The sequence below is a fragment of the Vipera ursinii genome (genome assembly GCF_947247035.1).
Source record: "Vipera ursinii genome assembly, chromosome: 1".
Lineage (NCBI taxonomy): Eukaryota > Metazoa > Chordata > Lepidosauria > Squamata > Viperidae > Vipera > Vipera ursinii.
The window spans coordinates 308,274,773-308,563,130 of NC_139512.1; the positions used below are offsets into that span (position 1 = coordinate 308,274,773).

The 288,358-nt window shown below is 36.9% G+C and overlaps 2 protein-coding genes across 5 annotated transcripts in view; both read left to right on the forward strand.

Annotated features, from left to right (window-relative positions):
* Window positions 1-35,784: 35,784 nt before the first annotated feature.
* On the forward strand, window positions 35,785-239,363 carry ESRRG (estrogen related receptor gamma). 4 transcript variants are annotated; one of them, XM_083348775.1, is made up of 8 exons: window positions 35,785-35,990; window positions 43,508-43,584; window positions 82,974-83,389; window positions 102,797-102,913; window positions 168,009-168,119; window positions 178,105-178,266; window positions 231,157-231,426; window positions 238,886-239,363. In XM_083348775.1, the coding sequence occupies exons 2-8, from the start codon at window positions 43,511-43,513 to the stop codon at window positions 239,128-239,130; spliced, it is 1,395 nt and encodes a 464-aa protein (XP_083204901.1). In that variant the 5' UTR covers window positions 35,785-35,990; window positions 43,508-43,510; the 3' UTR covers window positions 239,131-239,363. The 4 variants fall into 4 exon arrangements, with proteins under 4 accessions (XP_083204901.1, XP_083204902.1, XP_083204903.1 ...); XM_083348776.1 differs by having other exon boundaries at window positions 35,796-35,994; XM_083348777.1 differs by having other exon boundaries at window positions 35,849-35,990; window positions 43,508-43,580.
* Window positions 239,364-271,114: 31,751 nt separating this feature from the next.
* Window positions 271,115-288,358, forward strand: part of USH2A (usherin) — a gene marked incomplete at both ends in the record, with an annotated part of 509,528 nt that continues 492,284 nt past the window's right edge. The window contains 2 exons of the mRNA XM_083377756.1: window positions 271,115-271,590; window positions 278,774-278,939. Of these exons, the coding sequence (XP_083233882.1) occupies window positions 271,115-271,590; window positions 278,774-278,939 (642 nt within the window). The remainder of the gene's footprint in view (window positions 271,591-278,773; window positions 278,940-288,358) is intronic.

The following is a 288,358-nucleotide window of genomic DNA, read 5'->3' on the forward strand; positions in this document are numbered from 1 at the left end:
TTCCTGTCCTCTACCATCTTCTGGAGTCCATTTAAGCTCACGCCTACTGCTTCAGTGACTCCATCCAGCCACCTCATTCTCTTTCGTCCCCTTCTTCTATTACCCTCAATCTTTCCCAGCATTAGGCTCTTCTCCAGTGAGTCCTTCCTTCTCATTAGGTGGCCAAAGTATTTGAGTTTTAGCTTCAGGATCTGGCCTTCTAAAGAGCAGTCAGGGTTGATCTCCTCTAGGACTGATGGGTTTGATCACCTTGCAGTCCAAGGGACTCGCAGGAGTCTTCTCCAGCACCATAGTTCAAAGGCTTCAATTCTTTGGTGCTCAGCCTTTCTTATGGTCCAACTTTCACAGTCATACATTGCAACTGGGAAGACCATAGCCTTGACTATACACACTTTTATTGGCAGGGTGATGTCTTTGCTTTTTAGTGTGCTAAGGTGTTTATAGAAGTTCAAAAACAATGGAAAAAGGGAGACATCAAGGAAAGCAGAATAGGCAAAAGTTTATCCCCATATTTTATTTTTATAAATATGTTTCTGTGTCATAAAATGATGGTTAATGTAATAAAGGTTTAATTGCATTTTATATGTATAGTGCATTAAAATATCCACCCCACTTTATAAAAACATCCTTATGATTGTCATCTGAAATGACTCAGGACCATGGCAGAATAATGACAGCTTTGGAAGAACTGATTTATTTTGGATATCACATGTGAACCAAGAAATTGTACAATGGGGAGCTTATTTTTCACATGAATACAACTTGTGATAAAAATTGTTGTTTTGTGTCAAGCTTCAAACCAGGTCATAGCAGGAAATTTTCAGACCCTTAAGTCCCTTCTTCAACAATTGGCTTAACTTGGAAGAAAACTTTCAGACACAATTCACTTAGATTAGGAATTATTTCAGGCAAGAATGAAAGCTTATGTTTAATAGATGACATGCAGTTAGCACTGCAAATAAGGCAATGTCTTTATATAGTTCCCTGCTTAAATTTCAGGGTTTTTTCCCTTCCTTTTCTGTCTCAACAAATATTTGGCCCTTCTCTTGGTTTAACTGACCACTTCCATATAAGGAAGGTAGGCAGGTAGAGATGAGGTTGATGAGGGAGTTAAGAGCATGTGGATCTGGACAGCTGGACAAAATAAAGAGAATGCAAGAAAAAAAGACACTGATAACATTTATTTGGTTGGTCGATTGATTCGTTTATAAAGCCATATGTCTAACAATAGTGTCGTGTTTTTGTCACATATTTATTTCTCTCCCTCCCCCCCAAAAAATATGTCTTTTGTTTTGTTTTGTTTTTGCAATAACTACTCTGTTTTCTAAAACAACTCTTTTGCGGGGCAAACTGATGTTAACCCATTACTGTGATGGAATGTGTTTACGAAGAGGGAGTTGATGTGATGGACTACAGTAACACAGCAGGTTTCCAGAAGTGAGGGCGCACACGCCGGGATTGGGGGGGACAAGAGACAGCAAGTCTGGAGCTGGATCTTGGGAAGAGGAAATGATTGATTGATGTCAGGCCTAGCCCAAAAGCAATGTGAAACAATCCAGCCAAACTTCTTTATGTGCATATACCATATAAACACTAATTTACCAGATTAAAACTCTGCTGCCCTAAATTAACAGAGATTCTAGAGAGTGGCCATGCTAAATCTCTTCCTCTTCATATTCAATTATTTCAAATTAAAGAGCGAATTCTCAAGGGTCAGTAAAAACATTTAAAGTGCATTAGGTCTACCCTGGTTTCAGAGGCATTGTGGATTTTGCTGCTTGGGACAATTTGTTTGTACTGAAAAGAAATTACTTACCTACTTTACATTCACCTGTTCTGTCTTCTCTGTCTTTCATCACTTTTTCTTCTAGTTCATTAATGCTGATAAAAAGTTACTGAAGTGTTAATTTAGGAATGCCCCAGGAATTTTTGTCCTTTTTGGCAATGAAACAGCAGGTTATAATAATGATGATGTAGTGGTTATATTTAGATTTATAATGGCTTTGATCTGTAGATGTGCCAGAAGATAGAAGGTGACATTCCAGCCTCTTCATCCTCTGGCAAACCTATTTCCATCAGTTCCTCCCAAAACCCTCTTGAGGGACAGAAAATTACCATGACTAGCGTGGCAGGGGACTTCTAAAAACAAGACAAGTGAAACTTTGTCAGTAGAAAGTATAAAATTGATTTTAAGTTTCATGTAATATTTTGTATACCATCAAAAGAAAAAACTTCTGGAGAAGTACAAGCCAAAATCCTCTTTGGGTTCTTGGAATTTGTTGCATACTTCAGTATAGATCAGTCTGCTTTTTCGGGAACAACATAGGCATCTATTTTCACCAAAAGACCCGTTCTGTTTAGTATCTAAGGTCCATAGTGCCAAGTTTTAAAAATAAATTTTGTTTTCTTAAGCCTTCACACAAACTATACAGATTTTTCTTTGCAGGAAATGTAGTAATTTTCAAGACCTTTAGATCTGAACATTAAATGTATATGACCTTTGGTGTGTCTAATTATAAAGGCTTTTATTTGATACAGATTAGTTCTTTAATTACCTTAAATATTCAGGGTATTTGTGCATATATTCAGTCTATCTGTGTCTGTCTATCTTTCTCTCTTACCCCCATTTCATTGGTTGTCTTCTGGAATTTATATTCCACTTTCCTGTATAGACAGGAAGGTGGAATATAAATTAAAATCTTCATGATTATATTGTATCATCACCTCTTTGCTAACCTCATGGAGAGAACAAGATATTCTGCTCTTGGAAAATGAAGTAGAGATCAAACAATGGCATATATGCAGAATATTTGAATTGGTGGTACAGAAACCTAAAAAAATGATATAAGCCTCTCAAAATTACTCCTACAGAGTTCTTAGTGGATATATAGCTCTGCCTTCTAAGAACCTTGTCAGCTTCAACTCAATTAGATTGATTGCTGACATCAATTTATCTAAGTATCTTTTTGTCTCTGCTTTATATATCACTATTATTTGGAATTATGTTATAAAATTAGACTCGAACCTATCCTATCAGCACAAAATAGTGCATAATTCTGTGGCTTAAAAGCTCATGAAAGTAGTATTAGCCTCCCCAAATCAAATTTAGACTACCTTGGATTGTTTTTATGCATTCATATTTATGAATTTGAAAATTTAAGCTTTATCTTAAGCCACATCAACCTTTATCTTAAGCTACAGTGACCATAACTATACCCTTGAGAATTATTCCAGAAAATAATTGAAATAAGGAATCCTGTTCATTTTATTTTCTTATAGTTTATTATTTCTATTATTATAGATACCACAGTGGATTTCAGCTGATCTACAAACTGTTTAAACAGTTGATTTTACCTTTGTGAGAGCTTTTTGCTGGGAAGTTGCTATTATGCTCTATAAATGAACATTATTAGATATTTAGCTTTCCAAACAATTGTATTCATAGGTTACTGTAAATTGAACGTAATTAAATTTGTGCCTATGAAATATTCTCTTATGGCAACAGTGTTTGGAACATTATTCTTTTCATATTATGAATTTGATAATAGTTGGTGCAAATAAAGCCAGTTCTACATTTTACATTTCAATACATTGTAAATGAAAAGTCTGTATAGTGTTCATTGTTATAGAGTCTTAGTGTCGGCTTTCTTGGGATATTTGTTATCATATTATTTTAACAAAGCAACAATTGGACATTACATGTGATTAGATTGTGGTTAGCATATCAGAAAGCTTAGGCAAAGGAACTTGTTTTTGCTTCTGACTAATAAAGATTTATGCCTTTGAAATGCTTGTCAGGGTCAAATTATTGTACAGTATGTTTTTGAACAAAAGCTGGTCAGATTGAACACATTCAACCTTTTTATGAAATAGCTTACCAATCTATTGCCCTCTAGATATGTTGAATTTCAGTTTTATACAGTAATCCCCTGAGAACAGAGTGAATGACTGGATTAACCCAGGATTATTGGAGTTGAATTTTAACACATCTGAGGGTAACAGGTTTTCAGGATATGTTTCCAATGTGAGGAATTCTCATATATTTTATCTCTAACAAAATTGCTGCTATAATTTTGATAATGAAGTGGAAAATAATACATAAAGAGAAGAGATGTATGAGTAGACTTTGGCTTCTGGAAGCTATTCTGGCTGAAGATCTTCCTGTTTTAACAGAAACCAGAGATGTGTGCTGAGTAGTTCCCTAAATGGAGGAAGAACATACATCGCTAACAGTTGCTAGAAGCTCCAGATTAAATTGTGGAATCTTATCATCACTCTTTGAGGTAGACCAGATTAGGAAACAGACATTGGATGGACTACTGGAACTCTACTAATATAGCACATACTGTAAAAAACAGAATCGCCTGCTTGAGCAGGGGGTTGGACTAGAAGACCTCCAAGGTCCCTTCCAGATAAGAATCATGAAAGCCTACCAGAGTTTCTCTCTTTCCCCTTTTAAACCAGGCATGATCAAGCTGGAGTCACTTTGAATCTCTTTCTTTTCCACTCCCATCTTCCCCCAAGCAGAGATATCATTTGCTGTCTTTTTGTGTGTTTAATATCTATTGAGATTCTCAGTCATCCAGGACATATCCCAAAGATGCTTTTTCACAAGGCAACTGGACTTTCTTGTTTATGTTTGAAGATGTTTCGCTTCTCAGCCATTGTATGCATTACAATACAGTGAGCCATGTGCAGATATGTACACTGAGGAAACAAAACAATTACTTCATAAATGCATAGCACAATATAGGAGAACAAACCCATCAGGACAAGATTCAGCACTCCATCTGCATTTAAAAGACAAAGGCCACTCTTTTGAAGTCAGCAAAGTCCACATTTTGGTCAGAGAGGACCGCTGGTTCAAAAGAGGGTCAAAGAGGCCATCTATGTCAAAATTGAACAGCCTTTTCTCAACAGAGGTGGAGGGATAAGACATCATCTATCTCCAATCGACAACACAGTCCTTTCAGCAGTTTCAAGAAGGCTCCACACCCATTTGCACTACTCAGGTGACCCTGACAACACAGATAAATCCCCAAATGGCCTCAATGACTCTCTAAAAGAATGCAAATGACCAGCTGTCTGCAAGGAGTATAAAAAGCCTTCCATTCACCATCATCCAGTCAGAGCTGAAGAAGCTTCTTGGATGAGAAGTGAAACATTTTCAAACAAAAACAAGAAAGTCCAGTTGTCTTATGAAAAAGCACCTTTGGGATTGTTGTGTGTTTGTTTGTTCTGCTAATGGTTCTTGCATACCAACAGCCCTGCTGTTTTCTACATATATTCATACTATACTGATATATTCTTCTTGTTTAAAAAATACATGCAAATTCAGTATTAAAAAAACTTTAATATTAGATTATTCTGATTACCATATGTGCTCTAGAGCCAGCAAATCACAATATAAAGACTTGGTTCATGGCCAAAACTTTACAAACATATGATCTGAAACAGAAATGTCTGTTAGAATTTGACAACTAGATAAAAAATGAGAAGATGCAAACTACATATATGGCTGCAAATAAGCTGCTTCAGATGTGGAAGAACTATTCCTATAAAATGATTGTGAATGGTTGTGGAAATGCTTGATATTTATTATATTAGTTAGAATTTGGGGGTAAGATTGCATCATAAATTATGCATCAGGGAGGTTTCATCTAAATTCATCTCTCCCAACCCACTGTTGGTCTGAAAGATCAAAGCAAACTGGGTAAATGTATCCTGACATGTAAATTATGGTGTACACTAAGTTTTTATAACCTTTGTGGAATGGAATATGATGGCATTTCTATATTGTAATTTCCCAAATTTTTCAATTGGAGATATTTTTTAGACTTACACCAAAGACGTATTTATTACTGAATTACTATTTGAGGTAATATTATGTGGAATATATGTTTATAGATGGATAGATGACAGCTGTGTCTAATAAATCAGACATTCTACTGACAAGCTCAGTATTTTAGCTTCATCCATTGATACTATTAGAAATAATTTTCTAAGATCTCACTTAAAGCAAAAAGCTACAGTAAACTATAGGATTGAGAAAAATATTGAATCAGTTAATGTTTATATGCACATCAAATCATTTCTAAAATGAAAAGGAGATTCTCGTATTAAAGGCTAAACTGTATAATGATTAATTGTATGGTAGCATGAGAAAATAACGTGGTTTCTTGTAGGTACTTTTGCATATATGTAGGGATGATGGGTTAGGATGATAGATTTCACTGGAAGCCTATCATGTGAGTTTGAACTAACATGGAGATACAAAGCCAGATCCTGAGTAGAAAAAGTTTGCGTTTCTGAATTAGGAATGTAAACGACATTTTAAGTGAGGGTGCCCACAGTATTAGTCTTACCTATAAATATGTACAATCTCATTTCTGCGCTGGCCTTTATCTCTAGGTTTTGGGTTGAGTAAATGATTTTCTAACATGAATAGGTAAACTTTCTGGAGGTTTTTCCTTAAGAACGACTATTCTCATTCAGCCAGTTCTGTAAAATAACCCCACAGTTCATTGACAAATTTAACTTTGCCAAAATTAAAAGAATATATATTAAAAGGCTGCAAGTTATATAGCTTATACTGAAGTCTGGTGCATGGTTAAATGAAGTGGAAGGATTTTCAAGTGAAAATAGACTTCAAATACATTAACTGGGTTTTGTTTAGTATTTGGGAAAAGAAAGCACTGCTCTGACTTGAGCACAAAAAGATAAGAGCCTTGACTTGCAATAGATTAAGAGACATGCGTTGGTTAGAACAAACGGTGTTTGAGACTCTCTCCAAGTGCCGCCAAGTTTAGATTTAAGATTAACAGCAGCAGAATGCTGGAGCGGCTGTTTGTTCTATAGAACAATCACTAATGACATTAAACAGACCGAGGCTTTTTCAACACAATTGTTCAGTTGTGATAAACTGATATAAGCCTACAAGAGATTGCAAAAGAAAACTTTTTTAAGTGCTCATATTGAAACTCCTACAATGTCCTCCTGGAGGTGACAATTAGTAGAAATGAGTAGGAGGCTTTCTTCCATGCATTTATTGTCACTGGATATTGGACAAATAAATGCCAAATATACTCTGTAATGATATAATTTCCTGCATGTTTTTAATCCTCTGTCTCTTTTTTTTCTGGGCAAAGGAATCCTGCACTAGGCATTCATAGTGTAACTTAAAAGAGTGTTATCTCTTAGTTCAATTAGACATCAGACATTTACTTTTTGATGCATTGGGAGGCTGATATGGTTTGGGACCACTCGTTTAAATATAAGAGAGCAGAGCTGCATATAGAACTGTGTACAGATATCTCTAGCTCTGAAGTCTTAATTGCAAATTCAGATAAAGATTAGAAGGACTGTATCTCTATAGACCAAAAGTATTTGCTAATACCTGAGATATAAATGTGGTTAAATTCAATATTTACTAATTTAGAATTTTGATTAAGTTTTAAAGTATGTGGGTAAGTGCGCATGTTTGTAAAATTCTGTACTGTTAAGCAGAGGTGCCAAAGCCATCTTATACATATGTAGAATTTAATAAAACCTGAAATAATAGTCCCTGTTTCCACCACTATCCTGGCTTCTGTATAGTGGCATTAAGTTTTTCTTTGTGTACATAAACATATTAATGAAAGTATTTTAAGTGCTTATTACAGAGATGGTTTGTTTTGAAACACAGGCTTTTTCACAGCAGTTTTACACTCCATTGTGTACTATGAAAGACATACTAAGTAGAGGTTGTCAAGTTTCCATCTGAAGTAGACAACTGCTGAGGAATGGACACATTTATGATGCCATTCAAGCAGGACTAATCTAGAGCAGATATCGTATACATAACTGCTCACCTGTACACATACACTCCTCTAAATAATGTTTTCCCTGTCAAAACAAAGAAAATTACTGTTTCAAAAAAGAATTCTTTATATTCTAATGTTTATGTTTAAAGAACATAGGAAATGAAGAAATATCTCATAAAATTCTCCAAACAGAAGAATGTTCAGCCCATTTTAAAAAAATGGTTTTATTTTTGAACATTTGCCACATAGGTATAGTTTCTATCACAGTCCAGTTTCTTTTCTTAGTGTTTAATCATGTGTGAATGCATTTTTATCTTATAGCAGCCATAGCTGGCAAGTGGGAATAACAGAAGAGTTAGAAATGGAATAATTTTCCTTCTGTTCTTCTCAAATTCTTGTACAGTCCAACAGTCAGTCCAATAATCTGAAGAACCAAGCAAACATCTTTTAATGCTTACTCAAAGGTCTTCAGTTAAGTAAATGATGGTGGCTCTGTAGTTTCCCTGGAAAATATTGCTTCAGTATTTACAGTGATAATAAACCAAGATTGCATCCTTACTTCACTCTGATGATCTACAGATTTAGCAGGCACTTTGGCACTAATTAGGAGAAGATGGCAAAATAGTTTCAAAAATCAATGCACTAGGTCAAGATCAAAGGGACAACAACCCCTAACTAGATTAATAAAGGTAGCAGATTCCTTTTCTCCTTCCATGCAGAGGGAAAATAATGAAGGAGATAATTTTACTTCTTTTAAGGTATTCATTGTATAGCAAAAGGTATATCCTGAAGAAGATATTCAAATTCAGAAAAGTTAGCAATAGAATCTTCTCTGACTGCTGTCCAGGGTCCTGAAGAAAAACTGTCTTTGATCAGTGCTTCTTTCTACTTCTTGACCTTTTGAGGGGTACAGCCTCAGTTTATAGTGTCTCTTGATTCAGCTAACTGCTCCAAGCTACTAATGAACTGTTTCTTCCCAATTGCACTATACTTCTCTTTTTGAAGACTGTATAAATATACACACTCATACATGCAATGCCAGAGGCCTTTTAAATGTTCACAGATTAGGACATTCTGTACTTCTCCAATAGAGCATGGAAAGAATTGTGTTACTATCAAAAACTGAGATAAAATGTCAAACTTTTCAATGATATATGCTCTTTCCTTCCTGCTGGTGATAGATATGCCTATTTTTTTAAACCAACTACTCTAATAGTTATCTATTATTTAAATGGCAAAAAATGGTTTCAGAATGGACTTTCCAAGGTTGTAATAATTTTAGCTTACTAGAACTTAGAAAATTGAGGCATACCAGTGAGTATAAGTTGAAGATATGAGAAAGTTGAGAAGAGAGTTTGAACTACTGTGGGTTGATTAGAGAAGTTAATTAGAGAAGAAAGAACTGAGGCAGAATACACAGAAAGCTGGATATGTATGTCTGATGATTTTATCACTGGCCATATTCCACCATCAATGTAAGTTAGGATTGTTTTGGGCTTACAAATCTGATTTATGAAAGAAAACTTGAAGCACGAATAAATCATATTCAAATATGTAAAATGAACCCACTGGAAAAAGAACACTCCAATAGGAGTATTTTGTTCGAGTCCACTGTGAAGCAGGGGTGTTATCTAGCCAGTTTAGACCCATTCTGGTGAACCAGTTAAATTCTGTTTGGAAAAATAGGGAATGAGAAAAGAGAATAAGAGAAAGCAGTGTCAATACAAGACAGTTTAATTAGTTGGTTGCTCCATGCCCTCAAGTAACCTAAACTATTGCCATTTATATGATTTCTTCTGTCATGCAGTACAGAGTAGTGGGATTTTAAGAAGACATATTTCTCCCTTTGAGAATTCAGTGAGTTTTGAGAAATTTATCTGAAAGCTGCTTAGTTTCATTGGAAGCTGGTTCCAATATAGTTTGAGTCAAACATTATAATCTTTATGTATCCCAAGATTTTATGTTGTAATTATATATAGCAGTTGCTTGTGATAACAGTAATAAAATCTGAGGTGAATTTATTGAATCGATTTTTAATGCCATCATGATGTAGGCATCTGAGTGACTATGGAAGATTGGTCTCTGTGTTACTTTAAATGCACTATTTTTTTAAAAAAAATCTGTGGGTTGAAAAGAAAATAACATTGTGTCATTCAGTGATTGAGATGGAGGTAGACAGCTGATCCACATGGAGAAGTGGTGGACAATGCCTTGGGAGGAAAGGAGGAATAGGGTCAGATTGTATGGATGAGTCATCCTGTATGTCCTTCAAAATTATGATTTTATGTATCCTGCAGTTTTGTAATGAAATTACATTTTTACCGCACTTATGACTTCAGGGAAAAGACTAACACTGAAAACCAGTATAATTTCTGACCTGCATAGGGCCTCCAAGCAACAATGGCAAGACAGCCAAATGACATATAGAATAATAATAGTAGGAGCAGTCATACATAGCTGAGCTGCTGAAGGCCAGGAAAAAAATTTATGTTGCATAGACAAGTTGAAGAAACTTCAATTTTATGGGATTCCTTTATTATTATAGCTATTATTTTATGCTGTTGTGCAAATGTTAGCCTTATGAAAGCAGCAGCCTCCCCATTTTTCCTCAAGACATTCCTTTAAAATTTAATTTTCCATCAACTCTGGATTCTTGTTTAGTTATTCTGCTAATTATTGAAAGTACTTCTGGTACTATTCTATACAGTTTTGTATCATCTGCTCTCTCTTTTCATATTTTACCACACAAATATATTAGTGCTAGCCCCCTATTAATGATAGTAAAAAAAATCACTGATCTCTATCTAGCATTACTTCACACATGTAAGTTAGAAATCCATTTTAAACTTTATTTTCCATGCTTCTTAACTGCAATATTCTTCAACATTTCCTTATCCTATATGCTTGATATGCCTTGGGACTAAATATCCTCTGGCAATACCAAGGGGGATTTTCAAACATTTTTTATGAAAACTTTTATGAAAACTACTATAATAGCTATAGTAATTAGTTTCACTAGTCGAACTAATGAAAACAATTGCACACAACTATTTTTGTTTCACTTATTGTCCTCAGACAATTTTTAAATTTTATTATTGAAATAAATTAATTTTGAAAACCTAGTCCTAGTTTTTCTGAGGATGCAAAATAAGCCCTCAAGCTAAAAATTATTCTTCCTCTTCAAACTATAAAGTAAATATATTTCATATTTTATAGCAGCTTATGTATGTGGTTTTGATTTCTTCTGGAAGAAATCAAATGTGGTTTTGATTTCTTCTGGTATGTGGTTTTGATTTCTTCTGGAAGCTAAACAATTAACAGCTGTTAGCATCTACTCAAATATTTCTTAAATTGATTATTCTTGTTCAACCTGGCAGCTTCCTAAAATCTGCTGGAAACCTTTTGAAATGGAAATGTTATTTACAGAATTTTAGTTTTGTTGCACCAATCAATTTAACTGGGTATTTCCAGTCTTTTAAAAAGATTCTTTTAAAGGATACATATGTGTAACTATTAAAGTAATTCATATCGTGAATCCAACCACTACTTTTAAAAAGTTTATTTGTATGAAGAAATCTAGTGAACAAGTTAAAGTTTGCATGAAGTTTATATATATATATATATATATATATATATATATATATATATATATATATATATATATATATATATATATATATATATATATATATATATATATATATATATATATATATATATATAAACTAGCAAGGTAATCTAAATAGTTAACATTTGACACATATCTTCCCTTGCAGAAAGCTAACAGAGCGAGAGAGACCCTGTGGCTCAAGAGGTAAATAACACTGCCTAATATGTAATCAGCCCAGGTTCGAATCTCAGAAGGGTATAGCTGACTGATGAAGACTAAAGAGTCAGAAATGCATGTCAGTTTCCCTTTAATTCTTTGTTAGTAATTTACACAAATATATGAACTGTCCGGTGTGACTACAGCCTGTTCGATGGCCTTCAAGATAGGCTGAAAACAGGAAATAAAGATTTGCCCCATGTTTGGGGGCTAGCAAGGTAATCTAAATAGTTAACATTTGACATATATATATATGTCAAAAAAAGAGGAACTAACAGCCACATGCTTCTCCCAGAAGAAGGAAGCTAAAGCCTGATGATGACGGATGGGACTCCGTCGAAACGTTGCGCCCACACCTTTAGTTCTACGCGGGGAAAAACCCGAAAAACCAAGGATCCATATATATATATATATATATATATATATATATATATATATATATATATATATATATATATGGAGAGAGAGAGAGAGAGAGAGAGAGAGAGAGAGAGGAATAATAAAAAAACAACATGTGATCCTCATGTAAGTCACTTAAGTCAATTTTCCACTTTGGTCCATCTAAGATTAGAAAGTAGTAAATTACTAGAACAAGCCACGAGATACAATATTGGATGTAGAAAGAGGAGGGGAGGATGGCCATAAAAAAAGGAACTAACTTTCTTGTTTCTTTTCAACTAATGATCTAGTTGTCTTGGTATTAGCTAAAAGAGGTTATACTGGAATATGAATAAGTAGAACAACAACCTGGATGATACTTTGATTTGGAAGACAAGAAGAATTTTGAAAAGTATAAAGAATTAAAAATGACCAGATTACCTTCATGAACATGTTGTTCACTAAATATGGTGGACACAATTAAGCTAAAGCTAATAATTCCAGTGGGGATTGTGATCTAACACTAATAGTACAAGAGAACAACAGGTTAGGGAAATTACAGTAGCATTTCAGTTAATTAAGAGTCCAACAAAGTTAGTTGCTTAAAAATGCTGTGGAGGATTTTTTTTTAAAAAAATGCTTATTGGTAATGAATAATTGAGATAGGAATTCAATAGGATAAGAACATTAGTTTAAACTATTGTGCTTAGAGTGAGTTGAACTGAAAGAGGACAAATATCATTCTTACTTAATTGTTGAAGTGACCAAAACAATGGCTATGGATAGTGGTAAAACTGTAGTCATGCCACCCATGGACAGAAGGTTTCTTCAGATCAAAGTTTCAGTAGAGACTTGGAAACTCAAAGGTCCAAACAAACAAGCTGAATTATCCTCAAAGGTTGAAGGCAATCTAGTCATGTCTAAAACAATGGAGATAACAAATGCCATCATTCTGTACTTGCATGTCAATGTTTTTGCAAGTAGGTAGATGATGTCATTTGCAAAATGATGTCATCAGGCATGTTCATTGTTTGTTTCCCTTGGGCCTTTCTGGATGCTTGTGGTACTACATTTATTCTGTTTATGAGGGATTTGCCTGGGAAGAATTTCGGAAAATCTAATATGAGAGAAAAGCCTTTAAGAGAGAGGGACAGATCTAGTAATAGAAGACCAAACATATTCAAACTAATCATAGTTACTGTATGTATTTTAAATTACTATTTAAGAAGTAATGCTTAATTCCATTTTGTAAATAAATCATTTAATAAGCAATGAACTCCAATACGTTACTGAATTCTTTTCATTTAGGAGTGTTACCTTTAAAACAGCATGAGAACTGGCTTTTTATTATCTGGCTGTATTTGGGGAAGGCACTTCTCCCAGAAGTATCCTTAACCCTTGCTGTTCTGGGCTTGTGTTTCTTTCAGAAGATGCTCTATCCCACTATTTGTCAATAGGACTTTGCCTCTGAATTAAAAGTTTAGGCGGATCAGCTAGTATATGGTTTGATGTTTTAATGTGAGTTAGTGGATTAGTCAGGGTTGTATTAGTTTTATGTATCATCCCAAGTCTGATTATTTTGGTAGTACATAATAATGATAAAATCAGAAATAAATACTCATGGTAGAGAGTTGGTGTTTTATTAAATAGGTGATAGACAGTTGCATTGACCCAGGTGTCAATACTTCTTTGCTTTATAGTTTCTTGGAAGTCATAATTGTGTTTCAAATTTCCAAACTAAATTTATTTAATTTGTTTTTGTTTATTTCAGAGATGCTCATTATTTGAACCAACAAACTGTACTTGTTGGTCAAGACTGGACAGTATTAATATTCTATGCCTCTTCATTATTTGTGGAAATTTGTTTGAGTATTTATTTATTTATTTAAATCAAGTTATATGGCTGCCTCTGTCACAAATATAACTCTGCTACTAGTGAAGGTTAAAAAAATATAAATGCAATAAAAATATACTTGACACATAACTAAAACACTAAGTGGCTATAGAAGGCAGTATACATCAATAGTGTATAATTATCCCCCTGACCCTCAGAAAAACCGTTCATGTCTTTAAAGCTTTCTGAAACATGAGCAGAGTCAGGACCAATCTAATTTCAGGTGGTATGGTGTTCTAGACAGCTTTCTTATCTATGGAAAGGTACATTTCCTGGGTCCTGTTAGATGATGGATGTGTCCCAAAGCATGCCTCTCTTCTCAAAGGTGCTTTTTCAAAAGGCAACTGGACTTTGTTTTTTTCCTTGAGGAAGACATTTTGCTTCTTATCCAAGAAGCATCTTCAGTTCTTCTTCAAAGCCCAGTTGCCTTTTGAAACAGCACGTTTGAGACAACCATGACCTGGATGACTGAGAATCTCCATAGACATGCCCCGTCTCCTTAATCTAATGAAATTGGTGGAAATGATGGGAATAAGGTGGTACTTCACATATTCTGATCCAGTGCTATGTAAGACTATGTAGATAATAACCAGCATCTGGAACTGCACTCCAAAGCAAATTAGGAGCCAGTGCAAGTGCAGCCTGTGTTCTGTACCAGCCTACTACCGGCCCTGCAGAAAAGGCAGGGACAACCCCTTTACAAAAAGGCAAGAGGCTGGAACTAAGCCTGCCAAATTTATTGACATAAAACAGAGCAAAACCAAACACAAACCATGAAACAGGAGCTATTCAAACGGTTGCCTTCAGCAAACCAACCCTCCCACACATTCCCCTTTTAAACAGTTCAAGGCATGGCTTCTCTCTGCCTCCTTCCGAGGTGCCCCATTGCCTTCCTCTGTTTACTCCTGATTGACTGCCTCCTGCGTCGGGCGTCCTTGAACAGGGCCAGCTGTGCGTCATCTTCATCCATGCTGTCAGGCTCACACAGCTGGGTCTGCGTCGTAACCAGATGGGAGGGGCCTGGCTGAGGGCTTTGCGAAGCCTCAGGGCTATCCTCTGCAAGGTCTCCAACACCCCCCTCCTCCTCCTCTGAATCGTCAGACCCAACTGCTGGACCCACAGGCTGACCCTGAATCACAACAGCCTGGGCATTGTCAGGCACATCCATAGTTGCCTGCACTGCTGCATTCTGAACCTATTGAAGCTTATGGTTGATCTTCAAGGGTAGACCCAGCTGTACTACTCATTGCAACTATTTTATTTATAAAACATGCACAACTGATTAGCATTTATAAGAATAAGAGAGAGAGATAAATTAAAACATTTAAATTATAGTTCTCATATTGTGTAGCCAATACAATATACTAAACCAATCTAAAGGATCACACTCTATAAGTAGTCAGCTATTCTAGGCTTCATTGATCAAACACAAAGAACCAACCTATGTTTCTGTCCTAGATTAGTTCTGAAAAAATATAGTCAAAATGGGCATGTTGAAGAAAACACAAGTGATCATATAAGATATGTAATATCAGTACAATTGTTAATAACATATATTATAGTTAGAATGTTAGTATCCAACTGACCACCAGATACCTACTCTAACCATATCTGCTTTAATTCAGTAAAACAAAAAGCAACATGGTGCATATTTTCATCTTGTTTATTCAACCATTTATTTTTAAAGACTTGTAAACAGAATTTTCATAAGAAAGTTACAGACCCATCCAGAAACCATCATATTGCATAAAAAAGAAAAACATAGACGTTTTCTTTTGAAATTGTTTAATGAAACAACACAATGATTTTTGTACCTATAGATTAGGACCATGAAAAAAGGACAACACACACTTTTTGCCCAGTGATGAAGCTAAAGTTGCAAATTGATTTAAATACTGATTTTACAGGAAGCAGCAAGGGTCCCCAAAATTAATGGATCATGTTGATGTCAAAAATTGTGCCCAAGGTATCTTGAGTTGCTATACAGAAGCAGAATACTTTAGTAACTGTGAAAAATTAATGTTGCTTCACGTCTATAATATGGACCTTTAGGTGCTTTATAAAGCAAATTGAATGCAACTATTTGATGATCAGGAATAACTAAATTTTTGTAACACTTTTTTCCTGCCTTGATTTTTCACATACATTTTCCCCAAGTAATACTAATAATAGGAAGAGTATACAATAGTGTTTATTATTTTGTATTTCTCTCAACAGCATTATTATGTTAAATTATTCTCTCTGGTCTGTAGGAATCACTTTTTAGATCAGCTTTATTTGCTTATTTGGCAGGGGTTTTTTTAGCAAGGGGCATCATGAAAAAAGGACAACACACATCTGTTCTGAATGGCCTTTATGCTGTATATATTTGTGAAAAGCACCTACTGTGTTTTGCATTAAACAGCACCAACTTTGCAATAAGAGCTGCAGATATTGGCTAAGACTGATTTGAGAAAATATTCTGATTACTTTTGAGTATATTGAGTAAAATAGGTTACATAAAATACTTTGTTAAATGTTGGAATGATGCAAGCAATAATCCTCTTGTTTGTCTAAGAAAGATAAACATTCAGAGAAGAAGGAAAATTGTTAAGGACATCAAAAGAAATGAAATGCATGCATATAGATTCATATGCACAGACACATATTTGGCAAATAAGTTTTATGAGCCATATGATGTTTTCTTATTTCTTTCCTATGATGTGCAAGGTTTTTTTTCAGATTAGAGGCATTAGTGCCCTCTATTGTTCATTAGAGGATAGCAAATATTTTTCAAGATCAGGTATTACAATATGCTATTGATTCATTATCCCGCTAAACCAGAAACCTTGCCAAATTCTCCTGTGCTAAAAAAAATAGTAAAAATTCAATGAATCTCTGTTGTATTAAAGAAATGCAGAAATAAATTTAAGAGAACATGTATTGAGAAAATGTTGCTGTAACACTTGTAATTTCTGGCAGGTTTATTTTTAGAGGTGAACCCAAAATAATCTACATTATGCTTTCAGAAGGAAAAACATAAAAAGCAAAACTATTGTTTTAACATTTCTGTTTGGCCACTGCTATTTTGCTGGGTTGTCTGGAATATACGAAGTATAAAACTTTTCAGAGAACAATAGGAAAATACTATACTGTGACTGAGCTTCTGCTTTTTCAACCACATTAAGGATGGATGCAAAAATGACAACTTCATTCAAGCAGATCATTTGAAGTTACATTAAACAGCTGCTGTTAAACAAGTGACAACAAAGGAGATCATTTTGATCTCAACAGCAACGAGACTCGAGCGGCACGCTTCCTTAGAAATGTTATGAGGAATACATTCACGCATTTGTATACCAACAGACAGCATATTCCCTACTGTGCTTGTTGCCAAACAGTGTTTTTTCTGCTCACTTTGTATTCAGTCAGGGATCCAGGAAACCCAAATCCAGCTAGACAAATGCAGAACAGCTTAGCTGAGGCAGCTTTAACAGGTGCCATCAATGCAGAGTTGTTGAACCAGGGAGACAATGCAAATAAATATGTAGCATGGGTCAATAAGGAAGGACTTACCCCATTGCACATGATGGCACTCAATTGCAAAACCATTGGCTGCTACCAAAAATAAATAAATAAGGGAAATAGGATGTTTATACAAAGAAGAGAAAGGCAATAGGGCCTTAATAAACCTAAGCTTTTATATGGCAAATATATATATGTAAGTACCCTATATTGGCTAAGGTTGTCTGAGGATGAATTCCGAGTACTTGGTAGGAAAATGTTGAATGTACAACCTGTGGAATGAAAGGTCCCAACGCACTGCAGCATCTCATGCTACCTGGTTCGAAGTAACAGTTTTGAGACTTCTGAAAATACCACCTGTTTGGCTGGAAAGGAGGAGAGCTGTACTTCGGTCATCTGGAAGACAGTTGTTTGAAGAAGGCTGCATAATTGGTTTATTGCAAAATTTGCCAAAGGATTGAAAATAAATAGTTATCTTTCTAGAACTGCAGGCAATTAAAATAGATATTTATTTATTTATTTATTTATTTATTTATTTATTTATTTATTTATTTATTTATTTATTTATTCGGTTTATATACCGCCCTACTCCCAAAGGACTCAGGGCGGTTTACAAGGCAAAATTTAAAAACAATACAATATAAAATTAAAATTAAATTAAATTAAGTCTAGCCACAAAAATTAAAATCACAATTTAAAAACATTAAACCCCTCAGTCCAGACCAGATAGCTCAAAGAGCCAGGTTTTTAGGTCCCGGCGAAATGAACGAAGGTCAGGGGCAGTCCGGAGTTCCGTTGGCAGTTGATTCCATAGGGCAGGCGTGCCCACAGAGAACGCCCTCCCCCTGGGGATCACCCATCGGCAATCCTTGACCGGTGGTACCGTGAGGAGGCCCTCCCTGTGGGAGCGCACAGGACGATGGGAAATTAACGCTGGCAGCAGGTGCTCCCTTAGATAATCTGGGCCCATGCCATTTAGGGCTTTATAGGTCATCACCAGTACCTTGAATCTCACCCGGAGGGCAACTGGAAGCCGCTGGGTGAGCTCATTCGTGGTTTTGGGGTGGGGTATCATATAGCAACAACATAATTGGAAGAATCCTTTCATAATAGTATAAGCTCATTTCTCTTACTATGCAGGTATGTACAAGCATCTGCAGTTCTTTTTTTCCTTTGCTGGAAAAAAATTGCTTTGGCAATTTTGACTCAAATCCCTTTTCTACCTTGTTTTAATTTTCTTAGTAAGTAATCTGTATGGACCTTTTCAGATTGCTGGCTATAATTTTGGTTTTAATATGTCTGATATGAGCTTTATGATACATAGCTGGTTGGTGCAAACCATAGAAATGTTATGTGCATTGTGGCATCATTGTGGAAATTATGTGAATTTTACAGTTCTGTACAACTATATAAAGGTAAAGGTAAAGGTTCCCCTGCACATGTGTGCAAGTCATTTCCAACTCTAGGAGCCGGTGCTCATCTCCGTTTCAAAGCCGAAGAGCCAGCGCTTGTCCGAGGACGTCTCCGTGGTCATGTGGCCAGCATGACTAGATGCCAAAGGTGCACGGAATGCTGTTACCTTCCCACCATAGTGCTCCCTATTTTTCTACTTACATTTTTACTTGCTTTCGAACTGCTAGGTTGGCAGAAGCTGGGACGAGTAACAGGCGCTCACTCTGCTACGTGGCACTCGGGATTCGACCCGCCAAACTGCTGATCTTCTGATCGACAAGCTAAGCGCCCTAACCCACTGAGCCACTGCGTCCCTTGTACAACTATATACAAGTATACAATTTGTGTCAGCTATTTGTATCCTTTATATTAGAGCATGCTGGCTAGGGAATTCTGGGAGTTGAGGTCCACAGGTCCTAAAGTTACTGAGGTTGAGAAATTTACATGCTGACTCCTGTGTATTCCCTTGCCCACTTATCCCTGTCTGTGTATTAATACATATAGCCATGTCTGTACCCAAATCACAGACACTCTATTAGACCTTTTGGGATGGTTCCCACAATACTGATCTAGACCTGACCCTATGGCCTTTTCAAAGCACATTCATGTGCTTTTTTATCAGTTCATTACATGTGTGCTACATATTCTACAGTTTGAACTGTACAAACAATGAACAATCTAACTGAACAATTTATTCCTAGCTTGAAACTCAGGTGTCATTATATTTAGTTTTCTGTACCTGAAAGACTGAGTAGGATTTTATTTGGAAACATAAAACTGCCAGTGAATTCAGTTTGTCTACAATACTTCCCCCCTCCCCCAGTTTGAACTCTCCATCACTACTAGTTGTCTTGACATTTTGTTATGGTTTTAAGCAGTAGCAATGTCTAAAATTAGGGTGGGTGAGCTCTTAAGAATTATTTATTCATTATATTGTATCTCAGTATGATTTGTGATTTATATGGAAAAGTATTGTTCTTTTCTGTTTTTATATGTTAGTGCAAAATATGCTACAGATAATTGTTTCATGAACATATCTTTCTTTAATTTCTATTCATAATCCAGCTGAGAAAATATTTTTGTTTAAACTGAATTAGCCTTGTCAAAATGAGTCAGATAAAACAGGCTTAAATTCAAGATTGTGATCTTAACACAATTATGGATCAGATGTATCAAGTTCAGAAGCTTTTCTGTGATGTTAAATGGCAAGCATTTGTCTAATAAAAACTGTCACCCATTTGCTTCTACTGTTCTCAGACAAACCTTATAGTAAGTCCACATATTGCAACATAGCTACAGGTAGAATTTGGGTCAGTGATTCTTTCTCAATATCCAATCCTTAGTGTAAAATTTTAGTTTTAAATGAACTAAAATTCAAAATATAGATGCAGTTTTAAAAATCTGATGTTGTACTTCCATGTTCAGAGTGAAATAATTAAAATATTCAGAATAAAAATAGTTTTGTAAAATTACCTAATAATTATCATTGAAGAGGAATGAAAATAAAGTGAAAATTCACATTTCTTTAATTATGAGATATCTGAAAGCAGAGGTATAAAATTACCTGACTAGCCAATTATATAAAATTAGAATATTCACCTGCAATTGTAAATATGCATTTAATGTTAATGTTTATATTTAATGTTTCAATGTTAAATGGAACAGAAATGCACAATAAACATGTAAACAGTCACAGAAGGCTATAGAGAGAAACACAAAAGGGATAACCTTTTGATGCCATAATGAGAACAAAATAAATGAAACAAGTAAACTAGAATGAGACCTTAAAAACTGTGAAATAAGTTAGCAAGACAGCAGTTGTTTGGAGCGATTTGAATTCTGAGCAGCTGATTGGTCCTCTTGTTGATTGGCACTTGGAATGATCTGGTTTCTTACATACTGATATGTTGGATCTAAATCAATGTTTGTTAACTCCTCCTTTGGTGGAAAATCAGCTTCAATAAGTTTACACCCATATAACTTTGAAATAATAGGAAATATTTGTAGATTGGGTTTTAGATTTTGGATATGGTTTGTTCTCCAAGCTTGCTTTAATATAATTCCTGAAATTTCATTACCAAACTAGGTAATATCATCATCAGGGTTTCCTTGTCCTATTCTATTTAGTTTATAAGTGTCTTGTTTGTCAGTGTGGTCAGTTGTTTATTAAAACAGTGTACTTACTTGCTAAAATTATGCTTGATAGGTTCAATAATGCTTAAAATTGTCATTTTAAGACATCCTTTGAATTTTATAGAGATATTCTATTGTACAGAGAACTCTTCTTTTTCACTTTTTATAAATTGTAAGCTCTTTATATACCATGTTTCCCCAAAAATAAGACCTGGTCTTATTTTTTGGGGAAACATGGTATATAAAGAGTTTACGTTTTTTTTATTTTTTTGCTTCCAAAAGAGGGACCAGGTCTTATTTTTGGGGTGTAGGTGTGTCTTTTCCACTCACCTCACAGTAGCGGCACCAACAGCCCCGCCCATCCAGCCCACTTCATTCTGCAGCTGAGAATGGAGCTTGGCCTGCATTTTGCAGGCAGAGGCCTTTCCGGAAGGCCTCTGACTTATATGTTACTTATATGTAAGGGTGTAGGTCTATATCTATGTTGTATATAGTATGTTTAAATGTGTGTTATGTATGTGTACACTTTGAGAGCATGCAACTAAATTTCATTTTTAATGTGTGCCATTGTCCCTACAGAAAAATAAAGGTTATCTGTCTAGATCCTTATAATTTCCTTCTATCATCTATCTATCTATCTATCTATCTATCTATCTATCTATCTATCTATCTATCTATCTATCTATCTATCTATCTATCTGCAGCCGAGAACCAAGCTATAGATTCAATCCATAGCTCAGTTCTCGGCTACACAGGCCTTCCGGAAAGGCCTTTGATTCCGAAATGCAGGCCGAGATCCATGCTCAGTTGCTCTTTCCAGCGAGGCAAGTGTCAATACATGGGAGGCCTGGCTGAAATGGTAAGCTCCACCACCACCCCTGACCTAGCTTGATTTTTAGATGTGTACCTTGCCCCCAAATCAGGGCTTATTTTGAGGGTAGCTCTTACGTTCAGGAAAACATGGAAGTAGGTATTAGTCACAAGCTCATATGGAGATTGCATATGGGTTGACTAACATATCAGTAAGAAGAAGTTAATTTTAAAAGAATTAATTTGAAATTTTCACACATGGGAATGAAATGATAGAAATTATAAGGATCTTTGGATGCAAAGTATTTTAAGTGCTCCAAGTATTCAACAAATGTACATTGTAAGAATTAAGTGTGAAAACAAAAAGATGCTATTATGTACCAAATGTTAAACAAAACTTGACACTTACAAAGCAGCATGGTTTTTAGTATTCCAACCACTTCAGTTGTGCTGTTGTTTGCAGTTGGGTGCTGTTTTCCAACATTTTTCCAGCCTAATACAGCAGCGGAGAATCACCATAATTTAAAAAAATAGCTAGAGCTACACTATACGTAAGTGAGTGGGTGAATTGTCTGGATGTTGTACTATGCCTTTATTTTGCAGCAAATAATGCAAACTGGTATGTGCTTGTGCATAACTGTGCTTCAGTCAAAAGTGATGCTAATACTACTGAGATTGTAAAAACTAATTGCACAGTGTTGATTTGGTTGCTTTGTTAATGTAACCTTAGTGTTTGCATAGCTTTTTGCATGGTCTTGTGCACTTGTATCTTGTTAATTTTGATTTTAAGGCTGACTTGTTGTGTTTTGGCATGTACATGCAATCTGCGTACTCTTGTGTTTTATTAATATATGTTGTTAAGAAGTAATAACAGTTTTTTTTTGTAGTCAGCAGCCATCCCTTTATGCAAGCAAAAATATCAGCAAATAAAAATACTGTAGTTTTTTGATAGGCTTATGCAGGCAGGATGGGGAAAAAACAGCAGATATATTCTTTAATTTTGCTAAATAATGCCAATGTTAGCACTTATAGAAAAATTAACCAAGAAAAAAAAATCAGAATGTTAGAAAAATTATATAGGTATTATATTAATTGAAACTAAATAAATTTGCTGCTTTCTTTGTCCTTAAAAACTTTGACTAAGGAACCAAGAGGTTTAACAATTTAAAGAAATTAGGATATTTTCTGTTTTTTTTTCTTTTGAAAAGGTGATAAATTCCTTTTTAATAGTTGAGAACAAAATTGTGTTCACATAGTTTCTTGTACAGATCTATTTTAATGTTTTCAAAGTAGCTTTAAAAAAATCACTCTTCGCCATATTTTCTATAATTTAAATGGTAGGCAGTATTCCGCACAGAATATTATCTCAAATGCTCTTGTGACCCTGGTGGAAAGGAGTAACTGAACTCAGTCTTTCATTGTTTCCAAAATCTGGAACACTTGAAAAATTTCATACTTTGTTCTAATAAATATGAAACCCACAACCTCTTTTCAGCTTCATTGTCAGAATGTAGCTAATCTGAATCATTTTGTCTTTTGGATGAAATATTTCAAGAGGGTCAATTTTATTCTGAGTTCAAAATAAAACACTTTCTGCATCTCTCAACCTCTAGGCATTGTTTTTCAATTATATTACAGATATACTGTAGATTGTATATTTCCAAAATACAGAATTAATTTGAAGAGTTAACACTTGAAATTGTAAATAGTAGAGTTTTGTCTCCCATGAGATCTTCTTTTTACTTCATTTCCTGCCTTCGTTTTTACAATTAATGTCTCTCTGTGTGTGTTTGTGTGTGGGGTGTGTGTGAATAATTTGGCAAGGAAACATATTTATAAGGCAGGATTCCCCAAGGTATCTTGGTGGACTTCAGTGGAAAACTGTTGAAATGCTGAATGGTAATGCTGTTCTTTTGTATAGCATAGAAATCTCTGTTGTCCAGAATTGTACAGATAAGGCAAAACCATTTGCCTCATTGTCAGGCAGTTCAGTTGAATAGAAATGCAAATGTGACATAAGGGGTTAGTATGCTGTAGTTGTAGGTGGAGAGGAGACAGTCTGGTGCTGTTACTTTCTCCACAGGATTTCTGTGTGTAAGAACATTCTCATAGGTGTCAATATTTGTTTTCCCAATAAACTACAGGATATAGGTCAGGTGCTCTGAAATGAACATTTCTCACAAGATGCCTTGATTTTTAAACGGTAATGATTTTAGTTGTACAATCTGCAGAGTGCTATATGAACTTTCCATTAGGGAACGGTTGCTGGAATTGGGTATGTGTAGTTTTACGAAGAGAAGGGTGAGGGGTGACATGATAGCAGTGTTCCAATATCTCAGGGGCTGCCACAAAGAAGAGGGAGTCAAGCTATTCTCCAAAGCGCCCGAAGGCAGGACAAGAAGCAATGGCTGGAAACTAATCAAGGAGAGAAGCAACCTAGAACTAAGGAGAAACTTCCTGACAGTTAGAACAATTAACCAGTGGAACAACCTGCCTCCAGAAGTGGTGAATGCTCCAACACTGGAGGTTTTTAAGAATAGACTGGACAGCCATTTGCCTGAAATGGTATAGGGTTTCCTGCCTGAGCAGGGGGTTGGACTAGATGACCTCCAAGGTCCCTTCCAACTTACTTATTATTATTACTATTATTATTAAAACAGAGTATATCTATTTCACTATGCTGGAAATCCTTCCTTCCTTCCTTCCTCCCTCCCTCCCTCCCTCCCTCCCTTCCTTCCTTCCTTCCTTCCTTCCTTCCTTCCTTCCTTCCTTCCTTCCTTCCTTCTCTTTCCCTGTTTGTTCTTCATTATATAGCAGATCTTTTGTGTAAATTGCCTCTGCATTTAAAACTAGGGATAGGACTATAGCCAGATTCTTTCCAATGTGTACCCTGATCGGGTCTATTAACCACAGAATAATAGCAAGTCAGTGATCTAAAGTGGAGTACTTCAGTAGGGACACAGTAGCTTAACTGAGGTCAGAAGCCCGACCTAAATGTAGCTGTAAGCCTGATCTGCAAATATGTCTACAGGGAAAATAAAGAAATGGTATCATGTAAGCCAAGAAAAAAAATGGCAAGATGATCCTTTCATCTTGGATCTCTGCTGCTTCACTCTCTGAAAATGGAAAAGAAAAGGTTTTAAGAATCTAATTCCAACCAGAACGGGAATGGGGGGAAGCTGTGCTGTTAATAAATGTTGTAGGTCTTGTGATAACCCAGCACGGGCCACTGTCATCAGGCCACTGCTTGGAACTGTTCTCCAAACAAAACAAAAGAAAACAACAAAAGAAAACAGACCCAGAAGGTCACAAGTTGTATACATTGTTTTACAGTCACATTTATTACCATATCTCCATAAATAGTTTATGTAGAAATCGTCAATATTTTTTTTAAAGGCAAAGATGCTTCATCAGATGACAGAACTGAAATGGAGAAAGAAGAAGGTGGTAAACGAAAAAAAATTGCTCACAAATTGTTTAATACTCTCTGCTGAGCTATATCTACCGTATTATCTTCATATTAGTCCATCAAGCTAATCCTGACATTTGAACTAATTTCTCAGAACATGGATACTGTGAAATACTATTTTAAAGCATAGCATGGATCTTGTCAGTCATTTTTTCAACAGCTATATATGGCAGTTTTACAAATTACATTTAAATAAAACATTTCAATTTTACAGTGTTTTTTTAAAAAAAAAATCAATGGAATTAAAAACAACCTTTAAGCTAAAAAAAAACACCCTGAAGTTAAAAATAAACTGTTTTGTTTATTTTTGCTGAAATTATATCGAGGTAGTTGGCCAGCAAACCTTTACAGACATATAACATACAAAGCACATTCTAAGGATTGGACAGTTGTTTTAAATTCAACTTCTTCTGGAAAACCCACCAATTTCTATTCATGTTTTATGTGCTGTATTCATATTATGTGATTTTTGATATGTGTAAAAAAAAAAAAGGCAGATAGTTTCTGTTGACGCCATGTCAAAAGGCTAATGGTTTGCATTTTAAAATCAACCTCTAATTTTATACGAGAAGGATATTCTGGGTTGGGCAATTGAGACTTGCTGATCACATAGCTTAAGAGAGGTCTGTTTTGATTGATGATATTAAGTTGAAGGAGCATGGCAACAAGCAGAACATTGAAAGAAAAAAAATACAGCAGTATATTGATACATGACTAGAGTTTCTCTAATATGTAGCTATGCTAAATGGTCCTAATCTCTGAAATGTTTTGTAGGCAATATTTTTGATTTTATCATTAAAGGAATAACATGTATTAATTTGCCATATTGTTTTCCATACAAAAGAAGCCATTGGATTTTCAGGTTGGGTTGGCCCTGGCTAGATTTTGAAATATTAAAAAATAATAATACGGTCTATATATTTGAAAGAGGTCAACTGAGTAAGATAACATTTTGTCTTACTACTTACAGTCTTAGTTCAAGATGCATCAGAGGCATCTGTGAGGGAAAAGAGTAAAAAAAATGTTTTTACTATTTTTTATTATTACAAAAGTCGTATTGGTTTTATAAACATCTGAAAATTAGATAGATAGAAGATAGATAGATAGATAGATAGATAGATAGATAGATAGATAGATAGATAGATGATAGATAGATATATCAGCTATAGATATATAGAGAAAGAAAGAAAGAAAGAAAGAAAGAAGAAAGAAAGAAAGAAAGAGAAAGAAAGAAAGAAAGAAAGAAAGAAAGAAAGAAAGAAAGAAAGAAAGAAAGAAAGAAAGAAAGAAAGAAAGAAAGAGAAACAAACCTTGGAATTCATGACAGAGGCACTGATAGTTTATTTCCCAAATTAATAGGCATATGACATAAGTTTGACATACAGAGCGAATTCTCTGAATTGCTATTAAAGAATAAGACTAACAAGCTGATCAATGGAAACATAATGAACATATCTAGCCATAAAAATATCAAATTATATTGTTTCATTTAATCATTTTTGCTACAGTGGTTTTTAACCCCTATCTTTATTGCATTAGTTACAAATTAAAATAGAAAAAACAGTGTCATCTACATCATTTTTGCTTGACATGTTAAAAATCCTGTATGAAAACAGATTTTATCCCATTAATATTAATTAATGAATTTGTTGATACTAAGAAGTGATGTGAATAACAGGAATGCAAGGAGATAATTCTTTTGTGTGTGTGTGTGTGTATATACACATACATATAGTCTAAAGAATGTCTTCTGCTTTAAATCCACGTGATTCTAGATATGTTTTTGGTACATGGGCAACACAATATAGAGCAGCAAATAAAAAAAAAACCTGATAGCACCCGGAAGACTTTGTAAAGTATGGGAGGGGTACTTAGGCCAAAGATCTCTCTGGACCCCAATCCAGACAAGGGAGAATTACCAATACATCAAAGTCCCTTTCTGTACCCCCACTCTTATCCTATTATTCTGGTTCCTCTTGGAAATATTATATCTTTTGAAAAAATGTTTGTTACATCTATGTTCCTGTTTATGCAGTTGCCACAATGTTACTTGTTAATTCTGGATACCTTAGAAGAAGATCAGCCTGCATATATGTCATGAGGTATTGTACTTCTCTGCTGCTTCATGTACTTCAGAGACCAAAAAGTTGCTGAATCTTTGTTAATCTCCGGAGTGGATCTATTTCTCTGGAGTGGCTTTGTTGTCTTTGAATGTTAAAGAACCCTTAGATCTTTAAAGTGGAGATTGTCAGATCAATTTGCATCTGCTGAAGTGCTCTGCACCTCCTAAGTGGCAGTGGCTTCTTGGTATTTGGTACAGCAATCAATATTAAGTGCTCCTGCTTCCGTAATTATTTGGGGATTTTGAATTCCTTTTCACTGTTATTTCCAAATAAGCACACTATGATAGGATATTACTTCTCACTGTTACAAGCCTGGGATTTTCATATGATACTTGATCTTATTTCTGGGTAAATGTGGATTAGGTTGGATTTTAAATTGCTTCTCAAATGTACTTCTGAATAAACATGCATAGGTCCATGATTTTTATATGATGCTTATTCTGACTTCTAAGAAAACTTGGTTGCATTTTAAAATTGCTCTTCCCTTGAGTTTTCAGTTGCTGTTTTGGGGAGCCCCTGCAGATATATTCTTGATAAAATAGTGGAGATGTCTATAATTTTGTCTGCCAGAGCCATCATCTTGAGATGCACACTTTCCTTTTATTCTGACAATATTGAAATTCAGCACTTGGGACTATTTCTAATTGGAAATCGGGCACGTGAATTAAGAAAGAATCTTCCATTCTTCTGCTTTAAAGTGAAAGCTGATCCAGAAGAGAAGGTGGGGAACTGTTCGATCACTTGGTCTGACTGAGTAAAGAACCTTTTTTCTTATAACAGAGGAAATTGTATAATTTCAGTTTATTTATTTATTTATTTTATTTTAATTCCATTTATATCCCGCCCTTCTCCGAAGACTCAGGGCGGCTTACAAGCTTAGCAGTAGCCTTCATTCTATGTATATGCCTGCTTATTAGGGCTTTCACACACACCCCCAAGCGGCATTATTACAAAGTCAGCTTAATTGCCCCCAACAATCTGGGTCCTCATTTTACCTATCTCAGAAGGATGGAAGGCTGAGTCAACCTTGAGCCTGGTGGGACTCGAACCTGCACTAATTGCAGGCAGCTGGTGTTACTTAAGGAGGCATTAGCCCACTGCTCCACCAAGGCTCTTCTCTTATGAAGAGGAAAAAAAAGAAGCCTAACCCCAGAACCAATTACAACCAATTACACACTATAGGGTGCAAGTAAACTGTTTTGAAAACATGGATCAACTATATTTAATCTATTGTATATGTTTACCTTTAGTACATGTGCCTTTTCTCAATAATACAGATAAATCATAAAATTTAAACTTACCTCCAAGTTTTACAAAACTGTTTTGATACTAGATGTTAGAAAAAGGTATGGAAGGAAGAATTCGGTCTTTGATGCATGGATGATCCTGCTAAGAAGGTTGCACTGTCCAACAATTTAACCTGCTATGTGTGTTAGTCAAGAAACATGAAGAGTACAAACAAGTACAAATGATAAAAGTATTATCATTTGAGTTATACTTTATCTTGGGGTTCATCTAATAAAACAGGATAATTGCATGATACAGGGATTATTATATAGAACTAGAACTAGAAGTTGAGTGAAAATGGTTCCAGTCTGATCCTGGTGATAAGCTTATTGTGAAATGGGAATATACATTTGTATATAGTTTAATGACTTGTTTGTAAATCTTTTTAGGTGCCCATTTCCTGGGTGTCACAATAAATCACTCGTTTTCTTGGGATATTGTTAGTGGCTACAACAAATATGTGTCTTTGGAACATGTGAAGAAATTGAGTGCTTCAGGGCTTAAGTTACATGGGCTCTCTTGTGAATCAGCTTATGCTTGAACAGTAATAATAACAATAACATTAATAATAAAAACACCAGAGAAAAAGTGAAGACAGAAAGTTAAGTAAAGGTATTTCAGAGAAAAAAATATATACCTAGCAGGCTCCAAATCATGAATTTTGTTGATAGCTAAAAGTAGCCAAAAGTCTGATTGTATTTGGATGCTGCAAATGTGTATATAGAAACATATTTCCATGGCTTTGGGAAGGTGTTGAGCAAGTTTGTATGTGTGTCCTTGTGTATGTGTACATACATTGTCTCTTTGGGCCATGATATCCTAGGGCAGCGTAACAAGCAATTTGTGTCAACAAGTAAAGATTATTGGTGTTTTCACTGGGGGAAAAAACTGCACTTCATCTTCTTTCTATTTTTAGTGCCTTGAGCTTCCAGTTAGGTAGGAAGCTCTGGAGGGAAAAGGGTACGACAACCTTCTAATCTTGTCCCACAGTTGGTCAGGTTTACAGTTCTCATCTTATTTCATATTAGCAGCTTATGGAAGGTAACTTTTTTGATCTGTATGATTTCTATATTTATTATTTATTTATTGATGGGATTTATATCCCGCCCTATCTCCTGAAGGACTCAGGGCGGCTCACAGTAAAACATATAATAAGTGCATAAATCAAGATAAAATGAAATTGAGAACATCAGTGCAATAAAAAAATTAGAGAATTTAAAAATGAATTAAAAATACTAAATATAAATTAATTAAAATGCCTGTCAGTCTAGGTCAGCTTGGTGGAACAGGTGTGTTTTGAGGCCGCGGCGAAAGGATTGGAGGTTTTGGGCTATCCGAAGCTCAGGGGGGAGCTGATTCCATAGGGTTGGTGCTCCCACAGAGAAGGCCCTCCCCCTGGGGGTCGCCAGCCGACATTGCCTAGCTGACGGTACCCTGAGGAGGCCTTCTCTGTGTGAGCGTACTGGACGATGGGAATTTGTTCCCGGCAGCAGATGGTCCTGCAAGTATCCCGGACCTAAGCCATGTAGGGCTTTAAAGGTAAGTACCAGCACCTTAAATCTCACCCGGAGGGCAACTGGTAGCCAATGCAGCTCACGCAGGAGGGGTGTAATATGGGAGTATCGGGAAGCTCCCATCACAACCCGTGCAGCTGCATTCTGCACCAGCTGAAGCCTCCGGGTGGTCTTTAAGGGCAGCCCCATGTAGAGAGCATTACAGTAATCAATACGGGAGGTAACGAGTGCGTGGGTGACTGTACGTAGGGCATCTCGGTCCAAAAAGGGGCGCAATTGGTATATAAGATGAATCTGGGCAAATACCCCCCTAGCCACGGTTCCAATGTGATCTTCAAAACTGAGTCGTGAATCTAGGAGGACGCCCAGATTGCGTGCTTTATCAATGGGAGGTAACATCTCTCCTCCTATAGTCAGAGATGGAACCTCTTGGACTAAACGAGATGACGGTATGTACAGCCACTCAGTCTTGGCTGGGTTGAGTCGAAGCCTGTTTTCTCCCATCCAAATCTGTACCGCTTCCAGACAACGGGACATCACATCGAGGGCATCACTGGGTTGGTTCGGGGTGGAGATGAATATGCTTTATCTAAACTACTGTCTGTCTGTCTGTCTGTCTATCTATCTATCTATCTATCTATCTATCTATCTATCTATCTATCTATCATCTATGTATCCTTCTTTCCACTAAATAATCTGTTTCCACTAAAGAAAGCAATACAAATGAAGGAATGTAGTCACTCTATTTAGAAGCAACACAAGCCCAATAAGGAATTATAATTTACTGGGGGAAAGAAAGCAATATGAATTTGTTGCCACAGAATTGTTGTTTATCATAATAATCTTTCTAGTGAAAAGCCTAATTTGTTCTTTCTTCACGAATATTTTAAATATGATTATCATAATATCACAGACACTGAGATAGTCCAAAATGCAGTGCTGACCTTGAGTGTACTTCTCAATTTAACACGTGGTCCTTTAACATTCAGGAAACAACTTGCCTCAATTCACTTTTTAATAGATAATCTGAAAATGTTCTCTTGTTCTGTGATATATGCCTGTGCCATTCAGATTCTTGAAATCTTTTACTATCCCATGGAACAGCATTACCAATGTAAATAGGTGTAAGATTTTTCACAATACCTAGGGGGAAAACTCCATAACTAAAGTGAGCTGCTCCCTTGGCCCTCTACTAGTTTACGATTTAATTTTTACTGACATTCCATCTTGTATTATTAGCTCCACAAAATGAAAGTGAAATAATCCTGTATTAATTAAAGAGTGATTGAATTCCCTCAATCATCTTTGCCTAGGCTTATTTAGACAGTAACACCATGTGGCTCTCCAAGGAAAACGTGTGCCAGAAGAGTTTCATAAAAAGGGAGAGGGTATGGGTTTTATATTATACTTAAAAAACATTTTTCCATTTATACTTTCTCCAAAAGAGTATAGCAGAGATTTTAAGGTGAACCATTTATAGATTCTGCAGTTTAAACAGAGGTTGCTAGACCTGAAGAATCACTGATGCAGGACACTTGTGGTTCATTCACTGTACTGTGCCAATAGGATAAAATTATTGTGATGTTATTTTGGAGAAACTTTGTGTTTTTGATATAACAGGATAAAAAGCTGTATGGGGAATTACATGCATATGTATGCATATGTATGCTGATGTATAGCTTATACTGAAAAGCAGTTTTGAGTGTTGTGGCTTGTCTAAAATTCAGGCAGGGTGGTCATTACTTCTGCTAAATATAAAAGAAAGCAGCAGATGGTTCTAAAGTAGTAATCTACTACCATTTACTGAAGAGTAGGCTAGCATGAAAAGAAATTCAAAGAATAAGCTTGTCAGTTTCTCTGTAAATATGTGTGCATGTGTGTGTGTGTGTAGGAAGTATATTGTGACCAGGATTATGCTGTACATTCTGAATGAAATGTGGTTTTCTAACAAACGTTTCATTCAACTTCTTCTTTAAAAAGCTAGCACAATATATACTTGTAAATAAACAAATATGGGATTTGGATATGTGTTGGGAAAATACCTGGACCTTGATAAAGAAGCACATAAGCCCTTTGTTATTCAGAATTATTATTGTAAAAATACCATTCTTTGTCATGTTTTCATCTAGCTCTATCATACTTAAAGCTAGCTATAACAACTGTATTATTCTGATTAATGCGAGATAATCAAAAAGCCATTTAACAATATTTTTTTTGAATTTAATTAAAAAGATAAGATTGACTGGTATAAAAAAGAATATCCTTTGGGAATACAAGCATCAATAAAAATATTTATTTCATAGTAGACACAAAATTCACTTTCCTGCTTAAAGATGCATAGTATCTTCCATGAGCATACTAATACAGATAGAAGAGATGTGAAGATATAGATTCATTCAGAATATTTACTGACTTATTTCAACCTCCCAGGCCTGATTCTATAACTATTGTTTTGTGCAGGTTTTTTGGGGTAAGATTTTATATTGCAGCCTCTGACAAAGAGCAAAGAAGAAAAGGAGAATGCATGCACTATTTTGTGTTGTATTTTCCGTAACCTAGAGATTATGAAATAAGCATTCACCTTGATTTTATTTTCACGTCTTTACTTCTCAAGCATTATTTTGAGAGAGAAAAAAAGGGAGCTATAATAAATTCTAACTTGCCTCATTTATTTTCTCTTTTAATAAAATAACTGAACTGTAACCAGCATACCCAAGTTGAAGAATGCTGTTGAAATTTCAGGCCCAGGTCTACTAGAGGTGACATTTTAAGTCTCAGGGGAGAAGACCAATTGCCTTTCATGAATGCATAAATTATAATACTATGATTGTGGTCCCCTAAGCAGCATTACCATCAGTGAAGATCCATGTCTGTAAGGTGTCTGGCCAAAAGATAGCAATAGTTAATTTGGTGACAGGGGAGACACAAAATGATATGGATGAGCAAAAGGACTGTGGACAAGGAAAGCTGAGCTGTGATGGGTGGAGGCACAAAATAAAACAGTAGTTTAAAGACTATTTACAGGAGATTGTAATAAACATATGAGGTAAATGTTGTATTTCTCAGTACAATTTAATGAGTATGATGTCACATTGTGATATATATTACTTATGAGGGGGGTGTTTTGTGTAAAAAACCAACATATATATTAGAATCCAAAGAATAAGCCCACACCATGGTACAGGATAGTGCATCCTTATTTTGCAAAAGTTTATAATGTTTATTGCATGTAATTGATATGTAGACAAACAGTTTTCATGTTACAAAGTCATTCTTTTCATTAAAATGCTTCAAATGATGTTCAAGTTGCTTCATTTATAAAGCATGGAGAGACTTGCTTTATCTCTGTAGCATGGTTTTGTCTCACTGCTCAGAATCAAAATTTACATCTTAATTAGAGTGTCTATACATAGCAAAAATGCTGCTGGTAATAAAGATTTTATTACCTGCTTTTCTATTAATGGTGGATACTCTAGTTTTCTCTGTGTATTTCTGATCCCCTCCCAATACTTACATTTTCTGCATGTATAAAAAGCAGGCTAGAAACTGTCCAGAGGATAAAGATCTCACAGGCTACAAAGCTCAACAAAACAAAGAGAGGCAAACATGTCCTGTGCTTTTACAAATACTTGTCTTCTTTTCTGTCATTTCACTTTGGTGAAATCCATCAAATACATTTGGAGACAGCTGTTGTATTCCCATTTGTGAATGTCATTATTGCAGTTAGAGGAGGTGCACTGATTAGTTTTGATCTAAAAAATACGTTATTTTCATCACAGAGGGCTTCACACAGAGAGAGAGAGAAAGAAAAGGATTGGATCCAATCAGCTGAATTAGTGACAAAAAGTATTTTCCAGGATTAAAATAATTATTTCATCACCAGGTATGAGAGAATATTTTTATAAATATAAAAGCATAATTGCTCTTACTCTAGAATAATTATGCCTCATTAATATATTTAATTATTAATGACACTTTCAGGACACAAGTTCTTCCATCCCTTCATTTTTTCAAATTCTTAGAAAACGGGTGGTAATATTGGCCCAGAGTCTTATATACAATGATTTACATCAATAGTGTTTTAAGAGAAGAAGGACCTCAGCTCTGGCATGAGGCAGCTAGAAGTAGGGAATTAGAAGGCTGGGTAATTTTACAGACGGGATGTAAATCATGTAACATATTTACATCCATGTTCATCCTTGATTTTTGTGTGCATGTGGGTATGCTTGTATATGCCTATGATTAAGACACATTAAATTAAGCCTATAAATTTTCAGTGAATACAGACCAATTTGATACAGGATTATTCATAATTGTATCATCTGACTTTAGTGGCATTTCTGCCAAAGCTACACAGTACTGAATATTAACATTGCTGAAAAGTCTAAACTGCTGCATTCCTGGAAGTAATTTTCTTTGAAATCAGTAAGGTTTGAGTTAAAACAAAAAGACAGTTAATACCCAAAGAATTAATTGTTCATATTATAGTGGATCTATTATTTCAATTAAAATATACCTGTTGTATCTTGTATGCTATGGGTGTAAATCCATCCACCAGTGTATCAGTTTGTACCTGCACGCATTCATCTATTTCTGTAATTGCTCTCAAGTTCTTTATCACACTTTTTTTTTAAAAAAAATACAAACACAGCTCAAGTTATGTTTATAAAGGTCAGTAATGCAAACTTATTTAGATTCCTTAAGCTGATATTCAGAAAGGTGAAAAAAGAATATAAGTGAATTACATGAGGGGAAACAAAAATTAACGGTGATCCAAGCCTAGCCAGGCTTCCTTAAGTCAATAAGCAGTCAGACCTGTTTATACAGAAACATGCCCGGGAGCTCACTGCAACGTATGCAGGCTTCCTTAGAAGGAAGTGCCACTAAGTTCAGTGGGGGATTTGTTCTACCCGCTTTCCATCTTTCCAAGTAAGTACACTTTCTGAGTGAACCCGGAGTGGGTAGAGTGGTTAAACAGACCCATCCCGAGTTGGCCACGCACAACATACACACCATGCACACATACAGGAGATACAAGAAGGGTGAGGGGGGGGGAGGGAGAGAAGGGCAGTACAAAAGTATACCTTATGGCGATATCTTCTCAAAAAAACCTGAGGCTGCACACCTTCCTGCCCAACCGTAGTACAAGAAACAGGAAGCCCCGGTCGATTAAAGAGTTAAAGCTAGCCACCCTGAAGAGTTAAAAGCGCGCCGTGGGTTGGTTTGCAAACCACTTTCTAAGGCGCTGCGTCTTTTGGGTCTGCGGCGCGTTCTCAGTTGTCGCTTTCCCTTTCTCTCTCTCTCTCTCTCTCTCTCTCTCTCTCTCTCTCTCTCTCTCTCTCTCTCTCTCTCTCTCTCTCTCTCTCTCCACCTCCCTCCCTCCCTCCCTCCCCCCCCCCCTTCGCCTGCTCCGTCCGCTTTCAGTCCCCTCCGCCCGTCTGTACCTGCCGAGCGGCGCTCATTCTGTGCAGCCTCTGCTCTTGCCGGCGCTGATTGGCCGACGCCCTACCAATCACGTTTCTGTCAGGGCCAGAGGGAATGCATATGTAAAGCCCTACTTCATATTTATAAGCTCCAATCGGGGCTTTAAGTCCTTGATTAGGAGCGTGTGAGCTTTTGGTCCCAACTGGCTGTGCCCATAGGCTTGTCACCAGGAGAACATTTGTGTTAATTGCACTGTGCCTGTGTCAAGGAAACTTTGATTTATAGCTGGGGTGCACAAATAATGGTTGCCGAGCGCACATGGATTCGGTAGAACTTTGCCTTCCTGAATCTCTTTCCTTGCACTACGAAGAAGAGTAGGTACCTACCATTCTTCTTATACCCTACCCCCCCCTTCTGCTTTCCTTTCTTATCCTCCTCCTCCCCGCACTTTTTCCTGCTTCCTAATGGTGGGGAGGGAACTAATAATAAAAATATATATCCAACGTGAAAAGCCGCTTTCAGGTAATGCCTCCTGGCGTCTTGCGTGGATGAGTAGAGCTGTATGTGTTCGTCTTGTCTCTTTTGTGCTGTGCTTTATCTGCTAATTCAGTAAGTGGAGGAATTGTTTTCTCTCTCTCTCTCTCTCTTTCTCGACAATGTTACCTTTTGAGTGGGGAGCGGCGTGGCTGTCAGTAAAACAGCTGTGCGAGTGACAGTCATTTCTTATTCAGGTACTAAGAATAGGCACTTGGCTTGGCCCGAAGACAGAATGAATTGTTTCAGCAGATCTCTCAGAAAGATACATTTCCTTCCCTTCTTCTGCCCGCTTCTCCTGAAAGGAGTGGAAGAAAGCTACCGTCTAAAACAAGATTTAGATAATCTTTTGATCTTTCCTCTTTCTGAGGTTTCTTGCCAAGCCCGGTTGGGAGTGGGGGACCAGCTCAAGAGTTTAATCCCACTTTAAGGATAGTGCTCTGTAATTAAGGTTTAATATAAGGCTCCCGTCATTTACTGACAAATAGCTCCATTAGATAGCAAAGGTAGGGGTGCTCTGTGTGTGTGTCTATGCATATGTGCACGTGTGGGTGCCATTTCCTCAGCCTACATGAGCTTTGTTTGCTTTTGATTGGAATTTAAAACAGCTATTATTCTTTTTTAATGCATCCTATCCAGTAAAATATTTTGTGTAAATAAAAATCAGCATTTGGGGTATATAGCACATTTAATATTATTGACTGCATGCATGTTCTCAGAGCTCTGAACTAATAAGTTGAAGGGGAAGAAGGTTTCTAAACCAGTGTATCACTTCACAACTTTGAGAGCCTGCAAACTTAATTTTGGCCTTAAAAAACCTGACGCAGCAGAAGCTGGCAAGGGGCTCAGCCATAGACTGAATGCATACTATGATAATACTCAGAAGTAACTGTATTGTAGATATATGGTCACTAGCTGCCATTAGTGTCTGAATGTTAAATTGGTGAGTCATAATTAAATTTGAGGGGGGAAGTTTTGAAAAAAAACATTGGCATATGATATAGATAGATACACAAAAAAGAGTATGCCGATGGGTGCTGTAATGTTTGGGTAAATGGAAGGAGAGGAAGAGAAAGGATTCCTTATTCACCTGCAGAAGAATGTAAAGAAATTATATTAGAATAATAATTGAGATACAGTTTGTAGATCAGTCTGTTGATGTACACTGTGATTTAAAATGTCTTAATTTCAGGCTAAGTGCAGTTGTCACTGTTCTAACTTGCAATGGCTAGCTTTTTTCTGCGCAGAAGGTGAGAGAGGAAGAGAGAGATTCTAAAGTTAGGAAGATGCTCTTTTTAAAAAGACTTTTCTTGATTTTTTGTTCTTAGAGCTAATTTGAATGATTAATTTTGATAAACTTCTTAAAGTAGGTGCCTTTAAATGAAATCAGAGCATATGCCTTTTTATCTCTGGTGGAAGGTTCTTATTATTCCTCCCACCTTGCCATAATTAGCTCTCTACTTCCATTTTTCCCTGCCCCCCCAATTTAAAAGTCTTCTGGATGGATCTGTGGTTCAGTGGCCAGGCAGAGCTATCTAGTGCCCAGGAACACAGCGGTATCTCTCTCTCCCTCTCTCTCTCTCTCTCTCTCAATTAATAAACCACAGAGTCTTACTTGTTATTAATATTGCTGGTAATTGCACTTTGGCTTGTGGTATATTATACCAACCAAACTATAAATTAAGCTACAAAGAATGAAATAAAGAAGCTGAATATTTCTAGAGTTTGCACTTTAATGTGTGTGCATGGGAGGGGGGGCTTAGAGTACTTACAGAATGTGGAATGATAAAAATACAGTATAGTTTGAATTCTAGGTACTCCAAATTAAAGAATGCAAAACTTAAAGCCATCTGCTGCCCTTTTCAGAAAATGGAGAGGGTAAATGCAAATAATTTCAAAGAATAGTTAATAAGAGAATGGAACAGATATGGTATGTGTGCAGATGTATGTGACTTTAAATACTCTAAATGAAACTCATCATTACACAAAATCTCATCTAACCTCTGATTAAAATCTATCCTTGGCTAAAGGCTTCTAGTACAGACTTAATTTTACTGTTTTAACAGTTGTCACAGCTGTTGGAAGAAGGAAAGGCAATTGAAACTACTCAAAAAAGGGCAGGGGGAGGACTTCGCTTAGTACATTTAAACATGATCTCTGAATGCAAAGCGTACAAAAGCAAACAGGCTTGTGACTTCAGATATATTTTCCGTTTTGTGTGCGTTACCTTTTCCTCTGATCCTTTCATTAATTTGAATCCTCAATCTCTATCACACTCATGAAAGTGCAACAGTTCTAAAATGAAACAAATCAGCTGTGAATGTCATAGTGCAATTACTTCTAAAGATAAGCAAAGAAACAAGTTTAATAGTGAAGAAGATAAAATGCACAGATGCCAAGAAACTTCGGATGGATTCATTAGTGTACACTGATGTCACAATTGAAAAGACAAAAGATGCTTTACGAGTCATGGAACTGAAAACTGGCACATTTTTAGTTTTAAAAGTAGCATTCATTTGAGAGCTGCTGTATAGGGTTTTTTCTTCTTGCTTTATTATTATTATTTAAATAGTTATTAAATGTTATTTTTGTTTTAGTATCCTCTCCTTTGCTGCACTAATCTTAAAATTTGATCCAGAAAGATGAACAATATTTGATACAGAGGAGGAGAGGTCATTAAGTGAAGAGAAAGTTAAAACTGTTTTGTCACCTCTCCTTATATAAGATCTCTCTAATAGAGGTGACACTATTTCTGCCCATCTGTGTTAGTATAATATGCAACTCTTATACAAAAATCATTCAATTTAAATATGTATTGTAATTATGTAAGATATTAACATGGCTGCTGCCTAAATGAGCTTTTTTTTTGGGGGGGGGGGGCTTTCCAAAATGGATTCTTATATATCAACTTAAATAGACTTGTTATGAACTCATTACTAAACTTCCAACTTTGGATTTTTGTTTTTCATACATGTTTTTGGCAATTTTTTTTTGCAGCTGACAAAAGTGCAAAAGCTGGTACTGAAAATATCTGGCAGCTTTTTTTTATTTGCTAGGCCTGACTTTTTTTCTCTCTCTCCTCCAAAGCGGTGGTTGCTCATTTTAATGTGTTTATGGTTCTTTTCTTTTGTTTACTGAGCCTGGTGTGTTCCAGCAGTAATTAACCTGTGTTATTAGCAAAGCCCTTGTGGATATCCATTAATTCTCTTGAATGGATGATCATTTTCCTCTAGTGTTATTTCCTCCCTTCCCCCGACATATTATCCTGCTTTATTTTATTTTTTTGTAAGATTTTTTTTAAAGTACTTAATTTGGAAAATTGGTAAATTGATGCTTCTGGGGAAAAAAAAACACCAGTAAGAAAAACAGCATTCTTGAATAGTTGTGTAAAAAAGTATGTCGGACAAGAAAGGAAGATCTCAATGCATTTTTTTTTTAAATAATACCAGTATAAGCTATTTTTTTTCCCCTTATCATTTCTTTATTTCGTGACCATCATAAGTTAGGAGATGAATTTTATTCTTTTCCTCTGATCTGAAGTTTCTCTAGACAGCAGTTTGTGCAGTGAAAGTATATAAAAAAAAACATATTAAGCCTTCAGGAAAATAATGCTTCCGCTTAGACTGCTGAGGACAGATAAGGACTGCCTCATTAGCCAAACCCCACTTTTGCAATTATTTAAAAAAAACATATAGAACTATACATCAAACATAAAAGATAACTTGCTTCTGATTATCTTCGTAATTCTTGAAACCACTTCTCAAAACCTAGCCTAATTGTGTTACATTCTAATAACACAAGGTTTGGTTTGGATTGTTGTTGTTTAAATAACAGCATACAAATAGCTTGGCAAATTTCCTGGTATTGAACATTTCTGATGCACAGTGACCTTTGTCTTGGTGCAAAAACAAATAGAAATGAACAGCACTAATATTTATTGACAGTCTTAAATGAATGCCCTCTTATGAATATTGTTAGCCTGTTACCAATCAGCAAAAATGCTGAATGTTAAGAAATTTAAAGTAAATTGGATATGCTCCTCTAGAAGCTTAAAACAACTTGGTTATTTTCCGTGTGGTTTGGATTTTGCTTTATAGCAAACACACTAGAGACAAAAACAATAAAATATTGGTCTCTGTCTAGTTCCTCTCTAGCCCTAGCAAGCTCTCAAGAGGAAATCTGATTATACTAGGCTGTTTTGGTTTTTATCTCTTTTACATTCATTGGCCTTGTATTAAATTGTCATTGTCCTAGAGCACGTGAGAGAGAAGGAAATGAATTGCACTTCTTGACATTCTCTGACAGTGAAATATTTAACTTCTCTGTCTCCAATCATACTCATATGTGCATGTTTGATAGCGCTGGAATGACAACCAGGAGTCCCCATTAGTTTGACATCCCCATTTTACAAGTTTGCCATCATTTGGGAACCAATTCTCCTTCTGTTTCCCTTTAACACCAGTTTTACTTGGCTGAGGCATATCAGCATCTATTTAAATTGATATAAAACAATTCCACATTTTATCGCAGCTGATAATGGTTGCATAATCATGTGGTTGCTTGCTTGTGCATGTTTCACTGTTATATCTGTTTGCCTATATTTGCGTGTTATAAACATAGTGTGTGTGCAAACACTTTTGAAACTTTTTTTATCTTAAAAAAATAAACTCTGTAAGAACAATGTAGATATTAGATTGTCCTGATTCTGTCCTGTTTTTTTTTAAAAAAAATTGCTGGTGCATTCCTTTAGATTGGTAAGCCAGCTGCTGTCATTTTCACATTTATTATTTCGTGGAACAGAAAGTTTAGGATGTTTATCTTTCCACTTTCTAGATATAATAAAAGGCTTCACTCTGCCGATGTGCAATAAATTTAATATTAGAAGCATTGGTGTAAAGAGAAATTGAAAATCCTTTTTTTAAACAAAAAAAAAACATTTGTTAATATTTTTTTTAATTTGGTTTTTTAACTTTTGTATGGTGGATTTTTTAATTCCCTGTAAACCGCCTTGAGTCCTCAGGGAATATTTATTTAGTTGCATAGGGCGGTATATAAATGTAACTAAATAAATAAATAAATTATGATACAACATTTACTGTTTTTGTAGTCTAAAGAAAATTAATTGTAAGATTTTGCTTGCATTCCTCCAAAATGTAAAGCATAATTAAAATTAAACTAACATTAACTGTATGCCCAAACTCTAAATACTTCATTAAAGAAAAGAAAAAAAAATTGGTTCTAAAACACCAAATTTACAATTAAACTTTATATTAGGAAATAAGAGCTCAAGATGTTAAATGAGCCTGATTTGTTCAAATAACATGTAGACCCTAAAGCATATTTTGTAACAATGCTGCCATACTAATTGGAAATACTAATGTGAAACAGTTATCCTCTATTGTTTAAAAATAGACTTATTTCTATAACTTATTTTAATTTCCTAAAATAAAATTTTTGCCTAGAGTTTGCTTTTACTATTGTTATTTAAGATTTTTGCTTTATTCTATTGCTAATTATTATTGAATGTGCTTACATACCATAGACAGGGAATATATGTGTGTGTGATTGTAATACACACAAACCACACACATACATCTTATGAGCTTGGAGATATATTAGACCTCTGTATTATGGCTTTCTCCTTTATTTGCAGTTTTGGCATAAGACATCTATAAAATTGGATTTTTGTCTCTCACTTAAGTTTGTATTAAAAATTATGTCTTGAAGAAGAAAATATACTAGTTTGTTAATCTGTTCACTTATTTTCATGTGCAAATAAAGCTTCCCCCCCCCCACACACACAAACACACACACTCACACAGGGCAAAACTGATCTTTTATTATACTATAGCGATTTGAATGTCAAGAATTTTACGTTTTTCAAATTGGGATCTTTTCCCCACAAATAATTTATTAATATAGATATTATTGTATAATTATGTATGCTTGCTTATTAAGTTTAAATTATGCTAGCAATTTATGGCAACTTAGTCCAAAGGATCTTTTTTTATATATACCTAACTGAAATACATGAGATTAAGTAACTGTAAAGCTTAGGTTTGTTTTTTTTATCCAAGCTGAATTTGTACATTCATCAAACTGAGGATTAATCTAGAAGTCTGACTTTTTGTAAGCATAAATACTTGGAAATTATATGACCATTGACCCAAATTGCTTATTATGTAAGCAGAAGATGCTGTGTTTGTATAAGGAGAAGATTGATCAGGAATGCCTCTAAAGTCCATAAAGGAAGGGCACAAATAGATGGTCAACCAGCAACATTCCACATATAGGATAATTCCTCCACCAGTGTGGTAGATTTTTTTGGATGTAAGCCACTGAAATAAATGAAACATTCTTTGTGAATCCTCCTGAAAGAAATGGGAAAACAAAATTTAGGTAGACGTTTGTCAGGATATAGTCCATTTGTATTTGTTTGCAAGCTGCTATCTCACTTATTCTTCTGTGTCTTTTCAAGTTTAGAGTGAGACAGAAATGCACATCCCCTTTTCATCATTTTGATTGGAACTACATGCCATATGTAATGTGTTTTGGCAGCACTTACCTAGCCAAACAAAACAAATTAATATTAGCCATGCTGTGGGCATCTGAAGTATCACAGATGTGTCAATTTAGCTTTGCTCTATCATACGAGTTTTCCTTAAACAGCTGGTTGAACTGTCGCAAGATGTTGTAAGGGCTACAGAGAGGATTTTAATAGGTGTGATCAGTGATTGAAGGCTGTGGCTAGTTAGAATCCGAACATGTTGCCAATGTGTAGGTGTTTGTTTTCAGTCTTCATGGGAAAAAAAATTAGGGAGTCAGAACCTAGAAAAACCTCTATTCATACCTGCTCTTTTAAAAGTCCGATCTAGAGGCAATAAGTAATAATGAGAAAAGCCACATGGAATAAATTTGACTGACTTCTAGGCAACGATTAAATTCCTTTTTATATACAGATGCAAGTGAATAAGGAAAGTAAGGTGTGCTGGGTCATGGGATTTTGTTCCTTTGTTTCCTCATGGTGTTATCAGAAATAATATTGCAGACAATTCTTACTCTCTTCTAAAATCTGTGATATTTTAAATGTTTTATAAGTTTTATACAATTTGATACATTCAACAATTAGAAAAATAACATATCATGGATGACATAGCATGTTCAATCTACTCTTTAAAATTGTTCCACGTATAAAATATCAGAAAGCAAGCACTGACTTTCCTGTTTGTATATACAATTGCCTATTTTGTTTATTTCCAAATACATTTCCACTTTTTGTAATATCTTGGGACTTGCTGTAGGTTTTAGCTTGATTTGTAAGTTAAAGGTTCTCTTTTTTTTTCTTAAATATTCCCAGGTGATGTCAGATGAAAAGGGTATTATGGCTGAAATATACACCAGAGGAATTCATTTTGGCAAGCCTGGTCCATGTAGGTTAGTGAATCAATCAATAAATAAATTGTTTTGTTTTTTTTTTGTTTACGTTGAGCAAAGACAGAAAAAAGGAAAAGATAAGAAAATGAATTTTGAAAGCAATATCATAATATTTATATCAATATGCAAATAAATGTAATGGTCAATAAATTCTGTATAAAATTTGCACAGAGAAAGATATTTTCCAACTTAGCATATGAATAATTCTTTTCATTATGAAGTATTTTTTTTATCAACTTAGAACATGTATTATTATTAACACTTTCATAGCAAGGGTATGGTCCTGAGGTCTGAAATGGCCTAAGGTACACTTTTTAAAACATTTTCCCAAGAACTGTAGAAATGGGAGATGAGATTTCTAGGCACCATACATTAGACACTGTATGGTTATATTACGGAATAATTTCTACTTAAGAAGTAGGTCATGTTAGCAAGAGCTAATACCCACTGCTACTGATTTACATTAATATGAGTGACACCTGTCCCATCAATCATAAGGACCATAGTTTCACAGATGGAGAAACAACAATTGGGTGAATTACACAGCACAGCACACTTGGCTTAATTCATCTCATTGTTTTCCTACCAATCCAGAGAATGGCTTGTTCTGCTCCTGAGACTGAGTCACAAGATTGAGTTCTGCTCAGGTGGGAGCATGTCCCAGCCTTTAATCTGAAAAAAATACTCCTTGAAAGGTGTTGGAGACAAAGTAGTTCCTCCATTCTCTTTGGCATTTGGTGGAACGATGACTGTAGAATGTATGTGCCTATGGTATAAGTAATTGCTTTCTCTACTTATAAGTGAATTAAAAAATATACAAGTTCAAGAAACTGTAAGCTGTAAGCTTCAGAACCTTGAAGCAAAGGTGTCAAAAATTTGTGACACATCAGAACTAAATTGATCAGTTGCTTAAGGTGCCACAAGACTTTTTTTTTTAAAAAAAATAAGGCAATAACAAAATAAAAAAGCAACACATACACCAAAATGTTCACATATGATGAACTTAGAACAGTGTTGGTATGTCCCCATCGTAGGAAAACCACATTAACTCTGAAGTACAATTCTGGTTCCATTCATGCCAACTTTATTCCATCTCTATTCCAATGTCTGTGGTGCTCTTTATATAAATAGAGATTTCTTCTTGTGGTTTGAGAATAGTTGGGGATACTGTACACATTTTTCATACTTTTGTGATTCTAATATAAAACAGCAAACCTGTGGCATGTTGAAATCAGTCAGCAGTTCTTCCAAGATACAGCTTGTGTTTGATTGTGTGTAAATACAGTTAGTTAGCTGGGTTTATCTGATAGCCTGGCAGAAAGAGAGAGAAACAGGACAATCTGTTTTCAGTTACTGTGCTGTTCATACACCTGATAAGATTGAGAGTACTTTCGACTGCTGATACGTTTTGAATAAGAAAAGAATAATCACTTCCACAGGCACCAGCTTATCAGAAATGGAGCAAAATGCCAACACTTTTACATTAGCAAAAGTAAATGTTTTAACAGTTATGCCTCCCCCCCTTCATTTAAACTGTAATAGGTTACTTGTAAGTATGCAATTATGAAGCAGTTTACTTATTTTAAACTTAAAATTAATATATTGGGAAAGATGCCTTTTGGTAGCAGTAAGAGTTCTTTGGAAGTTAAATATATCTATTCCAAGTAGTCTTGAAAACATTTTTTGTCTCTTTCATCCTGTTCAGTGTATACCCATATTGACAGGGAGTATTAAGTTCATAATTCCAAATTTCACCAGTGTGTTTTAATGTATGAGATCTGGAAGTCAATTCAGATCAATATCTGAATATCTTGATATACACAACAAAGTGCTGCATTTAAAAGGAAAACAATGAAGTAATATGTTCTTATTTAGGTTAATTTTAGTGGAGACAAATAATAAAATATACCCTAGGTTTTTTTTTAAAGACATACAAAATTAACAAACCTGAAAACAGAGAAGACAGAAAACTCAATGCATTTTTTTTTATTTTGACTCACTTTCCATGATGGTAATAAAAATATTATATTTATTATATTTTGCCTCTGGCTTATATATCTTCTAGATACTATAGTAATTTAAGACTGTTGTAATATTGTGTTTTAACAGTGTTAAATTTCTTTTCAATCATGCAGATAAATTTGGTGTATTCAGTTGATAAAGCAAACCACAATAGATTGATTTGGAATTTTTATTGATTACCGTCTGTAAAATCACTGTTACCCATTTCCTTGTTCTCTACCTCTAACTGAGACAGGGACTTTGAGAACAAATGTTGACAAATTGATTAAGCACCTGTACTGTTCTAGTTTCAGTATGCTTTTTCAATGTACATATATGTTTATTGGTAGGCTCATTTTTGCAATGTAAGGCATTTAAAGAAAAAATATTCAGTTTTATGAAATTTTAGCTAAAAATCACTGATTTCATTTGAGTGTAAGTAATTTGATTACTTGAGGTGAACTTCATGCTTTCGAGCTATTGCTCAAAGGTTCTGTGACGATGTCAACTGTAAATATAAAAATGCATCACTGAAAATACAGTGGTTTAAGATTCAAACAGAAATAAAATTCCCTGCCTGGGGAAAATAGTGCCATGAAAAATAAAAGAGAAGTCTTTCCTTCTACTAACTAAAGCATTTGGAAATAGTGAGTTAAAGCAATAGGATCCACCACACTTTTCTTTCAGCCACACTGAGTAACAGAATAACAGAGTTGGAAGGGACCTTGGAGGTCATCTAGTCCAACCCCCTGCTCAGGCAGGAAACCCTATACCATTTCAGACAAATGGCTGGCCAGTCTCTTCTTAAAAACTTCCAGTGTTGGAGGACCCAAAACCTCTGGAGGCAAGTTGTTCCACTGATTAATTGTTCTAATTATCAGAAAATTTCTCCATAGTTCTAGAGATAATGGCAGAGAAAACAATATTCTATAAATCCACATATACCAATAAATAATTATATGGCATCATTCCCAGTGAAGCCCATAGAATGTAACTAAGTATCCTCATATTCTATACTACAATTTTATTGACTGATTCAAAAATGCTTTGTTTTGTTTAGCATTCCTGGTTTTTTTTTCTCCAGAATTGATTATTACATAGCATTGTGAATTCAGATTCTAATCATATGGCTAGATTTTAAACTATAGAGCTACACAAGAAAACACTGTGAAGACCACTCAATTTTTTGTCTTTTCTGCTATTTTTTTTTAAAAAAAACCATTATTTTCTCTTGGTTTCACATATGACCAGGGAAAGACTAAGAATTAGCTAAGAATGAATTCTGTCATTCCCTACTCTTGCCGTTCAGAAGGAATATATTACATTAACTCCAATACAGACAATAGAATTGCCCTGGCATCAGTCATAATGCCATATCTAGTTCTTACTTTGTGCTTTGATTTCAACTTTTAAATGTTTGGGGACTCCAACAGTCAGTTTTGAAGTTCTGAGCTAAGCCAGTTCACCAAAATGAACTGCTGTGGAAGTAAGTGAGGGTACAGTCAGCTCTTCATTAAAGCAGAAAGCTTGTTGTGCAACCATCTTCCAAACAGTATGTCTCTAAATAAATTCTTGGCTTTGTTTGGAAGAGTTGAACAGCAGTATACTGTAGGGTAGGGCTGAGACTAAGTTATAATACCTATTTTTCACGGAGAAGCACCTTGGGCCAGTTTTGGGTCTCTCCGTTTAGAACTGGGAAGCACTGACATTTGCAAAACTAGAATGCTATAGCCAGCCTATGTTTTATTAAGGCTATTGATTATAATGTACAGTTATAGTGTACTGATAGAACTCTGAGAGATTTCCTGCAAATTAGCTCAGGTTTATAACTACATATGTCATAATAATACCAGAAACTGAAATCATTCTTTTTAAAAATTTGGTTGCTAATTTAGGGGATATTGAGTGGCTTTTTGAATGAAAGTACTTACAAAATTGGTTCTGGGACTATTTGCAAATTCCCCAATTGAATATGTGCTTAGGCACTCTGATCTAGCACAGGGTATGATGCTATTTTGAATTCTTAGGAAGACTACCTACATTTTTGTTCTGCAGCTATTCGATAGTAGTAACCCTTGACATTCAAACTGAGAACAAACTAATGCACCAGCGAAGAGCCTGTTAGCCCATTATTGGTGCTAATAATGCCAAGAAAGATGGACGAGTGCTGTCATTCACTTCTCTTTTGCAATTCTTGGCTTTGCTAAAAAATTGCAGTGGTAACTATGGTGTATTGCATCCCAGAGAAAAAGGACAAGAAAAACAGAATTGGGAGTTGGGTGGTCACCTAGGAATGCTCAAAGTCTACAAAGGACAAAAAATGCTAGTTACAGTTTTTAATGTTACACATCTCAGCAGAAATAGATTGTTTTCTACAGCTGTTGCTGAAATTCTGCAGACCTTAATACCATATCAGAGAACCTTACACTGACTAAAATAGCAGCAATTCTTTCTAGGTTAACTTCCATAGAATTTTGCTTTATAATGTTCAGAATGACTAGACAAATAAGATTTGTTTTTGGTAGTCATTCTGTCAATGTGAAGAAAAAAAATCCCATGTATGTTCAGAAGACTTAGCACAAAAAAAAATCATATAGTATGGTTGTAGTTTTAATTACTTTTGTAATTGAAATTGAAAAAAAAAACATTCAAGCTTTATGTGAAATGTAGACATTTATGATAGATATTTACATAAAATTTTAATTATTACTGTTATTTTTTTCAAACTATCATAAGAAAATTTTATATGAAAAGATGTGATCATCAAACAAAATCCTTAGAAATAAAGTAGGAGATTGCTGCATACATGTCCATACATCTTTTTATGTCTCATACCTTTATAGAAAGAGAATGAGGCCTCTAATGGAGTGAAACTTCCATATTCTGGACAAAATGTATACTGAATATATATGAACAGCAGCAAGGATTTTAGCTTTTAAGGAAAATGCTACTGTACTAACATCTTTGCAAAAATATACATGCACTTCAAAGATATGTGCACTACTTTAAAAAACTAGAGTTGGCTTTTGTTTTGAGTTCAGCAGAATGACTTTTGTTGATAGTTTAGGCGAGGTTAGCATAGATATACTCAGAGCAGCACAAACCATAAACCATCAGTAAGCAGCAGGTGTGAACAACATAAAACAGGATTAGCATTGAACCAAAGTGTGCAGTAAAAACAGAAGCCCTGCCTTGGCTGCAGAAGGAAAGTCAAATAGAAACAGTCCTATACCATGCACACCCAGTTTACTAAACACTGTTCAATAAACTTAGTAAATGATTCTGTTCAGTTGCTGCCATAAGTAATTTTTTTATACCTGCTTCTAAGTATCCTCACCATTGAGTAGTCTGTACGTCAAGCACACTTGAAATCAGTGGACCTGTTTGAATTTTGCATTAGGTCTGTTATTTAAAAATATGATTACGGTATATTAATTCAGTCCCATAGAAGTTAAAATCTATGGGGAAATATTTGCTAGAAGCAAATATGGCCTGAAGTAGAAATCATTACTACTATTATTATTTGGATTAATGATAGTTATCTAGATTATCCATAGGATTAAAATGTGCAATAGTCAAAGTTTTTATTTATTTATTATATTTCACACTTCCTAATTGCCCATTTCTCTCAGTTCTCAGAACGAACATGTAAACTGAGAAAAAATGGTGGGAATACATTGTGATAGAGCTATTTTATGTTTGATTTGGGGTTTTTTTCCCTGTGTGTATTTTAATTGTATTTACTGCTTTTAATTTCTATTTTTAATGCTTTTATCTTTACCAATTTCAATATCCATATACCTCACACAGAGCTATATGGCAAGGAAATTGTTGGCAAAGAAATTAAAAAAACCCATAATAAATGAATGTTAAAATCTTAGTGGTTAATGTCACATTTTAGCATTACTAAGTTTATACATATGGAACAAAACATATGCTGACTATTTTATTTTGAAGTCTATGTTTCCTGATATATAAATGCACAGTTTTAAAGGTATTATTTTTCCATATGACAATTCTTAGTCTTCTTGATAACCCCTCCACAAGATTTATTTGAAGACTAGAATATAAGGAGAGGTTTTGGAGAATACTCGACTATATTGTGTATCAGGCTGGTAACAAAGCAAGCGCTGTTTTAAAAATTGCTCTGCACCCTGCAGCTCCCATTGAGAAAAAATAAGGGATGCTGAGTTTCAGCGCCTTTGAAATTCTGACCCCAATTGTAGCAGCTGTGCACTTTGGTGAATTATGGTATCTAGATTCAATGTAGCTAATTTAAAAGTACAGCTCTTTTCCCATCCTGTGGAAACATCTCATTTTTTGAAAATGGCACGGGGACATAAGTATTATTTTTTCCAAATACTGTGTTCCTTTCTCTGTACGTGCACGTGATAGTACTGGTATACACAGTTCTAAATATAATCCATGATCAGGCAGAACTCTTCTTAGATTTTACAATTTATGCTTGAAGATATTGTTAAGCTAATAGAGTTCAGTCTGTATTGTTAAACTCTAAAATCTAGGAATTAAGTCCCATTGAATTTTGGTGCATTTGCTTAAAAAACAAAATCCTGCACAGAATTATAGAGGAGACATGCAATCATATCTTTACAATGTAGTACATGTATTCGGGACATTTTATAGTGATACTTAAATACATTAGTGATTTGGGAGAAGAAATATGCATAGTAAATAAACTAGCTAAATTTAGTATTTCATTAATAATGTTCTTCTACTCAGAAACATAGCGACTTGAGCAATCAGTGGGTAGATTATGATTGTATTCTGGCTCTCTACAAAATGAAGAAAGTTTCTGTAGCATCTGAAAAATTGTAAGCTATATAGAATGGCAACAAATAAATAACATACATATTTTTGTTAAATCTATCTGAATATAATACTGTATTCAAAAAATTTGTGAAATAGGAATTATGATGGTGGAACAATATATATTTTTATAAACCAAAAATATCTTTTTTAAAAAAAAAAGTCACATGGAGCACCTATAGTATGGGATAATTCTCATATATTGACTTGCTTCTACATTCTATATATAAAAGTGCAATATTTAGTTTTTCAGTTTTGGATTAAATTCTGTATTTCAAAAGCAATGAAGTCTATTTAAATACTTTTATTGACTTTACTTGGATTTCAATTCATGCACATAGTTTAATATATATAGATAAGGTATACACATAGTCCTTAAAACACACAATTTTCATGTAGGAAATATGAACTTCCAAGAAGTTTTGCCTTGATCAGAACTTTATTTATTTATTTATTTAGGCATGATTGGAAGGATACATTTCCTAATCTTTTCAGATGTTTCCATCTTCCTTTTTTATTTATGTTTAATGTATGTTGATTGTTTCTTAAAAGCAAAAACCCTCCCAAAGCACTTTAAAAATTATAAAACTGAGAAAAAAGGACAGAACATTCTAATGGAAGCCCAAAAATATTAAGTAAGACCTCCAGTTGTAAGAATAGATAGATAATACTTTAAAAGATGGATTTTGCAGATCAAATGAAGTTATTCCTTTTCTGTTTCTGCACACCTTTCCCATCCCCTTTAAAGGATTATTGGTGTGCCTCCATATTTCTTTACCATACAGTTAATGGTGGACCACGTCTTGCACAGTACTCATAAGTATGTAACAGTTTGCATGCTTATCTTCTGAAGCTTATCCAAACTGCTTAACCTTTCTGGCCTCAAAATCAGTCTGCAAATCCTATGAGAGCAGACTGTCTTGTGAGATTTTAAATAGACCCTTGTTTGTGTCATTATCAGAAATACACCAAGAATTTCCACATAGAATTTCAACATTTTTCTTTACTGCTCCTCCTTCTCAGTCCTTCCTTATAATAATTTTTATATAAAGTCCAAAGATATAGTTTAAATAAACATTTTTCCAAGTGCTTTTTGCCAGTTCAGATCAGTTTTAAAGCAATCAATTCCTATCTCTTTGGGATTATCTCCTATTCCTACAGTAATCCAAAAAAAATGCTTCCTGCATCCTTTGAATTTATTGAAGCTTGCAGTAAAATCTGTTTTGTTACATTGATAAACATGTAAAAATAACTTATCATATAGACTGGAATTAGCTTCATATATTTGATAAAGATCTCAAGAGAAGTAGTGATTAAGGGTGCAGATACAGAGCTTATTTCTCAATATAATCATAATTACATACCTTGCTTTTAAGGCCATTAAAAATCAAGTAAGGCATCAGAAATCTGGACATAAATGGGATTTGAAGTAAATTTCTGATGCCACCTATGGGTTATGAATCAAAGGTATACCACAAGCAAAAGCAGACAAACAGATTTGATGACACTACTGAGAAAGCTGGATGGGCTTGTATTGTGTGTGGTTCTTAACCCATATTTTGAATGCACTGCCTGCATTTTCAGATTTTACAAATTGTGTTTCCCTTCTATGTATCTTTAACCTGGAAGTTCAGTGAATCCACTATTATTGAAATCAGTGGGGATTTGGGGTTTGCCTCTAACAAGCAGAATGCTTCAGCGCAGAAACCCAGTTCAATTTTTAAGTGATCAGTTGATACCACAGAATGCAGAACAGTTTGTAACAGTGGAGAAATACATTTCAAGGTTGGAAACAACAGCATGCATTTTTTAATGGGACCAGTTCAAAAGCATCAGCTGTTTCCCTGCTAGTGAAGGTTTTAAGTTATCCCTTTCTTATGTGATAACTGTCTTGCTAAATATGTCAGTAAAAGGCTATGAGTGGATGGAGGGCATCCGAGAATCTTCCATGGGATTAAAAGAATGGAATTTGGTTGAAAAATGCAAGCGAACAGCTGGTCGCTTATTTAACCGTATCCCGTAGCTTTGTACGTAGGTTTTCCTCTCTTCCCCTTCCCTTCTCCTTTCTTGCATGCCCCCTTTCTGCTACGCTGATGATAATGTACCTGGAAGGAAAAGGCAGGGTGAGCCAAGGCAGCCAGCCTCAGACAGGGCGGTCTGCCATCTGCCCCACCTGCTGCATTTGTGTGTCCATCTGCTTACTGCAATTGCTCATTGCAAGCTTCAACAGAAGAATGTTCAGGAGGCAGTGTGAATTATTTAGGTACCTCTAGTGCAAATAAAGGAAGGAAAATAGAAGTGTGTCGGGGGTGTGGGGGTTTGGGGGGGCAAGGTTGTGGGGGGTTGTGGGAAGAACCTCTCGTTGCGGGATGTTTCGGAATGTGCTTAATGCATGAGAGCATCTGATTCACGTCTAGCTTTAGAAGTACAGATGATTATGAAGATTACATTCTAATGAATTTTATCTTGATTTAGATAGCCTGGCTTACCATTAAAATGTAGCCTTTTCTTAGGTGGAAAAAGAGGGCAAGCACTAGTCCAGGTAAAGCTGCTAAAATTTCATACTTAGAGAATTAATCTCACCATTACAATTTAGGAGCTGTGGGGAGATCTTAGACTTTATAGGTATTAGAGCTTTTATAAGTTGTGAAATGGCCTTGGCTACCCTTATTTTAAGCTAATTCTGTTGGGAAAAAGTATCAGAGATTTTTTTTTATTTCCTTGTGTTCTGTAAAATCTTTCTAACTCCAGATATCATTTCATACAGCTATTGATGAAAGCTAATAGATATTTTTTTAAGCGGCAAAAGAAAATTGCAAAATAATGGTAATATGCAGTGAAAAATATAGTAGTTATAATTAGCTAAAACAGTTCCTAAAGTTAACCTGCAAAATTGGATGAGTGATTATTTATGCTTTTTTTAATCAAATCATACAAATTAGCAATAAGTATATTTGACATATTGGCTTTATTTGTGAAGTTTTTAAAAAATATTCTTCCATTTTTTAAAAAAAATGAAAGTTGTTTAATGCAATTTTTATGACGCAGAGAATGGAAGCATCTCAGATGTTAAACCTGTGTGGCAGAGGAGAATTTTCAGTTCTTTAGCAATACCATCCAAGCCTAATTTTGTTTGGCTTTCTTTCCAACCCAAACATAAAAGAGGAATTTTCCATCAGATGTGTTTCTGAAAAAAAAAAGATTCAGGGTTAGGTATCATTGCTTTGCCTACTTTTAGATTTGTACAATGAAGAAACACAGTATCTTGATATCTTAGCTGCCTACCTATTTTTATAAGATTTGCATAAAATTCAGCTACAATCTTCAAAGGGATTTGAGTGGATTTCTTTCTTTAAGGTTAGTTCTTGTCAAATCTATTTTCAATTCTTATGCAAAATGTTTTTACTGTTGTTTAGAGCCAATAGGATTGTAGCTATTATTAGGACAACTTCTCATACTTGTAATAAGTAGTTATGAGAACCATTCTAGTGGCATGGATAAAAATACTCCAAGAATTTACTTGTATTATTTCAAATTAAAACTCTATCCTTGGAATTATTTGCTATGCAAATTTCATGTAGTTTTTAATCAACAAAATATTGGGGTACCTGATATTGCATTTATACCATAGATTACTTACTTATTCTGTTAATATACTCGGGGAACAAATTAAACTTTTTTTTACAGAGCAGTTATATTGGAAAATTTTGTAGTTATTTGATTTTGTTAATGCTTAGTTTTATGGCTGCAGTCAGCAAACAAACAGAAAAGATCTGGTTATGTTGGCATGCGGCATCCTACAAAAAAGCATAATAATTTTCCAAATGTATTTTCATCTAGCACTATTTTATATAGATATATTGTACCGTCATCGGCACTTGGTAGACTTTCTTGTAGTTGAAGATTAAACAGAAATTTTAGGAATTAAAATTTAGCTACACATTTTAGCTAAGAGCACAAAATTCCTATGAATGTAAACGATGGCTTTATTTAGGTTTCATGTAACAACAAAGTTTAAGCTTTTGTAGCCAGCTTGAATTGCATTAAAAGCTAGGTTTTAATTCTTGAATGGAAGTTTGAAAGGAACTAAGTAGTTAATTTCTCTGGGAGACCAAATGGGTATATTACCTCAAATGACATTTGCTCCTGAGCTTCAGCAGGAGAAATGAGTCATATTAAAAAAATTAGTTTGGGAGGACTTGAATAGGACACATTTTTCTCCCTTCTGCATACTGCATCTCTAATGTTGCCAATCTCTCACTTTTTGTAATTGCCAATTTTCAGAAATTAGTGAAGAGTATAAACAGGGGGTAGTTCAACAAACAAAGCTATTTGGATCAGTCATGAGGCTGTTTTCAGCGCATTGTTATGAGCTGAATACTGAGAAAGGAAGGACATACCTGAACTCATAGTTAGTGGTATTTTCATATTCAATGATTAAGAACCATGATAGTTTGAGAAAAAGCAAGACTTAGTAGAACAGCTTCCACTAGTATAGAACAATATTAGTTTCTCATGTGTCTTCTGCTTCTGTTGACTAAAGCAAAATCTTTGCTCATTTTGCATAAAGGCTTTGTGATGACTTAAGAATCCATTATGATTCGTAGATGGATGCCTGAAAGATTAATCAGAAAACCAAAATTCTATCTCAGAAAAATGTCAATAACTGCAATTATACTGACATCCAATGGTGGCAGGTTTCCTTCATTCTAGCTGAATCCCATTTGCCCAAACCTATTTCAGATTATTCTGATGATCTCTCCCCCCCCCACTATTTCTATTTCTGAAAAGGAAATACCTTACTGGTGTGAATTTACAATGAAACTGATATAAGAACAAGTGGGAAAATACAGTTTTGTTATTTTAAAATGTTTTGCTCACAATTCTTTACTAAAGTAGAGAGAATTTTAAATAGGAAAAACATATCTCTTGTTTCCCACAGATCATGATTTTATTTAGACAATCATGTCTCGATTACTTTTGCCCATAACTCCCTTTCATGCAAGCAATGATTAAAACCAATTGACTATTCTTTTCCCATTGGACAAATTCAAAGGATTCATAAAAAGGGAACAAATGAGAAGTTGCTCATGCAGTCATAAGCTTTTGTCATATCTCAGTTTATTAAACTAAGATATGATCATCCAGATTCAGTTAATATTTTTCCTACACAAAGAAGGAGGAAGAGGGAGGACTGGGTGAGTTCCTCTGGGAGGAAAAGTGTGTGGATGGAGTATGACAACACTTGTGAGTCTTAATTCCTTCCTCTCTCTTGAGAGAATTTGAAGAATATGTATAGTACATATCAGCCCAGTTTAAGTGGATGAATTTGATTAATTAAAGAAAGAATGAGAGGTCAGTCTAGTAGCATGCAGATCGAAGCTTCAAACGAGACCATCAAAGCCATACGTCACTAGTAAGAAAAATCACCTGAAGTTATTTTCTCTTCTTCTTTGCAGAGAAGCTTCATTTCAGTACTCCAATATTTTAATTATATTTTGTTTAAAATCTTAGTTTAAATGTTTGTGGTGTTTGCTTTAACAACGATAGTGCTGTTTGCAAAGAAAGCTATTCCTCTCATTATATTTGTCAGTAGAAAGATGGAAAAGAGGGTTAGTGAAGGTACTGGGACTGTTCATTTTATGCTATTACCTGTCCATCTGTCCACCGGAATGGTCCACTTATCACGCTTCTAGATTTTTCTCTTTCAACTTTAAGAATTATGAAAGAAAAAATCCATTTCCCTTGTTCCTTTGTGACAGGTAGGCTGAAGATTGTGGCCATTTGGATTAAAAACATATCCATCACTACCGGCTGACAGGTTATTATTATGTCTCCTTTGAATATATGAATTTCATCTGCTATGTATTGGAAGTCTAAGAATGCCAACTTTTTATATAAATAATTATCTTGCCAGTGATGTACTGCATACTGTTGCCATATTTTTTTCACTTTCACAGCATTCTTGGCCTCATCACCCATAACATAAATCTTAAGCTTTCATATTTAATAAAAACCTTTAGACTAGCAATCTCTCTGTAATGCAGAGTGAACCAAGCACACACAATCATCTGGCTATCATTTATTTGTTTTGTGGTGACAGATGTTTTAGAAGACATGGAGGAAAGTGTGTAGTGGGGTGCCCCAGGGCTCTGTTCTGGGCCCAGTACTCTTCAACATCTTCAACCATGATTTGGATGAGGGGATAGATGGGGAACTCATCAAATTTGCAGACAACACCAAGTTGGCAGGAATAGTCTACACTCCAGAAGATAGGCTTAAGACACAGAAGAATCTGGACAGATTTGAACATTGGGTGTTATCTAACAAAATGAAATTCAGTGGTGAAAAAAGTAAGGTTCTACATTTAGGCAAGAAAAACTAAATGCACAGGTATAGTATAGGGGGTACCTTGCTCAATAGTAGGTAGATCCCTCAGTAGAGGGATCTTGGAGTCCTAGTGGACAATCACTTAAATATGAGCCAGCAGTGTGCTTTAGCTGCCAAAAAGCCAACATAGTGCTAGGCTGCATTAAAAGAAAGACAGAATCAAGATCACATGAAGTGTTGATAACAATTTACAATCCCTTGGTAAGGCCACACTTGGAATACTGCATCCAGTTTTGGTCTAGAACAGACATGTCAAACTCGTGAAATCACATAATGTCATGCAATGTATCGGGATGATTTTGCCATTGCTGGCAATGGGGTGGGCACAGCTTCTGCATGACTCATCTGGCCCGTGGGCAAGCAGTTTGACACCCCTGGTCTAGAAAGAGTACAGAGAAGAGCAACAAAGGTGATTAGAGGTCTGGAGGCTAAAAGATATAAGGAATGGTTTCTAGAATTGGGTATGTCTTGTTTAATGTAGTGAAGGACTAGGGGTGACATGATAGCAGTGTTCCAATATCTCAGAGGTTGCCACAAAGAACAGGGAGTCAAGCTGTTCTCCAAAGCACATGAAGGCAGGACAAGAAACAATGGATAGGAACTAACCAAAGAGAGAAGCAACCTAGAACTAAGGAGAAACTTCCTGACAGAACAGTTAACCAGTGGAGCAAGCTGCCTCCAGAAACGTTCAATGCTCCAACACTGGAAGTTTTTAAGAAGAGACTGGACAGCCATTTGTCTGAAATGGTATAGGCTTTCCTGCCTGAGCAGGGGATTGGACTAGATGACCTCCGAGGTCCCTTCCAACATTATTATTATTATTATTATTATTATTATTATTATTATTATTATTATTATTATTATTATTATTATTATTAATCCTTGTTTAAATTTGATGGCATGTTTAATACAGCCAGGCAAAGGAAAAAGACCATATTTATAGTCTAATTCTGAATTTAATAGTGTATGAATCTGCTAAGTAGACTTCAAATTGAGAATTGGGACAGTGATGTCAGATACCTCATTTAGTATATGGATTTTCCAGATATAAGCAAAATAAAAGATGAAAAATGTCCTCAGATTACATTTATTATGTTTATTTAGAAGATAATACATGGAAAGGTTGGTTAGAACAGGGCTTTTCAACCAGTGGTATGGGTACCACCTGTGGTACATTGGCACCTGGCAGGTGGTACGTGACCATCCTAGAAAAGTGGTAGCAGTGGAGGGGAATCAGCTGAACTGGTGGCAGCACTGCACAAGCCTGAGCAAGAGGTGGCTGGAGCTGTAGGGCTGTCAGGGCTCAGAGGAAGCGCCAGGATCAGCACTTCTTTGGGGCTGTCAGGGCTCAGTGGAAGCACCAGGATTGGCGCCAGGCTCCAGCTGGAGCTTGGCGCTGATCCTGGCGCTTCTGCTGAGCCCAGAAGAAGTGCTGATTAGCTGGACTGTTGCAGCATCTCTAAGGTCTTGTAATTTACATTCAGATGCTTGGCAACTGATTCATATTTATGACAGTAACAGTGTCCCAGGGTCAGTGACCAAATTCTGCTGCAACCACCCAGCAGACGGGGGGAATAAAAACCAAACACCCCCCACCCCACCCCCGCTGCCAATCCTCAACACAAATGCTCACAGCAATGAAAACCTCAGACAGAAGGAAGAACACCGCTAGGCAGGCAGGCAGGTGTCTTCCTTGGCTGTGGCTTGGGGGGCACTTTTTTCAGTGTCATTATAACTTCAAACAGTCACTAAGCAAACTGTTGTAAGTCGAGGACTACCTGTACTTCATCACTTTTTTCCTTTTTTTTTTTTTTTGGTCATCAAGTTTTTGACACCTTGCTAGGCGACTGGAGGTACTCAGATGTTGCCATATCCTAAAAGTGGTACAATGGGTGAAAAAGTTGAAAAGCCCCGGGTTAGAGTGAATAACATTGAGGTAGATGGGAACTCGTAAGAGATTAGCAATTTATTTTAGTACTGCATCTTTTGGAATGTTATAAAGTTTGATGTGATTTATCTATTTACCAATCCTTTCTTCAATTAAATGTAATTTGCTATGCCAATATTTAATGTTATATACTAGCCCCTATTCATGAGAATTGTTTTTTGTTGTTGTTGTTTGCTTATTTTACCTCTAAAGTCTTAACCACATGCAGTTATGTGTTTGACTGTTAAACTGAAATCAATGTGATTTACAGTTTGCTAGATCTGACAAGTGTATGCCAACTTTCCTATATACAAAACCAAAACTTGTGACCGAATCCATTTCACTATTGTAAATGCTTTAGATCTTCCAAGAAATAAAGAAGTACAATCTTTATTAAAATAGTCATATTAAATATCACTATTATAATACACAAGTTGATTAAATCTTTTTTTCCTTCTGAAGCAAACACACAATATAATCAATTATTGGTCAGAGAGATGAATACTGTATATGCTAAAAGATATCCTATATGTGGATTTGTTTCAATTATATGTATTTAACTCTAATAATTGTTGCATAAGTGTAAGGATTCTGGGAACAAGTAAAATTAGAAATAAATAAGTATATAAAGAATGTATAGTATATGAAGATGATTATTCTGCTTTATTCATACAGAACGTAAAGAACAATATTATGCCATTTTTGTCTGATTTTTTTTTAGCACAGGGAATCCAAAAGCAAAGCTCTAGCACACATGCCCAATAACATGAATAGTTGTGAACTTATATGAACAATGTATGTGAAAAATCAAAATAAATTTGTTTTTCTTAGGCTTTATCAACAATCCAAGTTACAATGACACAATTGTGAGCATATATTTTATTCCATATAGATATATATGGATTTTAGCCTATATTCTAATCTGCATATATAACCTTAAGAACAAATACACTACATCAGAAGTTCATTTATTTAATTATTCTAGGAATAATGATCTGAAATAGCTTGCTATTTACAAAGATTGTACTATTTATTGATCTTAGAAAACACGCATGCCTATATTTGTAAACTTAGTTTATATACCTGGATCTGTCATAATGAAGGAATTTTATTTTGATTCCCAATATATTGATTTTTCAATTTTTCTTACATGCACATTAGTTCTATATTTTGAACAGTTCCAGTGTAAAATATTTATTTTTTATATCTTATAGCTTAAGATAAACTCTTCTTTAAAAAAAATTCTAACCAAAGCCAAATTTAACACCTTGGTCTACATTTTTCAAGTTGCCTCTGTATTTTTCAAGACTTGATGAAAAAAGTTCATAGCACTCTGATTTTTAAAACTGATCTAGGTCTGTAGGAACAGATCTCTTAAACTCAGTTTAAGCACACCAGAAACAAGCTGGAATGGCTTACTTTTCTTAAAGCTGAATTCCTAATGGAAGCAAATTGCTGTTCATTCAGGATTTTCAGTAAGGAGAACTCCAGCCATTTGAAAGTCAGATAATAAAGGCAAAGGAATGTTGATGTTCTGTGTAGTTGAATATTAAGTGGGCAGATTTACTATTTTTGTTGAACCATTTCTTTATCCACAATACTGTTCCTCTTAAATATTTATTTCTTACAGTATCCGTATATTAGTGCTGACTGGGGATTTCTGGGAGTTAAATACCACACATCTCAAAATGACCAAGAGTCAGAAACATTGGTACAGGAATATGTGTGTGTGTGTGTGTGTGTGTGTGTGTGTGTGTGTGTGTGTGTGTTCTCAACCCTAACCATTTTAAGAAACGTGGAATTTAACTCCCAGAATTCCCCAGCCAGCATTGACATATACATAAGATATGCACACAAATACACATTTTGGATTGTATATAGATCAACATTGCTCACACATTTCCTTTTATTAATTATATTTAATTGTGTGATTGGTTACTTTTGCTTTGGATTTTTTTCTTTTTGAAGATAGTTCAGAAATAGAGAATAAATTACATGGACTACCCATTGCAAGAAAAAAAACCCAAAGGATTTCAGCTAAACAACAATTTCAAAAAAATTTTTTTTGAACATACAACTTTATAGCTGAAAGATTGTAATAATTATACACACACACACGCACACACACACACACACACACACACAGAGCGCATATATATATATACACACACAGTATATCGCTGATCACTGCTTCAGGTGGTCAAAAATTACTATTGTAAGGGCTAAAATTCTGGCCATACATTTTTAAGCCTATCCCTCATGTCTGTCCATGAGGACTCAGAAGGACACAAGTTTGATTTAATCAGGACCACAGTTGTAACCCAAGTGAAATCAAGGGGAGAAAGAGAATTCCTTGAAGCCTGGTTCCCCACCAATAAGTCTATAAACAGACACATTGACATCAACCCTATCTATCAACCATTGAGAACAAAAGAACTACTTCAATCCCGAAGGCAGCATTTACAATGAATGAACAAGCACCCCACCACACAGCAACAAAAAGCACAACCCTCCACAAGAAACCGGACCACGTCTCAACAACAGCCAGCCAGATACCCTGAACCCAGACCATGACTCAGAGGCAACCAAATGAACAAACACCATTTGCATCACACAGACCATGACTCAGCAACATCCGGACAATTAACACCCACACCAATTTACATCACACAAAAAGGTATTTAAAGGCCAGTGCTCTGACAGATGAGCACAAATCAAAGTGCACTGAATGGAGACAAAATGTTTGCAGCCAAATTGCCAAGCTTGGAGATCAAACCAACAGCCCAACATTTCAGCCATTTATTTATTAATGACTTCAGATTGTGATTTAGTTGATCTATTTCCATAATTGCCTCTTTTAAAACCAAGATCTTTACAATCCCCTACAGCAGGCATGTCAAACTCCCGACCCACGAGCTGGATAAGTCATGCCGAAACTGAGCCCACCCCATTGCCAGCAATGGAGAAAAAGTCACAATACGTCGCGCGACATCACGTGATGTCGCAAGTTTGACATGCCTGCCCTACAGTATTTACAATTTACAAACAATTGTACATTTTCAGGATTTGTTTTCACTATTAAGGGATATTTTTGTCTAAAAGTTATTCATTATTGCTAGAATAATCCAAACAAGACACTATTTCAAAATCCACTACGAACTGATCAGCAGAACGTCAACTGTACTATGCCCTTCCCTAATGTATAGTGTATTCAGATTTTTGGCACATGTGCTAGAATTTCATTGTATGTATAATTCCTACAGAAATTATTTTTCAGATGAAAGATTTGAACATGAGTCCTAAAATATGTTCAGAATGAAACTATAGATATATTAAAAGAAACATACTTATCCCAAATGGTTTTTTAAAAAAAATCCATTAAAATTCAGTCTGTGAGAAGTCAGCATGTTATTGCTCATATGTGCTGTGATTATATATGACAAAATAGGATAGTCTTCCACGATGCAAGCTAAACCAGGGTAATAAAGCCATTCATTGAAAGTGCATATAACATTATTTATCACAGATGTGTCTGTAAAATTGTATGTCACAATACAGTTCTGATATAATATGTTCTTGCTTATCCTTTCTAGGATGCAAGACATGATATTTTGTACCGTCTGCAACTTTCAAACAGCTTTTGGCAAGAGCTCCATATTCAGAATACATTGCAAGAGTAAAAGTTCTGCAGACAGGTGTGATGATTGCTAGGTCTAAATCAGCAGGTGAGCATTCAGCTGCTTTAGCAATTGTTAGTCCTAGGAGGGGACATCAAGAGTGTGATAAAATGCAAGCTGAAAAAATGATCTAAAGGTGTAGCCCTGGAGAAGCCAATGATTGAAATTATAATTTTAAATGGCTCTCTTATAAAAAGACAAGATGAACTGATTCTGTAATGGCTGAAGAGAACGAACCAAGCAGATGCTGATTATTAATAGATGAAAAATTACAAAAATATTGAGTTGTTCAAGAACGAGTTGTAGACAAAGTAGGTATCCTGTCCTCTAATTCTCCACATATCTATATACGTGTCTATATTTTAAGATTCAGCGGGGATCAGTGAACCTTTCTAGGTAAATATACCACGGAGAGTGATTAGTTCTTTAAACTCTTGAATTTCTATGGAAAACTTTATATCTCCATATTCACAGAATATTCTTTGGGATGGAACATGGGAAACAAATTGTCGAAGGATAGTTATTTAGCTAGATGTAGTCTATAAAGATGAGACTTTGCCTCATATTTGCTACCACAAACTGGACTTGACTGGGAAATGATACATTGTACTCTTTATGATTTATTCCTCACTTCCCTTCTGCATCCCAGATTGGGCTCTACACCTGATTATTTGCTCTTAAACATTTCAATTTTTTTAGTGTCTTCTTCATTCTCCTGTTTGCAAATCTTCGATATTCTGTACTAAGCCTAATTTTGTTTGTCAGATGTGATGTTTTGAGTGTAAGAGTTAGAAGGGGCAGTAGAGTTATCCAACCTCCTGTTAGATGCAGGATTCCACAGATTCTACAGATCCACTCTATGGATTTCCTGATGGACGGCCACCTAATTTCTTTTTAAATACCACTAGCAAAGGATAGTCTACTACCACCAGAGGCAGTCTGTTCTAATGCTGAACAGCTTTTAGAATAAGGTCATTTATCCCAATGCCCCAAAACCTGCTCCTGGGTAATGGGTTTCTGAGATCCAGTTGTTTGCAATTGAAACCCATGGTTTTGTGTCCAGACTTCTGAAGCAGCTTTGAAAAATACTGCCCCATCTTCTACACTGACATCCTTTCAGATACTTGAAAACAGATGTCATGTCTTTCACACAGCCTTCTGTTCTCAAGGATAAGCATACCCAATACCTCCAACCATTCTTCTTAAATCTTTCCTCTCAGTATCATCTTGGTTTCTGTCCTCTGCTGTCCACAGTGTCCTTCCAAATATTCATTATCCAGAATTGGTTGTAATAATCTAGATGTTGTCTGGCCAGTGCAATATTTATTTATTTATTTATTTATTTTAATTCCATTTATATCCCGCCCTTCTCCGAAGACTCAGGGCGGCTTACAAGCTTAGCAGTAGCCTTCATTCTATGTATATGCCTGCTTATTAGGGCTTTCACACACCCCCTAAGCGGCATTATTACAAAGTCAGCTTAATTGCCCCCAACAATCTGGGTCCTCATTTTACCTACCTCGGAAGGATGGAAGGCTGAGTCAACCTTGAGCCTGGTGGGACTCGAACCTGCACTAATTGCAGGCAGCTGGTGTTACTTAAGGAGGCATTAGCCCACTGCTAATAAGAGGAACAACGAGTGATCTTGATCTTGCCCCCTGCATCAACATAATCTAGGACTGCATTTGCTTTTCTTCCTAGCCACATCTCACTGTTGGTTCATGTTCAGCTTATGATCCCTGAAAGTATCCAAATCTTATTTATATGTACTGCTGCCCAGTGTTGTTTCACACCAGCTTTGATATTTCCTGTCCCAAAGTAGGACTTTTACATTTGTCTCTATTGAAATTCATCTTTCTGGTTTCTGTCCATTGTTCCAAACAGTCAAAATCCTTTTGTATTATATCTGCCTTCTAAAGTGCATGTTTATTTTTTTGCCACCTCCAAATTTAATAATCAATTTTTGTAACCTTTGGCCAAACACTGGAAAAAATCAGTTTATGTGCTTCTTTTTCTCAAAAAAAGTTCTAGGCAGTTAAACACCTCCCAGTTCTACATATAGTACAGTTCCTGAGGAACTGTAAATCCTCAGATATTTCTGACATGACATTTCCATTAAGTATAAAAGAAGCTTGAAGGGATCTTCTTAGATGACTGGCTGAGCCAGAAGGTGTGCTGAACACTGCATCCTGGATTTCTGTCCTGGATTTGGATTTCTTCCCTTCATTCATTGTGGGCTCCTATAGTAATACCTGTACGCTATTGCCTGGGTGTACACAGGCAATTACACTGCAATTAAATCTTGTATTGATTTGGATCCAGTAACAAGTAAAACTATTTTCATAATGCCCTATTGGATAAATGACATTTTTTTCCTGCTTCCTTGTTATTATATTTACAACTCATTTTTTTGTTCCTTTAATGACAATGCAATTTTAGGTTTTCTTTATGAAACCATAGAAAAAGAGATTTTATAGCTAGGACTGAAAGTGACTAAACTTGACAACAATTGTATTTTATGACAACCTCTGCTTTCATGTCCCCAGCCTACTTTCCTATCATAATTTTTATTCCCTTTTGTGTATTTCCCCCTTCTGTCTTTCCCTCCTCCCCCTTCCCAACTGCAAGAAATTCCATATCTCTGCATTGGCTGGAAACAAATCTCTTTACCGGGGTGCATTTTAATGGAGGGCATGCTTCACTTAAGTCACTAGAACCTTAACTATATTCAATATTCAATTTCTTTGCAACCCAGAACCAAAGCTTTTCCTTGAGAGCCATGCTCATAAGGATAGTAAAAGAATTAGTATTACAGGACTAAATCAGATTAAAGGGGGGGGAATATGAATTAGATTTTGTAACAGATGGTGCATTGGAAATTAAAGGTGCTTTGCGAATGGAAGCGACAGCAGCTTTGCCTCTTTTTTCTCTCGGTCTTTCTCTTTCATGCACTTGATAGATGGGTACAAATCACAACAATCCCATCTTGACAGCCAATTTTGAGAATCTGATCTGGTTAAAGACATGGCTTTCCTGCTCCACTCACTGAAGCTGAGTTCTCTTTCATGTTTAGACAGCACCTTGTCGCATTTAGGGAAGCAGGATCACCTGTCTCCCTTTAATGAATTTTCTCTAATTATACTTATAGCTCTTTAGTGCTAATTACTTTTCCATTCAGTCTGAATTCTTAGGCTGTCTCCTAAGAAGATTCCCCCCCACCCCCACCCTGCCGATACACATGCTATCATTTTTCTAAAACTGCTTTTCATTGTTAGCCGTTGTTGTCAGATCTATTCCAATTAGTTCTCAAGGATCAGATTCAGTGAGTTGAAGAAAGAATAGTAAACAATGAACTCGCGCTATTTTTATTTTGACCAAGTCGTTTGTAAAAATGGAGCTCTGCTGCTTCTTCCCATAAAGGCAAATTCCATAGCCAACCCCCCTGGGTGCTAATAACACTATAGTAAGTTTACCTTTGGCCAGAGAAGGATGCCTCATCTTGTTAATTTGGGGTGATTTCTGGAAAGCAAGGAAAAGTGGGGAAAAAAAATAGATACAGAATAGGGAGGGAATCCTTTCCGAAGACGTGAAGGCTGGTATCCTTAGAGCTGGCAACTAACAGTTAGTGGAAATAAAGCTCCCTCCTGGCAGTCAAATCAAATGTAGTAACAACTCAACGACTCCCTGCTGCTTGCTGACAGCATGGTGTAGCATACTGGGACAAACATTCACTTAAATGCTGATTGCAGGAAAACGTCATTTCACAACTTGCCAAGTGCTGTTTTTCTATTCTTTTTCTCCCGACTCCTGTCCAGCATTATCTCTCTTTCCTTTTAAGAATGGGAAAGTGGATAGAGGTATTTGGGGATAAATCGCGACTATTTGGGGGGGGGGATACATTTGTTTGTGTTTCTGTTAAGACATTTAATAAAGTATAAAGTTACCTGTTTACAACCGGTTCTTAAGAGAGTGTCTACAGACCTGGGGCTAGAGTGGGAGATGGACCCCTTGTGCAATGTTTTTGGTCTATCTGTGCTTATTTTTCTGGATTTCCACTATTTATATTTGCATTTTTTTTCTTATTTTTTTTAAGCCACTCATGGTCATGATAGACTGTGGCGGCCTATACATTTCATTCATTTCATAAGTAGATAAGATAAATAGAGGTTGTAATTTGAGAGGGGCAGGATAAATAGCTGTGGGTGGTGATTATAATATTCAGCTATTCTTTAATATTTCCAGTGCATAGATAGTAATAGTTTTAAAAAGTGCAAACAATTGAAATTTAAACTCTGGAGCCTGGAGATTCTTGGCTGTATTTCCTCCTTTATGTTATTGCTCTTTTTTATTTCTTTGAAAATGACAGACAAATAGGCACACATGATCCATAGCACCAGATTTGTGACTGGCACAAGTAACTGCTTTTGATGTTGTAATCACTTCAATATAATCCTTATTTGAAAAGCCTGTTACATCCTAAAATAAATCTTCCGTTATTTTTGTGGTATCTTTATTTTGTTTTCCTGACTGAATGCAATGCTGGATTGCTTTCTGCCATTTCCGTCTGTCTAAAACGATGGGGGGGGTGTGTGAGCAGGTTGGGGGAGGGGAGTGGGAATTGCAGCTTTGTTTATAAGAGTTATCCTTATCCTTCCTGCTTGCTCCAGGTGTGTATCTGTGAATTAACAGGTGAACTTTTGAGCCCGCAGGAGGGGAAAGGAAGAGGAGGGACATGCTGACGGGTTGGGGGGGGAAAATGGAACTTTTTTGCTGATGGCTCCCATTTATTTACCATGATACAGGTGAGGGGCAGCGCTATATGGCTAAAAAGATGAAACTTCTGACTGAATTTTTTTTAAAAGCAATATGCTAGATAAAGAGGAAGGCAAAGAGGGATGAACGTTGAGTAAAAATGAGTTGTTCATACTACTGTAGTAACCACCTTTACTACAACCCTGACTGATCTATGTGCACAAATGTTCCTGACCTTTGTCTGAGTGCCTCCCAGGAACCTCGTGATTGCTGCCCAATGCATGATTGTGATGCTGTGCATTTAAAGCTGTGCATGTTTATTAAGCACCTGAATGCCTGCTTGCCTATTAAGCTGTAGGAGGTTAACTATTTATACTAAAAGATGCCTGCAGAGAAAAGGAGTGAAATCTGCCCCCCCCTCCCCCAAGTTGCTGCAGGCTGTTTTCCCCCCCAGCATGACATGGGATAAAATAGTTTAAAGGAACTGAATGCAGTGAGGTGCATGTGACTCAAGATCCTTCAGATTCCTTTCTGCACAAAAAATTGCTTCATAAATCAGTGGTCACGTATTCTTTAACCCAGCTGTATGTGTTTGAATTGACCAAACTATGTACAAATTCAACAGTTGGAAAGGCAACACATCTCCAAAGACATGGGAAGGATGGGAAGGATCAGAAGATCACTGGATCTCTGCAAGTTTCTTTTTAATTCTAGGAAAAGCCTTGTGGTTTCTGTCTGAATCTTTTTTCTTAGATGCATCTATCAGTCAGCTTCATGCTCAAAAGGCAGAAGGTATCCTTGATAGCTGCCTAGCATTTTGTGACTGGGCAATCCAGTCTTTTTAAAAAAAACACCTTTTCACTCCAGTGCAGAATTGAAATCTATGAATATAGGGGTCTTTTTTCTTTTTCTTTTTTTGGTTTTTTATTGAATATACAGTTTAAAAAAGTGGACATGATACAGCTTCCCTGATTTAAACAATACTATTAGTATTACCTTGTGAAAAGAAAAAAAAGTTTCTTTACATTTATAACAAAATATGTAGCCCTAAAAATTTTCCTCATCATATTTTTCACATGCAGCCAAATGAGAATAACTGAAACTTTGATTTTAAACTAGGATGTAAAATCATGCTTTGATTTTAAACAATCATGAAACAGAATGAAGAAAATGTATTTTATAACTTATTCTAAGTTAATATTTAATTACAATTATATCAAACCACAGAAGAAGCGTATTAACACCATAGAGATGAAGTAACATGCATCTAAATGAAATGTCACTCAAATATTTATTTAAGCATACAGTATATCAATTTTGCTCATGTACAGATCCTTGTTTAACAACCAGTCTGATCAAACTAACAAAGGCAACAGTCCTCATATTAGTTGCATTGGTCATGCGATTGCCATTTGTAATCTTCTTTGCTGGCTTTCTACAAGGAAGGTCAGTGGGGAAGCAGGCTGAGGGTTACAAATGGTGATCTTCTGAGGTCCTCACTTAATGGCTCATGGTGATTTGCTTAACAATAGGAACTGGAAGTCTGGAATTTCTATCACTAAGTGGTGCATGAATGTGATGCCATGCTCTGTGACCACTTCGCTTAGCAAATGGAATTATTCTGGTTCCAATTACCATCATTAAGTGAGGACTACTACCAGTTTACATTTAATTTTAATATTGGTTGTTGTATTTAAATTGTAAAGACACAATAGTTGCATATTATAAAAACAAATAAATAAATAAATAAATAAATATTGCCTTAATTTTCTTCCCCCAGTGTAGGCATAAAGCCATGTAATTTGGTTTTCTTTGGGTTGAACTACTCATGATTTCTGTGGTATAAGGACATGAAACTATTGTTGTTAATACTGACCTTGCAAGCAAAATCTAGCATCATGTCATGGCTTTTAAAGATCTGTCTGCCCCAATAAGTACAGTGATGGTGCCTATCTAAGGACACATTTAATGAAAGCTACATTAGTGCATATATACAGACTTGTTAAAACACTTTGTCTCACTAATATTGATTGAACAGCAGTATTTTGTTTAAAGCAAGTGAATTTTTTTTCAATTATTATGTTACTTAAAACTCATCAGGATAATAGCAACTATCAGTGAAATACATTAGATATAAAATAATGACATAATAATTGATCTGGATTTGGCAGGAAAAGAAAACACATATCTTCCTTTCTCTCTCTTGTCATATAATGCCAAAACCCAACTGAGATGATAGATAAAAAGGGTTCTGTAATCTTGATATATATAAAATGTGCATGGTTTGTAGGCATATAGATTCCTCACTGCTGCCAAAATAATTGTTATGTCGATGAATATTTTTGCCAGTTAATTGTCCAAAATATTGCATATATAATTACATACTGTTATTATACAATGTAACAGTAGCATTGATCCATAAGTTGTTTATATATAATATTTAGAGCTTTAAACACAAGAAGCTAATTCTGAATTGATTGATTGAAACATTTATTTGCAACCATAGGTTTTAGCAAAGCTTAATCTGAAGACAAAGAGAGCCAAGGAAATTAACTGGAAACAAATTATGCCTGCTTTTGATTAACCCATATCTGCAATAATATTGCTGCAGCCCCTAATTTTCTGAACCCTGTGATGTCGCATCACACTAGATTCTTCCTTTCTTGTGACTATGGGATGGATTCATCCTTGCTCATTTGAGATAACCTTTGTGTGCCAACTACAAATGTGTTTTTCATCTGAGGAACACTTTGAAACTGTCCCCACATTAATTAGTGTTACAAGATAAAGAAAAGGAGAGAGCTTGAATAGGGTGAAGAGAAGGATAGTTTTAAAACATTTTATGTGCCCTCTTTTTAATGGGGTCTATTGTCTCCTCAGTGTTCATTTGTAATACCAACATAGTGCGTAGTGCACTATACTTGCTTTTCAGCATAGTTGTAACAAAGGGATGTTATGAATCTCCAACAAGAGAGGATATGTGTTTGTATGTATGTATGTTCTATGCACACACAAACACACATACACACACACAAATGAAATAAGAAAAAAAAATCCCTATTTATTTCTGTACAGATATTTATTAAGGACAGCCTTAATATAATGAAATGTACTTTTGAGATAGGATTTGTTATGATTAGTAATCATCTCATCCATTAAGGTTAACCAGGCACCTCTTAAGATATTTCTTATTAAAAGAGGGGGGAAAAAACTTTCTATTCCTTTCCCAACTAAGCCAGTGCACCTTAATGCAATGATGATATGTTAGACAGAGCAGTTGTCAAAGCATCGTATTACAGTGATGCCATAATGACACCCTGTCTCTGTAAAGTAGTCATGTTTTCTCAAATCACACGTTGCACCGTTGATTTCTGACATGACACTTCATTCAGTCGCTTTCCTTTTTTTCAGCATTGCCATTCTCTGACAATAGCAGCTGGTGCCCATTTTCCCACTAAGTGATTCACATTTTGCCACTTTGCTAGAGTGCAATTAGCTGAAGCAGGGGAAAAAAAAGAGTCATTGTAAAGTAGCTCAGCTGAGATTGTAACTCAACTCCATAACAAGAACTGGTGAGTCAGTGCCTTGAGGTGGGCAGAGAAAGCAACATTGAGATTTTTTTACACTTTTCTCACAAGAAGTATAATAACCTCTCCTTTCGGATTCTGGTCTTCTCCATGTTCTCATTCTTTATTGGCTTTATTTATTTCCAAATATAAATTTCCCCTCCTTCTCCTCTTTTGGGCGACAGAAATTTAAAATATATATCCCATTTTCATTTACTTAATACTGATGTGTTTGTATCTTATTAGATTAATTTGAGATTTAGTCATGCTGAGAGTTACAGCCACTGAATTCTGGACCTATTTAGCTCAGACTATTTGAAGTCCTCCTGATTTTAGCAGAATAACTGCTAACTGTTCACACATTCATGCCCTATTCATATTTTGGTTGGATTACTGCAATGTTCTCAATATGGGGCTGCCTTTGAAGAGTATTTGGAAGCTACTACTGGTACAGAATCCAGTGGCATGGGCTGTTCTGAAGACCCCTAGCCTGGCCCATGTAACATCAGTGTTACATGAGCTGCATTGGTTGCCAGTTTGTCCAGTTGAAGGTGTTGGTTTATCACCTTTAAAGTCCTTCATGGTATGGGACCAGGTTATACGGAGTATTTTCTTACTCCACCATTCCCACTCACATTGGCAGAAGAGGCCTTCTTTGGACCCTGTCAGCCAAAGAATTATGACTAATGGGATAAAGTAAAAGAGCCCTCTGCCTTGTTTCTCAGCAGATATGGAACATCTTTTCTACAAAGGTGAGATCTGCCTTCACTCTTTGGCCTTCTGGAAAGGCCTTAAAACCTGGATCTGCAGGTTGGCTTGGGACCCTTATAGGGGTGCACTATGCTGCAGGTGACTAAGTGAGTGAGAGACAAAGGTCCACTCCTATACTATCCATGCTCTTGGTATTAACTTTTTATTTATTATTAACTTTAATTTTCATACTTTTAACATTTTTATATTTACATATTTATGCTATTATAAGCCACCTAAGGTCACTCGTGACAGTGAATGAGTAGCATATAAATTTAATAACTAAATAATAAATATAACCATCATTCTGGCAGTTCCACTACATTCCAATTCTTGTCTGGGAAGGAAAATGAGATATTCATTGAGTAAATAAGTAAAATGAATAGTACTTTAAGGGTGGCTAGATACTGCTCCAACTTTGGGCTAGTTGAACGTAGGGTACATATGTGTACCATGAATACCTTATTATGTTTTAGAGTTGCAAATATATTCTGTATTGCTGTAGAAATCTCTAGCCCTAGAACTATATCCTGCTTCTAAATTATTTTAGAGTCACCTTATTGGTGAGATGGGTAGCATTTAAAGTAAATTATATTAAATTAAAATAAAGAAATAAAATATTTACTTAATTCTATACCTGTTTTCTATTCATGCTGAATACTCAAGGTGGCTTATCAAGCAAAACAGTGCTATTTCCCATGCTTCTCCTCCACTGAAGATGATAATAACACTAGATTTTTGAGATAAAATGGGAAAAAGCAAAGCTGCATTTCATAGTCTGGAACCAATGCAAAAGTAGGTGCACCTGATAAGAAAGGCTTTGAAAACCAAGGGCATCTTCAGAAGTGCCTCTCCTACAAATTTGAATGTCCAGACCAGCTTGCAATGGGGGAGGGAGCAGGTGGTGGGGAGACACAGTCTCTCAAAGTTAGATCTTAAACTATTGAGAGCTTTAAAGTTTAATACAACCATTTACATTGTACCTGGAAGTGTGTAGGAATTCTCAGTGGCGATCAAAGATGGAACATATGCTTTTCTATTAGCATGGCTTCATGAAGTCATCCCAGAAATGTCTTCCCAGAAATTCTGCAGTGACTACAGTAGTTAAATTTGTTCTTGTATCTCTTCCCATCTCTATTCAGACCATGAAAGCATAAACTCCTTTTTAAACTCCTTAGAATGCATTGGCAGAAAGAAAACATAAATATAGTAAATCAGTTTAAATATATATTAAATCCCTCCTTAGTTATTAGTGTTACAATATCAGATCCATGCTACTTTATTATGATAAAATCTGTTTATTAGGTAGTCCTTATTATCTGGCTGAGGGCTGTCAGTACAAGTTGCAAGCTAATTCTTTTAAGAGTCTGAAGAAAATAAGGTTACAGCTCACTATTAGAGCACATTCTTTATAACCAGACGGGTTCAGGTTGAACTTTTGCCATCTCTCTCTCTACTGACCAGCTAGAATGCTGAAAAGAAGCCGATGGTCAGTACAGGTGAAAGTCAGTTAGAACATGACTCAAAATGTCTCCAAGCTAATCTTTAGAGCTAAAAAAAACCCTCTTTCCATATGCAAATCTTTTACTGTATAAAATATGACAAGGCTCAAATGGAAAATAGAGACCTGGGAGGGAAAAAGAATTAAAAGATTGTCTGCAAAGGAGTCCATGACTTATGACCGCAGTGGAGTTGAAAATTTCTGTTGCTGAGATGTTAAGTCCATTTTGTCCCATTTTATGACCTTTCTTGCCACAATTGTTAAGTGAATCACTGCAGTTGTTAAGTGAACCTGGATTTCCCATTGACTTTGCTTGTCAGAAGGTTGCAAAAAGGATCACAAGACACTGTGATCTGGGACACTGTAACTGTCATAAATTTGAATCAGTTGCCAAGTGTCTGAATTTTTATCATGTGACCATGGTTGTAGATGAGAAAAACAGTCATAAGTCACTTTTTTCAGTGCCATTGTAACTTTGAACAGTCACTAAAATGAACTGCTGTAAGTCGAGGAATATCTTAATGCATACTTGTTTTTATTTGCTTTTATTTATTTACAAACATCTGTATTTTAGTGTTAGAATAGAATAGATTAATAACTTTATTGTCACTTTGAACATACACTAAATTGGCATACATTAAAATGAAATTTCATTGCATACAGCTCTTAAAGGGTCACCACCTCCAATATATACTACATAAATATGACAAAAATAAATAAATAAAATACAGAATTATGCATAAACCCACATATATTATTTGAGACAGAAAAACAACAGTCTAGTTTGGGTTATGTATAAATGTGCATGGCATGAAAAACAAATCTTGCTAGTTTACCAGACCGATGGCATAGGGAACAAAGTTATTCGTTAGAATTGTGTTGTTAGAATAATCATGAAACCTCTTTATAATGCTAAATACGTTTTTGAGCTTACATTTGTCTTTTCATTTTATAGATGAAATATATATAAATTCATGTGGTCATCTTTTTTATATGTGTTCTCCAACGTCCTCTGGATTTTGAAGACTACAAATCTCAGGCTAGGTTAGGAAATGCTGTCACTTATTTCCAATAGTACGAAAGATAGGTTAACATCAGGGCTTTTTTTCTCATAGAATGCTCAGAACGGAGTTCCGGCACCTTTTTTGGATGGAACCTTGTAGGGTAGGCAAGGTGGGTTGTATGACATGTGTGAGTTCCGGCACCTTTTTCTTTTACAAAAAAAGCACTGGTTAACATATTTTGTTTTCCTAGAGATCATCCCCAATGGCCTACAACGTGCTCTCAGCCTTCTTTTTTAAAGAAACAAAATTAAAATACACCACCCCCACCCCCCAAGATACATCTTGGAAAACAAATTACATATATAAACATATTAAAATTCCCTTTTAAAAGACTTTAAAAATTGTTTGTTGAAATAGGCTGGAAGTTTATTTTCCTTACAAAATAACTCCAAAAATTTGATGGAATTATTCGAAAGTCCTTTTCCTTGATCCTTTGCTAGCAGAACGAAGGACTGATTTCAGTCCTTACTGTTGTACCTAAATAATTTATTTTTATATTTGTTTTATTTACATTTATTATAAGAATAAATATTGTGTGCTTAAATATGAGACATATTGTTTCTCATTCTAAATGTTAACTGCATTTATATTTTTATTAATCTTCTGTGACTTAAACCCCCTTATAACAGTTCATTGTAAAACTGACTACGAATGAAGATGAAGTCATCACTGTAAGAGTAGCTTTTTCTGAAAAAAAGTATTCTCTTTGAAATAAAGTTCTATTCGCTATATTCCTCTTAGACTTAATATGAATTTTAGTGCCTTTAATTTTAGATTGAAGTGAAGTCTGGAATAAAAATCATTGGCTGACGATTGAATTTAAAGGCAGAAGTTAATATTTCAGACATATAAAAATGGCTGCAGGAAATCTGGTAAAGAGAGCAAATAGGAATCAAACTCTTTTTGTGGGTGAGGGGTTAATAAGGCAACTTGAAGTGTAATGAGTAAGTAATGATTAGGAAATAATTGCTCTGTTACAGAGGTCTGTTTTACTTTTCACTACTGTACATCTCATAACAAGCTCAAATAATAAGTGCTAACAGGTTTATATAAAAAACAGAATAGAAGTATCATCCATCCCCAAAGTTAGGAACACACATAACTAGTAGTAATTGAAATGTTTTATCAACATTTATTCCCCCTTTACCAAAAAGGTGGAAAAGAGATAAATCAACTTTCAGGGAGCAAGACAAAATTTCCAGCAGGGGTGATTTTAAATTATAATTCTAATTCCCTTTTTTGGTTGCCTTTGTTTTCCTCCTTTTTATGTTAGTGATATACTTGTGCTACTGCTAGTACATTTCACTTGCCAATTACCCCTAGAGTGGCTTGGAGCGGGATAGTGCGACTGGGTTCATATATTGTAACAGGTCAAAATGTGGTTTCTTTGTGTTGACCTAACTTGTGTGAACAGAATTAATTGTAGTTTATTGAATTAATCATGATAAAACTATGCCTTACTATGATAGGCACACCTAAGGTAAAGGTAAAGGTTCCCCCGCACATGCGTGCTAGTCATTTCCGACTCTAGGGACCGGTGCTCATCTCCGTTTCAAAGCCGAAGAGCCAGCGTTTGTCCGAGGACGTCTCCGTGGTCATGTGGCCGGCATGACTAGACGCCAAAGGCGCACGGAACGCTGTTACCTTCCCACCGTAGTGGTCCCTATTTTTCTACTTGCATTTTTTTACGTGCTTTCGAACTGCTAGGTGGGCAGAAGCTGGGACGAGTAACAGGTGCTCACTCTGTTACGCGGCACTCGGGATTCGACCCGCCAAACTGCCGACCTTCTGATCGACAACCTCAGTGTCCTAACCCACTGAGCCACCGCGTCCCTATAGGCACACCTAGTCTATATCATTATGTAGCTGGGTTTATATAGCATATTTTCCTCTCCATTTTCCCCAGACCAATTGCCTGTAAGGACAGTTAGCCTGGGAGATAGAGACTGGCCCAAAGTCACACAGCCAAGGAAACCCACTGACTGGTCTTTGGACCAGTCACTCATTCTCGATGCAACCTAGTTCACAGGATGGTGGCTGTAGGGAGAAATAAGAGGAGGGAATGCACCTAAGCAAAAGGCAGGATACAAATTGAATATATATACATACACAAATAATTATGATTAAGAAATGATTTAGGTTGGCTGCAGGTAATAGTTTATAGTTTATAGTTTATTTGATTTATATACCGCCCTTCTCCTTGGTGGGACTCAGGGCGGTTCACAGGGCATATATAAGAAACACGATACAAAAATTAAAAAAGAATTAAATCCATGCCCAATTAAAAACAGTAGTACAGATTAAAAACAATTAAAAGCCCAAAATCCCCCATCAGGCCAGACCAGCTAATTCGAACAGATGGGTCTTCAGGCCCCGGCGGAAAGTTCGAAGGTCAGGTGCCATCCGGAGCTCCACCGGCAATTGATTCCATAAAGCCGGAGCCCCCACAGAGAAGGCCCTCCCCCTGGGGGCCACCAGTCGACATTCCCTGACTGGCGGCACCCTGAGGAGGCCCTCTCTGTGGGAACGCACAGGGCGGAGGGGAGTCGATGCCGGCAGCAGGTGGTCCCTGAGGTAACCCGGACCCATGCCATGTAGGGCCTTAAAGATCGTAACCAACACCTTGAACCTCACCCGAAAGACAACTGGTAACCAATGCAGCTCGCGGAGCAAAGGTGTAACATGGGAGTACCGGGAAACTCCCAAGACAACTCTCGCGGCCGCATTCTGTACCAGTTGGAGCCTCCGAGTGGTCTTCAAGGGAAGCCCCATGTAGAGAGCATTACAGTAGTCAAGGCGAGAGGTCACGAGCGCATGAGTGACTGTACACAGGGCATCCCGGTTCAGATAGGGCCGCAACTGGTGCACCAGCCGAACCTGGGCGAAAGCCCCCCTAGTCACGGCCACTATATGCTCCTCCAAAGTAAGCCGTGAATCTAGAAGGACTCCCAAGTTGCGAGCCCTATCCACGGGGGGTAAGAGCTCACCCCCCATAGAAAGAGATGGAACATTTGGAATGTCCCGGGATGCCGGAATGCACAGCCACTCAGTCTTGTCAGGGTTGAGCTGAAGTCTGTTCCTCCCCATCCAGACCCGAACCGCCTCCAGGCAACGGGACATCACGGCGAGGGCATCACTGGGGTGGTTTGGGGTCGAAAAGAAAAGTTGGGTATCATCGGCATACTGATGATACCCAACTCCAAAACCACGAATGATCTCACCCAGCGGTTTCATATAGATGTTGAACAGGAGAGGCGAGAGAACCGACCCCTGAGGAACTCCACAAACGAGAGACCTAGGGGCCGATCTCTGCCCCCCTGCCAACACCGACAACGAGCGTCCCAGGAGATAGGAGGAGAACCACTGAAGAACTGTGCCTCCCACTCCCAATCCCCTGAGACGCCGCAGCAAGATACCATGGTCGATGGTATCGAAAGCCGCTGAGAGGTCTAATAGGACTAGGACAGAGGAATGTCCCCTATCCCGCGCCCTCCAGAGATCATTCACCAGAGCGACCAATGCCGTCTCCGTGCTGTACCCGGGCCTGAAACCCGATTGGTAGGGGTCCAGATAATCCGCTTCATCCAGGACCAGAGGAAGCTGATGCGCCATCACACTCTCAACAACCTTCGCAAGAAAGCGAAGGTTGGAGACTGGACGAAAGTTGTTCAAAACGGCTGGGTCCAGGGCAGGCTTCTTGAGGAGAGGTCTCACCACCGCCTCCTTCAAGACGGTGGGGAAATAACCCTCACTCAAAGAAGCAGATATAACCGCCTGGAGCCAGCCTCGTGTCCTCTCCCTAGCTGCATAAACCAGCCAGGAAGGGCACGGGTCCAACAAACATGTGGAGGAGCTCAGCCTCCCCATAATCCTGTCCACTTCATCAGGGGTCACAGAATCAAACTCTTCCCAGATAACATTGACAAGACCGCCCGTGTCCTGATCGCCTGACTCTGCCCAGCTGGAGTCCAAACCGGTCCGAATCCGAGCGATTTTATCCGACAGATGATGACTAAATTCCTCGGCACGACCTTGCAAGGGATCCTCCCTCACCTCCTGATTGAGAAGTGAGCGAGTCACCCTAAACAAGGCGGCCGGGCGATTATCTGCGGACGCGATGAGGGTGGAGAAGTAATTACACCTCGCCACCCTCATCGCTGCGAGATAAGACCTAATATAGGTTCTTAACCGCAACCGGTCGGGTTCGGATCGGCTAGACCTCCAGCAGCTCTCTAGGCCCCGTTTCCGGCGCTTCATCTCCCGGAGCTCCGCGGAAAACCATGGAGCTCGCTGGGATCTGCGCCGGGTCAGGGGCCGCAAGGGTACAACCCGGTCAAGTGCCTCAGTGGCTGCCCTTCCCCAGGCTTCCACTAAGGCATCAGCCGAGCTGTGAGCAGTGGAGGCAGGTGGGGACCCCAGCGCTGCTTGGAATCTATCAGGATCCATTAAGCGTCTGGGGCGGTACCATCTAATTGGCTCCGTACCCCCACGGCGGGGGGTGGCAAAGCGGAAGACCAGCCGCAGGAGATGATGATCGGTCCATGACAGGGGCATAATAAATGGAGAGCCCCCACCTAGATCATCCAACCACCGTCTAGATAAAAAAATCAGGTCAAGGGTGTGGCCTCCCTCATGAGTTGGCTCTGAAATTACTTGCGTCAGGTCCATGGCCGCCATGGAAGCCATGAACTCCCGAGCTAGCTCAGATGAACCTCCCAGGGATGGTAGATTGAAGTCTCCCAAAACTATAAGTTTGGGAAACTCAACCACCAAACCCGAGAGGATATCGAGCAGCTCGGGCAGGGCTGCCGCTGTGAGACTAGGCGAAATGTACACCAGCAGCAAGCCCAACTGCGCCCCAGGACCAAATCTCATGAAGAGAGACTCACACCCGACTATCTGAGAAACGGTGGCCTCCCGCGGACATAAGGTCTCCCTAATGGTAACCGCCACTCCCCCACCCCTACCTTGAGCTCGTGGCCGGTGTAGCACCCGGAAACCTGGTGGGCAGAGGTCAACCAAAGGGACCCCACCCTCTGGGCCCAACCAAGTCTCCGTGATGCAAGCCAGGTCCGCATGCTCACCCTCAACTAAATCCCTAACGAGGGGAGCTTTATTAACCACGGACCTGGCATTCAGGTACACCAGCCGGAGCTCAGGAGGCTGCACATCCCCGCTCCCGGGACCTCGGGGAAGAACCAGAGGGTCGGAGCGCCTCACCGCTTGAAGACAGCGGAGACGGCCCTCCCGGTAACGATATGGCCCCCTGTCTATCCGCCTGCTGCCTTTCCCCGTCGTGGGAATTGGTAGTCCCACGACCCGCTCAAGAGCCCCAGATGTAACCACAACCCGCTCCCCCCGAATGCCGTCAGACCCAGGCCTGGCCTGCAACAAAGTTGTTTGGCTACCCCCCACCGCCAGACAACCACTACCCCCCACCCCCCTCCCCAACCCCCTAAAAAATTTGACTAAAAAATTAACCAGGGGCCTCTTATTAGGTTTATATCGAGAGCCCCTGGCCTTTCCCGGCCATCTCTCAGGGTCCCAACAATTGGGCCCCTCATCGAGATTAGGGAAAGAAAAGAAGGCGGGACGCACCCAGGAGAGGGGGGCACCCCTGAGGGCGAGCAAGTCCGTGTCGGAATATTGATGCATCCAGTCAGCAAGTCCAGAGAGGGCAGTCCAATGATTGAAACCAACAGGAGGATCAAAGGAAAGGAGTGGGACATTTGCCATAATGCCAAGCCACAAGCCACAGAAGCTGGGATTTCATATTGAACAAGTGGAACTTATCATTTTGCTGCTTTAATAGTGTTACCTGAATTTTAAACAGAAGGAAATACATCTATGTGGCATTAATGCACTGTCTAATGTAGCACTTTATTCATTCAGTAGCCAGAGATAGATTTTTAAAATAGATTGCTTCAAGAAACGTGTGTTACCTCTCTTTCCTGATCTCCTACAAGATGTAGTTGTTGTGATGATTGGAATGGCAAAGTGGAACTAGGTGGTGTAACCGGATATAAATCTCCAGAATCAAACAATATGATATATAAATTACATATTATGTAGTTGTTCTTTCAGTTTAATTTGTTCAGGAGTTCATTACATAATCCATTCCAGAGAACTGAGCACAGGATCTTTTCCTTAGCCATTTTTTCAGGACAAAAGAAAAATCATCCCAAGTGCCTTAAATCTTCACTCATATCAAATCTTTTCTTTTTTTAAAAAAAAAAAGCTGTGTGGAATATGAAGGTTTTTTTTAAAAAAGGAAACCTATGGATTCCTAAACATTTTTAAAACAGTTTGTATTTTTTTCAAAGCTAGATAAATGTTATTCAGAGGCATTCAGCCCTTACAGTCATTCAGTAATTACTAGATTGTGAGAGAATTATGTGATATTTTAATTATAGACATACAAAATCCTGTGTCAGAATGAAGACATAGACTTCTTGCTGATAGACAGCAAGAAGAAAGCCAAGCTTTAGTAGCCTAATATTTCATGCTGTATCTCATATTGTAATGTATTTAAGAGCTGTCTAACAAGTATAAATTAATAAATTGGATATTGTTGTAAAGATTCTACACAGAAAGGAATTCATAAGGTTGCAGTAATTGAGTAGCAATCCATTTTCTTTCAAATGGTCTTGAGAAAAATGTTTCAGAATAAGAAAAATGAATGAAGGATTTATTAATTTTAGATGTATTAATTACATTAGTCACCACAAGGTAGAAAATGGAGAAGAAACCCAACTGAATACAACTCATCTGAAACATTTATCCTCTTCAAATAGTGGAAAAATATTTTGTTTTTAGCTAGACTTTTTCCTTAGTTGTTGTTGTTGTTGTTGTTGTTGTTATTATTATTATTATTATTATTATTATTATTATTATTATTATTTATTAAACTTATATACCACCCTTCTCCCATAGGACCCAGGGCGGTTCACAAGGCAATTAAAACAACATTACAATACAAAAATTAATAACAATTAAAATAGATTAAATTATCCTTAATTAAAATCTAAAACCCCTATAACTCTGATTAAAAACCCAATTACAATAAGTTAAAAAAATTTTAAAAAATCCTCAGTCATGGCCAGAAAGCTCAAAGAGCCAGGTCTTCAGGTCCCGGAGGAACGAACGAAAATCAGTTGGATATCATATTGATTCTGTTCCTTATTATTAACATAATATTTATCCAGGTAACTGATGACAAGATCGCTGATTAATAATCAGAATTTGTACTGACTTTGGGCTTGAAAATCTGCACCAACTTTTGCATCTTTATTGGAATTCCTAAGCAAATTGGTACTCCAGGTGCCATGTTTTTGTCCCATGTTTAAGTAGTCTTGATTTAGCAAAAGAACATGAGAATTCTAACAAATTTATTTCAGCTATACTTTTGTTTTTGGAAGGATTCTAGGATTGTTTATATGTTGTGTATGAGTTGAATAAGTTAAATCTATTTTTGATTCTGCTGAAATAAACCAATCCTTATATAAAATATCATGACAAAAGATAGTTGGCTAATTGAGAAGATAGAACCAAAGTTCTGCTAACTAAGAAATTCACTGCAACATCACCTTTCGAAATTTGTTTAACTGTTCATATTTTTAAAAGGTAACATGTTCTAGTTTGTTAACAGTTCATGAAGCCATTTGAGAACTCTGCCCACTTATCCAAAAGGTTTTTTTTTCCCCACCTAAAATTTAGTATAAGAATGACATGGATGAATCAGCCAGATTGATACGTTTTTCAGGAAGCTATTTTTTGTTTAATATTGGCCCAACTCAAATTTTCCTCTGTCATAAGTGAAATAGATTTCACTGCATTCTTGAAAATCTTTCAAAGAGTACATTAGTATGGTGTTTGCCATGACAGCACTGTCTCTTCAGTTAAGAAGCATACAGCAATCAATCTGCCACTTAGAAGAATTTTTTTCCAGTTTTAAAGTAAAAAAATGTGCAAGTTCAGATGTTTTTTACTACTTCGAATACCTCCTTTATAGTAAGAAGAGATCAATGATATTATCACCTGACAAGTAAAGCTTCTATTTCCTTCTTTCGACAACAGCATTTTTCCCCCCCAAAATAGTCAAATACTGGTTTTCATGTCGTATAGTCTTCCATATTCGATGCTTGCATTATTATTGATTAATCCTATGGACAACAGCTAAAGTGTAATTGCAGACAAAGCTTATGAATTATTCCATTTAGATTTTGTGAAAAAGAAATCAAGCTTAATTATCCACTGTAATCTGAGATCAAATATCTCTTTATAAATTTCTTTAAACATGATTTATTCTTTCATACTGTGATCCAATCAATACAGAAAGTACAGCCATGCTTTATGAAACTTGCTGACAAAAAAAGAATTTACTGAGCAAAACATTCATCTGATATATACAGAAATAATTTTGATGTTCTTTGCTTTTGTTGTTACTGGAGGGGATAAATGTGTTTCTATAGGGCAGTGGTGTCAAACTGCCAGCCTGCAGGCCGGATGTGTCACAATGAAACTGCGCCACCCCCTTGCTGGCAATGGGAAAAAAGCTCCAATACGTCACACGATGTCATGTGACATCACGAGTTTGACGTCTGCTATAGGGCAAAGAAATTCTAAGAACAATTTGGCTGTGCATTCATTATTGCTATATATGACAACTTTAGAATCTGGAGAGGTGATTTAAAAGAAATTTGCAAAAGTTCAAAAATATATTGTATTATATATTTTATAATTTTTGTCTATAGCCAATCTGAGGCTTTGCTACAGCTCTGTCAGGTGCTTATGCTGATTACCTTCCTGTAAAACAAGAGGTATTGACTAATGAATGAATGATGTACGTCTTTAGCCCTTGCAGCACTGCCTTTAAATAATCATTGTCTTTAATGCACAGAAACCTCTTTCTCTCCCATTCTATTTACAATGCAGGCTTCTTTGCAGAATGTCAAGCAAGGATCGACACATTGATTCTAGCTGTTCGTCATATATCAAGACGGAACCATCAAGCCCTGCCTCCTTGACGGACAGCATCAACCATCACAGCCCTGGTGGCTCCTCTGACGCCAGTGGAAGCTACAGTTCAACCATGAATGGACATCAGAATGGGTTAGATTCACCGCCACTCTACTCTTCAGCCCCAGGTCTAGCGGGCAATGGGTCTGTCAGGAAACGATATGATGATTGCTCCAGTACCATTGCTGAAGATTCACAAACCAAGTGTGAATATATGCTGAACTCAATGCCCAAAAGATTGTGTTTGGTTTGTGGTGATATTGCATCAGGGTATCACTATGGTGTGGCTTCATGTGAGGCCTGCAAGGCTTTCTTCAAGAGGACAATTCAAGGTCAGTGCGTGATCTTCCTTTTCTCAGCTGAAGAAAAACCAGAGCACAATTCTGTTTCTCCTCCCCACTCCCTTTATTTTCTATGGAATTATTTTGTACAATTTGATTGGATCAAATCATGCTTGTGCTAGGCTCCAGTACAGTCTGTTGATGTTTTTATGTGAGTGAAGGCTGCCCAGTTTAGGTTGTCAGTTTTCATTTTGATATAAAAAATTAGATTAAAATGTCTTATCCATAGAAGCCTCTTTCTTACCAGTCTTCTTTGGATGTGGGAGACTTTCTTACAAAAGTTAAGACAACTTTCCAGAAGTGAGTCCTGATACCCTCTGTCATGCCTATGTTGGCCTTTATTTTGTCTTGTGTGTGTGTGTGTGTGTGTGTGTGTGTGTTTTAAAAACGTATTTGAACAATAAGATGACCAGTTCCAAAATACATTTTATAATTTATCATATTAATTTATCTCTTTGATGCTAGTTTAGCAAATAAGTCATGTAAGTCATTTTACATATTTTACCTACATTTTAAATATTTGTAGTCATTGCTGTCCTACTATTACAACTGATAAGCTTACACATTGTGCTAAACTGTATAATGCAATTCATTGTCTCAGTTTCCACAATATGTTAAGCTTTAAATCATACTTTATAAAGATCAATAATTAGGGTCACATAACACACTAAGTCAAAACCAAATAAGTTGCGGTATAGCTTATCATGGACTGTATTAATCAGGTTATTGTGTGATTTGCTACATATTATTTATAAGGTAATTTCATGTCCTACCTTAAGTAATTCTGTTTATAGAAATAGAGCAGCTTTAGTATTAAAGGCTATGATGGGATCAACATTTTTTTCTGTCTCTTGTACCATCTAGCAATTATGCTAGCTCAGGCACCTTATAAGTAAAAGTGCAGAAATAGTGTGAAAATTCAGGCAAGTTCTTATGTGAGATTGCCAAAGTCACAACAATCATAGGTGATTTTAATGAAATCTCATGAAATTTGACCAAATAGCAAAAGAACAGAGTTGGAAGGGACCTTGGAAGTCTTCTAGTCCAACCCCCTGCTCAAGCAAAAGACCCTATACTATCCCAGACAAGTGGCTATCCAGTCTCTTCTTAAAAGCCTCCAGTGGTGGAGTACCCACAACTTCTGAAGGCAAGCCACTCTGCTGGTTGATTGTTCTCACTGCTAGGAAATTTCTCCTTAGTTCTAGGTTGCTTCTCTCCTTGATTAATTTCCATACATTATTTCTTGTCTTGCTTTCTGGTGCTTTGAAAAACAGGTTTACCCTCTCTTCTTTGTGGAAGCCCCTCAGAAATTGGAACACTGCTATCATGTCACCCCTGGTCTTTCTTTTCACTAGAAATACCCAATTCCTGCAACTTTTCTTCATATGTTTTAGCCTCCAGCCCTCTAATCATCTTTGTTGCTCTTTTCTGCACTGCTTCCAGAGTCTCAACATCTTTTTGATTACGGGATGAAGTAATCTAATTTGTTCTTACTTTATAGAGTAGTACTAGCACTATTTATTGGTCTCCTAGATCTTTTGGCATCCTCGGGTAAGATAGCTTTTGGATTGCTGTGCAATTTCCTTGAGGATATTATGCATTACCCTAGGTTATGAAAGTGTCCTTTATTGAATAATAATACTCAAATAATAATATCCCATCTGAAATATGTAGAGTTTCAGCTTAGTTGCTTCCTGCTTCACTGTTTAGGACATTAGTAAAATAAGAGAAAATACTGCTCTCTGCTTAGTTATAAAATGACAGTAACAAGAAAGAAAACGTTCACCAGGCTCCCACAAAGACAAGGATGAACATTGCTAAGACATATCTTTATTGTATGTCAAGAAATGGTAGTGTATAAACTACTTGAAAACTTCTTAGCTAGCAAGAAGGGCCATTCAGAATTTAAATCTGGTCACCTCTCACAGCCTTCATGTTCTCTTTCAATGCCACTGTCACAAAAGAGAAAAAAAAGGTTCCTTTTTTATCTCTAGCTCTCATAGTGTTTGTTGATAATACATACTAGTTTTCATTCTCTGCATTCCTACTATCCCATTTTGGTAAGCCCACCAAGTTAGGCTAGAATCCTCCAGTCACAAATCAAATATTGACAGTGTAATACATGTTTGTAGATTCCAGTATATCTTTTGTACAATTATATAGTTAAAAAAGAACCCAAATGTCATCAGATTGTTTTTTATGTGGCCATCTGTCAGACATTAACCCAGAAGAAAACAGAACAAAAGTCAAAACAAAAGAAATATAGGAAAGTCCCTTAAGACTATTTGCCCATCTAAACTAGTGTTATTTACTCTGACTGGCAAAAGTTATCCGGGGGCTCATGGAAAGATCTGCCATCAGCTGCTACCTGACACTTTTAGCTGCAGATGCTATGCATTGAACCTGGGACTTTATGAATGTAGAACATATGTTCTGTCATTGAGCTACGATTTCTCCCCACTAAGCTGTAGAAAATCCCTGCAGAGAACATGTTGCTCTTGATAATTCAAGCTGAGGCATCAAAATAAAACAGAGCACAAAACAGGTCACAATCCAAATCCAAACCGGTCTGGATAAGATTACTTTGCAGTTCTAAAACTAAAAGCCAATGTCCATGTAGCACTGAAAATTCATGCAAGACTTCCTGAAGAAAGTCTGCCTAGTTATTCTAGACAGAGTTTTGATCTTCAATGGTAGAAATGATAACATTGTGATTAGAGGCTTGAGCCCAGGGTATAGCATACTAAGTGTAGAATAACATAAAAAATATTCTCATTTTTGTTGTGGGTAAAAGTTGTTTCAGTATAGGGTATGGATAGAATCTTTAGTTCATGTATTTAGAATGGAATAGAATAGAACTGTAAGGGATCTTGGAGGTCTTTCAGTCCAGCCCCCTGCTCAAGCAGGAGGCAAGTGACTGTATAGCCCAGGGGTAGGCAACCTCGGCTCTTTTATGACTCATGGACTTCAACTCTCAGAATTCCTGAGTCAGCGTAGCTGACTCAGGAATTCTGGGAGTTGAAGTCCATGAGTCATAAAAGAGCCGAGGTTGCCTACCCCTGGTCTAGCCTGTTAAAAATCTCCAGTGATGGAGTGCCCACAATTTCTGGAGGCAAGGTGTTCCACTATTTATGGATAGATTTTATTTATGGAAAGATTTTAAAAGTATGGGATTATTTTATAATTTGGAGCATAAAATGATAAAGACAGTTGAATCATCTGATTGTTATTCATGCACATACGTACATAAGTACCCCACAGTACTTCTTATCGTATCCTCCAAATGAATAATTTGTTTCTTGAGTTGTAAAAGTTTCTGCAAGATTAATTGTCGAGATTTGGTTAACTTTTGTTTCTTTGAACATAAAAGCAATAATTAATTAACTATCATAGCACCAAAAATGACTATATCAAGGCTACCAGAAGATGAATGCTTTAACCCAAAGTCCCCACAGACAATATATTACTCTCCTTTCTCCTTCTGCATCTATTTCCATGATTGTAATCCCATTTATTCAAATCTATTGCTACTTTTCTCAATTTATATCTTACCTCAAACTATGATGACTTCACATTATAGAAAAGTGAAAACTAGCAAGTTCTAAAAATAGTACATTGATTTTTGGAGCTTGTCAATTTTATCTGTATTCAGTAGTAACTTGAAAAATAGCATGCTTTAAATAAAGAAGTAAATAAAATTCAATTTTTCTCTTTACAGGTAGAAACAACCCCCCCCCCAAAAAAATGCCCTAGAATTATGACAGAGAAAGATGTCCCTTTATTACAGAATGCTAATTACATAGAACTAGTCTTCCTAGTTAAGAAAGCTTTGAACTTATGACCTTTTATGTTGTAATGACCTGTTAAAGTTGACAGTAGTTTCAATAGCAAATCATGATACAGGTATATTCTACTTCTTGGGCATGCCAAAAGACTAATTAGATAGAACTAACAGAATGATAAATAATTTAGGAAACAACCTTTTATCATGAAAGCCAGTGGATAGGTTTACATACCATATAACTTGCCAAATGGAACAGTTCTGATGGCACAGACTTAACATGTGGTCATGCTATTTTTTTCACCTTAACAAAACTTGAAAGCTGTTAATTTTGACGAGATTGTGTCAGCCTCTTAATCATCGTGGTAGCTTATTCCTAGATTCTCTAAAACCAATCTATAGTTGATTGGCCAATTTGGTGTGTGTGAAACAAAGAAAGAATGGGAAAATCTTCCCCAATCTAGTTTCATCCAGATATATTCCACAATTTTTATGCTGGATGAATTGATGTGATGGAATGCGCAGCTGGAAGAGGAATGGGGGAGAATATCAGCAATACATGGCTTCACAGGGAGGCAGTACATTCCATAGAGAGGACCAAGACAAGAGACTTTACAATCCTGAATTGGATGGGGGAAGTAGGAAAAGATTCAGAGTAGCCTCAGGCTAGAATTTCCCAACATATATCTTTAGAAGGTTATAGCTTTACTCTAGTGAGATTTTGTCGATTAGGTGTAAGCAAATAAAGAACTGAACTCAGTTGGATATCACTGTGTTGTCTTTGGACTTAGGCTTCATTGCTGAAGTTTACCACAGTGAGAGCCTCAAATATGAAATCTCAAAATTGGTAATTTTGTAGGAGGAAACAGCTAGATTCATAACCATTGTTTACAGTTTATTCAGGGAGACAGGTTTTCAACTTGAGTACTATGTAGTGCCATTAATGGTCTGTGTATAGTTATTGATACATTTATTTGTATTATTTGTACCTTATCACTTTTGCCAATCCCAGATCAGTGAAATTGCTAGTTTATATATAATAAAGCCATGGTAACCAGTAGTTTCACTTTCTATGCACCCATAATCCTAGTTCTTCCTAACCACTCCCATCCATATAAAATACATGGTATATGGATATTTAGTTATCCCTGTTATGGTATCGCCTTCATTAAAGCTACAGCCAAATAGCACTTTTTAATTATTGCAGAAGGCAGGCATATTAGACCCGGTTTATAGCATGGCAATTCTGATGTCCTCTTTATAGTTCTAATTAGAAGACCTTCATTGTTTTGTGAGTATTGGATGAATGTAAACCTGCTTATGAGAGGAAAAGGACTTTGATGCATCAATAAAAAAAATTTCCTACTGAGATAGTACAATCCTAGTACTATATTTATTAAACATGATATAAACAGCTCATGCATAAAAGTTCAGGAACAGTGAATCAGAACAATCAAAATTTGGGGTGTATTTTCCCTATGATCCATCCCAATTAATTTCTGTACTGTAGCTTTGTATCAATTGCAAATGCAAGATTGTTTCAAGGCTAGTCTTATGTAAGCCTATTGTTACTGTTCAGTCAGAAAGTATAGTCATATAACTCATTGATTTGTACACTGGGCACTGTGTTGTGGAAGCAAGTAGAAAAAATGTTTCCATCTTAGATGATGCTGCCCATTTCAACCTCTGTGAGTGTGATCACCCTTCTTGTGTTTGTAAGGTGATATATTGGAAAGACTGTGGTGTTAGAGAAATTAAATTAACTTACTTATAGAATTTGTTGTCTTGCATGTGGATTACTTTATTGGCTGCAAGGCAATGTTGTTCTTCATGCAAGAAAAGACAGTGGTTCTGTGACTAGTTACATCCCTAAGAGATGGTATCTGGGAAGATACATTATTGTTAATCAGATAACACTCTGTCAATGTTATATTGTTATATAATGTTATATTATTTAGAGCAGCCATCCAGATGAATGAGAGACATATCACACCATTCTCATATATCTTTATCAGGGGTAAAGAGAATGCTGATTAATGTAATTCCAAATATCTGGATAACTCAAACTGGTATGTAGTAATTACCAAACAGTTTACCAGATTTATAGGCAAATATATTCCCAAACCTTACCTTGAGATGTTAACAATAGAATTTGGTTCTTCTTGCATGGAAAGCATGTGCTAGACATATGTTAGGTATGAGACAGCAAGATATAAGCCAATGCAGTATGTTTCACTATGTCCCATATGAGATTTTTTCCCCCTGCTATGCTGTTGATTATCTCTATTCTGTGGGTGTGATACATTATTGGTTGATTTCATAGAAAAAAGACACAGTTACTGTTGCTATAAACTCCATAGGACCAATTTTTCTCCTTAATTGTATCATTCATACTCAAAATGAATCTTGGCTCCAATGTTTCCATAGTGAACTGACCAATTGATTTCCCCACCCAGAATACCTAATCGGCACCCTGCCATGTAGGACTACAACTTTAGTTCCTACCAAACTGATAGAGCTCAAGGCAAGGCAGTTTGGTGGCACTTCACAATCTGAGCCAAAATCTTCACTGTAATTGCCTGTTTTCATCTTGCTTAAATTTAATTCTATGTATTTATTCACTTCTTTACTTACGTACTATGTACATAAGCTAATCCTCTCTACATGTACTCGACATATGCAGGTTTTGGAGCAGCACACTGGTAATAGCAGTTATATATATAAATATATGGGCAGCATCATGGGAGGGGGAACATCAACACAAGTGTAGATTAATGTCGAGTGCCAGGAAAATCGAGAGATCCAGACAGTTCAAATGGGTATAAATATTTATTGCAAGCTTAAGCTGTCTACAAGAATCTGAACTACTAACAGCCAAGGGAAATTACTGGGAGATAAGAATGGATTCAAGTTGGACTGGACTTAGATCTCTTGTGAGCACAAAGGGACTCATGACTGATGACACATTTGACTCCTCCCTCGATTTCAGCTTGGTCATATCATACAATTAATATTGAATTAAATTGTAACTGATAGGGAAAAATGAAATTGACTGTATTGTCATCCACATTTTTTAGGATGCTGGCAAAGACCATTGTTCCCTCTTACTGATTACCAAATTTTCCAATATTAAATTGGAGAATATAATTATTTAGATCCACCCTCTCCCACCAATGGATTGTTAAGGTCAGGATGTGTTATTAGTTTAAACTTGTTCCCATTCCTCAAATATCATTTCTTCAGCTTTTTGTGTTTCCTCCTGCTCCCCCTCCCTAAACTATTGAGAAGCCATGTTCTTGTGAACCATGGAACTCCTTCCTTCCTTTGAGTACTCTAGCTCTGATATCCAGGGCAAAGGATGAACAAAATCCAGGGCAAAAGGGATGAAAAAAATTCCAGAAACTTTTTTTTAAAATTTGTCTATATTGCTGTTATTTTGCTGTATTATGGGAAGGATTCAAGATGGGACAGATACTCCTAAAAGTGTTGCGTGGATTAGTTAAAATGAATCCATTGTTAATCGTGAAAGTTTTTTCAAGGCATAGGGAAAATGTAGTTCTATTCTACAAAAAACTAATTTCAGAAAGTAATAATTGAGTAAGTTAACCCAGTTGTTAAGATACAGATTGAGATGTGATAATCACAAGTCAATGCCACTCTGAACTTAGTATAAATGGTGGATTTATAATTGCCATTTTCTATATTAGCATTACTTCAGAAGTGGATCAGTTAAAGTAGAGTTTAGACAGTGGTGGGATTCAAATATGTGAACAACCAGTTCTCTGTGTGGATGCCACTTCTGGAAGCCCATTGTGGGTTTGGGCAACAAAAAATTAGCTACCAGTTCTGCCGAAGTGGTGCAAACTGACTGAATCCCACCACTGAGTTTAGACTTTGGAGAGTTTTGGCAGATACCTAGCAACTTTCCTTAGGCTCAGAGCTAACTGGGTGACCTCTCAGCACTAGGGATGAAACAATGGCAAACCACTTCTGAAAAAAAAACTTGCCAAGAAACCTGCAGGGGCCTATCCGGGCAGTCTCTGAGAATTGGACAAGATTGAATAGAAGGAAAAAGAAAAAAAAACCTTTGAAATGAGGGAAAAATACTTTGTAGTTTTGTATCTTCCAACAGTTACTGTTACACAATTTTCAGTTGATAATATGCTGTTAGGTCTAAAAGATTGTTTTGAAGAACATAAAAATCAAATCAGTTATTTGGGTTTGCAGATTTTTAACCAATATTTTTAAGTAAAAGAAAAGGCCATACTTCATTCTTGGCTTCAGGACAAACATGGCAGACCTCCAATGAACCTGACATAAAGTGTAACCTGAATTCATCATTACCTGATTAAATTATTCACCTTCCTTATATAAGTTTTTTTAAAAAAACTCTTTGCGTCAGCATTTCCTTCCAAGAACATTTTAAAGAAGAAATGACAGATTTGTTTTGCCTGTCTTGCCTATTTGTCCAAATTGATTAACCAAGTACTAAACAAGTTTCCTCTTCTCTAAACTTTTAAACTTTCAGTAATTACTGTAGAACAAATGAAATATAAACAAGTGATCTAATAAAGAAAGCCCATATATGGATACATCAAACGTTCAATATACTAACCCTCATAGCCACTTACCTTCCTGTTGAAATTAATTGGACTGGCTTAATGTAGTGCAAGTCATTAATCTACCTAGAGATATTTAAATATGTTCTTAATTATTTTTAAATATTTAAATTCTGATTGAGGCATCAGGCACTTTATTTAGATTTCACCTTATCTATGAAGCTTTTATGGCTCAAGGACAAATTGCTATCTGTCCATTTCCTCCCTAAGAATGTCCCCTAAGATTGTAACTGAAGCTTCTTGAAAAATCAGAGTATTATTTGATAATTTATTAATTTATAAATTCTAAGTGTTATTGCTAGTACCAGTGATATAGAAAACATCAATTGTTTCAGAAATTATTTTTAGTTCAGTGTTTTTCAAATTGGGACTGGTATCATCTTGCTACATAACACGTAACAGGTGGGTGACTGTAAATTATATAATTATTATGTAAATTATTCTTCTGTGTGCATTTTCTTTCTCATTACTAAAGAACATTTTCCTCTAATGCTCAGGACATTCCCATATATCTAAATAGAACACCTCTTTACTATTCAATCTCTGTGTGATTACTTATTGGTTCACATTAGTTTTAATGAGCTTATTCCTTCAAGCAACCATGATGTTCTTCAAGTTTGTGCAGGAATCTGAAAACAAGATTCTGAAAGTCTTCTTTCATGGATAGGGTAGAGGTGGTGGTTGTAGATTTTCAGATATCCAAAACATTATTTATTAATCAATCAATCAATAAAATATATACATAAATTGCATAGCATCTGGCATCCAACCAATTATCCACACAGCTGGGATAAAATACATGTCTTTGCAAGATGTAACATACCAATTTCCCCCCTTAAGTCCCTCTAAATATATAACGTGCAAAAAAGGACTCCCACCCTATATCCATTGTGGGGGGTTATTAGGACCCCAATAGAGATGCTGATGGTTTCTATGTGCCCCTAAATTGCACCTGGTCTGCCCATGACTTAAAATGTATATATTCATGCTCCCTTAATCTCAATGCTGTCTGGAACTGAGAAAAATAGATTTGCCTGTTTAATAGTCTTCAGCAATCTCTTGGTTTTTCAGCAATCTTTGAGGAAGAAGCATTAGTCAAACTGGAATCTAGACTAAGATTGGATTCAGATTTGCCTCACGATGAAGAGAATGAGGAAATGGATGAAGTGGCAGTTTTTAGTCACTGGTTTCCATGGTATTATGAAGTGGTTATCCCTCAGTCTCTTTTCTTCATTGCTAGCAAAATGCCACTGAGTGGTAGCCTGGTGCTTGCATTAGTTTGCTGTGTTGAGTTATTTGTAAAAATAATAGGAAAATAACAAACAAACAAACAAACAAACAAACAAACACACATACATACATACATACATACATACATACATACAGGTAAAGGTAAAGGTTCCCCCGCACATGCGTGCTAGTCGTTTCCGACTCTAGGGGCTGGTGCTCATCTCCATTTCAAAGCCGAAGAGCCAGCACTTGTCTGAGGACGTCTCTGTGGTCATGTGGCCGGCATGACTAGACGCCAAAGGCGCACGGAACGCTGTTACCTTCCCACCGTAGTGGTCCCTATTTTTCTACTTGCGTTTTTATGTGCTTTCGAACTGCTAGGTTGGCAGAAGCTGGGATGAGTAACAGGCGCTCACTCTGCTACGAGGCACTCAGGATTTGACCTGCCAAACTGCCGACCTTCTGATCGACAAGCTGAGCGTCCTAACCCACTGAGCCACCGTGTCCCTTTACATACATACATACATAATATTCATGTAGAAAATGTATCCTAAAAACGACATTTATACCTTAGTTATACAGGTAGTCCTCGACTTATGCCTACAACTGAGCCCAAAATTTCTGTTGCTAAGTCAGAAGTTAAGTCAGTTGTGCCCCATTTTATAACCTTTCTTGCCACAGTTGTTAAGTGAATCATTGCAGTTGTTAAGTTAGTAACATGGTTGCAAAGTAAATCTGACTTCCTCATTGACTGCTTGTTGGAAGTTGCGAAAATGATCACATGACCCCAGAACACTGCAACCATCATAAATATGAACCAGTTGCCAAGCTTCTGAACTTTGATCACATAACCATGGGGATGCTGCAATGGTAGTAAGTGTGAAAAATGGTCATAAGTCACTTTTTTCAGTGTCATTGTAACTGAACACTCACTAAACAAATGATTATAAGTCAAGCAAACCTGTATCTTGAAGTTTCCTCTGAGAGTGGATAGAATCTAATAAAAACTAGTGGAACATCTGAATGGGTTATCCTAGGCCAGAATTTCTCCTTCTTGGAATCTTGGCCACAAAGAAAGCTGCTGGTTGGGGAATTCTGGGCATTGAAATCCACCTTCTTAAAGTTGCCTAGGTGGAGAAAATCTGTCCTAGACAGATTATGGAGAAAATACTTTAGCTCTTCAAACTGAGCTAAGGGGTGGACATGCAGAAGGAAACAAAAACTTTGAAAAGACTTAGGTAAAGGTAAAGGTTCCCCCGCACATGCATGCTAGTCGTTTCCGACTTTAGGGGCCGGTGCTCCTCTCCATTTCAAAGCTGAAGAGCTAGCATTTGTCCGAGGACGTCTCCATGGTTATGTGGCTGGCATGACTAGACGCCAAAGGCGCACGGAACGCTGTTACCTTCCCACCGGAGTGGTCCCTATTTTTCTACTTGCATTTTTTTACGTGCTTTCGAACTGCTAGGTTGGCAGAAGCTGGGACGAGTAACAGGCGCTTACCCTGCTACGCAGCACTCGGGATTCGACCTGCCAAACAGACTTAGGTGACCATAATTCCCAGACAGAAATGGCCACACCCCCTTTCATATCCAGAAGGGAAACAGAGAATTGAATCTTATTTTAGCTAGATATGGGACCATCTTTTCCATCATACCTGAATACTATGCCTGCCATACACACTCACTGCTGCTTTCTTCCTTTCAGTATCTGCTCGTGAAGTGACAATTTCTCTCTGCCTAGTAACCCCTGGTTACTTCTGAGTCGATCAAAAGTCTCATGGGCTACTTTGTGGTTGGTATATAAGCATAATCTTTTCACAGATATTGAATCAGTTGCTATTGTAATTGCACAATGGGATTCTAATTTACCCATTGTACAATTTGTAGGGATTTCCTATTAATAATTTTCATGTAGTGATGCAACAATCTGCATGTAAATAGTGGTGTCTCCCTCACTGCAAGGTTTCAGATGGGTCTGGATGGCCAGTTGTTGGAGATAGTTAAGTGGATTCCTGCGCTGAGCACTCAGTTCTTCTGTCCTATAGATTCCTTTCCATCTGATACATTCTGTAATTCTGTGAATTGCACTCAAATATTTGGGGATATTTTCCTTCAATAACTATGCATTTCTTTGTTTGTGAAGTGCTTAATTATTTGCCTAGCACTGATCTTAGTGTTGCAAATCACCAAATCTACACTTTGCCCTTACACATTTTTTCCAATAATTTTAATACTATTAATTCTAGTGATAGTAACTTGAATGGGTATCAGTCAAAAGATAAAATAAGACTTGAATAGGATTTATTTCCCTACTCTTCCTGTTTGGGGCCATACCTTTCTCATGTCATTTGTTAGTACAAAAAGTGTAAGTTATTGATGCAATCTACCGATGATCCAGCATCTTCTCACTAATTAAATGTAAGCACTGCTTCATTTTTTTTTAATTTTATCACACATCTAACTAATGTGGCACTAAGGCTTTCAACGTTGTTATCAAAGTCCTTTTTTATTTTTCACATATACATTATTCATAATAGCTGACTTCATTACTGGAGCCTTTGTAGTGCAGGAAATTTCTTTACATTCTAATATGGATAACTTCCTTATCTATTTTACCAACTTCTTTTTATCACAGAAAGTATTGATAGCCAGGATAGATCAAGAAGAATTAATGAGCCGCCTAGTAAACTGAGCTGTTCTGGACCCTGAAATAACATAATGTTTCAAGTGGTTTATGATAAGGGAGGTATCATAGAAGCATATCCTCCATCAAATACTCGCTGACTTTGCTAATTAGACAAATAGGAGAGGATAGTATTTCCTTCCTTCCTTCCTTCGTCCCTCCCTCCTTCCCTCCCTCCCTGCTAAATTATTCTGCTGTCCTTATATAAACTTGGCTACTTCAAAAAAATAAATAAAAATGTATCACCTACACACACCCATGTACACACATTTATAAAATAATTATGGGTCAGAGGGAAATGACCTACTTTCTTCATTATCTAAAAGTCAACACCCTTTAGAATTTTTTTTTACTTTTATCTGAATAGTAGCTTTGCCATTTATATTCTAAAAGATCTATCAATGTGGACATTAAGAGTCAACTATGACTTTATGGTCCATAATGAGATGAAAGCTTATCACAAGGTACATTAAGTGCTATTATTTTTGGCCCTTTTAGAGAAATTGAAGACATTTTAAACATCATTTGTTTCTTCAAGCTTACCTCTGGTTGTATTATTTTAAATCTGTATGTTTAGAAACACTGCTAGAAAACCCACAAAAATACTTCTAAACATTCCTATATTATGTGGGTTAAGTATAGAAATTTCAGGCTGACATGAATTTTACTTCAGGGCGCTGTCTGCATGAAGCAAGAATATTTTAAAACATCACACTTATGTTTAGGTTATGAGATTTTTGTTGCCAAAGTATAAAACAAAAAATTACAAATTATGCCCTTGCACTTCAGTTACATAGAGTTTGTTATTCTTTCAGTCAGCTGGATGTAAGCTTGTAAATGAGAAAACTATATTGCCTGAAAACTAAATAAGAATTTTAAATAAGTTTTCTAAGGTATTATAAACTGTACTGTCATTCTTGTTTCCTGAATTAAAAGCCTTGGCTGCCAGGCTGATATGTTATTATTCCTTGCAGAACATTTTTTTCCAACTACTAGAAAAAGTAGGCACATTCCAATTTGTATCATTAATAGTTTTCCCCCTCAAATAATATAATATATCTGATTAAAAATATTCTCTCTCAAACCCCACTGTTTTTGCCTTTGAAAGCATAAAGGGAAAATGCCAAGCCATAAAAGTCCTATAAAATTCTATATGTATATGGTTGGACTGGGAATCTACAAACATTTTTAATAAAAAGACAGAAAAATAATACAAGGAAACTTTGATTTTTACTGTACTTGAAATGTGAACTCTAATTAAAATTGATGTAAAGTAAAGGGTGCTTGGAACAGCACATTTTTGGCTCTTTTTTGTTTATAGAACATCATACACACACACATATTTAACAGCTATAGAAAACTATGATTTATTGATTCATTCTTTAAGAAGCTATTGAAAAGAACAATGAGAATCCCTCCCCTCAAGATCTAAAGGGCTTTGCCCACTTTCTATCTGAATACTGCACTATTCTGCTCAATATGTTAACCCTTCTACCATATTCTCTTCAGTTCAGCTTTGATCATGTCCCACCTTGAGTACGATTTCCAGGTTTGAACATTACACTTTAAGGATTCGTAGAAATTAGAAGAGGTTGAGCGATGATTTACAAAGATGATTAAGAAATTACAAGCTTCCTACAGGAAACCATGTGAAGAGAGATTGAAGGGATTGGGTATAAAATTGAAAGAAGGTGATCGGGAGTGATATAACAGTATGTATGTATGTATGTATGTATGTATGTATGTATGTATGTATGTATGTATTTATTTATTTCAATTTATATACCACCCTTTTCCCAAGGGACTCAGGGCAGTTTACAGGGCAAATTAAAACAGTACAATATATACAGGTTAAAATAAAATTAAATAACCCCAAAATAATTAAAAAATAAAACCTTAACCCAAAACCCTCAGTCCAGGCTGGCAAGCTCGAATAGCCATGTTTTTAGGTCCTGGCGAAACGGGCGAAGGTTGGGGGCCATCCGGAGTTCCACAGGCAGCTGATTCCAAAGGGCAGGCGCACCCACCGAGAATGCTCTCCCCCTGGGGGCCGCCAGCCGGCACTCCCTGACCGGCAGCACCCTGAGGAGGCCCTCCCTGTGGGAGCGCACAGGATGATGGGAAGTTGATGCTAGCAGCAGGTGCTCCCGAAGATAGTCTGGACCCATGCCATTTAGGGCTCTATAGGTCATCACCAGCACCTTGAATCTCACCTGGAGGGCAACTGGAAGCCAATGAAGCTCATGGAGAAGAGGCATTACATGGGAGTATCAGAAAACCCCCATCACAACTCGCGCGGCCACATTCTGCACCAGCTGAAGCCTCCGAGTGGTCCTCAAGGGCAGCCCCATGTAGAGAGCATTGCAGTAGTCTATCCAGGAGGTCACAAGCGCATGAGTGACTGTACATAGGGCGTCTCGGTCCAGATAGGGGCGCAACTGGCGCACCAGGTGAACCTGGGCAAAAGGCCCCCTGGACACGGCTCCTATATGATCTTCCAAATTGAGCCATGAGTCCAGGGGGATGCCCAAGTTGCGGGCCCTATCTACGGGGGTAACACTTCATCCCCCATAATTAACAATGGAATAGACTGGTTAATCCGAGATGCCGGTATGCACAGCCACTCAGTCTTGGCGGGATTAAGTCGAAGCCTGTTTCTCCCCATCCAGACCCGGACCGCCTCCAGGCAACGGGACATCACATCGAGGGCATCACTGGGTTGGTTTGGGGTGGAGAGAAAAAGCTGGGTATCATCAGCGTACTGATGATACCCCATCCCAAAACCATGAATGATCTCACCCAGCGGCTTCATATAGATGTTGAACAAGAGAGGAGAGAGGACTGACCCCTGAGGAACTCCACAAACGAGAGGCCTTGGGAACGACCTCTGCCCTCCTGCCAACACCGACTGCAAGCGGCCCAGGAGGTAGGAGGAGAACCACTGTAGAACAGTGCCTCCTACTCCCAACCCCCTGAGACGCAGCAAGATACCATGGTCAATGGTATCGAAAGCCGCTGAGAGGTCTAATAAGACTAGGACACAGGAACAACCCCTGTCCCGAGCCCGCCAGAGATCATTCACCAGCGTGACCAATGCTGCCTCTGTGCTGTACCCAGGCCTGAAGCCCAATTGGTATGGGTCCAGATAGTCAGTTTCCTCCAGGAACAGAGGGAGCTGACGTGCTACCACGCTCTCAACAACCTTTGCTACAAAGCAAAGGTTGGAGACAGGACGATAGTTGTTCAAAACAGCTGGATCCAGGACAGGCTTCTTGAGGAGGGGCCTCACCACCACCTCCTTCAAGGTGGCAGGGAAGCTACCCTCCCTCAAGGAAGCAGTTATTACTGCATGGATTCAGCCTCGTGTCCCCTCCCGAGCTGCATACACCAGCCAGGAGGGGCATGGGTCCAACAAACACGTGGTGGAACTCAGCCTCCCCATGATCCTGTCCACCTCTTCCGGAGTCACAGGATCGAATTCATCCCAGGTAATATTTCCAAGACTGCTCGTCTCCCCCCTGTCCAACTCTGCCCAGTCTGAGTCCAGATTTTATCTGTCAGATGCTGACTAAACTCCTCGGCCCACCCCTGCAAGGCTCCTCCCTCACCTCCTGATTAAGGAGGGAGCGAGTGACCCTAAACAGGGCGGCCGGGTGATTATCTGCGGAAGTGATGAGGGCAGCAAAGTAGTTAGTCTTTAAAGTAGTCTTTAAATATCTGAAAGATTGTCAGCTAAAGAAGATCAACACCTATTTTCTCTTACCTAAGAGTACAGGATTTTGAATGATGGGTTTAGGATATACAGGTAAAAGTTTTTTCCTGTCCAGTTTTGTCCGACTCTAGGTTATGGTGCTCATCTCCATTTCTTAGCCAAGGGACCAGCATTGTCCAAAGACACTTCTGTAGTCACGTGACCAGCATGGCTATATGCCAAGGTGCATAGAACTCTGTTGCCTTCCAATCAAAGTGATACTTATTTACTTGCTCACACTTGCATGCATTCTAATTGCTAGGTTGGCAGGAACTGAGGCAAGTAATGAGAGCTCAACCCATTGCACAGTGCTTGGATCTCGAACCCAAGCTGTCAGCTTTCTTGTTGATAAGCTCAGCATTTTTAACCACTGAGCATCATGCCCCATGGATTTAAAGATATAGAAAGGAAGATTTTAGATTTAATGTCATTGAAAAACATCTCTTTTTAATGATAGTTCTATGAGTTCTATGGTGAACTAAGTTTTCCTATGGTAGGTTATGATGAACCAGACTAGAAAGCAATGTGTCTGGGATGTTCTAGTTTGGATTCCTATTTTGAATACTGATTTGGGCTTAATAGCTTAAATGGCTTCTTCAGAAGCTGTAATTTCTGTCAGGTTTTGTTTTTAACTTATTTTGTGGATGGACCAACAGCCACCATGATTATAGTAGAGATGGAGATGATGATAATAATAATAAGTTGGAAGGGACCTTGGAGGTCATCTAGTCCAACCCCCTGCTCAGGCAGGAAATCCTATACCATTTCAGGCAAATGGCTGTCCAGTCTCCTCTTAAAAACTTCCAGTGTTGGAGCATTCACCACTTCTGGAGGCAGGTTGTTCCACTGGTTAATTGTTCTAACTATCAGGAAGTTTCTCCTTAGTTCGAATAATAATAATAAGTATAATAATAATAAGTATAATAATAAGTATACATGTAAATATCACATCTAATCCTCGCTACAGAAATCAAACTAACACATTTCAACTTAAATTTACTTTAGGCAAACATCAAAAGCAGTACTTTCCCTACCAAAGGACTGCCTGCACTTCTATCTGTCTGCCTGTCTACCTATCAAAGCAGAAAAAGGGCAGACTGCATTGTATTCTTTCATTTGTTTCTAAAAGAAAGACATTACAGTATATTTTAAATCAGTGTTGCTATACTTAATAAATACACACTTAGGTGTATCTATTAGATTTAGTGGAATTAAATTTTATGTAGGTGTTTTTAAGAGTACATTTTTAAAATTTCTAGTGTTTGATAGAATTGCTGTAATTTATATTTCTTTTAAAATAGATCAGGGCATCTGTTGGACCATATAGTTCAGTCTAAGCCTTTGATGCCACCAATGCACATTTTTTAATTGTGCTCTTTCAGTAGATACTGAATCCCCTCTTAATGCATTGTTTTCGCTCTAGTTCATTACTTATATGTTATAACAGACAGGCATAATGTTGTGCATAGTATAACTTCTTGTTAAGTTAGCACTTGTGGAGAATTTGAATCTGTACAATCCTGCAACCTGCTAATGTGATATTTAATGAGGAGACATCAGTCTGGAGAAAGGTAGTCAATATAAATCAGTGTTTACAAAGTGTGATTAACTCTGAAATATTTCATCAATTCTCTGGTCCCAGGCATACTCTATGCTAATTACTAGAATCTCTGCATGTTTCAGGGGACGTCTTGAGGCTCAGAGTGCAGCAAACATGGAGCAGCAAAATTGCAATTATGCCTGGGCTGTCTCTGATGGCAATTTATGCATTTGGTGTGATGACCTCCCACTTCCCAAGAGAGCAATAAAGAGAATGCATTTTCATTAAGATACTAATGCACTTAATCACAAGGGGAAAGGGTTAGAAAGTAACAAAATACTTCTAAAGCAAGATGGGGAAACACGGAGGGGGGATCATTTTTATTCTTCCCGTGAAGTGCTATTATCACCACAGATTGCACCACTAAATGTAATTGTGAATGTCCAAGTCAGTAAGAACACATATATTAGTTAAACAACTAAATTCATCTTAACAAATGCTATTCCCCTGCTGGAATTAGCATATTATATTCAATCAGAACACAAGAAATCCTGTCTTAAAGTAGACTGAAGCTCTAGAAAGTGCAGAATTATTTTCCTACTTCATAAAGTCAGGTGCTTTCAGGATTTCCTTAAACAGGTTATAAAATCAAGAAAAGGAGGTGATATTCAGCTGTATTTTGCCTCTCAAACACAATTCCCCCTTCTTAACAAAATGTATCTTAATAAAAAGACATTGACAACTCTCTTCTTCCTGAATGTATCTAGGCCTTTTAAAACCTATTAAGCAATTATCATTTTTTTATTTGATAGTAGTGAGTTCCGTAAGTTGAATGAAATTCTTCTTTCAGTGTTTGATTCTGAAATCTAGAAATAGGAGAAAAGTTCTCCATCTACCTTTGATGAGTTTAGATTTACTTTTTCCAGCCCAGTGCTTCATTTTCTAAGTCCCTGAAGCTTTAGTGAATTTCTTTTTAAGAATTCCACCATGAATTCTAGCTGAAACAAATTTGGGTGCTACATTCACCTCAAAACCTTGGGGGATAAAAGGTTAATTTAATTTAATTTAATTTAATATTTGCATTTGTATACCGCCCTTTCCCTGAGGACTCAGGGCGGTTTACAGGGAATTAAAATCGAAACATACAAAAGTTAAAACCAATTAAAAAAGCATTAAATTCACCCTGTAGATTAAAACCCCAGTTAAAATTTTCTCCTCAGCCTGGGCCCGAGAGCTCAAAGAGCCAGGTCTTCAGGCCCCGGCGGAATGATTGGAGGTCGGGAGCAGTCCTCAGCTCTACCGGCAGCTGGTTCCAGAGGGCAGGCGCTCCCACTGAGAAGGCCCTATCCCTGGGTGTCACCCGCCGGCAATCTCTCACCGGCGGAACCCTGAGCAGACCCTCCCTGTGGGAGCGCACTGGGCGAAGGGCGTTTGATGCCGGCAGCAGGTGTTCCCTCAAATAACCCAGACCCAGGCCATGTTACAGAAACAGATAGATTTCCTTGAGAAGCAAGCAGTAACAAAGTGCTTAAAATACTCTACTTAAACTTTTAAACTGTATCAGGCCATATGGTTTTAATATTCTGCTTTTCTAGTTTTCTTTAGTATAAGACACTGTTTGCAAAAACAAAAGAAAGTCTGTAAAAAAAAATAAGCCCAGCTGCTAACATTTTCGATTTCATGGGTTTTTTTGTTTAGACTTTCAGTTACATTTGTATTTCTTTTAGTTGATTAACAAAATTATAGCTGATATTTCTTAATAGATTCTTCTTTTTATGTACTTTAAATATTTTAGGTAACATAGAATATAGCTGCCCAGCAACAAATGAATGTGAAATCACAAAGCGCAGACGCAAATCCTGTCAAGCTTGTCGTTTTATGAAGTGTCTAAAAGTTGGCATGCTGAAAGAAGGTAAGGCTGATAATGCCCTTTTACAGAATTGTTCATAAACACTGTTAGAACTATAATTTAATCTGATAAATGCCATGTATCTTTTTCAGATGTCATGACTGTTTTTAAAAATAAAACAATATAATTGCTCCACAGAGAGCAAGAGAAATTTCTTCAGTTTAATGTAAGCAAACTGTATTTTTTTCTGATACCTCAGCTGAACATTATACTTTGATATTTGTACATTTACAAATGATGTTATCCAATAGAAATAACTATAAAATAAATGTCTGAGGAAAATTGCTTCATACAATGTATATAATGTTCTTAAAAACTCAGGCAGTTACAGTAGTCCACAACCTATGACTGCTGAAGTTAGCAAAATCAGAACAGCAGATAGACAATTTGTTGTTGTTCAGTCGCTGAGTTGTGCCTGACTCTTTGTGACTCCCATGGTACATCTGGCCTCCCTGTTCTTCATTGTCTTCCTGAGTCTGCCCAAATTCATGTTCATTGTGTCAATGATACTACCTAATCATCTCACCCTCTGTTGTCCCCTTCTTCTTTTGCCTTCAATCTTTTTCAATATACAGCCTTGTTGTATTCCTTTCCTTATTTTAAACCAATCAATTGTTCCATGTCTGGTTCTAACTGTTGCTTCTTGACCGGCATACAGGTTTTTCAGGAGACAGGTAAGGTGGTCTGTTATTCCCATCTCTTTAAGAACTTGCCACAGTTTATTGTGATCTACAGTACACAATCAAAGGCTTTAGCATATTCAATGAAGCAGAAGTAGATGTTTTTCTGGAACTCCTTGTTTCTCCATAATCCAGAGAATATTGACAATTTGACCTCTGGTTCCTCTGCCTCTTTGAAACCCAACTTATTATAGCTATTAAGAGTTCAATAAACAATTCCTATAATTTTAAGACATATTTTGATTGTGCTTGCCCTTCTAATACAAAAATATTGAGTAAGTAGACATTGTAAATTTTTTGTATCCTTTTAGATAGTATGATGTGATCTACACATGTCGCACAGCAGATGGTCAACCTGAGGTTTTTGAAATCTAAAGTTGTTTGTAATGCATCTATTTTCCATCAGCAGCAGCCTTCAGCCTCTTAGATTGGGACCCATTTTTTTCACAGACTTGATCTACGATTGGATTCAAGACTTTCTTAGGGATCGGTTACAAACAGTGAGGGTCGGCTCTGCTTTGTCCACCCCCCTGAAGCTTTGCACTGGCACACCACAGGGCTGTGTGCTTAGCCCCTACCTGTACTCTTTATACACTTATGATTGTGTATCATCTGACCCATCCACTGCGATAATCAAGTTCGCAGATGATACAACTGTGGTGGGTCTTATTACAGGTGGGGATGAGACAGCATATAGGGCGGAGGTACAAAAACTATCCATATGGTGTAGTAACAACAACTTGCACCTAAACATCGGCAAGACGAAAGAGATGGTGTTAGACTTCCGGAGAAAAAAGGAGGAACCTGCCCCACTTCACATCGGAGAGAACTGTGTAGAGAGAGTTTTCTCCTTTAAATTTCTGGGAGTCTGTGAAGATCTGACCTGGAAAGTTAACACAACTCAGGTGGCTAGAAAGGCCCAACAGAGGCTTCACTTTCTTAGGGTCTTGCGGAAGAACAGGGTAGAACAACAGCTAATGACCCTCTTTTACCGGTCTACTATAGAGAGCATCCTCTCGTATGGTATTGTGGTTTGGTATGCTGGTCTGACAGCCGCGGATAGGAAAGTATTACAGAGAGTAGTGAGCACAGCACAAGACATTGTGGGCTGTCCCCTGACACCACTGGATGACATTGCCAGGGCTCATTGCCTTGGAAGAGTGAGGAAGATTCTCAGGGATGACTCACACCCTGGACGGTATCTCTTTACTCTCCTACCATCCGGTAGGAGATATAGGAATATAGCCAGCCGTACCAACAGGCTGAAAAATAACTTTTATTTGTGGGCTGTTAGGCTTTTAAATGGGACATAATCTTATGCAGAATTGACTTGGGAGGCCGGTGTGTGGTGTAGTTGGTTCACATAGTGTGGTGGGATGGAGGGTTTGTTGTCACTGTGTGTTGGGGGGAGAGAGCACGGGGGGAGGCTCAGCTAATCTCAATTTACACATGTTGTACTTTGACAATAAAGGTTTATTATTTATTATTTTGATGACTTGCTTCTTTCTCATATATTAGAATGCCATTATTGCAGATCATCTTCCATTGGATTGCAACTTAGTATTGATTTCTGATTCATCAGTTCAACAGTCCTTACTCTATAAAACAAAAGCAAGCTTTTGTATTGGTGAAAGTAAGAAAAATGAGAACTGCTGATTTTAACTATTTTGTCATTTACAGGTTTATTTAGAAATGCATTTGAATGGAATAAAAGCTACTGCTGGATGTATCTATAGAATAGCAGCTTAGATAAAAAAAATAGAATACTGGAGATTTAGGTTGTATTCCTCAAGATGAATACAATTTTATATGTTCATGTATACCTGGTTCAGACAAATATGATGCAATTACATATAGTGTCACAAATTTCCAGTCTTATTCAGAGAAATCCATATTGAGGTACCCCAGAAGGCCAAGATGTAGGTTAAGTAGGTATCTAAAAGGCAGTTTGTATTGAAAAAAATGGTTTGATTTTCCATTCAGAAACTGAAGTTCACATTTTGTTTTCTTCAGAAACCAATTTTCCTATGACTGTTTTTCACAAGTCAGCTTGTAGAGTCATTGCTTAGTTGGGTGGCCTTACAAATCTATATAATAAACAAACATGGAGTAACTGAGCAATAACAAGAAAAAATTAGGTCTATCACATCCTTTCAGACGTGTCCTTATTGGATTATACTTACTTAGAATAAACCTCATTCTGTGTATGGTTGCTTTGGCAGGCGTGATGGTCCTGTGAGCCAAATCCTGCTGCCTTTAGTTTTATGCTGGAAAAATTCCTATCTAATTCAGTGGGGACACTGCCTCATTAAGAGATTCAGGATTTGGCTTTTTTTATTCAGATCTGGATAGGGCTTCATCCATATGGAAACCCTAATTTGTTTCACGTTATGAAACTATAATACAAAAACCTTTAATGGAAGCTTAACGTGAACTCAAATGTGAACAACATCCAGAATATGAGTCTTTGTAGTCAGTTGTTACAGCTAAATCTATTTCTCCAGCTGAAGGAAAAAGGCATTGTGCAGACTGAGTCGTACTGCCATTTTTTTCCCTTCATATAACAGGTTTTTGTTTTTCCTGTCATCTCAGTCACCAAGATTTGTGAAAGTGATCAACGCTGATCTTTTCCTCAAGCTATTTACACTGCTGTTCCTCTTTTGTTTTGGATGTTTGCAAATAGAAGGCTTTTTGTCCTCTACCTTCAAGATAAGTATTGTTGCAGAGAATTTACCCCCAAACTAGGGATTAGGGATCTCCCATCATCAAACAACAAAGCGACATTTCACACTTGAAAATACAAGTGCAAAACCATGCCTTTCTTTTTCCCCAGCATTGCTAATGACAGCTTCAAATAGCAATTTAAGCTAGGGAAATATTGAAGGTTAAACACTCACTGTTTAATCTCTTTCTTCTTTGGAAAACAAAATGAAATGAAGTTAGAATAAGATAACTGTGGCAAAAATTATCCCCTGTGCTCCTTGAGAGATTTTTTCTTGCCTACTTTATGTAGGTGCTGGTAGAGTAGAGTATGCCTGGTAGAGTAGAGTATGCCTCTTCAAATGTCCATTTTTAGACTGATGGAGATCCCAAAAAAACAAATAATTCTTGTTTTATTCCATTTTAGGCTTATTTGGAATGAAACTTTAAAGTATGCTATCTCGGATATGTATAATCCATTCCATATAGAGGGTTCAGCAGGTCTAATTGTCTAGTCTTGAGATGGCAGCATGAAATTTGAGGACATTTCTGCCCTAGAGAATATGTGACATGTGCAGGAATTGACCTTTATTTGACTTTTTTGTTTGTTAAATGGTTAATTTCAAAAAGTTCCCATGAATTGCTTTTTTCTAAACTGAACTTCAGGGAGACAACTGTTTCATCCAATTTCCAGAGAAGTGGAAGAAACTCATCACAATATGAATTAATGTACAGCTTAATTACTCAAAGAAATAGCTTTATATTTGGTCACTAATGAGTTGATGCTTATTAGAAATGCTAGAAATTCTTTCAAAAAACTAGGTACTGAGACATCTGTCCTATTATCTGAGATTTCTTAACTATCTTTTAAGTTTCACAGATTTGACCCAAACAACATATTAAGAGCCAGTTTCAGGGTCTAACAGGAGATGTCACCCTTAATCTTTACTCAGTCTTAAGTCTCAATGCTTAGTAAATTAAATGTTTTAAGTTTTGTGAAATAAGGGGAGACATTAAATTATATTTAAAAAGCAAACACTGTACAAAGAAATTTTGTACTTTTTTAAAATGGAAAATATACTGCTTATTTCTGCTAATTTGGGGTGCTTACACAATACAGTAGAATCATGCATATTTATTCTTCCTATAACCCTTTTTTGGTTATATCGTAGAACAGGATTGAGTTGCTATATCTCAGGTTTGTTTTTAATGTATACTTTAAAAAATTTAGTCCCATGCAGCATGCCAGAGGAGGCCATTTATTCAAATGTAAATCTGTTCAATTAAATTACCAGTCTATAATAAAATTTACTGTTGCAACCTTCATGTTGGCTACAGCAGTTGCTACATGCTGATGGCACAGTATGAATAAAAAATGACAGCCTAAATCTATTTACTTAAAAAAAAATATTGCAAGACTTGAATTATTCTAGCCTTCATAAAAACATAGTATCTCCTTCATGGAAAATAGATAAGCATATTGGACAATATGGTACTTATATAAACATTTTTATTAATACAGAAATTAGTGTGAACAAGGCAGAAGCCTTGCTAAATCCAAACAAGTACAGTAACAATCTGTTTTCAGTGTCCAGACAGATGCTGCTGTAAAATGCCAGATTTTGACCTTTCCATGGCAGATGTCTAAGTTCCCAAAATTCTCTGCCAATGTTATATAGACAACAGACAGAAAGACTTTGTATACATCTAAAATATTACTGTTCTATGTTCCAGCCAGCCAGCCTGCTATGATGTTTTTGAGGATATTTGTCACTGCATTGCTATTCTGCTCAACAAAAACTCTCCAATGTTTTTAAAAAGTTGATGAATTTTTGAAAGATATTAAAGTATTACATAAAAATACTGAATCATGTTGAGACCTCAGTCTGTGGACATAAGTGTTTTGGCCTCAGCTACCAAAAGTATGCAGTTGTAATCAAGGGTTAGAAAATGAATTTCTGAATGTTTAGATGTAAACAGTATTTGCTGCTGTGTTATATAAAATTCCCTGCTCAGCAATTTCAAATTTTTCATGGTTACTAAACATGTTGGTCACCGCTGATCTTTTCTATTTCCTAAAAGTTTGGGTTGTTTGGTTGTGCAGTTCTTAAGAGTTTAGGCTTCCTTTGGATCTTAAACTATCTTTGCGGTGTGGAGAGAAATACCATTTCTCATTCATCAACCATCTAAAATTGGTCGGGGAATTCTGGGAGTTGAAGTCCATACATCTTAAAGTTGCCATCTTAAAAATGCTGATCTAAACTATCCCCAAGAATACAGTATTTTAGAAAATATTTTGTCAAAGTGTGTTCCATAAGGTTCCTTATTAGAAAATTTGCTCCTCTATGTTGCTATGATTCTCACAACATGAGAACATAAAAATTAAAGACAAAAGTTTAGTCAATGCCAAAAAAAGGAAGGAAAATAGAATTAAAGCAATGTATTGTGAGTCATGGGTTAATAACCAAAAGAGTAAGTAAAGGATAGTCATTTTATATGATTTATTGTTTTGGCAACCATAGTCCAAAATATATTTCCTTATTGATGGAACCCTCAGGTGTTTGTGTACTTAGTAGATGAATGCAACAGTCTTCCACCAACTGTTTCTAAGACCAACAGCATCAAACAAAGTGATGTAGACATACATGCATAAATAAACAAGATCAGCAATTAAAAATAGCCAGCATGAATGGGCCTTTTGCCATTCTGCCTTACCCCAACTCAGATGGCAGAAGCATCTGGTAAAGAACCCCTCTTTCTGAGCTCAATATACATGCAACTTGAGGTGATCACCAGGAGCCTATGCTTAAGCCAAATATTGTTTAGAATTGGGAGTGAGGGGAGTTGTTCTATGGCCTTTAGCCTCTTTTCATGTTGAAAGACAGCAAAGAGAGAAAGGCATTTAACATAGGCAGAGGGAGCACACAATGCAAAAACATTGTACATTTTTTCTGCTTAAACCTCGAACTTTGTCCAACATGAACTGCCTTGTCCCAAAGTTGCTTTTTCAGGATGTTGAGGAATGGAAGGATTGCAGACTACAGGTACCATTTGCGCCTCAGCTTGAGATGCAGACAACACCATCCAGTCAGAGCTGAAGAAGCTTTTTGGATGAGAAGCAAAACGTCTTCAAAGAAAATCAAGAAAGTCCAGTTGCCTCCTGAAAAAGCACCTTTGGGACAATCATGACCCTGATGACTGAGAATCTCCATAGACATTAACTGCCTTGTTTCACATGCCAGGGTTCCTCAGAATGAAAGAATGCCGCATCCCATATCAGCTTTGCTATGTCTTTTTAATCCCGCTTTAACTATAGACTAGTCATTTACACTTTTTTGCTGCCAAGATACTTCATGTGTTTTAGCATTGCAGCATCTATGATTGCTATCTTTAATTACTTATGCTCTGCTGTCATTTGAAATTCTTGAGAACTCACTTAGTGGCTAGTCAGGCTCATTTGTTAACTGAAGAACTGATGTATGTTCACTAATTGGATGGTATACCATAAGTTCATTTGATAATCAATCTGCATCGAGACAGGAGAGAAATAGGTCTGTTTTTGTTTATTCCTCACCATTCCTTCAAGAACTCTGCTGCTGATTAAAACACAGGATAATAATATGCAGGCATAGTCATTACATTCTAAATGGAACACAAGATTTTCAGGTGATGTAAATATGGGCAGTACAATCAATTTAACCAGGAATACTGCTTTGTTGCCAGTTTTTCTTACTAAGGTTAACAAAAAACTGATCTGATGTACTTGTCTCAGACCACAGAGAGCAGCTACCACTTAAAATACTGCAGAGAGTGTCAAATAAATGGGAGATATAAATGTGTGTGTGTGTTTGTGTACACACATAATATTAAGTGTAGGGAAACAAGTGGAAAGTGCTTCCCCAGACATTTAAAATCCTATGACCAAATGATACTATAGAACAGGGGTGTCAAACTCAATTTCATTGAGGGCCACATCAGCACTGCAGTTGCCCTCAAGGGGCCAGGTGGGTATGGCAAGGGTGGGCGTGGCTAGAGTGCATATGGCCTACTAGGTGGGCATGGCCAGCTCTACATCGTTCGCATCAAGGGTGCCTATGGGGGCCTGGGCAGGAGTGGGACAGATCTGAGGGTCTCTGGCAGAAGGAAGGTCTCTGGGCCAGGGCCAAGGCAGTGGGGATCGGTCCCTCACTGTTTCCAGGATGGCTTCACGGGCCACATGAAACCACTTCGCAGGCCAGATCCGGCCCCCGGGCCTTGTGTTTGACACATCTGCTATAGAACATAGGGGTTTTCTGATTGGTAATTCCTGGCAAAGACTTTATGCATGTTCCAGTGTAATTCATTCTGTATGCCTACCTTATTCTGTACACCGCCCCGAGTCCCTCGGGAGAAGGGCGGTTTATAAAAACAAACAAATAAATAAATAAATAAATAAATAATTAGCTGTAGCAATTGTGTACAATTAAATCCAGAAGCTTTCTCCTGGTTACTAGTAACATTGAGAAAGAGTGGAGCAATGCACACTGTGATTGTGTGATTTCATTTCTGCCAGGGATGGCCAACCCTGTTCTTTGCAAAGAACTTGTGTATAATAGCTTTGCAATGGCAGATTTAATTCATGGACTAATAATATTACTCTGCTAAGTAGAAAATAGACGTTGTTGTGCAAGAAGAGTAACTTGCTGGTGCCTTCAAAACTGGATACGAAGAGAAAGCACAAGCTTTTATAATATCCAAGAAAAAAATAAGGTGAAAAGAAGCAAATCATTTCAGTTGTTTTTTTTATATTGTCTCCCTGTAATAAAATATTTATGCAGCATTTTTGAAATAATATTCAGCAATGTACTTTTAATTTGAAGGGATTCTTAGTTTCCAGTAGCTGTAAAGATATCTTCCTTTAAGTGCAAGCCCTGAATGCATAATGATTGGGTTTAATTTACACTTAGTTTGATTTGTGTTTTGCTTGTAATAACAGAAATTAATAATCTAGTTTATCTTGTCCTGTGACCTGGGAAATACCAATTTAGACAATCTTAAACCCTATTCGACTTATGTTCTGGTACAAATCTTGTGGCTTGGAAGAAAAGGGTGGCAGTCTGGTAGAAAAACAGATGCAAACTGCTGATGTATTGCAAGAATTATTTAACATATATTTTAAAAAGTAGTGTCTGATTAAGGAGCTTTGTTTCAAATTAACCTGTAGAGAAGAAAATGTATTAATTTGGGGCAGATGTTTCTCTAATGTATTTCTCCTTTGTGATTATTCCATACATTGTGCATTTATTTTTCTCCCTTAAATTAGAAGATGTAAGCTTCTATGGGTTCAAAAGTCTTCTTGCACTACATAACTGTTAGAAGTCTATCATTTTAATTAACAAAAATATAGTGCCCCCTCTTTGATTTAATGAATATCCCCATGTGTTATATATTCAGGTCCCAGGCTAAAAAGAAAATTAGCATTTTTGTCATATTCAAGAAATATTATTCCTTAAAATATATTCACTTGAGTTAGCTCAGAGGGAGGTAAATGGGTGAACTTTTGCCCATGCACCAGAAATTGTGGCAGTTATGTCAGTGATAACTAAGGGAAAGTCAGCAACTTGGTGAAATGAGGCAGGATTTGGTTTGATATGACATCTTTCCCATCAAACTGCAGAACAATAAGTGCCTTTGGCCCTTCGTCTTTGGCATACAAAACACATTTGTTTCAAAATGTCTGAGATTAACAAAGCTCATCTTGCTTTGTGAAGAAAGCTACTTGCTTAAATTATTTTTGCTTCTTACTCCAGTCAGTGTATGTACCCTTCAAAGATTGACTAGTCTTGGCGCAGAGAGATGTATCATGTTCTGAGACTAAAAAAGTTACAAAGGGGGTGTGCATGTGTTTAATCCCTACCCTAAAAGTTTGGCATAATTTGGTTGAACCATTCCCCAAATTAAAATAGATACATATCGCCCAGTTTGGGGGCAGAACTTTATTTCTTTCAGTGTGGTAACTTTAAACCACCAACATCAAATAGTTTTCTTATAATATTTGAACAGGCAAAGCTTTGTGATCTTGGCACCAGATCTGCTGAAAGAAGTGGAACTACACATGACTTGCTCAATCAATCAAAGTAGACAGGGTATCAAGAAACACTAAAATTACAAGCTGTAAATATCACATGTGTGATCTCATGGAACTGTCCCTCAGATATTCCTTGTATATTAAGCTCTTCCTCACTATAGAAACTGTTTCAAGTAACATTTAATAGGACCGGTCACAAATGAAGCCACACTTCTCCAGTTGAGCCAATAGTCAGCTGCTTGGACTTTCTGCCAGTTTCTAGCATCTGTCATTTTCCACCGTCTGGGACACTCTTTGTCTGAGCCAGATTATGATTTTATTTGCAGTCTGCAACATGAGTACTGTGATCAAGAGCTAGCTGTCTTTTTTTTTTTTTAAAAAAAGAGAAGAACAATAAGTATGCCACATTGTGCATTCCTAGTCACTGGTAGTTTATACTGGCAGTTTGTTTTAGGGCAAATACTCTAAATAAAGTATAAAAAAAATTATAGCTAGACATTTTTGAAATGTTAAATGTTGGTGGCTTTCACTTGAAAACTGCTTTAATATTCTTCTTACTCATTTTAGAGAGTAGAACTATTTGTACTTTGAATACAGAAAGCATACTTTTGTAACTGAATTATGTGCCTGTTCTTCACTTTCAGAAGGTAGCAATAAAATAACTAGGTTTCCCCCCCATCTTTGTACATTATTTAAGACAATGACATTAACTGTTCTTGCCTATTAAGGAGCCCACTCCAAAGCCATTCTCAGTAATGCCTGTTTTTCCCCCCTATATTTAATTTTTCCTAAGGTAGGTTTGTGTGTGTGTGAGGTTTGTGTCTCTCTCTCTCTCTCTGTGTAGCCATATTGGCTTCCTTTGCTGTCCTCCATTTTCTCCTTCATTGGAACTTGTTTGCAATTGTGATTTTACAGTCTATTTCTTTAGGAATTTTTATCTATTTGGAGCACCTTTTCCCATTAGTTTTTCATGCTGTGAAATCTAATTATTGCCCTAAGTTTATTTTGAAGTCCAAGATAAACTTAGTTTTAGTTTTCCTTAATATACACACACACACACATATACAAACATATAAATACACACACACACACATACATATACATATGCACATAACAAATACATATATGTATGTGTGTGTATACATAAAAAACAATATTATAGGTTACTTTTATTGCTATATCCACTTTCTTAGTTAATTGATAGCTTAATCCAGACATGTCAAACACAAGGCCCGGGGGCCGGATCCGGCCCGCGAAAGTGGTTTCATGTGGCCCGTAAAGCCATCCTGGAAACAGTGAGGGAACGGCCCCCACTGCCTTGGCCCTGGCCCAGAGACCCTCCTTCTGCCAGAGACCCTCAGATCTGTCCCACTCCTGCCCAGGCCCCCATAGGAACCCTTGATGCGAACGATGTAGAGCTGGCCACGCCCACCCAGTAGGACATACACACTCTAGCCACGCCCACCCAGTAGGCCACGCCCACCCTGGCCATACCCACCTGGCCCCCTGAGGGCAACTGCAATGCTGATGCGGCCCTCAATGAAATTGAGTTTGACACCCCTGGCTTAATCTCTCTCTTCTGAAGAAAAAAAATATCAAGACCAAACTCAAGAGTGTCTGGAAGGACCATGCTTGCCAGAGTTCATCTCTAAACAGAGTAATTAAAATCTATCACTACAACTTTATGCCCCATTTAAATTTATACAGGAGAGTAATTATCTATATCTTCTACACTGGATAGACAATAATCACCACCAACAACAATATTGCTTTTATTAGTTCCTCTGCTTATTTTTACCCATGTTCTCTGTAGCATTGTGAAATTCATTCATTGGGATTTCTGAATAGAAATTAATATTTTTAGCAAATAGTGCAACTCTTTTTTTTAAACTTTTTATCTCTTTTTATTGTTTTGAAAAATTATACAGTATATTTCGGTTGTAATAATCCAGTAATGAGGGTAATTTCATCAGGTTTCTGTTACATTGTTAAATCATATTTGCCTTTCTGTAATAGGAGCTCAGGTTCATTTCGCCCACTGTATGTCCCATTCATTGAGCATTAATTTATAGAAAATTAAGGCCATGGACTTTATGAGCTAAAAATTCCTTTTGATATTTCAATTAGTAACTTAAGAGGTTTTCTGCAGTATACAAGTCTTTATCTTAGATCCTTACTTCAAAAGTTTCATTTCTATCCCCACAGGATTCAATTTAAAGCTCTTCTAATCACGCTTTGGCAAAGTACATGTTTATCTATCTTAGGAAGGTACAACACATTTTAAGTAGTCTATCATCTAGATAACTCAAACCAGGAGCTCCTCAATCAGATATTTCCTGTTGACACCACTGCATATTAATATAGACTTTCCTTATGCAGTTTATTCTGGAATGCTTCATAGATCAGAACTGATGATGTTACCTAGTTAGGGTAATGAAACGTCTGCAAGAAAACAAGCAAGCTCAGAGAGCACCAAGGACCCCTCAGATCAGAACTGTACTATTTTTTGTTAATTTATAAAACTAAACTAACCAAGTAAGAATGTATTGTTTCTTTTAATCATGGGAATATTTTTTTATTTATTTTTTTTAGCTGCATCAAAAGTATTGCCCTTTAAAATATTGCCACAAATAACAAGAATACTGGGTAAAATATTTTTAGATTAATGCTTGTAATTTTTTTTTTGAAATGCATGGATTGAATGTAGTGCATGTGGTTGTGTTGTATGATCTGAAGTTTTACCAGAAATCAAAATGAACATAAATAGAATTTATTTTACTTTATACTTTATTTCATCTTCGTTGTTTTTTTCTTTCTCCTTTGTCTCCTCAGTCGTTCTACCTTGATAATCTGGCCATCAGATAGCATCCTGATAAGGAGTCACTTTATACTAAAATATCTTCTGTATGCAAACTTTTTATTATTATCAGGAAAGATAAGTTTTTTTTATTCCTCTCAAGTTTGGGGGAGCCTCTTCTTTATTATGTTATCCTTTAGGCTAATGTTTGTTTTTTTATTTGTATCCTGTCTTTATTATTTTTACAAATAAGTCAGTGAACATATCCGACACACCTTCCTCCTCCTATTTTACCGACAACAACCCTCTGAGGTGGGTTCAGCTAAGAGACCGGGACAGGCTCAAAGTCACCCAGCTGGCTTTCATGGCTAAGGCAGAACTTAGATTCATGGTCTCCTGTTTTCTAGTCTGATGTCTTAGCCATTAGACTAGACCAAAGCAGCTCTTTTAATCCCAGGACATTTCTTTTGATGATGCTACATCCTAATCTAAATAGATGAGATGTTTTCACCAACATCTCATTTTTAATTAAATTACTTTTATGAAGAGTCCTTAAATAAAGCTGTTTAATGAAATAAAAAAATGCATTTAAAGGCAGATTGTTAAACCTCAATTGCTATAGTTACTCTCAAGGGAGAATTGTACAGTCAGAAGTCACTTTGAATTGCCACCTTCCTTTCTTTCATCGCCATTTATCGCTTTAATTTCTTGGGTTTTTTAAACAAAAATCCTGAAATCTAGTTTATTCAGCTGGAATAAGCATTTCTCTCCTCCTCCCACCCCCCTACAGTCTTCTCTCTACATTCTAGAATGGATTTGGCTGTGTCACGTGCCTTGTAAAGTGGCTTCTTGGGAATTTAAAAGTCTTTGAATGGGTTATCTGATTAAAGGGATGAACGTGTCTTTAATGCTCATCTGTAGCTCCACTTTTGACCCTATAAGTTAAAATGGAAAAGTGTTGAGAGTCAGAAAAGTTTCAGATTCAACCCAAATAATAAATGCTTTAAACCTTGAAGAGAGAGAAAAAATAATAATAACGATTTTATCATGATTTCCTTTATTACTAAGAAAAATGCTTCTGTTATATTCTGGTAATTGTGTTAGACAACACTCTGACATTATTCTTATCCCATCTGTCTATTTGATTGTTTGTTTAGACAGTATCTATTCTGGTCTATTAGTGTGATATATAGTCAAATAAAATCCATAGAAATAGTTACAATACAATTTAGAAATGTAGCAGTACCGACACTGTTAAATTAACCAAATTTAAAAAAAGCAAAAAATATTACTGAGTAAAAAGTGTATAGCAGTTTCAGTTGTGAAAGGTATTTAAAAGCTGGGGTGGTGGTGGATAAAGCTTTTACTCTGTCAATGAAAAAAAGAAACATTTTTGTTTTCCTTGGAAAACATTTTATAGATTGCCTGTTGCAAATTAAATCACCTTTCCTTAAGTGGCATTTACATAACATCATGAGATGGGGATCAGCAAAGAAGAATTAAAGACCAAATCAAAAGAAAATGATTTTATTTTGGCTCATTTTTCCCCCACTATATTTTTAATTTAATAAATTTTGCCATTTTAACAAAACGTTTGTAGCAGAAGTTGCTACTATGCTGAAGAATAGATGCGGGCTTTTTTCATGAAATGTAAAGGAAGCGATTGGTGTCATATTAGTTTGTAAGTTAAAGATCATTTTGTGGAACTTACAAAATGAATACTATTTGACAATGGATTGATATTTCCTTCCAATCACTTTCTTCCAAAGAGACTGATATCTTCATGTGTGAAAATGAGAAGCAAATAATTAGCGGAATGAAAGGTACTGTTTCTCTACATCTGCCATGAGTACCTGTTTTGGGGAACAGAGATCAGCCAGCCAGTAAAGAAACAATCATTCCTAAGCTAGTCTGGTAATTCCTTTGTATTTGTAGAGGTAGTCCTCCACTTGTAACCACATTTGGGTCCAGAATTTTGGTCGCTAAGTGATGTGGCCATTAAGCAGGTCATCGCAGGACTGGACCTGATGTCATGGCCCTTTTTACCATTGTTGGGAAGTGAATCACTGTGGTTAGGCAATTAACATGGTTGTTATATGAATCATGCACTCCTTAAGTGAATCTGGTTGCCCGAATTGACTTTGTTTGTCAAAAGCTAGCTGGGAAGGTCTCAAACTGCAATTGTGTGAACACAAAATATTGCTGATCAGAGATACAAGCTGATTGCTAAGCGCCTGAATTGTGATCATGTCACTGTGGTTTGGTGTGGCTATATATTCAACATTCAACAATGGGTCCTAAGTCACTTTTTCTGAGGCCATTGAAACTTCAAAATATCATTAAACAGTCATATGTTGAGGTCCACCTGTTAACCAGTTGGGTAATAAAATGTCTGCAAAGCAACCAAGCTCAGTGAGCATCAAGGATTTCCTGGCTCAACCCTGAAACTTCTGAGCAAGTCAATACTCAATCAAAGACATTCAAAACTGGGAGAAGAGGAGGAAAACATGCCTGGGCCAACCATCTCTTTAACTCAGCAAGACAAATGGATAATCCTTGTTATTTTTGGTTGGTAGAATAGGGGAATAAAGAGTGAGTGTGGTGAGGAAGTAGGTCAATTAATCTGGTCAAAAATGTAATTGAATTACAAAGTTTCAGTCAGTTAATTTAACAATTAATGTTATGGGAAATAGGAATAGCGATATACCAGGCAGATATTCTACTTTTTTAAAGGATAATTAGAGAGTGTGCAAACTGTCATTTTTTTGCAAGGGCATTTTGGATGAAGAAGCTGTAGTAGTGCATTCATGGGTATTAGTGAGTTTTAGAGGAAAGGATCCAGAAGCACATATAGAGGCAATCAATGCAAAAAATTCAACATAAATGTTATTCTTGTTGAGAGAAATACTACTATGGTTGATACCTTAAGACTGTCCTTGGACACATGGCTGCTGCTTAAATAGAGGGTGAAAGTCATAGCTTCATTCGTTTACTCAAGATTTGTTTGGTATTCCCATTATGTCTATGGAGATTCTCAGTCATCCAGGTTATAGTTATCCCAAAGGTGTTTTTTCACGAGGCAACTGTACTTTCTTGTTTTTCTTTGAAGACGTTTTGCTTCTTATCCAAGAAGCATCCTCAGCTCTGACTTTCCATTCCCCATCATCCAGTCAGAGCTGAAGAAGCTTCTTGGATGAGAAGCAAAACGTCTTCAAAGAAAAACAAGGAAGTCCAGTTGCTTCATGAAAAAGCATCTTGGTGTATTCAGTTATGGGCCTACCTTAGTCATCTTGCTGACAGTAACTCATTCTCTGATTATCACACAGGGTTGGATGACTACAGTATACTTTATTAAGGCTGTAGTGTAACCTTGGATTTGGTTTGGAAGTTGTAACTGGTCCAGGAGGCAGCAACCAGATTGTTGCCAGGATAATCCTGCCATTGCAGAGTAACATTGAATATGAAGTTACAGCTTTGAAGTTCCTTTGGTTTCTGGATCCAATTCAAAGCGGTATTTATTCCTTATAAAGCCAATTTCATCAGGCTTTTAGCTCCATGTTTTTGGTTATAGGCATTCAACTGTTACATTTGTCCGTATTATTATTCCTTTTTAAAACTTACACTGGTTTTCTTTGCTGATTTTTGTTTTTTATTATGTATTACTTTTATACCTTGTTGTATACCACCCAAAGCCATGAGATAGGGGAGTTATTTTACAAAATGCTGTACCTATATCATTATTTGCTTAAATCCATCAGGTATTACTACTCACAAAGCCTATTTTGGCTGGATATTCTCATAGTTGTAGTTCTACCAAGTTGTAGTTACTGGAAAAGACTTGAATAAGCCAGCCTACTCTTGAATATTTACATAACACAAAATTATTGCTGTGAAACAATGCCATAGTTTATAGTCCAGCTAAGGACTTCATGAAGTTATGGTAGAAAACATGTCATAATCTCTTCCTTCCACCAGATATTCTTCAGCGAGTTCATTTTATTTCCTATTTGAAGTAGGAAAATCTCTTTTGGATTGGGACATTTTTTTTGGAATCATTAGAGAAGAGTTCTATTTTGCAGGTATACCTGTCAATTTAAAAGTCCACATTTTAAACAAATACATGTCAGACAATGTGTATTTATTCTAGGCAAGTGTAGCTTTGACTGCTGTTAGATCTTTCTGAAAATCAGCCTCCAAGGTCCTCTTTGATACATCTATCATCCTAATCTTATATGCAAAATGTTATTGAATATTGGATGGATGTAAGAATAATCAGAAGCACAGTTTCTAATCTTCAGAACAATATTTTCCAGAATTTGCTCATGCAGCTATTACAAATTAATCAGACTAGACCTGGGGGAAAAATTCACAAATAAGTGACTGAAAGTATATGTATTGCACATAATAATGGACTCTTACTGGGCTGGAATCAGAGCAGTAAGAGTTCAGTCCTCTGTGCTCCGGTTGCACCTGAGTTAGCTGTAGCCTGCCAGCCTTTGCAAGCCCACTGAGATCATCTGCCTTGCCACCACCTTGTTCATGCTGATTTCCTCCACAGGCTCTCAGATTCTTCTGAGTATAAGCATAAATCATCCACCTGTCAAGAGATCTTGTGGGTTGGATTATGCAATGCCTGCCTTCATTTGGAGATGGTAGGAGCAAATGATAGCCGGAAATGGTTTACGTTCATTGCAATGCCATCCTGGCCATTCACTTGCCGTAATGAGGGATCAGGGTAGGGATAACTTTTTGAGACAATGGAAGTCTCAGCCAGGCTTGCTTTGTGCATCTGAAAAGGATCTTTCTTTTTCATTTTTGTTCTTTTTTCTTTTTATGTAGAGGCATGAATGGCTTGAAAATTTGGGCAAAGAATAACTTTTGCACAAAGCCAGCTGTCCACAGTGCTCAGCATTGGCTAGTTGTGTTGCTTCCCTTTAGATAATCAATGATATATTTTTTGTTAAATGATGATTATCTATTCATGCTGCCCAGGCTAGAGCTTTTGTAATAGAAAGTTTGCCTTCATTAAGCTTTGTGTAAAATAACTGAATTTGCACTTTCTTTTCAAATAGCCCTTATTGCTGGAAAATATGGAGTATGCCCCTTGCTTAGACCTCTGCAGATGCTCTGTTAGGCACATGGAATTTCCGGAAACAGGGGTCCTCCAGTTACTACATTGCTTAGGGATAGAGCTGTGTGTCCTCTGGGTGAAAATTTACAGAACATTGTGTATGTGTGTGTGTGTGTGTGTGTGTGTGTGTGAGAGAGAGAGAGAGAGAGAAAGAGAGAGAGAGAGAGAGAGAGAGAGAGACAGAGACAGAGACAGAGACAGAGACAGAGAGACAGACAGAGACAGACAGAGAGAGAGACAGAGACAGACAGAGAGAGAGACAGAGACAGAGAGAGATCTATATGCTTTAGTTTGGGCCTATACAAAATTTGCTTCTTGTTCTTTCCAAATTCCAGACATCATTTTATATCCTTTTAAATATCATAAAATAAAGTAGAATTTGAGTTTATATTTAATTCATTTTTATAGTATGCATCTACCTAATTTTCTATAATAACTGTGTTGTGCTTTAAGTATTGATTGTATAAAAACAGTGCATGGGGCAATAAAGGGAGTCCTTGACTCATGACTGGTCATTTGACAGACATTCAAAGTAACAACAGCCTCAGAAGGAGTGCTTTATGGCCCATAAAGCACTTCTGGCTGTCGTAAAATGTCACACCCATTCTGTGGGCACGTGGTCACAATTTGGGATGCTTAGAAACCTGTTTGCATGACTTGTTTCTCACAATCATGTGATCACCATTTGCAGGTTGCTGGGGGCAATAAGCTGACTTTGTAATAATGCCGCTTGGGGCCCCCCGAAAGCCCTAATAAGCAGGCATATACATAGAATGAAGGCTACTGCTAAGCACATTGATTTGTGCTTTAGATTGTAAGCCGCCCTGAGTCTTCGGAGAAGGGTGGGATATAAATGGGATTAAAAAAAAATCTTCTCTGCTGGCTTCCCTTAAAAATCAGTGGGGAAGCCAACAGGGAAGGTTGCAAGCTGTTGCCATCTGCTAAAAAGACTTCCTCTTGTCTCTGCAGTATGGCTGAAAGAGCTGTTTGCTGAGGGGAGCTGAATTCCTTTGGCAGGATGGAGAAATGGAGCTCAGATCCTGTCCTGCATCCTACAAGAAGGTATTAGCTTCCACTTGCAAAGGGGAGATGAACTTCTTTGGCAGGCAGCTCTTACAGCCAACCCTAGAGATGAGTGGGTGCCAAAATCCAACCAAAGAGTAGAGAGAAATTGTGGTAAAGTAAGGAGTGGAGTGCCTGAAACAATTGTAAAACCCATGCAGGACATGCAGGACTGTCTCAGGGGCTGAAAATCCTGCTTGGATTTCAGCAGGAAGCATATTTAGCTTCTGAATGGAGTCTTTCAGAGTCTTTTCTAAACACCAGAGGCACCTGATGCTTCTTACCAGGACTCCACCAACTTAACAACCCACATGATCACTTAATGACTGCAACTGGGCTTGAGGTTGAGCAAAGCAGTCATGTGGGCAGTTGCATCACATCTTGCTGAACAACCACTTCACTCAATGACTGCGATTTCAGTCCCAATTGTGGTCATTAAGCAAGAAGTATATTTTCTTAGTCCATTATGCTTCTCATAATTTATTTTGTTCCTTTTAGCCATTGAAAGTTGTTGGGAAGAACAGATTGTCTCTCGTCATATAGATGGAAGAAGCCACTGAGGCCATTGAATCCAACCCTCTGCTCAATGCAGGAATCCAAATTAAATATCCCAGTAAAATGGCTCTTTAATTTTTTTAGCACGAGATTTGGCTAGTAGGTGGACAGCTCTGCTTCTAAAAGTTTTTGTATGGTTTTAGTGAAAAGATGATAATCTGAAATTACTACCGCTGTATCTAAATAGAATATTCTAGAGTTTGCCTTGGATCAGAAACCCATTTTTGTCTTAACAGTATTGATATTCTGTCACAGAAGGATCACTCAACCATTCAATAAACACACTACCATTAGAAAATATATTTATTGTTGGTTTATTAAATTTGGGGTTTAAACTTGCAATCAAAAGATCCAGAAGGCTCCCACCCTTATGACAGTCAGGAAGCTATTGAAAACTTGTCTGTTCTCCCAGGCCTTGGGGTAGGTTGAGAATGGAGACCATATTCAATGGTTTTTGTTTATATGCCTGACCTCAGGCTATTTATGATATTTCTTTTTTAGCTTTTTTATTGTAAGCTGCTCAGCTATTGGGAATTGGGCAGCCTACAAATTGCTAAAACAAAATAGTCTCTGCTTTGTGTCATAAAACAAAATCTCCTGCTTTATGACACAAAGCAGAGATTATTTGCTGCTTAAACACACCTTTTAGATGATAAAATTAGGGTTTCAAAGCCACCCTGTTACTACTGTATCTTTTTCTAGACTTGTGAGAAAAATAACAAATAGGTAGAAAAATGACAGAGAGACAGTTTGGTGTAGTGGATAAAGCACTAGGCTAGAAATTGGGAAACCTTGATTTCTAGTTCTATCTTAGGTGCAAAGTCAGCCAGGGGGCCTTGAGCCAGTCACCCTCTCTCTTCCCAAGGAAGAAAAAAATGGCAAACCAATTCCAAAAAACCTTGCCAAGAAATCTGCAGGGACTTTTCCAGGGAGTTGTCAGGAGTCAAACAGGTGTCAATCTTTTGAGTACACACGCACACACAAATTAAAAAAAAGAGATTGCTTAACTTGAATGGCTCCAGCAATGGGAAATAATATTATTAAGGCAGAAGTTCTACTTTGCAATGAGTTTCAGAAAACTTGGGTGAAAGGGGTATAATTGTTGTGATTCAGGGTCAGCCTGTGGGTTCGGCAGTTGGGTCAGACGATTCAGAGGAGGAGGAGGAGGGGGGTGTTGGAGAGCTTGCTGAGGGTGTTGGAGAGCTTGCTGATGATGGCCTTGAAGCTCCGTAGAGCCCTCAGCCAGGCCCCTCCCATCTGGTTACGATGCAGACCCAGCTGTGTGAGCCTGACAGCGTGGATGAAGCTGACCCACAGTTGGCCCTGTTCAAGGACGCCTGACGCAGGAGGCAGTCAATCAGGAGTAAACAGAGGAAGGCAATGGGGCACCTCGGAAGGAGGCAGAGAGAAGCCATGCCCTGAACTGTTTAAAAGGGGAATGTGTGGGAGGGCTGGTTTGCTGAAGGCAGCCGTTTGAATAGCTCCTGTTTCATGGTTTGTGTCTTGTTTTGCTCTGTTTTATGTTAATAAATTTGGCAGGCTTAGTTCCAGCCTCTTGCCATTTGTAAAGGGGTTGTCCCTGCCTTTTCTGCAGGACCGGTAGTAGGCTGGTACAGAACAATAATGTCAAAAGTATTGGACTAGGACAGGGGTAGGCAACCTTGGCTCTTTTATGACTCGTGGACTTCAACTCCCAGAATTCCTGAGCCAGCACAGCTGGCTCAGGAATTCTGGGAGCTGAAGTCCATGAGTCATAAAAGAGCCAAGGTTGCCTACCCCTGGACTAAGAGGAGGGACACTCAGGGTTGTTTTTTTTTCTCTCAGCGTACCACATAGTGTTATAGGGGTGGAAAATGAAGGATGCATTATGTATGTCTCCCTGAGCTCCAAAACGAAACATGGAATATAAATCAAATAATGTGCTTGCATAAAAGAGCATCTAGAGAAGGGCTTTTCGACCTTTTCACAGATTGTACCACTTTTAGGACATGACAATATTCGAGTACCACCAGTTTCCTAGCAAGGTGTCAACAACTTGATGACTAAAAAAAAGGGGGGGGGGATTTTGGGTTTTACTGATCAGATTCATTTGTTGTTATAGAAATGGCTATCCTATTATGGGAAAGTAAAAAGTTGAGGTTCAATGTTAACGCTTCATTCTACTGCAACAGAGGAAGTCGGAAGCCAGTGTCTTCTCTTTTCTTTTTCCCTTCTCCCCCTCACTTTGCCTTCCCTTTTTCCTCCATACTGTGTCCTACTTTTGTATTTTATTCTATAATTTAATAAAATATTACAAACCGTAAATTAAAAAAAGGAAAAAAGTACCGATTTTAATTTCTTCCTTGGTGGTTACTTTGCTGAATCACTTTCCCTTTGCACAGACAAATGTATGATGAATTTATCCATATTTATTAATATGCACTAATACCTTAATGGTCATCTGGCTGGTCAGCCCTTCTTCCTCTCTTCCTTTCTCTCTCTTTTTCATCCCTGCCTGCTGGGCTGTCCTTCCACAGCTTCTTCTCCATCCCCTTTTCTTCCCCTGTTGTCTTTTTTCTTCCCTCTCCCACCTAAACCACCTTCTTTTATATCCTCTCCTCTCCCCCCCCTTTTCTCTTTGATGCCCCTGCAGCTGATTCCTCTCCTCAAGGCTGCATTTCTCCATCTCTCTTTGTCCATCCCCTTCTCTTTCCCCCTTTGTCTTTTGTTCTCTCTCCCTTTCCCACCAAAACCACCTCCTTTTATATCCTCTCCTCTCTCTCCTCCTTTTCTCTTCTGTGTGCCTCCAACTATGCGCTGCTTCTGGAAGTGCCAATCAGCTAGAAGACACCACTGATCCTGAGGCTTCTGCTGAGTCCTGACAGCCCTGCAGAAGCACCGGATCAGCTTGTATCCATGTACGCTGATCCTGTGGCTTCTGTTGAGCCCCAACAGCCCTGCAGCTCCAGCTGTCTCTCCCTCAGACTTGTGGGGTGCTTCCGCCACTTCAGTTCATTCTCTTCCTCCAGTACACTTGTATAGGATGGTCACATGCCACCTGCCAGGAACCAAAGTACCATCGGTGGTACACATACCACTGGGTGAAAAGCCCTGATCTAGAGCATCAGTTTGCTTTGTTTTGCATCCAGAACATCGGACATCTTCAAGGGAAACTTTTTGTTCAGAAATGGGGAGATTTAGTAGGATGGCCCTTCCTCAAATTGCCTAACTGCAAGTATGTGGACATTTGCTCCCAAAATTCTTCAGTCAGTAATTGTTGACAATTCTGGAAGATGATGTTTACTTCTCTGGATACAGTACGTTCAGGTTGACTGCATTCAGATTCTAGAGTATTTCCCATTTGGCTTTAAAGCTGCCTATTTGGAAAGTAATATTTGCTGTATGATAAATGTAAATATGATTTTCTTATTTAAGGATATATTTAGTATAGCTATTAGTGAGCAATTTAAGACAGTCATTTAACACAATTTCAAATACTACAAATACTAATTTGCCTCTCCTCTTTGTAGCCAATCCATTTTAATCTACATTTCATTGTTACTGTCAAGTGAATGAGGTTCAAAAAAGTTTGTGGAATAATATACAATAATGCAGTTGTTGTAGGTTTCTGATGTAAAAGCCTAACAAAACTATGGATTCTGATTCTTTTCAAAGTTGGTCTTTACTTCTCATAAATTAATGTAACAAAGTTTAAAGTTGCATTCAGTGATATAGGCTCCTATACATTTTTCTTCTCTCTCTCTCTCTCTCTCTCTCTCTCTCTCTCTCTCTCTCTCTCTCTCTCTCTCTCTCTCTCTCCCTCCGTCCCTTCCTCCCCCCTCCCTCTCTCTCTCTCCCCTCCCCTCCCCTCCCCTCCCCTCTCTCTCTGTCACACACACATATACTCACAAACAGACACAGACACACATTCACAAACCTTTCTTTAACAAAAAAAGAGAGACTAACCCACTGTTATTGAAAGATGAGGGGCATGGGAATCTATCTGTATCAGCAAGCTGTAATAAAAGTTATTCTGAGAGGTGAGAAAAAGAATCTTCTAAAATTGGTTCCCTTGATTTATTTCCCCTTTGTAATGATAGTCCTGTCCAGTCCTGGTCATTGCACCAATGCACTGAGTGTCCCAGAATGATCTAAAAACCATTCACAGATCATCAGTGATATTGGTGGCAGCTAGACCGTGGATTGTATTGTACCATGGCCTGTACACCAGATATGAATTTTGACTTTGCTGAAAAAAGGCATGCATATCTATTATTCTTTCTTCTCCTTCTCAGGGGATAAAATCTGTATAATATCCTGATGTATAAGAAGAACCACACAGGGGAAAAAAGAAGAATTTTAATAGCAAAATAATGAAACCTTCAAGCAATGGAATGTAAAGGCAATTCTGTTTCCTGAGCTTTGTTTGGCTTTGATAACAAACCATCTGCCTTAATGATGTAGTCTGTCTCTGCTTTAGGGAGCATTTTTTGTGAATTATTCTTCAGGATCCCCCTTCCCTTTTATTTTTTCTTGGTTCTTTTTTTAAGCTTTAAAAAGGAGGGTCATTTCACAATATGACAATATAACACAACTGTGACATAATCAGGTGTGTGTGGGGAGTATCTCAGCCTTCTATCTAAGAAGAAATTAGATTTATCATCAAGATGAAAAAAAAGCATTCTCTTTTCATCTTCTGAAAGGTGCTTTTGACAGACCCTTTGCAGTGGACGTCATGCTCACAAAACATCCTGTCATGGGGCTATTTGAATATACTGACAGGCTCATTATCATGTTGGAGGCAAGTGACAACACCACAGACTAGTAACGGACAGCCTTGCCAATCAGTCATTGAAAGGACTGCTGTTGAAACGGAGCTTTTTTGTTATAAGGACAGTTGTACAAATTGACTACATTAATTTGGGTTTATATATATATATATTATATATTATACCTTTATACACTGTAGTTAGGGGTCTGTCACATTTTTTTCATTTAGTCAGTCTACCCCCACCCACCCCCCAAAAAAATTGTATGGAGAGGGAAAGTATTCTATATGAGAAGTACACACTGGAATTAATTTGTATATTTTATTTTAAAAGAAAATTATCATTGAGGCATAACCAAAAAGATATAAATGTCTTTACACATATGAGGTTTTATAACTCGGAGGAGGAAAAAGATTTAATCTGACAAATCAAAGTGTAAACCTGGAACAAAACGTAGTATGTTGTACACCATTTTTATTGCAATCAGGTTTCCCCCCCCCCATGATATTAAGCAGATTACTCTTGATGAGCAGCAGTCCAGTTAAAAGTAGCATGCAAGGCTATGTAGACTAGAGCAAAGCTTCTGAGAGATGCTTTACCTAGTGAAGGTTCAAAGTTTGTGTTGCTTCTGAGTTGGGTTGCCCTCATCTAGTTGTTCCAATAGAGAAAAGAAGTTCTGTGCATCCACTATTAAATTTGCCAGATGAGATCTTGAAGAGATTTGAATTGCTTTGAGAAGGCAAATTGCCTTACCTCAATGGTTGAACTAAGCAAATCTCATGCCTCATTGTGCAACATGTAGATATCCTTGAGAATAAGAGCCATTGAATTCTAAAATTTATTTTAAATAACCACAAGTACCATTGATTCTGTAACTTTTAGTCATTGCTTTTACTTTCTTTCTCAAAAGTGTTCTGGGGTTAATTGAAGGGGTGACTCCTAAAATAATGTACCATCAAATTTAGAAGTCCTTTAGCACATATGTTAATAGATTTTTCTACTTAGTTAACTAACAGTGGCTGCACAGAACATTGTGTGTATGTGGTAAGTACCTATATCTATTTTTAAAAAATCTAGTAGAATTGAGGATTTTAATAATCTTTTTTAAAAATATTTTCTTTGTTCTCCAAGTCTGCATTCAAAAGCACTTGCAGATACAGAACTTTTATTATACATATTAGAAAAAGACATTACATTATTTTTTTACATAATCACCATTCAAATTGAGGTACTTGTCATAACATCTTACAAGGTTTGAAATTCTTTAGTAATAGTTGCTCAGCGCCAAATCTGGGCTACAGGTGGGGTGGGGTCATCAAAAACATACCAACCGAACTGCTTCAAAAGTTCTTGGGTGCATCTAGTTGTGTGCAGGCAAGCATTATCATGAACCAACACCACACTGGAAGTGGTGCCATAGAAAATCCCACCAAATGTGAAAGTGCCAAAGAAGTACTTCTAGTGAAGTTCATGGAGCGTGGTTTGACCATCAATTCAGAAGTCTACTGTGAAACATTACGAAAACTTAAATGAGGCATCCATAACAAGCATTGGGGCATGCTGACTTCCAGTGTAGTAGTGGTGGTTCACAATAATGCTTGCCCACACACCACTAGGCATATCAAGAACTTTTGAAGCAGTTCTGTTGGTATTTTTTTTATCACCTCCCTTATAGCCCAGAGTTGGCACTGAGTGACTACTACTAAGGAATTTCAAACCTTGTAAGACGTTATGACAAGTGACTCAATTTGAATGACAAGTATGTCAAAAAGTAATGTAATGTAGTTTTCTAATGTATATAACAAAAGTTCTGTATCTGCAAGTGTCTGTCATTGATAGCCAAACGGAGGTTTATTTGTTTATATATACGATTTGCCCTTGTATATGCAGCATCCAACAATTTTGTCAAAATGTTGAAATGAGTAGTGGAATAGTGCAAGCTATGCCCCCTTTGTATGTGTATGTGACTTCATGAAATTTATAAAAGGGATGGAGCTTCTTGACAAGCACTACACAATTGGGCAAGTTGAAGGAAGCAATACATTCTCTGCTGGTTTCCTCATTATTTAGTAAGCTACAGTTTTTGTAAGAATATTTCATAACATTTCATTTTTGGATGCAAGCCTACTTTTAAAAAGTATATGGGGGAGGGACATCATCAACTAACTATTAAGGTACCTTATTTATTGAAGACAGGATGTAATGCTGAGAATAAATGACTATTCTGCTTCTAAAAGATATCTGTCAAAATGATAGATATGCAATGGCGTTTTATATCTTTGGAATCTACTTTTGGTTCAAATGTTATGAACCAATTCATTGTATGAATCCTATCCCATGATTATCCAACCAGAAGATGAAGGCTTCATCTGGTTTTAGAATGTGACCTTCTCTTTGGTTAAGAAAAAAGCAAAACAAAACAAACAAATACCACAGCCAGGCCTGAAGCAGAAAATTTCTTGTTTTGAATTCCTTGTTTGTGTATGTGTGATTTTGTGGTTTTAACTTCCAGTATGGGTGGGAATGAATTTGGATTTCTTCATAGTATTTATAGGATAATCTTCCCCAATATGATGCTTCCAGATAAGTTGAAAGCACTATTCCCACAATTCCTATTTTGGATGACTATTCTCAAATTTTCAGTTATACCCAGCTGCAATTACTACAAAGGACTTAAGTTGAATAAGTTATTCTACTCTTGAATATTTATATAATACTTAGAACCTAAACAATTATTGCTATGAAATAATGCCCTAGTTTACAATTCAGCTAAGGATTGCATGAAGGCATAGTAGAAAACATGTCATAAACTGTTCCTTCCACCATGCAGATATTCTTCATTGAGTTCCTACTATTCCCTTTTAGAAGGAGGAAAGGTAATAAGATTTGAATTCCATCTGTCCTGTGCTTAGCCAATGCTTGATATAAAGCAAGAGCTTGTGCCATTCTCAACCTGCCTTTCTAGCGTAGCCAGTGGCTGAATGAATGAACCAATGAGGCTTGCAATCTACAATGCCAGAGAAAGAACAAATGGTAAGGAGAAGAATGTCAGATTATAGTGATTGTGTTCCTGAAAGGAATATTAGTATAACAGATTTTTTTCCTTAAATTTTCAGACCAAATATATAGAGCTAAGTAAGTTTCTAGTTTGAATTTTAGGGGCTAAAAGACTAAGCCAAAATTGAAAAGAAAATAGTTCATTTTGTTTATACTCTAATAAATGTGTGGGTTGTCTAATATTAAAAGACCACAATATTCTTTCTGCATATGTGTTGTTGGTAGCAATTTCTTTAGCATTAGTGAGTAACTAACATAGCCTTCTTGCTATAAATTGTAAGTGAGCAATTGCATTGATTTTTCAAGTATTTTTGTTTTTTTGCCTTGTATGTAATTACAATAAATTAACCTTAGGAGTTTATTTCAGTTCATATTATACTCCATTCATACTAATAAGGGCAAGCTTAGTTTTACAACAGAAAGCTTGTTGCAGGTGACTTAATTACAGGAGCTACTATCTCAGACATGTCAAACTTGCAATGTCACGTAATGTCGCACAATGTATCGGGAGAGTTTTGCCATTGCTGGCAATGGGGTGGGCGCAGCTTCCAGATGATGCATCCCAACCGCAGGCCAGCAGTTTGACAAGCCTGCACTAGCGTTACATTATGTCATAAAAAATTATTATCCTTTGACTTGTGGTCAAATTTCAATAGCTGCTACTTCTTGGCCAAAGTGAATGATTTGCTAAACAAATGAGCTGTGTATAAGTATTCAAATTATTTTTTAAGTAATGTTGATTGTTATGCTCTTCATCAATCTAATAATATTGGGAATCTATAGAAATTTGGACCCTGTTTTAAAAGTCAACACCAACTCATTTTAGATGATAGCAACTGGGCAGCAAGCATCCAGGGCATATTTTTTCAGAATTTCATACAATTTCCAAACCTTGCACTGATTATCTACCTAGGTGCCATATTTTGTGCCAGTTGCAGTTAGAAATCAGTTCTCTGATATTCCACAACATCCATGCTGCTCAAAAGCTAAGTTTGTTTATTTTTGGCTTAGTTGTGGAAATCAGGATGGTGAAATGGTAGTGTCTTATGTCTTATGATTGCAAAATTGGCAGAAAAAAAATGAAGATTGTGTGCCATCTTTGGATTGTTTTGAAATGAATAGGGACTAGAAAGATGATGATATAGAAGTGCCCTTTGCTGGAATAGGTTTTCAAGGTATGATTCCTAGCCAGGATTCTGGATAAATGACTGGCAGGGTACAGTGTAATTATGGAAGAGTTGTCCAATTTGTAAGCCCTATTTCAAATCATGGTCTCTCTCATTTCTTCGCCTAAAAAAGCACTTCATACCCAAAGGCCACTTTGATGCAAGTGAGAAAGAAGGAACTGAGCAAGCCATATTGAGACATTTAGAAGCATTGGAGACAATGTTTTTAAATTAAATTGCTCTCTTTTAATGTTGCTGTTTAGCTTGTAATATTTTGGCTTCTTTTTTTGCAAGGGGAAACAATTGTATTGATATTCTTTTCTTTTTCTGAAGTATTACTGCTTTGACATGAGAGTTAGTAAGGTTGCTTTCTTCTCAGAGTATTTTTTTTCCTAACAACACTCTTTTCTGTGCACTAACCATTAAAAAAACATGGTTTGCATCAGTCAAGTGCTCCTGAAACTGTTGATAAAAACAAGCTCTATGTGCCATGATCACCAAGCCCTTTACATTCTAATTTTGTCTGTATATAAAATTTAGATAAATCCAGTGACAACATTAGTAATATTACATTAATAATCTTTCAGTAACAACCAACGTTGGATGTGGCTGAGTCCAGCAGCTAAAGATTCCTTTAATCAGAAAGTTTTGCGTTCATCACTGTACACTGTACATTAAATCCAACCTGGATTTGCTTCAGCTTTGCTGTATGATATAGTTTTAGTTCATGCAAACTATTTCCTCCCCATTCCCTGCCTGCCCAACTCTGTCACTTTTCTACTTAAATATAAGTAAGAGCAAATAAGTTGGCATGTGATATTAACTGCCTTGCACCTGTAGGATAGCAGCAACACTCATGAGCAAGCTGGCTGCTACAGTATTTCTGTAGACATCAGGTATTGCATACAAACAGAATAGGACAATCTGAGTTTAGTGTTACAAATCATGAGGCAAATACATTTAATATATTTTATCTATGTATTATAAATGATGATGCCTATTTATAAGCGAGAACAACATACTTGCATACAGGCAACATACTGTATTGCCTGTTCTATTAGCATTTTTACACATTCAGTTTCATATGTGTTCTCTTAGAAAGCAGAGAAAGGGAGTTCCTAGGTCTTTGAAGCTCTCATTAAGCTATAGGGTAGTTAGAATCAAAATGCTCACAGATGTGTGTCTAAATCTCAGTTTTAAAGATATATCTACTTCCCCTCTAAAAACAATACAATACAGTTTTTATCCAAGATGCACACTTGGATTATCATAATGGAAGTCACAATAATGGGAAAGTAATAATAATCCAGAAAATTTGTCTAAACACGAAAAAAATGTAGCAGATTTATTTAAGCTGTGTGATTGATAGCTTTTCCTTCCTTCTGTTTTTATTTTCATTTTTTTTTAAAAAAATCTTTCCCCCTGATGTGCAAAAGGATTTTTAAGGGATAGAAATGGTTTAGCTTTCACCTGGCTTGTCTTTGGTGGACAATTTATTTTCATTTTGGGAGAAAGGGGAGAGATGTTTAAGTTCATAATGTTTTCACCACCTTGCTCTCCCCTCCCATCATGCCCACAGCCAAAGGTGATAGCCTGCTTCATCTCTTCTGTGACTAATATAGAATCTGCACCAGAAAAATGGAGGAGCAGGGATAACTGGGAAAATGAAAGAATGAGATCAGGTTTGTTCTTCCTATAAAAGCAGAAAGACTTTACAAAACCAGGCGCCAGACAGACCTTATAAAAGCTAGTAACCTGTTCCCAACATGGGCCAGTTGGCAACACTGAGTCATGGTTGTTTGTCATGACAATAGGACTGCAAAACCAACAAAAGGTTCCCAGTCCATTTTCATAGGTAATCACTGACAACAAAATACTTCTATTAATATTTATCATTCTTTCAGTGCTTTTGTGGTAAGCCTGCTGTTGAACCACTCTACCCTCTCAATCTTTGCAACATAAAAGAAGTCAAGAGAGTGAATTGTATTTTTTTATTATTTTAAAAATAAAATGCTTTTTAATGCTCTCCTCTTTCCATCCCCCCCAGTTATGCTAATGAATTTTGATGGATAATAAATTCGTTAACATTTATGGAGGGTTTTTTGTGTAAGGGGATGTTTACTAATCAGTATACAGTTCAGGCTTGGTAAAATATAATTCTAACAAGACCAAAGGGCAGGCTAATTCTCAAAGGGAATTGTTAGCAATTGTTATATGAATGGGAAATAGCATTGGTGGAGCTTCTCTACTCTGTTATGGAATAAGAGTGGCGTTATGTTCTTAGTATGTCCCTGCTGGAAGTGTTTCACCTGATATCAACTTGGGAAATAGCATTGTAGCTAACATACATTCTGAAAAACAGAATGCAACTATAGCCCATACCAAGGTTCAAGGCTTCTAAAATATGAGACTGACCTTCATGGGCCCTCTTGATTCCCAAGCCTTGCGGAATTTTTTTAAGGCTGAAATAATAATAATAATAATAATAATAATAATAATAATAATAATAATAATAATAATAATAATAATAATAATAATAATAATAATAATAATAATTTTATTTATATACCGCCCTTCTCCCGAACAGGGCAGACATATAAAAATACAAAAATACAAGTTAAAAAGAATTAAACATATGCCCAAGCTAAAAACAGTAAATACATATATTAAAAATGACAATAAAAACCCAACCCATCCCCCATCAGGCCAAGCCGGCTTGTTCAAATAAATGTGTCTTCAGATCGCGTCGGAAGGAGCAAAGGAGGGGCGCCATCCGGAGCTCAACCGGCAACCGATTCCATAAATCCAGGGCGCCCACAGAGAAGGACCTCCCCCTGGGGGCCACCAAACGACATTCTCTGGCACCCTGAGGAGGCCCTCTCTGTGGGAGCGCACAGGGCGGAGGGAAGTTGATGCCGGCAGCAGGTGCTCCCTAAGGTACTCCGGACCCATGCCATGTAGGGCCTTAAACACCATTACCAGTACCTTGAATCTCACCCGGAAGACAACTGGTAACCAATGCAGCTCACGAAGCAGAGGTGTAACATGGGAGTATCGGGAGACTCCCAACACAACTCTGGCGGCTGCATTCTGTACCAGTTGGAGCCTCCAAGTGGTCCTCGAGGGCAGCCCCATGTAGAGAGCGTTGCAGTAGTCCAGGCGAGAGGTCATGAGCGCATGAGTGACCGTACATAAGGCATCCCGGTCTAGATAGGGCCGCAACTGGCGGACCAGGCGAACCTGGACGAAGGCCCCCCCTAGTCACGGCCACCATGTGATCTTCCAAAGTAAGCCGTGAATCTAGGAGGACTCCCAAGTTGCGAGCCCTATCTATGGGGGGTAATAGTTCACCCCCCATAGAAAGTGATGGAATATTCTGAATATCCCGGGATGCCGGTATGCACAGCCACTCAGTCTTGTCGGGGTTGAGTTGAAGTCTGTTCCTCCCCATCCAGACCCGAACCGCCTCCAGGCAACGGGACATCACGTCGAGGGCATCACTGGGGTGGTTTGGGGTCAAAATAAAAAGCTGGGTATCATCGGCATACTGATGATACCCAACTCCAAAACCATGAATGATCTCACCCAGCAGTTTCATGTAGATGTTGAACAGGAGAGGTGAGAGGACCGACCCCTGAGGAACTCCACAAACGAGAGACCTCGAGGTCGACCTCTGCCCCCCTGCCAACACCGACTGCAAACAAATGGGTTGTTGTTGTTGTTTTTGTTGTTTGCTGCCTATGTAAACTGTATAGAGGAGCCCTCCTGACAGGTCAGACATCTGCAGAGGCTATGCCTTTATTATGCAAGATTAGAAAAATGTAAAGTAGCTCCTGGACTGAGCCTTATGATTTTATAACTGGAGAACAATGGGGTATTGACAGGCTCTCAAGCATGGTGAGACTATGAGGTCCATCACGACCAGATGCAGTGATTTGCAGAATTTGAACACTTAGATATTCCCTCTTATTCACCCCTTATGTTATCCGTCTAAAAGATCCTAAATATATGTTACCTCTCTGGCTCTCCTAAAGAAGATTCAGAAATTCCAGATATTTAAATGCAGCATGTGGTTTGTTGGTTTGTTTTTAAAAAAAAAGAAAATAAAAGAGGATATAACACAATGAAACTGGACAGCAGCAGAGAACAAAAAGGGAAAAGGTGCACTAAATATATTTTCCAGGTTTGGAATAAAGCACCTCCTAAATAAGTTATAAATCTCAAATGCCTTAACTCTGTATTTACTTTTGAAATGTCTCCCTAATAAATCCTATCCATCCCTCCTCCAAAGTTTTACAGTTGAGAAATTTTATATGCTGCTTTATTCTGTGCAAATAATGATGCTTCCATTTCAATACCCTGAGGGATATAGCTGTCCATTCAAAGATCAATGATCACTAGAAGTCTGAAAAACCTTTCTGGATGAGATCCTTGACTGCTTTGAGGTAGATACCTTAAAAGGTTAAAAGAATGCTATAAATTATTGGAAAGCTTAAAGGAAGGGTTGTTAACCTTGGTGATCCCCTATTAGATATGTTTTGATATCTACTAATAGTATATTATTTCTTATTCCAAGTAATACACAATTGACAGAACCTGTAATCACAAAGATGTGTGGATATAATGTATATGGGCATATGTTCATTGTTTGTTGTTGTCAAATGCAGAGTTTATATCTGCAAGGTCTTAGAATAGCATTATCCCTATTTATAGTACAGAGGTACTTGATTAGAACTAATGTGTTGCTTTATTCCTCTCCACTCTTCCCCCCACCCACCCCCACTCCGCTTTGTTCTGGCCTTTTGCTAGTGTGAGCATGTTTTCAACTAATACATTGCAATCTGTTCATTGTTCATGGATGGCATGTCAGGAAGCTCACCCATTAAGCTCAAAAGAAAAGGAAAGCTACATTAAGTAGAGTTTGCCAAACATTTAAGCAAATCATAGAGGCATTTTAACTGACCCAGTCAATTCTTAGAACAATCGGATCAGCAGTGCCCAGTACAGGAATGGCTTACAACAATGAAAAAGATTTGTATTTTGACATATGCAAGCAGTAAAAATGAATCAGTTTAAAACCAGTACCTTTGCTTTATATGCTCGAGCTATCATTCCCATCAAATTATAACAATTTTGGGTCTGGCAGGAGTGTAATTCAGTTTTAGTGTTTATGGCATTATAGGACTGTAGACGAACTAGTGAAAGAAACACACAACACACTCACAGACAAACATGAATATATATTTATAGACCAACCTACCTAGTTACATAGATTCATTCATTCAATTCCCACATTATTGCTGATGGGCTGTATTCCTTGAGATAGAATCGACTATTTTCACTTAAATGGACTTGAATCTAGCAAATCACTGTATTCAAATGTCAGGGTAAAAAAAAGAGGTGGAGGATGTCACAGAGGGTCACAAATTATGTTGGATTTTGACAGATTGTAGCCTTGCTTTACAAGAGCAGTAACATCTCATTTGTCACCGTTTGATCTGGAAGTGCAGGAATAAGAGCGGAAGGCCCTCCATCTTCACTGCAATTTAATCGCTCTGAGGCCGGCAGTGTCGGTTAAAGCCACCTGCCCATGCACTGTACTGCTGATCTGTTTTAATTTAATCATCCGTCAGCTGGGATGAAAGCATAAATTGTCTTCCTTTGATCTGCAAACAGTGTGTTTTTGTAAAGCAGGGTGCAGAGTCAGGGAGACAGGTTTCGCATTTAGTGCAGGACAGACCACGTGAGCTGAAACGGGCTTGTAAGTGATATTTTAGTGTAGTAGTTAAACAGGAAGTTGCTCTTTGTGTAAACTGATACCGTGATGCAGGTTAGTTGGGGGAAAAAGCAGGGCCATAAGTAAAGGAACGTATTGATTAATAACTTATCAATTATTCAGGTTTAAAAGGGAAAAACAGAATATCTGAGGCTTCTTAGCACTTTGTAAAACTTTAACCATTTTGCTTCTAGAAAGAAGTTAAAAAGAAGAGACTGAGATAATGGTGTTTAGCAGGGCTGAGCAAAGCATTCAGAAGGGTTATTTGGCAAAGGGTCTTGGCACAATTAAGGACAGTTAAGACAGTTAAGGCTTGGCACAACTGCAATAAAGGCTTCCATTGAACTTTCCAGAGGTTGTTGCTGCTGCTGCTTTAACACTTAGAGAGAAGCGCTCCCCTCACACTACTTGCCTTGTGAACTGCCCTTTTCGAATATGTGTATTTTGTACCTTTGCGTCGATCTTGCCTGGGCATATCCTGGCAAAGGCAACACTTATGGAAGCAGTTTGTCTTTGCCTTCTTCCTAGGGCTAAGCGAGAGGGACTGACCCAAGGACACCTGTGTGCAAAGTGGGACTGAAACTCATGGTCCTCCTAGTGCCTTTAATCATTACACCAAGCTGGCTTTCATCAGGAATATACTGAATCCCATAAGTGATAATGAGAATGGTGATTTTAAAGATCAAAATCTGCAGAAAATGAATTTTCAAAAAATAATAATGGGATAATTAATACCATTATGGCTTCCATACTGCTTCAGTATATTTCAGTCACAACAACATAAACTTTCCTTTCCTTTCCTTTCCTTTCCTTTCCTTTCCTTTCCTTTCCTTTCCTTTCCTTTCCTTTCCTTTCCTTTTTCCTTTTTCCTTTTTCCCCCTTTCTGAATGAAAGCTAGAATATAAAAAAAATCAAATTTCTTTGGATATTATAAAATTAATTGCTAGTGGCAGAATATTGTAATAACAATAATGACACATGTTATAACAATTCCCAGCAATAATATTTAATAAGTGTGCCCACATTAACGATTTATAGTGACATCCAGCCATTCCCCCTGCAATACATCACTAATGAAGGTAGGCTTTATATTGCCATTGCAATGGCTTGATTCAGTGGTGGAATTCAGCTGGTTCACACCACTTCGGCGGAACCGGTAGCTAATTTTTTGTTGCCCAGGCCCAGAATGGACTTCCAGAAGCAACATCCACACAGAGAACCAGTTGTTCACATATTTGAATCCCACCACTGGCTTGATTACGCCAAAATGTGAGCTGCCCAGAGTCACGCAATTGAGATGGGCAACTGTACAAATCAAATCAATAAATTTATTACTTTCCTCAATTACTGACAGCATTTTGGATTTATTAGCTGAGGTGTTTTTTTACATACTCCAAAATACTGCTTTCCTATTGGCACCAGTTTAGCCCCAGCGAGAACAAAAACTGGATTAGTTAGACCTTTGTCCCACTCAGCAGATCTGTTCTTAATTACTGTTTTGTTTTGTAATGCTTGAGGGTATTACTAAACATTTTTGAAAGTTGAACTCAATAAGTTTAATTTTGTCCTCTTGGAAATTTTCTCATGTCTCTCTCCTATATTTTATATTTTCTTGATTTTTCTTCCATTCGTGAAAATATTAGCCTATTTTATTTTTGAAGAAAGAATAACAGTCACAAGAAAAGGACAGACAGACTTGCAAAGGTTCACAGGGGAAAAAAGATTTAATAGTACAGTGGATTTCAAATTCTTAGAAGCATTTTAGATGATGTAGGTACTTCAGGGGAAAAATCTTTTCCAAGCATCAATCTTTCCCAGTAAACTTAAAATTCTCTTTCTTAATTTTGACTTTGTTCTGAAATAATTCAAGCGGCATCTTTAAATACACTAAGAAAGTAGTGAAACATCCATTTAAGAAGTAATAAACATTCCTAACAATGTTTTAAAAGTTTTATTGTTTTAGAACTGTAAGCTGTACTCAGTCACTTGGTTGAGAATGAAGGAAAATAAAAATAAAAATTTTGTCATTCTCTTTATCCTCCTGTGTGCCTATTTGTAACATCAAATATGTGAACAGATCTCTTCTGCAATCATTTTTTTTATTTTATTTCCCGTTTACTCGTCTTAGCACCCTTAATTTTGATCCTAAATTTTTCCCAGGACTTCAGAGAAGACTGTGGGAATTGAGTTATTGGGTAGTAAACAGTCTGAGTCTCCGGCTGTTGTATCTGCATGAATATTAAAAGAAAAAAATCATTTTAATTCTACCTCAAATTTGAAGAAAATCCTGTGAGATAGATCTTTTAATCAGAATTACCATGGAGCTATTTGATTATAAATTTGGTAATATTTTATATATATATATATATATATATATATATATATATATATATATATATATATATATAAAATAAAATATTACCAAATTTATAATCAAATACATACAAGCTGTAATCAATTCTGTTCTTTTATAGCAATCTTTGGTGTAACTATAAATGTTAGAAATGTTGACATTTTTAAAAAGATTCTTATTTTGTGTTGCTTAGAAGGTGTTAACCTTCCAGATTTCATTTTCATTAGACAGAAGGCTTGCTTCTAAAAAAGACTCCAAAGTATTTTTCCAAAGGCAAAATTGACACTTGGAATGCAAGCAGAAGACTTTGTGCCCTTCACAGTTAGTAGCAAGTTCCATAGGTCAGGAGATAGGAAAACAATTTGGGGGCAGGATAGCAGCTAATGAATTTATCATGTAATACCTCCTATGTAGACACATGCTGAGATGTATTATACATGGCATAAGTGATGGCTTTGGCCTTCTGTGACAGGTGACTTCACTTGTGTGGAGGATGACAACAAGTGAATGGTGATTAAACATCAGAGTACCCAGCCTTAGCTTCAGCCATCCTGTAATAAATCATCATACATTTGAAATTTGGTAAAGCAGTAATACAAATCACTAAAAGTCATTGTCTATCTACCTATCACCATATCTATCTAGTTATATACTTTCACCTGATTATAAAGATTTGTAGTTAGCTTATGTTCCCCTGCTGAAATTTCATAGCAGCTATAGAAGCAGATTTGAAAATGTTTCCATTCTTTTTTGAAATATGGGATTAATGTCAAGCAAGGTCTGTTTCTGACTAATCCAACGTATATTGTGTAAATATAAAATGAAACTGTTCTACTAAATATTGTACCTATTTGCAGCATTTATTTAATGTCATTATTATAAGATAAATTATATAATGGGACAAAATATAACCTAAATATAGGGTAGCCACAGAAAATGGCTGGCTGTGATTAGATCCATTTTTTCTTCCCTAATATGTAATAAAGAAAATGTATTATTGAGTTATGTACAATCCCACCTTTGTTCTGTTGGTATTGACTGCTATTGAGGACAATATTGATAGTATAGTTATAATATACCTATCCAAGAGAATGTAAGAGTGTAATATAACTGTCCAAGAGAAACCATTTTTAATAGCAACTATTTGCATTTTTAGTTAACATATGATTTATCCTAAAGTAGACATAGAAGGTAAAGGTAGGAGATTATGAAATGTTTCCTGTCCTCCCTCTGCAAAGCTGAAAATATGCAATTGGGTAAGCTATTGAGGATCAACATTCAACTATTGAGTTAGGTAGAAAATGTAATCTGGAGGTAGTCCATTAATCAGTCATGGCAAATAATCAAGTTTCAGTCAAAAGGGGTAAGAAAGTAAAAGTCTATCAAAATCCAAGATTTCAATCCAAGGGTCCAGGGCAGAATTCAGAACAACTATAAAGGAATACAAAAAGGATAAATGTTATTCCTAGCATTGTGTTATTCCAAAATTGAGAATGATATTCAAAAGGCATTAAGCTTCTATCCCCAATACAATTTAATGCATCAAACTCAGATCACATTGCAGATCTATCCAGAGGAATAGGGACTCTAATAAACCGTAAATCCCAGCGAGCTTTTCTTTGTGATCTTGCATTACTATGCCTTTCAGCCCTTTACCTGTCATATTTTTTTAAAAAAATGCTACCATATAAAAACAAAACAAGGTACCTCAAAACATAAGACATACTTTTGAATAGCAACAAAGTAACAAAGAATTTGTACATGTCTAAAATTATGCCTCCTTTGAGTTTGAACTCCCGCTCAGAAAGCACTTCTATTTTCCCATATCCCTTAATTAACCCTTATAGTAATTTTCAGTTTTCTTCATGGTGATTTACAAATCCTTTATTTATATTTTCATGAAGAAAAGAAAAGAGTATTTTTCATCTTTTCTAAAGAAAGATCTTTTACTTTGTTTTATTGAAATATAAGCCTCAGCTGCTCATAATGGTTGGATGTCTGATTTTTTTAAAAGTATTTTAGCACGTATTTGTCCTTTTTGTCCAGAATTTGCCCACTTATTATTGTACAATGTTTGTGCCCTAAGATATTTTTGTTTATCAGTGTCTGGGTATTACCCAAGTCAAGTGTTGGGGTGAACCAGAAATCCATATTGACACAGTCACTACAAGCAGCACTATATAAAACACAAATTTGTAACACCTTCCAATATTGGGATTAGCAGCATTATCTGGATGCACCTTTTGGTTCAACAAGCTCATTTTTACCTTTTCAAGCAGATTGCTGGATCTGGGTGACAATATTCTGTGTATTACTTCTTCAGAAAATAAGTGATGATGTGCAAATCAGAGATATGCCTTCAAAAGTTACAAACACATTAAGGGGGCCAAAAATGAGAATATTCTTTGTAAAAAAAATGTTTCAAAATGTCAGTAAGTAAGACAATAAAGCAGGATATTATTTAATTGTTTGAAGATGCAAACACAGTTTCTTTAGCTTTGGGGATTAAAATAAAATGATAACTATTTAATCAGTGATTCTATTTAAAGACTGGTCAAAGAATTTGTCTGTATTTCAAACTACAAATATCAATCAGACCTGATTAGGAAAGTAGTTTATAGTATTGCTCAGTATTTGAAAAAGAGAATTACCATATAAACTATCGTGTAAGAAAGGATTATACTGTATTATTACAGTCCCATTTCTTTATATTATTTTGTCTGAAAAATGTATCATTGGAGAATTATACAAGTAGTAATTTTTCATTGCTGTATGTAAAAATGAACCACATACTTAAAGGATTTTAGCTTCCAGTGTTGGTATGCCATCAGAAGTCACATTCAACCCATATAATTTTGAAAGAAATCAGCAGAGCTAAACCATGAACTGGAGGATATTTGTTTTACTTTTGATTAACACCAACATTATAGGATTCCCTCTACTTGATCAAATATTTTGCTCAGTGGAAATTATGTACTAGAACATGTGCCTTACTGCTTAATTATTGCTTACTGAGTCCTTCGGGAGAAGGGCGGTATACAAATAAAATTAATAATAATAATAATTTAGTTGAGCTGGAATCCATGTCCTTATCCCACAATCAAATTTAACTAATCCATTTCCCATCAGAAGAAATAAAAGGAATTCTATCATTTATTGAGCCCATTCAGAGAAACAGATGAGTGGAATGATTTGTGCTACTAATGTATTTGTTGATAGAATAAAGATATAACAATTCATTCCCCAGATGGGCATTCAAATATATAGATATATAAAGCCTCACCTCATAGAAACCCCTACAGCAGAATTAATCCCATGTTGAAATCAATTGCTTATAGTAGAGACTGGGATATTCTGGGATGTGCCAAGTATGATTCTGTTTATGTCATGAGATGCAGTGGTTTGGAATACCCCTCCTCTGAAGGTGCACTGGGTGCTGACTTTCTTATCATTTGGAAGGGCCTATTCAGTTAATGTTGACTAATTTTGCTTTGAATGTTGTTTATGCTTATAGTAATTATTTTAAATCTATGTTGCTGTGCACCTGTTAGTTTTGTCAGATTGCAGTGGTAGATAAAAATGATATGTAAATCAATCAACAGTGTGAGAATGACATGCCCAATCACATCATTACATGAATATGTAGATATCACCATTATGTCCATCCATCATAATATCAGACATAATTGTATAAATTATGGCATATGTGGGATGAGGCATATGTTATCTGATAGATGGGTGGCATTCCTCTAAAGTAGAGATGTCAAATTGCCGGCCCGTGGGCTGGAATCCATCATGTCGAAACCACGACCACCCCATTGCCGGTAATGGAGAAAAAGTTGTGATACATCATGACACGTCCTGTGACGTTGCGAGTTTGACACCCCTGCTCTAAAGACTAGCTTTGCAATATAGACTTGACCCCTGACTGCTGCTTGATGTCAAAATGGAAGTCATGGTTAGGGGAACCTTTGCCTGTTTCACTTCGTGTGCCAGGTATTGCTATGTTTTGACCAGTAGGTGTTAGTATTAGTTTGTGACACCCTTAAACCTGTGATCATCATATAAAACTGTACCCCTTTCTGGTACAGTTGGCTTGGAAAGGGATGGTTAGGAATTTTCCCCATTGTGTGGCTGCAGAGGAAAGCAAAAGGAATGCTTTTTAATTCTAGTTCCTTCTCTTTGTAATGGACTTAGCCAGAGGTTTTGTTAGGTTTAATTGAGGAAGCCTTTAAAAACAATATTACTTCACAGAGCTTTTGTTATATAAAATTATATTTATTGCCAGCATGTGATAGGTCAGCTAAAGTTGATATTTGACAGAATTAACTTGAAAGAAAGAGACATATAGTTTGATGAAGCACCAAGCTGGAAACTAGGAAACTAAGTTCTAGTCCCACCTTAAACACAAAACCAGCTGGATGACCTTGGGCCAGTCACTGCCTCTTGGCCCTCAGAAGCAGACAGTTACAAACCATTTCCAAAACTCTTGCCAAGAAAACAACAAAGACTTCCATTCAGTTGGCCAGGAGCCAATACTGACTCAAAGGCAGAATATAACTTTTTAATGTTTTATTATCTGTGTTAACCACTGGGAATCACAATAAATATTACATTTAAAAATATATAAATTGGAAATCAATAAATAACTATGAATCATTTGAGTCCCATATTAAATGAATCTCAGAATTATATATTGGTCAGAGATGTTAATACTTCTGATGTTGATGCTGCAAACATTGACATGTTTTTTGCATTGACAGTACAAGAGACAGCCTGTTACTTTAATTGCTTCATTTGGGGGGGGGACATCTACCCGGATGTTGTGAGAAGATTGGAAAAGCCCAAGTACACAATGGGAAGTGAAACCTCATATGTAAAACTAATTGGATAATGTGATTTATGACATGTAGATAAGGGGGGGATTGTGTGTGTGTTATGATGGGTTTGGGGGGAGGAGATTTCAGATTCTGGCATCTGAGATATATGTTGAAACCAACCTCTTTGTTGGTTCCAGCCAAGGAAATCTACATGTGATAGTGTTCCAAAAGCAGTTTCTTTCATAAAAAACTAGAGAATTTCATTGAGAAAAGTGATCTTTGAAACAAGTGGTTGTTAAAATAATACGATGAAAGATCCTAATAATTTCTTTAATAAAGGTCTAAATTCTGTCTTTCTTCTGTTCCAAAGAAGCATTTACAATTTCTACCACCCACCCAATTAACCATCTCTATTAGTTTGTGTAATTAGGTCCAAAAAACGTGTGGTTGGATAGTCTGTGTCTTTCTCTCTCATTCTCTCTCTCTCTCCTCTTTTTTTATTAAAACTTTAAAAATAATACAAATTAATATAAGGAGAAGAGAGAAAAAGAAAGAAAAAAGTGAATGAAAAGAAAAAAGTTCAAAAAATAGAAAAAAATAAAAAGATACTAAGACATGGCTTCCAATAGTCTTCACAGCAGTTATAAGTACAATTATATTTCAATCTATCTCTCTAAAGTTACATTATAATATTCTATCTATAATCTGTCCTCTCTAAGCATCAGAACCATAAATCATTTAGTTCATTTTTTTTCCATTTTTATGCAAAGGTCCATAAGAAGTTTCCAGTCAGCAATAAATGTAAATAACTTATTTTCTCTAATCAAACAAGTTAGTTTAGCTGTTCCTTCATAGTGAATAGTGTTGATTTTTTCCATCTCTGTGCATATAATAATAAAATTTGGAGCATAATTGTGCACTGAAGATAAACATGTAATGTATAAATTTTGGTTGAAATTTGAAACAGAGGAAGAACAGGTTAAACAATATACGATTAGTGGAATAAGAACTTTGGTTATAATATACACATGGATCAGTGAGAAAATATGTGATTAAAAGAGTTGAAATTTACATTACATTAAGATTTCAAAGATATTTTTTATAAAATGATTGGTATATGACACTAGAGAAATTATCTAGAATGTTTAAAGACATTTCAAATGTATGTTTGAAATGTGAACAACATGAAAGGACATTTTATCATGTTTGGTGTCTGGATATACTCTAAGCAACTTGTCTACTTGCTCAGGTTGAGCAAAATAGAACTCATTTATCAAAGTTGAACAAACAGTAGATTCAGTCATCTAATTAAAATCTGCTTTCAGTATAGCATCCAAGTCAGAACAGATGTGAGCAATATTATCAGCAAAGTCTCTTGTAAATATGATACAGAGAGGTTTGGAAGGTCCATTTTCCCTCTCCCTCCCTGGAAATTAGTGTATAATAGCCACTTAATCACCCAAAGCAACTCTTTTGGGAATCTCCGTCCTGATACAATTGAAGCAAGGGGGAAAAGAAGACATATTTACTTTCGATACTGCCACACAGTAGTCATAAATAGACTCTGATTTAATCTGATTTTTTTCTCCACCATTACTCTAGTCATCTTCTGTGGTGCTTCATCATCTTGAGATCTCTGAAAAAGCATGGAGCACTGGACAGAAGCAGAGGACTTTTAGTAGCAAAACTGTTTAAGTCATTTAGCTTAAACAGGAGTTTGTTAGCCTAACTTGTTCTAAGGGTAAGAAAAAAGCTCTCTGAATATTTGGGAATATTTTAGTATTTGTACCAGGACTTGCCAAATCCATTTTGTACAGAGGTTGAGTTTCAGTGAATCTAAACCTTATTACCTTTTAAATAGTGTTTAGTCACTGACAGTATAATTCTGTGTAGAGTTGAAATATTCCTTGACATAGGTCCATAATTGCCATGTAATTCTTAGTTGCAGTAGATTATGATACTTTGGCATGAATATTAAAGTTCCCAAATAATCAGTTTGAGAGAAGGGTGGCTCCTGTAACCATCTGCTATGTTTTTGAAGATAATTGGGTAGATAGCTGTTGATTTAAGAATGTAGCAAAAATATGCTTGAACCTGAAATATTGAGTGGAAATGAGTGGAGGTTGACATTTGCATCTTAACATATAGGAGTGAACTCCTTTCCTTCAGAAAGGTTTGCTTTATTTATTTATTTATTTATTTATTTATTTATTTATTTATTTATTTATTTACAGAATAGATAATTACATTGTTTTCTTTTCTTGGATTATGTGTACTTTGTACACATTTTTTTAAAAAAATCATATATTTTTCCTCAAAGAAGATGCATAAAAATATACTTTCAGCCAGTACATATTAATAAGATGAACACTTTATATTTTTTGAGGATGTTAAATGTCTTCTATTTTGCTATTATATTACTTTCAGTTTAAGAAATCTCTTAAGAATAAATCCCAATAGGATCTACCAATCAATTATTGAATGTCTCAAAGAATAAATCATTTATTTCTGCAGGGCTAGATGAAGATTTTTTTGCGCTTTATAAGTTCTGTTAAATAATGTTCAGTAATAATACCCTTATTAAATGAGGATAACCTCTTATGAAATCTATTTTAATTAGAGAAAAGATATAGCAGTCACTTAAAACTGATCTTGTACTTTATCCATGGAGCTCTATATGTCTTTGTGCTACTCAACATTCATGTTTTAATTTCAAATGAGGCATAGGTTTTAGTTTAGAGCATTTTTTGTTCCATACTTGTTAATATTAATATTAATACTCTGTTGTCTTCCATACTTTTTTATTTCTTGGCTATCTGATAATTGGTTTGGAAGAATATATATACCTTGGGTCATCTTATTTAGCTTATCGGTGTGAGAGAAAGAGTGCCGAATAATAAGGGAATGCAGCAATAAAAAGGGGGACAAAAAATAGAGAGGAAGATTTAATCTTTGACCAATTTGAAACATAACCCAACGAATCCATAGAGAAAAAGATAAAGTGTGACTATGAGTAAGTTAACTAAACACATTACATTGTAAGAGAGCAAATGGAGTTAGTCCATTGTACATGTTTAATTTCCTATTAGTCTCTGGCGTTTACTACTATGGTCTGAGTTGGGGCATCTGTAAATTCAGTTAAACACAGTGCATTGTCTAAACATATCACAGCTCCAATCAGTCACCCTGACTGCTGATAAGAAGCTTCTTGTATTATTGAATCTACAATAGGGAGGCTCTGCAGGCACAAAGATAACAGCTGGGTATTTCACTTTAAGTATGAGGAAAAACAGTGGTTCGTCTTTGCTGCTAGAGCCCTGACATTTATTACTGCCCTCTGATTTGTTTTATTCTACTGATGTGAATTTGCTTTCATGCACTTTATATCTCTCCCCCTTCTTTAACTTTGGATGACTATCTATGAAACAGTGAAGGAAAAACAAATAAACTAAAATCAACTTTCATGTTATTACACAGATAGCAGGAACTTCAGTGTTCCCGCCTGCCTTTTAAGGATTCTTTCCTGATTTATACTGCTGACACATTTTGAACTTGTATAGATGACAGGCTGTCTTTTGTTTATTCTTTTACCCTTCCTCTATTATGTATTCATGTGGATTTTCATGAGGCTTATTTATCAGATCTCTTTAAAATACCACAATTCTTAGACCTCATTCACTAACTGAAATAATAGGAGAGAGGCTTGTTCTTTTCCTGTCTTTACATTATTATATCAGTAGCTCATGTACACATAACCACAATTGTATTAAACTGTGGTTATCAATTATTAAGAGGGAAATGTATTTAATAATATGACAAATTTGCAAAAATTCTAGATGTTATTCCAACTTCAATGTACATATATCTATACCAACAGAAATGATATAGATAGATATAGAGAAATAACAATTCTGCAAGCAAAGAATATTTCTTATAAGTAAATGTGCAGTATATTTATAATACTTATCCAACCATTGTAGATCTGTAGATAAAGCAATCAGACACTGGTATCTGTATTTTTTTTTCAAATTTATTAGGTGCTAAAACAGCAAAAAAAAAAAAAAAAAACAAGAGTTAAGACCACAAAGATGTGAAGAAGAGTAATATATACACATCCTAAAATCTATCATAATTTTGCAATGGACATAAATATCCCGCCATTTGATGGAGACATCAGGATGGAAACTATTTTCCTGGCAAGACTGATTCATAGATGGGAGGTCCACCAAAAATACTTTCTTCTTATTAACGTATTGATAAAATCTTACATTTTTTTTGTTAGCCCCAAAGGTAGATTACTCTATATAAACCGTTCTTTGATACTCAAAATAAAGACAGAACTTTGGGAAGGAAGACCTCCAGAGATAATCTCAATGTTCAGGTGGACACATAGGAGAGAAGCTCTTTTCAAAGTACCAATCTACAAAGAAATTCATAGGTCAAACTATAATTTGAAAACTACTAAATAATGCCCTTATACGTATTATTTTTTCCCCTGTGTATTGATTTTTTTACAAGTTGGCATTAACAACATCATTTCATGAATAATTAGACATTTGCCTTAATGTATTTTATAGGACAGAAGAAACATGGGGCATATATTTTAAGTGCACACACAAGCATATACACACAGAATCATATTTTTAGATTTTAATTACTGTCATATTTAGAAACGTACTTGGTATATTATTTATTATATTTATATTACATATATTTATTTTTATATTAACTATTGCGTTAAATATGATATTATGTAATAATTGAAAATGCTTTATATCAGCATTCAAACCAACAAGATCCCCACAAATTATGAATTTGAATATAGGTAGATATAGACATATAATGAATAGCTTATCAAATTTATAGTTTTATAAAGCTATTCCATTCATTCACAATTTTCTTCATGAGTTGTGTTTATGAACATTTTAAATAGAGCTTTCACAATCTATCTAAATAGACAAATTCTCTGCCTGCTAACTTGTGTGTGTATGAAATTAATTTCCATATTTTATCTGATTTTTATCTCAAAATTTCCTATCCTAAATATCATCAGTATTTGTGATTAGCTGTGTCAAAAGACAGTTACTTGTTCTTCTTATCCTTTCTTAGCAGTGCTGCAGCTCCAGCATTACCCATTTAATTAAATCTGAATTTCTTTATATTACTTTGTTGGGCTCATTACAGGCAAAGACATAGTGGAAATCATTTTGGTATCCCAAGACAATTCTATGTTAACAGTACATAGAAATTTGCTCTCTTTTTTACTCTTTCCTGAACCCTAGATAAGCCCCAAGCCCCAGCTAGATTTCATTACTATCACACACTTTTCTTGGTCATCTTTTAATATTTGAAAGGATAATTTGTTAAGTGGAAATTGTCAATTTTTTTCCATTTGGCTGAAATATAATTTTCAATTTTTAATTTGATTCATTTAGATGACATCATTAATCAGAGTTGAAACTGAGTTAATTTTGTAGAAAATAAATGAGGTTGTTAGAATGAACATTATTAATAGGCCCTTTGCAAAGAAAAAGCTAACAGCTGAAAATGTGGAGGACACTTTAAACTGTATTGAGAGCTAAAATAGAATGATTCCCTCTTTCAGTTACATGCAGTAGGTTTTTCTCATATAAAACTAAGGGGAGAAAAAGGGAGCAGTTTACACTTAAAAACTTGAAGAAAATAAAGCCCAGGCAATGTTCTGTTAAAAAAAGTAGCAGTGTGATGCATTTAGATGGCACTGGATGGGAAGAAAAACATAGGTCAAAATATTCCTTTAATCTTTGAGTTATTCTATGTTTAGGCAAACTACATATACCCCTTTCACTTTATTTCTGCAAATGCCACCCATTATTTTTTCTTTCTTTCACACAATTGTACTGTGAAGAGGCTAATTACAGGGAGAGGTGGCAACAGTAGGAGAAGAGTAGTTTCATTTTGCAACTTCTGTCACAGTCAGAGTTTCAAGTCGGTGTTGTCCTAATTACATGTTTACTTAGTTCAACATTTTTTCTTTGCAGATCTGCTTAAAATTGCACTGCACAAGTATTAGAAAGGCACATACAGCCTGATCTAATTAGTGTTTTTATTTAGATGAGGAAAGTTATAAAAATGGGATATGCCTATCTAAAGCCACAGTTTTAGCAATCCAGCTGCTCATAAAGGGAAGATAAGAGTTCTTTCTTCCTTGTAAAATGAATCTATGGACTATGACAGGTACGGTGAAGCTGAAGATGCAGGACCTTGGACAGCTCTGAACAGACAACTTGCTCTTGCAATTCCTACAATGTGACAGCTCTTTTATTTCTCACAAGTCACACTATATCTTCAAAGCTTCACTCCTTTCATGAAAAGGCCAAAGTTTTAAAGAAATTAGCAATCAGGGCTTGAATGCTGGCACTCTGTAGCATATCAGTCAGTCTTCTTCATTCATAGAAAGAAGTCTTTGCATGGAAAGCAGATTCTGAGAAGTATGAAGCCCTTGATACAGTATAAAGCACCATTGTCCCTAGGGAGAGTGTTGCTGGAGAGTGTTCTTGGAAATCCCAATTTGGGAAGTTTCTGCTTCAAAATCCTCCTAATTGACATGTTCTTCCTCTGACTCATCATTTCTCCAGCTTATGTATGTTGTTTTTTTTCTTCTTTTATAATTTTCTGCATTCTTTTATTTTTATTTACTTCAATTTTTATATTTAGTTAATAAAGAAATTTCAGAAAGTGAAAAATATTATTGCACCTTGCTTTTTTGTTTCTCCTGGATGAACTTCTTTAGTGTCAGAGAAGCTGTGTTTCAACACAGAAATTTGATTTAGTTCTCTATCTTCTTCCGTGGTCACTGCTAAGCTTCAAACTTTATAGTTGAGTTCAGCTGGATAAGGCCCAATGGTTTTCAGCTAGAGAAATGAAAATTAAATTCTATATACTATTAATGTCTATATATTTTGGATGACACTTTAGAAGCTTGCTTAGCATTTTTTTTACTGCTTTCCAGTATGTAAGCTCCCAAACAAGGCAAACTTCTTAAATGGATAGACAACAGAGACTGGTTCTTTTGAAGCACTCTGGCTATATTCCTGGGTTGATTTTTATTAACAGATCCTGCATTATTGGTTGTTGTTGTAACACTGCAACTACCATCAACAGGTATTGTCAGAGTTTGCATAGGTTTATCGAATTTGGATTGAATATCATTCAGAGAATAAAACAGCTACATCTATAGAACCTGTGAGTAAGCAGACCTTTCCTAGTGCCTTTGGAGTAGTTTCTACAGCATGATTACTGAGTGGCTTTTTCTTTCTATTTCCTCCGTGTCTTGTAATCGATGGGAGGTAGAGCTATAAGGAACCTTACTGGATAACGTAGAGAAAGGTGAACCTAGTCTTTTGTCAACCCTCTTTGGGGAGGAAATAAAGACTTCTTTTCTTGAGCTAGCAGACTCGTTTTTAAGCAAGGCAGTTCTTATATCTTATCAGAATCATGATGTGGTAGGAAAAATACATTTTTTTTGTTATTTTCCAACCTTGTCTTATTGCTTCCCTGGGTTTCTTTTACACTGTTGAATGCTGTCTGAGCTGCTTCTTAGTCACTTTTTTTCTTTTGAGGGTCATTTCCAGAATAATCTTGCAAATAGCTTAATTCCACAATCAGGTTCTCTTGTTCCTTAATATTTGCTGTAGTAACAATGTTATCTTCTAAAGTCAGGATTAAGACAGCTCCCGATTCTTTCTTCTTACTAAATAGTCTTTAATCACTTCTTTGACATAAAATTGGCCAGAAGTATATAAAAAAAAATATTTTCCAAGGGAGCTGGTGGAAGGTCCAGTTTCTCTGATTGGATCGCTCATTGTAGGCTTACTGTTAATATCATGAACACCTCAACTTTTTCAGCATTCTATACAGGTTATGACACTTTTGAATGTAGATTTCATGGCCCAGTTTTAATGCTTTATCAACTGATGGGAGGCACTTTTCAAAGGAAAATCAAACATCCGAGAGCTTTGTACTTAATGTGAAAATGCAAAATGGCAAAGCTTGCCTAGGTTATAAGGCTTTTGTTGTTTATATTGTCAGTTGATATGCAGAATGGGGAAAATAATATATTAGTCTGATTCAAACTGTTTTTGTAATAACTTTTTTAAACAAAAAACCTACAGCACATATATAAGTCTGTGTATGTATGTATGTGGTCCTTCAAAATCAAGAGATGAGAAGAATGATCCTTGCAGAATTCCAAACTATGAATATGCAAAATGCATTTTGAGGAGCAACATGACTGTTGAAAGCTGGCAGTTAATATCAGTGAACATACTTGTGGAATGCCCTAAAGCAACTGAGTTGACTACTGTCAGTAAATTAACTGACAAGGTAGATGGACTCTTGGTCTGCCAAGTATAATTTTTTTAAAACTTGGGGAAAAGATTGTTTGAAGAGAAACTAAAGATAGAAACAAATTGACAGATATTTTATGTGTGTGAATGTATATTTTCAGTAGATTTTGTAATAAAGAATATATTAACCTATCTGTACACTACCCAGATAATTCCAGTTACTAAATAGTTGATAGTTTATTAGATATATGCTGCTACAAAAGTTAAAAAGTAAAAAGGTGATCAAGTCTCTAATTACAAGAAAATTATTTTTTTCTTATTGCTTGTATTATGAAGATATAGCAAAGGTTCACTTATTTTTTGCATTAAGAATTATAAGTGTGCATGCTTCTGTGAGTGTTGTCTAGTAGTTTGATTATGGTATGAGAATAAAATAACTTTTAGCTTTTAGAATAAAATAACTTTCAGCTGTTATGGCCAGTGAGTATGATAACTTTCTTTCTTTCTTTCTTTCTTTCTTTCTTTCTTTCTTTCTTTCTTTCTTTCTTTCTTTCTTTCTTTCTTTCTTTTTTTCTTTCTTTTTTCTTTCTTTCTTTCTTTCTTTCCTTCCTTCCTTCCTTCCTTCCTTCCTTCCTTCCTTCCTTCCTTCCTTCCTTATTTCAAATGCTTTGTTCAAGCTTTGAAGACAGAATGTTATCCCCTCAAGCTCTGGCACTGAACAGTGGCCTGTTTGTTTTCACAAGCTGAAAATTAAGTGTTCGCATGAGCTCATTTACAGAGAGTGGAGTTGGCAGCATTATCAGGAGTAGAGAAAGGAGCCCTGAAGATGAAAAGCTATTGCAGTGACAGAAGTCTTTATTAGGTTGGGCAGTAATGGAATGTGGTGTACACAGGATAAAGTGACGGCTACCTAGAGCATTTAGTGGAAACTAGAAGAGTAATCATGTTTTGTGTTGTTTTGAGTCTGGCTTTCTCGGTGATCTTACTGACCCGGGGGATGTACAGAATAAAAGAAGTGGACTGCATATAAATGTATACTGAAGAAAAAGTAAGGGTGGCATTACATAATCAGACTTTTGCTTGTTCTCTGAGGCACCATATGGCATGGAATCAGTGGTGTTCAAAAGAGAAAGGGTAAAACTAAGGACTTTAAATTTAAATCAGCATGGTCAGCAGATTAGGTGCCTGAAAGCAATGTTCACTGAGAACTGCTGTTAAACATGGTTTTATTTTGTTAAAGCAATGCATTCATCCTGTCAGAGAAGCCTTTATAGAAAAGAAAGGAAGGAAGGAAGGAAGGAAGGAAGGAAGGAAGGAAGGAAGGAAGGAAGGAAGGAAAAGAAAGAAAGGAAGGAAGGAAGGAAGGAAGGAAGGAAGGAAGGAAGGAAGGAAGGAAGGAAGGAAGAAAGAAAGAAAGAAAGAAGGATTGATTTGCTTTGGGAGTTCTGCACAATTATAATGAGGCATTAGAAGTGATCTGTCCTTTCTCTCCAGTACTGTGCATATTAGAATTCAAACAAATCTTTACATATTTAAAAGATTTATATGGCCATCCATCTTAAGCAACTCTGTGCAACTTATAACTTACTCCAGTCTTGGAAGTTTAATGTTTCCATCAGCAGAAGGAACATGCTCTTGGAGTTTTATGTCTGCAAGGCAGAGATTGCAATTCATAGACACCACAGTCAAAAGTGTTCAGCTTCTTAATTTCCTATGACTTCAGGGGTAAGTTCAACAGTTATGTAATGTGAGAGAACAATGATAAATTAGTCAGGTTGTTTTTCTTGAAGACCACTCTTCCATTTTCCAAAAGAGAAACCAATTCATTTTGCTGCATGTGCTTATATAAGGTCAATGACAAGGCGATTACAAAAGAAATAGTAGTTTTTGTTGTTTGTTTTTATGTGGTTGAGCTATAACAGGAAATTATGATTTCCTGCTGTATGAGTGAGGTTTAGAAGCATTCATAATTCCTGATTACATTCAAACTGAAGTGGAAGACAATTATCACTACAGAGGCTCCATAGCTTAATGTCACAACTTATGGTTTGTGTGCAGAACATGGAGAAAGCCCGAATATGTGTGAGAAACCTTTTATCTGAAATTTTAGATAGGTTTTTGACATTCCATTATGATCAGTACTCTGGTTTTAGATGGGATAGTTTTCTATGTCTCTTTCTCTCATGCAGAACACAAGACTGCTAAGCAGAAGTCAACACAGTATCATGCCAACTGATCTAATCTGTATACATATAGATTCTGTACAACTGATTAGAGTTTGGACATTTTATAGGACATCACAATACCTTAATCCCGATTTCTCCTGCATGCATTTAAGTGACTATGTGTATAGGATTGCTAATTGCAAGTTGCTTCTGGCAGTTTAAAAATTCAAAGCATGGCAACATGTAGGAATGATACATTTTGAAAGGCTCTTTAAAATATTCATTGCAATAATAACTGATTATAAATATATTGAAGATATTACCTAACATTTCAGTTTTAAAAGAAATGGTGACAGACCAGTGATGGTGTTATATTTTGTGGGGGAAGGGGCTAGTTTCCCCCCTTTTCCTTTTATTGCATTTTAGTCTTTATTAAGGTTTATCTTCCTTCTTCAAGCCAATATAAAATCCAAAATTCTTTTGTGTGGGGAAGAGTGCATTCGCAAACAAAACCTTCTGAATTATTGGTAGGGGAAAAAATAAAGAACTAATTGTCACTCTGGTACTTATAAATTTCAAAGCTGCTATGAAATTCAAATTGAGACCTAAAATGCTTTTATAATCATCTCTGGCTTTCCAATAGCCACCAAGCAGGCTTTGCTTCAAGTTTCAAATGGCCCATTTTTACAATATGCTTGTTTATGTGTTTATGTGTGAGAGACAGCCCTCTCCCATATAGATAAAGTTCTGACTGAATTAAATCGAAAAATATTTCATTACAGTTTGGCTAGTTTTTTTTTCTTCCTGAAAACAAGTTATGACTTGAAAAACCAGAGAAATCCAAGTTAAAGAAAGGATCTGTCTCAGTCTACTCACAGAGACTATAATAATAGTAAATTGAGGGGAAAATCATTTTATTTCAGATGTGGTGCACACCTCTACCCTCCTGCCCCTCCCCTCCCCCTCCCCTCTCTCTTCCTAGTTCATTTCCATTGTTTTGTTTGTTGCTTATTTCTCTGCTATAGAATAATAACAGTTGCAAACAAAAACCTATCAATACTTAATTCACTGATTCCATGCAGTATTTATTTATTTATTTATTTTAATTCCATTTATATCCCGCCCTTCTCCGAAGACTCAGGGCGGCTTACAAGCTTAGCAGTAGCCTTCATTCTATGTATATGCCTGCTTATTAGGGCTTTCACACACACCCCAAGCAGCATTATTACAAAGTCAGCTTAATTGCCCCCAACAATCTGGGTCCTCATTTTACCTACCTCGGAAGGATGGAAGGCTGAGTCAACCTTGAGCCTGGTGGGACACGAACCTGCACTAATTGCAGGCAGCTGGTGTTACTTAAGGAGGCATTAGCCCACTGCTCCACCAAGGCTCTTTTTATTTATTATTTTTTATTTATTATGCTCCATTTTGCCATTCAAAGTGACAAATATGAGAAAAATTTAATGTAGATGTTCCCAGTTTTCCATGCATTATTAACAGATTGATTGAATTAAGATTATGATTTTTTTTTTAAAAAAAGTTACCGGTATACTAATCATATATAATGAGCAATGAGCAAGTGTACCATAAGAACATTATACTGAGATTGAACAATCCAGTATGGTCTTCACATCTGACTATCTTGGTGAAAACTGGAGCACCCTGATTGTCATAGTTCTTCTTTGTATTATTATAGTTTATTGCATAGTCAGACAGATATTTTGATTGGATTTGGCATTTTTATTGACCCCATGAGTCCTTCCCAAGAACCTGGGATAGGCAGATGTTATTGTTTGATGGTATTAAAGGTATTGTTGTAGTTCCACAGTTTCAAAGCTTTTCCAAGTAAAGCTGTCTTTTGCAATTGACTGATGATAATTTTGTCAATGCTGATGATGTTTATGTGGTGCTCCAGCTGTTTTGGGATTGTACCTAAGGACCTATTACTATTGGTACTATCTTTGATTTCTTTTGTCACAGTCATTCTACTTTTAGTTGCAGGTCTGAATATTTTGTTATTTTCTCCAGTTCTTTGTCTTCTCGTTATTATTCTGTCTTAATTGCATTTTTTTTGTTTTCTTCAGAATGAAATGTCTGATTCATGATTACATAATAGAACTATAAAGTCCTCCTAGTGCTGAGTCAAATGTATTTTGTTATGTTCAACTTAGTTTTAGTAAAGTACAAAAATGCCAAATGCTCACCAAACAACTTGCTTAAGTAATAACTCCTTACAAATATTAAAATAATTTTAATTGTACTATTCTAATGTTAACTGGAAAAAGTTAGTGTGATAGAACATATTTTTGTGAGAGTATATGTCGTTGATTTGAAGACTTGTTTCTACCTATCATACATGTAAAGTTAAATATATTTCATTACATAAAACTTGATGGTCCACATACAACTTTATATTTCCTTCCTAATCTCTTGTCATGACTTTCATCCAATTCTGAATATGTACAGTATTCTGATGCGAATAAAATGAACATTTATTGCCATAATTAAATTTCAAGGAGGAGGTTGATTGAAGCATTATTTCATGGCAATAAAGTCAGAGGCCTCAAAATTGCAAACTGCATATTCTTTTGACTTGTTTATTCAGTTATAAATAAATGCTTCAATTAGAGGAAGTCTTATTTTTATTTTATTAAACTGATGATAAATAATTTTGGTGATTGTTTTATTTTTATTTTCTTGCCTTTGACTATGGATGTGTATAATGTTCTATGTCACATGTATAAAATTTCACTATTGTCATGACTGATTTTACAGTACATCTACACAATCCAATATACAGATCCACCAAGATCTATTTATAGATTCTACATAAATTGATCTTGGTGGAAATATATATTGGATTCTGTACATATGAGCAACAAGCAATAGTCATGTGGTCACATTATTTTATTTACAGGTGCAAATGAAATATGCAGGACAGATTCCACCAGGTTATCCATGAAGGAGTCTACTCCTCCCTTAACTTTCTGACCAATCCTAATGAAGAAACTGCAGGACTGAAAGGCAAAGGAAACTGTGATGTCCTGCCTCATTTCCCTCCTTTATGTGCACTGATCAATGAAGAATTTTTTGCTCCAGTTGGCCACGGCTGCATTATCCTGGCTGGTGGAATAATATTGATTTTCTGGCTTGAGAACAAATTGGTATACACATGATATTTATTTTCCTAGGTTGAGGACAAATTGGTGGTCACTTGGCATTTTTGCACTTTACTAAAACTAAGTTGAACATAAATAAATTATATAATGAATTAAAATAATTTCAGTTGCTCGCTGCATTTACTAGATATTTGTACTTGTCCTCACATCCGTGATAGTTTTATGAAACTAATTATGCCATTCAGTGTTTCATACTTTGTTTTTACCCCCTCTACCTTTTCTTAAACCAACTTTTGGGGAGGGGAAGGGTGCAATTGAAACCTGTTCTAGTTACTATATAAGTAAATTGGGTCAATAGAGGTTTATGAGTCAGTTAAGCTGTGATCTCTGTACAGGCAGAAATTTTAGGCTTTCCATAAATTCAAGAGGTTGCTGCACATAAATATAACACACTGCCTCTCCTGCAAGGTTGTAGAATAACATTCCACAACTTGTCTGCAGGGTCCACTTTGGAAAAGCCTGAAATATAGGATCTCAGCAGCAAATTATTTATTTATTTATTTATTTAATTTAATTTGTATACCGCCCTTCTCCCGAAGGACTCAGGGCAGTGTACAGGGCAATAAATACCAAAAATACAAAATACAAAAGTTAAAAACAAATTAAAAAATTGTGCCCGAATACAATAAATTAATTAAAACAGTAAATTAAAACCCCAAACCCATCAGGCCAGGCCGGCTTGTTCAAATAAATAAGTTTTTAGATCACATCGGAAGGAGCGAAGGTCGGGAGCCATCCGGAGCTCAACAAGTAAACATTTCCAAAGGTCTGGCACGCCCACAGAGAACGCCCTCCCCCTGGGGGCTATCAGTCAGCATTCTCTGACCGGTGACACCCTGAGGAGGCCCTCTCTGTGGGAGCGCACTGGGCGGAGGGAAGTTGACGCCGGCCGCAGGTGCTTCTTAGGTACTCCGGACCCGTGCCATGTAGGGCTTTATAGGTCATTACCAGCACCTTGAATCTCACCCGGAAGGCAACTGGAAGCCAATGCAGCTCACGGAGCAAAGGTGTAACATGGGAGTATCAGGAGACCCCCAACACAACTCGTGTGGCTGCATTCTGCACCAGTTGGAGCCTCCGAGTGGTCCTCAAGGGCAGCCCCATGTAGAGAGCATTACAGTAGTCTAACCGAGAGGTCACGAGAGCATGAGTGACTGTGCGCAAGGCATCCCGGTCTAGATAGGGCTGCAACTGGTGCACCAGGTAAACCTGGGCAAAGGCCCCCCTAGTCACAGTTACTATATGATCTTCTAAGGAAAGCTGTGAATCTAGGAGGACTCCCAAGTTGCGAGCCCTATCTACGGGGGGTAATAACTCACCCCCCATAGTAAGAGATGGAATGATCTGAATTTCCCGAGATGCCGGCACGCACAGCCACTCAGTCTTGTCAGGGTTGAGCTGAAGCCTGTTCCTCCCCATCCAGACCCGGACTGCCTCCAGGCAACGGGACATCACGTCGAGGGCATCACTGGGGTGGTTTGGGGTCAAAATAAAAAGCTGGGTATCATCAGCATACTGATGATAACCAATTCCAAAACCATGAATGATCTCACCCAGAGGCTTCATATAGATGTTGAACAGGAGAGGCGAGAGGACCGACCCCTGAGGAACTCCACAAACGAGAGGCCTCGAGGTCGACCTCTGTCCTCCTGCCAACACCGACTGCGAACGTCCCAGGAGGTAGGAGGAGAACCACTGAAGAACCGTGCCTCCCACTCCCAATCCCCTGAGATGCCTCAGCAAGATACCATGGTCGATGGTATCAAAAGCCGCTGAGAGGTCTAATGGACTAGGACAGAGGAACAACCCCTGTCCTGAGCCCTCCAGAATACAATTATCACTGTATTCAATCCAGCTTAGGTTTTTTTTATAATGATATTATCTCAACAATTTCAGAGTTTTTTTTCCTAATGGATTGAAAAACCTATGGCAAATAAGAGATAATCCCCTTTTAAAAAATCACTCACATCTCACTGTTTTCTGGAAGACATTTGAATCTGATTAATTTGACTGCAGTTAACAGAATTGGACAACTGCCAATTTTTTAATAATTTCCCCTTAAAATAACTATTTTGTTTAAGGGAACCTCCCATATTGCAAAATGGTACAATTGCACAAACAATTTGAATGGGACTTCAGAGAATCCCTCAGAACCCACCAATGGCAGCATCGAGGTGCCATGTCCTTTCAAAGGTTTGACACACGGGCACTGGTTGAAATAACGTGGGAAGGCTGTGGAAGTGATCATGCCAAATCTCTGACAGCACATGATATGATATCACTAACTGGCAGATTCATAAGGGCAATTCAGACATTTTTCAAGGTCTCGTTCAAGAACTTCACACATATGTAGTAAAAGGTGATATATAACTTAAAACCCAGAGTTTATTTATTTTAAATGAATAAACAAATCAGATCGATTGTTTACCTTAAATTGGTGTTTCCTAGTTTTGGCTTATCTACAGAAGCAAACAGATGGTTTCCATTCACATTTCTTATCTAATTCATGGAATTATGGTTTTATTCTACAAATGTCTGGCTGCCAGGAAACTTTTTAAATGCTAAGCAGGTCTGTTGAGCAGTTCTAACTGGATATGCCTGAAGAAATTTTCCAGAATAATACAGTAGATACAGTGGACAGAGATATTTTTTTTAACCAGATAGCATAGCCCCCGACCTCCGCACCTTCCGGCGCGACTTAAAAACTTACCTGATCCAGCAGTCCGGCCTGGCCTGATAGCTCTAATTGGGGTCCCAGTTTGTTTTGGCTATTGTTTTTCAGTATTGTTTCAATCTGTATACCTACCTTACTCTGTACACCGCCCCGAGTCCCTCGGGATAAGGGCGGTTTATAAAAACAAATAAATAAATAAAATAAATAAATAAATAGCGTAGCCACCACGGGTGGGGAGAAGAAGGGTTGGATTACAATACTTCAAAAATTATATGTGTCCCATGACCTGACATAGCTCTCCTGTCCTTCCAGCTAACTCACCTCTTTAAACTGTGGTGGAGAATTTTAATATAATTCCCATATATAGAATGGGAATGGGTAGGGTTAACCATGATGTCCTTTGACAGAAACATCTCTTAAACTCGATCTAATGATGGCAGAAAATGTTCAAAGAGAAGGCATGTTACTTGAAATGTATGCAATAGCAGATTTTTTGCTACCTGCAATGAGCGCTGTTTTCTGGACAGAGATTTGAACCTAAATTCTTGTAGTAGGAGCGCGCATTTGGTCCTCTTCTACTCATGTTAATCACAAGGATCTTTTTTTCTGGATCCCCAAATACATCCAAAACTTCTACTCATAAATAAAAAAAAAAGTTCAGCTGCATATTATTTTCAAAGTTGATACTGAGATCCTGATTTCATGCTATCAGTATTTCACAGTTGGATTACTGTAATGAATTTTATTTCGATCTCCTCATATCTCTTGTGACTTGCTAGTAAATGGTCCAGAACTTAACTGTTAGATTTCTTTCTTTTGAGATGTCACTATCTTATCACTTGAATTCTTTTTAATGGAAAGGCTTTTCTAGGGTCATTTGAAATCTAGACCTAGTCTTGCCCTTCAAATGACATCAATTAATTTTTAGCATTGTAGTTTCTTGTCTCCTTTCCCCACCAATAAAAACCAGACCCTGGAATGTTTTGAGTTTCAAAATCAGTTTCTCAATGGTTATTATATTATTTTGCTTGATTTTTCTACGTTAGAGATCTTGACAGTTCTGAAGGAAGTTAACTTAGACTTCTTTCAGAAGCAAAGACTTGTTTTAGAACAGAGTCAGGTTCTCTTTAAATACTATATCAACAAAACCTCTTAAGATTAAGGTTTCTTTTATGGACTATATTAAGTATGTCTTTTCATTTGTGGTTGCTGATTGGACAAATATCCATTGGCAGTTGGTTGATTCATCATAGTGTAAGTAAAGGACGTGCAGCTTGAATGGGCCCTTAGCAAAGCTTCTTTAGCCAAACTAGTATTCTTTCATGGCACATCTTTGTTAATATATGCACACAACCTCATTACCTTATGGTCCTTCATTAATGTACTATTTCAGAACATGGGTAAATGATTAATTACTTGCCTTTATACCCCTTCCATTTAAATGCCTCCTCAGTGTAGGAGATTAGCTTTCTAGAAAGGCTAAACTGCTTTCTAATATACTAGTTTAGTACCAGCAGAGAATTCTTAACAAGGAAATAATTTCAAATGTTTATATATCATCTTGGGATATCAAACAGCATAAACAAGGTACTGTATATCTGGTGGTAAGAACAGAAATTCTGCTTCAACTGTACCCATGTTCTTTTTGAGAGAAAGAACAGTGGGGGTCATGAGAGACTTTGATAATCAATCTTAAAACTTAGGCATAGCTCTGTTGTCATCTTATTTTACTTACTTGAGCTCCAGGATTTAATGGAATGGTTCAAAAATCACATCAAAACTTGATTGTTCATGTATTTTAGATGTGAAATCAGCTATTTGCATCAGTCATTAAGAAAAATGGATCCATTTTGCCTTCTGTAAGAAGAGAGAGATGCCCAGCCCAGTTAGATTGTCTAAAGAAAACAATTCCATACCAACTCTATCATTATTTGCTTTGGATTTTCTTGGGCAGTTACATCAGCCTTTGGATTTAAGAATATAAGAACAGCCATACTAGACCTGCAGTATCATTTTAGCATTTTGTTGCTCCGGTGGCCATAAACAAGACTTGAGTCCAATACCATTCTCCTAATCATGAGCTCTACTAAAGGCACTATAAACCTATCCTGGATAACAGCCATTGGTAGTTTGACCTCTCTTTTTATATCATCTAATTAAATAGGAATTAGCTGAAGGCACTGATAAATAGTGTCTGAAATAACATCTGGACAGTGAAAGGCTGATTACTCTGTACAATTTAGGTTAATATTCTTATTTCTACATAATTTTGTAGGTTATAAAAAAGTCCAATTTCAGCCCTAGAATTCAGGAATCCTTGAATGTGTCCATTATAGCATCAAAAACCTCATGAAGAGGTTTATTAAGGATCTGTTGGGAAATGGTCTGTCACATTCATGATGATTCTTAACATAGTTTAATATTGCACTGGATTACTGTATAAAGCAATTAATTAAGATTTGGTTATTCATATTTGCTTTTTTGAAATGAATTTAACAACTGGCCAGTAGTGGCAAAAATATTTACCAGTGGGATTCAGGCAAGCTATATAAAGTATTTCTGAAATTCTGGAGACAGCTCCAGCTATGCTTTATCATCCTAAGTAAATGGGTAATTATAACTAGGTGTAAAACTGAAATCTTCGTGCTTGCTTGTTAATAATTCAGTGGCTGTAAATTTTGGACCTGATAAATTTGGGTCTCCTGGATAATAAAAGGATTTATTTTATTTCATGAGTAATGACTTTCCTTTAATTACATTAAAGAGGAGATAATGGCAATTCTCTATGCTTAAGGCAACATTGTTAGTTGTACTTTTTTCTCATATTAAAACATTCATTTAATCTTGTCCAGGAATAAAAAGTTGGAGGCCTGTCAGCATCAGTTTTATAGATAACTCTTCTTTTAAAAAAGATATTGGGTATCATAAGGCTCAAGGGCTGCCTTGCCAGACTCATTTATTTCCATTTACCTTTTGTCAGCATTGCAGATGGAAGACATTCAATTAAATCATGTCACCTGTTACTTGTTATCTAATTTGTATTTGTAAATGGCAGAGATTAGAATGCCAAGCTTCACATGCACCCAACTTTTTGAAATTAGGTAGAACAATAATCCCTTTGGAAATGTTAGGAAAAGTATACATATGAGAAGAATAGTTATTTATGCACAGTGAGTTCCAAGGTCCTTGTCAGGGCTTTTAAGATCAAATCTATTCTGTTTATTTTTCCATCCATGTTTCAAGCTTGGCAGGAACAGCCCTTCCATTAGGAACAGTTAACTAACTACCTTACACAGCAGGTCTTACAGGTATCTGTGGAGGGCAATAGTAGTAGCCCCACATGATCTGTACCTCTGCCTTAGTGACCATCCCTAAGCTGTCCCTTTGGGTTTAGTTGGAAAATGGATACTCTCCTAACAGCAGGGTTGAAAAAGAGTTTTGCAGCTAGTCCCATGGGCTGTTCTATGTGGATTTGCACTCAGTTAGGTAGCAAAATCTACTGAACCTGGCTGATATTGACAAGTTGAACAGGATTAATATTTGGATGAGAGACCACTGAAAATACCAAGGATGTAAGCTAGACTAACAGTTTGAAAATGACATCCCAAAATATTTCATTGTTTTAAACAATGTACATGGCTACCCATCTTGCATATGAACTCAAGGCAGCTAACAACAATCAGTGAAAAACAATATAATAGAATCTCTAGAAACCAAACAGGAAACAGAATTAAAATAAGCTGGTCCACGACTTTCAGCAGTTCATTTAGTGACTGTTCAAAGTTACAGCAGCGCTGAAAAACGTGACTTATGACCATTTTTCATATTTACGACCTTTGCAGCAACCCCATGATTATGTCATCAAAATTCAGATGCTTGGCAACTGGTTCATATTTATGACCATTGCTGTGTCCCAAGGTCATGTGATCACTTTTTGTGAGCTTCTGACAAACAAAATAAATGGGGAAGCCAGATTCACGTAACAACCAGTTTACTAATTTATCAACTGCAGCGATTCACTTAACAACTGTGGCAAGAAAAGCTGTAAAATGGGGCAAAACTCACTTAACAAATGTCTCACTTAACAACATATTTTGGGCTTAATTGTGGTTGTAAATTGAGGACTACCTGTAAACATATCACATCTTACAATACGCTCATAGCACATATTGTTAAGATAAAAACGTGAGTGTTAAACGTAACTCAAAGGTTTTATTCTCTCTGTCTTTTAAAACAAATATGATTGGGATGAAGAAGAGGCAACGTCTCCATTTCAGGGAACTAAATACCATGGCACAGCTTTGAGAATAAATCCAGTGAACTGATCAGTATTGGGCCTTATTTTTCCAAGAAAATCTGATTTTCATATTGCTGTATGCAGTATTATAGTTAATCTTCTTTCATTTGAAATGTTGCCTACCCCAGATCTTGAAGTCAGTTTCAATGTTCTTTGGATTATGAGTATTTTTCTTGTTCCAAAAATATCGTCATCAATCAATCAATCAATTTATTATTACAGCCAAAGGCCAAGATATCGTCACCTTTCTCCTCTGAACGTTATATTCTGTACATAGACACACTTCCCATTTTTACACTGCCCCTACTAATATGCTTCAGACTGCAGATAGCTATCATGAGACAGAAACCGACTTCCCTTTGCTAATTGTTAATTCAGCAGTAGAGCAAGAAAGCTTTAACATTATCCGTAGCTTTTATCTTTTTTTTTTTTGATGACTTAGGATTCCATTTCCAAAAAATTGCCTTACCGATAGATATGCACTTTTTATAAGTTCATTAATTCTTAGCTTTACCAGTATTTAGTTTTAACATTGTGGAGGTGAATAATTTCAGACCCTTTTAACATCATATCAAACTATTGAATTTATTCATTAATTAATCAAATGTATATGTCCGCCCATCTCACAGGAAGTGACTCTGGGTGGTGTACAATATTATTCACTATTATTTTTTGACAAACAAAAATATTTTTAATGTATTGAAATTGATATTTCCGTTGGAGTTTAATAAAAACAGGGAAGGGAATTGTTGTTTAGGCATTTTTACTTGTCACCCAATGGACATCCTTTTATCAAGATTAACTGCTTCTTTGACCTCTAAGAAGTTCAAGCTTGCATAATCAGTGATGCAAGTTTCTTCTTTCTTCTTGGTTTTTCCAAGCATCAGGCCCAGTCTTCAGAAGTTTTGCCTTTGTATTATGTGTCCAAATATTTAAGCTTTGAATTCACTTTTTGTAATTTCACTGAGCAACCTGGATTTACTTCATATTGTACGAACTTGCAGTCCAAAATATTTTCTCCAATATTCACAGTTCAAAGAGTTCAGATTTTCTTTGTGCATTTTTGATCGTTCAATCCAAAGGCTACAAGGATTGATAGGCTATTACATTTTTTGGTAATGTATAGCATTAAACCCTTAAAGTGGTCAATAAAGCAAAATAAGACATTTATTTATTTCCTAGATTTATATTCTTTAAAATATAAGTATATGTAATGTTCCTTCCTCCCATGATTCTCCACATTGGCATACTTTAAGATTTTAAAAATTACTTCATTTAAGATGTTTATTAACTTTACCTATCATTCTACTTCTTAAATTAACAATATTGTCTTATTCTCCTGTAAGGGACAATTTTTCTAATGAAAGATTGCTCTAATGCTTCTTCTTTTATCTTTTTTAAAATATTAATCCTTTGGGTCATATTTGTTTGTTTATTGCCTCTGCTAATCTTCCCTAAACTTTATTCTTGAAATTCAATTTCATAACACTTGCCATAGGTATGGAATGCAATTTTACACTCTGAAAAGTATCACTGCTGTCCTCCAAGAAATGCTATTCCAAAGTATTGGATATAATTTTAAAACATTATTTTTATTCTGTACTATTTCTGACATACAAACAGAAAATTTGTTTCTTCTAAATTGAGTCAATTGTGAATTAGATTTGAACTTCATTCTGCTATTCACTGCTGTTGGTAGAAACTTCTAACTACTTTGCCCTGACTTATTTCTTCTTTATCTTATTTCTTAAAAATGCTACAAACGAATCAATGCCTGTTTTGAATTATGCTTAGTATATGTCATTTGAGTATCATCACCACTACTTTTCCTTGACATCAGCATATATGATATTATAACTCTTCCTATAGAACACTTATATATCTACAGAAAGAGCTGTAGAGTGTTTTATTAATCTTTTAAATTCTTGATTTATTCAACTGAGAGAGAAATAGCAAACATGGCAAAACACATGCCTGCACGCGTGCGTGCACACACATACACACACATGGTATGATTATGCTCTTTTAGGAAGACTTTGTTCTTTTTCTGAAGGGGAAAAACAGTTATAGTTGAAATATTTTCACTTTACCACTGAAGGCCTAGATATTGTAGTTTGTATTAAAGCATCTTGAGACTTGGTATGGTTTCTTCTGGACAGATTTGCAATTTATATCCTGGTAACACTAAAGAAAGGGACGCGGTGGCTCAGTGGGTTAGGATGCTGAGCTTGTCGATCAGAAGGTCAGCAGTTTGGTGGATCGAATCCCGAGTGCCGCGTAACAGAGTAAGCGCCTGTTACTCGTCCCAGCTTCTGCCAACCTAGCAGTTCGAAAGCATGTAAAAATGCAAGTAGAAAAATAGGGACCACTACGGTGGGAAGGTAACAGCGTTCCGTGCGCCTTTGGCGTCTAGTCATGCCAGCCACATGACCACGGAGACGTCCTCGGACAAGCGCTGGCTCTTCGGCTTCGAAACGGAGATGAGCACCGGCCCCTAGAGTCGGAAACAACTAGCACGCATGTGTGGGGGAACCTTTACCTTTACCTTTTTAACACTAAAGAAAGATTATTACAATGGAGATCGATTTGAAAACTATTGCAGAGTTTGACTATTATAATGTCAGTGTTGAAATAATACAACTGAACTAAAATTAACCAATTTTCAGTTTCAGTTTTCAAGGATAATTCAAACTCTTTCTTTTCAAGTCCTGTGTTGCTCAGATCCATGGTACCTGAAAGAAACACATTTCCATATTATATCTTCCCATGAGTTGGGGTCATTGATGGAAACTCTTCTTTGGCTCTCCAGCATCTGAGGAGATTTGAGCAGCAACTGAAGCAGAGGACTTTTTCCACTGCTTATATTTCTGTTGCTCTGTTCCAAGAAACAGATATCTGGCATTGAAGATGTTCTCATTCATCCAGGCTTCTGGAAGTTCAGTTTCTTAGACTATTTTAACGACTGTTTCGTCGCTGTTTGGAATGCTCTGTATTAGAGAATTGCAATGTGGCCCATTCTAAAAGGGTACTTGACCAAAGACATTGTCATCAGTCTTCCAACATTTACCAGACTATCAGAGCCAAGTTGCCACAGTTTTCTTTTGTTCTTATCACAACCATTATGAGACACCAAAACAGATACCACCAGTGGAACTGTCTGCATTTCCCTATGCTTCTTTTCATGGTGGGAAGATTAAAGAACAAGCATAAATACCTGCAGAATAAAAACACCCAAACACTACCATGGTTTAGAACTTGCAGAGAAGGAACACACCCTGAAGGGTACTTGATGAGTTTTCTCAAATGGGAAATTGATTCACTTTCCTAACATTTCACATGGAAAATCAATGCTTACAATATATTCAGCACTTTTCAGTGCTTTTTTAAGTGTGAAATGGGGGTTGGAGTTTAATAGGCAGCGAACTGAAATTTTGGCTTATTTATGAAAGCTTTCAAATAATTGCGCAAAGTATTTCAGTTGTATTAAATCTTTCTTTTTCTTTCCTTTTTCCTTTTCCTTTCCTTTTCTTTTTTTCATGTTCAGGAGTGCGCTTAGACAGAGTACGTGGTGGTCGCCAGAAGTACAAACGCAGAATAGATGCAGAAAATAGTCCATACCTGAATCCTCAACTAGTCCAGCCAGCTAAAAAGCCATGTAAGTACCTAGTAAGGCAGGTTAACCTTTGATGTCATCAATCAATGAAGGCATAGGAACAAAACAGCATGCTGTCTTGAATAAATGATTTCGTCTACTATTTTTATCACCTTGTTCCTTTTTCAGAATAACTAAAGAAAGTACGCTTTGAGAGTAAGAGTTTGATAATGCTCAATTTATGCTATACAAATTTTACACTTCCAGGTGATCTTTATTTTCACTGGTACATAAAATAGGTTGTGCTAGGATCATTAGTTCATTGAAGCTTCTAGTCTCCGATTTTATAAGAATGAAATGTAGTTTTCACTAACTAGATGAATTTGACTGCTCAACCTCTCAATGAAAATGCATTAGGAGCCTCATTAATTTATAGCAATAGAAGATTGAAATGCTACCTGTATTTCAATAAAATAGCAACGTGCTACAAGTATAAAATACATTAAGGTAAGGTTTACGTATTTGTGTGTGTAGTTAAAACAGACATGAGTTTTCTCACGTGCAAATAGTACTTAAAAAGCAAGATATAAACTAAAAATTAAAGATTTTGCAATTTGTACAAATTCATGCCTGCTAATTCCCTAAAGAAAATATAATAACACTCCATGATATAAAAATCAATTGCATATCCTGTCCAAAGATGAACTGGCAATAAATGCAAATTCTTTCATATGTTACTTGCAAGCTGGCTGCCACTAAGTAGTGGCATAAACCACTGGGGTACAAAATGCCCTATTTGAGATAAATGTAATAAAAGGGCTTTAAAAGCTGCACTGAAGGCCCTTACCTGGTTGTGACAAAAAGCAGTATGTTGTTTTTCACCTGCCATTCCCCAGCGCCATTGTATCCCTCTGCTGGATACAATACGCATGAGCCATATGGAGATCTGGAAACCAAATAAATAGATTCTGAACTGCAAGTTAAAGGGCATTTTAGCGATGTCAGAGGAAAAACAAACCAGTTTTACATAAAATTAAGGCTTAAGTGAACATATGGCATCGTTTCATTTTGCCTTTCCAAAAATCATTATGCTGATTATACTTTCAATTGTCCAATCTGGCATCTTCCATACAGTCCACATAAGCTGTTCTGCCCCTCTGTAAATACAATATAAGGTTGCATTAAGCAGATTTTGCGCATTATAATAAAAACTTTCTGATAATACAATAAAATTCAATGAACTCTAGTGTTTAATTTCATTAGAGATTTAGATTTTCTGGATGCCCAGATTGCCAGCTTTTTATTTATTTTATTTTGTGCCATTGAGCTGAATTGCTGACAGCTCGGCCCATGCACACACAATTAAGCCTATTTATCATAGACTTCGGTTAATGCTGCCGGATAGAAAATGTAGGAGATTGAAAGAGTGTAATACAGAAGTGAGAAGTCCTGAGAAAGGCATACTGCACCGAAAGGGCACTGTCTAAAGAATGCTACCATGCTTTTTTACAAGTCCTATTAGTTTTAAATGGTATCTTTTCTATGGGTCCATTTGAATTAACAGACAAGCACTGTGTTACATTAAGAAAATAACTTGAAAGTTTTAATGTGCTACACAGATAAGCCAGTTTACAGCTTTTCACACAACATTCCTGATTCTCTCTTTCCCCCCTTCTTTATAATGGAATAGAAACACAACTTTGGGGGAATCAATTTCTTGCAAATATAACAAGGAAACAGTAAAATAGCTTTTAACAAAGAAGTAAAGAGATTTTCTGGATTCTGGCAGGGTTTTTTTTAATTTTGTTGTAGATGGTAGGTAGATAAAGGTAAAGGAGTCCCTGCGGATTTTACCCTGCTAATCATTGCCGAGGTACTCATCTCCATTTCAAGGCCATTGAGCCAGTGCTGTCCAGAGGTATTTCTGCATAGTTATGTAGCTATCATGGAGTGCTGTTATCTTCCCGCCAAAGAGATACCTATTTATCTATTCACATTGGCATCCTTTCAAACTATTAGGTGGACAGGAGCTGGTGTGAGGATAGGAGCTCACCCCTTTTCAGGGCACTCAGGTCTTGAACCTGGGCTGCCAGCTTTCCAGCTGACAAGCCCAGCATCTTAACCACTGAGCCACCGTGCCAATAGAAGGTAGGGCAAACTGTTAAAAACCAATATTGGGTAATAGGTCAATCAATTACAGTAACAACAATATTTCCATTGTTATATATGTCTTTATGTATTATCTATTTATTAAATTTGTTTGCTGCCCATCTCACCACCATTTTCCCCCGATCCAAATTTAACACTATGATGGAAAAATCTTTATTGGTTTTCAAAAACTGCTGAAATGCTCATCATCTGTAAATATAAACATTTATCATTAATCAGTTTTGAACATTGGAACATGGTGGGGTGGCATGGAATATTTATTTTGTTGCCAGAGTTCCTGCAAGTTTGAGACATAAGAGCCTTGGTGGAGCAGTGGGCTAATGCCTCCTTAAGTAACACCAGCTGCCTGCAATTAGTGCAGGTTCGCATCCCACCAGGCTCAAGGTTGACTCAGCCTTCCATCTTTCCGAGGTAGGTAAAATGAGGACCCAGATTGTTGGGGGCAATTAAGCTGACTTTGTAATAATGCCATTTGGGGTGTGTGTGTGAAAGCCCTAATAAGCAGGCATATACATAGAATGAAGGCTACTGCTAAGCTTGTAAGCCGCCCTGAGTCTTTGGAGAAGGGCGGGATATAAATGGAATTAAAATAAAAAATAAATAAGAAAATGTAGCTCCTAGGCTTTCTTAATAATATGATTAAAACCAGTTTTTAATTTTCTGTTCTGTAAATGTGAGTATAGGATCTGCCTTAGGTAGAATATAACCTCAGTTTTAACACAGCCCTTTCCCCATTACCTCCCCACATCAACAGTATTCACAAGTGATGCATTACAGGCTTAGTGTTCCTCTTGTCATTTCAAAGAAGCTCTTATTAATAATAATAAAGCATGCTTGATTCAATGCCTTGCAATTGGCTTTTGCATTTGTTCTATGAAGGACTGACATACCTCACCTTTCTGACATTCACATTTGTAAAAAGCTGGAGACAAATAGATCAGAACTCCAGAATAAATTACACAATGGAGCATTTAAAAAAAAACCTTTTTGGAATGAGCTTTGTCAGTTTTTTGAGGGAAAAAAAAGAGCTGCAATTTCTATACATAGTTAAGCTTTACTGATGAACCTGGTGGAAACAACTATGCATATAAGTTGTTAGTTAAATCAGTCAAATAGTTGGAGAAGCGAGCCACCTTGCTTCTTTCTAATTAATAAAAATGGAAAGATGGTCATAGCATGAAATGCTGAACATCACCAGCAATTGCATCTTGTTTTCACCAAGTTGTGAATGTTTCCAATACATGGAATTTATTATAGTGGTTACATATTTAAATATATTTAATTATAAACTTTCAAATTTCAAAGACTAGAATTCAAAGGGTGAGAGAAATTGTGGTTTCTTTTCCTCCAGGTTTTCTCAACTTGATCAAGCAGGAGATTAGCACTCATGTGCATGTTCGCTCAACATGAATTTATGTATTTTTAGAAGGGTTTTATTTGATGTTTTTCCTGAGGATCTTAAATGTATTATCTATTCATAAAGTTATACACTCTCCCCTTTCCCTCTTTAAGCTGAAAAGTATAACATTTATCTTTATAAAATATTACCATGAGAACATTTTCCAGAAACTGCAGTGTTCCTTTTAAAATCAAATATTGCATGATATGAATAACAGAATAACAAAGTTGGAAGGGGCCTTGGTAATCTTCTAGTCCAACCCACTGCTAAACAGAAAACCCAGATGACTGTCCAATCTTTTTTTTAAAAAAACGTCCAATGTTGAAGCACTCACAGCCTCTGGAGGCAAGTTGTTCCACTATTAATTGATCTGTCAGTAAATTTCTCCTTCGTTCTAGGTTGCTTCTCTCCTTGATTAGTTTCCATCTGTTGCTTCTTGTCCTGCCTTTAGATGCTTTGGAGAATAGAGTGACCCCCTCTTCTTTGTGTCAGTCTCTTAAATATTGGAACATTGCTATCAAATCACCCGTAGTCCTTCTTTTCATTAAACTAGACATACTGTCAAGGTTCTGACTAATGAACCCAATTAAGCAAGCAGACAATCCAATCTCTTAATGCAAAACTTTATTGAGTACATCATTTCGGCACAGATGAAAGCAAAATCAGCTCTGGTTATTTCCTGTGCAAACCACTATAATTAAAGTATAGAATTCTCCTTCCCATTAGTGCAAGTCTCATCGTGCAATCAAATGTTAAAATGTTGTTATGAGAAAGTATCTCTGTGGGTTTGCTGAAACATCCTTGGTTCACATGGACTGACTTCTTGTTGTCTGGAGTCTGCATTCCATTTCCCCCACCCCCCTAGTGTATTGGCAAGCTGAGAAGCATAATGGTGGTGACATCATACGTGTGCTTCAAGCTTGACACACACCCAATTGCTGCAACTGTTCTTCATATGTTTTATCCTCCAATCCCCTAATTATTATTGTTGCTCTTTTCGGCATTCTTTCTAGAGTCTCAACATTTTTTTTATAGTGACTGGATACAATATTTCAGTGTGGTCTTATCAAGCATTATAAAGTGGTACTAAAACTTCACATGGTCTTGAATACCTCTGTTAATGCAGCTTTCGACTGCATTGTCTTTTGTGGTAGCTGCAGCACACTGCTGGTTCATATTTAAGTGACTGTCCACTAGGACTCAAAGATCCCTCTCACCATTACTACTATTGAGCCACCTGTTCTATAACTCTGCATTTGTTTTTTCTTGCCTAAATGTAAAATCTTACTTTTCTCTACATTGAATTTCATTTTGTTAGAAATAAAATCATTTACATCATGTAGGAAGAATTTAAGCTGTTTCCTGTGTATAATATATAAAATATTGAGTCTAGTCTTATGATCTTCTAAAGTTAGTGTATACATTTTTATTTTATTTTTTTCTAGGATTGGTGCAGCTGTATTCTTTTGCTTCATTTTGTTCAACTATCTGCACACTCAGTAGCAACAGCTGTTCATAGCTGAAAGATCTATAGCTTTTCCTACATTTAACTTTATTCTAGAATAGAATAGAGCTGGAAGGGACCTCGGAGGTCTTCTAGTCCAGCCCCTGCTCAAGCAGGACAACTTATACCATCTCAGACAAGTGACTGTCTAGCCTCTTTTTAAAAATCTCCAGTGATGGAGCGCCCACAATTTCTGGGGGCAAGCTATTCCATTGGTTAATTGTCCTCACTGTCAGGAAGTTTCTCCTTAATTCCAGGTTGCTTCTCTGATCAGTTTCCAACCATTGTTTCTTGTCTTGCCCTCTGTTGCTTTGGTGAATAACATGAACCCCCCCTCTTCTTTGTGGCAGCCCCTCAAATACTGGAATACTGCTATCATGTGTCCCTTATTTCTTCTTTTCTTTAGACTAGCCAAACCCAAGTCCTGCAGCCATTTTATGTATGTTGTAGTCTCCAGGCTTTTGATCATCTTAGTTGCTCTTTGAATTTTTTCCAAACTCTCAACATCTTTTTTGTGATATGGTGACCAAAATTGGCTGCCATATTCCAGGTGTGATCTTACTAGAGTTTTATAAAATGCTACTAATACCTCGCGTGATCTTGATTCTATGCCTCTGTTTGTGTACAACCCAGGATTGTATTAGCTTTTTTGGCTACTGCTGCACACTGTTGGTTCATGGTTAAGTGATCATCTACTAGGACTCCAAGGTCCCTCTCACAGTTACTGTCTGAAAAGATCTGAACCTTATGAGTTCTACTATGATTCTTTTGTTCAGACTTTTGTAAGAACAGAAGAACAGCCCTGGCTAATGAAATTGATCCAGGAAGATCAGAAATAAGACATCAGCCTTCTTCCACTAGCTAGATAGCAACAAATATTTTAGATTTATAGTTGGTGATTCAGACTGTTTCCAAGGTATTCAGCCCTCAAGGGTATATTCTAATACCCACAGATAAACTTAACCTCTACTAATTTTAAATTTTGGTTTCAGAAAGTATCAGAATTGGTAACCATTATTAGATTTTACAATAATTTCTACAAATTCCATACTTTGAAATATGGACTTCTGGCATATGAATATCAGTACCATCAAGAATTTCCCATTTGGTTTTTTCCCCCATAACACCTAGTTGCAAATGAATTATATACAAATTTAAAGAAGTTTGTAGTTACCTGATCACATTATTAGCCATGACTTTCTGAAATATTATAATTATAACAACTTCCATTACCTTTTCCTGATCAAATATGGGAGGTGCTTAATGAATGGGGTGGACTGGTTGAATGGCCCCAACAACGATGAAATATTAGTGAGACAAAGGAGATTGGAGCCAGGTTATGCAGATAAAACAGCACCTGGAGATGGGCATGTGGCAATTGTTAAAACTGGAAATCTGGCAGGCAATCTGATGGGAGAATTGAAGTGGAGCTTCAGTTGAAGATAAAAAAAGATGTAAAAAACCATGAAAAAGAAGGAATGATAAGGAAGTGGCAGTACAGAGTGTAGAATTGAAGATGTTCAAGAGGAGAGAATGGGAAACCACACCTGGAAATTTTCAAAGAACATGATTAGGAGAAGGAAAAATAAATGAAAGAAGATAGAATTGGTAGGTTGTCCTAACATAGGAAGGTATAAAGGAAATGGTGTAATGAAAAAGAAAAGCACAGGAAGTACTAATGATGATGATGATGATGATGATGATGTTGGAAGGGACCTTGGAAGTCATCTAGTCCAACCCCCTGCTCAGGCAGGAAACCCTATACCATTTCAGGCAAATGGCTGGAGGCAGGTTGTTCCACTGGTTATTGTTCTAACTGTCAGGAAGTTTCTCCTTAGTTCTAGGTTGCTTCTCTCCTTGACATTATAAGAGTAAAGAAATGAATTGAAAAGAAACTGTGGCTATTTCTCTTAGATATTAAGGTATGGGACCTATGCAGAGTATGAGACTTGTCTTCTGCATTGAGTCACCAGGAATTACATGGATGGAAGGAACTCCAATTCAGTATGGCAGAAGTTAGAAAGGAAAGTGAAAACAAACATGGAATCAGGTGAAATACTCCTCTGCCTGGGAGAGAGCCAAGAAGAGAGAAAAACTGTACCTCCTAGAATAAGGAAACTTGGGAAAGTGGTTCTAGAAGACAAAGTTGGGAAGAGGTCATCCTTATTCTCATGAATGAGAGACCTGAGATGAGGGAGGGGTGAAAGATGGCCTGGTAGTAGGAATGCCTAGTTGTAGGAGATGGCTTCTGGTCTTAGTAGTAAATAGACCAGTAGTTTATCTATCTAGTAACATCATTAGAGAGTTTAGATACTGGTTTGAATGGCCAGGGGAACCAATAGGGATAAAGAATGTGGTGAAAAAATCAAGTACAAAAATAGAATAGAGTGAAGCAGAAATTGAACCACTGAAGGATTTCACAAACACTAATACCTTGGCATCATCTTCTGGAACTGGATTGAATTTACTATATATTAAGAAAAGAACAATGCAAGAAACCAGACAAACAAAATACAAAAAACAAAACAAAAAGAAATCTAACCAAACTAAAAAAAATGAAACAATCTAAAACACACTGAAGCCAAAAAGCTATCCAAGTAGGAGTAGAACCAACAGACTACAGTGCTCCCACATCTAAACTTAGACAGCCTCTCCAAATGGATACTCTGGTTGTTGGTACTAAAAACTGTTGAGAGATAGACAAGAACCAGCAGGATCACATTCTCCTCATTTTGTTTCCCAACACTGATCATCCCATAGGATGACCAAAATGGTGGCTTGACTGATAACTGGGACTGGTCAATACAAAGCAGACTGCTATGTTAGAGGTTACCAGTTACCTAGTATATGTCAGAATGTTTTATTCAAGTTTTATATATGTTTTTGTGTTATGATTGAAAGCCACCTGGAATTCATGGAGCACATGCATTTGTTAGCTAATGTAAAAAATAGCTAAATATACACAATACACAATCTTCCTAAAAATAACTCCAACAACATACATGTGTTTTATTCTCATTTGTTTTATGCTTTTTTTAAAAAAATCCAGTACTTGCCAAAAACATTTTGTTTCCAGAAAGGAGCCTAAATACTGCCTACTGTGCACTGCAGCAAACCTCACTAGACCCAAGAACATTGTAATAATTCTAAATCTACTTCTAGTATATATTAAACTACCCAGGCAAATAAAAACTTTATCAGTACCCTTTAGTTATTGCAGGTGCAAAGTTCCAGTCTTAAAGTGCTACCTTCCTAAATCTAGATATTAGAGCAGATATCTTATGAATGATTTCAACAGGCCCTCATGAAAAGTTAAGCAAAATTGGACCTGGTTACTACTTGGATAAGAGAGAACCAAGAAATTTTAGAATTCTAACCTAAAATTCTACACTAGTTTTGTGTTATTGTAAAAAAAAAACCTACATGGATGTATCTATGAAATCACCAAGAAGTGGGTACAATTTGAAAAGAGTTCATCTTTTGTTATAGAAAGAGATGGAATTTTGCATACTCATATTTAAACTAATTTTGAATCTTATATTGTCTATTAACATTCTTTTTCCTATTTTAGCTAGTTTTATAATGTTGTCCCTGGAGTGTTTGTAATGTTCAGCCAATCAATCAATCAATTTTTATTCAGTCATGACCAGCAAATAAAACAAGAAAATCACAATTAATTAGGACAAAGAACGATTAGAAGAGATACTACACCGTACTATACAAACTATATAATGGTACTTAGTCATAGTAAAAGAAGTAAAATCATACTGATCTGAAAATAACAATTTAAGATAAAACAAGTCATAATAACCAGGATATTTTTCAACTGTAAAAAAGAAAGCATTGATGGACTGAAGTAAATGTTTTCTCCCTTCCTAAGGATAGAGCATTTCCATTGCATAAGACTCCATAATATTCTGACCCAAATCTGTAGATGGTATAAATGATACATGAATCTCACTCCAAAAAGCATAAAATGTTGGATACATATGTGGCATGATGACTATCCAAGACCTTGGAATACCTGCTCTTGACTAAAATGGATTTGCAAAAAATACAATGAGATTAATACTGGTATAATTAGTAAATAAGATCTGTACTTATTAAATTCAATTTGTTTTGACTTTGTAATGGTGTCCAGTTGGTATATTCTTAATTTTAACTCCTGTTGTGTGAGAATAATGTCCTCTGTTCATAATATTATAATTACCATGAATCATGTAGTTCTACAACTACATGTAAGTTTTCTTCTGGTCTTTTCTGGTCTTCTGGTGTTTTCAAAACAAAAGATGTTCATTAAAAATGGAGCTGAGCAAAAGAATAGGGGCTGTAAAATACTGCAAATAGAATTCTTCACATTGGATAAAACCTAGTTTTAGTGATGGAAAATGCTAATTGGAGGCAGTTATTAGAAATTAAAGAGTTTAACTTTTTCATTTGTATCTGATTTATCCTTATCACTATTTTCCCATATGGAAAAGCCTATAATTTCAAAGGTTCCAAATAGATTACATTATCTTGAATGTTATTAATTTGGTGGCAGTATTTCCTAGATCAAAATGTTCTTAGAATATTCTTGGATTAGCTTCCAGTTAAAAACTCTGATTTTTTTTAATCTGATCCTCACAAATTTCTTACAGTTGTGGCTTTAAGTTGACTAGCAACCTTTCTCTCTTACCAATGGGCAGTGATAGATACATATGAGTAGGAGGATGGAGGGACTACATATTGCATAAGCCCCAATTTATTTGTTTCATCCGTAGAATTGCAATAATTTCCATCTTCATAATCCCACTCTTTAGACTGGATTTACTTTTGCTGCAACTTCATTATGTTGTTGGCTCTTATTCAACTTGTGATCCACCAAAGTACCCAAATATTTTTATGTAAGGGAGGGTGTAAATTCCCTCTTTGTTATAGCAGCAGTTGTGGTTGTTACAGAAGTAAAGTAACCTATCTTTGTTCTGTTTTTACAGATAACAAGATTGTTTCCCATTTGCTGGTGGCTGAACCAGAAAAGATCTATGCCATGCCTGATCCCACTGTGCCTGACAGTGACATCAAGGCTCTCACCACACTTTGTGATTTGGCAGACAGAGAGCTGGTGGTCATTATTGGATGGGCTAAGCATATTCCAGGTACATGCTATGTATCTTACTCAAATGCTATTTTCATTGTTTTTATGGCATTATTTTTCAATGTATGCTTTTGCTATTTCAGTGTGGCTGGAACATGGCTTGCATACTATTTTAATAATTATTACAATAAATGGGACTGTAAATATGTCTTCAAAGATAGGCTAACATATCCGATATCTCTAGCCCTTGTGTCCCATTATGCACCTGATCTAACATGCTATCTACGTTTTCCCACTGATGTCTACCTCTAAAGATAAATTCCTATGCCTGGATAGCTCTCAATACATAAAATAAGAAAGCCCATTTGATTTTTTCTGTATGTGAGTTTCTTTATACTGTTATATCCTCCCTGTAAAATCTATGGATTATTTTGTTGGGAATCTAGGGGTATCTAGCCAACTGATAGTATGTTTTTAAGGAACATCTAATAAAAGAGCACTTGAATGTTGAAGTACTGTACTAAAGTAGGCGTGGTTTCCTCCAACTTATCCCACTATGTTATTTCCACCACTTGCAAGAGAGTAGAACAAGTTACAACTATCCTGTTCACACATTGGTACAACATATTGTTGATGCTTCTGTTGGGGTATAAAGAAGGAAGGAATTGAAAATATTCTTATTTAATTTTGAACAAAATAGGGAGGGGTTTTTTTGCCACTTGAACATTCAAAAACATGTTAAAGATATGCACAATGTGCACATGCAAGAAAGATTTGCCTCTTTCCATTAGCTGCCTTTACTGGAATTGTGGACGGGGTCTAATGGAAACAAACTCTCTCCACACACAGACACACCCAGAAACACACTGATACTTCAACTCTGATTTGGGATATCCTTTTCCCTCTAGAGTATTGAGATGCCTACATGGATATTATAGTTCTCCATTCTCTTAACTGCTTACCGGTAGTGAATTAATAGACTGGACAGTTTGCAGAGCTGTCATTTTTTTTCTTTTCAAAGATCTTAAATTCAGGAGGTGAGAAGATGAAAAATGAAATACCTCTTCATGCCTCAGCTAGATAAAAGGCTGAATTTGTGCATTTCACTCAGTGCCCTAAAATACCTATAGTGTTCTACTTCCATCTCTTCAGAATTTTTTTCCAAGAAAATAACAAGCTTAATTTTATAATAAACACTATAGTGAAGAAGTTTTGACTTTTTTTCAAACTTTATGTGATATCTAGCCCACTTTCAGAGCAATCATCTTCCTACTCAGAGCTGGTTCAAGGCTTCTTGCAGCCGGAGGCAAAGCAGCAGAGGGCACTGTTGGCGAGGTTGATTTTGAAGTGTGCTTGGAGCCAACCAAAGAGAGTCTTTTTACTGAGTTTGTTGCCATGAGCATGGAGTTCCCTTGGTCCACAGAGGGTTCACAATTCACCTATAATTCAGAAGCACTCCTATACAAAAGGTCGTGGTACCCATGATAAGGCTGCCTGAGCTTTTTAGGTCCATAGAAGAGAACTTTTTTTCTTATTCTACCACCTCTAGAGTTACATGGAAAGGGAATGATGGTTGCTATCAGATTTTGCAGCTAACTGCCAAGGCAGCATAGTTGAGTTCCCACTCTGTTATCCTTCTGCAAGCAGGCAATAAAATAAAATAAATTTAATTTAAAAATCAGGTAGGCCTTTGGGAGATAAGCAGGACTGACTGTTAATGTCAGCTTTAATTTATTGGGCATGGTCTGTTTTACTGATAGGTTTTAACTGTATCTTTACTTACAAAGATTTTGACCTTGTGCAACGGTGTAATCAAAATTCCTGTATTGCTGCTTCTATAATTTTTACAATACTTTGTTATATCTTTTCATGTGCAAAATCCCTGATTGTTCAGATCTTTTTATTAGCTATTTATTTGTGGACCAGAATTCTGTATTTTCATTGGAAGTTGAAATATTTCTTTGGTCTATTTGTCAAGCATTCTGTTTCAGAAAGAATGAGATTAATTTAAATAGAATAAAATATGTTTGTTAAGGATTATGTTACTTAATTTTATTGGAATTTTATTACTATTGTTTTTGTTGTCCATTGAAGATATGGAGTAACTATAGTACAACTAAATTAGTTTTTATTTTTTATTACTACATCTATTGATGTCTTTTTATTTTATTTTCCAAATACATTCCCCATTTAATTCCAATCTACTTCAGAGAATGAAAACACTATTTGGGATAGAATAGCTGTATATTGGGGGGGGGGGGGAGAAGAACTTCTAAGTGTTACGAATATTTGCAAAAGCAAAACAAAAGACCAACTCTTCCTCCTTCCTATTAAAAACCACACCTCTTGTCTGGAATAAAAAGTCTCTTACAAACTGGATGCAATTTAAAATTACTTGATAATTTTGATTTGATTTCTGGGGGCAAAACATGTAGAGAACAGTATATACATTGTCATGGCATAGTATGACATGCTCTTGTTATCAACATGACCTAGTTATATGGCTTTCCATGTTGCATGGCCTACTGTGACTAGAGGCTTAGTATAGGATGTCCATCTCATCCTCTCTGTTCATGGGTATCTCATGGATGACAAATTTCTTCTGGGAAAAATGCATGCTCTATTCTGTGATTCTTTAATTAGTTAGAGAAAAATCCATAGAAACTGGTATGTATATGTAAATAGTTCTCACTCATTTAAGATAATTGCATTTATCCTTAGAATTTCAGTACATAACTGAGAGTTTTACATGTACATAGTTTCGCTTCTGATGCTTTTTTTCATTTATTTGTTTATTTTCTCTTTAGGGCCACCTAAATGCTGATCTAGATAATGGCCCTTGCCACTGAAATGTAAACAGTATAAAATAGAATTCTCAATTATTTTAATTGTTTTCTGAAATCAAATGCTAAACAATTATTAATATACATCTAAAACATAATTTGGTGGGATAGAAACAGCTCTGAGCTGCTCCACGTTTTCTTCACTGTAGAAATTTAGTTGTTCAGAGTTTGCTTCACCAATGGCTTATAAACAAGCTTTTGAATCATGAGCAATGTTTTTCTGGTACAGTTAACTTATTTCTGTCTCCTTAAACTAGTTTGTCTTTATGCTTTGAATGCTACAGTAATTTCTTTAATCAAATTGATGGAAGCCCCTTTCCCAGCCCACACTGAAACCAATTTATTGGTCATGATACACCAGCTATGTTACTAACAGACGTAACGAACTGTCAGGCAATATCGCAGTGAAGCTAATTTGAAGTCATTAGGTGTGCAGCGTTCAGGCAACAATTTGTTACAGTGGTTAGGAACACAGCTGACATTTCTGAATGGCTTTGTTCAGAGTACGTCTAGATGAGCCCAAGCAAATTGTAAACTAATTTAAACATCACTCTGTATTATACTAGCTACTTTGTCTTACACTGGTTGCTAATAAAGCACCCCAGATTAAGTCAAAGCTAGTTAAATAGGTGAGTTTGAGTTTCAACTCTAGACAATGCCTATGTCAGTCTTACCAATAAGTAGGCATTCTCCCTAGAGGCCACTCAATAATGCATTTTGGGAATTACAAAATATATTTATCAATTCGATTTATATTAGGAATGCAATACAGGGCTGGGATTTGCTTAAAGGAATAGAAGAAAGTAACTGAAAGACAGCAGAGAACCACAGCATAGCTAGTTAGCAGTGATCTGTTGGCTGGTTTAGACATTCTCAATTACAGATTGGGAATCAGAAATAGTTTTGAGCTATTGAGGAATATTTAAACAGGAGACAGTTCACAGTAATCCACAGGCTGATTTATCATGCCCATTTGATGGAAATTAAAAAATAAAGAAAAGCTGCTGGATTTTTTTTAATAACAAAAGAACAAAATAATTCAACTGTGTGTGTGTGTGTGTGTGTGTATGGATGCCTTCTGTATTTTTCAAAATGTTTCACAGTCAGATACTTTACAAAACACTCTTTCATCATTTATTTAGAAATTTGCATATTGCTTTTTAAATAAGAGTATTTTACAACATAGCAAAAAGTATACTCATATATTCTTATGTGTACCTAATATGTGTATGCTACAAATGCACACTGCATACACTAGTATACATATGCTATTGAGATAACATTGTTAATTTTTATGATAACAATTAATCTATTCCATTCTATACATAATGATCAATAGAACATTCATGGATAGGAAGATATAAGATTGGAGCTAAAGGTATTTAATAGGGTGTCATTTGTATCTAAAGGATTTTGACTTTAAAAATTTGAACTTAGAAGAAATATCTGTATCCCATAAAAATTTGATCTACTTTTCAAGTTTGCAGCTGAAAATGTTGAATGATTGTTTCTAGTTTATTTGATCTTATTAAATATGTGCCTGGGCCATAAATTCCATTAATAGTTTCGTGCTTCTGTAACTTGCATGTACAATAAGCCTTTCTGTTCTTCTGCAGAAAAATGTAACATTTATATATGAATTGATAGGCTTTATCAGTAACCGAATTAGCTTACTTGCATTAATAAATCAAAGAAATGAAAAGAGTGGTTGCTGTGAAACATGACCGTGTCTTATTTGCAGAAGAAAATGATCATGATAACACTAGGAAATTCTTGACTTGAGAGGAGAGTAAAGGCAGAAGAACAGATGAGGGTGCCCTAATAGCCCTTTTCAAGAATGACAGGGCCCTACCATTAGCATCCCTTTATATCTTTGGAAATTGCTCTTGCCTCGCTATTCTGGTTCCTATCTGCCTGACTCTTTTTTATTTCTCTTTCAATTTCATCCGCGCTCGGATAAGCGCATGCTAACACAATATGATTGAGCTGTAAAATGGAACGCTGTCGCCTCTAATCTCTTTTATGTAGATATGGAGGTTCTTCCAAACTCCACTTCATTCTTTCTCCATTGTTGGCCTTTACAGAATGCAAAGTAATGGAAACTCACACTGTCAAATATTAGAGCTAGGTTTCGCAGAGGGTGATAAGAAGATTATCAGCCCAGCAGTCAGATCTATTGTTGCCCTTTATGTCAGATTAAAATATTTTTATGTACTGTAACTCGGTTAGTAAAATACAACAGGTATTTAGGAAAGCACTGAGGCCCCGTTCTTTCTAGTGAGATAACTCCTATATTAGCTGACCTAAATAAAAACTTGTGATAGTTTTATAGAATCTACCTTGAATACAGAAAGCATTGGGTGATTTTATCGTGCATTGTGTTTACAGGAGTCAGTTGCTTTTGGACATCTATAAAGATGAAAGGTTTTCTTTCTTTCTTTCTTTTTTTAAAAATTCATTAGATGAGATTCTGCTGATGTCTGACCACATTTTCAAAGTCACTTAGGCAATGTTTCTGTAATGCAACTGTCTCATTGGCATTCTGCAAAAATGTGCATTGCTCTCCTTTCACTAAATGGAGGCAGGAAATATTAAGCTCCTTAAATGTGCATAACAGGAAGTTTAAGAGACAAAATGTTCCCTGTCATTCTGCAGACACAAAGCTTATCAGCCCCTAGACCAAAGACTTTATAAGTCCTTAAAATTAGTTCTAATTAATATAAACATGTTAAATGAAGGTTATTCTTTCCCTCATGCATTCGGAACCAAGTATGTTATTTTAGGAACAATATAAGGCCTTCCTGGACAGGTGCAGTATTGAAGACATAAATAATTCTCCAGATGTATCTCTATCAGACACAAACTTGATTCAGTTCTTTATTTGTTGGATCTAAAAAAATAACACAAAGCATCTAGATATGTTCAAGCAAGGTTGGCTTAAGTTTCCTGTACCAGAAAAAAAAAGCCACAAATCAATGTTTAGACTTTCTAAATTCAACCAGTCTTTAACGAATGCTTTAAGTTAAATAAATAGACAATATTTAACAGTGCTACATTCCTTAATTAGTGCAAAGGAGAAAATACAGCAATTTATAAAGCAATAATCCTTAAATATATCTGTTTTTAAAATATGGAAACATTCATATTTATACACTTTGAATATAGGGGTTTACTGTTTTATTACAGCTTTTAAATGGGAGGGGGGGCTAGCTTTAAATAATGCCCACTGAATCTATCATACATTGAAATGTCTACTTTGCTTAGTCTATAAATATCACTCTTTAGAAATTTCAGTTTGTTTAAGATTTATAAGAGCCAGATTTCATGTTAAAATCAGGCCTTAAGAATACATTTTATTAACCTTAAATCAGATTTGAAAAGTATGGTGAAATATAAGAGCATGTGAATGGCCCACCAGTACAATGGACCTGGGTATAGATCATTCTCAGGAACAGATTTTGCAAATAAGTGACCACTGAACAGTGTGGGTGCTTAGGTAGGGGTGGATAGCTAAAAAAATCATTCCTCTTAATTCTGCTAATCAAACTGGTTTTGTCAATGAAAACACATAATCACTTTTAATGATTTGCTATTGTGGATGTTTTTACAAAAGGATTGTCGCGGAAGGATTGAATGTTTTCAAATTATAGCACTCAAGTGCTTCAATATTTTTTGGACAACCAAAATGATGATCGTGGATTATTTTTAAAAAATATTTTTTGTCTGCTTTTTATTATTTCTTCCTTTTTCATATTCTCTTTTTCTATTTATTTTACTCTATAAATTGACATCTGTTATTTCTCTCATTCTCTCTCTCTCTCTCTCACACACACACACACGCACAGAGAGAGAGAGAGAGAGAGAGAGAGAGAGAGAGAGAGACAGACAGACAGACAGACAGGCAGGCAGACAGAGAGAGAGAGACAGAGAAAGAGTGGTGATTATACTGCTCCCTCCCTCAGTATCCCCCTTTATCTGCCTCAACCAATCTCCAAATGAATGCATGCCTATCATGGCCTGAGCTTTGACACTCTGGATATATTGATTAATAGTTGCCCTAAGCTCCTTTTAGCAAATCAAATTTTCACTTTTAGCAAGGATTTCGTCTCTGATTTATTCAGCAAAGTGAAATGCACTAAATTGACTTTGACATTCAGGGAAAATGGCTGAAAAACAAAGAAGAGAAGAAAGAGAGATATAAATTGCATGGCAGCTGGAGTCCTGAAGCGTAGAACAGACACAGGTTTCCTTAAAGAAAAAAAACATAGGTTAACTTTAAAACATATCTATCCAAATAGAATAAAAGTTGCTTTCTAAAATTACTTATATTGTAGAGACTTGTTCATTAGTTCTTGTGGCCAACAGTGAAAAAAAAACCCTACTTATTAAATTTGTATAACTGTATTTTATCCTGATAGCAGACATATCAAACAATATTAATTGTAAATAAAGCAGATGCACCTATGATAGTTTTTGTTTTTTCTTTAAAATGTGATTATATAGATGATAGATTTTGTTTTATGATACTATTAAATATTTAATGTTTTGGTTGGGTAGTTCTTACTGTAATAGAGCTTGGCTTTGGTGGGATAAAAGTTAAATGACAAAACATGGCTCATTCATCTAGATGATGTAAAGTTGATTATTGTGTACCTGATCACTAGCAGCTCCTGGAAGACATCAGTTTTCAAGTGATAATAAAGTATTGTGTGTTCTGTTCTGTCCCATTGCCTATTCAAATTAATATGCAATTCATCAACTTGATCTTCTGATCAAGTCATGAACTTCAATTTGAGAACAAGCCAAATTTTATTTCTGATAAGATAAAAATCTTATAAATTATAAATCTTATAAATTATAAATCTTATATAAGGATGGGGTTAAATTACAGAATCTCAATCTCAGTCTTTATGCCAAATATTTTAATATTGATCATTCCATGGTCTAAATAAAAATATACAACTATAAACATAACTTCCCCTGTTTTTGCATTAGCATGAACCAGAATCAATACAGATTTTCAACTTACTGTGTTTGATGTTAAAACAATGAGTTTTATATAAAAATACACTTTTTCCCCCATTGGAACCAGGGTGCAGTTCAGGATGGGATTGGGTTCTGAATTCACAGCTCCTTTACCTTTGCAGAGATCAGTTTGGTATACTAATTATACCCATTCCTGCATCTGGAGGCCTTTCAGACTTCAATCAATCAATCAGAATAGAGCTGGAAGGGACCTTGAAGGTCTTATAGTCCAACCTCCTGCTCAAGCGAGAGACCCTATACAATTTCAGACAAGTGACTGTCTACTCCCTTCTTAAAAAACTCCAGTGATGAAGCACCCACGACTTCTGAAGGCAAGCTAATAGTTCTCAGTGTTAGTTTCTCCTTAATTCCACGTTGTTTCTCTCCTTGATTAGTTTCCATCCATTGTTTCTTTTTTTCTTTTTCTTTTTCTTTTTATTAGTTTTCCAATATTACAATAGTAACTTTAAAAAGCAACGTGGTGTCTGGGTTACAATAATTCCATTTCAGACAAATACATATTATTACAAATCTCCAAATTGTTGTAACCAATACTTCCTCTCTCTTGTTTCCTTTAATACAAATTATCTCTTATCTAAATTAACATACTTCTCATTGCTATCCATCAGTCATTTAATAGTTTTCTTATATTTGTCAATACTTTGATATATTTTATATTTTAACATTCCATCTTTAAAACATCAAACACCTTATATATTTTCCAGCTTTAATTTTACATTGATATTAAAATTAAACATTTAAAATTTCTCATCTTCATATTGCTAAATAACCTCCTTTCCCTTTACACAATTTTCTCCAATACCTAGTAATGTAAATACACTTCTTATTTATCTCATTTCCATATCAATGTTAGTAGTACAATATTAAAATGGTAGTCATTAGGATACCAATTGCAAGTTGGAGAAAGAGGAGGAAGACAATATAATATTCTTGTTTCTCATTTATAGTTTCCACGTATTCATACATCTGTGTTTTATTTTTTTTTAATTAATCACCATTTTTATCTACTCATCAAAACAATCTCTCATAATCCAAGTACAATCTTGTCTATTTTGGTATTATCTATTTTAGGCCTCTTAAGAATGTCCATATTTCTTCAATCTTATTCTTGCTTTCTTCCTTTGCCATGTCATTTTTCGCTTCTTTGCCTCAGGGTCATCGAAGCATTCTTGTGTTGTTATATCATATTGAAGTAGCCCTCCAGTCTCCATTTTTGAAGAATTGAGGAGTCTGTTAACAGCACCAAATCTTCTCATTATTTTCACCTCTTGATATAATTGTCCTGGACTGAATAATTTTTTCCATCTGTTTCCCATTATGATCTTCAAAAGTCTGTATTTGTTGAATATTTAATTCTTCTGCCAATGTATTTGATTGTTCAATTTCTTCTGTTAAGTTCTGTCCCGATAAAATATTAGTTGTAGTCACAGTTTGAGTTTGTTTCTTCGAGATGCTTTCTAATTCTTTTCCAAAAGCTCTTATTTCTTTGCCACTGTAGAAAGGAACTGATAAGTTTGGTAAGATATTTCCCACATAGCATAGATTTGTTTTTGAAACTCTTCCTTGGTGGAGTTTCACATCTGGTGTTCAAGGTTAATCTTATCTTGTTTTTCTTAAATATTTTCTTGATTTTTTTTAAAGAGAAAGTCAGATTGCAATTTCAGGTTTAGCCACTGGGTGTCCCCCAAGTACTTTGAAAGTTCTTTTCTTTTAGTCCATTTCTTTTTTCAACTTTTTTTTAAAAAACACCCCTGAGCTTACTCACTGCTTATTTGAAGGGAGGGCTGAATTCCCCCCTCCCTCTCCACAGGGGGGAAGGTACTTAGCAGCTTATTTAGGTGAAAAGAAGAAGATTAAGGTAGAGAAGAATCTTACCCCCCCCCCGTCTCTTCCACACTGCTTTAATGTTGCCTGGTGGTAAGTTTGACTTTGGCTGTCTGCAGCCTAGTAACTGGCCATATTACTATGGCCAGTCTTTCGTCCACCGGTACGAAGGGAATGCAGGCACTAACGGGGGGGGTTGCTGTTCCCCCGCGTTTCTGCAAAAGTCCCTTCTATCTGGTTGCTCCTCCAAGGCAGCTCTTCGGCCCTTTTAGGACCCCCCCCAGCGATGCAAAAACTGGATGTGGAAGACGAGAGCTGTCCTCCAAATGTCCATGTCAGCTGGCTTGGCAAACTGGAAGTCCCATCCATTGTTTCTTGTCTTGCCTTCTGAGGCTTTGGAAAATACATTGACTCTCTCTTCTTTGTGGTAGCCCTCAAATACTGGACTACTGCTAGCATGTCACCCCTAGTCCTTATTTTCTCTAGACTAGCCATACCCAGTTCCTGCAACTGTTCTTCATATGTTTTTGTCTCTAAGACTTTAATTATCTTAGTTGCTCTTCTTTGCACTTTTTCCAAAGTCACAACATGTTTTTTGTAATGTGGTGACCAAAACTGGATACAGTATTCCAGGTGTGGTCTTACTAAGCCTTTATAAAGCAGTACTAATACTTCAAGTGATTTTGATTCTATGCCTCTGGATTTATACAACCAAGGATTATACCTATTTATCTCACATGTGGGCTTCTACAATCTTCTGCACATGGGGCTATTCTTACAACTGGTTCACAATGAGGAGGAGCAGAAATTAATATAGCACTGCTGCACTGATTGTAGTAGGTTTCTGGCAGCCATTCATGGCAAAGAAACTGGTTTTCTGTTATCTCTCTGATAGATTCTGCCCATCCTGTAGAATTAGTCAAAGTGTGCATGTTCAAGCAGGGTTATCTGGTGGAATCCAGGAAGTGTATTTTGTTTGTTTTGTGTTGATCTGGAACATCAACCTCCCAGAGATTTGTATGTCCCCATCCTAATTTTTTTTAAAAAAAATTGAAAAGCTGTTATCCCAGGCCTTATGTTAACAAGCTTCTTATAGAATTTTTTGCATTTGGAATGTTTTCTGTTCTGGACATACATCTATTGTTTCTTCTCTTTTTTTCATCTTGTATACTGCCCAGAGCTTTATGGAGTTAGGCAACCTTCCAAATTAGGAAGGGAGGAATGGAAATCCTTCAGGGTTAGTCAAAAGAGGAGAAGAGAGAGGAGCGGAGGGGAGGAGAGGAGAGGGAAGGGGAGAGGAGAAGAAAAAGAAAAGAATGAGAAAAAGCAAGTCCTGAGCCTCCAAAGAATCAAGAGTCAGGTATAATGGTTATTGAGGCATTGCCTTCATTCTGCTAGCACACTTTTGTAAGCTTGAATTTTTAAGCCTCAAATAGCTTCCTTTATTCTATTTATATGGCAACAACAGACAAAGCAACATCTTGCAGTCAAGTTTCTTCCCTTTAGTATTTTTTTTCTCTCTTTCCCACCACAGGCATACATTCTCCTTGATTTTTTGGTAGGCTTGCCATCTTCTGCTGCCAAAGGAGATCAGCTAAAACTTAGAAGTAAAGCAGAAGTACCGCTGGATCAGAAACTCTAGCTAAATAATGAATGAATGCTGTGGTTGATAGGTTTCTCGGTACTGTTTTCAATGGAATAGGCATTTGATACACATTTATATCTACATTTGGATAGCATCCTAATGCAACATGTACTGACAGTGCTGTAGTATGAAGGCAAAACAACTGAGTGAACACAGAGGATTTGAAGAAAAGCACTATCTTCTTACTCGCTGCCCTCCTTTCTCTGCTATTTAAATTCTGTATACGTTTCTTTCCACTAAACCTATTCAGAAACACATCTATATAATTGTAGAATGCAGGATTGAAGGAGCTGCTTTATATCAAATCAAATTATTTGTTATCTACTTAGCCCATTATTATCTACAGTTTCTGACAGCAATTCCTCTGGGTCTTCAGAAAAAGTATTTTCTATCACCTACTGCCTGATTCTTTTTAACTAGAAATAACAAGGCTTGTATCCAGAACTTTCTTCTTGGAAAAGAAAGTGTCCTATTCATTCAGTTTTCCCTTAGTATGCTTCTGTTATCATAATGGTAAAGAACATAATTAGGTAAAGCCCTGGTTGATATCTCAAGTCAATCATTAATTCAATGAATAAGTTAGGTAAAGTCCTACCTTTTAGCCTTATTTCAGTATTGCTACAGCTGTTAATACATAATCTTAATCTATCTCATATGGCTATTATAAAATCTATTATAAAAATTTACTTAGGGAAAAATATTATCTAAATATTACACCTTATATGCCAAAATAATCAACATCCAATATGCAACATAGAAAGTGAAAAAAAAATCAGTACTTCTTATCTTAGGCAACCACTGTTTTGTGTAGTTACCTATAAAATTAAGCAGATCACATGTAATCATATAGCTTTGTGTGGTCATATAGCTCTGTAGCAAAACTGGATAGAGGACAGGAGGTTAGCTTAATGGCACATGTTGATGTTGTAAATCCGAGCAGGCAGGAGGAGAAAGAGGAAGGGAGAAATATTTACTTAGATTGTATTTAGAACATACAGAAATATATACTTGATTGACTAGGTCAGCAGAATGAAACTCTCTATTTTCCAGCACTAAGCTGTCCCCAGTTAAATATTTTAATGACTTTCCACTTTCTTCTGGATACTGTATAGTCCCTAGATATTTAACCTAGATTGGAATAGGATTAGTTACTTGAATTGCAGGTCTTCCACATTTCCATAACAGTTTTTATTAAGGGGCTACTACTACTACTACTACTACTACTACTACTACTACTACTACTACTATATAATGTTCTGACTTAGGGATTGGTTCAGGGGAACTGAGCAAAAGAACCTGCATGCTAAATGTTTCATCTTCTTAGTGGAAAGCAACTGCCTCTCCCTCTCCCCAACTCTTTGTCTGCATCAGTTTGCCAGTAAAAGAGAATTTAGAATTTTGTTTCTAATTTTAATAAAAAGTACATTGATTTAAATTTTGTTCTGCAAAGAATGAAAAGTTAAGAAATCTGGAGAAATATTGTTACTGGATAAAATGACAAAGTTAATGTCTGAGTCCCTAGCTATTAATCTGTTAGTTGATTAAAATACCATTTGCCATATATTGAAGTGTGGCTATCAGTATATCTAGAAAATTGTGCATCCTACTCTAACAGCTCAGCTGTCCACCAGGGGAACAAGACTGACTAGCCCCGCAAATAAATAAAAATAAATATTGAAATATTTTAATTGTTGAATTCTAAGTACAAGCTGGAAGGTTGGGATTTGAAATTTTAAAACATAATATACCAAATGGGCTTTTCAGGTGCTTGGGATGAAACCCAGTTATTCTCCCAGACTTTGGCACAGACAGATGGTTGAGCTTCTGTTGGAAGGTTTTGCTTGCCTTTGAATTGTTTATGATTAATACCTTTGTTTTTGCATTTCCTCTCTTACTTTTCATTGTAAAAATTTGGGAATCAGGCAGCCCAAACTGTAAGTTAGATAAAGAAATAGATATTAAATTATTGCAACATTTCAAAATAATTATTTCTTATTACTAAGGCTATTCAGTGTTTGGCTGAAACCCATTTCCCAGCCCTACCATGAAAGAATCCTACCTAGCACCTGATTCTCTCCACCACATCTTACTATCAATTATAATTTATTTTTATTTTACATTCCAGTCTAATTATAAGAACACTGTGATAATAAACATGTCACCTTTGTTTTTGACAGAGCATAATGCTGGTAGTACATACAAACTTACTACTCTTTTCAATTTTCTTTATGCAAGTCAGGAATAAAACTCACTAAATAATGGAGTCCTGAAAAGTGCATATTTTCTGGGATAACTTGTTCAATATGATTTAGATTTATTGAAACCATATGTTGTATTCCTGGTAGTAAAAATGTAAATGTCTTTAGAAATAAAGAAACGTTGAACTCTCCCAAGAACTGGCATACCATATTTCTCATTCTTGACCATCAAGAATAACCATATCGATCATTCAAAGATACCTAATCTTTTTCTAACTAAGATTGTATACAAAGTGCAGGAGAGGGATTTGAGGACTGCTGACAATGATGCAGAATGGATAGGGCACAGTACATCTGCAATTATTATTATTGAAAGATATATGCCGTAAATATGAATCTGGTCCAGCACTTTAATGTCTACACTGTACTGACTTTCCCTCCACCCTTCTCACAACCTTGGGTGTTTATCAGATAAAAAACCAAAGATGTGTTTTTAACAGCAGCAGAATTGGACCTAAGTAATACTTGGATCCTGGGAGACAATCAAGAAATCTTAGGGTAATAAGCTAGCCTTGGAAATTGGGGGGAAAAAGGTCCTGAAAGATGACAGTTTTGTATCACTATATGAATTCAGGGGAAGCATTACCTTAATCTTTGCAAGGAATTGTTTTTAACTGTTCACCATTTAGGGCTGTTCTCTGTGTGATGCATCCTGGATTCATGCAAAAAGCCAAGAATGGTCTTTCCTTTGATCTAAAGCTACAGTAGCAGCAAAAACACGTCCTACAATCAGTTCTATAAACCATTTAAAATTAAACTCAAGCATATATGAAATGGTAGACAGTGAACAACATTACTTTCCTGTATGCACCCCTGTTCTCAGCATACACATACATATAAACTTAACTGAGGCTTGAGAAAGAGAATCCTAGCAATTCCACTCACAGCAACAGTTCTTTTTTTCTGAAAAGGCAAAAATAAAAGAGTATGATTAGCCAGTTTGTTTTGTCAAAAATTACTGACTGCACCTAGGAAGCCTAGGTTTTGCTCTAAAATATAATTGAAATTTAATTCTACATAGTAGGTTTCAAGTTTAAGAAAATTGTGCAGTTTTGCAATTATTTCCATGCCTTCCCAAATACGATTCTTTTAAAGCTTCTGTATAGTTTTGGAGCGTCTGTTCTAGGGTAGATGGCTTGTTATCATCTTATCAGCCTCTTTGCTTCCCTTTGTTTATTTGAGGAGACAGGAAGACTGTGTGAAGGCTGCTTAGTCAGGGATATCAGGGTTGTTGGCAGGGGAGTGATTGCCAGTTGAAAAACAAGGCATTATTGCTCATTTTTTCCCTCTTATTAGTTTGATTACATTTGCAAATCAAATCAATCCATCAGACATGATCAGGCCTCATCCGCATTTTAAAGAATAGTAATCTCTGTCTAATAAGATGCAAATGTGTCACATCAGTAAGTAACCAATAAATCATTGTCTTGTCTTTGGCAATCATTAAATATCAGAACCAACAGTCAATTTTTAGTATTTTCAATTTGCGATATGCCGCTGGAATATAAAGATAGATGGACGTAATTACACAAACCAAACACTATTTCAGTTCATTCCAGACAGCAAATTTAGTGGAAGGTATAACTGGCTTGTCATCACACTACATTATTTCTGGCGGTTCATGCAAAGTTCATAGACAAGCTTCAAATGGACACTGCTTTCTGTGTCTTTTTCTCTAATGTCTCTCTGTGTTTGTGTGTGTGTGTGTGTGTGTGTGTGTGAGAGAGAGAGAGAGAGAGAGAGAGAGAGAGAGGGAGGGAGGGAGGGAGGGAGAGAGAGAGAGAGAGAGAGAGAGAGAGAGAGAGAGAGAGAGAGAGAGAGAGAGAGAGAGAGAGAGAGAGAGACCAAAAAATTACAAGCTCTTTCCAGAAAATGACATTTTTGCATCAAGAAGTGAGATGTGAGTTTGATGGGTATGTTATTTCATGAAAATTGACCTATATGCTCATGAACATGTCTGTGTCCATTGCCTGCATACATACATATATAGATATCTATAAATGCACACACATACACAAACATGCACAGAGAGAGAGACGTATCTTCTGTACTCCTTTTAAAAGAAAAGGATAAAGTCTTATTTATATCTTATTTAAAAAAGAATAGTCTATTTACTTACACTTTATATATCAATATACTTGTGTCAGCTCTTCCGAAGTGAAATGATAGATGATAATGTCATCGCTTTTGGTATTTGTTTGCCAAGGAGTAATTTTGTGTTGGCCTAAATGTCCAGATAATTAAGGTTTTTAACTAATACATTTTCTCTTTTGCTCATGACTTATTTAACATACAGCTATTTATAAAGAAGACAGGATAAAACTGTAGATGACCTAATAGTAATTGAATCATCCTTCTCCCATCCCAAAGATATAGAAATTCAAATAGTTTCCCTTTTCTAATTGATCAGGGATTTGAGATAATTGATTGCCTCTCGTGCATCCTAGGAATTAATTAATAGGTCTTTTGCCTTACTTTGAGTGTGTGTGACTTTCCATTAAATGGTCTATTTTTACTCAGTGTTTACATTTACCTTAAGGTGGGAAGTAAATTCTGTCACTTGTTTTGGTTGCCACGTGATGAACTTTGATATTTATTTTGTATGTACATAAGTCAATATGTAATATGATTTCTCTTACGTCAAATAAAATATAAATAAGACGTAATTATTGGGGTGGGAGTTCAACATTTTAATGGCATGTATCCAAAATAATTGCTTGTACTTTTGAGTTGTTATAAATTGCCTTCTTGCACAGTTACTTTTTATATTATTTATGAGCTGAAAATGGGGGGCATAATATGACTTGTCTGACACAAACTAGATGATTGTAAAATAGAGTTGATAGTAAAGTAAATTTGGGCTGAGCTCCACCACCTGTTTATTGGACCTGTGTCCCTCCTGGCTATTTATGTAGCTCGGGAGAAGACATGAAGCTGGTTCCAGGCAGTAATATCTGCCTCTTTGAGTGAGGGTGTCTTCCCCGCCACTTTGAAGGAGGCGGTGGTGAGGCCCCTTCTCAAGAAGCCTGCCCTGGACCCAGCAATTTTAAATAATTATCGTCCGGTCTCCAACCTTCGCTTTTTGGCGAAGGTTGTTAAGAGTGTGGTGGCACATCAGCTTCCTCTGTTCCTGGAGGAAACTGCTTACCTTGACCCATACCAATCGGGCTTCAGGCCCGGGTACAGCATGGAGACGGCATTGGTTGCACTGGTGAATGATCTCTGGCGGGCTCGGGACAGGGGTTGTTCCTCTGTCCTAGTCCTATTAGATCTCTCAGCGGCTTTTCATACCATCGACCATGGTATCCTACTGTGGCATCTCAGGGTGTTGGGAGTGGGAGGCACTGTTTTGCAGTGGTTCTCCTCCTATCTCCTGGGCCGCTCGCAGTCGGTGTTGATGGGAGGGCAGAGATCCGCCCCGAGGCCTCTCGTTTTTGGAGTTCCTCAGGGGTCGGTTCTCTCTCCCCTCCTGTTCAACATCTATATGAAGCCGCTGGGCAAGATCATTCATGGTTTCGGGGTGGGGTATCATCAGTATGCTGATGATACCCAACTTTTTCTCTCTACCCCGAACCAACCCAGCAATGCCCTCGACGTGATATCCCGTTGCCTGGAGGCGGTCTGGGTCTGGATAGGGAGAAACAGGCTTCGTCTCAATCCTGCCAAGACTGAGTGGCTGTGCGTACTGGCATCTCGGGTTAACCAGTCTATTCCATCTTTAATGATGGGGGGTGAGGTGTTACTCCCGCCCATTGATAGGGCTCACAACTTGGGTGTCCTCCTGGATTTGCGGCTCAGTTTTGAAGATCATATAGGAGCCGTGACCAGGGGGGCCTTTGCCCAGGTTCGCCTGGTGCGCCAGTTGCGGCCCTATCTGGACCAAGATGCCCTACGCACAGTCACTCATTTGCTCGTGACCTCCCGGTTGGACTACTGCAACGCTCTCTACATGGGGCTGCCCTTGAGGACCACTCGGAGGCTTCAGCTGGTGCAGAATGCAGCCACGCGAGTTGTGATGGGGGTTTCCCGATACTCCCATGTAACACCTCTGCTGCGTTGGCTTCCGGTTGCCCTCCGGGTGAGATTCAAGGTGCTGGTGCTGACCTATAAAGCCCTAAATGGCTTGGGTCCGGGATGTTTGAGGGAACACCTGCTGCCGGCATCAAGCTCCCTTTGTCCTGTGCGCTCCCACAGGGAGGGCCTTCTCAGGGTGCCGCCGGCAAAAGATTCTTGGCTATGGGGGTTGGAAGTAATGGGAGTTCTTAATTTAATATCTAGAGGGAAAAGCTTCTCAAGTCATAGTCTTTGCATATTTGCATTTACTTAGTTGGGCCACAGACTTATATAGTTCCATACTATTCTCTTTCATTGTTAGCAGTTTTTCAGAATCTCAAGCAGGTACCTTATCCTTCACCTGTTAACTGATTTTGAAGATGCCAAATACTAGACAAACATCTTCTTTATACAAAGCATGTACTCTACCATTGAATGAAAGCCTCACTTCTGTTGCTACATTATTGTGCTCCTTTTCTTTCTCCCCTGTTCCCAACTTCTTTCCTCTCTGCATTTACTTTGATCTGCTCTCTGTCACTAATATCAACTTTTCTATCAAATCTACTCTTTGGCATTACCAACACTTATTTACATACTTCGATAAATACTTTTTTGCACTCTTTCCCTAGCATGTTTATAATCATTTTTGCTCTATCAAAGTACAACAATCCCATGAATGTAGTTCTGCTACAATATACTATCACCTTTATTTAGTATATTTTAATCTGGAAATAATCAAGCATCCTTGGAAACATTGAAGCACCAGTTTTACATTCTGGCTACGTATTTATTTGCCTGACATGTTGCCTTTCAAGTTTACCTGATCATATTTCCCAATTCCAAATACTGTATCACCTATCTCCACAAATATTGATTTGCTTCAGTAGAATTGAGAATTAGGTTCTCCATACATCTAGCCCTATACAGAAGACATTGCATTGCAGCTGAGCCTACACAGAAACATTCAGCCAGAGTGTGAACAATTGGGAAACTATGATATAACCAGAAAGTCAGTGCTTTGTGATGTATTCTCTTAGATAATCCATGCTTAGGATCATTTCTTGAGAGGGCATCACACATCTCCAGCACAGATTATTAGTGAACCGAAACTAGGTTTTTCTATATTTGACCTTCAGGAAAATATATGTTCAAGTTGATAAATCAATCTGAAGTTTGAATCCTTTATTTTTACACTTTTCCAGCCATTGATATGATTCTTCTGCAGTCATGCCATTCACTGTACTCATCCCCCATTAGAAAAAAAACAAAGCAAAACATAAATGTGGTAGGTTACATGCTGGCAAAATACTGCAAAAAAGTTTCCCAGCAGCAACCACAGTCAGGGTAATTTTGGTCACAGCAGCCTTTTGATTTGATTTTCCAAATAAATTAAGTGTTAATTTGATAAAAGGTTTCTATGGTCACTTGTTTAGGAGAGCTCACTTGTTTAGGAAGCCAAATCCCATTGAGTCCTTTAGCTAGTCGAAATGTCAGGGACATGGAATCTAGACTTTGCAGCTACTGATCATGTGAACTGCTCAGCAATTGCTGCATGTAATTCACTCTTGGCATGGGGAAATTTTCCTTGTTTTGAAATTCATTCTTGGCATGAGAATGTTTTCCTTGTTTCCCTGGCAAAGCAGTTGTATAAATCAAGTAGATTATGGAATAGTGTGAAGAATTATTTGTCAGCCACAGGCAGGATTATTTCTGCTTTCTAGTCATTTAAACAATATGAAATACAACATCCACATGCATAACATTTGAAACACAGGACATGTTCCTGTTTATTTATTAATTTTATATGAATGCCCATCTCAAATTCATGAGTCTGGTTATCTGACAATAGGTTGTGTTTTTTTTTAAAAAAAAGCAAAAAATATATATCAGGAAATAACACATTCATAAACAGTAAAAACATACTCATCAGAGATAAATCAGCATAACTACTGTATAAGTTCAGCCACACCTCCTCACCCCCCCAGATCTGGTGGCTTCAAATTGCATTAGTACAGTTTCATTTTAATAGAAGGGATGCTAATGGCCTTTTTTTATCTTTTGATGCATGCAAGGATATTTATTATCTGTATAAATCTACTCATCTATTTGTTAGAAGAAACCATTCAAGTTGTCTTGAAAAAAGTTGTATCCTGTCTTTTCTTTAATCGGAATAGAAATAGAAATAGCATTTAAACTTATATACCATTCCACAGGTTTACAAATGTCAGCATATTGCCACCAACAATCTGGGGTTTTACCAACCTCAGAAGGATGGAAGGCTGAGTCAAACTTGAACTGGTCAGGATCAAATTCCTGGTGTGAAGGCAGAGTTAGCCTGCACTACTACATTCTGACTACTGTGCCACCAGGACTCTTCAGAAAAGTGAATTCATGGTCAAGACTGAGTGGTTCTGGGATTTAGTGCCAACTATGCTATCTCTGATGGAGTGGCACTGTCCCAGACCAATCCACTGCATAATCTAGGGATGGTCCTAGGCTAATAAGTCCTGTTTGATGAACAGGTCACAATTGTAGTTAGGGGGGCCTTTGCACAGTTTCATCTTGTGTGCCAGTTGTATCCCTTCCTTGAATTGGGAAGTTCTGCTCATAGTCAATCCTACCCTAGTCTTTCCCAGATTGCACTATTGTGCACCCTTGAAGAATATCTGGAAGCTTCAACTCTCAGAATACCATGACACAGGCAGTTATGTGTGCTCCTACAAGAGCACATATTACATCTCTGCTCCATAAGCTTCATTGGCTGCTACATTTGTTTCCAGGTCCAATTGTATGTTGATTCTAACCATTAAAGCCCTTCATGGTATGGGAATGGCTTTCTGAGGGACTGTCTCTCCATGATTATTTCAGTGCACCCCATTAGATTTGGCAGAAAAGACATATTGTGGGTGCTATCTACCAGGGACTTAATATTTGGTGGGTCCCATGAGGGGAGCCTTCTTTGTTGTGGCATCCATCTTATGGAAAATTCTCCCCACTGAAGTCAGATTAGCTCTATTTTTGGTATCAAATTGGAAGTCCCTCAGGACTTGGCTTTGTCACCAGGCCTGAGGGTCCCAGGAAACCAGAGACATTCTGAGATGGTTCCATTATAGTTCATACTTGTACTCTCTCTGTAATTTGCATATTTTAAACTTTTTATAATATTTTTATTTTTAATGATGATTTTATATGGTATAATGATTGTTTTTTATGAACTTGTAGTTTGATCCAATTGTTGTATGCCACCCAGAGTTACTTTTTGTGAAATGGATAGTTACATAAATCTAAATAATTTAAATGAATGAATAAATTAATCTAAGCAACAAAATCTCATATCACTCTGCCTTTTGAAGGCAATGTTACATTCTTAAATTAAGACTATAAAAGCGTCTTGAATTTCCATTTTTATTTCCTAAAGTCTGTAAAAACATAGTTGTAAAAAATGTATAAAATCATTTGGTTAGAAAGCTCAAAGATTGAACCTTTTACTCACTGTCTAACCAATTTACATACCACCACAGTGTATTTAATTTGTTTTTTCATCAAATCAATAATGAACCTAATTGAAAAAATTGGCAGAAACACATACATTTGAGTAGTAATCTCCTGTTTCCAGGAATTCAGAAATATTATTAAGCTATGCAAGGGGTATGTATCCTGAAGCTGCTCCTGTACAAGTAATATGTACAGAACCAAATGGTTCATTTGGTATAGGATCTTTAATGATCACCATGCAGGATGAATTAATCATCTGGACTTCAAAATAAAGATCCACATTTACATATCAATGAAAGTTGAGCTTAATAGCTCATGTTAGTACTAGGAAGTATAGAAGTGTTTCCACTGTTTTTTCCCCCTCAGTTCAATTACTGCCCCATTCCTCATCTTTCATTTCATATCCATTCTTTCTGCTGTATTTATTTGCTTTATCACTTAATAGGAGAAATGTATCTGCATAGTAATACCACCAAAATAGGCACTGCTTTCTTCCTAGCTGATGGTGGTTTCTGCTGAAGAATTTGACACATTGCTGTGACCCAAAGTCTTGATTTTGTCAGGATGTAGTGAAAAGTAGGGCAATGTGAATCATTCTAACATGTATTTTAGCCCTTGCTTTTCAGAAATATCAACTCAACATTTTTTGACATCTTTGGGGTAAGAACTTGTGATAAAGCTATGTTCTTGAGTAAATCAAATTGGAACTATTCAGCCATTGTATAATGGAAAATATTAAGTCTGTTTTTTGTTGTTGTAGCCTGAAAACTTAGAAATGATAGTCTATCATTATGCAAATATTTCATAAATTTTAAAACAAAAATTAAAATAATAGCTTAAAATTATTTTTATGGAGATCAACTGTTTTTTTTTTCTTTTTCTTCCCCTAGAGAATACCATTATAATGGCTTTATGACATTGGGTAATTATGTATTTAACTATATAGGCATGGAATGGGCCATTACAGTCCACTGGGTAAATAATACACATTTTAGAAGCTATTTATAAATATGTATTTATTTAACAGACCAGAACGGATATTTGAAGGTATTTTCATTCACTGAGATAATATATAGCTTCTGATTGTTTTTTTTAAATCTTTAGAAGATATTCCAAGTACACTGCCAAATAATATGCATTTTTAACATTTAAAAATATAAGGGGTATAAATAAAATTTTAGTTTAATATGTTTCTTTGGGAAAGATCAGAATGACTCCAAAGATGTCAAAACTAGTCAGATATCACTGTTGGACTGGTTTTTGTCAGTCTTGTTGCAGACTTATTTTGAAATGAATCTTTAAAAAAATGTTCTGTCTGCCTCTCATATGCATGAAACCACAAACACACTTGCGAAATACAGTACATGCACAGATAAAAAAATATACACTTTTTTCTTCAGTCCATTTTCTTTATAAACCCAGTGCAGCTATTCTTATTAGAAAGCCAGTTTGGTCTACTGGTTAAGGTTATGGCACCAGGCTAGAAACTGTGAGTTCTACTGCTGCCTTCGGCATAAAATGAGAGGTCCTTGACAGTGGTGCCATTCAGCCAGTTTGCACCACTTTGGCAGAACTGGCAGCTAATTTTTTTTTTTTTTTATTGAAAAGTTTTATAAAATACAATTTTCCTTTAAAAAAAAACCCCCCTTCCCCCTCCCTCCTCCCCTCCCTACCTCCCCCCTATCTCCCCCCTCCCCCTCCCCCTCCTCCCTCCCCTACCTCCCCCCCTCCACTTCCCCTCCTCCCCCCTCCCCCCCCCGACTTCCCAGAGCAAAATACAAGGTATATATCTAAAAGGCAATCATAAACAATCATATACTAACAATTATAAACTCTAAAATCCATCACTCTCTAGCTTGTATATAGTAAACCAATCCTTAATAATACTAAATATATATAAAAAACTAAAATAAAAAAAACTAGCATCATTCCCATCTATGTTCTTCCACAATTCACTATTACCTTAACATATTCTCATTTGCACATTAATAAATAGTTCTTACACAAATTAACCCACATTAACCCACAAAACTTTCTTCCTCTTCCTCTGTAGTAAGTTGTCCATTAATTCCAAATTAAAAAAAAAAATCTATTACCATACATAGCATCCCAAAACCTTTTTTTTTTTTTTAAAAACACAACTACCACTTAACTATAAATATTTTGTGGAAGTTCCATAGATTTCTACTGGTCTTATTTTTTTTTCTTTTTTGAGCGTTTTAAGGCAGCACGCGTCACCCTCTGTTCTCTAAGATCATCCAAAAGAGTTGCAGCTTGAACTCCTCCTGTACCCTTCTCGTCTATCTGTGCATCTTCATCCTCTTGATGTTCTCCTTCTCCAGATCCCTCTGCAGCTTCCAGAAGTGTTGATGGGGTTACTTCCAAGACATTATTATAAAAATCATGCGCTTGCTTCACATTACTCAAACAGTATCTTTTGCCATCATACATGAAGCTCAACCCAACTGGGATCTCCCATCTGAACCTTATATCTCTTTGCTTGAGCTCTTGCACAAGAAATATAAAATCCTTCCTCCTCTTTAAAATCTTTGGAGGAATTTCTTTTAAAACCAAAACTTGTTGACCAGCAATCACAACTTTGTTATCATAGGCAGCTTGTATAACTTCATCTCTAATTTCCCTTTTTACAAAATAAACCACCACATCTCTAGGCAACTTTCTCTGTTTAGCAATCCACGAATTCACACGGAACACTTTGTCCATACCTTGTTTTAATTCAGATGCTGGATGGTTCAATACTCCCTCAAAAGCCTCAGAAACCAGCTGCTTTAAATCTTCCTTAATATTCTCTTTTAGGCCTCTAATTCTCACAGCAAACTGCATCTGGTAAAATTGGGCCAAGCTCTGTTCACTGTCAATTTTGTCTTTTAAATCTTCAATTTCCAATACTTTTGCTTCTAATAAAGCATTCTTTTGAATCAAGTCTTGCACTTGATCATCCAGCACCTCCACACATTTAGCAACTTTTTGCACTGAGGACAAAATGTCTACCTTCATTTCTCTAAGTTTCTGTTCCATCCTTTCTTCCATTCTCTGCTCCAATTTCTCCAATTTCTCCTCCATCTGTAGAAATTTAACACCCATTGACTCCAAAATTAACTGGGTATGTTTTTCAAGATCCTTCGATGTCAATACATCAGGAGAATGCAACGCCTGCAGCAATGATTGTTGTTGCACCGGAGAATTTCCAGCACTCCGAAAAGTTCTAGGGGGAGGTTTCGCCGCCATCTTTTACTTACAATTGTGACGCACTTTCACTTTAAGTTTTAAGCAAAGTCCATCAAGCTTGAGAGTAAAATAAAATCTTCTTCATCTCTTCATCTTTCCCTCTTGTACTGCTCTGCCTGCTCTTTCCCTTTCATAGTCTCTCCTTCAAGCAGGGATGGTCGCAGACGCCTGGCTCTGCTCCATAAAGTCCGGAGCAGAGACGCTGGTCAGCTGGGAGCAGCCCAGGCTACGGGGGAGTTCAATCCTTCGGCCGCCCAAGCTCCAAGCTCAGGCGGCCCCGGAGAACTCAACCCCCACCTGGGGGCTCACCCCCTCCTCTTCTCCCGAGGAGGGGGCTTCAGATTCGCCCGAACAGCTGATCGACGCTGTTTCGGGCGAAAAAACACCAGCTGAGCCGCGGGCAGCCCGGGAAGGCTCCCTCCGTCGCCGCGGAGCCACCGGAAGTCTGGCAGCTAATTTTTTGTTGCCCAGGCCCAGAATGCACTTCCGGAAATGGCATCCACACAGAAAACCATTTGTTCACATATTTGAATCCCACCACTGGTCCTTGGTGCTCTGTGTGCTTGGGTTTTTTTTCTGCAGGAAAACAACTAAGCCCAGAAGTCACCAAGGGCCTCTCATTTCAACTCTAAAATACAAATATTTCCTTCTATCATTAGATATAAAAGCTGACTGGGTGATTTTGGGCCACCTCTCTCTTTTTCTCAGCCTTCGACAATAGGCTTCGGCAACAAGCCAGTTGGTTAATTCCCTTTACAACCAAGTAAACCCTGCACTTGTAGGAAACAGTAGGAAGAAAACTCTAGGAAGAATATGTATAATCTTGTAATTGCAATGCTTAAAATACCCATGGCAAATAATTGAAGGAATAGTTAAGTTACCATTACTGAATGTTTCAAATTAGGTAGGGTAAAAGATTGAAATGTTGATTTAAAACGTGTGGCACTTGTTTTCAAATAGGATGTCTTTTTATTGGCTTTGTTTGTGTACATGCCTTTGAGTAATCTTGTAAAGTAATAAAGCATGAATAAGAAAAGAACATATAGGTAAAAACATGCAAAAGTGAATTGAGAATAAAGATATTCAGTAATTTGTACTTGCAAAATATCTTACAAATTGACTATTATTTTTAAAGCACAGAATGAGACAGTAAAATAGTCATTGGCTATATCAAACTGCAGTGCCACAGGTGCTAATATGATCAGTGAATTTATGCCCGTATGCCCTATAAATAAAGCTAAGGATCGGATAGGAAGTTGAATTAGTGAAGAAATGCCCCGTGTTTTCAATAACTTTCCATCTGTGCATCACAATCTTCCTCAAACAACATTTGTATTTTCTGATTTGTTTTACTCAAGACTGCTATGCAAGGCAAATACCCTGTGCTAATATTTTTTTCTATTTTTTTCTCTCCAACAAATGCTTTTATAGTTGCAAATATAAAAACAATGAAATATTTATTTTATTTATTTTATTTAGTTATATTTATATACCGCCCTATTCCCTGAGGACTCAGGGCGGTTTACAGGGAATTAAAAATCCTAAATACAAAAATTAAGAACAAATTAAAAAGTATTAAATTAACCCTGTAGTCAGTTAAAAAGAACCCCAAATTAAAAATTCCTCCTCAGTCTGGGCCCGAGAGCTGAAAGAGCCAGGTCTTCAGGCCCCGGCGGAATGATCGGAGGTCGGGGGCAGTCCTCAGCTCCACCGGCAGCTGGTTCCAGAGGGCAGGCGCTCCCACTGAGAAGGCCCTATCCCTGGGTGTCACCCGCCGGCAATCTCTCACCGGCGGAACCCTGAGCAGACCCTCCCTGTGGGAGCGCACTGGGCGAAGGGCGTTTGATGCCGGCAGCAGGTGTTCCCTCAAATATCCCGGACCCAGGCCATGAAATAGTTGCAGTTATAAAATATAATAAAACTTCTCTAATCATTTTCTACACATTTTTTTATTTCTTTTAATTATTGATTGGTGTAGAGCACAATTTTTAAAATGTGTAAGCAAAATAAAGAATACATTATAAAAAAACCCTCTTAGATTAAGATTTCAGGGAAGGAACAAATTAAGTGAATGTTAAGTGAATCGCTGCAGTTCTTAAGTTAGTAACATTCTTGTTAAGTGAATCTGGCTTCTGCACTGACTTTGCTTATCCGAAGATCGCCAAAGGCGATCTCATGACCCCGGGACATTGCAATGGTCATAAATAAGAACCAATTGCCAAGCATCTGAATTCTGATTACGTGACCATGGAGATGCCGCAGTGGTCCTAAGTGTGAAAAATGGTCAAGAATTCCTTTTTGCAGTGCCATTGTAACTTTGAACAGTCACTAAATAAACTCTTGTAAATTTAGGACTACTGGCAATAGTATTTACTCAACTAGAAGACTCCATAAAAAATCACTTGAGGGGTCATTGGTCTCATTAGATTTCACTACTGCATTTCCTGAATTCCCTATTTAATAAAAGAAGAAAGAAATAGCTATACTTTTGATTAAAATGGATACAATCTGCATTTTGTCTATGATCTCATAAGATAGCAGAGGCCTTTTTTTAATTTAGCAGATTACAAAGCACAATTAAAATATTGTGAAAAAGATCATGATCTAAAACCTTTCTGAGCTTCTCCTTGGCAAATTGATAACAGAAGCTGCAATGGGTAACAATTACCTTGGCTGTTGTAAATTTGCTCTAGTTTCTGGGCCACAATGGTAGCAAGTATCTTCCTGTATCCCAGAGGGAAACGTTTGCTACCTAATTAATAACACTTCGAAGAATACCCAAGATACTGAACCATATCTTTCTTATTAATGGCCCTGTCTCCAAAGAGAGAATCCCTGAATCTCGACACAGTGGTGAATGTGAATGTCATATTCCTAGGTTATATAGATATCTTTGAAAAACTGCTGATTTGCTGATGAGGAGAAGGAGCAGGGAGGTTTAAAATCACTGCATATTTTAGAAATAGTTCAGTTGTGGAATATTTCATATGTAAAATCAGATGTGTAAAACATTCTTATCACAAGATTATCAGTTACAAGAACTGCAGACATCCACAGCAGACATACCGATTTCCTAAACACATAACTTTGATGATGGTTTTCTGACTTTTTGAAATAGTGTTAAATGTGATTTTCTCTGCTGCATAACTTTCCTTGCTTGTTAGAAGAATATTTGTTCATGGTGATTACAATATTTCTTATTCAGGACACAGGTGAAAAAGGTCCCATATATGGTAAGAAAGAACTATTTGAATAAAAACAAAAGCATGATGATGTGAAATCTCATATCAGTCAACTAAGGTTGTTTATTTTTGGATGACTTGGATCATTCATGTGTGCCTCTGTTTACATCAAACTGATTGGCTGCATCAGCAAATTAATAAAAATTGACCAATAAGTTGATAAACAAAGAAATATTTTCTCCAAACAAATACATTAATTTATTTATTTTATTTTTATTTTAATTCCATTTATATCATATATATATATATATATATATATATATATATATATATATATATATATATATATATATATATATATATATATATATATATATATATATCATATATAGGATTTTACTTATATTGACAATGGGCTAATTATATTGAAATCAATAAAGTCATATGCATATGATAGTCAAAATTTACCTGGATTAAATGATAAACTATTGGTTCTCACTTTTCACAGATACTTTAATATTTAATGGAAGGGATTACAATGCTTTCAGTGTACTTGGTCAAACCACTGCGATGCTCAATATTTGTCATGTCTTTTCATGTCAAACTCCTAAATCCTTCTAAAATCTTATATTTTGAAATTAAGCATGCCAATGTAGACTGATAAGTAGGTATCATAATGGAACATGCTTAAATAGCAGTGGGAGGAAGGAGAAACAAATGTGTGAGGTGTTTCCTATCTAGATTCTTCCTTTGGCTAGGACAGAACCCATAGGAAAGTATTGTATATAAATATATCCCAATTATTTCACAGAGCCTTGAATAGTATAGTTTTTTTCCCACTAGACAGTCTTTATTAATAAATTTTCTAAGTTTCTTTGCAACTCAAAATCTTTACATCAAGGTATTTTACATGTTTTCCATGTTTCAGTAAATAGTGGATAAGTAAATAATCATTGAGGCATGTTTTAAAATGAATTCATTGATATTTTGAATCTTCAGCAATCTAGTCTGTAATTTACTAGAGAGTGGTGCAGAGAAAAAAAGATTTACAATCATATGCAAATTTTCATGTTTTTAGTAATAGTGGGATAAGAAATGCTGTGGAAACATATGCACACACTTGACCTACTGTTCATCCTGCCTACTGTTCATCCTGCCTTCATCATGCCCCCCCTGCCTACAGTCGGTGTTGGCAGGGGGGCAGAGATCGGCCCCTAGGTCTCTCGTTTGTGGAGTTCCTCAGGGGTCGGTTCTCTCGCCTCTCCTGTTCAACATCTACATGAAACCGCTGGGTGAGATCATTCGTGGTTTTGGAGTTGGGTATCATCAATACGCCGATGATACCCAACTTTTCATTTCAACCCCAAACCACCCCAGTGATGCCCTCGCTGTGATGTCCCGTTGCCTGGAGGCGGTTCGGGTCTGGATGGGGAGGAACAGACTTCAACTCAACCCTGACAAGACTGAGTGGCTGTACATTCTGTCATCCCGGGACATTCAAAATGTTCCATCGCTTTCTATGGGGGGTGAGCTCTTACCCCCCGTGGATAGGGCTCGCAACTTGGGAGTCCTCCTAGATTCACGACTTACCCTGGAAGACCATATAGTGGCCGTGACTAGGGGGGCTTTCGCCCAGGTTCGCCTGGTGCGCCAGTTGCGGCCCTATCTGGACCGGGATACCCTGTGTACGGTCACTCATGCGCTCGTGACCTCTCGCCTAGACTATTGTAATGCTCTCTACATGGGGCTTCCCTTGAAGACCACTCGGAGGCTCCAACTGGTACAGAATGCGGCCGCAAGAGTTGTCTTGGGAGTTTCCCGGTACTCCCATGTTACACCTTTGCTCCGCGAGCTGCATTGGTTACCAGTTGTCTTCTGGGTGAGGTTCAAGGTCTTGGTTATGATCTTTAAGTCCTTACATGGCATGGGTCCGGGATACCTCGAGGACCACCTGCTGCCGGCGTCAACTCCCCTCTGCCCTGTGCGTGCCCACAGAGAGGGCCTCCTCAGGGTGCCTCCGGTCAGGGAATGTCGACTGGTGGCCCCCAGGGGGAGGGCCTTCTCTGTGGGTGCTCCGGCATTATTGAACCAACTGCCGGTTGAGCTCTGGATGGCATCGGACCTCCGATCCTTCCATTGCGGGTTGAAGACCCACTTGTTTGAGTTAGCTGGTCTGGCCTGATGGGGAATATGGGTTTTTAATTGGTTTTTATTATTCTATTATTGCTGTATTTTAATTGGGCATGGTTTAATTCTCTTTTAATTTTTGTATAGCTATTTATATATGCCTTGTGAACCGCCCTGAGTCCCTAGGGATAACGGCGGTATAGAAATCAAATAAATCAAATCAAATCAAACCCTTATTGTCGAAGAATATAAATCAAGGACCCCCACTCTACCCATTTATTTATTTATTTATTTATTTATTTATTTATCTGTGCTTGCCTTAATAGTTCTTGTAAATTTTCATGGAGTCATTAATGAGTGTGCACAATGGGCAGCAAACTACAGAAGCCCTAGGTTTAAGATACGTGGGAACCATTAAAGAGATATGGGCAAAGAAATACATTGAACTGGAATGTGAGTGTGGGCTCCAATAAGGCTGCCAGCTTAAAAACCACTCCCCTGCCTGTCCTACTCACAAGTTATCATATCATCTCTAACATGGTCAGTCCCCCCGAAAAAAAGATAACAGATGATCAGTGATCATCTCAGGAAGATCAGAAAAACCTTTGTGGGATATTTTGGCCTTATGTTAATAGGGAAATCATTAATGCCATCATTAATCAAAATAAAAGGAAAAGAAACTATAAAGATTGATTTGGCAAGAGTTATAGAGAGATGAGTGGTGTTGCTAAATGCCCAAAGCTGTTCAGTTAGCATTAATTCTACAACAAGATATAATTATTCGATGTTAAGAAATAACAGACTGATCGTGAAAGCTTTATAGGAACTTTATAGTAACTGTAATATATGTATGTGTGTGTGTGTGTGTGTGTGTGTGTGTGTGTGTGTGTGTGTGTATATATATATATATATATATATATATATATATGTGTGTGTGTGTGTGTGTGTGTGTGTGTGTGTGTGTGTGTGTGTGTGTGTAAATTCAAATTGCTAATAAAGAATTTTGGAGGCTGAGATGATCATTTTGAACTTCTTATGTTCTCATCAGTCAGTCATACCCTTTATCTGAGATTCGAACCTGGGCTGATTATATATTAAGCAGTTGTTTTAACTTCCTGAGCCACAGGTTCTTTCTCTCTTTTATTAGCTAGAAGGCAAGGGAAATATGTGTTAAGTATTTGTCAAGGCTTTTTGAATGCACCTTGCTAATTAACTCTTTCTTTCCTGCTTTGGCCTGAACCAAGGCTTATCCACAGGATATAGTCAACTTATGACAGCTCATTATTTGTGTAAATTATTCAAATTGCTAATAAAGAATTTGGGAGGCTGAGATGATCATTTCGAACTTCTTATGTTCTCATCAGTCAGTCATACCCTTTATCTGAGATTCAAACCTGGGCTGATTATATATTAAGCAGTTGTTTTAACTTCCTGAGCCACAGGTTCTTTCTCTCTTTTATTAGCTAAAAGGCAAGGGAAGCCTTGACAAATACTTTATAAACACACTTTATAAAAAGGTAAAGGTAAAGGTTCCCCCACACATGCATGCTAGTCGTTTCTGACTCTAGGGGCCAGTGCTCATCTCCGTTTCAAAGCCGAAGAGCCAGCGCTTGTCCGAGGATGTCTCCGTGGTCATGTGGCCGGCATGACTAGACACCAAAGGCACACAGAACGCTGTTACCTTCCCAATGTAGTGGTCCCTATTTTTCTACTTGCATTTTTGCATGCTTTCGAACTGCTAGGTTGGCAGAAGCTGGGATGAGTAACAGGCGTTCACTCTGTTACACGGCACTCGGGATTCGACCCGCCAAACTGCCGACCTTCTGATCGACAAGCTCAGAGTCCTAACCCACTAAGCCACCGCGTCCCTTATATACTTTATAGTAACTGTTTTGTGTGTGTGTATATGTGTGTGTGTGTATGTGTGTGTGTGTATTATAGACTCTTCATACAATCTCTGTTTACAAGTCATGCCATAATTGCTTTATTTCACCATATATACATAAAGGCACTATATTTTTAAAAAACATGTAGTTTTCCAAAAGGTTTTTCTAGGATATGAATATTTTATCCATCAAGTTCCAAATAATATATTGAACTGATTTGGTAATACAGTAATAAACAGGTAATACAGTAATACAGGTAATACAGTAATAAACAGTGCAATACTTAACTTTTATTTACAAGTGTTTTAGCAGCAGCAACTTTCAACTGGAAATATTGTTATTTTGTTCTGCTAGCTAGGAAGGAAATTTGGCTTGACCAGGATAGCTAGATCGGAGTATGTACAATAAAAGAAAATCTGCAAGAAACTTTTAAGTCCTTAAACAAAATTGAAGCCCATATACTTTCTTCTAAGTGAGGAAAATTTCAAGATGTCTTTGAAAGACATTTGACGAATGATTTGTAAATTTAACCCAGTTTTGATTGTTCAATTAACTCTTCACCCAGAATTTTCAAAGGTTTTTGGACTCATCCTTTAAAGATTTAGTATTGACATAACAGAGACATACAGTATAACCTGTAGTTGGGATGTCTCTGGTATTGGCAGGTTTCGTAGCAAAGGAAGGTACTAAATCATTTATTTATCAATGATAGCTCCAATAAAAACTGTCATTGTGCCATTTTAAAAGCCTCAGAAAGAGTCATTTCCCTGAAACCATCTAAGGCATTCAAAGGCAATCCAGTTCTGAGTATGTGTCAACTGTAGTACCTGACCTGTCTGATGGACATTGACCACGATAGATACAAAACTTCATACTGGAAATGCCTCTTATGTAATTTGAGATGAAGAATTGTAGTGATCTGGCTTTAGTTATTTAATCCTGAATGGAAAATGATTCCATTATCTGTGATCCTCATCAAAGCATCCTGCTCCTAAGTGGCCTTTACAGCCTTGTCTCACGCTGTGCTTTACCAACCTTAGTTCAGCAAGAAATATGAAAATGAACCAAGTTACAAAGACTAGGGACAAAAAAATCTAGTTATGTTGTTTACTTGTTTATTTATATTGGCTATTGTATTCTCCATTGTGTGTAGTTTTTCAGATCTTTTAAAGCAGGGGTCCCCAACCCCCAGTCCATGGACCGGTACCGAGCCGTGGCATGCCAGCAACTGGTCCACACAAACAGGCAAAGCTCTATCCGTGGGATGCAGACAGCACACAAAACCACACACTCTCCGGTCCATGTAAAAACCTTTCTCCACAGAACTGGTCCCTGATGCCCAAAAGGTTGGGGACCTCTGTTTTAAAGGTAGTACGTACATATTTATATACTATGTATTAAAGATATTGGACAACCATTTGTCTGAAATGATATGTAAGCCACCTAGAGCTTAGACATCAAATGACACTGAGTGAGTAGATGGCTATATAAATTTAAATAAATAAATAAATAAATAAATAAATAAATAAATAAATAAATAAATAAATAAATAAATAAATAATGATTTCCTGCTTCAACAGGAATGGGACTAGAAGTTGGACTAGAAGACCTCCAAGGTCCGTTCCAACTTCGTTATTCTGTTATATCAGGAATCTGGAAAAAAAATATATTTCCCTCCCACCCCACCTCACCCCAGAGAACTTTCAGAGAAATACAAAGTGTAAGAAAACAAAGTAATTCTACTATGAATAAAAAAGGAAGGTTGGATTCATGGTACCTGAATTTTTTCCCAAGCACTGCAGTCTCTGTCTTCTGTCATCTTGAAGCAATTTGCCTGCATTTCTGTGTAGATTTATAGTTTATCTTTATCTGTGGCTTCATCAGTAGGTAGCTATTATAGCTACCTTGCCTTGGATATTGTTTGGGCCTGATAGATCTGTGTGAAGTTCATCAAAGGAAAGCTGAGTGGCTAAAAGCCATTGGGTCCAGCTGAGGATGAAATACGAGCCATCAGCCTTGGTAATGGCTGTAAAATTTCATAATTACACAGCCTTTATTACATTGCATAATGATCCTGAAGCAGTATGGAACAATTAATTAAGATTTTCAACCGTGGCTCTTTCAGAAATTAAAGGTGCTGGTGACTGAAAACACAGCAAAGGGGGGGGGGGGAATGTCTAATTCTAAAAGTGTTAAGAGTCGTTTTGAAGCACTTCCAGAGTACAGTTTCCATGAAGTAGCATGAATGAAATAATAGTAGTTAGGTAACTAGCTTTATGGGTAACTAGTATCCATGGATTACTCTACTGATTAAGTTCTATTCATTGTTTGAAAATTATGAAAGCAAATGTCAGCAGGTTTCTCCCTCCTGCCTGTTAGACTGGAAACTTAATCACGTGTTGCCACACTTGTAACTCAGTTGCATTAATATTACCTAAGGCATTACACAGGGTGGGAGAATTGTCTAATTATGCACTATATTGTATTGAACCATTTTAAAAATCTCTATTCCATCCTTCTTGAACCTGGTACCCTGCAGATATTTTGGAGCACGACTCTCTGAATTGTGAGCTAGTATGGTAAATGGGATCTTGGGAAGCATGGCATCAATCCTTCTAGAAGGTGACAGATTGGGAAAACATTTTACACTTTGAAAATTTGAAGTAGAGACATCTCTCCCTATATGATTTTTTAAAGTTTGAATTTTAATTAAGCTGTGGGAATGTTTGACATTAAAGAAAAAAATTCCTCAAAGTGATCCAATCAAAATCAGAATAGAGATAAAAGGGACCTTGGAGGTCTTCTAGTCCAAACCGCTGCTCAAATAGGAGACCCTATATAATTTGAGACAAGTGGCTTTCCAAACTGTTTTTAAAAACCTCCAGTGTTTTTAAGCACCCACAACTTCTGAAGGCAAGCTGTTCCACTGATTAACTGTTCTCACTGTTAGGAAGTTTCTCCTTTAATTCCAGGTTGCTTCTCTCCTTGATTAGTTTCCATCCATTGTTTCTTGTCTTGCCTTCTTTGGAAAATAAGTTGACCCCCTCTTCATTGTGGCAGCCCCTCAAATACTGGAATACTGCTATCATGTCACCCCTAGTTCTGATTTTTTATAAACTAGCCACACCCAGTTACTGCAACCAATCTTCATATGTTTTAGTTTCCAGGTCTTTAATCACCCTAGTTGCTCTTCTCTGCACTTTTTCCAAAGTCGCAATGTAATGTAATGTAGTGATCAGATCTGGATGCAGTATTCCAGGTGTGGTTTTACTAGTATCTGTGTTGTCTGCTTAGCAACAAACCAGAAGGAATTTCTTTCATCTAGGAATGTTGTTTCAACCTCACAGACGTGTCAAGAGCCTTGGGATTTTTTGTGCTTTCCCATCCAGGTTGTGCATGATTTAGATATTATTTAACTTTGGAGGATCAGCAAAACTCAGCTAAGTTCTTTAATTTGCTGTGGGGCTCTGTTGCTAACCTACAATGACAGAATTTTGCCACCTTTGCCACCTTTGAACAGTTTCCACACTGATCCCAGAAAACTTTTATTATACAACTTAAATTTGATGAAATTTAAGTGGGAAGAGGGAATGGTGGGAGAGTTAGATGAGTAGGTCCAAAAATAAAGTGTTGATTCTTAGCAAGCACAACCAAGTGCTTAGAATGGGTTTGGTTAGAAAGATTGAAGACCATTTATTTATTTATTTATTTATTTGTTTGTTTGTTTGTTTAACATATGGCATAACAAATGTGGACTTATAATGTATGTTAACATATAATATGAATTAAAACACAATAAAATATGAATGTTAAAAAAATTATATTCAGATATCAATGTCTTAGGCCAATTACCCATTAAAGTACAGCATGGTTTGTTTGAAAAAAAATCAGAAACTGGGACCAGTATATGCCCTCAGCTTACAGCCAGTCATGATATGATATACAGTTTGATATGGGACCCTGCAGTCACACTGAGGGGAGGATACTATGGCCCATTTATACAAAGAATCCTAGCAGATGCCATGTGAGGTGCAAATCTTATTCAGTATCATTCATTGCTAGCACGAGAATTCAGAACCTGGCACCTTTTGAATAGGATCATCAATATGTCTTCCTGTGTCTGGACATTCAGCAACCCATTGGGCTTTCCATTGGGAATCAATGTTAAAGTTGTTAAGCACATGTTGTATAAGTGCCCGTGGGGGCTTCCTACATTTGAGCCTTCCAATTGATAAGTGGGGAAGGTCAGTGGGCACTGGTAGGAGAGAGTTGTTCTCTCATTAGTGTATTTTGCCTTCCTAGAGCTGGTGGTGCCATGTGGCTTGGAACAGGAAGCCAGCAAATAGGAGTGGTTTTAATACATCTGCTTATAAATCTCATGGTGTGGCTAAATCTGGCATCTAGCCTACTAGTATGGCAGTTGTTAAGCCATACAGGGGCACAGTATTCTGCTGCAGAATAGACCAGCCCTAGGGCTGATGTTCTGAGAGTGGCAGCTGAAGCTTCCCATTTAGTTCCACTTAATTTCTGAGGCTTTGTGATGATTTCCCCTACCTTTCATTATTAATGAGGGTAAAATTGGTCAGGATTGTTGCAATTAGCATGCATACGTAAGGGTTTTATTTCCCTTTAAGGTGCCTAATGACAAGTTCCTCTTGGTAGTAGTGTCAGTTCCTGTTTTGGACTAGTTTGGGTCTTTGGATTTCAGGCATCCAGTACCTGATTAGAATATATTACAACCCCCAAGAATTAAAACATAGCTGTAAAGTACCATAATTCCTATTGCCTCTCATTTTATCTTATTGCATTCTGCCTTATTTCTCTTGATCTGACCTTTTATCTTATTGCATCTTATTGCATCCTGCCATCTTGCAGAGGTCTTCAACTGGTATTTCTGTCCTTTGTTGCAAGCTTAAATGTTATTCCTGGCAGGTGCAATAGAGAAGGGTGGAGTGATGCCAAACACTATTTGTGTCTACACTATGACGATGGAGTCAGGGAAGATCATTGCTTTGAGTCTGATTTGATTACAATGCTGCATTTTAACTGAGCCACGAGGAAAGCCCAGCAAATGAAAATAGATGAAGAAATAAATATGTGCTGTCTAGATATTGTTAAAAAATGATAATTTAAAACAAGTTATAGCCCATCACATTTATATTGATGGGTTTCTTGTGTGACCATTTGAAAAATCAATATATGGCTCAAGTCTGAAAGGAACTTATCGAGGTCATAATAAAGCTGAAGAAGCTCAAATGAAGAACCTATGAAGTACAATATTGAGATTGAAACTCTCCTGCTTCTAAAACAGAGCCATCTGCATTTCTCAACGTTTAGAATACTGCCTCTCCCTCTTGCTGATTTGATATGGATTCCACATAATCTGTGTTATGTTTTTAAATATTTTGTGCTCTGCTGAGGGTTCCCTTGGGTGCCTTTTAATTATAAACTTTTGCCAGAAAATTTAGAACCGATTAAATGCTTGGTTCATCGAGGAGTTGGCTGCTTGAAGTTCTTTTGTCAAGTCATTTATTCCCTTAATAGGAATTTTCTGATTGGTTGTCATTCTTGTTCACCTACTGGGTGTCACTGCCTCTAAAACACTTGTCATTCTTTAATGGAAACAAAATAGTCATTGCTGTCAGAGCTGCAATGTCATTCCACTACCCCTTGCTGTGTCGGCAATAGTGAAAATGACAGAGCGGCTCTCAGTAGGGGTAATTAAAATGTAAATATTGATATTTTATTATTTGAAATTACTTTCCAGTGCGGCATTTAATATCTCTCCATCTGTGCGGCTCTGTTTAGCGGTCACTTTAGTGCAGCTCTGGGATGCTGATCGGCGGCTTGATCCCCGTTATGTCAAAATGCTTGTTGCTGCTTAATTTTGATATCTAATTAAGTGGAAAAGTACAGTCCACACTGTAATCCATGGCATCTTAACCAGCTGCTTGGGTATATTTAGAATTAATCTCCACTATGGAATCATCCTAATGTATGCAATTAAGAGTCTGCCAATGGCTAATTAGGTGTATTAGAATCAGGCTGTTTCCCCCCCCAAAACACACACACACACACACACACACACACACACACACACACACACACTTTCTTTTCTTGAACTGTTTCAGACTTCAGATACTCTCCTTTCTCAAGTAGCTTAACAAGTCAGACCAGGTTGGTCTCCAACAGGGGATGCCCAGAGCTCAGTATTGAAATTAGAGATGCAGGTGCTGAGTGATGAAATTTATACCATATTTAAAGTTCTTTTTTTAATATAACCTAGTCTTCCTGAAGTCACTGAAAAAGCCTAAATTGTTTGAAAGATTATTCTTGTTTCTTCCTGTGAAGCTTCCCAAATAGTCCTTAGAAATTCTATAATTAGTTTACTGTTTTAAAAAAGAGGGTTAAACGTAGAACATTTTTAAAAAAAAAAACAAGCAAACAAAAACTCTTAATTTAATCCTCCCTTGGGTCAATGGTTAAAAGTAACTCAGTCCATTAAGATTACTTTAACAATTTAAACATAGTAAATGGGGCTGTCTTAGAATTAAGGTGGTTGTAGTGATTTTGATTGTATTATAATTTTACAACACAAATCCTAGACTGAATTTTGATAAGGTTGCTTTTTAATAGCTCCAATCTATGAAGCTGTTTAAATTTTGGCATTGAAATTTAGCCTATGAAAATTGGTCCCATTCTTTACTTCCACCTTTCTATTCCTTCATCTAGTGAGGGAGGGGGCAGGGGGTGTCTAGAATATTTAGAGCAAGTAAGGATGTTTGTCCTTAAACATATGAAGACCCGTTTGGAGCAGGAAATCCAGCCACAGAAAAATGCTATCTAGATATTGTGATATTGTGATATATCACTTGGAAACATAAGGCAGATCTTCTCATTATCACAAGATAATGTTGTGTCACTAAGTAATCAATCAATTAATTAGACAATCTAGTGTCTGTTTCTGAATTCTACTGGAGAGGAATGCCACCAGTGGATCTCTACCAAAGCAGACAGGAAAGTGAGCTGGAGAGGGCCAGGAGAAAAACCAGGCCTGGAAAGAGGCCCATTTTAGCCTGCATTTCTGAAGAGAAGGGCAAGAATTAATCCCCTCCTTTCCCAAATGGCTTCTTTATAAAAGCAAATAATGATTTTTTTTTTTAAAAAAAATTGCTTTTATGGTATTTGAGGACCCAAAGGACCTCAGCAGCTGGACTTAGGCATGAAGCTATCCAACTTTTAATATGAACTGTGACTGCTGCAGATTTGGGGGCCCTCCTTGTCCTTTTCTCCCCAAAACTCAACTTATTCTTCAAGTTGTTCTTCCTTGAAGTTTGTTATGTAAGTCTTAATAAAATGTGTGTGTGTGTGTGTGTGTGTGTGTGTATGTGTGGGTGCATGTATGTGTCCACTGAAATATATATAACTGGCATTTAAATTACCTTAACACCTTTTTGTACAGCCTGAGTGAGAGATCACACTACCCAAGCATCTTTCCTGTTTGTAAATGTCTAATTTGTTGCTTTTAAATTGCTGTGAATCTTCTTTACTTAGTCCTGGTGCATGAATTCACTGTTGCAGATATTTCTGACAAGTGGACGTTAGCTTAGTGAGAATCCATTGTTCTTAATGGATTGAAAACGATGTGCAGTGCGAATGCATTTTCATTGCCATACGAGCTCTCTGCTCTTGTTTCAGGGAGATGAAAAGCGTGTGGTGATAAAAGCCCTGAGTTTCTCCATCTCTTTTGTTGCACTTGCTGTGGGGCTTGTTGAAAAGGTGTTTATGGTCAGAAGTTTTGCAGGTCTCTGTTAGAAATCATTCATATTTTCTATGAACTTACATGTAAAGAAAGATGAAAGGACCACAAAGGTACATTTTAAATAAAAAAGAGATATAGACCACCATAACACAACTGGAGTTTTAAACTATGTACGGAATAAACATATGATAGTTTTACTGTAACATTTACGTCTTGCAGGAAATGTTTTATTAATATTGATAATTCCAAATAATTGGTGCCTCTTTCTTTTGCAGATAAAGATTAGGATTCAGTGTCTTGGGACTTCTACAGTAGTCCTAGTAGATGACAAATGTCTTGTAGATTTCATTTTAAAATAACAAAATAATTTGGGCCAGCTATTGCCTTACTACCTACGATTATGGAGAGATTTTGAAAAAGCTCATGAGGAGCAAATGCCTTTTTCCAAATCTCCCTTTTGTGCAATGAAAGTTATGATGACCTACAAACTTCTATACTTCCTTTTAAATGAAACCTATCAGAATCGGTCTTCTAAATAAAGTTTACTTTAAATTAATGCAGAATTGCTATGTTCAATCTATGGCAGGTGTCTGGCAGATCAGCTGTCTGGCAGATCCCAAATAAGACTGAACTTGTTGCTACTTGGAGATCACCAATGAATCCCAGGATGTAAGTTAGACTGAGAAGCTGGATGAAAAAAGTATTTCAGATGAGCCAATAGCAAACTTATTTTCTTTGGTTGATTTAAAAACCCTACATAGATGTATCTAAAAAATCACCAGGGGGAAAAAAACAACTTAATTTGAGGACTTCCGTTTTGTCATGCAGCTGCTATGGATGGCTGGGAGACTTGCTCTCTCTCCCCTGTCCAGTTTCACATTGCTGGGGGGACCTGCAAAGGGCCGAAAGTCACCCTGAAGAGGCAACCAGCAAGAAGGGGCGCTCGCTGGGTCGCGGGAGAGCCACAACTCTCCCGTTGGACCTGGCAATCCCTCCAAACCAGCAGACAAAAGTACCGTCCATTATGGCTCATCCCTAGGCTGTGAACAGCCGAAGTCACATTTTCCACCAGGCAACTCTTAAAGCAGCGCGGAAGAGACTGGGTGAGATCTACCTCTTTTAGACCCTAATTACTTCCTGTACCTCTTTAAGCTGCTAAGCATTTTCCCCCTGCGGTGAGGGAAGGAGCACTTTTGCCCTCCCTCCAGATAGAATGGTGACCAAATACCCAGAGGTGTTTTAAACATTGAAAAAGTAACTGAATCCCAATTGGAACTTTATTTCTCAAAGCATGTGGATTGAAAAAAATGTTTCCTATTTTTCATTGTCTATTTCTGTTGGAAATCTGGATTCTTTCTTATGAAAAAAAAATAAGAAAAACTGAAAAGATTAAGACAACTTTGGGACTCAAAGGGAAACTTTAAAAGGGCCCTGGCTAACTGCCCATGAAAATAGATAAGATACATAACCTTGAGAACTTTGAAACAACCGCTGTGAAAGGCTTTGTGTTTCCTATCTAGAAAAAAAAATTCTTTCTTTTGGATTTTCTAAGTGTAAAGCCTTTAGTTTAAAATACCAACATGGAAGAAGACCCGGAACAAAATTTATTTATAGATGAAGATCAACAAACTCTTGCTATGTTAAAAACACTAATCCAAATTCTTACCACAATCAATGAAATACTAAGAGGCTATGTGTAGGAACTAGAAGACAGCCCAGATATGAAAACCCAAACTTTGACCACAATTAAAGAACCATCTATACAAAATACAATAGAAAAAAAAATGAAACATTCAAGTACCATGACAGAAGAATCTACTATTAAACAAATATTGATATTTGAAAATCCAGAAAAGACATTGACAACCTGGAAAAAGGAAAAGGTTTCTTATACAACTCTGAAGGAACTAGAAGATCTAGAAAAAGAACAGTTGGAATAGAAGACAAACAATTCGGAACAACTATATTAATATGGAAGAATAAAGAGACGACCCACTAGACCAGGGGTAGGCAACCTCGGCTCTTTTATGACTCATGGACTTCAACTCCCAAAATTCCTGAGCTAGCCATGCTGGCTCAGGAATTCTGGGAGTTGAAGTCCATGAGTCATAAAAGAGCCGAGGTTGCCTACCCCTGCACTAGACCTACAAGTCCTCTCAAAAAAATGGCGATCAGATGGCTTTGCCAATATCAATTAATATACATGATATTACAAGGAGATTGGTTCGATGACCCAAAAACAAGGACGTGGAAGATGATTTGGCAAAGGAAAAAAGCTAGAATAAGACTCAAGAAGGATAGAGTTTCGACCATCTTATTGAAACCTTAAACAGAATGTACTTAAATAGATAAGATTTGTATGTTGAACTCAAGACATTGTTATGAACTGAGATAAAGAAAAAACTTTGGTCATTAAAATTTAGCAGTATAAATGCTAATAGCTAATTTGAATATTGATTTGTGCATAAAGGTTATGTAAAGGTGAATAATGTAGACAAGCTAAAAACTTATTGTTGAAAGTAATAAATAGGTCTACATGGAACGTTAAAAAATGAAAATTATCAGTTTAAGCAAGAGAGCAGATATAAAGAGGAAGAGAGGAAGCATTAAATATTGAAATAAAAATAAATTTTGATTACTATTTAAAAAACAACTAAAAATTAGCAAAAAGGAAGGATATCATATTGTATCCTTAACTTGTTGACATAGAGGGTGAGAAGTTAAGTAAACGGGATGTGTATTTTGAATATTAGATTTTGTGAGGAATGGGGATAGATGAATTGGGAATATACTAAAAATCTTGGGAATGATAAATATCAAAAGTTAAATCTAAATGTTAGTGGAAAATAAATTGAAAAATCTATTAGGTCATTGACTGTCTAAAAGATTGTATGTTAAAACAATTAGAATATGTGTAAACTAAAAACTATGGATATATGTAAGAAAGTTATTTTCTATGTGATGGATAGGATAAAAATTGTCTTTTAATTTACAAATAGACAGCATATATGAAGGGAAAAAGAGAGGAAATATTTATGGTAGCAATTTGAAGTCTCTACTAATTATATCTGTATGTAATTGAATTACTACTACCCAACCACCACGTTGCTTTTCAAATACGTGAATGTAATATCAGAAAATCAATAAAATTTAAATAAAAAACTGAATTTGAGAGATTGTTTATCTTTCATCTGTTTAGACATTACATTTGGTAGATGCTAAGTAGGCAACTGACTCAAGAGAAATTTTCAGCATATCGGTATCTTCTGATGCACATGTTTTAAGAACGTAACTACCAAACAAATTTCTCAGCCATTCTGCCTTTATGTATTACAGAAAGCAAGAGATGATAATGGTAACCATATTTCTTCATTTTTTGTTAGGGCTTTACGAAGACCATTCAACTTTCTTTAAAACTAAAATGGAGAATTCAAGGAATAGTCCATTCTGCCTGAAATTGGTCCTGGGATAGTTTCACCATTCATGCGGAATAATTCTTTGTAATGTTATAAAATTCCTTCTCCTTCAGGGAGATTTCTCCCCCACTCCATTTCTTTACTGAGAAGTGGTTAGGGCTCATCCCATAATGATGAAAAGATGTGTATATTGCACTAAAGTCCATTTTTTAACATTACTACATGGTATTGTTGAACTTTTAAGTAGATATGTGGATAACTTTGTTGTCAATGCCTAATTAATTATTCCTTTAAGTCAAAACATCTTGAAGAAACTAAGCTTCCTGTTTGGATAGCTTCCTCTTAAAAGAGCAGTGAAATAGCTGGTCAGTTGTGCAAGAAAGGAGGAAGTAATGACCTATAAAGCCCTACATGGCATGGGTCCGGATTACCTACGGCAGCACCTGCTGCCGGCATCAACTTCCCTCCGTCCAGTGCGCTCCCACAGAGTGGGCCTCCTCAGGGTGCCTCCGATCAGAGAATGTCGATTGGTGGCCCCCAGGGGGAGGGCGTTCTCTGTGGGCGCGCCAGACCTATGGAACCGCTTGCCGGTTGAGCTCCGGATGGCCCCTGACCTTCGCTCCTTCCGGCGCGATTTAAAAACTTATTTATTTGAACAATCTGGCCTGGTTTGATGGGTTTAGGGTTGGATCTAATTTTAACATAGTTTTAAGCATTGTATTATATTGGGCATGATTATTTAATTCTTTTAACTTCTTTTAACTTTTGTATTTATATTTTGATATTTATTGCCCTGTACACCGCCCTGAGTCCTTCGGGAGAAGGGTGGTATAAAAATTTATTAAATAAATAAATAAATAAATATTGCATCAACCTATATTGAGGTGACAGCAACCTTGGTGCAATCAAGGTTTATTTAAATTATCTCCCAATCCAAATATTTTTTCTAATGATTTTTATTTGTTATGGTTCACCACACAGTTGTTGTGGTCCATCGGCTGCCAGCAGTACTAGCAGAGTCAGACAAGGAGGAGGGGGTAGGGGTAGGGGGTAGGGGGAGCCTGGGTCAACTTTGGAGCCTTTGGAAGGCTCTGATAAGGAAGCAGAATCAGATGCAGATGCAGAGGCAAGGCCATCAATTTGTGCCCAGGTCCTGAGCTGAGGGAGAGGGAGGAACAGATGGGGCCTGTCCCAGATGCACGAATGTGTAGAGAGGAAAGGAGAGCAATGGAAGGCAATAAGTCAGCTCTCAGGGAAGAGAAGACGTAGACACTAGCCCCTCCCTGGCTGGGAAATAAATAGTAGGGGTTTGGGAGTGGCCTGTTGTCACAGACAACCATTTGTTTTCCAGGGTACATCAATCCAGTCAGATTTCTTTGCCAGAACCAGATTTGTCTGGACTACTTGCTCTGTATTTGAGTTGCCAACTGACTCTCCCTTCTGGAAACTAATAGGTAGTGAATTTGCCTCAGCCGGTGTGAACAGGGACTGTTTCTGCTTGGCTTAATCCTTGAAAAACTTTCTATCTGGAGTTCTCAAGTGAACAGAGACTGTTCTTGCCCTGTGTCAGAAGGGGAAAAGACTTTCCTTTATGACTACTTCTTTTTGGTTGTGTCTACTTAATGTGAACAAAGATTGTTCCTGCCCTGTTTTAATAAAAGGGTTAATAAAACTTGTGAGTAAGCAATTTCCTATTACTTGTGAAGGCTGGGTTAGAACAGCAGTCACTTAGATGTTTAGACTGGATTTGGCATTTTTATCCATCTATTGAATCCTTCCCAAGGACCAGGGATAGGCCAATGTTTGATAGTATTAAAGGTACTGTCACAGGATGTAAGCTATTCTAAGTAAATCTACTCTTTGCAATTGACTGAGTGATTTTATCAATGCCAATAGTGTTCAAGTGATGCTCCAGATGTTTTGGATTGCAGCCAAGGCATCTATCATCATTGATATATCTTTGCTTTCTTTTGTCACAGTTATTCTACTTCTATTGGCAGATATTTGTATTTGGTGTTCTCCAGGTCTTTCTCTCTATTTTGCTGTTTCCAGGTACTACCATGTACAGTATCCAGACTTCTTCTTACTAACAGTTATTAAGTGTAGGATGTTGTTGTTGGGCTGCTGGTGGATGGTCACACAGCCAGCCAGATATTTAGACTGAATTTGGCATTTTTATCCACCTAGTCTGTCCCAAGGACTTGCAATAGGCAGAAGTTATTTGGTGATATTAAAGCTATTGTTGCAGGATGTAAGTGATGATGAAGTTGATGATGATTGTTGTTGTTGTTGTATTTGGACTGCTGCAGCAACTTGTACAGACCATTTCTATGGCATTCTTAAATCTCCCAGGAAGTCTGTCTTCACTGCTCAATTGAGTTCTACCACAGCCAAGAGTTTTTCAAATGAATTTGGATCAGTGCTAGTCATTGCCTTGTCCCATGAGTGTTCTCACCACTCATCTCAAAGGCAAACAGTTTTATCATGACTCTGAACTGATAACACATTAGACACTGGATCCGGTAACCAATTCCCTACCCTCTTCATCTCCCAAAACTGTGATTTTCCTAGAAATCACAAAGGTCCAGCAAACACCTTCTGCCGCTGTGTTAGTGATCTTGGTTTGTTGTGCTCTTGATTTGTTTATAGTTTAGTCTTTTTAATCCCTTGACCATGTTGATGGCTTTGGTTGTGTTTCAACAGCAGTGTCACACTTCTGAGGTGATATGATTCTTTCCCAGGCAAAGATATGACACAAAGAATATGATCAATATTCTTGTTGGTGAAGTACTTTTCGTCATCTTACAGCCTTGTCTGACAATTGTAATAATTAGAAGAATTCTGCAATGTGAAGTCTATGTACATAAGCCTATTCTGATGCTTCTAGCAACATACTGGAAAAGTCAGAAAAATCAGATCTTGAAGTTAAGCAGCATAATGGTGGTTGGTGGAATGATTTGGTTTGAATGGATTCTTTATGAAAACTTTTGTGGCCAGAGATATTTTTTTGAAGCTTTGTACAATTCTATCATGTGCTTCCTGAAAGATAAATGTAGAAGACAGAATGTACTTTGTGTACTACTTTAAAGGGTGGTGTGGTGGCTCAGCGGTTAATATGCTATGTTTGTTGGATGAAAACAAACCATGCAGTCTGCCCAAAAGGATATGGTGGTCAATGGTACTGAAGGCTGCTGAGAGATCAAGAAGAGCAAGGATGGTTGCACTACTCATATCCTGCTCTTGCCAACGATCTTTGACAAGTGTGAGCAATGTAATTTCTATCCCATAACCGGGCCTGAATCCTGATTGGAAAAGTGTTCAGATAATCCATTTTATCCAGGACCCTCTGAAGCCACCAAGCAACCACCTAAGATGGGAAATGGAAAACTGGACAAAAGTTGTCAATGTGGGGGAATCAAGTGATGGTTTTTTAAAGACGGGTAAAACCAGGACCTCCATAAAAGGTCAGAGGAATGTCCCCTCCAGCAGTGAGGAATTTATCACTGCTTAAACCCATGACTAGTAACTGTCCTAGAAGTTTTCACCAACCAAGCAGGATAAGGATCTAATTGATAGGCAGTTGCACAGATAGCATCAAGCACCCTGTACATTTTATCAGGTCCAACAGGATCAAACTGTTCCCAGATAACTGGGCAAGACTATTCCTTGGGCATCTCACATGGACTGGCACCATGAGTGGGTTCCAGCTGGGAACAAATCCAAGTGACTTTGTCCACTAGGTGTTGAACGAATTCTTCTGTGTGACTCTGAAGATGATCAGCCAAGCTTCCCTGTCCCAGAAGGGACCCAGTGACCCAGAACAGAGCTGTGATGCAACACTCTGCAGATGCAATAAGAGCAGATAAATAATGCTGTTTTGCTGTCCTTACCACCCCAAGATAGATCTTAATAGCGGCTCTAAGTTGTGTTTGGTTAGAGTCATCCTTAGTTTTCCTCTAGATGTGCTCTAGGCATCTATTAACCCTTTTAAAGACCCACATGAACCATTGGGAGAGTCAGAAGGGAAGGGTGAAGAGAGGCTGCATAGGTGCAATCTTATCCAGGGCCCTGGCCTACAACATTTTAGATGAATACTACTCCTTTATCTTTCAATTTATTTTGATATACTTTCAGAATACAGAAATGACTATTAAGCAAATAGCTACTACATAATAACTGTCTGAAGCTGGTTTTTTACTTATCAAATAGTGATTGACATATAAATAGAACATATCCTGCTTATACAAAGAGATTTTAAAATCTGTTAATAAAGCAATATTATGTGCCTGATTCTATGCAATATTATGCATGTTACCTGAAATATTATAGCATATTACATATGCAAAATTGCAAGCCATTGTAAGTATGAAAGCTGACAGATACTTTGAACATGTGTATGTGCATTTTGGACACATGAAGATGAAATTACCAATGTCAATGGCTCTTAGGGAGGGGACCATTCTTGTATACCTAGAATTTGTACTTAGAAAGTTCATAAGATCTCATGAATATAAGGTGGCTGAAGCAAGGATATAAAGGATTAACTCATTGCTACTTTCCATAAAATAAATAAGTTTCTAGGCATAACATAGCTAATTGATGCAGCTCATAAAATATAATCACATAACTGCTCAGAACAAATCATTTCACAATTATTTTGATGACTGAGTTGGAACAAGTGATAAATGTTTCAAATTCTAACAGCTTCTTTTGGGACAATTTCAAATATCACCCTGATTTCAGGAAAGAACTATTTATTAATAACTGAATCTCATATTTCTCTTCTATATCATTTTACCTAACACCTCACTTCTTTTTATAAATGTTATAGTTTGATAGAAACAGGTCAGGAAAGCTCCAAAATGAAACGGAACCTCTAGGCTATACATCTGATGAAGTGAGCAACAGCTCATAGAAGCTATGCCATTTACAGTAATGCAAGTTGTTTGTCATAAAAGTTGCTCACCAGGTTCCTGATTTTCTACTGCTTAAATGCTCTTTGCATTGTTTCCAGATCAATAGTATATCAAAACAGAAATCTAGGATTCTACTTTGTTTAACATACTTAGGCAGATTAAACAATATAGAACACTGTCTAAATAGCATGATTCTGTTAGATTTTTCTATTGAAAATTATCTAAGACTGTCTTTAGTCCATATGTTTTTATTTAAAGAATTGAAATAACTTGTTCTGTTGTTATTTAAATGATTTTTTTATCCTTCCATTTCCAGTGGGGAAAAACAAGACAAAATATAACTGGTTAAAGTTATCATTTAAAATGCCTAAATGACACCTAACTTTATAAATGATGTAGACTGTCCCTATTCTGTTAGTAGAGAAATATGTGGTGCACACAATACAAATTTGTGGTCACATGGAGCATTTTCTGTCACATAAAAAAGCAGGAATCTTCTGCGCGCTTTGAGGATTTGGACTGTGACCAATAGGTATTAGATGCTTGTAGTGTATTTTATTTCCAGAATGGAACAAAATAATTCAAACAAATGGAAAGGATCAGAGACAAAGGCAGAAAATGCAGCAAATACCATTCCTTTCCAGTTGTTGATATTATAATATTTTGCCAGTGCTCTTGTAATAGTATAATTGTTTTCAAAAACGGCATACTAAGGGTACTGTAGATAAACCACAAATGTGCCTCCAGTGTCTATAAAATCCTAAACAGACTGTAGAAGAGAGTCTTTGGGAATGATAATGATTTAGGCTTGTTATCTTAGGGACGTCTGCTATGCAAGAAGCAAATGGCAAGCAAGTGGACAAAACAGTCTGTTTTAAAAGAATATGTACTATATATCCACACAGACTGGAGCTGAAGAATTAATTTCACTAGACAGAATATTGTGGAGGGTTTATGTGGTTAAAAACAGCAAGGGCTTTGTTGCCATTTATATTTTATTTTCTTACAGTGTTTTATGAATATAGGAAAATGAAGACAAAAGGAAAGAATCAGGCAAGTTGCTAACTTGCTCCCCCACATGCATAGTTTTTGATAACAGAGAGTCATTAGATTCTAATTACCAAACGAAGTGGAAGGTCCTTTTTTGTTGAAAACTCTCTATTTATAGCAACAGTGCAATCTACTGAGGAAGAGAGATAGATCGGAGAGGCGAGAGCTAGCCCACAAATTGTTGCCCTTGTTTTATGGCTATTTACAAGAAACTGCATAGAATTATAGTGGTTTGCATTCAAGCATCGTTAAAGTGGAAGAAAAATGCCTTGTAGGGGTTAACTTCTTATGCCTGCACTGCAGCCTATTTCTGTCAACACTGGACTTGGGAAACAAACATTTATGCTTTGTGAAATGGAAGTGTATTTTTGAAGACTAGCCGTCAGATATTTTTTGCCCTTCACACTTTCAAATGCTTAGCCTTTTTTCTAAGTTGACTGCAAAGAGCATCAGTTTGCCAGACTAAAAGAGAGATGGTGGGGGATTTGGGGTGGGGGGAGGAAGGGGCAGAAAGTAAGCAAGAAAAAGAATGGGTAAGGGCTGGGTTGTCTTGACAAGTGCCCATGGCATCACCATCAAATATATGAGAGTTTCAAGTAGAAGATGGCAGGAGGGGTTGGCACAGCACATGCTTCCTTCCAGCCTATGACCTCTGGCTACCTGATTCTTGAGAAGCTTTTCAATCCTTCCAAATGATGTTATTCCAAACTGTCATCTGGTTTACTCGGAGCACACTGTCTCGCAAATAAACATGCTATTTAACTGCAGGTCAAGGTACAGAGCCATTCTGCTAGCAAAATGCCTGAGATACATTAAATGGCACTGACATGAAGAGAGAGATGAAGAGGGATCAAAGTTGTCAGCAGCATGCATGGAATTGGCCTGCACCGGGGGAAAAAATGCACCATCGTGCATTGAAATGTGTTTTTTTAAGCCATAATATAGTTGAACATTTAAAATTATGATTTGTCAAATGCTAGGGATTAAGGGACCGGGTATGATAAAATTCAAAGTTCAGGGCAACGCTAGCAAGGCACTATCTTCCAGATTTGGGGGCAGCTCAGGGCTGTGTGGCTGGAAAATGTTAAGTGGTTAATGGGAAATGGGTTCACACAGAGTTTGGAGATTTTATATATGGTTTTAAAAGATCACTTTTTATGAAAATGTGGATGTCTGGGTTCCCCACCCCCATTGTACATTGGTTTATTACAATGGCTGGTATTCTTTCACAGAGTACAGCATATTTAAATGAACCCTTACATTGGTTTATTCTGCAGTACTTTTAATTTGTGTAGAAGTTTTTTTTAAAAAAATGTTTTGTTACCAAATTGTTCTGGTTGTTGTTTGTTTTTCTCAACAAGAAAAATATTTTAGGTTTCATTTTATGAATTAAAACACAGATATAAAATTAAACTTTAACAGCTCTGGTATTTTTAAAAGGCTCTCTTCTATTACCCACCACCAAGAATAAAGGTTTACAAGGAATGCCGAGTAATAAAATATGATTTTACTAATTGTACTTAAAGAACATGGCATAAAATCCCACAATTCTATCTCCTGCATTTTATTTTCTGGAGTATATAAAAAAGGAAGAAACTGCAAATGTGCACACCTGTGTATTTTCTATTGGCATAAACAAAATGTTTCATTCACAATTAGGGGCAACATATTTCCTGCAGGAGGAGCAAGCTGTCCTGGGAAATTGTGTAGAAATATGAAAACCTGAAGAAATGAGAAACTGTTTACACATTTTTTTAAAGTCTGACCAAATATCCCTTCATAAAGGCAGCATTGAAGGGTTCTTTTTAACGTTTTAATGCCTGTTAGCTACTGTAATTGCTAGCAAAGCCCACTGTAATTTAAAATAAAAAATAAAAAAGTAAAATGCACAAATTAGCATATAAATAAAAAAGCAGGAAAGTGGAAGCTTTGGGAGGAATATAAAGGAAAATGATTGAAATTGAAACCTCTTTAGAGATTTTATTGCTTTTTTATTTATTTATTTGCTTAATTAAATGCCCCTGAAGTGTGGTGAAACATGGTTATAGTTAAAAAGCAACTGTTACTTTGTAAATTGTAGGGACAAAGGGCTCTCCTGACTTTAAAGTTTCCATGCACGTAAATGTCAATACACTGCCTTCTCCATCATCAGCACTAAATTCACATTGATGCCTCTTTTCTTCTCTGTATTGATCCTTCCATGAGAACGTAGATTTGTATCTGTTAATTAATGCGTCCTGAAACAGCGTTTGTATTAATCAGGCAGATAAGAAAAATTGGATGCCTGCACCCTCATGACAACCGTAAAAGTGCTGGCCCTGATAAAAATCATGGACGGACCTCAATAAAAAAGTTCCTCCTTCCACTCAATAAACTAATCATCCCTGCTTTTAATTATGCGGCAGAAAGATGTGTGGAGATTGGAGAATGTGTAAATCTATTTACTAACAGCAGTGTCTGGGAGGGAGAATGGGCCTGTCACAGGACACTGCTGCAGGCAATGTTCTCTGTCCATCTGCTTCTTGAGAGAGAGGCTGGAGCTAATTGCAAATAGGCCTTCCATTTTAAGACCCTTTCAAATTATTATTTCTGTTTCATTTCATTCCATTTTCCATAAGAAGCGTGGGACTAGCCCCTTGTCATTTTTTCAGAGAGGTTGGCTTTGATGTGGTTGATCTTCTTTTGGGGACATGACACATGTCCTTTTATAAATAAAGAACACTATACAGTATGGAAAATGTAAATAAGAATTAAGAAATAATGAAAAGGGAATGGAGGAAGTGTCTCGATAAAGTCCATCACTTTTGAAGCATGTCTCCTGGCCTGGAGAGAGTTTTGATTTCTTTTAATTGGAATACATTTGGTTCCAAATTGTGCAGCAGGCTGAATCTAAACTGATGTCTAATTCTTGTGCCTCATGTTTTCACCACGGTATTTTGGCAAGATTCTGTGTGTTTTAAGATAAATGAGCAGCAACAACCAAGGCCTGCTCTTTCTATAGGATCCCTGTCAAGGCACATGTGAGCAGCTCCATAAGTCGCACACAGAGAGCTTTAGACGTGTCTTAAGACCCACCCCACCCCCTTTAAGAAAAGCTTGACTAATCCCTTTTGATGATTTTATTAACTCCTGGGTGGTTGCAGGTGCCAACTGGCAAACTACAATATTTCATGGATAGGCCAGGAAATCTCTCCTTCACTGGGACCTCCAGTGATAGGAGCTTTGTCAGGCAGAGATAATAAATTAACACCTACTGTAAATAGGTGCCTGAAAAAATATGGCTATAAAGAGGTTTGCCCTTAGTGATCCTATTAAAAAGGAAAGGAGAGATAGTGAAACAAAAGCAAAACCTAAATTCATTAAGAGAAGTGTTATTATATATATTTTCTTCACTCTCTCTCTCTCTCTCTCTCTCTCTCTCTCTCTCTCTCTCTCTCTCTCTCTCTCTGATGGTGTGATTACTATTCACTTGGCACTTTAATGTGCCATTCTGTTATTTGAGCAGTGTGGTGGAGGCAGAAGCTATTATAGAAGTAATTAGCGTCTTTTCTGTAAAGGGTAGGTCTTATGGAGGTTGAAGTTCAAAAAGCACTTTGCTTAGTTGTTGTGATCATCAATTCTATTAAGGTATCAAATTACCTCTCCTTTAAAATGATTTTCCCATTTTTGTTTTAAAACACACTCTACCTTTAAAGAAGACATTGAAAACTTTAAAATATGTTATGGAGGCTATGCAGAAGTACCTGAATTCAGTGAGGTTTACTCTGTGGTAAGTAACAGTGTAGATAAAGATTACAGGCTGTCATACCTTTTATTCTTTCTCTTACCAGCCATGAGAAGTATTCCTAAAATGTTTCCAGATTTGATATGGGCCATATTAGATACTACTGAATCTGGGTAACAAGCGATGACAATTTATTTGAGGAAATGTATTTTTAAATATTAAATAAAATACAACAGGCTTCTCTACCTAAAATTACAATACACCCAAAGATGTACTGAATTGTTTTTATCTGAAGTGCTTTTGTTTTAACTATTTTCTGTCTGCTGAGACGAGAGATCTGGGAGGGCAGAATCTGTAAATACACATTGCTAACTTACATAATAAAAACAAGCACAAGGGTAAAGTTATAATGCAGAATTATGAGAGCCCAGGTCAATTTTAATTATGTTTCTGTGTACTTTCCTTCCCGGTTTAGGATTTTCCACTTTATCGCTTGCTGACCAGATGAGCCTTCTGCAGAGTGCTTGGATGGAGATTTTAATTCTGGGCGTAGTGTACCGATCACTTTCCTTTGAGGATGAGCTTGTCTATGCTGAAGACTATATTATGGATGAAGACCAGTCTAAATTAGCAGGCCTTCTTGACCTCAACAATGCCATCCTGCAACTGGTAAAAAAGTACAAGAGCATGAAGCTGGAGAAAGAAGAATTTGTCACCCTCAAAGCTATCGCACTTGCTAATTCAGGTTGGCAGATTGGCATGATGGCTCATGTCATTTTTCCCCCCTTCCTCTAATACCTTCTGCGTGACAGTTTCTAAATACGACTGTCTAAGCATAAGAAATTCTTAAATCATACTACTGCAGAATAGTGCTGAATGGCTAGAAACAAGGTAGTTCAAATTAAGAGAAGATATGTGATCAGAAATATTTGTTATGCTGAGTTTCCAATTTGGTTAAAAGATGCCGTAAAATTCAGGCAGTATTAACAGCAGAGATGCTTTTCAATAAACCTAAATGTCATTCTGCTTAAATCCATTTCATAATCCAGATAAGTCTAATCAGTCTGCTAAAACCCAATAGTATGGAAGGCCTTGCCCATGACTAAATGCAATATACGATCTACTTCAATCTAGCTACTAAACACCGTGAACTCAATACCGAAGGTGAACTCTGGTTTTATTAGGGAAGAGAGCACGTCATTTTTTTAACCTGGTAGAAACTGTACAAATTTGACTGTTATGCTAGTTGGTTAAATGCCTAATGTAACTTGTTCAGAAGGGGGCTAAGAATGCAAGAAAGGATTCTTCTCTGCATTTGAACTGAGAAGTGCTGAAGCAGTGAGCCAGTGTTTGATAAGTGAAAAATCGTTGGTTCTTTGTTGTTTTTTCTTTTGTGCCTCTCTAACACTTTATTGTGGTCTTAAGTCCCTCTTAGCATTTGCATAAAGTTCGTGATAGATCCCTCTTTAATGACGTGCCGATCATTAGATACCTGTGTGTCGATAACATGCTCTGATGCTATGTACCATTGACAGTCACACCGTGCCCCTCCATCTGCTTTTGTTTTGACCCTATCTTTGAACTTTATCTTGGTTGCTGGCCAGTAGTTTTCCCTTTAATTACAAGAAGGAAACTGTCAATAAAATCTGTTAAATGGGATGCAATGAGTGGCTTGAATGGGCGGATGGCTATTTGTTCAAATTCTGCAGCTTTCAAGGTATTGACAGTTTGTTTTCTGGGGCCATATGTGACGATCAATCTCAGGCTGGGCTCAGCCGCGCTGAAAAATGAAAAACCAGATTGCTTTTGCTTACTTGTGGATGACGACTTGTGATTTGGTGCGGTCCTAGTGAGATGAGGCCTTCTGCCCAAATTGTCCCCCCGAGAGCCAGGATGCGTGACTGTTTTTAGAAATAATTTTTAATTGATTTTGTAATTAACAGTTCATCTACAATATTGACAGATGAATCTTCAGATTGATAGGAGGAAAAGTGTTTTCAACAATGAAGTTGTACTTTCCGATTTGTCTTCATAACGGGATCTAGCATTTTGAATTTTAATTAGAGTTTTAATTGAAAAACAAACAAAAATGAAGAATAAAAAACATCCATAAGAAATATAAATGCCTTAATCAATTGATGTAGGTGTAAGCAGCTGTTGTCATAATGTACTTTCTAGCGGTCATCGCAGTTTCTCATTTTATTGGGATATGTTTCCCCAAAACTAAAGTTATAAAATGTTATGAGCTGTTTGTATAATTGTCATGAACCATTGTGTTTACTGATAAAGTAGATAATCAGAAACCATGCACAATATGTATAAAAATACACATTTTAAGAACATTTTAATGTTTAATGACAGCAAACCTTCGCACATTTGGAAATGACTGAGACAGTATTTTACTCTGACCTGCAGAGATTTAAAATGACATTCACTGAAATCATCAGCTTAGCATAAACATCTGGCTTGATTCAATAATAATTAATGCTCTTTTGTGCTCTAAATCAGTGAACTGATTTAACAGTAACCTTTCAGTAGTCTTCCCTTCCTCTGTATTGTACCCATGCGTAAACAGATACAACAAGATAAAGTGAACAAAGCATCACTGGTATGATAGCTCCAATTCATAGGAATTTGAAATAAAAGGACTTAAAGGAGAACTAAGGGATGTCTGAAAAGCCAAAACGTAGCTCTGTTTCAGACTATAAAGAGATCCAGATCCAGATCCTGAAGCCAGTTTTTCAACTCTTGAATTGAGAGGAAACCTATGGTATCCAAGAGGCTAGTTGCAGTGAACAGAATATTGGAAGTCCTGGATTCAGGCAAAAATAAAATAAATTCTTGTTGCTTTTTCCTCTGTCCTTCAAAATTAGGGATTCCTATTATATTTCTGAGACTCGAAAATAAACATCTTACCTCGTATCATCTCCAATTAATCTTATTTTGATAAAAGGGAACATATTAGCAAAAACCATCACCTGAGCACAGTCTGATGCTCTTAATATATCATTGGTAATAATCATAATTGATGGTTTTGTATAACCTAAAACAACTTGGTGTGTTCTTTGGTTCATATGTTGGATTTCTAATTAGGTACTTAAAATGCTGAATGGAAAAAGAAATTCCAATGCATCAGTGAGTGCTCTGCTTACTCACAGAAAGAGAGGGTGGGGGAAAAAAACACACCTCTGAATATTTTCTAAAGCATGTATGTAGCAATTACTTCAGGCAGGTGAACTCTGCTGTGTAATAAAAGGTGTTCTCTCACACACAGTGCTTTTACTAAGTGTTCCCATGTATTGATTGGGAAATGCCAAATGGAAGACTGTAGGTTCACAGGTTTGTTTGCTTTTAATTATTTCATCAAGAAACAGACATTTGTACTTTTAGGCTGGAAGCTTTTTTAAAGACTTTGTGTCCCAATCAGCTGAACTGCCACGGAATTTCTAACTCTTTCTGCTCACCTAATCTATAGTATCTTTCCCTACTGACTGAACCCTTTAAAATGCTGCTGATTACTGGAACACTGAAAAGGAGAAGCTTAGGATTTCTATGAAAGCAATGTCTTGGAATGCTGTCAGGTTCCATGTAGATTTACCTGGAGTAAGGTGGTGGAAAAATAATCTAAAGACTCAATATTTGGAGAGAAGGGGATATGGAGATAGAGGTGAGCAGTTATAATGCAAGCAACATTGAAGAGGCTAACTGGACTAAGAAAATCTAAGCCAGTGGTCCCCAGCCTTTCCGGCTTGGCAGACCTGCAGGAGGTGGAGAGGGAATAGTTTTATATGAGTGGCAGGCACATGCATGCTTGCTGTTCGCACAAATGGAGCTTCGTGTACATGTGCTCATCTGCCACTTCCGTGGCCCGGTTCCAAACCTTGGGCCTGGGCGTTGGGGACCCCTGATCAAACCAAGCTACCTCTCTCTAGAGTTAGGTTGCTTAGATTCAGACTCTGGGAAAGTGCTTTTTTTTCTCCCTATGTTACTGCTAGCATACACACACTGGAGACTTTTTAACAATCAGTTGTATTAGTTTTGCCCATCTATAGCAAGTAGCAGATTTTATTTATGAGTCTTATGTCAATGCTGCAAACATTGACATGTTTTTGCACTGACAATATAAGAGACAGTCTTTTGTCTAAACTGCTTCACTTTGAATCGCAGAAGGGAGGGAAATGTCAAACGGCTATTTTGAGAAGATAAGAAATAGCCGTGCACAGAAAGGGAAGTGAAACTTCATATGTACAACTAATTGGATAATGTGATTAATGATGTGTAAATAAGGGTGGGAATTGTATATAATAGGATGGCCTTAGGGGAGGAGATTTCAGATTCTGGCATTCCATCCATGAGTGCCGATGCTGTGTTTCATTATTAAGACTTTTTAGATAAAAAAATGCCTGAATTTTGCTTGAACTATCTCATTAATCAGAACCATGACATCTTATATGAGTAAACTATTCAATGACCACTTTAGCAGCCACTTCTTTCTTCAGCCACTTTGTTGAAATGCCACTTCCTTCAGCCCTCTGAGACAAAGTTCAAAGGATAATTTTGATGACCCTAGTGAGGGTTATTAACAAAACTGGCCATAATAGTGTATACTGCTCCTGTAAATCCATCATTGCTTGTCTTTAAAAGGTAAAGGTAAAGGTTCCCCCGCACATGCGTGCTAGTCGTTTCTGACTCTAGGGGCCGGTGCTCATCTCCGTTTCAAAGCCGAAGAGCCAGCGCTTGTCCGAGGACGTCTCCGTGGTCATGTGGCCGGCATGACTAGACGCCAAAGGCGCACGGAACGCTGTTACCTTCCCATCGTGGTGGTCCCTATTTTTCTACTTGCATTTTTACGTGCTTTCGAACTGCTAGGTTGGCAGAAGCTGGGACGAGTAACAGGCGCTCACTCTGTTACGCGGCACTCGGGATTCGACCCGCCAAACTGCCGACCTTCTGATCGACAGGCTCAGCGTCCTAACCCACTGAGCCACCGCGTCCCTTTAGTTGTTTGTCTTTAGTTGGGGACAAACCAATATTGAACTGCAGCTATAACAACCCTAACATTTCCTAATTGCCCAGCTCATGTCTACATTTCTTCATGTCTAAACTCTTGGATCTTTGACTTATGATGATCACTCACAGTCTACTACTGTTGCCTAATTTCATTGTCCTGTTTTCATTGGCAGTATTTACACTGTCTCCAGTTCCTGCCTTTGCTTTTTAGTTTCTACACTGAACTGCTACTGTGACTGTGATGTGACCATGATCTTTTGCTTGACCTTGCTTCTGTGTTTGCCTGTATGATGTCATTAGAATAGAACAGGATAGATAATTCCAACCAGAATAGGCAGCCAAGAAAAGGATTATTGTCAATTATAGCGAACTTTCTGTGATCATTGAGATACAGCCTGTTCACACATCTGTACATATATACTATTTTATAGTGTAAATAATTGTTTGGGGAATCAGTTCTGATTGCTCCTGAAACCACCTCTAAATCCCAACTTAATCTGAGATTAAGAAAGCTTGGATCTGGCTCCATTGAACAGTTTCTATCTGAATTTTAGTCTTCCCTATTTGAAAAGATTTTAGAATTTAGACAGTGGGACTACCAGTTACATAGAAGCTTGAACTGGGCAAAGTATTACAACTCATTTTAGTCAGATTATTTGATTATGGATAGAAACAGCACTGGTCTCTATAGTGGATATATGAGGGGACCTGGTTAATCCTATTAGATCTCTCAGTGATGTCAACTATGGCATCCTTCTAGACTACCTGTGAGGGATGGGAGGTTCCATTTTTTATTTTTATTTTTATTTTGAGCAGGTGATTATACTTGGTGATCATAGAGGAAAAACATTCAAGTCCTTGGCAACTCCATCTATGTGGTGTCACAGAACACAATCTCTCCCCACCCTCAACCCCATATCCTTTAAGCAGCTAAACCAGAATCCCCCAACCTTTTGGGCACCCGGGACTGGTTCTGTGGGGAAAGGTTTTTTCCACAGACCGGAGGGGGTGCGATTTCATGTGCTGCCTGCATCCCATGGATGAGGCTTCACTTGTTTGTGCACCTAGTTTCTGGTGTGCCATGGTTCGGTGCTGGTTCCTGGACTTGGGGTTGGGGACCTCTAAACCATTACAACAGTACTTTGGTATCTGCACTACGTATTAATTTCTGGGCCAAACTCAGTAAAGTGGTAATAAAGTGGACTGATAAAGCTCTAAATGGCTTAAGTCCTGGACATTTTGCTGACTGTCTTCTCCATAAAATCTTCTATCCTATACATTCAACTCAGGGAGGTATTCTCTGGATTCCCCTCGCATGGTATGGCTTAAAGCTTAAATATGGCAGATCTCCCATACATCTTCTGTGTGGAATGGGACAAGGAGTTTCATAAAACCCTTACGTTTCTGAGGCATTCTAGGGCTGAAGTGGGCTGGATGATGATGCCAAATGGATGGGTCCTGCAGATGGACAGAGTACCTTAACCACCATTCCACAGTGGCTATTTTTGAACTATTGTTATCATAACACACAGCCAGTGTGATAAAGTATTTGGGGGAAAAATGCCTTGTCCCATTTGACGTCTCTATCCCAGAATTGTATTTTTCAGAGTAGCCAGGCATTGTTACACTGTCTCTGTTGTATCCAAAAACTGATATTCAGCAATAAATTGATATACTGTAAAAGTTCAATATGGTTATTATGACTTGGTCACTGAATCATTTTTTTTAATCCCATGATCACATCTAGCAGCAAATTCCATGAATTAATTACTTCTTACATGAAGCTGTTAAGAGATTCATAGAATTAGAAGTGGGATGTTATTTAGGCTATCAAATTCTTCTGCAAATTCAATAAACATTCATTCTACCTTTTACACCTCCAGGTCAAACATATTTATTAATTATCCACATTAGGTGAAAATTGATATGTGACCATCTGAAATCCTACTGTGTCAGTTTTTCCTACACACTTAAGTCTTTTTATTTAATCTCAATGGCCATCATTTTACCCTTAGGTTGAAAGTTAATTGTCATTTTGCTGCCTGTTCACCAAGTCTAGATATTACTTTGTGTAAGCTTTTCTGATTTCTAATCCATCCTGAGTATTTTGGTGCCATCAGCAAACTTAGCTACTTCACCATTGACCTCCTAACTCAAGATCATTTATGAAGAAGCTAAATAGCATTCCCTCTATTGTAAGAAATAGTGATTTATTCCCTGCTTCCCAGGAGTTTCTGATATAAAACAAGGCTTATCCTAATTGTAGTCTTTTATTTTACTGTTCTGGATGAGAACTTTTAACATTAAATTGTTAAATATCATTTTAAATTTTAAAAGTAATGGTTACAGATTAATTATTAAATGTACAGAATCCCCATAAGACACTATTATATGTAACAATTTAATTTTTAATTCCTTAATTCTGTTAGAAACCTCTAATGAAGTAATTTTGATCATATAATTTTTAATAGAACGTCCAGTATGGCCACAAGGGATACGGGTTTTAGATCTAGGTTACATAGATACTTTTTAGATCACTTGTTTGCAGCTTCCTATGCCCTGCTTAAGTGTTAAATGAATAGAACATAGAATAATAGAGTTGGACGGAACCTCGGGGGTCTTCTAGTCCAACCCCCTGCTTGAGCAGGAGATCCTATATCATTTCAGACAAATGATTGTCCACTTTCTTTTTGAAAGCCTTCAGTGATGCAGCACCCACAACTACTCAAGGCAACTTTCCATATAGTATTCCCAAGACAATAGACCCTCCAGGCATGATTGACTGCAACTCCTAGATTTCCCAGCCAACATGGAAACTGCAGTTACAGTTTATGGGAAATGTATTTGTGGAAAACCATTCTACTGTTCTGCATTTCTATGAAATACTTTTCTGAAAGTATTCTTGCTGATTTCAAAGTTATACCTTAAGTTATATAAACACAGTATATTAAAAGGCAGTAATCATATGATTGTAACTACAGCAAAGATCTACTTTTTTCAGAAGATGAATATGGTAATATGTAGTTTATTTAATTTGCATATGTAAAGTAGCTCAGCAAATGGTAGTTAAATTCGTGTCAATTACAGCCTTTTGAATGTGGGGTTATACAACTTAAGTTATAGAAAAGAGCTCTGGCATTGTAATCCTCCTTTCTGGCATGATAAATATACCGTAACTCTTGATTGTTTTACAGACTCTATGCACATAGAAGATGTTGAAGCTGTCCAGAAACTTCAAGATGTCTTACATGAGGCTCTGCAGGATTATGAAGCCGGGCAGCACATGGAAGACCCACGCCGTGCTGGCAAGATGCTGATGACTCTGCCATTACTTAGGCAAACCTCCACCAAGGCTGTGCAGCATTTCTATAATATTAAATTGGAAGGCAAAGTCCCCATGCACAAACTATTTTTGGAAATGCTGGAGGCAAAGGTCTGACCTCAACATCCTGGGCCCTTTCAGTTGGCTACGCTGAAAGCGTAACAAGAGGGACAACCGATGGGAAAACTGTGGCAAAGAACCTTTAGCATTACTTTAAGGCAATGAAACTGACTGCACTGATTATTAAGCAGCAAGAATGAGTAGCAGCATCTCTTTTTAGTCTTGATCTTATTTGATGAGTTTCTCCTTCATTTCTCTCTTTTAATGTTATTAGTTCTCATTTGTTCATAATTTTCCCCCTTTTGCTGCTGAAAAATTCATATATATATATGTATATGTATATGTATATGTATGTACAGTATATGTATATGTATATGTACAGTATATGCATATGCATATGTATACATATATGTATACATATATGTATGTAATGCCAGAGGACTTTTTGGGAAGTCCAATGACAGAGGAATCAAAAACAAAGCATCGTAACTAGCAGTACAGTACAGTACAACATGTTGAACTGACTGAATGCAGTATTACGTTTCACAAAAGGAGCTGCTAATTAGACAACTTTGACGGCAACATCTTGGCTGCTCCTTATCATTGCATTTCCATCTAGATCAGTTGCAGCCATTTGATTCCTTCATTGTTTTTTCAAGTCTTCCAGCTATTTCTTAGGTTAGCTACAATATAACTTTTTCAGGGAATAGTTTGAGCTTTATTCATTCATGCAATACTAAAGAAAAGAAAGGTAAATACTGCTTTTTTGTGTGCTGGCTTGAACAATTATGAACATTTAATTAATGACAAATGAATCCTGCAGGAAGATTTTTTTTTTAAAAAAAATGTTTTAGTTCTTACTAATGGAAGATTTTTTTTCTACCAGTTTTACCATGTTTCAGCCATTTCTTAATGTGGGGATTTATCTTACACAAGCAATAGTTGAAGGAAAGGTGCATATTATCACGGATGCAATTTATGTTGTGTGCCAGTTTGGTCTAGGACATCCATCCCATTTCTTTGCATGAGCTCCAGTTTATATGTAACTAACTGAAACCAACAAATCGGATTACACCTACATTTCCAAATAGTTTATATGTGTCATGTCAAATAGGAATCTAAAAAAGGAGTTAGTAAGTGCTTCTGTACGGCCAAGCATAAATATGACATGAGATTCTGTGTTACTCTATAAGGTGGCCTATTATTTACAAAACTGGGACTTTTTCATAAAGTCCACCTTACTCTGTCTAGCAATAAGGAAAGAAAACCAGAATATCAGAGTAGTCAGCCTCTGATCAACCTCTAGAACTTAGCACTTGTACACATTATTTATCAATTTATAAAACTTTATATTTTATATAACTGTAGAAATGCCATTTTTAAACAAACAGCCTAACTGGTATACCTACTTTTTCAGCCATTATTGTCAGGACATGAAAGCTGGTCAATTTCAAGACTGTTAAGAGGTGTAATCTAATATTTAAATTAATTAGATGCCCCCCACCCACCCATCCAAAGTACAGTCACGGAAAAAACCTGGGAACAGGAATCTCCTTCCAATGCTATGCCAATGCACCAGTGTTAGTAGCTGCTCCCTGTGCTATGTGAACAACCTTATTCTATGTACACAAATGTAATTAAATTGTATTCCTAACCAACAAAAGAAAAGTAGTTCAGCTTCTCAATGTTTCATGTTTGCTGTGCTTTTTGGAACTTTTTAGGTTGCATTCAAGGACTGTTGTCTTGTTCTTGTGGTGTTTGGATTCTTGTGGCGTGTGCTTATAGACACAGGGTAGAATTAGAGACAATATTGGATGTAAATTTCCTCAGGAGACTACAGTAGTATATTCTATTCCTTCTGGTAATTAAGGTTCTTCATAGTAATAATTAAGAAACTGAAAAACAAAATTCAACCAAGTACTCATTACAGACAAATGTCACATTGAAATATTTTCAAAACAAGGGATACTTTCTCTAACAGTTTAATATAGAATATGTATAGCTTAGAAATAAACTTTGAATATTGCAAAATTATAGGTAAGTCTAATTTTTAAATGCTGTAAATATAGCTTTCATCACTCCCATGTTATTAACTTGCTCTGTGTTGTTGCTAAGTCTTTTTTTTTTTTAAAAAAAAATGCAGATACGTTTTCAAAAGTATCGCTACTTGTGTGCTTTAAACAAAATGCTGCAGTTAACACTGTAGCAACCTTGTGCTAGAAAAACTGTGTATCTTTCATTAGCTGTATGGGAATTTTCTTGTAGATTGTGTTTTTCTCAGTAGAGAAGTGACTGTTATGTGATCCTAGATAAATTGTCATTAGCAGTTCATTCAGTTGGCCAAATATCTTGAAATTCAAAGTATGATAGGAGTTTGGAAATTGGAAATCCCTTTTGAGAAATGCTAAAATCTTACAACTCCTGCGGGGGTGGGGGTGGGGTCAAGGAACAATGTGATTCTATAAAATTATTTATATATATATGTAAGAGTTGAGAATAATTATTTTCCAGAAAATTTGTGCAGGGTTTAAGTTGCAAGTATTACCTACATTATATATGTATATATAAATATCTAATATAAATATTGTTTTCACTGGATCACATTGAGGAACTTGGGTTGCAGGGTTAATATCCCGTCATTGTATTCAGAAAGAAGGACAAATCTACAAAGACTTAAGAGGAAATGAGATATGTTAAAGGAACACAGTGCAATTTTTTATTTGATATTTTTTTCCCCAATAATTTTTAGAGCTGCAATGAACAAATATGTCGTGGCTGTACAAACGTTAACTGAAACATAGATACACTGCACAGGCATTAGAATAACAGTCATCTTAAACCTTGCTGAAATAAACGTCCACAACCACTTATTTAAAGTAAAGAACTGGGGAAGAATTTCAAGAGGTGTATGTTTTAGTGTAACAACATGTTTCATTTCAGGGCATAAAATCCATATAGCATTTCTCCTGCACAAAGCAATTGAAATGAAAGGGCGTGGTGGTATAAAGCCTCTCTCATCCACTTTGTTTCGTCCATTCAGTTCAATGTGCAGCAGACATTCCAAATGGATTATAGCCTGGACTACTGTTTTCTTTTTCTTTCTCTCTTATTTAAAGCAATATGATTGTGTGACTCCTGAAAGTTGCACATTTGTTTCAATCAAATCAGATTGTTGTATTTATTCCACTATTTTGCATTTAAATGCTAACGTAAAAAATATTAAAAAAAATTAAAACTGCTATTTTTCTTATAGAAGAGAAAATGGGTGTTGGTAATTGTATTTTAATTATTTAAACGTCTCTGTTTACCTGCCTAGGAAAACACTTTATGGCAGTCTTATTGTGCAAAGATCTCAAATGAAGGGGAAAACCGAATTAAGCTGCTTATTATAATCCAGGAGTTGCATAATAACCAGTAGTAAAAACACAAATGAAAAAAAAAATCATCTTTAAAGCTGTAGATGGGCTTCACATCTGTAAAGCAATCAACTGTATATTTTTGTGATGTGTATCATAATGTGTGCTCCAAACAATGTCCATTTGTGTAAATGTATTTATTTTATATTGTATATATTGTTAAATGCAAAAAGGAGATAATGGTTCTGTAACTCCAATCAGTTCAGATGTGTAACTCAAATTATTATGCCTTTCAGGATGATGGTAGAGCAATATTAAACAAGCTTCCACTTTTGATTGCTTTTAATTTTTTGTGTTGTAGATTTTGTTTTCTTTTGTTCATTTTCTTTTTTTTTACATGAAGAAATGAAATCAGTAAGCCCCACCTTTAGAAAAGTGGTAAACTGTGCACCCCTAAGCTAATATAGGCCTATGCAGTATAAAGATTTACAAAAATGAATTTTGATGTGGCATAGTCATTTTGCATAACCTTAAATATTCCAATTGTTTTTTGCCACAAAATTCATTGACAATTTGCTTAATCTTAAAACATCTCCACATTAAACCACATTACTAAAAATCAACGTCTTTCTATCAATATCATAGAAGTTAAGCTTTTCACAATTTTAAGATTCTATTACCATCTACAATTTCATCAAGAGCTGAATCCATTCCATTCATAAAGGTATTATAAGACTGCTTATTAGTTTGAAGATAGCTAATTTAGGTGACTATTAACTATAATCACTAGTACTTCTCCAGGATCAGAAAAAGAGTTTAAAATTAAAGTTATCAGGCTAGAAAATGGCATAGTTGATCAGAAAGTTTATTTTTTTTTCCAACAGTCACATCATCTGCTTCTGAAAAGTTCATCTGGAATCATCCTACTATTTTGGAGGTTTAAGCCCTGTTCTGTTAATATGGCATCCCTGCCTCTATTCAACACCTTTCTCATGTTCAGTGATATTTATTTTCTAGACGCTTAGTATGTTTCTGAGGACAATTGCCTCCCCCTTGGTCCTCTCACACTATTGAGATTTGTTACCAATCATACATTAGCTCATTATATTTATTTATTTATTTATTTATTTAGTTATATTTATATACCGCCCTATTCCCTGAGGACTCAGGGCGGTTTACAGGGAATTAAAAATCCAAAATACAAAAATTAAGAACAAATTAAAAAGTATTAAATTAACCCTGTAGTCAGTTAAAAAGAACCCCAAATTAAAAATTCTTCCTCAGTCTGGGCCCGAGAGCTGAAAGAGCCAGGTCTTCAGGCCCCGGCGGAATGATCGGAGGTCGGGGGCAGTCCTCAGCTCCACCGGCAGCTGGTTCCAGAGGGCAGGCGCTCCCACTGAGAAGGCCCTATCCCTGGGTGTCACCCGCCGGCAATCTCTCACCGGCGGAACCCTGAGCAGACCCTCCCCGTGGGAGCGCACTGGGCGAAGGGCGTTTGATGCCGGCAGCAGGTGTTCCCTCAAATATCCCGGACCCAGGCCATGTAGGGCTTTATAGGTGATAACCAGCACCTTGAATTTCACCCGGAGGGCAACCGGAAACCAATGCAGCTCGCGGAGTAGAGGTGTTACATGGGAGTATCGGGAAACCCCCATTACAACTCACGCGGCCGCATTCTGCACCAGTTGAAGCCTCCGAGTGGTCTTCAAGGGCAGCCCCATGTAGAGAGCGTTACAGTAGTCCAAACGGGAGGTCACAAGCGCATGAGTGACTGTGCGTAGGGCGTCTCGGTCCAGATAGGGACGCAACTGGCGCACCAGGCGAACCTGTGCAAAAGCCCCCCTGGTCACGGCTCCTATGTGATCTTCAAAATTGAGCCGTGAATCCAGGAGGACGCCCAAGTTGCGAGCCCTATCAACGGGGGGTAACACCTCACCCCCCATCATTAGAGGTGGAATAACATGGTTAACCCGAGACGCCGATATGCACAGCCACTCGGTCTTGGCGGGATTGAGACGAAGCCTGTTTCTCCCCATCCAGACCCGAACCGCCTCCAGGCACCGGGACATCACGGAGAGGGCATCACTGGGTTGGTTCGGGGTGGAAAGAAAAAGTTGGGTATCATCAGCATACTGGTGATACCCCACCCCAAAACCATGAATGATCTCGCCCAGCGGCTTCATGTAGATGTTGAACAGGAGAGGTGAGAGAACCGACCCCTGAGGAACTCCACAAATGAGAGAGCTCGGGGTGGATCTCTGCCCTCCTGTCAACACCGACTGCGAGCGGCCCCGGAGGTAGGAGAACCACCGTAGAACGGTGCCTCCCACTCCCAACCCCCTGAGACGCCGCAGCAGGATACCATGGTCGATGGTATCAAAAGCCGCTGAGAGATCTAATAGGACCAGGACAGAGGAGCAACCCCTGTCCCTAGCCCTCCAGAGATCATTCACCAGTGCGACCAATGCCGTCTCCGTGCTGTGTCTGGGCCTGAAGCCCGATTGGTATGGGTCCAGATAATCAGTTTCCTCCAGGAACAGAGGGAGCTGATGCGCCACCGCACTCTCAACAACCTTCGCCAGAAAGCGAAGGTTGGAGACTGGACGATAGTTGTTTAAAACAGCCGGGTCCAAAGCAGGCTTCTTGAGGAGGGGTCTCACCACCGCCTCCTTCAGGGCGGCAGGGAAGACACCCTCCTTCAAAGAAGCAGTTATTACTGCATGGAACCAGCCTCGTGTTCCCTCCCGAGCCGCATAAGCTAGCCAGGAGGGGCACGGATCCAACAAACAGGTGGTGGAGCTCAGTCTCCCCATGATCCTGTCCACATCATCAGGGGAAACAGGGTCGAACTCAGTCCAGATAACATGCTCAAGACCGCCTGATTCCTCCACATCAGACTCTGCCCAGTCAGAGTCCAGGCCGGTCCGGATCCGAGCGATTTTGTCCGCCAGATGATGACTAAACTCCTCGGCTCGTCCCTGCAAGGGATCCTCTCTCACCTCCTGGTTAAGGAGGGAGCGAGTCACCCTAAACAGGGCGGCCGGGTGATTATCTGCGGATGCGACAAGGGCAGCAAAGTAGTTAGACTTCGCCGTCCTTATCGCCGCAAGATAAGACCTTATAAAGGTTCTTAACTGCAATCGGTCGGATTCGGATCGGCTGGATCTCCAACCGCTCTCTAGACCTCGTCTCCGACGCTTCATCTCCCGGAGCTCCACAGAGAACCATGGGGCCCAACGGGATCTGCGCCGAGTCAGAGGTCGCATGGGTACAACGCAGTCGAGTGCCCTGGTGGCAGCCGTTTCCCAGGCCTCCACCAGAGCATCGACTGGGCTGTGGGTAAGGGTGATAGGTATCGGCCCAAGCGCCCTCTGGAACCGGTCCGGGTCCATTAGGCACCTGGGGCGGAACCACCTGGTCGGTTCCGCCGCCCAGCAGTGGGGGATGGCATGACGGAAAACCAGCCTCAGGAGGTAATGATCTGACCATGACAGAGGGGTGATGGATGGAGAACCCCCTCCCAGATCATCCAACCACTGTCTAGACAGGAACACCAGGTCGAGAGTATGATATTGATATATTCATTTAAATTGTATATTATATATAATTCTCCCTTATATAATAAAGCAGAAAAGTTGCTGCTATGCTTCATCTTTAGCAGTAGTTGGACTTATGTGGATGTAATATTTCATTAAGTTTAACATAATTAACTGGCAGAGTAAGAAAATTATATCATGTAACTACTAACAAGAAGCTACTGCAGCGCTCTCTATTCATATTCAGTTCTTCATTTGTCTTCAAGACAAAACATAATTATTATGTATGCAGTATAAAATAATTGTGAAAGAAGACTGAGTTAAATTATCAATATATAAATCAAAGAGATGGCATAATAAAATCCATGTAGTTTTTTTTTTGTTTTTAAATATTATCTAGATAAATGTCAGTTTTAATTTCCAGGTGCTGCTGAATTAAATGAAACGGCATACATTCACATTTGCTGGCACTTTTCCACTTTAAATGAGCATTTTTCTATATAATATTTTGTTCAAGGTTAACAATATTAAACCACTTTCATGAAGTCTTGTAGTTCCTTTAATGTTCCTCTAACTTAATAAATAATTGTTGAGCCAAGAAGTTATTTTAATATACAGCTGAAACTCGAAAAATTAGAATATCGTGCAAAAGTTCATTTATTTCAGTAATGCAACTTAAAAGGAGAAACTAATATATGAGATAGATTCATTACATGCAAAGCAAGATAGTTCAAGCCGTGATTTGTCATAATTGTGATGATTATGGCGTACAGCTCATGAAAACCCCAAATCCACAATCTCAGAAAATTAGAATATTGCATGCAATCAATAAAATAAGGACTGTACACAGAACAATATCGGACCTCTGAAAAGTATAAGCATGCATATGTACTCAGTACTTGGTTTGGGCCCCTTTTGTAGCAATTACTGCCTCAGTGTGGTGTGGCATGGAAGCTATCAGCCTGTGGCACTGCTGAGGTGTTATGGAAGACCAGGATGCTTCAATAGTGGCCTTCAGCTCTTCTGCATTGTTCGGTCTCATGTCTCTCATCTTTCTCTTGGCAATGCCCCATAGATTCTCTATGGGGTTCAGGTCAGGCGAGTTTGCTGACCAATCAAGCACAGTAATCCCACGGTCATTGAACCAGGTTTTGGTGCTTTGGGCAGTGTGGGCAGGTGCCAAGTCCTGCTGGAAAATGAAGTCAGCATCCCCATAAAGCTCGTCTGCGAAAGGAAGCATGAAGTGCTCCAAAATCTCCTGGTAGACAGCTGCGTTGACTCTGGACTTAATGAAGCACAGTGGACCAACACCAGCAGATGACATGGCTCCCCAAATCAACACAGACTGTGGAAACTTCACACTGGACTTCAAGAATCTTGCAGTGTGTGCCTCTCCATTCTTTCTCTACACTCTGGGTCCTTGGTTTCCAAATGAGATGCAAAAGTTGCTCTCATCAGAAAAGAGGACTTTGGACCACTGAGAAACAGACCAGGTCTGTTTTTCTTTAGCCCAGGTAAGATGCTTCTGACGTTGTTTGTTGTTCAGGAGTGGCTTGACAAGAAGAATATGACATTTGAAGCCCATGTCCAGGATCCATCTGTGCGTGGTGGCTCTTGATGCACTGACTCCAGCCTCAGTCTACTCCTTGTGAAAGTCCCCAACACTTTTAAATGGTCTTTTCCTGACAATCCTCTCCAGGCTACGGTCATCCCTGCTGCTTGTGCACCTTTTTCTTCCACACTTTTCCCTTCCACTTAACTTTCTATTAATGTGCTTTGATGCAGCACTTTGGGAACATCCAACTTCTTTTGCAATTACCTTTTGAGGCTTTCCCTCCTTATGGAGGGTGTCAATGATGGTTTTCTGCACAACTGTCAGGTCAGCAGTCTTCCCCATGATTGTGATTCCTACTGAACCAGACTGAGAGACCATTTAAAGGCTCAGGAACCCTTTGCAGATGTTATGGCTTAACTAGTTGATTAGAGTGGGACACTTTGAGCCTAGAATATTGCATCTTTTCACAATATTCTAATTTACTGAGATTGTGGATTTGGGGTTTTCATGAGCTGTACACCATAATCATCACAATTATGACAAATCACGGCTTGAACTATCTTGCTTTGCATGTAATGAGTCTATCTCATATATTAGTTTCCCCTTTTAAGTTGCAGTACTGAAATAAATGAACTTTTGCACGATATTCTAATTTTTCAAGTTTCACCTGTATTTCTATCTTGCTTTTTTGATGAATCATGCCCAAAATACAGATTTTTAAAATTCACAACAAAAATATTGAATAGAATCACAAAGGTAAAGAGTGAGATTAAAGGAGAAACACAGAAAATAGTCAATCCTACTCACCAGTACTGTAAAACCTAGCCTTGGCTTAAAATAAAAGTTTTTACATAAGAGCAAAATACTACCAATGATAGCCCTATAGGGAGAATACATACATACATACATACATACATACATACATACATACATATGTTTTAAACGTGAGGAAAACTGTTCCTATAGGAAAATATATTGACTAGTGGAATATACAAATAAAACAGTAAAGAGAGACCCATTTTTTCTTCCTAACACCAGGCCTAACTCCAGGTTTTCAAAATGAGGGCTGAAATATCCAGAGTATTGCCATTGATCTGGTCATTATGACTCCAGGCAATGTTTGAGTTTCTTTTTCAGTCCCTTTCCTAGTATTTAGGCTTGTGATGTTTTCAAAAGCTGCTTATGTGAGTGCATCATTATAAACATTAACTGAATTCTAAGTTTCTCTCAGTAGAATATAGCACAGAAATAAGTTGCCTTTAATATATAATATAAGAAGAAGAAATAATCAATGTACAGTAGGTAGACAGTATGTATTCCTATTTTTTAGGAATAAAACAGCCAGAAATGTTAGAGTAAAAAAAAACCAATAACATTCCAAAATAGCTGGATCTGTAACTCTTACAAATATTACCATACAACCCTCCTTCTTCATATCAGCTACAAAGCAATTTATAGGATTCAAAAAAAACTCCAAGATAAACTGAACATTGGATTATATACATTTGTGCTGCTAAACTATGGTAGCTTTCTACGATGTCATTTAATTTTCTTCTGTAATTTTATGTGACTGTGGTTTTAATATTAAAACCAATTTAAAAAGTATATAAGCTTATTAAAGCTAGTATCATGAGAGAGATTTTTTTACTCTAGTGAAAAGCAGACTTAGAGCTATGACATCCCTTCTTTCACTGAGACTATGCAGTGGTACAGATTTGCAGTGTGTTGCCATTGATACTAGAGCAGATTACTAAATGCTGCTTTCTTTAATACCCCAGATCTCAATAAAAGAGAAAAGACTAATGCTCCGTTCTGTGCAGAGTTATATTGACAGACATAAGACTCTTTCTGCCTACCTCCATGCATAACTATTTAGAAACAATAACTAGAAGCTGCATTATCTAAGCACAGCTTGATGTTGCTCAAAACTAACAGACTGATCATTATCCTATGGATTGTTCTTGAAAAGAAAGACACAGCTTTTCAAAGCTTTTTGGAACCCCAGGAGAGAGGGTGCCATTTTTACCTCTGGGGTGATGTTGTTCCAGAGGGTGGCAATCACAACAGAGAAGCCATGCTTCCTTGACTCCACAAAAGGATAATATTTAACATAGGGCAATGATGGCAAACCTTTTAGAGACCAAGTGCCTAAACTGCAACCCAAAACCCACTTATGTATTGTCTGGGGCCAGGTGGGCGTGGCCCACTAGGTGGGCATGGCCCATTAAGTGGGCGTGGCTGTGGTGGTAACGGCAGACTGGGTGCGACTAAAAAGTTCAATCAATCAATTCCAACTTTGTGAGATTTTTTTTTTCAAGAGAAGTTGAAATTGGTTGATTGATTGAACTTTTTTTTTTTTTTTGCACACAGCAGTGGAGGCTTAAAGCGAAGGCCTAGGACTGGGGCAATGGTGCACATGCCCACAGAGAGGGCTCATGTGTGCCATAGGTTCGCCACCATGGATATAGGGGAACAGAAGCAACCAACTCTGCTCGAATGAACCTGGTGGCAGAAATGATGGAGATAAGCAGTCTCTCAGGTATTCAGTACCTATGCCATACGGGCCTTTCTAGGTAATAACCAAGACCTTGAATTGCATCTGGAAGCCATTGGCAACCAATGCAGCTTACATAGCAGTAGTGACACATGTGCATACTGAGAAACATTTGAGAAGCATTTGGAACCAACTATAGCTTCTGAGTGTTCATCAAGGGCAGCCTCTGTCCCACCCAATGGGATTAGCCCACCCCATCCTATACCATTCCAGACAAATGCTGTCCAATCCCTTCTTTAAAACCTCAAGTGATGATGCAACCACAACTTCTGAAGGCAAGCCATTCCACAGATTAATTGTTCTGTCAGGAAATTTCTTCTTAGTTCTAGGTTAGTTCTCTCTTTGATAAGTTTCCATCTGTTATTACTTGTCTTCAGGTGCTTTGCAGAACAGATTGTCCCCTCTTCTTTGTGACAGCCCCTCAAATCTTGGAAGACTGCTATCATGTCACCTCTTTTTCTCTCTTCATTAGTCTAGGCATATCCAGTTTCTGCAACTTTCATCACCTTTAATCATCTTTGTTGCTCTTCTCTGCACTTTCTAGAGTCTCAATATCATTTTTATATTGCAGTGACCAAAACTGGATGCAGTATTCCAAGTATGACCTTACTAGAATAGTATATAGCTGTACTAATACTTCACATGATCTGAACTATGAACTTCAGATGAACACATATACTGTTGATGTAGCCTAAGACTGTAGTTGTGAGAATAGATATCTCATTTTTTCTTAAATTTTTGTTTCTGAAAAAATAAACACGATGAAATATGTTCCTTTAGAACTGTAGATAGAATATAAAGTATTGATAGGCTGAAATAAATTATGTCTAATTACAGAATTATGTTGATGACAAGCAGTACTTGTAAGAGCAAGTGCTACTTCAAAGATACACTGCTATTTCAAACATAAAGAATTATTCAATACTTCCCTTTTTTGTTCACTTATTGAAAATGGCAGATTTATTCTTTTCCTCCCACCAACTTGATTAGTGAAGCTAAAATAAGTTTAATTCAGAAATCTTTCAATCAAGTGATGTTGTTATAGTTTTAGAACTTAATCTTAGCATTTATTGAATTCCTATTCCTCAGAATGTCAAATGGATACCAAAAGATTGAGCCTTTATGTTAAGATTAAGGCAAATAAATTATATGACATTCATAAAAAAGCAGTAATATCATAAAATCTCCATATAGATTTAAAAATTCTCACATTTTCCTTTAAAAAGTCCAGTTCCAAAAGTACCAATATTTTTATTTACTGTTTATTAAATTTTTATCTCTGCTTTCATTTAAGAGGAAAACAATTCACATCATATTCTATGCAACAATGACTTTGTGAGATATACTGAATTGAGAAAGAATGCCTGGCCCGAGATAACTTAATAACTTTCCATAATGAAAATAGATGTGAAGCTTGGTCTTCCCATCTAAATCTAAAATCTTCAACACTACACAATAGTGGTGTTTACAATGCCAAGTTGGGAAAAATTCTTGCAGGTTCTTTAGGTTGGTCTAAACCATTAGAGTATGCAGCATGCAATCAAAATACATAGCTGTTTTGGTCTTTAAGTAATGAGAAATTCTACACTATGTAATAACATCCTTTGAATTCTGTAAATGCTTCCCAGAGGTAGATTTTCTTGGGAGTAAAATGCACTGATTTAGTATGTCTGATATATACCAGCCATGCAAGTTTTGCTCAGCATAAATAAATCACAAGAAGTAGCAATGTAATTTCTGTGCAGTTCACACCTATGAAGAGTGTTGATTATAGAAAATCTTTTCACTGACAGCATTGGATAATGCTGACATAGCCACAGGAAAGCAGCTTTTGGATAAAGCTCCACATAAGTCACTGGGTTTGTTGTTGTTGTTGTTGTTGTTGTTGTTCTTCTTCTTCTTCTTCTTCTTCTTCTTCTTCTTCTTCTTCTTCTTCTTCTTCTTCTTCTTCTTCTTCTTCTTCTTCTTCTTCTTCTTCTTCTTCTTCTTCTTCTTCTTCTTCTTCTTCTTCTTCTTCTTCTTCTTCTTCTTCTTCTTCTTCTTCTTCTTCTTCTTCTTCTTCTTCTTCTCCTCCTCCTTCTTCTTCTCCTCCTCCTTCTCCTCCTCCTCCTCCTCCTCCTCCTCCTCCTCCTCCTCCTCCTCCTCCTCCCTCTTCTTCTCTTCTAATTCTCTTCTTTTTCTTCTTCTTTTCTTCTCCATCTCCTTCTTCTATGTTCCAGGTTGTAGAGATCCTTGATATATTTCATGCCCGTGCTACTGCAAAGAAATTCAGTTTTAAAATCAAGACCTACACCCCCACTCTATATATGTTTATACACAAGTACATTCCACTAAATTTAATTAAGGACTCTTCAAGAAAGACCAGTAAAAATATTACAGCCTCCAGCTCTTGGACTTATTAAATTTAATAGAAAGAGTGGTGGGTTTTTTTTAATTTCACTGCTCTTCTTTACATATTTTGCCATAGAAAAGATTCAGGATATAAACATTTATCTGTTTAACCATCTGTCTTATTGTACAGAAATAGTGGAACTAGTTTTAAGTAAAATTAAAATCCTCACTCCCCTCAACATCAATAAAAGTGATGGGGCCATTTACATGTGCTGGCAGTAAAGCTGTTCTCGTTGTTTAGTAACTGACACTTTCTTCTCAGAAAGGCCCAGAGATAAAGTGTTCCACTGTTGCTTTGTCTGAAGGAAAATATTCTAGAAGAAAATTGGAAATGTTGGAGGTTTACACACACACAGAGGGGGGGGAGGGAGGGGGGAGAGAGAAAGAGAGAGAAAGATTCTTTAATCCACAAAAATTAGCCAGACATTTTTAGTAGAGAATTTCATTTGAGCTATAATAAAAATTCAAATCTATCTATTAAAAAGCCATTTATTAAAGATACTTTGTATGAAGTAATGTGTTAATATAATATGGAAAATAAGCTCTGAGACTAAAGAACCTACAGACTAAGATCCCACTACAAGCATATAGCAGAAATCAAATAAGTGTCTCACATTTAATAAAAATTTGAATTCATACAGCATCGGTACATTTCACTGTTTAAATTTTCTCAGAAATCCAAATGAAAAAAATAATCACATCATTTGCCTGCTTTCTGATTTCATTCCTACTTGTGTTTGCTTTCCTACAAGCTTCAAACTGATCCATGAGCAGTACTATCTTTATTAAGCTTCAAAACTGTGTTTTCCATAATATTCAAATACCTTGTGATTTTGTCCGTGTGTGTGTGTGTGTGTGCTTTCATGCATGCATAGAAATAGAGAGAGGGAGCAAGTAGCAGCCAATTGATTACACAGGGCATCTTCTTATTATGCTACACTGGGGTGGAAAGGCGGGGAGAAAGAACGAAAAGAACTTTAAAATATAATCCTCCTTTTTCCCTAGAGGATTTGTCTTGTTCTCAGTGAAGTTAAAGGTCTGAAATAATGTGCCCATCAGGGGCTCAATGTTGCATGTCCATGCCAGTTGGTCCAATGGCTTGTTATGATGGTAATGACCTGCTTCAACGTGGGCTTTGATGGCAGCAATAGAATTGCTACCAGCTCACCCACTGGGAGAAATATTTTATTATTGTCAAATGCCCTCCACCAAGATTTGTTTTGCCTGTTCCTGTTTAAATTAAATCGGGAAAGGAACTACATTATTATTTCTCCAGAGTATCTTTGAAATAAACAGCAATTTTGCAAATTTAAGATTCCTGGCCAGTTTTTAAATATTCTTTATTAACAGAAATCACAGCTTGCAGGACTAGGATGGTGATGGGACTGAGCAAATATGAATGTGGTCTGAAAGCTTTGGGACTCTTTCGGTTTCTGTAAATGAGAGTCAAGTAAATAATTAATTGTGCCATAAAAATGAGGCAGCATGAGATGCACAAAAATACAATATTTGATTGTTACTTCCTGGGGAACTATACCATCAAACAACAATATGGCCATCTTTTGGTACATTGTGTTAGAGAAAAATGAGATATAAATGAAGCCACATGGATCTGCCAGCAAATGATGTAATTTGGTCTGTGTCTCTGTGGATTGTTTCATTACTTTTCTCCTCTGGTTTCTGTCTCAGCCTGTTAAGCCTTTGGCCACAATCTTAGTCTTCGTTGTCCTGTTTTGGAGATCCGAGCCTTCCCTGCCCTCCCCCTCTTTACTCTGGAAGGTTTCTGTCCAGCCCAGGAAACAAGCACCTATTACCCACAGCAGGTCTAGGCAACCTTGGCTCTTTTATGACTTGTGGACCAATACCCAGAATTCCTGAAACAGCCATTCTGACTCAGGAATTCTGGGAGTTGAAGTCCACAAGTCATAAAAGAGCCAAGGTTGCCTACCCCTGACCCACAAAATCACCCACACTATAGAGAAACAAAACAACCACTTCATAAACACATGGCACAACATAGGAGAACAAATCCATCAGACAAGATTCAGCAGTCTATCTGCATTTAAAAGGGGTATAAAAATCCTTCCATTCCCCACCATCCAGTCAGAGCTGAAAAGGCAAAACATCTTCAAAGAAAAACAAGAAAGTCCAGTTGCCTTGTGAAAAAGCATCTTTGGAGTACCCACATAATCATAATCTCAACACAGAAAGACATAACATAATTCTCATTCTGAGGAGCAGCTATCTCCAAATGTCACTAAGGGAAATCTATCTGAGATTCTATCTGCTCCTTCGAGTTCTTTGTTCATGTTTGCATCATTAATGTTAACAATGTCTGTATTTAGCCACCTTGGCCCAAAGTGCTTTTTTAAAGAGGCAACTGGACTTCTTGGATGAGAAACAAAATGTCTTCAAAGAAAAACAAAGAAGTCCAGTGGCCTCTTAAAAAGCACCTTTGGGCCAACCATGATCTAGATGACTCAAAATCTCCAAAATCATTTAGCCATCTTGATTTACGCTGGTCTCTTTTTTGTTTGTCTGATTTTTCCAAAGCACTAGGTCTTCTCCCAAGACTCTTGCTTTTACATTATATATTGGGAATTTTAAAGTTTGAAATTGTTTAGATGTGCTTTAAGATTTAAATAAACACTTCTAGGGGTGCTTCCAGGGAACAATTTGATTTTACTTCCTCACTAGTGATGCTTTCTACAGTTTGCTCCAGCACTGCAATTCAAAGGCCTCACTCCTTCATTCAGCTTTTCTGATGGCCCAGTTTTCAGTTATATATTACAACTGGCAATATGTATGTGCTGCCACCACGTGGCTGTGTGGAGAAATCACAATGTGGGCAGTCAGACTCTCCTACCCTATGATGTATTTCCTTTCCCCTCCCCTTTCTGGGATGAACTTCCTCCTCCCTTTTCCCTAGAGAGCCATGCTTCATTAGCAGAAAACATGGGGTCCCAATATGCAGACCCTGGGAGCATTATAATCTTCTAACTATTCTGGATCGAAGCTGTTGTGCTTTAATTAATCTGCTTACATAGACCATAGAAGTCTTACAAGAGATTAATTAAAGCACAAAAGCTTCGATCCAGAATAATGTACTTTTCTTGAAAATATGCTGTCTGGTTTGTCTGGATCTGGACAAACTATGGACAAAGTATGCAGTTTAGACATTGGACCATAACTGCCTACTCCAAAGCATCTTAAGAAGAAGAAAAAAAAGTAATTGTCTGTTTTGAACTTGAAGAATCTTCTCCCTCAGGCATTAAATAAGTTATCTTAAGTAACTTTATATCTAGACATTACAAGCTATATTGTCCTATATAACTTCCAACAGACTGCCCACATTCTTAGATATGGCAAAATGCCATAGCAGTGTTGGAAATGGAAAATCTATTTTAACTGATGGTCCCTATAAATGCTATTCTAGCTAATATATCACCAACAGCTCACTCTACAATTTAACTATCTTCTGGAGAGTCTTGTGGGAATAATCTATTGTTTTTTTAAAAAATTGTATTAATAATGAAGAAATGAATAGGAATCAGTTTAACAGGAAGAACACTGTACTCTCACTCCCACCACTGTCCATATTATTTTACTGTGTGCTCTAATTTTTTTCACAGCATCTTTGGCACTATCTATGATGTGAAGGACTTCTAGAAAAATGAAATCTTTGGAAAGAGAAGTAAATAAATCATGAGACCTCTACTAATTTGCAAAGGATTATTTAAAAAAAATGAGCTTCAGGAACAATTTTAAGTGTTAAATGCCATTTATACAGAAAAGTGGTAATCAGGTTGATTGGTGCAGTAATCCTTAACTGATGTAGACATTTATGGTCAGCAGATCTTCAACAAATATTTGGAACATTCAGTTAGAGGTTGCACAATTGCAACATCTGTCTTTCATTAAAACTTTTTTCAGATATCCATATCAGCCTGAAAAAAAGAAAAGAAAAACCAAGAGGTGGCTACTTTAAGTATCTCATTGTCTTTAATATGTTGCCCCTTTCACATAGTTACATCTTTTTTTTTTTCTTTCAGGCTTGAAAAATATACTATTAAATGAAGGGCATCAAGTTGGGGGAAGGGCCATAATATAATCTCCTTAAAATAGGTGAAAATACATCAGAAGATTCATGGATTAAGAACTCTTCTTCACAGTCATATTAGTGTATTTACATTTTATCCCTGAGTTGGGAGGGAAGTAAACCAACATGAAGCATTATTAATCAAACGCACAGAATTGCCTATCTCACAAAATGTGGTTCTAGGTTGCAAGCAACAACTGAATAACAATGAATAGTGCTACACCAGAGCCCACTCTCACTAAGTCTTAAAAATGAAGTTAGACAGTATGGCTACTCACACATAATTTAAAGTGGGATAATTTCAGGACACCAATTGGTGGATATTCTGCCCTCTTTTTCCTCCTATCTCCCATAGCATCTGCCTCATGAATTCAGTGCTGCAAGGTTGGCACACTCTGGATTCCTTTGATTAAATAACATCTCTACCAGGAGATTGATAATAGTCAATCTTCAGTACTTCACACCACAAAACCTTTTCACAAGAACATAAGGGGGCTTAAAGACAGAGCTGTATTGCATGAATAGAAAAACCAATCAGCAAATTAAAACTAATGTCAACATTTTAGTATTGTGTTTATTCTGTTATAATGGTTTCATTTTCTTTCTCTCTTTGTATTTTTGCAGTTTCCTCAAAAATCATCTATGGAAATAAACTCAATGATACAAGTCAACATCAATTATCCATCATTATAGCAGTGAGATGCAGGGTCTAATATGGGATTGCTACCTATTGTTACTACAACAACAATAACAAGACAACAGCTAGAATTATGCAGCATTATTGCAAGAAAGGAAGATTTTTGTCTGAGATACCTCCCACTCATTTTCAATACTGTGCACTATAAGAAAACATACTTTTAGTTCAGCAAAACCTCTGCTTAGGCTCTTCCTGGATAAAGAGAGGTTGAAAAACAGTAAGAAATCTTCCAATAATTCTACTTTTTACACCTTTTTTGAATTGCTTAGCAATTGAAAAACTCAAGGAAAAAAATTCTTTTTTCTTAGCTCTTATTTGGTGCCTTTATTCCCTCCTGTAAGATATGTAGGCAAGGTAAAGAGCCAAGCAGAGAAGTGATTTTCATTCCACCAGCTGAAGTGATATGCGGTGGGGACAGAAAACTTTTTCTTTTTTCTCTCCCAAACTTCAGAGGAACACCCAGCAGGTTTTCTAGTTGCAAACAGATAAAGGAAAGGGAGAGGCTCCCTTCCTGAAACCAGAGATGGAGCTAAATGGACTAATTAAGCAATTGAGTAATTGCCCCATTAAGGAAACGCGGGAAGGGATTTCAGTGTGCCTGCTACTTTAGGCTGGCTATCGTTCAGGACTTGGTTGAGGGAAACTAGTAATAAATCTGCGGTAACTGTCAGTCAATAATTATGACAATCCGGACGTTTTCCGGATTTTAAGAGCACAGAAAGGCTTTCTCGCTTGTTAAAGCGCGTCGAGTTTCGTAAAGTGCCTTCTTTGGGCAGTACAAACAAATGTTCTTCGCTGCTCAGTCTTTCGTGGCGAACGTGGGTTAAGTCGAAGGACACATATATTTCCAGCGTGCGCTATGTAGCCTGAGTAAGTGGAGCACAGCGCAGAAAGTAAGACATCCCAGAGACAGGCTAAATACTCGGAGTGACGTGGCATTGTGGGTAATTTTCTATTTGTAAGCCGCACAGTCTTTAGGGAGTCGCGCGGGCTCGAAATTTAAGAATTTTTTTTTTAAGCTGAGATTTTATACTTATATATTTATTTTTTAAAAGCTGGTATGTAATTGAAAGGGGACAGGTGTGCAATTAGAGGCGGAATTAAAGTACGATGAATACATTTCATTGCTTGTTTGCAAGTTTCCATTTGCGAAAAAGAAAATGCACTCCTACTAACATTGTAATCTTGATCATCTAATCTACTGGGCAGTACTTGATCTACTGATTTGCAGAGAGAAAAATTATAAAAGCTATTTTGTGATCAATAATGCACAAACCTGAGAAGAATGCGCAAACTACTGTGATTTGATTGGCTGCCACCCTTAAATTGAGTGTGTGTGTGTGTGTGGGGGGGAATTGTCTAACACCCTAGCCAATGGTAATGAGGTTTCTTAGCTTTGCGAGACATCCCTGCGAAATCGCTTTTGTCTTTGTTCCCGAACAGCGATGTTGTTTCGCTAGCACAAGTGAAAAATGAGAATCCGCACTTGCAAAAGACTCCGCTGCAGTTCTGATGAATGAGTAACAATTCCGAACCAATCTTCAACAAACAAAGCATACTAGGGAGAACTAATCTGCACAGATTAATTTTGTTCTCCACCTCCAGTTTATGGGACAGCAATCGTGCTATGCTTATTGATTATCAGACAAGTCTACTAATCCCCTTAAGGTCATTTAATGTACTTAATTAAAGAGCAGTTAGCAAGCTTCTCTTTACCATAGTAATAGTGGCTGTTAAAAGTGATTTGTACATTACCAGTATGGTAGCTATTATTCTAAAGGTCTACTTGACATTTATATTTTCCCTAAACACATACACACTTGAACAAGCATTTATGAGGCAAAATTAGAACTAGGAAAATCTCAGCATTCTGTTGTTTTGCTGTCTTAAAGAACAGTGATGAAGTATTAAAACGACTTTATAAAGCATTAAAAAGTGTCAATTAAAGTTATTAAGCTTGATAGGTAATTGTGGTTTGCTGGCTTTAGATTACAAGCAGACAGTGGATAGATTCAAAGAGTTTGCTACAAGGCACAATTGTATAGTAATTATAGTATTTAAAATTAAAAAGTACAACAGTTGTGCTACTGTAGCATTGAGATTTTAATCTCTGTTTTCTATCATAGCTACCTTAAATAGAAAGCCAAGCTACATGTGAAATACATAATACATGGCTAGGAGGACAGAAGAAGTGACTAAAGCAAAACCAAGTAAAACATTTTAGAAATTAACACAGTGCTTGACCTGCTCAGAGGAAATAAAGGTAGTGGAGCCCTATTAATTCCTTTTTATCTATTGGTGAGAGGATAGATGGGATGAGATGAAGTCTTAAAAGGCACAATCTTTACACCTATATCTTCTTTTTGTAATAAATTTTAAATGCCTGGTTTATATGTTTCTTGATGGGGCCAGATGACTTGTAAATTCAACTTTTCTTCTTAAAGATAAAAAGTAAAGGCAAAGGTTCCCCCGCACATGCGTGCTAGTCGTTTCTGACTCTATGGGCCGGTGCTCATCTCCGTTTCAAAGCCGAAGAGCCAGCGCTTGTCTAAGGACGTCTCCGTGGTCATGTGGCCGGCATGACTAGATGCCAAAGGCGCACGGAACGCTGTTACCTTCCCACCGTAGTGGTCCCTATTTTTCTACTTGCATTTTTACGTGCTTTCGAACTGCTAGGTTGTCAGAAGCTGGGACGAGTAACAGGTGCTCACTCTGTTACGCGGCACTTGGGATTCGACCCACCAAACTGCCGACCTTCTGTTCGACAAGCTCAGCGTCCTAACCCACTGAGCCACCTGGCAAATGGGTGGTGGAAAGTTCAGATTCTGCAGCAGGTTGAAGGCCAGAGATAGTTGAATAGTTCATGATTTGCTAATCAGTGTTTATAAAAAACAATGTATGTTGAAGAGTAGCCCAGCAGATATTTTTCATTTGGACTTGAAAAAGATTTGCACAAGGGCTGTTTCTTACCAAGGTTTCAGGGCAGCAGTTTATGTCCTTTTAGGCTTGCTTAAGGAAGAGAAAGCAGAGAATAGTAAAAGGACAGTTCTTGCAAGTATTGGGACTTAAGAATTTTAAAGTTTTCATTATTTAAGTTGGAACCCTGGCACCTGGACAGCATCTGTAGTGCTGCCAGATTGAAGGGTACTCCGCAAAATGCTCTTAAAATCCCCGACACTTTATGTGCAGTTTGTCTCTGATCTCCTAATATGAGTTATCTCCTTTTAGCATTGAGGAAGTCTGTGCATATACTACACATGTGCATGCTCTCAGTCTGTTATTTAGCCCTGAAATCGTTTTTTACTTTCCTCTAATTTGTAAACAAAACTATAATCACACATCTATAAGAGAGAGAAGAGAAGGAGGAGCAGAATAAATTGCTTTTTCTACAAATAATAACATGAAACATACAGAACCAGGGAGATCTCCAGATTCTGGAACCATAGACCTGCACTGGGTGTTTTAGTTTTCACCATTCCTCTGGGCAATATCTCCAAGGCTACCAGATTGGGTAGCTTCCATCCTTTAGGATTGGGTGGGGGCAGGGGGCTCTTACCTCAAAGAGGGAATCTTGTCAAAGAGAATGATAAACTAAATCAGTGCTGGACTCATCTGGCACAGCAGTTAGTAAACAGCGTAAGTGTTCTGTAATACATCCTCTTGATCTTCTCTTTGGCCTACAGTGATCCTTGAGTAAATTCACCTTCATTTTGACGAGCTGATGGAAACAATGCAGAATGGCAGAGAGCAATGGGTAAGACTAATAGGCACATATGCCAGAGATGAATAAATTTCCTGCTGCACAAGTCAATGGGTATTTTCCCTCAGTTGTTACTGGTAGCAGCTTGAGACCTACTTATTATTAACACTGGTCAGTGTGATGCACACATCCATCACCCATCATGATTTTAAATGTTTAGATACCATTAAAATTGATGAACCCCCCCCTCCTCGTACCATTTAATTTTGATATTTTCAAGCAGCTTACCGGATAAAAACCTTTTAATGTTCTATTTATTTATTTTAATAGTGTTGCTTGGGATGCCTGTATAATCAGATAAGGGTCATTAAATCACTTGTGATTAAATAGGATAATAATATTTGCTCACCCTATTAATATTAGAGCTTATGCTGACTGTATTTTTGAAATTTTAGATGAAGATATATATTTTTAATTACATGAAAAGGATGCATTATCTCATTGTGTGGATTATGCCCTTTACTTCATCTACCAGAATGTTTGCACATATTGGCCTTCAGATTTCCTCATGTTCTTACATGTTGACCTCGGGCATTTCTTTAGTCTCCCATCTGGCAACTGTTTTTTTTTTATCTTCCACATTATTTTAGCAGGTTTCCACTCTCGGACCATTCAACATTCTGTAAGACACTAAGAAATAAGTGTTGATATTCTTCATAGCTGTAACTGATGAAGAATATGTATGCTCCATTCACCAGCTGGCATTTTTCACTGACCTTTATCTTCCAACTGTTGGCAAAAGGTCCCACTACTGTATTTTCTCAGTCCTTAGAAGAAAAATTTGCAGAGTCACCTCACAGTATTTTCCTTCTCTCTTTAGGGCCAATCCAAGATATTCCATTGGAGCATCAGTTCTGCTGCAGACTCAGCTGGTCATTGTACTCTTTGCAAACTTTGAAGGTTGAACAAGGAGACACTAACATAAGGTTTTTCTTTCCCTGATCAACAAGATATGTCTGACATCTGTAACTGGACTGGATACTGAATCTTGTAGTATCCACAACTTTAGGCAATGGCCATCTTGCACCTTCTTGTTTTTATCATTGGAACCACAAGGAGGCAAACGATTGGCTGCCTGATTTAATAGCCAGCAGTGTCTTTTAATTTGTGTGCATCTACAACATTAGAGGAAGTGAAATTTGAGATTATTGACACTTTTCATGTGGGTTTTTAATGAATTGTAGTTTAGTGTAGATTTGATTGAATTGGGCAGTGTTACCTTTCTCTGGATGCAAGATATTGGGAGAATGGTAGTATACTTTTGGCTCATTCTAATGTACAGTTGATCTTGACAGGATTTCATTTGACCAACTTCCAAATGACTGAGTGATTTTGTTTTCTTTGCCCATCTCTGTTCCTTTTTAAAATGGTTTTTATATTGTTACATGTTTTTAAATATTTTAAACAATTTGTAAGCTGCCAGGTTGCTGGAAGTGAGTATATAAGGTTAATATATATACAAAAATGTGAAATCACAATTGCCAGGTTTTTAGCTGCCGTTGGCCTTCATACACATCAAGTACTTCCCTAGAATGAACCTAGGATGTTGTAATGTATCGGCAAGGTATATATGCAGATCCAAGCAATGTGGTCTTTTGAAACTGACGGATGGAAATTTTGTCAATGTGCAGATTTTATGATTAAGGTTTTGGGGTATGGCCTCCAGTGTGCCAATAACCATTGAGAAAATTAGGGCCAGTTTATTCCATAATATTTCAATTTTGATTTTCAGATATTGATATTTTGTGATCTTTTCCAATTCTTTGCCCACACCTTCTTTTCAACCCACACTGTGGTCTGGTGTTTTATGAACCAACACTTTTTCAGTTTGTATTCAGAAATCCTACAGTATTTTATGGTCATTTTCAGCTACTTTCCCAATTCATAAGAATGGGCTTTGATAGTATGATTTTCAAACATAGTATACTTTTGTTTTTCTGTGGGTTTTTTCTTTCTTTCCAATAATCATACTGTGATGGACTGTAGTCTGGATACCCAGACAATACAAAATAAAATAGACAAAAGGAAAAAAGAGGGCTCCATAATCACCATAATCAGAATAATCTCTATAATAAAAGAATAAATAGTTCTTCAATTCTTTCCTGCAGTACATAAAGATGGAATCATTTGTATCTCTAGTGAGAGATCATTCCAGAGTCAAACATTGTAACAGAATAGGTGTACTTCCTGGATCCCATGATATGATATTGACAGGGCTTGGAGTTTGTACACCCTATTACACCATACTGGATGAATGGAGACAATTGGAAATAGACCGTGCCTCAGACAGGTAAGGCCTATATTGTGAATTTAAAGATAATAATCAGAATTTTGAATTGCACCTGGAAGCCAAGTGGTAAACAATGCAGCTAGTTAGTGAAGCAGCAAGATGATATACATGTAATGTGTTGCCCCCATCACTAGCTGTCCTGCTGCATTTGGCAGCATCTGCAAGTTCCAGATGTTCTCCAAGGGCAATCCTGAATAGAGTCTACTATATTAATAAAGTATGTTGTAACTAGGGCATGAGTGACTATTTAGAAGGCTTTCCAATAGAGGAAAGGATTCACTTGATGTATTAGGTGTACCTATGCAAAGATAGAGTTTCTACCTGTTTTTGAGGAGAAACTGAAGAACAAGAAGTCCCTCAAATTGTGTACAAGTCTTGCAAATGGAAATAAAACACCATTGAAAGTCTGCAGTGGAATACTATTAGTTCTGAGGAGGGCCAAATAGACATAATCACTTGTTCTGGTCAGGATTTATCCTGAGTCTCCCCCCCCCCCCCCACATCCATACCCACACATGCTCAGGACTTTGGCTGCATTGCTTCACTGGCTAGATGTCAAGGTATACAATTGTGTGTTATCCATATATTGATGCCTGGTTTAGTACTGGTGAGAGCAGGTTTGGGTGGTGTCAATGTTTTATTGTGGTGGGAAGAGAAGCTAACTTTCCTAGATATGAGGCACTACAGAATCAGTAACAAAATAGGCCAAGGATTTTGATGTGCTACTTGGATACATTTAGGAATTAAATGAGATCCTTGGATCTGGTAGCAAAATTGAGGGTTCAGGGTGTTTTATTTGATTGGGAATTATGGGGACATAGTAACATTTTGGTGATGGATGGGCAGAGGGAAATAGGGTAGGAGGCAGGGATAAGCTTGGAGGAGGAAGGTATACTTGATATATTGTATTGATTATGTCTGCTATTTCCCAGTTCGCTGTCATTAGATTCTCAGTGTCCCTGGACTCAGGTTCTTGGTACTTAATGATTAGTTGATCTATAATAAAATACTCCTCATTCATGATGTTATCATGAATAAGAGGGCTGATCTGGAATGTATCAGGAGGACCTAAATAGGTTTGGGGTGTATTTGTGACTCCTCTCAGAAATGTATCCATTTGGGTTTCAGATGGCATCACTACACCTGGATAGGGGCAGACAAATAGAAATGGTCATTCAGAGACACTGTTCCCCAGATAATGTACAATACTCTGTTTTGAAGTTGTGCTGAAGGAATAGATTCTGCAACTACTGATCTGAACTGCTAGAAGATGCTGTGGCTAGGTTGGTAGTGGATTTTTCCAAACATATGGTTCTGGAAGATTTCAACCTGCCTGTCCTAGGCATACATTTTGCACCCAAGTAAAAAATGAAGACAGAAATATGAATGGATAAAATTTGCTGCAGCTGACTGAATTGTTTGAAAATATTGTTTCTTGTTATAATTGAATGTATTCATGTTTTCATGCTTCTCTAGAAAGAATAAATATTCATGGAACAAAAGTAAAAGTGAGTTTATTGATCAGTATGTATGAACAAAAATTACTCTGGATGGAAGAAAGAATATTGGATTGACTTATTGAAAACTCTGTCTTAATATGAAAATGACTCTTATGATGTTATCACCATTGATTGCTGTTAATGTAGCATCTTGGAAGACAGAAAGTTCTTTGGGATTGAAGGATTACCATTTGGTTCATCTCACTGTTGCTTAGTCATATGTCTTGAATAGTTGGTTAACAGTTTTGTAAGCTGCACTAGTTTTGTGATTTGACCTTGTCATTTAATGAGCTATAAATTATGCACTTAGGTTATTTAATGTTTGAAATTTGGTAGAGGAGTTCATGGGGAAATTGTTTACAGTTGCTACAAATTTCATCACATTCTAACACAGTCATAGGCACTTAAAAATCACAGTTACTAAGTTGTACCTTGAAATATATTATATGAATTTCTGTGAACTTGGACAGAGATTTCAGCTTTCATAAATTTGCTCCCAAATCTCATCCCATTTGTATGATTGCTATATTGGAATAAAATAGATTCTATCCATCTTTTTCTCCAATCTCATGCTGAATCTGTCTATTGAGTCAGACTGGTATATTTTTAGAGTTACCGGGGGTAAGATTTTTCTATTTTTTTCTTTAAGGTAAAACTGGTAGTCTTATCACATCACTTTTTGAAAATATCCCTATGAGGCTAACATTATGCTTGTATCTAGACTTAATTCTTAATATATAATTGTTAATTAGCTTTTTAATTAAGTCTGATTTGTTGAAGAAAATCATTTATAAGTGATTAATATTTTCTCCATCTTCTCTGCAAATAATGATCTGCTATACCAGTATGACTTTCTTGTACAAGCCACTAATCAGAATACAGTGTATTCTTTTATCCCAAGGAAAAGTCTTTCTAATATAGGTAAAGGTAAAGGTTCCCCCGCACATGCGTGCTAGTCGTTTCCGACTCTAGGGGCCGGTGCTCATCTCCGTTTCAAAGCCGAAGAGCCAGCGCTTGTCCGAGGACGTCTCCGTGGTCATGTGGCCGGCATGACTAGACGCCAAAGGCACACGGAGCGCTGTTACCTTCCCACCATAGTGTTCCCTATTTTTCTACTTGCATTTTTACGTGCTTTCGAACTGCTAGGTTGGCAGAAGCTGGGACGAGTAACAGGCGCTCACTCTGTTATGCGGCACTCGGGATTCGACCCGCCAAACTGCCGACGTTCTGATCGACAAGCTCAGTGTCCTAACCCACTGAGCCACCGCATCCCTCCTTTCTAATATAGCCACTCCATAATAAAATATTAGATTTAGTTGCAGTCCCAAATCATATTGGCAACTGGATTGTTGCACATTGTAAAGGGAAAGATGGGGGAACAATTAGAAAGTGCTTTATGTTGTTGAGATGTATTTAATAAAACACTTTTGTGATCAACAGGGGTAGTTTGTAGGACATATATGCTAGATTGCCAGGGAAAGCTGAACAGTTTAACCCAAAGAGAATGCAGTCTCTTTTCAAGCAAATTAGTGATAGTGCCAGTCCCCAAATTAGTCAAGGGTTTTTTTTTTTACTTTTCAAATAATCATTCCATCTAGATAGCTAGATAGCCAGACAAACTAAGTGTTGTAACTATAATATAAAACTGGATTAAGAGGTATCTATGAATCAATACCCAACTTTAAACCCATAGGTTTCAATTTTGAGTTGTTGGTTTCAAGCAAGCAAAATTAGCTGTCTTCAACAGATTAGGAGATATAGAGAGGCCAATGAAACACACACAAATTTGACTTGCGTGATAGACTAGGGAAAATCCAACTATTGTCCTACCAGTCTACTTTATGATTTAGTTACATGGAGATTTTTTTCACAATTTGTCCTACTGTAATGATGGAAAGAAATTCTGTACTTAATAGAAGAAGAGTTTCTTCAAAATCATGTAGCTTCAATAAAAGCTTCAGTTTGCTTCTTTAGTTACAAAGGAAATACTGGTGCTGAATGATGCTGTGTGTGCTGAACAGAATTTTCAGAGCTATTAAAAGGTTCTTAACAGATCCATTAAATATTTTCTGCTACTGCTACCTTCTGCTCTTTGTGAAATCTTTTCTTTAGTATTTAGCTCCTTAGTTTTACTGAATTTCCCTTTTAAACAAAATTATTATTTCTTTGTTGTCAGTATTCAGCTTCTTTTCCAACTATTTACAATGTACATACTTGGAAGGTTTATTTTTTAGCATCAGTGTTTCCAGAATTTTTATTGGATGATTCACTGAAATTAATCCAACATGTTCTACAAAGTAATTTTTTTAGGAATAAAATGACTTAACAAAGAAGAAATGCTGCTATAAGACTTGGGTTAGTAGCAAGGACAATATGAATGTTGAAGGTCACTGCTTCAGCATCTACAACAATCTATTCCTATATGTAAAATAGGGCAATAAACTCTGAATAGTAAGCACATTATTAGAATTTTGGAAAGAGCTAAAATTTGGTGAACAGAATACAAAACCAAATTGATGGATGGGAAGGATCAATTATGAATTGAGGTGTTCAGTTTTAATTCTAATATTAAAAAAGACAGTATTTCCAGAGGTCAATTATAAACTATGAACACCCTCTCATGTCAGAATTTTCAACAGAGACCATCAGTGCTGAGGAGAGACTGGAGTGGAAAAATGTAGTCAAAGGGAGCAGAAAGCTCTTATTCCCCCCACCACCTGCTCCAATTTCTCTCCCATCTTTCACTTTTGGTAATGTTTTGCAAATAACCTGCTCTGCCCAGGATGATCTTGGTTCTTAGGCTTTTCTCAGCAGCTTAGGACGAGATGGTCATTTGTCCAATGTACTGGTAGAATTGATTGTATTACTTGAAATTATCAGAGTCCCTTCACATCATTTTTTCAAGTATCTTTAGAAACAAGGATTCATGTTATACAATCATAGAGTTAAGCACATTTAGAGGTCATTTAGTCAATACCTGCTTAATGTATTACGGATTTTCTTAAATAAATCTAATGAAAGAGGGCTCCCGCTGTCATTTAGAAAATTTTTGTTGCCCTCAAGAAAATCAATTATGCTCGAGAACTTACACCAAGCAGAAAATGATGTTCGGCAAGAAAATTGCAACGTTTATTAGTTAACCTTTTAAAGAATACATCATACTGTGGATATAATTTATTAATTATGTCACTGAGCAATAATTTGGGAAATGTGAACGATCAGGAATATATGATTCTGTAGTTTCTAATGCAATCAAGACATCCATATGATTGGCTATTGAGAGGAAAATTTTGTGATGTAGTACATCAGGATGCTGACTGAGAGCAAAGGAATCTAGCCTATCCATAATGTCTAAGTAACTGACTAAGGAACTCCAATCCATAGAAGAAATTTATAAGAAAATGTAAATTGGTTTGGTTTGATCAGTCAGAGGCTTATGTAGACCAGCAGACTATCCCACAGATGCTAGCAGGAAATCCAGAGCAAGATACAAAAACTCTTAGACCCCTTAGCAGCTGTTGATCAGAAACATTTTGATTCTGAAATTAGAAAGAATATGTTAAAATAATAAACAATGACTTTACAATTAGAAAAGTCACTACAAATGCTATAAATGCAAACCAGTTGCTGAGCACCCAAAGTGCAGTCACATGACTATGAAGTGGGAGCAGCTGTTTGAATTTTAAATCTGGGTCTTAAATACCTCCAGAATACTCTGTTGTAACTTTGAATGTTTGCTAAGCAACTGGTCATAAGTTGAGGACTATCAGTAACCACTCCATAAACCTATCAGGGATGGACTTGATTGGTCCTAATAGCAAAATAGCAAAAACAAACAAAAAACCTCAGGCAAAATTTTAGTGTGCCAAGCAAATTCTTCATTATACTATGGTGTCTTGATTGTAGCAGTGCATGTCTAATCCATATATTGTAATGTGAAGAATCATCTCAAGCATGAATGCAATACTCCAAATATGTTCCTGAGTGTAGTAAAGTCTTTCTATAGATTGCCTAGGTTTATAGAGTCTTAGAAATGTCTTTATTGTTAGCAATACATCTTCAGAAGAAACATTTGGCCAAAAAGTTCAACTTCTAATCTTATTGGTTGTCTCCTTGAGTTAACTTAAAATTTGCTTGGATGTGGTTTTGTTTTAGCACTCTAGTCATCTAATTCTTCACTCTAAACTCAAGGCTGTTTTCCAGATCAGACACTGCAGGAAAATAAATAAATAAATGAAGTTGGTTTTTTTACATGTGGGTATTCATTTATATCGAGCCTCTTTTACTATTTGAATGCCCATTTCCTCAACTAGAAATGTATTTTAATAACTTGTGTGCTTACCCTAAATTAAGGTAATTATAAATAGCAAAAAAAACCCACACACCAAAAAACAAAACAAAACAAAAAATCCCCATACAAAACAGCCCACTAGAACATTCCATGGAAATTGTTTGAAAATTTTATCACCATCCATATGAATGCCAGTGATTATTCTTGCATTGTACCAAATTATTGGTACTGCCTGCGAATTGATGGCTTTGATGATGTTTCCATCATTCTGTTATTTTTATTTCAACATTAGAGTTTTCCTTCCTTAGAGGAGAGAGAAGCCATTGTGGAATGCCTTGAGTTGGTCCTGACAATTCCCATTATTCATATTCATATTATTCTAGAATTTGAGAGACAAGAAAATTTCAAATATCACGAATACATTTGCAAATCATGAATAATAATTATTTATTTCACTGCCACAGAACAAAATATTGAGAATTTCCCTTTCTTCTGGGAAGGAAGCTTTGCTTTTCCAGTTTAACAGTTCACTTATTCTGAAGCAAGACATATGACATGAGAATCTGAAAACCCTGAGGGCAAGAAGGGAGCATAAGAGTCTATACAGTATTAGTTGTGCATGTCCTGCCCATGACTTTATTAAATATTGTACTCTTTGATTCTGGCAGAGTTTGCCATTGTTTTGTTTCTCCTTCCTTCCTTCCGTCCCATCTATCTATGAAAGTGGATAGAAAAATTTGAAATACAGCCCCAAATAGCCCAGGATTAGATTGAAGTTGCTACCTTCAAATGGCAGCTGCCCTGGTGACTTCAGCCGTTTTCCCCTGCTGTTAAAGAGCCAGAAATAAGCAGACAGTTCTCTGGCATCCGACTTAAAGTGCTTACAGCCTGACCTTCACCTGTACACAAGTGTTGCTTCTACTATGTCCTATCAAGCCAGCTGAAAGGAATTACTGGAGTTGCCAGGTAACCAAACCTAGCCCTCTTGACATATGAGCCAGTTATTAACCTGAACATTTGAGTAGTCTGGCTCCTCAGTTAAATAACAAGTAAAAGGTACTTATCATTTACAGTGATGTGGCATTAGCTTTACCTGTATATCAGACATAGGCTCTATCTTCAATGTCAGAAAAGAGCAGAGTTTTAGTAGGAAGACAGTCAAACAGGACAGATGGTGATACGGTTTAATCAGCTTTGCTGAAGGCTAAAAGGAGCTGCGTGAAATGGACAATTGGGGTAAGACACAAAATGCTTTGCAAATTTAAAGTTGTATGTTTCTACCTTTAACTTTTTGAGTTTCTTTTTAAAATGGATTAGGTACACATTTATAAATAGATTGCTAGCTGCTTTGCTTGTCGCGGCATAAATCCAATTATTAAATATTGTATGGCTGAAGTGTCTGCATATTTCAGATACAGAACTGATAAAGTTGTGAAGTAACTGAGTGGGTTTTAGTGGCTCTACAGCTGGAATCAGAAGAGTTTTTAATGTACAGCAGAATGTGAAGTTGTTTCAGATATTCATGGAAAATTTCAATTTAAAAATATTCTATCATCTCTCTTAAAACAATCCTGCTGTACTGGTAAATAAGGAAGTTGCATGCTATCTGTTTGTCTTAGACAGTCATGCCACCTCATTTACATGGTGCTATTACCATACAGTATAAGTCAAAAGATATACTATTGTAGTGAATATGTCAAGATTTGCAAGTGACTTTTCATTTTCAATTGGTTTTCCCTCCCTGACAGATCTAGGTCAGTCTGGCCTGAATTGTATGTATATCTGTTTATGGTATAAAGCACCAATTCCCTTTAAATATTTTTGTATTATTTCTAGGTATTACCGTTCTCCAAGTATATGTCACTCGACTTAAGAAACTCAAACACTGTCAGGATTTCAAATTAAGGAGAAGTGCTGCATCATCTCTCAACTAGCTGCCCAAGGGCATTTCTACTGATTCAGTCGTCATTATTTATTTAGGGTGCCTTATCAAGAAGCAGCCTGCCTATAAACATGATTTGCCTGGTTCTGCACTGTGGTTTCCTGCTTCATGCCATTGAAACATCCATCACTGTTTATTATATAACCTCAGCTCTCGCCAGTTCACAGGGACATTTCCCAAGTCTTGAAAATGTGGGTGCTTTCAAGAACATTTCCACTGTGCCAACCCAAGCTACCTGTGGACTGCCAGAAAGGAGTACTTTTTGTCAAAGTTCAGCTGTTGTTGAAAGTATTAACTTCTGTATTCGGCAATTTTGCATTCAGAAATGTCCGTATAGATCATCTCCTGCTTCCTATGCTGCCATTCTCTCAGAAGGCCTGGGCGATGTTATCCAGCAAGATCAAAATGATGTGCCTCCTGGATCTTTTAGCAACACAAGTATTATTTTTCATGGTGAAAAGGATTCTTTTTCCACTCCTCATCCTCGGAAGCTTGCTATTTCATTTACTTTAACTGTATGGTTGAAACCTGAGAAAGAAGGTGTAATGTAAGTAGCTGACAGATGGTTACTCAACCAGTAAAATCAAACATGATAATGGACAGAATTTCTTTTTGGGGGTGGGCGGTCACACAAAGCAAATGGCACTCTAATGTTATAACTCTGATTTTATGTAAACTTAGAAATACTTCTTGACTGTTTCACTTTAGGCAACATTTGTGGATTACCTATTGGATTGCACGACATGCCTGCTATTCTTTCTCTTGCTAATTATCAAACTTCATTTGTGAATTACTGTTATCATTTCTATTTTAAATAGGTATGGTGTTGAATAAAAGAGAACTAGTTAGACAATAGGTAGCCATGGAAGCTCATTTGTAGTAGCTTAATCCAGATGACGCTTCAGTCAAAATTACTTTTTGGTGATTTGAGCAGCTGATTACATTTCCTAGAAGTATTTGGGGACCATGGTCTCCCCCCCTCTTCCATGCTGTTTATGGCTGCTGCATTCACTGTGGCAGGTGGAAATGGCTATTGTAGTGGATGGGAACTTTTTCTATGAGCAGATAGGGAATAGATATAATTTGGCTATGGAAATCCTTGGCCTACCAAAATAGTAGCCAGCTAAATGGAATATAGATTTGAGATCAATATTCTCAGTTGTGTACAATAACCACCTTGGACTAATTATTTTGAGCTTTTGCTTTCTGCATTATTTAGTGTTGTTACAATCTAGTGTTGTTATAATCTAAGAATATGGTGTTCTTTATCATCCATTTATTCATTACATAAAATAGGCACTGTCACATCTATTTCCTGTTGAGAAGTTTGATCAGTAATCACCATCTTGTGTCCTGTTTTGGAATGTGGATATGAAGGAACATTGTGTGCAACATGGACTGGGTGGAATGGGCAGGCAGCTTTATGGTGACTAAGTCCAGAAGTTGATCTCTAGTAATATGGGACATGATAAAATCAGATTTGGGATGTCTCATGCATTTTGGTGTCAGAGCAGTAATAGATTAACATAATTATCTTTGTATGGGTTGCTTCCTTCTAGAGAACTAGAAATAGCATTATACTTACTATCCATTCCCTGACAGTATAGATGAGGTAATGTTTTAACTGTTGCTCTGTGCTCATGGACAGTAGAAAGATTAGATACTCACTTTGTCTCACCCACAGAGGCCTATGTGTTTCAGTTTGCATGCTTATATTCCTCCTACCTGCGTGCATTTTACAAGGAAGGACAGTTTTTGATTAAAGCCAGCTTTTAGAGTGAATATCCAGAGATAGATTTAGGAAAAAACTTAGCTTATTTCTCCATTGATTCATAAATCCTTTTGTTGATTAAGTAGTTGTTGGTTCTTTATAGATCCTTAGAGCATCAAACATTCAAAAAGTGATGCAGAAAGAACGTTTTTGAAGTTTAATATTAATTCTCTGTGGAGGCCATTGACAAACATGAGTTTCACTCAGTGTTTGACCACAAGGACTACTTCAGTTCTCTTATGTGGTGAGTGTATCTTCTGTAAAATGCAACTGGGACTAAAGCAAATGCTCTGGGCCTTTTCCTTGTAGAAAGGAAAGATTTGTCAAATATGACAAAATGGAAGTAATGATTGTCTCCAAAATTAGATTAGCTTAGATTAGATTTATTGAATTTATATGCCGCCCTTCTCCCTAAGGACTCAGGGCGGCTCATAACAAAAAATTTAAGAAACATGGAATACAAACTTTAAAAAAGAATTAAACAGTAAATGTAATAGATACATGACAATTTAACTCAATAAAAGCCAAATTTAAAAAACATAGTCAGTCCAGACCCGCTTGTTGGAATAACCAAGTCTTCAGGTCACGGCGGAAAGACCGAAGGTCAGGGGCCGTCCACAGCTCCGGAGGCAGTTCATTCCAGAGGGTCGGCATGCCCACAAAGAAGGCTCTCCCCCTGAGGGTTGCCAGACAGCATTGCCTGGCCGATGGCACCCTGAGGAGGCTGACTCTGTGGGAGCGAACCGGGTAATGGGAGGTTGATAATGGTAGCAGGTGGTCTCGCAAGTACTCCAGGCCTAAACCATGTAGGGCTTTAAAGGTTATTACCAGCACCTTGAATCGTACCCAGAGGGTAACCGGAAGCCAATGCAGCTCATGGAGGAGTGGTGTAACATGGGAGTATCTCAATACTCCCATAAGCACCCGCACGGCTGCATTTTGCACCAGCTGAAGCCTCCGGGTACACTTCAAGGACAGCTCCATGTAAAGAGCATTGCAGTAATCCAGGCGAGAAGTGACAAGGGCATGGGTAACCATGCATAGGGCATCTTGGTCCAGAAAGGGGCGCAACTGGCACACTAGGCAAACCTGTGCAAAGGCCCCCCTGGTCACGGCCGTTAGATGATCTTCCAAATTAAGCCGTGAATCCAGGAGGACACGCAAGTTGCGTGCCCTTTCTGAGGGGGGCAGTGCCTCCCCCCCATTAAAAGAGATGGAACTTGTTGAACCATATGAGATGCCGGTCGTCATATTTCCTCATTCCTATTTCAATGCCTTCACCACTAGACTAAACTATTTGTCTGTGTTTACAGGATAATTGTTTGTCACCATGGAAAACAGGTATAGATTGGAATATAACATTTCACTCTTTATTAGCTCAGTATTTGACCTTGATTTGCTTCAAAAGAGCCTTGACATTGCTGAAGCAATGCACTCTTGATAGCAATATTCACAAGACTTTTCTCCATTTTGTATAGTGCATGTTTGGAAGCTATCTCTCCCATGCCACTTATCTAGCCAATACCATATATGTAATTCATTAGAGAATCCTTACACTCCTTACATTATGATGTTCTTCTGTCTTTGTTACTAGAGAGAAGGTTTAATAATAATCCCAGTCTCAGAGATGTTTTTAGGCGACCCTTTCTACTTGAGTTAGTGTTCCTTATTAGCAAACACAGTATAGCAAATGAAGAAAATATTTTTCTTTTCTTAGTCAACAATCACCCTAATTTTCAGAAGGGTTGCCCAGTCCTGCTCTATCATTATTGCCATTTAATGTTCACATTCTTTTATAAAGTTGTTTAATAATTTCATATCTTTTCATGTATTTTTTGGTCTACAAGTGACTGAAAAGCATAAACATGCTATTTTGTTACCCTCTTGTTGATCGTAAACCAAGTAAATTCTATAATGATCTGTGTAGAAGTGCCCTATAAATGGGGAGAGGGGGGATGTGTGAATGGAAGACTGCAGCAGAAATGAGAGTGAAGAATCTGTGCAGCTGTTCCTGGGGTCCACATTGAGTGGACACCTAATGTGTTTTGAGTCTTCAGAGCCATGGCTATGCTTAAAAGATTTAATTGGGTGCAAACTGAATTGTGTATGAATGTTTTTAAGGTCTTTAGGTATCAAATAATAAGGTGTTTTTTAAATTATTTGCTGATTGTTGAAGAGTTATACGACAAGAAGTATTTTATCCTGTAGCTAGTTAGTGAGAGGGAGACATTGGTAATAAATTCTGTAACATCCAGCTTGAATGGCCCCATTTCTTAATATTTCTTAACATAACCATGATTTCTCAACCTAATCAAGTTATATAATAGGGGATACAACTGGAAAACAAATTCTATGTATAGCCTTTGAACAAATGGAGAGGTGTGCATCCAATAGATAAATAACAACATTTAATATTTTAATTTGAAACTTGTATTTAAGTAAAAGGTTGAATTTTCATAAATTGGCACTACATTAGTACAGAGGTTAAGGCTACTTAAGTTACATTATGTTAACTATTAGTTGCAATCCTATATTCAAAGTTTATTATCAAATTTCAGGTATGCATGACAAGTTTGATAGCTAAAATAGATGGAATCTAGGTGAGGCATATATTTAATACTGCTTTACTCTCAGTGTCCTCTGTCAGGAAATGCTTTTTATTGCTATTGTAAATTTTATTGTTTTTATTTGTAATTAATAATGTCAACAGCAGTAATACTTGTTTCAAATATCTCTTTAAGAGAGTTTGTGTTTTGGGGAGATGTGTATTTACCAAGTCCCTTACTTACCATAGAATTCAATGATTCAACAACCCAATGATTAGCAAAGAGACTGCATTTCCTAGGCAGTTGTTAATTTTCTACATCTTTCATATGAAACACTTATTTACATTTTTGATGTATTGATGTTCTGATCTTAAAGCAATATAGAAACAGAGAAATGAATGATGTATTTAAAGTAATTAACCACATAAAAGATGGGAATAGTCCTGCTGGCCCTTAGAGAGGCAGTAGTGCGCTCTCTTCTCAAGGACCCATTACTTGATCAAGCAGTCTGGACAATTCTCATCTAGTCTTCAAACTTCTCATTTTGGGGAAGGTTGTGGACAATGTGGTGGTCAAACTGCACCTTCAGAGGGCTATGGATTAACAAATTATATGGATCCTTTTCAGTTAGGTTTCAGACTCGGACATGTGATCAGGATGGTACTGATTTGGTGAAAGTGGGATGAGTGTGCATCCACCTTTATTCTTCTTGACCTCTCAATAGCTTTTAATACTACCAATCTTTTGGACTGACTCTGGAAGTTAGCCTAGGTGGAGCTATGTTGTGCTGCTTCTCTTCCTTCCATTAGGGCTGGTTCCAATCAGTGTTGATGGGGAAAAGATTTAGATCATAGCCTCTAAATTTGGGGTGACACAAGGCTTGATTTATGTTCTTATGACCTTAAATCTGGACTACTTTAATGCGCTGTATGAGGGTCTGTCCTTGAAGAGTATTCAACAGCTTCAACTGATGCAGAATGCAGTAGCAGGGGTAGTAAATGGCATATGTGACAACATACTATATGAGTTGTATTGGTTACCATGTGCTTCTGAATGAAATTCAAGGTGATGGTTGCCATATTTCAAGCCTTTCCATGACTTGGGACCTGAGAACTTAAGGATCCATCTTGTCCCTTAAATTGTTTCTACCTGTCTGATCCAGTCCAGCAGGACTGGCATGCTCCAGGTCCTGCAGGCTAAGAAATGTTGGCCAAAGGGTCAGAAGACATTTTTTTTCTATGATAGTGCTAGAACATTGCCCCATGCTGGTCTTTTGTAAGGCCCCAAAGACCTAGTTTTGTGTCCAGACTTGTAGCCCCACATGTGTAAAGGCATCCATCTCCTGGTTGTGTTAGTTACTGATGTATATCTCTTGGCTATGTATTTTAATGTTTGTGAATGTCATGTCATTGTTTTTATTTTTAAGATTGTTCCATACCCAGAGTAATTTGCTGAGATGGGAGAATGGGAAGAATGAAAAGACAGATGGACAAAAGGAAGGAAGGAAGGAAGGAAGGAAGGAAGGAAGGAAGGAAGGAAGGAAGGAAGGAAGGAAGGAAGGAAAAATAATTCAGTGGTCCATGGAAAGCATTTGATTTATGTAGGGTCCTGCTATGTGTATAGACAAAGCTTTCATGAAAATAATTGCACTATTGAAGGGCTTCTCCTTGTTCTAGTGAAGCCTCCACTACTATTGCCTTCTGTCATAAGTGTTCCACAAGTGTTAAGAATTAAAATGGAATTATGGATGGCCAGAGTGAAAAGAATCAATCAATGCAGTTTCTGCCTTCATCAACATAAAAATGACTGGGCTTGGATAGGACAGAGACATTCTAGTAGACCTAGTTATTAATTTTAGAATTTCTAACTATAAAATATGCATGGATATATTCATATAATTGGCAGGTGCCAAGCTGGATTTGAATGAGAATTAATGCTTAGTACAGTAATTGAACAGGATGGATTTTTTTTTATTTTTTTTTTAAAAAGCAAACTAGGGTAATAATGCATGTCTTAATATGGCTAGATCTTCCCTTCCTATCATACTTTGATACGAAGTCATATTTTTCTTAAAAGGTTTACAGTCATTGTATAATTATGTTTTGTCAAGATTGACATACTTTCACCAGATGGGAAATTAGTTATAAATCACATATTTGTGAAAACTTTATGGATTTTAAAGTATTATACATCAGGGTCACATCCTTTGTTAAAGGTAGGACACTTGTTGGGGTCCACATATGGAGATATTTGTTTTTAGATAAGCAAAATTAATAAACTTTGGATTATCCAATTATTGTTTATCCAGGAACTGAATAAATCCAGTTCCTAAATATTTTCCTTCTTGGCTGTGCCTTGACAAATATTTGATATTGAAAAACCAACATGTTTACAAGCAGGCAGAATCAGCAGTATGTTAAGAAATGCATTTTTAGCAACATTGCAGATTGCATAGTTCACTTAAAATTCTGTTGACAAATAATTGATGGGATCAGAATCATTACTGAAAGAGAATAATGGTCAAACTTCATTTATCTTGTCTGATTAAAAGTGAGTTAGTGACAAGCCAGTCTGTGGGCAAGAATCGTGACTATTTTTAACTGAAAAGAGTAGCATAGGACTGCAGTGGGAAAACAAGTAGTTCTCTCTGAAATGGTATGCCCTATAACCTTGAACTAATGCAAAAATAATTTTAGAAAAGTTGGAACATTTTATGAATAAATGTTTTATTGTGTGCTGACATGGCATTGCAATATAATACAACACTCAGTTGCAAAGATTCTCCCCTGTTTTGTTTTTTCCTACAAGGGAGAATATCTTCCATGGAAGATTGGCTCAGTGTCTGGAAGAGAACTTGAGGGCACTTAAACTTATACACTGCTTCACAGTGGTTTACAGCCCTCTCTAAGCAGTTTATAGAGTCTGCATATTGCCCAGATATTATGCTTCTGCTGACTGAATGATTAGCATTATCTTTTTTTTAGCACATGTGATATGTGATATCCTGAAACATCTAGATCCTGTTTATATGGGGATGCTCATTATTAATTTTTTTGGTACCTCGGCCTTATATTTATAAAGATCTGTGTTGAAAATAGCGTCTTATTAGTTTTGACCCATTGAAACGATTTTTGTCTTTTGTTTATTGGTGCCCACCCCTTGCAAATCCAGGTTATTTATATAAATTTGATGAGGAGAAAGAGCCCCAAAGAGAGGGCTTAAAAGACTCCGGTAGAAACCTTCCATGCTAACTTATTTGACTTTAATTCTATTAAACTTAATTCCTGTTTTATAAATACCTGGTTACTCACACCCACATCACAACCTGCCCCCCCCGCCCCCCATTTCTCTAGTGATCCCACTGTTCTTCCAGAAGTTCACCCTTGGTGTTGTTTTCTTTATTGTTTCCAAAGGTGTATGGTGGAGAAAATTGTTCATGGGCAGACTGTGTTCAAGCTTACAGTTTCTGAGAAAGAGACAGTGTTTTATTATCGCACTATAAATGGGCTGCAGCTACCGATAAAAGTAATGACACTGGGGAGAATTCTGGTGAAGAAATGGAATCATCTTAGCGTGCAGGTGAGTAAAATAAATAAATAACCTTTAGCATCAGTATTAAACTCTTGTGTTATATGAGAGGGGCACCTCTGAACAAATGTTAAAATGGTAGAATTTAACTTAAAATATTATGATAAAGCGGGGAACAAAGGATGATACATTTCTTTATTTCAAACTGCGCTCCTAACAGGGGTTTAACAATGACCAGTGTTCATTCCTGCATATAATATCCATCACGGGATTGTAAAGCAAGCAAGCATAGCAGTAAAATAGGTATTGAAATATTTCACAAGATACTTACCTGTGCTGAACATAGCATTTGCCTTATAAAAAAAAAGGTTCTAGGTTGAATGAAAAGATATAAAGTTTCTGGATTAAATACCTAACAAGTATGAGATCAGTACTATCGTGTGTAATGGAACTGATTCGCTAATCCACCACTCGAAGATGCTATATGCATTTACAGCATATACCTAAATTTCAGTACTTTTCAGATTCCATATGTCACTTCTTAGGGGGGGGGAAGGCTTGTGTACAGAATGTTGTGCATCCTAGGCAGCTTTTAGGTGTTCAAAATAATGAAACTGTTCCACTGGCCGAAGGACACAGCTACATGTAACTCATAATCAATCATTAGTGTCATACTCAGTGAGTTAGTATCTCCTTTGGGGCTGACATAATAGCACATAAAATTGAAAGCTGACCTCTGTACTGGTACTATGAGCAAATGCCATGAAGTAGTAGTATTCAGCAGCTCCACTGTGAACCTAGAGGGTCTAAAATTAGCATAAGGGTTTAGATATAAAGGTTCTACAGAATTTATTAACTAGACCTGAGGTAAAAGCTGAAGTAAGAGAGGATAGGTAGAACATACTGTGCAAGGAATATGGGATTATAATGATACAGAAGGGCCATGTAGTGCTTCAGTCTGTCTTCCAAAAAGATGCTTCAGAACAAATGTTGCACCCATATGTATCTCTTTAAAGCAGCTTTATCAATTCAGCTGTTTTAAAGAGTTGCAGAAAAGTTCCTATGTTCTCCAAAGCACTTATTTGGAGTCTAAAAACCTAAAGTGTTACATAGTCCTACTGTACAGTATTAGAAGTGGCTATCATGTAAAATTAGATTATTTTGCCGTTTTCCTAATGTTTGTTTATATATTTCCTTCTATAAATGAAGAAATCTTGAACTTTGAAGAGTCTTAAGAGATGTACGTTGTCATTTGCACTTCTACCAAAACTAGAGTGAAATGGGTCATCTATAGAACTGCCATTTGGGAATCTTTTACTACATATTCAGTATCACTAATTATTTAATAATATCCATATTAGCTCAATCAGATTTGCATAACTTTGCCACGCTTTGGCAGTACACACATTAAAAGCCTTAGAAAGGGAGTTGAAATACAAAATGTAAAGGGTAACTGGATTTGAATTACTCCTTTGGGAGCAAAATGCTCTTAGAATGCCTATTGAAATCAGTATTATCATTTCAATACATGTCAGATGTGAGCCTTTTTTATTTTAGCCAATATTTCTTTATAAATCTTTAAATCTTCCAGTTATTTCAAGAAAAGGGTAAAGTACTTATGATTTAATGAGACCACTTTACATCATAGCTGTTTGACTATCAAGAGAAAACTTGTCCTTTCCAATTTGTAAAATCTTCTTTTTCCTGCTTCTCTGGAATGTTTTGGAGAGTCTATATTTTATGCTTAATGACAAGTGCATGACAATTTCAAGTATACAGAACAAAACATTTACTTCTTCATTACAAGTGTGCATAGAAAAGCAAAAACTACAGTCTCAGGCTCATAGCCTGCCATCAAGGATTTCTGTATTACTGCATTTTTATCAAAGACTCCTCAGCAAACTTTGTGGCATTGTGATAGGAAGATCTGTCCTTCCATAGATTGTGAACTATTTTGAAAATAGAAAGCAAAGAGTAACTATAAATGAACAGGATTATCAATGGAGAAAACTAAGAAGCTAAAGAATCTGTGTTAGAATCAGTGTTTTTAATTTGTTTTAAAATATTTTGATAATCAATGAAATAGTCAAGTCTGGAGATAGTATAAAATATTCATGGTGGGAAGAATTAAAAATAACTGCTCAACTCAACATAATTTATTTCTGATTATATATTCATAGTGTGTCTCTTCTCTTCTCCCCTCCCCTCCCCTCCCCTCCCTCCCTCCCCCCTCCCCTCCCCTCCTCTCAAGGCCCCACATAATCAGACACAATTTTAGTACTGTTGTTATGATAGCTATTAAGTGAATCACCATGATCATTAAGTGAACCACCTACTTGTAAGTATGAACCCATCTTATCCAATGGGCATTTTGGGGCGTTTTCCAACAAAAACATTGCCAAACGTGATCATGTGACCACAGGACAGCAGTTGTAAAGCATGTGAAATGTGAAAACGTGACCACAGGGATGGTGCTGCAGTTATAACTTTGAGGACAGGCAGGGCTTTTTTTCTCAAAGAACGCTCAGAACGGAGTTCCGGCACCTTTTTTGGATTGAACCTTGTAGGGTAGGCAAGGCGGGTTGTATGATGTGTGAGTTCCGGCACCTTTAGGACAGGTCATAAGTAAATTTTTGTAAGTCCATCTCAACTTTGAACAGTTGTTAAGTGACATAAGACAAGGACTACATGTTTGCTATTCATTTGCTTAATGGATGCAGGTGGCTGACAAATAGCAAAAGAATTAAAATATAAGTGATACAGAACACAAAAGTTAGAACAATCGTTTTAAAAGGTCAGTAAAAAATAAATACATTTTCACTCTTTTTAAATTAGGTAAGCAGGGGCCTTACTTCAACTACAGTGGCAGTTTATTCTATTTTATAAGCCTGTACCATGAAGAAAGCTAAATTTGTTGTTGATGTCAAAGCTAGCCTAGTAGGACCAATAAAAAGCAGACCACTAATAAACAGAATATGTTGGGTAGACAGTAAGAAAATAGGTAGTTCTTTAAATAGCTTAGACCTAAGCCATGTTTCACTTATTTGGAATTTATATGCCACTTTTAAAATTAGTTTTCTCACCCACTTTATTCTACACTAGAAACAGATTAATGGATAGCACTAAGGCCACAATTGAACCCAGAATATGATCTAAATCAAGAAGTAAATAGCAGCATTTGATTCAATCTTGCAGAGAAGCTAATTACTAATACTTGTTACTTATTATTCCTATTAAACTTGATGTGCATTCCCTGGAATATAATCTGTAAGCCACAGATAGAATTTTAGGATTAGGATCAGTGATCTGTATATATTAGCTGTATATCTGTCTTATCTAATTTATCAAAAAAGATTGGTGTTGTGGAGAAAAATTTGGGCTACAAAATTTGGGTTCTAGGCCAGCCTTAGGCATGAAAGCTAACTGGGTGACTTTCACCCAGTCACTGTCTCTCTTTACCCAACTCAGCTAAGAGAGTTGCTGTTGTGGGGAAAATAGATAGCAGGATGTTCATCATCTTGAGTTAAATATGTAAAAAGGCAGGATAAAAATGTTATAATAATAAATAACATCACAAAAATAATTTAAAAAGCAATAACAGTAAAATAGCTTGCTTCACTGTATGACCTAGAGTTACATGCAACACTTTTCAGAGCAACTCTCTATAAACTCAAAATAACTTCATACTCTATATTCATAAATGAAGCCTAAACACAAATCATATAGAGAAAAAAAAATGTAAAGTAGATTAATGGACAGAGGTGGTTGAAGGGTAGAAATTTATCTGGAGTGACAATAACACTAAGTAGGTGCTGGGCAATTTCTATAGTATCCTGTAATAGTGTTAGAAGTGTGTGGATAGGTGGAAGATTGAGGAATGCTCTAAAAACAGAAAAGCCAAGGCCAAGAAGTCAAAGCTATTTTGCATTGGGTAGCTATAGGCATTATGTAGGCCTAAAATCACAAAATAATTTTAAAGAGAAGTGGTAGAAAAATATTTAAATGCAGTTCTTTAGGGATATATATGTATACAAGATTTGCATCCTTCACCAATTAGTATGCAAACTTTTATTTTGAAAACCAAAGTAACTAAATACTGCAGGCTTTACATAGCCCAGTATTAAATCTTGCAACAGATTAAAGTCACTGAATCGTATATTAGCTCAAATGGATGAACTTACACTGTAGGTCTTATCCTGATGATGTGCTGTACCTAACAGCCTGCCACCTGATCACATCTCCTACAAATAGTTTTACCAGAATTTTAGTAATTGGCTCTTAAGTCACAATTTCAGGAATATTTGATTCCTATTCCCAGAAACTTTATCCCTGGAGAACTCATGACAATGTTAGACCTTTCAACATTGGCCAGTAGCCAGTAGCATGGGCCAGGATTGGCCACTGTAAGATACCCTCTCTCTTTTTGACATTGGGTTCAATAATCAAGAGGCTTGCATTTTTAGTCACTTTTTCCCCCTCAATTCTTTTCCCCAGAGGTCAGTGGACTAATTTAAGACATTCATATGGCAGGCCTGATTGGGTAGAATTAATTTAACCCCCTAGAAAACTGGAGTCTGTTTGAGGCTAAATTGAATTCCATTAGGGATTAATAAGGTTCTTATTAATAGCACACATTGTTTTGTTATTTTTGAAATATTCCTCTGCATTGAACAGGTCTTTGCAAGTTGCTCATAAAGAACCACTTAGATTAACTGAAATAGCTGAGGCACTTTCAGGGTCATATTTTGGTTATGGTTTTTTTCCTGATCTCTCTCTCTGAGTGTGGTTAAATTTATGAATTCTTCGACATCATGTTAATTGCTTCAGATTGCTCAATGAAGTCCCCTCATTGTTTTCCTCTTTCCTTTTAATTTATGTAGTTCTTTGAGGGATTCAGGCTGAACTAGTGGCCCTGTGTGCAAAAGAAAAGAAAGGAAAGTCTTGGATTGAAGGAACACCATTTCCCATCGAGAAGGGATTAGCATTGTAGGAGATAGTGAGGCGGAAAAGTAAAGGAGGGCAAAGAGAAAAGCTAAAATATCTTTTAGACAAATGCTGGAAGCATATGTAATAAGACTGCTGAATTGGAGTGACGTGTTTTCAAGGATAAGAAAGATATTATTGGAATAAGAGAGACAACCAAGAAAATGAAAGGGGATTTAAAATGCCAAGATAGAGAAAGAGTTTTAGTGCGGGAAGGGAACCAATATAAAGCTGGAAGAATTGTAGTAATATTGGTGAAAGATGATACTGAATTTGCAGCAGTTACTAAAAAAAGTGAAATTCTCTTGTAAACAGTTTGACTGATTCAGCCGAGTTTTTGTAGATGTTGAGGGCAATACAAATTAGTTGGGTTATTTTGAATGTTGCTCTTTAGCCAAAGAAATAGTCAAGGACTTTGATCACTGGTGGGATAAAAAGAGGATTTGAAGAGGAAAGGGATTAACCAGTGAATATGTGAAATATTGAGCTTTTTTAAAAAAGAAACTACCAAATGTCTGCATGTGATTTGTTTGTTGTCATTTCTAAAACAAATATCCATGTTCCCCAAAACAGCATGAACTGAAGATTACTATGTGAACTGTATTTACCCATCAGAATTTGTATATTGATATGGTGAACAGGTAGGATCAAGCAGCCATGTAAGCATTAGATTTGAAACATATGTGGGAGTATGTAATAGACAGCCAAAATGGTTCAAAAGTTATTGATTTTATTTTAAAGCAAAGCTAACTTTGAAAGATAAAGCTAAAATGCACTGGGGATTTTGCTTGCAATCCTGTGATGAATGGGAAATCCACTCCACACAAGTGGAAAATATACAGCCTATGAAATGTGCCAAGAAGCTGCAATTAAAATTCATCCCAGTTAAGTCAAAAAAAAGGGAAAAGCCGATATGGGCCTGAGGCAAAAGAAAGAAAGGGAAAGAGATAACTTGCTCTTCCCGACCCTATTCTTCTACCTTTCCCCCTTACTCTTCTTTACCAAACCTCTTTTATCCTCTCTGGATCCTCTGTTTTATGACAGTTCTGTCACTCTGATCCCCTGATGAGGTTTCTTTTTCTGTCTTAACGCCTCTGCCCTAGCTTTGCAGAGAGGTGGGCAAATCCTCAGAGGGAAAGGTTAGGAGACACATCTCTATTTTCCCCTTTCCCTCTCAACTTTTTCTGAGTCTCTCTCTCCCCCTTCCCCCCACCTCCTTCCCCCCCCCCCCCACATAGCTTTGAGACTAAGGAATTGCTAGACAACCACCTGGTTGTATTTCTGTCTTACCAATTCTTTCCATGCAGTCAAATAATAAAAGGATACAAAAATGAGGTGAATAGATCAGTTGGGTGCTTTTCCTCTCAGACAATCACTAAGATATTTGCAAAGAATGCCAATGGGCAGGGATGTCCATAGGGTGTGGTTAGGAAGTCAAGAAATCTAAAAATGTCCCATGGATTCTTCTCAGACCGAATGTATTTTGAGTGGTAAATATATGGAAGAAAGACTGCTTTTAACACTTGGCTCCAGCAACATATTTGCCTTTCTCCACCTAGTTTCTAAATATGTTCATAACTGTGCATATTGATGATGTTGTGGAGAAGCCCAACACTTAAAGCATAGAGTGAGAAAGAAAAGACTGGAAATTTGAGAGAGTCAGAGTAGACTGCAAATTACCATGGGTGGTGGTGGTGGTGGTGGAATGAGACTGCTGTCAATTGTATGTAGGAATATTTATAGACATTTATTTTCAATATCAATATTCCCATTATCCAGACATTGTGATATTTATTGGAACTAATTAGAAGCTGAGTTTTAGCATAATGAGCAACATTCTGAAGAGTGGAATGCTGACTTCTTAAATAGAGAATACATTTATTCAGTTAAACTATATGTTTCAAAGAGAGATTTCGAGTTCCATAAAAACAGCATAAGGGTTATTCCTTTGCGGCAGCACTTTTATGGACCTCGTGCATAATTTCAGTAATAAAAACATGTAAATTCAGAATGAAAATCAAAACATATTTTATAACTCATGTTGATCACATTGTGGAAAGGGATCACGGTGTGCAAGTGGAGACAAATTTGTATAAACCTTTCAATGTAATGCTTGAGTAGTATTAGGAAGCAGCAGTTAACCCCCCCCCCCCATTTGAAATCTGAACTTCTCAATTTGTTTTTCTTCTTTTAGCAGAAAGGACAATTGTTACGTACATTTCCATAACGTAGAAATGCTTTTTGGTCTTCGGTCTAGGAAAACTCCTGGAATAGTGGTTGCTGTAACATTAGGGAAGTTGAATAGGTGGATGCTCTGTGGAAATGCCTTCTGGAGCTTTTTGTTTTGTTTTGTTTTGTTTAATAACATATTGTGACTTGATCTTTAGCCCAAGTGCTCCCAGGAAAGACTAAAATAAAATAGCAACAATAAAATGTTTAAAACAGAGGAGCGGCATAAACAAGCCGGCAATAAAACTGTTCAAAAGGCTTCAGCAGATTTTAAAAGCTAGTCATGAAAAGAAACTGACATAATGCAAGCAATTCTCCCAAAGGCTTTAGGGCAGAGATTCCTAAACTTTTTGCCATCACACCTCCTTTTAGTGTAATCTTAATATACTCACTTCCCCTAAAAATCTAAAGACCAAATGAGGGAAAGGTGGATTTACTGTAACACTATAACTAAAAGGTTCTTCACACTTTCCTGGACTCTTGTCTTTACCTCCCTAAGGGAGGTACACTTCACACTTTGGGAAGCCCTGCTTTAGGGAGCCTGGGAATTATTCAAATCCCCACTGGAAGCAAATTGAGCCCCCACCATTAGTCAACGTGCCCTTGGGCATTCTCCTCTGCAGCAAGAGAATGTCAGAGCTTAGTGCAAAAGTGCCAGGCAGTGCTGTTGACTGATTAGCGGGACCTCAGTTCAGTTTGTGCAGATTCAAAGCCACAGCTGATAATGTCCTATAACCATGAAGACCTTTTTTTTTTTTTTTAGTAAACATCTGTCTCAGAACATTGAGTCTCTAGGGATGACTTTAAATTTGGTAGATTTGTCTGATAGGGCCTTAAAGTGAGTTGTAATTAATGAAAGAATAATGCAAAATAAACAATTAACTAAAGGTTTTTTAGGCATTTGTACGTTTCTGCTGGCAAATTCTCCAAATACGGTTGGTTGGCATATATAAATGTTCAAATTGGGTTGCCATTTTCTTCTAGTCACTTACTTACTATTTTAGGCATGGACTTTGAAGATTCCTAATAACATTTTCTCTGAAAAAATAATAAAAATGAAAATAAATATTATGGTTTTTGAACCTATATTTTGGTATATCTTGTATAATGAAAAAAAAAAAGATTTGCATTTATATTAGCTAGATTGGTGTGATGTTCATGCACCCCCCCTCTACAACCGTTTTTCGTATTCTTCTTACTCATTTTTTCCAAAGCTCAGAGTAATTTATATGATTGTCTCCTGATTTTATCCCCCCGTCAAGAACCTGCAGGTAACTTTGGGCTAGGACAGAATGATTGACACAAGATAACTGATGTAAGATGAATTTCTATAGCTAAGAATGGACTTTAATTCAGTTTCCTCAAGTTCTAGTCCAACACACTAACATACCAAAGCAGGTAGATTTTGCTTAACCACATAAATCCAAACATTTAGCCAAACATTTTTGACAAAATGTTCAACGTTTGGCAAATCCCAATCTATGACTGATAAACCTTCATCTTGGTGGATACCTGTTTCACCCTTCCCCCCAAAAAAATCCCAGGAAACAATAGGTGAGAGTGTGGTAGCTTCAAGTGGCCTTTATCTGTCAATCATATTTATACTCCTTGATAATAGTTGTGATGATTTATTAACCGTAGAGATTCACTCAAGGCTGCACATTATAGCAAAGGCTTCTGGCCCTTTTTTCTGCTTGATGACTGACTGACCAATTTCTGATGAAGCTTGGAAGGATCATAAAGTTTAGCACCATGTCCACTGTGATGTTAGTTGCCTCTATATTTTAAGCTTTCTGTCACAGAAGCTCTCTTGGTGTTGTTGGGCTCAGGAAGTTGCAGTTGAATGTCAATAAGACCAAAGCAATTTTGGTTGATTCATAGCACAAGCTTAAGCATATTCACTTTCACAGATTACATTTGACAGATAGTTACCTTCATCTGAACTCTGTGGTTAGAAGCCTTGGTATACTCTTGACAGAGAGCTTAAGAGTTGATGCCTAATGTTTATTTCATGTCTTATTTTTACTTACCAAAGACTACAAGGGGATGTTCACATTAAAATGTATTTGGGACAGGAATTTCAGTCTAACACCTATTTTACATGGAGTACCATCATGATATGGTTTTGCTAATAAATTAAAAGCTTACCGTAGTTTTACAGTTAGGTAATTTTCTTCTCCCAAAATGCAAAATAATAAATCTGTAAACAAACGAGTACAAAAAATACAAAATTGAAGAGAGTTGATGAGTGAGGAATT

Coding starts and splice junctions, on each gene's coding strand:
- ESRRG (XM_083348775.1), top strand. CDS start 43,511: ATGTCAGATGAAAAGGGTATTATGGCTGAAATATACACCAGAGGAATT. Junction 43,585..82,973: donor GGCAAGCCTGGTCCATGTAG/GTTAGTGAATCA, acceptor TTTACAATGCAG/GCTTCTTTGCAGAATGTCAA. Junction 231,427..238,885: donor TATCGCACTTGCTAATTCAG/GTTGGCAGATTG, acceptor ATTGTTTTACAG/ACTCTATGCACATAGAAGAT.